Here is a 243,793-nt window from a genome sequence, read left to right on the forward strand (position 1 = left end):
GCCCCATCCCGGGTGTGACGGAGGACACCCACGGGCCCAGGACTCCGTCACAGAAGGGTCCAGCAACTGCACGGTCGGAGGGCGACTAAGCAGGGAGTCCTGGCCAGGTCTGGCTCCCTTGAAAGACACGACAAGCACCGCTGAAGAGGGCCCCGCCGTGCAGAAGGGCACCGCTGAACAGGGCCCCGCCGTGAAGATAGGCACTGCTGAACAGGGCCCCACCATGCAGAAGGGCACCGCTGAACAGGGCCCCGGCGTGAAGATAGGCACCGCTGAACAGGGCCCCGCCGTGCAGAAGGGCACCGCTGAAGAGGGCCCCGCCGTGAAGATAGGCACCGCTGAACAGGGCCCCGCCGTGCAGAAGGGCACCTCTGAAGAGGGCCCCGCCGTGAAGATAGGCACCGCTGAAGAGGGCCCCGCCGTGCAGAAGAGCACCGCTGAAGAGGGCCCCGTCGTGAAGATAGGCACCGCTGAACAGGGCCCCGCCGTGCAGAAGGGCACCGCTGAAGAGGGCCCCACCGTGAAGATAGGCACCGCTGAACAGGGCCCCGCCGTCTCAAGCACCGCTCCGCTGGGCCCCGCCTTCTCAAGCACCGCTCCGCTGGGCCCCGCCGTCTCAAGCACCGCTCCGCTGGGCCCTTCCTGTCAAGCACCGCTCCGCTGGGCCCTTCCTTCTCAAGCACCGCTCCGCTGGGCCCCGCCGTCTCAAGCACCGCTCCGCTGGGCCCTTCCTGTCAAGCACCGCTCCGCTGGGCCCTTCCTGTCAAGCACCGCTCCGCTGGGCCCCGCCGTCTCAAGCACCGCTCCGCTGGGCCCTTCCTGTCAAGCACCGCTCCGCTGGGCCCCGCCGTCTCAAGCACCGCTCCGCTGAGCCCTGCCGTCTCAAGCACCGCTCCGCTGGGCCCTTCCTGTCAAGCACCGCTCCGCTGGGCCCCGCCGTCTCAAGCACCGCTCCGCTGAGCCCTTCCTGTTAAGCACCGCTCCGCTGGGCCCTTCCTGTCAAGCACCGCTCCGCTGGGCCCCGCTGTCTCAAGCACCGCTCCGCTGGGCCCTTCCTGTCAAGCACCGCTCCGCTGGGCCCCGCCGTCTCAAGCTCCGCTGAGCCCCGCCGTCTCAATCACTGCTCCACTGGGCCATTCCTGTCATGCACCGCTCCGCTGGGCCCTTCCTGTCAAGCACCGCTCCGCTGGGCCCTTCCTGTCAAGCACCGCTCCGCTGGGCCCCGCCGTCTCAAGCACCGCTCCGCTGAGCCCTGCCGTCTCAAGCACCGCTCCGCTGGGCCCTTCCTGTCAAGCACCGCTCCGCTGGGCCCCGCCGTCTCAAGCACCGCTCCGCTGAGCCCTGCCGTCTCAAGCACCGCTCCGCTGGGCCCTTCCTGTCAAGCACCGCTCCGCTGGGCCCCGCCGTCTCAAGCACCGCTCCGCTGGGCCCTGCCGTCTCAAGCACCGCTGGCCCATTGACAGTGCCGGTTCGGTGTCGAGCTAGTGTTCCCGCTGCACTCTGGGCACGATGCCTCCTCCAATACCTGTGGAGTCTGTAATCCACCTGATGGCCTATGTGTCTGCACTCCCCAAGATAGCACAGTGGGCAGCCCACCCACTGTAGAGACTTGTGAGACTGTGGCTTTGCACTCCCCAGGATGGCACAGTGGGCAGCCCACCCACTGTAGAGACTTGAGAGACTGTGGCTTTGTACTCCCCAGGATGGCACAGTGGGCAGCCCACCCACTGTAGAGACTTGTGAGACTGTGGCTTTGCACTCCCCTGAATGGCACAGTGGGCAGCCCACCCACTGTAGAGACTTGTGAGACTGTGGCTTTGCACTCCCCAGGATGGAACAGTGGGTATGGTGGACCCTTCGTGGATCTGGCGTCGTGGACTCATGTGGCTGAGGTGACCCCCTTTCCCTTCCCCCTGAGGTGCCTGTAGTTTTGTCATCTGATGCCCCAGCAGTGTTCTCTCCAATGGACTCAGGTCTCCTGTGTGGGCTTTGCCCATGTGTTGATCCACTTTGGCCCACGGACAGTGGAAATTTACGTGACTGTGCAGGACTTATTGCCTATATTTATCGGTTTCGCAATGTTCTTACTTGATTTTTTTTACATTTCTTTTTGCTATTTTACCATGACTTCAAATAACCTATTTTATAGATAAATGTTGTTTCTCACTTTAATTATGTCTTTGCATTATTCCGGTGGGTTTGGGTGGTGTCACTGTGACTTGGTGCTCTGCATTGGTGTGTAGATAGTTTGGGCGGGAGGGGGGGGGGTCGCATATGTGTGTGCCCGTAACCTTTCCTCCTCCCCCCTCCCCTGTGTCGTAGGTGCAGTACTCACCGTTGTCTTCTGCGCCGGAGTTCGTACTCATGGTAGATGAGCAGGTAGACAATAGCTGGTAGGATGTTTAATTCGGGTTCCATGCTGTTCTCTATCCTCGTGGAGTGCATAGAGGTGAGCGTTTTCTCGTTCGTAGGCTGTTTCCGCCGTGTTTTTATCGGCGGGGCTCCCGCCCCGGAAAAGGTGGCGGATTGGTGAGTTGTGATAGGGTGGGCGGTACATTGTCTGCCGCCTGCCTGTTGGCGGTGACCGCCGCGCTGTTTGTCTGTCCCGCCGTGGCGGGCGGAGTGTTAAGTTGGCGGGCTGTGTTGGCGGTTCCCGCCAGGGTCAGAATTCCATTTTTTGGACCGCCAGCCTGTTGGCGGGTTGGCCGCCGCTTTAACACCGACCGCCAGGGTTGGAATGACCACCAGGGTCTTCATCAGGAGAAATGTTGTAGTACCCTGCATAAATCAAACAAAACCAGGGAGAATTAATCATCCATTTGCATGTGAACTGGCAGATTGCTGAGGGCTACAGATGCACAACCCTTTCACTTAAATCTTAACTATTTATAAGGTAACTGCAAAAAATTACTGTATGTATCAGTTTAATTATGGCAGGACATGAATTCAAATCTATGAGTCAGAGAAATGAACAAATCTGATTATGCATGGTAAAAAAACGATGTCCATAGCCCATGTATCCAGTTCGACCATGTATATCTATTAGAAAATTGTGTTAGAGTTCCATGTGATCAACCAGCCCAGAGGTTATGATAAGGCCCTAACAATGTCACCCTGGCGACTATAATGTTCCAAGCACACAAACACTATATTAGGCGTCCATTTGCATAGAAAGGAGCCTGAACCACTCGTTGGTAGAAACAATGTTGCGTCGCACATTGAAAAGTCCATCACCACACACATGTGCAAACTCATTTATGCTAAATAATGTGAAGACAAACAAAGCAAGGCTGACTGGGGACTCACCTTCTCAAAGGAAAGAAAAATATTAATAAAATGTGGATATGCTGTAATCATTCAGACACTGAAAGATCGGGTGTACTGGGCCCACATCTTTTTTATGAAGCAGGACAGCAGCCTCTGATTAGTGCGAGGCATGTCCCAAAAATGGTATAGCAATGCCATCTCCTGGAAGGGTTCGGTACTTACTCGGGCTGGGGTTGTGGACGCCGTAAGCACTCAAAGCAGTCAACCCGCGCCTCTGCGATGGTTGTGCTTATAGGAAGCGTGTCTGGCTCACAGCATGCACCCTCTCCGGGCTACAAATGTGCGGCCATGGGACAGTAAACGAAACCAAATTCACTGACGGAGTGTGAAAGCTGCACGTCTTTCTAGAAAATGATTTGCATCTTTGTAAAGAAAATGTAGTTTCAACCCCTGATTAAACTATAATAGACATAGAAGAGTTATGGGACATAACTAAGATAAAAGAGCAAATCCCCATGAGAGGCCTATGTGTCGGTGAAAATAAACAAAACACCGTCTTGAAATGAGAGCATGTCATCGGTTAAAAAAACAATTCACAGGATTAAATGTATGTGGATGGTTCAACTGTCAAAGTGAAAAGGCCGTATTCTAGGAAAGGTCCCACAATAATGTTTGTGTAAAGAAATTTAGAACATTTCATATTTGCACGATAAATATTGTTAGAATAATTATTCGGAGGTAATGATAAGCATATGTGATTGATCATGCATTTACATGTGGGTTCAAACATCTGTAATATACAGTCTAATATGGACAGATACACTGAGAATCCTATGTCTGCTAATATACTGCAGCTTGTCTCCAATCACCAACCCACATTCACCAAAGTGGCACGTTTCATCATCAGGCCATGCTCCACGCTGCGTGGGTGGTGCAATGCCCTGCAAGCCGCTCCAAAACTGCCTCTTTTATGGAGATCTTTTTCTTGCCCTATCAATGATATGGTCGTGGTGAGTAAGTAGATACTGTGTAAAGTGGGTGCAGTGAAGTAAAATGTCCTATAGATTACCAAATTATTCTGCCTTTATTTTTGAAAGGGTAATCTATGGCATGAATAAAAAAAAAACAGGAGCTGGACCAAATGAATATAAGTTGTTCTTCGGTCCAATTTGGGGTCAACGTGCTTCATGCCTTCCTTAATGGTGTTTCATCAGAATCTTTCTATGTCACCCTACTGTCCTTTTAAATATAGTCCTGTTGCTAATTTAACGTAGTCTTCATTTGACATGCAATGGTGCGAGACTTCAAAAACTGTGTCCCGGATTTTGGGAACTCTTGTTATTAATCCAGTGAAGCCAAAACGTGTGTTAGGGACCCCATAGGACCCTTAACATACATGTGCATTGTTGGAATGGCTGTGATCTCGCCTACTCTGGTCCGAAAGACCAAGGGTGCCATATATCTGCATCCTATGGGGTCCCTGATACACAACGTTGTGAGTTCACTGGATTACTAACACAAGTTCCCAAAATCCAGGACGCGCACAGTTTCGGATCTCGCAACCCTGCATGATGGCCCTCTGAAAAATAAAGGCAAAATACATTGGTCCTCTCTAGGCAATTTTAATTAACTACAACCACTTTTCACACTCTCTGCTCATTCACCACGACAGGGCAAGAAAAAGATCTCCATCAAATTGAACCTTTTGAAGGGGTCTGCTGTGTTTTGCATCACCCACCCAGGGTGGAGCACAACCGATAATTAAGCATGCCAATTTGGTGGGTGAAGGTCTGTGCATCCTATCAAGGATACTCCTTGTAATATAGGTAAAAAAGAGGAAAAACATATGTAATATGTGGTTTCTTGATAACTTACACAATGTGGTCAGGATAACCTGATGGGACATCACAGTATTTTTTAAGTAATTACTATTAGGATGGCATCTAAGAGGGCACTACACCAAGCATGACATTAGACAATACAGAAACACGTGACACTGGTTTTAACTAGGAAAACTGTTTGTCACTATGTCACAAGCAGTCGTGAACTTCAACGCATCAAAAGTGGGTAAATGATGCTGAGGTAAAGATTTCCCAATCACGTCTGGGGTGGGGGGGGCAGTGCGGCATGTGGTGGGGGAGGAGTGAAAGGACAAACAAAAATAATAATAATAATAAAAAATTGAAAAAACCTTACCTCCCTTGCCGCGCCGCTCCTCACAGCAAGCTCCTAGCCTGCCCTGCGGCCAATCCTAACGCTGCTGTCATGCTGGTGGCAGCAAGAAAGCAGTGTTAGGATTGGGGCTCCGAGGCAGAGTGGGAGCCTCTGCCCGCTGTCTCCAACCCGGCAACACAGTGCCATAATATGAGCAGGGCTGGCTTTAGGGCAGTGCAACTGGTGCGGCCACACTGTGTGTTGACCTGGAAGCGAGGTCACTGACTTCAAGGGGGGGTGGAGGGATACTGTGTTGAGCAATAACTTACAATTTAAAAGAACCTCCTGCAGATTCCCTTGTGCATCCAGCTTTCAGGCAGCAGTAAAAATATCAAGATAACTCTTGTAATTAATGTTCCTGCAAAAGAGAGAAACCCTAGTTTTGCTTAGTGGCAGTTTTGACTCTGTAGAGGGTTGATAAGCCTTCTGCAAAGAACAGATCTGTATTTATGTACATAGCCGAGTGGGTTAGCAAAATCAGCCTTAACCGGTGCTTTCAAATAAATTAAATATGTGTGAGTGAGGGGCTCTGGAGAGATGAGAGGCACTTTTGCCCGGTGGTAGTGAGGGAATCTGAGGAGGAGAATGGGAGGACGGGGGGCTAACAAAAAACACTACTGTATCGGGCGACACTAGTGCTAAAGTTGGCCCTAATTGTGGGCATGGGAAGGGGGCAGAGCCATGTCGGGTTTGACCAACCCTGGAGCACTTGGAATGGTGCACACATACTCTTTGCTCGGGAGAGATGTGGGTCTCATATTGGCAGAGGGAAAAGAGAAGGGCAGGAACTGCAACAAAGAACGTACATGAGGCAGTGGTGTAACAGGGGGCAAGTTCCAGGGGTCCCCCTCAACACAGTACCCTGGCCTGAGAGCTCCTAAGTGAGTCCGGAGTGTGGCCCCTCCATGTACTGTTTGCGGGTAGAGGGGGCTCAAGTTTCGTTACGCCACTGGCATGAGGCAGTAGTTCTCGTGAGGGAGGACTAGCAAATGACATCAGTTCACTCACTGCCCCCACAGCAGCAGAAGTAGTGCCCGTTGCCACCACGGACCCTGAAGCTGCATTTTTTAAACTCATGAAGTTAAAAAAAAAAACTGTGAAGCAATGAAGCAGGAGTTTTACCAGATGGTAGTCAACCACAGTCCTCTCTAAACTCAGAGCTGATGCAGCAATGTCTTTAACTTGTAAGAACGTGCCAATCCAGCTCCTGACTCGTTGACGCAAGGATGGTGCCCCATACTTGCGTCAATGAGTCAGGTGACCAGGGGAGCTTGTATGAAGGGTTCTGACCATCGCGGCAGGACCCAGCGAATGAGTGGTAGCAGCCAGAAATAACCCGCAGGACCTGCCAACCCTGGAGAAAGCAAGAACCGAAGGGGTGAAGGTCGCAGCAGGCAGGGGCGGCTGGGGGGTGCTCACAGGAATGAAATGACTGCGAGGTACAGTGGGTGAGGAATACGCACAGCGAGCGCGTGCCAAGACATCCGACTAGCAGACCTATGACTGCTGGGAAATGTAGTCCCTACTGTACCGGACAGTAATAATAGAATATGTATTTCACCTTCCATACAACCGTTACTTGCATTACTTAGTGAACCAGTTACATGCCGTTTTCTTGCCACGGGAAGAAGAGCACGATACGTAACTTGAATAATTCCAGTGAGCTACAACGTACTAGCGTTGTATGAAGGCAACCACACCTTGTTCACAGCAGAGATGCATGTACACAGAATTCAGTATTGGGGGCCTGATAGCTGGTCAATTATTTGAACACGATGATTTGAAGGTGATGTGGTAGCTATGGGTGTTTAACCTAGCCACACCAAGGAAAGTCTGTGCCATTGCGGCAACACTTGTACCCACTGTTGCCATATCTAGCAGCCTGTATGCACAGTGCATTCTTCGTCTATGTAAATCTCTTTGATATGTTATTTTACTTGTTTGGTTTATTTTCATTGTTCTTGGTGCAAATGGCTGGCCTGCTTTGGCCAGGACCCACGGGGACCCACAGGGTATGGTATTTTAACTTTCTAACGGACTCCTTTTTGTGAGTGTTACTTTACACAGCGGGCACCTGGTTGCAGGTATGTGTTACCTCTTGTGATTCTGAAATGGCTTCTAGATGCATTGATACCCTTGAGGGTTGTATAAAATAGGTCACTAGGGGTTAAGGCAGGGAGAACGGCAAGAGGCCCTGCTAACATGCTTCTTACTCTGGGGTATGGAGAATGGTCTCCTACATACATGCTAGCTCATTGGTTTTTCAGTGTTACAAAATACAGTTCATTTTAAAAGACTTCCAATGGCATTTGGCAGCTGTTTGTCAATGATGACAAATGGCTGCTGCCACTTAGCTGAATCACCCTAAGACACCTATGTCAGATTGTCAGGGCACACCGTAACATATTCACATACCACTCTCTCGGACCTACAGGCACTATGGGTTTTAATGTGACCCTCAAAGAACATAAACCCAGAATAACACATAAAAAGCACGTGGCCACTCCAATCCAGCAACTCTACCATTCACCCACCTGTCAAACCTTCAGATACACTCCTGCCCAGTGAAGATCAACAAAGCCTGTGCTGTGCTCAACTGCTTGCTGCATAGAAGTGCTCGCGTCCTCACACTTAAACTCTTGTTATTCGATGGTAACACAATGCCACCCATACTCATGTTTCCATATAAACATTTTCCAACATTTTCATTAAACATACTTTGGCTACAGGCCTTTGTTGCATCAGAAACAACACAACAAACACACAAAGGAAATAAAACATCAACAGTATAAAATGCATCAAAGGACGCACATCAAAACAATGAAGTAGGCAGTAGATTATCTGATTCAGTTTCTACATGGCCCTTCATCATTGACCACTGGCAGGCCACGAGGCTGAACCAGCGCCGTTCCAATCCAGGCTGGAGCAACAATTGTCCAACATCAGTGACACCGCCCCAGCGAGCTGGCAAGATCATGGCTAGCAGAGTGACCTCTAACATGCCAGCTGTGGATTTCCCTTTGTTAGTACAGAGGTTCTTAACCTGTGGTCCTTGGACCCCGGGAGAAGGGCTGCAGCTACGGGGAGCGTTTTTGGGCCAGGCCAGCCCATATTAATCTTTCCCCCCTCCCTCCCCACCCCCCCCCCCCCCCCCCCCATGAAGAAGGCAGCTGGCAGAGTATTTATGGAAAACTCGGATTAAAATTAGTTTTAGCAGTCTGCATTCACTTTCAAACGCATACAGTCTAACTGAAAGAAACACGCTGGAGTTCAGAAGGTGAAGTATCAATTAAGTGCATGTTTTTATCTTGTTACAGTCACTGCATGTTCAAAGATAGAGGTTAAATGTCAGGCTATGTCTTATGACAAATTGCTGCTTACTCAATGTGGAGATGTTAGTTTCTTTTCTTTCTCTAACTGCAAAGTGAGAGGACTTTGGAAAGTGAACTATCTGACAATCTTGCTGAAGTACAGGCAGGGCCACTGAAATTATGCGACAAGGGAGGCCCAGCTTAAAATTATATGGCAAGGTTGAATAAATTATGTGGCAGCAAAACACACAGCACATTTTGTGATAGTATTAATTCATTATTTTGCCATTTTTACGTGTTAGAGCTGTCTGGGCAAAGGTTCACATCATTAGAACCAGGTCCACTTCCAAATACAACTGTCAGGATCTGAAAGGTGATGAGTCAACCTTTGTGATGGACCTTACACTGCGCAGCAGCACATGATGCAGCATTTTTTGTAACTTTTGATCCGTTTGAGCTAGAAACAATTCTTTTGTCAAAATCTGTAGATTATGCAGCACATTATGGATTATGTGGTAAATGCAGCAAAGTTAAAATCGTCTGGAAAACTACACAGCTGCAGAATTATGTAATTCCAGTGGCCCTGCATACAGGAAGTACAAAAAGAAAGACTGTAGGATGTCAATTTGTTTCTAGTGCACAAAAATGCCTCTAAATGAACTGTACAAGTAGTTCAACATACATCAGCAATTATGAAATCAGAAATAAAGCACATTTTGTTTTGTAATTCTGAAGTGTGACAGAACCAAAGATTTTAACAGGATCAAAACAATTCTTGGTGATGCACATGTGATAAATATTACATTGAACTGTACTGCAGCATTTATATATCATTTACTACCCCTATGTGCGACACTGTAGTGCTTACTTACATGGGCAGCAAGCTACACCATATATATGGTGTGTGGTTGGAAGGGCGTTGTCTTTGTTTTATGATTCTATGTGGGAAATGCTTCCATGTCATGCATTGTGACCACGAGGTGCATGTATCGTGTTATGGGATGCAGCCTGTAGCAGTGTGGTGTATGTAAAGGTGTGAGCTACGCATGCACAGTTTAAGGTTTTTTTAACATCTCTGCAGGTCTCTTTATGGTATTCTTTTGATTATTGTCTGCTTAGCTGCTTACTGCACTGGGTGTCCAATTAGAAGTAGTGCATAGTTGTGGGCCTTACTGGCATGGTGAAGGGAGAGAGAAGTGGAAAGATCTGCTGGGGTGTTCATTGTTACCATCACCCCCATTTCATTGTATCATTGTGAGATGTAAAGAAGCAGCCATAGTGTATTTGTATTAAGGACCTGCAGTGCTGGACTAGATTAAAGTCCTCTCATTGACCCCCAGTGTGTGACAAATCTCTCCAGTTAGTCTATGCCTATTTATTAAGTGATGGCTGATTTATTGACTGCACAGTACTGGTAATGGACAGTCCTCATAGCTGAAATGTCTTATGTGAATATAAGATTTGTACGTTATAGTTGGATGCCGACTGCTGAGGGTTACGGTATCAGTATTAGTGTGGACTAGAAGTGTTACGTATTAATTTAGATAACTATAGTCCCCCGGCGAACCGTAATTCAGCCCTCCTTAACATACCTGCCTATCAAAAGAAGTTTGCTGGTTGGGTTGCTTTCAATCTGTGGATAGTAAGCTGAAGATTGAGCCTGAGGGTGGGACTGTCTTTATGTATTTTGCTGCTGAAATGTGTGAGTTTAGCTGTTTTGGAAATAGGCATGTTTTCAACTGTCTTCTTCTTGATGTGTTTATGCTCCTGGATGCTTTGAATCCTGGCTGGTAGTGAGTTCCAGATCTTGGCACCTTGTCCTGAAAAGCAGTGACTTCCTACAGATTTCTTATGTAAGGTAATAAGTGGTGCAACTAAACAATGATGCCCAACCTCGATAGGGGTCAGGAGACTGAGAAGTGGGCTGCCTACATTTGCATCTTTCCTCACATAATTGGGGAATCTTCCTGTGGTGACCTGAATATGTCTCATTCTCCCTTTTCGTCAATTGCGGTAAGTGATGAAACCCTGGAGTCTTGAAATTAGCTTATATGTATAGCAGGCCTTTTCCCTAAAGGCTTTGTGGACAATGAAAAGTGCCTTGAACATTGCCCTTCTTGCCAGTGGAGTGATTGCAAGACTGGAGTCATTGTGTCCTCTTGGGTAAAGGTAGAGCAGTCATGCAGTAGCATTTTGGATGAGCTGTATTTTGTGTATGATGAATGCAAGTGCACCAAGTTATGGGCTGCCGGCGTACTCAAGCTTAGAGATGATGATTCTGAGGATAGCTTGCAGTTTCTGCTGGCATCCAAGGTATGGGAAGATGCAACATAGCGGAAGGTACTCTGTTTGATATTATTAACATGTCATATCAAATACTGGTCTGAATCCATGGTTATTCCTAGATTTCTGATTTCTCTTGATATTGATGGAGGGGACTCATTTTCCTTAGGCCATGTGAGGGTAGGCTGGAATTTGTACCATTGTCTGGAGGTCGTATTCACCGTCTTTGTTGTATTTAGCTTTAGATGGGTATTCATTATCCATGTATTTATGGCCCAGAGGCAGTCATCAAGTTTTAAATTGTAAAGGTCTTCCAGCCCATCCATTTTTTAAAAATGATTTGGGATTATTCTGTATAGTTGTAAAATGTGAAGTTCGGGTTTGGTAAGGAGGCTAGGTAGATGTTGAAAAATAGAGGGGATAAGATGGACCCCTGAGAAATGCCACAGTGTTGTGTGTGAGGAGCTGGAGTGAATGTTGGTACCAACACAAGTTCCCATTCTCAGATGAGTGAGCAAGAATTCAATGGGCATTAGCTGCACTCCCTTCTTGCCTTTCACATATGGCATGTCAAACAATACTATGGTTTGTGAAAAGATTGCTCAGCTGTATGGGACATTAATTTCTTATGTTGTTCTTAAAACAGCAAAACGTTAATCTTGTTTCCTTTTCCTGAAACTGAAGTGGCTGTCACCACCTAAACCTATTAGCCATTCAGATGCAATGCCCAATCAGGAAAGTCCAAATTCCAATACATCATAGTGCTTTAATTAGAAATCTGTTCTGGGACACAGTGAGAAACGACTCACATTTACTGTCATTACTCTAGCCTATACCGGCCTGTTGTGAAATATAGTCTGGAGAGAAAATGTATCTGCTCTAGAGATCATTATTTTGTTTACAGGAGCCAAAGGCTGCAAATACCCTAACTAGCCAGTGTGAATCTGCAGTTACCTAATATAGTCTGCCATGTCACAAAGGGATCTGTAATAGACTATCTTTCAAAAATCGTTTAATATCTAGATAACCCTGCCAAGATCAACATGCTAAGGATTCATTTCCTTGAACCAAATATTGAGGAAACTAAAATCAGGGCATCTGAGGCAGAAAGCATTTGTATTATGATTGATATCTCTAGAAACCTCCACAGAACATCATAATATTGTCAGATTGTTTTATTTCGTAACTTAATAACTGTGTAGTATGAATCTCCTCTTTGAAATTTAATAACACCTTTGAAATTCTGCTTCATCTTTATCTAATTTATGGTCATAGCCAGTGCTTTAAATGGGCCGGTACTCTCCGGTACTGAGTACCGGCACTTCTTTATTTTGAGAGGAAGAGTACCGGCACATCTCAAGATAAACATAATACTTTTAATTGGAGAGTACCGGCACTTCTCAGACACAAGCAGGTACTCTATCACAGAGTACCTGCACTTCTATTTTTCCATTTAAAGCACTGGTCATAGCAAATAAATTGCTCTTATGAGGTCCTATGTAATTTAATACTAAATGCATGATACTTAGTAAAAAATGGGGAATAGCATTTTTATTGGGAGAAGTGTGGGAACACCGGTTAGTAGGAATTTTAGTATCCTCACAGATCCTGGCATGAGGAAAAACTGTGATTTACCCACAGTTCAGTGTTTGCAGGGCATTCTGGATAAGAATACATATTGGGATCCACACAAACCACACCACCCCAGGCTACCCTAGGTGCCTTGTTTTCAGAAATGTCTGGGCCTGGCAGGATTTCCTGGGTTCTGAAAGGGCCCAAGCCTAAATACCATAGCTACCCATATATCTTGAAAAGGTCAATTCATAAGTCAAAATTGTTAAGTTTCTTTGTGTTGTAGATGGCTTAGGGAGCCTTTCTTTCCTCGGTTGATAGTCCAGTCACACAAGTGGAGTAGTATTATTATCAAAAGAAGTGTAGAAATGTGCGCTGTGAAAGTTGTGAATCCCCGCAAATTCCATTAGCCCAGTCTGCTTTCAGTTTTGTATGGATGTGTTACGTCGGCACTCACAGTGTGATGCGCAATATAGCAAAATAAAAAATCAAACTCTGAACTGGTGTGAAGTATTTCCCTTGCCTCCAGACTTTGATTCTGGAGAAGAAAATGTTTCTGGTGTTTTCACCAGAAACATTTTCTTTTTCAGTACTGTGGACCTCCCATTGAAGTCCACTACACCAATAAGGTAGTGTGGCAGACATCAACGAGCTGTCATCTGCCCTAAAACAATGAAACCCACCAAATCCATGTCACCTGGTGTCATATCCAACAAGAATTGACAACAAACCACCAGGATATGATGGCCATATTGCACTAACTTCTTTGCTTTGTGATCGTAGGGGAGTTCTCTAGTGCCAGGAAGGCCCCAGGAAGGAAGGTTTCTGGGACGGAGAAACAGCAAAAGCACAGTGGCCAAAGAAAGGTGTTAAGTGCTGCATATGGGTATGCACAGCCAGGAGAAAGTTTCAGTTGCCATACATGATCTGTAGAGAAGAGGGCGAGAGAAAATAAAAATATTAAAAAGTACAAAGAAGATAGAAGAGAAGATAGAGAGAAGAGGTTCTAGAAAAGGGTAAAATATTGAGGGAGAATAAATAGAAAAAGAGAGAGAGAGCAGGAGAGACAGGAACGGGAAGATAATTGCAGCAGCAACAAAAAGGGGCAGTGGGCAAAAGGTTGAGAGTGGCAGTGATGACCGAAATTAGAAGATGGGGAGAGTATAGAGAAAGTTAAAGAGAGAGCCCAAAGGATCAAAATGAGAACTAGATACACCTGTAGAAAAGATGATTTGCTATTTTAAGTGAAATGTAAAGCTTATGTTTTGGCCAATATACATGGACCAATGTGATTTCAATGCACAATTTATCACTTTATTTTCTAAAAGGGATTTTAGTGTTATAGCTAAGAATCACTTTGTATACTGGTCTTTAAAGTCCTAATAAGGTGTAACCATCATTATGTGAGCCACATTGCATTTTGCAGATTGATTAACAATGGCACCCCTTGTTATTTGCTACTGTATGCTCTTGGTGCAAAGGGTCAACACCTTCTCTTTTAATGCATATCTGCCAGAACACATGGCAAGCTACCATGCATTCTATATTCACCACTCAGAAAAGTGCATGCTCGTCCAAGCAGTGTTTACCACATAGACAGTGGTACCTTGAGGATTCTATGCAAGGAGTCTACTGCATGTGAAAGAGAATGCCCATAATTCTAGAAATGGAGGACTCTGTAACATACAAATGGGAGGTACCATGCAAGCAGCATCAAAGATAGATGTCATCACAGAACAGGAACCTAGACGCAAATTATGAAACCACCTCTCTGAGCCTTAGAGGCAATGCTGATGCCTGCCAATCTACAGCTCCTCTAACAGCACAGACCACAAATGGACCCCTCCCAGGCTCACACAATAACCTATCCTTTACCATGCCTACCTGTTTTGCTGGTCGATATCTAACAAAGGTGTCCTTTTGCACAACACATTTTACACAACCTGTCTGTAACTAGGTGTATGCCAAGGTCAAAGCTTGCTCCAAGTCCATGCAGTTTTGATTGGTGCTTTTAACCAAGTGTAATTAATCTATCCATCTTTTGTCACAACTTTATCGTGAAATTCATTGTAAGACCTTCTTAACTTCCTTTATAAAAAGACATCCAAATTGAATATCATTTTCGCCTTTTTTGCAGGTCTAAAATGTTTAAAACACACTGATCTCCACTGATTTCTCAAAATGTTCTTGATGGATTTGTGCTAAGCTCGCTAGAAAGTTATTTTAAATTAGTGGCAAGTTCAATCAAAACTTCACTTACAAAGTAGGATGGAATAAGGAAACTCCACAATTTACAAAGCAGATTAAGTTTCCTAACTTTACGTGAGGTAAGGTTTTTCCTTTTGGGCCTCTAAGGTGTGATAATTTCCTGATGTAGAAAGTCCCTGTCAGGTTGTCCTCCAGCAAATAAATATTGAGTCTGGGGGCTGGTAATCCATCACTTGAGGTAAGAGGTATTGGAGTTACGGCTGTGAGATGATGCCACCTTATTTTGTTTTAAAAGAACTTCATAAGCTTTGCATTACACAAAGCTTGAGTAGTTTAGAAAATACACAAAGCTGTGAACCAGAATACTTTACATCCGTCTGCTTAAATTCCATCGAAATGATAGGATTTAAAGTTGATTGTGTGTGCTTTAATATGTACCTTTAAAAAAATCTATGCATCCCTACACATAGAATCACACGGTGTGCATCCTGAATATCAAAACCAAAATACTGAATATTATTAGAAATATTCTTATTAAATAAGAATATTATGGGCAGAATATTGAATCCAAAATTTTGACATGCAAGTATATATTTTCTATTGCTTACTCCACATATATGTACATATGTGATATATGCATCTTCAAGGTATGTAGATGTGGAGTTAGTAATAGTACATCTATACTTTCCTATATGCACTTATCTTTCAATATTCTGTCCTCAATATTCTTGTGCCACAATATTCTAGGAGACAATATTTATTAGTATAACCAGTATTGGGGAACAAATGCACCTATAGTGCACAGCTTTAATGTTTGGTCAAAGCTGAGGGCCACGTCCTCCTAAAAATATACTTCTGGCTACAGACCTGCCTGGGAGGCTGCGAAGCCTATTCACGCGGTCCACAACTGCTTATAAAATGATAAAATATTAAATATTAACAGATTAATAAAGTGTATATAAATACCAAAGCAAAACATACAGCTGAAAATGTTAAAACAGTCTGTAAATGTGAAGGAATTTGAATTTGGAGGCAAAAAATTAGGTTTGGATTTTCAGATTGATTTGTGAGAACAGTGAGTGGCCTCAATTGAATTTAAAAAAAGCTCCACCATTCCAATAATTTTTTTTATTTTCTTATGTTTGTGAATTAAGTAAAATATTCAGTCATTTGTGTATGTTAGATGAATGTTTTTTTCTATATTTGTTGTATATTGTTTGAAGTTCAAATAGTCGAAAATGCTTGGGCTGGGTTTGCAGGCTTCTAGTAATGACTCAGTGAAGTCACCTGGATTCCAATAATGATTCAGTGGGGGGTCCCTGGGATCCAGTAGTGATTAACTGAGGGTTCACAGAAGTCAAAAGTTTAAAAATCACTACGTTAGTTCACAACTAGCACCATTGTAGAGAAAACTAACTTGGGCACCCAATAGGGAGCAAGCTCGGGACACAATGTCATTGAAGAGGAGAAACAGGAGGCCCCCAAAACTAAGGAAAATATAAAAGACCCCACCTTTCTAAATGACATTGGCACTATTAGTCCTATCTCCTCGAGCACTATTGAGAAGCCAGCAAGTGTTTCTTCCATTGCAAATCAGGACTTCTTCGAGGTAAAATACACCTTAAGTAGACACTACATTTTGCTTCAACAGGTATTTATCCATGTTGTTCCAATGGTAGCTAGAAAAAGGCCTAATGTTAGTGGAGATAAACTCAGGTCAGGTGCAGGTCTACTACTGTCGATAGTCAATGCTAGGTACAAAGTCAAACAGTTGACTCCTTCTCTAAATAAAATGAAGCTTGTTGTGGAGCAGCAAAGATTTTGCTGAGACCCCTGACGTCATAAGTGTGACCTATATGTACTCATGACATAGTAGAACATTAGAACACACAATATATACTAACGAAAATTGGTGCATTTGAATTCAATAATAGAGTGCATTCACTCAGGCAAACTGTACACGGTGTGCCTTAACCTTATTAAATGAAATATAATCATTGAATTTCATGACCAGCCTCATACTATTTGAATGTATCTGTACCAGAAACAATAACAATTTACGGAAGGTACACTAATGTTCTTTAGTTAAATGTTAAAATGTTGTTCCTAGTCATACCTGGACTTATGTATCCACAATTCATGCATTTTTTTAACTGTAACCTGAAGTTTCTTTTGAATGAATACAACTGACATTATTCTGTCCTCAGTATAAGGTGAAATTAAATGTGCATTAGTTTATACTGTTCCAACTTGACATAACTAGACCTCAATTTCTTTAAAGTGAGAAACTGTTTTTCATTTTCTGCTAACATGTCATTTCATTGCAGGTGCATTCACACAAAATGTTAGTTTGGAAATGGATGAGCTATTGTTTTACAAACAGAGAGTCTGAGAAAAGAACTTTAGCAAAACAACATGGGGAAACCAGGCGTTAAAATGACTGTGCCTTATTCATACATATTGCAAACGATGTTTAGAGGACCAAGGACAGCAATGTTCTCAGGACTGTTCTGGGAGAGAAGCTAATGTTGCAAGTCACATCTTGGGACAGGAGAAGACAATGGAGCATGTGATGGCATGATTGAGGGTGCTACTTAATCAAAGTTGTGGTAATAACTATGGCTTCCACTGACTGATTGCAGGACAGATGGATTTTCCCCCGGACTTGAGAGGTACTGTATACTCTGACTTCCCCTTTGTCCCCATGCTTTATTGAGTGTGGCTTAGCTTTACACTTAATTCTCTTTACGAAGACTCTTGACCAAGCATCTGAAATGCTGACACCTTCCTTTTCATTTTTACATTCTATTTTATTCATATGCCTTTTTCAGATAGGTTTTTTCCTTTTTATAGTAGCTTAGACGTTTAGGGAATTCCCTGTTGTCCCATAGCTTAACTTAGGTAGATGTTTTTAGTTTGCACTCATGTGTTAGAGGGAAGACTGGTGATTATTTTCTGAGCATCAACTCCGGTTATTGATTTTCTGTGTCACTGTTACGGAGTTTCTGGTCTGTCTTATGCTAACCAGTTTAAATTTCTTGAGGAGATTCGGCTACCCTGTGGTTATCCCCCATCTTTAAAGAATGTTATTGAGATTTGTTCATATTAAGCTGAGTCTCAATTTGTAAGAAAACCATTTAACTTTATTTCTGATTTGGGTTTGCATTGTGTGGCCAAATTGGTTACACTGTAAATTTTTGATGACTGATTGTTACCTAATTTCCTAGTTAATCTCTTGTAGGGAATAAAATAACTGTTGACCTCAAGAAAAGGGCATTCAAATGCTCCATCAGTTGTAATGAGAAGCTGTGGATATTTGCAGGATATTCACTTCTCTGGATAAAGGTAATCCAATGTGTAAGTCAAACAAGTAGAACCGGCTTCTGTCAGCTTCACACATGGTCTGGTATTTACAAGATTTTGAGTTGTAGCAGAACAGCTTGGGAACAAAATTTTTAGATAACAATGGAAGAGAAACACACTTGCAAGCCGAAGTATGTTTTTCCTTGAACAGTTCACAAATTCCAAAGGATGAAACATGTTGGCTGTACATCAGTGCTTGATGGGAAACATTAAAAACAAAAACGGCTTATAACCTGAACTGGTGATTATTCAATTTACTTTATTTTCAAAACGGATTTGCAATATGTGCAACTTGCATGAGAAAGAGTAACCTGCAACTGGAAGAACTCTTATGGTCTGTCAAAAAACTGGACCAAAGTAGATGGATCTGTAGGGTTTATTGCATCACATCCTGTGCAGTGGGGTCATCCTATGAAGGGTGCATGCATAGGGTGCTTAATTCTTATTTGAAAAGGTGCAAGAGGGCCCAAAATGTTTCTTAGGAGCCAGACAATGGTATCTGGATTTGATTCAACCTCTAAGCCTCTTTCTTCCATCAATCTGTACTTCCTGCCCCTTTCTCTAACTCTTGCAGTCACTTCTCACACCTGCTTTCACTCTTTGTCAGTGTTTTCCAGTCCATATGGCATAGCTCTTTGTAGGAGGCAGCAGAAGGTTTGGACTGCTTGCTGCACAGTAATGCGCTGTTTGGAGATACTTTGAGGGCTTCACCATGCAGAGTGCAGTTGGTATTTAGGTCTTCTGGGATGAGAGGTGGTTTTGCACAGTTAAACTGGTTTCAACAATTTTTAAATCAGAAGAACATACTGTGCCAAATTTGAAATCAGGAAAGAAACACTCTTTCAATTAGGCTAATAAGTACTAAGACATCTGTTTAGGATTTGCCAAGATCAAAGTTTGTCAGCTTGATAGTTTCATCAGGCTGCTGGCTTGGGCTGCGCCTGTCATCTAATGTGATAGTATGTTAGGGTACATGTCCCTGTGCAAACTGCAAGCAGCAGGAGCTAATATAGCACAAGTCATTTTTTTAAGGCAGGCCAACCTAAGCAGTCAGCCATTGCTTTGAGTATTACATGTTGCATAACTGTTTCCGACATTAATTATTTGGGGCTCTAAATGAATAGAGAACACCACTGACACCCAATAATAAATGTAGCATCTCTTACAGGGTAAGGGGTGAACTTACAAGGCAAGGACCATGTTTATCAGATGATTGCGAAGTTGTGTTATTTTTAAATATAAAGTCAATGAGAGAGTGGAGCCTAGATGGTCACTTGGTCAGACCATATCAACAGTAGAATTTATAGATATATCATAATGCATGGCTTAAATAGTGTCATGCCAGACGGAGGTCAGCCAGGCTCTTCAGCCTTCGTAGGGTGGCTAAGCTAAGGTTTGAACCAGGAAGCATACACTGCCCGGGTGTGCCATTGCTATCAGATAAAAGGCCAAATAAGTTTGATCTTACTAGTGACTGGTTTATTTTGTTCATGGGCCCATAGGCTCAGATGACTGGGCAACAAATGCCTCAGCACGAGTCAATTAAGAAGGGCGCTAATAAGTAAAGGCTCATTAACTAGGCATCAAAAAGTTGTTTTGGTTCCAGTTTGTTTTCATTTATTAGTCCAGGCTCTTAACCACAAAGTATAGTCGGTCACACAAGTGCCCGTGAAGGCTTTTGTTTATGTCTTCAGGTAGAGGATATCAGCTCATTGGTGGTGCTTTGTAGTAACACTGTTCAGCACTGGGGCACCCAACATAGCACTCTCACAGTTTCCTATTGCCAAAAATGAGTGGGGGCTGAAGAAGGCATTCCCTTGTGGGATTATCTTTTCTGTACCTGAGAATCAATGAAGACCACCACATGCATTGACAGGCTCCACATCTGAGCAGGAGTTGGCTTGTAGTTGGTACCCTGGCAGGCGCAGGGTGAAGGCTCAAGTGGGAACAGCTGCTATTAAGTCTCAGGATGACACCTGATATTGGCAGAATTCTAGTCCTCGTTAGACTCAATGTAAGGTTTGAGCTTGACTGCATGAAGGAAATTTTGATTTTGACCTCCTCTGTGGTTACCAAATAGTGTACCCTGCGTTGGAAGTAAACCAGCGTTGGACATTCTCATGCACTCCTGTTGGAGGCACAAGGAGAATGAGACCTGTCCCCCACCTCTCCTCACCTTGTCTGGTTCAAGGTAATCAATTGGCTTCTTGTGGTCTGTGATTCATACCACAAAGCCTTGTGCAAGTTTGGCCATAAGATCGGGAATAGCGTTGCAGCAGCCTAATAAGGCTTATTGCTGCCAGGGGCCTTCCCATCTAAAGGATTCTGAGGGAGTTTGCGATGCAAGTGGATTTTAGACAGTGGGGGCCATGCTCACCGGTGACCTCCATCTGTGGCGGTAAGAATGCCAAGTAATTATAACTATAGAAACGAGAGCCAAGCATCTCAACCCTCTTCACGAGCGTTTCAGGTGGGTAAGAGATTGGCTAGAGGGAGGGCAGACCTCCTTATGGCTCAGGCCTTATAGCCTTTCCTCGGGTTACCCACGGTTTGATGTAATTGCAGGCGGGAATAGGGCCGGTTAGAGGGAGGGCTGATCTGCTAACACAGTGGTTCCCAAACTGGGAGCCGCAGCTCCCTGGTGCACCATCAAAACTAACCAGGGACGCCGCACACAGTTTGGGAACCACTTAGCTATTTCCAGTTTGGACACAACAAAACTACAGCCAGTGGTTCCCAAAGTGTGTGTGGCGCCCCTAGCTAGTTTTGATGGCACCCCAGTTCAGGCCTTCTAGCCCTACCTCAGAGTTGCCAGGGTTGTATGATTTCATGGAGGATGACCAGTTTGGTCTTGGGTACCCTGAGCACAGGCGGGATGTTAAATAGTTCCCTGGTGGCTCGTTTTGTAAATATGGACTCCATCTTTATCACGATGTCACATTCAGTTTTGTATAATGCGCTTCTATACATATAGTTGCTTACTATTCGTTCCCCCTCGCCCCCAAGAGGATATGAGAGTAGGAACATGTATGAAAACTCAGTGCAATACAATGTGACATATTAGGTTTTAATCTTACTCTGTAACTGGAACAAGTTTACAAATGCCATGTGTTATAATTTGTTTAATTAAATGAATGTATGTCCTACTTGGAAACAAAAACTGTATGAATACTGTAAAGTGGAGCATCAGCACACAGGTCACAAAAATGGCACCAAAATGCTTATTTGTGCGAAAAGAACTTCCTATCGTCTCAAAAGGACGGTTATAGTTGGACAAGCTGCTTTTTGAAAGGCGTATTGCTTCATATGTTGACGAAATCTCTTTTGTGGGCACGTTACATGCTAAGCCTGACGAAGGAACAAGCTGAGGTTCCGTGAAAACGTATTTTCCTTCGGCATCGTTTCTGGTCTCATGACGCCTGGCTGACAGCTGCTGGCCCTACTGTAAGTAAAGCTAAGAATCCCTTGATGTTCTGAACTATGTGCTCTAGGTTCAACTTTGTATGAGGCATGCATCTTTTTGTTAATTGTATAAAAACATTTTCTCTTGCTTTTACGACTGACTGGCTCTGCCTCTTCTTGGCTTTAAAGCAATGTAATAGTTTTGTCATCTGAGGCTGGTTTATGAAGGAAAACAAGGCAATGCATGGTGCGCCGACTATATAATAGTCTATTTACGTGTATGTTTTTGGTACATTGTGTTTAGTATTTTATGAAACATAAGCAAATTAACAAACCGTTGGCGCTCTTGAAAGATGCACGTTCCAATTGCAAAGCAGCTTATAGTGCTGAGACCAGAGAGGAGACATTTTCCAGCCCACGGACGCCATGTTCAGTGCTGTCCAAGACTAGGGTGACCCCCGGGTAAGAAGGCAAATTCGGGGCAAGGGGTCAAAATCCAGGACAAAAGGTATTTCTTACGAACACCTCGGAGGTCGTTGCACGATTATAAAACAGCTCACAGAGCTACAAGCCAATGTTGTTTTATATTTGGTTTGTTTTAAACATTGGACTGTTGAACGAGCTTTCACAGATAGCAGGGCAGATTAAAGATGATAAAAACAGCAAACACGTACATTCCAAGCAGAATTAGCAGCCAACATAAGGGGCGTTTTCACAATTCCACCCCGGTACCATTAATGACAATGCCAGAGGTAGCGCTCTGTTACGGAACATAGGCTTTGAGATCACAGGCACTAGCATTAACAGAGAGTGTGAAAAACGAGAGAAACAATGGCGAGAAAGGAGGAGAGAGCTAAATACTGAGAGGGAGATACAGAAGTTTTGAACAGTGAGACTGAACAGTGGGAGAAGAGTAAAGCAAGCGAGGATCAGCAAGCTGAGAGAAAGCACAGGATGAAAAGAGAAAAGAAGACAACAAAAGATGGGGTGAGAATGGAGCGAAAAAGAGACAGAAAGATGCTGAGGGTGACAGAGATCAGATTGAAAAGAGAACAAAAGGTAGAGGGGTATATAAAAGGCAAGGCATAAGGAACTGATAGAAAGCATATGGGGGAGTGTAAGAGGCAGAGACAAATGGCAAGGTGGGAGAGAGGAGGTAATGGAGCGAGAAAAAGGAACCGAGAAATGACGAGGTTGACTAGGGAATGAACAGAGAGATGATGCCAGGGTTCACTTTGTAACTTGCATGTCAGACCTTTCAACTCCATTTCCAATGCACCATATCTTTGAAAATATGGTGCTACTCTGCTCTTCCCCTTTCATGCAATGCAGCACAGACATTTCTTTTGCTGTGCTGCTTGAAATGTTAGTAAATATATTTCCTCAAAGAGCTGGCACAGGGGTCCAGACTTGTTTTGAACCTTGTATGTGCTCCGCTGCCTTTCGGCTAGGGTTCCCACTAAAGAAACAACATGCACATATTCATATAAAGAGAAGATCACTGTTTGTTAAGAAAGGGCTCTTTTTGAAAGAATGAGGGAGACATCCATCCAGGGTTCCAGCCCGGAGCAATTGTCTGGCAGGTTACAGTGTGGCACTAGAGGATTCTGGGATTAGAGCACTTTGGTTATGATATGTATGCCTTTCTATTTCAATCAGCTGAAGTGCTTTTACCTCTAGGCATGGGGCACCGCACAGGCCTCAGAAATTATAGCTACATCCCCAACAGCACTGGCTTCAATGCTGGTGCCAGATGGTGTGAGAATATTTGTTGTGCCCCCCCCCCCCAGACTTCCTTTTCCAAGGATTCAATCAGTACAACCCTCCAATGCTGCCCCTTATCACTACGTAGACCCGCTCTCATGTGTATTTAATTCCTGTTACGCACCTACTCATCACAAGTATGTAGGGTGCCAGAAAGAGTTATATCACACACTTATTATACAGAGACAATGGTGTGTAAACCAGTGTAAATGTTACTTAGGATTATGGCCACTGGAATTATGCAATTGAGAAGTTGTGGCGATTTTTGTATAATTATAGGTTTGCTGCATTTGGCAAATAATTCATCATCTGCTGCATAATGTTCAGAGTTTAGCTAAAACGGTTCAAAAGTTACTAAAAACACAGCAACACATGTTTATGCTCGGTGGTAGGACCTTTATGAAGGTTGACTGGCCACCTTTCTGTTGCGTATAGCTTTTTTGGGGTGTTAAACTGGTACTAATCAGGTGCAACCAATACCCAGACAGTATTCTTCTGCCAATCCACTGCGACAGTGGACCATAGAACACGACGGTGTTCCACCCACCATATATAGATGTATTGCAGCTCAGCTGCACACCGAGATGGCGGAGTGCTCTTCCTAGTCGTCAGGAGGGATGGTTCCTATCGACTATATTTAGAAGTTACAGTCCTGCAGGTGGTGTACTGCCGGCGGATTACTGACACAGGGAGACTATCGCTGGACCCAATAGACATCAGACAATAGCAATGGAGTACAAGTAAGTCCACACACACACACACACTGCACTTCGCCCATATGTTTGCACCTGCATCACACAAAACACAACACACAACATACACACTCATATCGATTGCCATGCCATTACAATACAACACATACGTCGCAAACAGACATCCATGACACAACATACACACATTATTGACACTGCACCCACACATGACACAACCACCACAACTACACACTTATCTACACAAACACACTCACACAAAGGCACAACTACACACATCACGACAACGACTGCCATGCAATATAACACAACACAACATACACAACATCAAACCCATATGCAAATGGCACACAACCACATCACCCACTCCAGCTCCCTCCCCCTTCAACCAGCCAATTGCATCACACACATACTGACTCACATACACAACTGGAAGCACAACATCACAGGTATAGCTCCCTTTGCAATGTCACACATGGACACAGTTGATAAGTGTGATCATACCATCATTGTGGTGCCGGCGTTCATTTGGCAATGAATACTGTATGGGTGTGAAATGTGTGATGTCCCCGAACATGTGTTTATCACATTAATTTGAAACAATTACTGTGACGTGTATAGGACTGCAGTGGTGCTGAGCTGATATGCGGTGCCCACACAACACACAATGGCAATGAATGCGGGTTCCCTACCTTTAAATCTGGTGATGTGGGGGTCGTGTTTTCTCCTTTGTCCAGTGGCAGCAGTGATAGAAGGTGTTGTCCAGTTGAAAACAGAGGTAGATTCTGGAACAAAGGTAAGTTTTTACCCCATTCCCAATAATCTCCCCCACCCAACTCAGATATAGAGGCCACAGATGGCTTGAAGGTGAGGCACATCTAAATTTGCATGGTGCTAAGGGTGGCTAGAGTCCCGCCATTAGCCACTGTTTCCTATGGGGCTGTCGACGCAGATAGGAATCCTTGGCGGAGTCGGTGGGATTCGGGCGAGTTTTTGCCTATGGGTCCGCCAACATCTAAATCCCATGGACAGACCGCCAAGACGGCGGACTAGCTTTCACTTGGAAAACCAATGGCAGAACAGTTACCGCCATAATCAGGCCCTTAGATTTGTAGAATTAAAATAACTGCCACTGTGCACACTTTACTCGTCCAATTCAATTTAATCCTGCCAGAACCAAGGCTTAGACTCATGGCTTTTCCAACTGGCCTGAAGGCCCACAGAGGTAGAAACAAGTTCTCTAAGGATGTGGCCAGGAGCAAAAGGAGGCCTGCACTGGAGGTTATAAAAGGTGGAAAAGGCAGGGAAGAGAAGTGGGGGTGGAGTGGGTAAGCAGAGACATCGAAGAGAGAAAGGTGGGGAGGGACCCATATAGTACTACAGTTCTAAAGATTAGTGGGGGGAATCCATAGGGGGGACATAAAACAGATGCAGCCTCCCAGAACAGCATAATGGTAGGAGCATTTCCAGCAGAGTCCAGTCGATTCACCCCACATACATGCTGCTGCCAAGTAATAATCATTCACCAACAATTTCCGGAGGAAAATGGCAGGCTCTTATGCTGTGGAGCTCCACCAGATCATCTGGTAACGATGACTGTTACGAACTCCAGCTGGTGGGTGAGCGTCCACGTCATTTACCGGTCAACATTTGTGTAACAGGGCAATGGATCTGGCCTGGACAGGGGAGCCACAACCTACTGCTGCCCAGACGTTAACACTCCTTGCGTAGGACTACGAGGTCTTAAGGTTTAAATCTACATGTTTAACTCATTCTGGCGGAAATAACACAGGTGGTAAATGCAGTAGGTGGAGATTTTTAGGGCATTGAGGGAGGGGGCAAGGTGGCAGGAGGGATGAGTGGGTTAAGTTACAGCTGCAAGAGTTTTTGCAGCATCGGACGAGGCATACTTGCCAACCCTACAGACTTAGTGCCTGATTTGGATTTCAGCAGACGGGTTACTCCGTCACAACAGTGACTGATATCCCATCCACCAAAATACAAATCCCATTATTTCCTATGGGATTTATATTTCGGCAGATGGGATATCCGTCACCGTTGTGATGGAATAACCCGTCCGTCGACATCTTAGTCAGTGGGCTACGTTTTTTTGAGCAAGTTCCACTGCCTATAGAATCAAAGTGTCATTTCTATAGGTATTTCAAAGCACTTTTTATCATGGCATTGTCTTCATTCAGAGAGAGCTGGTGTGCATCCAAAGTGCTCTTCTTTAGATAAAAAGCTCGGCACACCCTGACGTTCAACTCGTGTCGCAGGGACGCTGTACATTCTCTGAGGTGATTTAATTTTTGGCTAAAATGCACTTTCTTGATGTTACTGCTGCAATCATGCGCTTTGCAATCAAATATGGAGTCTCTGCATGTGATAGATTTAAAATTCATGCTAGCACACTTAAAGATGTATATCCCTATTTATTGCTATTCTTTTATTTATTCTTGTTTTATGGACAGTGTCCCAATAAACGTATATTTTAGAACAAAGAAAATAAGTAGCGGCTGAGCTAACTTACACCTGCTGTGGGGCAACTTGAAGTACCTGAGGAATCCGAGTATCTGCGGGGTCGGGCGAGAGAGAGGCAGAAGGGGAAAGAAGCGGGGGAAGAGCTGTAAATTGTGGAGGGAAACGAGAAAGTGCAGAGGAAGTGGAAGCTGGAGAAGAAGGGAGTAAAAAAGCAAGACTGAGAATTATGGAGGCATGAGGAGAAACAAAAGGGACATGAATTCAGAGACAACCAGATAGAGGCAATGGAGGGACGGGAGAGGCAAGGAATGTGCATGAGGAGAATGGCCAAGAGAGAAAGGAAGGGAGGTAGCTAGAGATGCATAGGCCATCTCATTAAACTCGCTCTCAGGTTTGCATTTCACATCATAAGTACAAGACAAGCGCCATAATGCAAATGACAACATGTAAAGCATAAATGTACACGCAGAAAAGAACTTGAAATCTTGAAGAGAAAGAGAATGGTGGAGAGGAAGAGAAGGACGAGGCAGAGAAAAATGGAGGAAGGTATGTGCATAGAGGGTGGAGGCCGACTTTAAATTATTTTAGAGAGAAAGGCAGAGAGGTGAAGGGAATTAAGGTGGTGATTCCGACTCTGGCGGGCGGCGGTTGCCGCCCGCCAGGCGGGAACCGCCATTTGGCCGATACGCGGTCAGAATACCGCTGCCGGCATTCTGACCTTCCCGCTGGTCCTGCGGGCGCTAACTATGTTAGCGCCCGCCGGCCCAGCGGGAAGGAGGGCTGCAACACAGAAGCCGGCTCCGAATGGAGCTGGCGGTGTTGCGGCCGTGCGACGGGTGCAGTTGCACCCGTCGCGCTTTTCACTGTCTGCTAGGCAGACAGTGACAAGCCGGCCGGGGCCCTGTTAGGGGGCCCCTGCACTGCCCATGCCAGTGGCATGGGCAATGCAGGGGCCCCCAAGACACCCGTTCCCGCCAGCCTCTTCCTGGCGGTGAGAACCGCCAGAAACAGGCTGGCGGGAAGGGGGTCAGAATCCCCATGGCAGCGCTGCTTGCAGCGCTGCCATGGCGGATTAGCCCAGACGGGGCAAAATCGTCGGGAAAACGCCGGCCCCGGTTTTCTGACTGCGGCTTTACCGCCGCAGTCAGAATGGGCTAGGAGGCACCGCCAGCCTGTTGGCGGTGCTTCCGTCATTCGTGGCCCTGGTGGTCTTAGACCACCAGGGTCAGAATGACCCCCTAAATATATTGGAATAGCGAATGAGAGATTGTGAGGGCCGCCCACTTTCTTAAACCCTTTTCAGGCAGAATTACAGCCCCTCACGACAATTTCTATATATATATCCACTTACATGCCCCCCAAAATCACCCTCAATCAATCAGCAATGTTTCTCCAGTAGCAATCTCTGATTCGCAGCATCAGTCTGTCCTGCACATTCCTGGCACTTCTCAACTCACCTCACACTTTCCTCAATGTATACGCCAGCTCAGCAATTTCCAGCATTCATAATTCCCAACTCCCCACGGGATGGCAATTTTACCATGCACAGAACTACTCTATGCAACACGTTTCTTTCAGACACATGCACACAGACTATGTTATACGATTCTGGAGAGGCATGTTATTTCTTATTGATTTCTATATATAACAGGAAGTACTGATTAATTTTGTATTCACAGTATTGGGAGGGGCAGAAAGAAGTGTGCCTTTGTTCTTTGATGTACGGTTGGCATACAACCAGTCAGTCCATGTTGACTCTATTTAAGAACGTCTTATGTGGCAGAATTGTAAATTTTTCGTAGTAAGGATCAGTGAACACCATATGTGTTTCAAATAGATGACATATTTAGTTATATCTTTGCTAATTGTAGAATATCAGTCACTCCAGTCACAGCATGTTGTAACTGTCAGTGCGTGAAACTTAGACATTTAAATAATGCAATATATTTCTTATGATTTCATAGAGCCACCAGGTCATATCCTCAATCAGGGATTCATAAAGTGCTGCAAAGCATGCGAGGGGGACTCAAGGTGCTGAAAATGCAAGGAAACAACAGGAGCAAGAGCGATGCAGCACCATGAGGAGAGCTGGGCCTAGGGTCTGTTCAATGGGGGTCACGCTGCAGCCTCCATTAAGTAGGTCCTGGGAGGGGGAGGTGTGGTAGGAGGTAGTGGGCGGAGCTAGGCGGGAGGTGGGGAATAACAGGTGGCATGCAGGAGCAGCAAGGATAAAGCAGTGAAAACGCAAAAAACAGGGGAAAGAGCAAGGAGAAAGCAGTGAAAAAGAGGAAAAAGCAAGGCGAAGACCCAAATAAATGAGGGGAAAAGCAAGGAGAAAGCATTAAGAATGAGGGAAAGCAAGGAGAAGGCATGCAAAAAACATGGGAAAAAGCAAGGAAAAAGCACATAAACAAATGAGGGAATAGCAAGGTGAAAGCAGTGATAACAAGGGAAAAGAAATGAGAAGGCACACAAAAAACTGTGAGAAAAGCAAGGAGAAAGCAGTGAGAACAAACGAAACGCAAGGGGAAGGCTTTCAAAAGCAGGGGAAAAGCAAGGTGAAGCCAGAAGCAAAAGCGATGAGGAAAGCTGGGCATAGGACCTGATCCTTTGATCTGGATTTTACGTGTCCGGTGTGAGTGTATCATCCAGTGATTTACAAACATCAGAAAGCAACAAAACAAAAACAAAACAAAAAAACAACACTGGTTAAGCTACTTATGATTCACATGAACAAACCTGTTAGAACTACATCTGTTAAAGTAATTTCTTGTGAGGCCGCCAGCAGGTTAAACATTGTGCCATTATTTCATATTATTTCATCATTAAGCTAACTGGTAGTTTGAAACCCTCAAAAATCTTCTCTCTTCTTCGTCAAGTATCCATGCTGCAGTAAGCAGACGGACCAGGGCCTGGCACAGCAGCTGCCGACAGCCACCACAGATCCACCCTAAAGTCCAAACCCTCTCTGTTCAGGCCCAGAATTATTGGGTCTGAAGTTTGAAGACCCAGTAATTTCGGGTCTGGAGACAGCGAGATAGACTTCATGGGTAAGACAAACTGAAGCTGCTTAACTTTATGCTTGTCTTTTACCATATACAGTGGTCCGCTGCTTTTTGGCTATGTTCGTGCTATAGAAATACCATATACATGCACATATACTTAAATAGAGAGCCACACAAGCATGCAATGTTTTAACAAGCTTAAAGTGTCAACATTTAAGGACAATTGTTATAAGGCACTCAAGAGTCATTATGTGTTTGCTCTGGATCTTGTAAGGGTCCTTTCCATTTCCAGCCTGCTGCGTCTTCCATCGCTGGTGTGCTTGGAGACTGTGGAAGCCCACTTCTCTTCTAAGATGATGTCCAAGCTTCTGGGGCACGTCCAGTGGTGGCAGGTGTGTGATGGTGCAGGAGAGGTATGCTGAAATGATAATGGCATGGCCTCCCCAGTGATGTTGCTGACTGAGGAGAACATTGGTCCAATAGATGTCAGACGGTGTGGTTTTTCATGTTTTTTATTTTTTAGTTTAAAATGTTATGTTTAAACTAAAACTTTCACCTAACTATAATGTCACATTAACATTTTTGCAGTGAATTTCTGAGTTTTTGTATAAGCAAAGTAAGATAATATTACCATGCCTAACTATAATGTCAATTTACCATTTGTTTTTTAAGTGAATTTCTAGTTTTTTTTTTTTTTACCCTAAAGTGATATTTTATTGCCATGTGTAAGCAAGACAATCTCCATCAAAGTTCATGTATGGCGTTGGTTTAGCCAGGTCCCGTGCCCAACCCTCAAAGGGCAGACAATTTGCACATGGCCTTTGGCAGTCCTCAGTGTGGATTGTGCACAGGCACTTGACTGTGGCCAGGCCCTGTAGCAAACCTCTTGAGGGAAGCCAATCTCCTGCTGCGCATTGCCTTCGGCCGTGCATGGCTGAGTGTTGGCCTTTAGCCATGTGCAGGATGGGGTTGGCCGCAGGGCAGGGCTGTAGCAGCCAAATCGTCTGTGAGCAGCTACTGCCTGCTGGGCACAGCTTCTGCACTCCTGTCCTGTGGGACAATTACCTCCTACCCCCTCCAGGACTCTCGAGTGACACCTGCAGGACAGCACCCCCCCCCCCCCCCAACCCCCCCCTCCGATTTATTTTTTTAATTTGACCCCTTGTGTCCCTTTGTGATCCCTCAGCTCCTACCCTGACCTATTATACCATTTTTATTCATTTTCAGGATAGGGCAGAAAGCCCCATGTCCTGAAATGGCAGTTCTAACATTTCTTGTCGTGTTGCAGCCACAATCCCATCGTTAGTGCCCACTGGAGCGAGACAGCCAACAGGAAAAAAAGCACCCTCTGGCAATCACACCAATCTATTATTTGGAGTTGCATGATCGCAGGGCTGTCAAAAGCTTCCGGCAATCCCAACCAACCAGATATACAAATATATTGTACCTAATTTCTCAAGAATTACTGAACAGACTTCCACCAAATCACAAAAGAATGCTTTCTGGTCCATGATCTAGCTTTCTGCCAAATTTGGCGTAAGTCTGTTCAGCCATTTTTGCAGTATCACAGTTTAATTTTCAATGAACTGCGTTGTGTTTGAAATCGTAGAGGCCAATCCCACAGGTGGAGAATTGCTATGTGGAGTGTCATACAGTAAAGTGGAGGCAAGTGTTGTAAACTCTATTGTCACAGAGTGGAGTATTGTTGATTGGAACAGAGTGGGGTAGAGTGTAGTAGCGTATTGTACAGTGTAGTAAAGTGTTATATAGTGTAGTGGCATGGTGTTTTATTGTGGAGTCAAGTACTGTAGACAGCAGCACTGAATTTTACAGTGCAATGGCGTATCGAACAGTAGAGTAGGGTGTCAAAGACTGCCACATAGTGGAGCGGAGTGTTTTAGAGAAGAGTGGAGTGTCATAGATTGGAGTGCCGTCAACTGCAGTGTCGTAGAGTATAGTGGAGGAGAGTGTTGTACAGGGAAGTGCTGTGTCATATATTGGAGTGGTGTATCGCAGAGAGAAGTTGAGTGGCATGTCGCTGAGTGTCATACACTGTAGTACAGTGGCGCATAGTAGATGGTCATACAGTGGAGTAGAGTGCCAGAGTGGCATAGAGTGTAGCACAGTGTTGTAGGTTGGAACTACATACAGTCGAGCAGAGTGTCAGACAGTGGAGTGGCACAGAGCGGAGTGTATTACAGTGGTGCAGAATGGGATAAAGTGGAGTGGAGTACAATGGAGTAGGGTAGTGTAAAGTAGAGTCAAGTGTCACAGTGGAGTGGCATGTTGTAGACTATAATGGCATGAAGTAGTGTATGGTGGAGCGGCATGCAGTGGAACAGCATAGAATGGAGTAGTGTATAGTCAAGTGGTGTACAGTGGAATAGCGTATAGTGGATTAGTGTACAGTGAAGTGAAGTACATATATATATATATATGTATTTATTTTTCACTTAAATAAACAAAGTTTAAGGTAACGTTATAAGTGAATTTGTCAGTCACATTAACGTTTTAAACTAAAAAAAAAAACACAGAAATTCACCAGTTCTAGTTAGCAACGCTAACTACAACTTGCAAGCCCACATGCACTGCTTATGACGTCACATTTGACATCACTGACATCTTCTAAGACATCACTGATGACAGCTCAAATGCCTTTACATTTTGCACTTACCTGGTCACATTTGCTGTGTGTTCAAAGACAGGGGTCAGTGGTAAGGCTATGTCTTCTTACAAAACTGCTGCCTATTCTTGTAAAGTGGGAGAAAAGTGTTTACTTTCTCTGGAGTTTTTAAAGTTAATTATTTGACAATATTTCTTGGGTACATGGAGTGTGAAAAGAAAGGCTGCAGGATGTCAACACCCAACAAAACATAAATACCTGTATATGAACTGTAGAAATATTTCAGAATATATCAGCATTTAGGAAACCAGAAACAAAGCACATTTTTGTAATTCTGAAGTGTGATGGAAACACAGATTTTAATTGGATCAAAACAAATCAAGACACATTTCTTGGTAATGCACAAAGAATAAATATTCAATGAAACCCAATGTCCACACATTTTCATTTGTGTGCTATATATTGTTATCAGTAAAACTGTATGTCTGTGCAAATTTAGTTGCCATTTCAGTGGAAAATTGAACCACACAATGTAATATATTTGTCACTGTATGCTTCAAAATGTAGCATCAGGTACATATTAGATATATTTACCGCTCTCCTGTTGAATACATTAGCTACACTTTGTGTGAAGCCATCCTTTTTCACAATCCATATGACTTAAGTGATGTAACATTGGTGCCAGCACGCCTACTCTGAAACTTGTTGTAGCACCACTGGTGCAAAGCTGCTGAACTGTACATACATACGTCACGTTCTAAAACAATTCATTGCCAGTATTCCCAAGCAAGACTTCAGGTGAACCTTCCAGTATTTAATGCTGCTGTGTTTTTACTTCACAAAGCCATTTCAATAGAGAATGTGCTCACTACACATGAACATATACAATCTCCCCACGTGTGAATCACTTTCACAAACAAATTGAGGAATATGGATGTGACCTAACAGCTGGAGCTGCTGACTTTGGATCTGGGGAAAAGGGTTTGAGTTCTGGTGCTGCCTCTGGGAAAATCACTTAATCGCCTGTGCTTAAAATAAAATGAATATGACCATAAGTAATGTAATGTGGTACTCGTGTAGAGTGCTGCAACACCCCCCCTCTCTCTCTCTCTCTCTCTCTCTCTATATATATATATATATATATATATATATATATATATATATATATATATATATAAATCCAGGTTACAAGGACGTTATAGTTAGGTCCAGATTATACACACACAAAACCATAGAAATTCAGTGCCCTAAGGTAACTATAACTCATGCCCCTGCCATGCACAGTTATCACATCAATAATTTTACTGCAAATGTTACATTGATATTATCAATGATGTTATAAAAGATGTCATGAGTGATGCAATAACTGGGGTAATTAGCAGTGCATGGCGAGGGTGCAAGTTATCGTTACGTTAGGGCATAGTTATAGTAACTTGAAATAACTAACTAAAACAGCTGAATTTCTATGGTTGGTGTGTGAATTTCCATGTTTCTTAATCCGATTTCCAACTTTATCAACCCTGTAAGCTTTGTTTTTTTCAGTGAATTGTTTACCGTGAAGTAATATTTAATAACTTTACATTAATCCTATCACTTGTGGCCAACTCCCTATAGGCACCTAACCCCTTGCCATGCACGGCCTTTCGCCGTGCGTGGTGGGAGTTGGCCCCAGGCCCTGCGGCGAACCCTCCATCAGCACCTCACCCCACGCCACACACAGTCTTTGGCCATGTGTGGCAGGTGTTGGATGCAGGCCATTCCCATACATGTCAAGTTTCTTGAATTGTCTCAATATAATCTGTTTCAAGGAACTGACAGGTTCTTCCACTGTAAATCCTATATTCTCTTTTATATGATTTAAAAATTCAGGAAGTACCTCTCTAGAAATGTACTTGCATTTCAGATCAGGTAGTGGTGCAGAGATGTTATCTGAGTACCCACTGTTAGAAACATCAGAGTACATACCAGACTCTAAAGTATCCTTTTGGTCACCCTTCTTTTTTTTCCAAAGAAAAGGTATCCAGAATAATCTTTTTAATCCTTTCTTCCTCCAAGTCCATTCTTCTATGGGATGGAGAACAAGATCAAGACCTCTCAGGAGAAGATAATGATGATGATGATGGAGAGGAAACCCCACTTCCTGCCCAATTTGGGCTCCAGACAATTATAAAATGAGGGATGGGGCAGCGTGGCCTCCCTCCCCTGGGCAATTTCGGCCCCGGGGATCCCCATCCACCGGGCCCTGTCCAATTATTTTAAAGGAAGGGGTGCAATTTTGACCCAGGGGACCCCAATCCCCAGGGCCCGGCTAAATATTAGAATGGGAGGAGGCCATGTCCTCCCCCCTCCCTGGGCCCATTGTGGCCCTGGGGACCCTAGCTGCCAGGGCCCAGTCAATGATCAAAAAGGGAAGGGGCCCTGCGGCCCCCTCCTTGGGGTGATTTTGGCCCCGGGGACCCCACCTCCTGGCCAATTATTAAAAGGGGTTGGGGACCATGCAGCCCCCACCTTCCCTGGGCCAAACTTGGCTCTGAGGACCCCATCCTCGACCAATTAATGGAAGAGGCCACTGTTGGCAACGTGTGCTTTTTGAGACCAAAAACATTTTGGGGGGGGGGGGGGGGGGAGGGGGGAAGTTGCCAGTGTTTGTTACAATGGTGAGGGCCTGGCAGCTCCCACAACAATAAAGTGTTACAAAAGCCATGTCAAAACAAGACATGCATTGACAAAACCAAAAGACTCACAAGAAAGTTTGGATTGGTTGGCTTTGCCAGTGCTTGTTTATTTTCATCCTTCCCATAATCGTGTTTAAAATGGTTTCACTGACTTTCCATTAGTAATATGTTTTGGAAATACTAGCATGGATCAACACATTTTACTAAATGACTCTTCAAAGAAACAGCACGTAAAATTTCATAGTATCGACATGTTTTTTCTCCTACTGGCATTTTTTTCTGAACATTTAATTTTGAAAGCAAAGAATCATCACTCTTGCTTACAAGCTTTTGCAAACATTTGCATCTAATGAGAGCATTCTGGGAGCATTACGCTTAGCTTCGTATTGTTAAAGTTTTCAAACGTGTGTATACTTTTTTTTTTTTTTTACTGGAACCACAATCAGTAGTGCAGTGTAACCTTAAAACGTTTATTTACTGCACTCACCCTAATAATGAAGGCTTTTCATTAATGAACCATAAATACAAGTGTGAACAGCATTAACACATGGGCACACATGTTACCTCAACTGTAGACAGATCACTTTTCTGTAAACTGGCAGCCAAAGGGCTTGTACTGCAGGGGGTTGGGCCTACTTGTCCCAAGGACAAAATAAACATGAAATCTTGGTGACCTTGACCTCGACCAATATGTCCCGGGTGTCGGGCGATAGGACTTCCACATCCCAGCAGCTTTAAGTACTTTTCAGTTGGAAGAGTGACAGGATTCCTCCAGAGTCCAAATCCCCTGGGCTGTTGAGTCCTCCAGGGTTGCTTCCCAACCCAGACCGCTCGCATCTGTTGTAATTGTGACCGGTGGAGTGATAGGTGGCGGGGGAGTGGTGAGGGGGGGATTGGAGACATCAGAACCTCTTTTTTTAGATTTTTTGGATCAAGTCACCACTGGAGCTGCCTGGCCACCACTTAACAGACCTGTACTGGAGCCTCAAAATTCTGTAACATAGAGTCCACGTGAGATAGGAACAAGAAAGTCAGCCATGTCTCCCTGAACCCATAACCACTCCCTTGCTGGAAGGTCCTCTGTTTGCAGGTGAGACATCAGATGGGACATTAACTTCTGTTGCCACTGCAGAGAGAGTAACACCTTCCCGAGCCCTGTGCTGGAAAGCGCTCCAATGAACTAAAGAGTCTAAGAGGGAACCAGCTGGGACTTTATGATGTTCAACATAAATGCATGATCCGCCAGACACCTGCGGACTGTGTGAATAGCTTGAAGACCCTTCTGAAAAGACAATGCAGCAATGAGCCAGTCATCCAGACATGGTAGACCCAAAGAATGCAGGTTACCCACCAAGGGAGCCAACGTCTTGATGAAAATTCTAGGAGCCGAAGATAACCTAGAAGGTAGAACACAGATCTGATAGTAGAGTCCAAAAACACAGAACCTGAGGTATTGTTGAAAAGAGGGGTGCATAGGAATGTGCAAGTAAGTGTTAAGAAGATCAACTGATGCCAAAAACAAGTCAGGTGGGATTAGAGGAAAAATCTTTTGTAGACTCACTGTCTTGTACTTGAGATAAGGAATAAACTGATTCATAGCCTTTAAGTCCAACATCAGACATATCTTCCCGGACAACCAAAAATATAATAGAGTAAGATACTTGCCCTCATTTATGCAGTGGAACTGGTTTGATGGCACCCTTTGCTAGAAGGTTCTGTATCCCTTTCTGTAATGCTGGGAGCATGAGAGGATTGCGAGGGTCTAGAGACTGTTGAAAGACCTCTTCAGGGGAACGGGGGTAAATTCTATTCAGTCGCCATCTTTTATTACTTGCAGACCCAAGTATTGTATTCTTTTACCTTCCAGGGTCAGAGAAAGGCCTTTGTCTTTCCTTTCACCGGATAGTCAGGATTTTGGAGCGGCAGGAAGGCTGAAGAAGCACTGGGTAGATACAGGGACTTGTTAGTGGAAGGAGTGCCACGTCCCCACCTATTAAAGGGCTGGTTGGAAGACGGTGGTGAGGAGGACTGACCAAAAGCTTTACGGAATCCACGACCTCTACCTTTCCCGGAGCGTTTCACTGGAGTAATCAGTTTGTGGTCCTCAGCTGACTTCTTTAACAAGATACGCTAGCTGTGAACAAACAGTCAACAGAAGGGAGCTAACGAAGGCTTTCTGAGTCATCAGCCTTCTAGGATCTCATCAATATGTGGCGGCAGGAAGAGATGGAAGCCCCCAATGCTGCAGCGGCTACCGAAAGGGAATCAAATGTGATGTCTGACAAATGATACAGTACGTGCAGATCCTCTGACAAATGTCAAAGATGAAGATTCTGGGAAATAAAAAACACTCTGCTTAAGCGATCCGCCTCAATATTGTTCTCCCGTCTGATATGCACTTCTACCCAATCTCTCGGAGTGCATGCAACTTTGATGAGAGAATGAGAATGTGTGAAGATTTATATATACCCAGTAACTGTATTGTCAGAACTTACCAATACATTGTATTTCTTGAGAAATGGTTGGAACTTGAGAAGGGCGCAAAACACAGCTCTTAATTCTCTCCAATTCAAGGATCCACTCCATCTTTCCTGTACAGTTTAGTTTCCAGAGTCGCTCCCCATGCTGGATAGCTTGCTTGTGTTGTTAGAACTTTTGAACGAGGAAGGCTCATCAGGACACCACCGTTCAGATTCTTTGACTGCAGGCACATTTCATTCTCTCCTCAAGTTCCGAAGTGAATGATCACATGCATGCCCTGACCCCTTTTGTGCCGGTACCTGTTCAGATACCACAACAGAGGATGGAGATGGAGCCTTGTCCAAGGAACCGTAAACACACAGGAGGCCATATGTGCTTGAATCTGCATTCAATTCCTCATAAGAACTTCTCTCTGACAAAGTGGAGTACTCAACAAGTGTTGTAGATGTAAAATGATTTCCTTTGGCAGAAATACCTTGTCAAAGTCTGTTTGGAACCTTGCTCCAATAAATATCAGATTTTTTCCTGGAGACAACTGGCATTTTGGTAGATTTAAGAGAAGAACATGGTGGTTTAGCATAAGAATGATCTCTTGCAATGCTTGTAACACCAAAACATGTGACTGTGCATGAATCAACTAGTCGTCCAGGTACGGGTAGACTGAAATGCTTTTCCTGTGCAGAGAGGCCACCAACAGTGCCACCACCTTTTTAAACACCCATGGAGCTGAGCGAAAACGAAAGAGCAGTACCCAGAATTGCCAATACCTGCTCTGGAAGCAAAGCCAGAGGAACTGTTAATGATTCACCACCATAGGCACATGAAGATAAGCATTCGTCAAATCGGTTGTGACCATATAATGATCTTTTTGAATCAAAGGAATGATTCTCTGCAATAATTCAATTTTGAATGTAATTTTCCTGATTAATATGTTCAGACATTTCAGATCTATCCTTAAGCAAAATCCTCTTCTAACATTGGTAACCAGAAACTATTGAGTACACACCTTGACCTTTCTGGGATGACGGTACTGAAATGATTGCCCTCTTTTTCTGTAGCACTTGTATTCCCTCCAACATTACAAGCTTCTTCTCTTGAGACCAAGGGACCAGAGTAGAAATGGTCCCTGTTCCTTAGGGTATGGAAAGGAACTCCATTTCATACCCATGTTTCACAGAATTGAGCACCCAGGCATCTGTTGTTGTCAGAGACCATGAATACAGGAAATTATGGATTCTTCCCCCAACCGGCCAATCCTGCCCAACCATTTCCTGGACTGCTGATCCTTGATACTCCCACTCTGATCCTGCTTCTTTGGATATTTCTGGAATGGTTTTGACTGCTTTCTTTCAAAATTCTGCCTTCTTGATGGTTACTGAGAGGAATTTTTGTTCTTGAAAAAGGATGGAGCAGAAGAAAAATCAGCTCCCTTATAGCGCTGTTTTCTGAGTGAGTAAGAATGCTTCCTTTATTTAAAAATCTTGGGCAGCTTCTCCTCCAATGAAGATCCAAACAGTCTTTTACCCTTGAAATGCATCTTAAGTGCTGTGGCTTTTTGAGCAGCATCAGTATTTTGCTACTTCAGAAATAATTTACGACATGCCGCAAACTAGGCTCCACATGCTAATGCAGAAGCCCTAACAGCGCCAAATGAAATATGTGACAAAAGTTCAAATGAAATATGTGACAAATGTTCACTCTGCCTCTCTGCTTCTTCTAATAAATCAGACGTCTTGTGATTCTACAGTAACTCAATGAAAATCACCTTATAGTCTGTCAATAAAGGATTGTGAGGTATAGGCATGCCGGCTCTCAAGGCTACATGAGACCATGAATACACCTTCTTGAGCGCTTCATCAACCTTCTTTTCTGCTGGACCCTTTAATATATTTCCTGTGCCATTGAGGCTCTCCCTACCAGACTTGAAACCACAGAGTCTACGTGAATCGCATCTGGAAGCACCTCCCACATTTTCTCCAAAGGATAAAGTTTCGCCATGAACCTAAATAAAGTGCTTTGTCTGGATCTTTGCATTCACTCAAAATTAAATCCATCACATAATCATGAATTGGCATTCCCACACATGTCGATTTCTTGCATTGCTTAAATGTAACCCCTTTCGAGGAACTGGGAAGTTCTTCCACCATAAATCCCATATTCTCTTTTATATAATTTAAAAGTTCAGGAAGTACCTCTCTAGAAAGGTACCTGCATTTCAAATCAGGGGGTGGCGCAGATGATTCATCTGAGTACCCAGTGTTAGAAACATCAGAGTGCATGCCAGTCTCTAAAGTATACTTTTGGTCACCCTTATGTTTTCTTCGAAGAAGCTAAGGTATCCAGAATAATGTTTTTAATCCTTTCTTCCTCCAAGTCCATTCTTCAATGGGATGGAGAACAAGATCTGGACCTATCAGGAGAAGAAGATGATGATGATGGAGAGGAAACATGCTTTCCGTTTCCAGGGTGCTTCCACTTCTCTCAGAAACAATGTGGGCACAACCAATAGGCAGGAACTACTACCTGCCACACACAAAAAGGTTTTTAAATAAAGCCAGGCTTAAGCATGCGCAATGCCTCTCTCCTGCCTTGCACACTGTCATAAACACTAGAGCACTACCACCGATAGACCGTGGTCATGCTCCACACATCCATACGCCACTCACTAGCTTCCCCCTAAGTCTTGAGCCGTGTGAATGCCTAGCGCACCTCCTCCTTTGGGCCTCAATGCCCTCAGCCGGAATGCCGCTTATGGAGATTGCGTAACTCATAACGTGGCTCTACCACCACATACAGGCAAGTCTATACCTTCTTGAGAGACTTGATGTCCCACGAGCCCTGCAGGGAAACACTTTGGGCTCAGTGTCAGAGACACCCGCCTCACTTGTTCCCCAGCCTTCCTCGTCCTGTCTGGGCAGGATACAAAAGCAGGAAGTCTTAAGGGTATGCTAGCCCCCTAATAGCTTCCAGCCGGTGGTTTGGCGGCGGGGTGGGGGTAGTCAAGGGCTTGCATTGCTTGTTTTTGTTTCCTGTCCTGAGGTGAAACAAACCTCAATCAGTAATGTCTGGGACGAGGGACGTGGAAGTTATTGGCAATGTTGGCATAACAAACTATAAGAAATACCCGTCTATCTTTCACTCATCTTCATTAATCACACTGCTAAGCACTACGTCCCATAACTTGATGTCTGCAACTCAGTGGTTATTACCCCATACATGCCAATAGCCCCGATTCAGGTGGAGACTCACGATTTGTAAAACCAAAAATGGCTTTATTTCGGCTGTCTCCTGCCTGAAAAGGCCTCTCCTTCAATAGAAGACAATGGGAGGAATACATTCTCTCAATTACTTTTTTTTTAAAATCTTCCACTTTCCACTTCTTAAATATTGTCATGTGTGTTACCCATGACATGCAAACACTTCCCATATAAACTTACATCAAAGACAACCTTCCAACCCCACACACAAACACGGCATAGTGTGCTACCCATGTGGGCAAGCCCTTCAGCGCCTCAAGTAAGCACTATACAAATTGCAGTAATCAGCGCAAGTTTAGCAGACCTGCAGTGGCTATTAAACCATATTGATGGGTTCCTCCTCACTCCCATGAGCCTAGCTTCAGAGTATAAAATGTTTTTTTGATCTGAAAAAAGTTTATTATGCACTGCCCCTATCCATGCTAGTAGAATCACTTTGCCTAGAATTTGATCTAGACTGCACAGGTCTTCAAGGCTCTTCGTCACTAGTTTGTAAATAGACTTTACTGAGTCCTGCGAGCGCACCGCTACACACCAATTTATCCTGAGCCTGTTTGTTGCTAGTTGGCATCTACCATCAAAGGTTTGCAAATGCGTGACTGTCAGCCTGCTGGAAGGGAGGGCCAGGTCTAGCACAAGCACACTGTGGTCACTATTGTGCCTTGTGATAACTGTCATGTCATTGACGAATGGCCATAATCTCACTTTGACTAATATATAGTCTATCAAGCTGGCTCTTGGCAGTCTGTTAAACGTGTATCTCCCTTCCCTGTCTGAACGCGTACTCCCATTACAGTCGTGCATGCTGTGGTTCAGAGTCAGGGCATTAAGTTGGATGGCCAGCGGTGATCATTTCTTTCTGGGACATAATTGTTAGATGTAGGGTAGGCCAAACTCTGTCCTCCTCCAGCATATGCTACCTACTGGAACTGTCTAGGGTCTCAAACTAGCAATTAAAGGCACCACCTACCATTATTGAGAGGCTGCATGAACAGAACTTTGTCCAGGTGCGCTGTGGTCGGCTAGGAAAAGTGACAGAACCTTTTATCAACAGGGGCATCAGGCAGGGCTGTGTTATTGCTCCAACGCTTTTTACTTTATTTGTTAATAATTTGGTCACCCGCTTGAACACCTGCGACTATGACGCCCCTGGACTAGCCAACATGAGAGTTCCGGCGTTAATGTTTGCAGCTGATATACTACTCCTATCTAAATCACCAATGGGCATACAGAGAACTCTGGATGAATTCAGTAGCTTCTGCTTGCAGAGAGGGTTGGAAATAAATGTTAATAAAATTAAGTATATGGTTCCTAATCTGTGCCACCCAACACGTGCCAAACCTACTTTGAATGGGACCTCGTTAGTGCAGGTCTATTTGTTTGAGTACTTAGGCATTACTCTTAACGAGAACTTAGACTGGGCGCTACACATTGTGAAACGGAGACTTAAACTAGAGCAATATGTCAATGGATTGCTGAAAGTTCACCAGGCCTCCTTTTTTATACCAGTCTCACCAGTGATGCAGATTTACAATCATCAAACACTAGCTGCGGCCCTCTATGGTAACGAACTTTGGTGATACAAGGCCACAAAACCACGAGAAATAGTTGAGTGTAGGTTCCTGCGTCAAGTGCTGAGTATTCCAGTCAGTACTCCTCTAGTCCTGCTAAGGTTAGATCTAAGGCTCAGGCCAATTACAGAAAGAATTGTTGTACGACCAATAATGTACTGGAGAAAACGTTGGGCTACCCCTGAACTGATCCATTAACGCTTGGAAGAGATTCTCAGCCTCCCTGGGCTGGCAATTTTCCCTAGATTACATATGTTAGAGACAGACTGCTAAGCATGGGGCTAGTTACGCTTTGGGAAGACCCTGAGGAGACTGGTTTACTAATCAGCAAATTGGAGCTCAAGAGGTGTTTCAGAAACCTCAAATTGGGCAAGCTTATGTCCAGTCTGGCCAAATGTTCACTGATATATTCCTTTTTAAGGGTAAAGCACTCCTAGCAAACTGAACAGTTCTTTGACGAGGTTGAACCTAATTTGGCCAGAAAACTGTACATCTAGTTTAGGCATGGGACATTACCAATTCGGGTAAATACGTTGAATGGGTGAGTTCAGACAGACTGACATGATTAGCCCATCACCTGGCCACGACAAAGAAACAGTGGATCATGCCTTGTTTTTTTTGTCCAGAGTATAGTAAGGCCAGGACTAAATGGATAATTCCAGTCTGCAGGGAGCTTGGAACCAGACAATATGTGGAGTCCTGCAGAATTTTACAAGTAGACACCAACAAGCACGTTGTATTTCCAGGCTCTAGGTATTTATTTGTTATTTGGCGATTGAGGAAACTAGTTTTAAAATTATGCAACTGAGAGTATAAACGGCGTATGAGGCCGTCAGGGGTACCGTACACTCTGACTAGGCAGACGCCACAACTGTATTGTACTGTACAAATGTATTAGTTTGTTGAGACCATTGGTGCCTTGTATTTAAGCCGATGGACTTACATTTAGGATTTGAAAATCATGTCTTCTTTTACTGGTAACACCATTACTTGTGTCTATAAGATAATGGATACATTGTTATTGACTGTTCTTAACTAATTTTAATCTATTTATATAAGGTTTGTAGGCTTTTAGTGTTTGTGTACACAGTATATAGTTACACTTATTTTGTATTTATATTGTTTTTATTTGTATGCTTCTTTTATGGTGTATGGCCGAAATAAAGAGTACTGACTGGCTATACAAGTACTCTAACACTGTACAATCCTTACACTTTAACAAGCTAAACTACAGGCCTGTATTTGTAAAGTGATACCGGCCGATTGCCAAGGTAGGCTAAAAACGTCACGCACTGCATGCGCTCACTTGCAATAATCCATATAAAAACAACTACTAACATCCTTGAACACGCTCTCTAGAACAGTTAGCATCCGCACAGCCGCCATGTGGAGGTCAGGCATTGATTTTTCTTCCTGTCTACCCAGAATGATACGAGGTGCACCAGGAAGGGACGTATGCGCCCTTGCTCGTTGTTCAGCAGAAAACATGCCTTGTTAGAATTCCCTAGACTGCTTAACCTTATTAAATTTATACCATATTTACTGTGCTCGCTCGACATTATCCCTCCTTTGCTTCAGTACCTGACTACTCTCGTCTTTGTAATGTCCTTTCCTTTATGATTGGTCACTAGCATAACTGTGATCAATGCTGCTTCGTCATTGGTGGATCGGACTGCCGCTCATCGCCTAAGTTACGTTACCTTTGGAGGACCAGGAGGCGGGCGTTGATGAGGCTGGGGCTCTGTGCCCGCCTCCAGCGCAAGCACACCTTATAGATGGTGTCCTTTGCTCACTTCCGTGCACAGAAGTCTAAAAGACACAGCCAAGTACTGGAGCCTGGAAGGGACAGAAAAAGCAGGTGAGCGCTGAGCGGAAGAAGACCCGAGTGGTTGAAGAGGGGATAGTGGGATACCTGGTGGCATTTCCAAACTCACGTAGCTAATTGAAGTTAAATAATGGGAAATACGTCTCAGTCAGTCTTCTGGACACCCCTCGGGTCTCCAAAATGTTTTTTTAAATTCTGGTGACACCAGATGTTACGACACCGGGCGTGATGACCTAATCTATCTCTTTTCTGTTTTTGCATTTGGCATTTTATAGCATAAAAAAAATAAACATTACCGGATTGCATTGAAATATACATGTTTGGTGTAACCTATTCTCACCCGATATGGTAGGTAGTGACCTTTAGGATGTTTTTGAGCTGTTCCGGGAATATAATACGTCTGCCGTGAATGGCATGTAGATGTGGACCCTTTAGTTAATCCCACTCCTAGAAGCGGCAAACCATGAGGTTTTTTATGAAATTCTAAAATAAGGGTTGATTGAGTTTGTGATGCAAGTAAATGGTTGTACAGTATGTATGTTACTATTGATCGAATTGTCCCTTCACAGAAGTATAGCGGAGAAAAAATTATCTTCACGAAAACATCAGAAGTTTTGGCTCCTAGTTAGGGTTGACACTTTTATTAGAATAAACATTGGCATAGCCAATAGGTTTCGCTTTTGGAACCTCAGAAGTGTTTAGCCAGAGCTATTGGTTTTGGCAATGCCTTTAAACGATTTTAGTTAGCAGTAGCAGGGTTTGCCGATCTGGGTCTCTTGATTTTTGAGTGAATGATCACAGGTGATAATACCTAGGTTGCTCACTGACTAAGAAACCTGGACATGCTCCTATCTGTTGAGAACAGTTTTCTTCGAAGCTCGACCTAAAAAAACGACAGACAAATGAGGTAACAAATACCATAGAGCAAAATAAGCAGTGAATACTGTAAAGGGAGCTACGTTTGTACATTGATTAAACCGTCCCTCTGTAAGAACAAATTCCTGAGTGAAGGCAGTCAATTCAAACAATCACGTTCATGGTTTGCAAACCCAAAGCAAAAAAGAAAGGACAAACTTACCCTATCTTCTGGAGAAAGGAACAACTCAAGAGCAACATAAAGGAGCAGGCTGTTCAGTAGATCACAACAGCTTAGATCCAACACTTACACAAATGCATTGATTCTACTATCTGGTTGCTCACTCGTGGGATGGAAAGCAGTGGCCAGGACATAGAATGAACACTTACAAGCACCAGTCAAGGTCACATAAAGAATCTAACTTGGCGTGTGAATTCAAATTTATACAGCTGTGGTACCGCTTTCCCTGTGCTGCTTTGCATTCCGTGTCCATTACCTGGAACGGGAAAAAAATCTCGTTGCAAGTAGTTACCCGTTAACCTTAAGTGCCATGTAACTTTTATTGACGGTTCTGTGTGGACTGTGGCAATATAGTTGTGCGTAGTAGAATAGGAGGACAGTTCACAGTGCCTCCTTTCCTAGGAGGAATATGATGAGTAAACACGTACTTGTCATTAGTTCTGTAGGGAGTGGGCCACCCAGCATATTACAACCAGTCATGGTCTGAAGTTGATCAGACCTGTCAAGGTTGCACCGTAATATAAGACCCACAGTGCAACGTTTAGAATTTCGCAGCATAAATGAAGCCGAAACTAGTCATAAAGTCAAGAACTGGATGCTTTATTTTGTGTGGTGAAAAATAAGACACATTTCTATACTAGATCAAAATGTCAATGTCATAAAACTGCTACAGTATTTAAAGCAAAGCAAGATTCTTTACAGGGTACAGTTAATCCTAGATTTACTCCCATCAGGCGCCTGTGTCATTGAGCAGGTGATGCATAGGTGGCATCTCTTCATTTGTTTTGCTTGCTGCACTGCTTGCGAGTGGGGGAAAAAAACTACAAAAATGTTTAAGGAACACATTGTAACGCATGTGCAGGCCAGTGACTCTCGGCAGTGGAATGTGTCACAAAATGGAATGGTCAGAGCTAAAAAAAAAATGAAGAAATAGGAGAGAGGATAGAGCAGAACATGAGAGCTGCTGAGTTTGGAACTGAGGAACCAGTTTTAGGTTTGAGTCTTTGGTCGGCTCATCCTGTGCCTACATCAAAAACAATGCAAATACATGCCATTCTCAAAAAATAAAATAAACTGGCGAAACACAAAAAATGTTATTTGGAACTAAAATTTCTCACAGCCTTGAGAGCTGCGCTCACTTTTCATAGGCTCAGAATTTACATAGTAACTGAGAGTGAATGCCATAGCTTAATTTACATATCAGGAGTCCAGAGCTATTATCGGTTTTGATGGTGAAACCCGGCAATTTTAGAATTGATAGGGTGCGTTTGTCACATCGTATGCAAGTACATTGCTGCTGAATTTTAAAGATAATTATATAATCCACCCTCAGTAACAATGGACCTGAAATCCTGAAATCGAGACACACGTAAAGAAATGGGGGTTATATTTTTGTAGTGCGGAGGAAGCTCATGGATTGCATGTGTCACGAGGGGTTCGGGTGGGTGAGCGCAGGCATATACAAGCACTGGCAGAGTCAGCACTGGTTACTTGAAAGCTGGGATAATCACGGATGACAACAGCCATACCAGGTCCGTAGGCCATTGTCTCAATAAAAAACAGACAAATATGGACCCTTGGGCATGGCCTCCCGAAGTGGCCACATGTAGAACAAGGACTGTTACTTGTGAGCGCCGTAACGCACGCCGAACTGCACTGCGTACAGGAGGTTATTGCACGACATGCCTGCCAAACGGCAAATAAGCTGCCTGTCATAGGAGCTGACCATACTCCCACCCACCATGTAACACGAGCACAAAAGAAATAAAAATTTGTCCCTCCGTGAACAGATGAGCTCAATGAAGCGTAATGATATTGTACTTAGTCCCTGCTCTGTGGGACGACCAAAGAGAAAAAGGAGGAACAGATAGGCAGGATTGACCAATAGTAAACAAGGATTTTTAAATGACACAGAAACAAACAAATGAAATGGCTTTAAGCCCACAAGGGAGAAGTACGTTAAAGTATACAAGAGGGCGTACGCTTATGCGCAACCTAAAATAAAAATTCCAGTCATTTTGTTTACGTTTTGCTAAGCCAAGAACTGTTGGGTGAAAAAGATTGTGTTAAATTATCAAAATTATTTAGTAACATGGCATTTATCCTTCTGTTTGCTATCATAATGCGGAAATGATTAAGACAGCTGTCAAATACTGTTTTAATAGAGTTCTTTATGTGTATCAGAAGAGGAAATGTATCAAATTTCAGTGCTTTTCCTAAAATTGTGACTGGTCTCTACTTAAATGTACAGGCTGGTACAGCCAAGCGGCAGCCATGTACCTGGTAGGGGCATAACCGAGGCCCTTGCAGTTCCTGCGGCCTCCTTTCAGCCCAAGGTCCATGAATATCTGTGAGATATGGGAGACTGAGTGGCTCCTCACCATATTCTGCTGGTGGTGTCCCGACCTTTTCTGTTACGCCACTGTGACCTGGTCTCACAAGACTATCTGAGGGTGCAGTCGGTAGGTGAGTGAGGAGCAAGAGAGGTAAAGGAGCAAGAAACGGGCAACAAATGATGTTGTAAGTGGTATATGATTGTAAGACCCAGGTGAGGTAAGTAAAAGAGAGCCCAAAGTGTAGAGTGTTAAGTTGTGCAAGAGCAGCAGATGAATTTAAGAGCCATGTAAGTGAGCGAGAGCATTACAGTTCTTAGTTACTCCTTTATAAAGTTGCATATTAGTGTGTCTTAAACTGCCTAGAGGCCATCAGGGGATGTCTCGCCAGTTTTTTTCTTTGTGCAATAAGTCGCTCAAAGACATTCAAATACCAATAAGGGCTGAAAGAAGCCTTAATGCCATGAAATTACAAATTAGTCAAACCACGCAGTGAGCCTTTGTACAGGAAAAAGTCAAGTCAGCAGCAACTTGATACATCTAGTCTCTGATATAAATTATAGGACTGAATCCAGCAATTAGTGCCCCATAGGTAATATGTGCAAGGGTTACGATGTAGGGATCTCTACAATCATGCAACTTTTATAGTAATGGAAAATAAAGAATATGTCCAGACCAAGGCGAAATGTAGAGGCTTTGTTACTTGGAAGTTTATGTAAAGGATATAAAAGGGAACTTTGGATTGTAAATTTTGATTAACAAGAAAAGTTATGGATGAGGCTGTTTGACGCAATTAAAAATACATGTTGTGGAACTTTTTAAACATTCATAGATTATGAAACAGTCGCATATCTCCTTTGGAAGTTGGAAGAAATAGGTTACTATGTTTTTTATGCCGGCCTTAACAAAATTTCTCTCGAGTTAGTTTACCTGGTGTATCAATGATACTAAAATTTAGGAGGTAAAGGAATGCCCATTATCGGATACTTCTATGTAAATCTAAGTTGTTGCCAGTATCAGAGGTACATGTAGCAGTGCAGTATGGGTGTGAAAGCCTACTTAATGAAAAGTTTGGCTTCTTATGGTTGTGGGGGAAGGGGGCTGAATTTGTGAACCCTGGAACACATGCAGAAGCAAAACAATTACAACCCTATTATATGGCGTAACAGCCTCTTTTGAACAAACAAATATAAAACTGGACACTGACTAGGAAGTGTGTTTGGAGACTGCTTAACCTACATGGGTCTATCCACATAGAGTGACTTGAACTTGAGTTGGGGGAAGAAGTGTGGATTTTATTGTATCTGATGCAGTGTCAAAGGGCAGTGGGCGAATCATTGAAATTCACAGTCCACAGCAAAATGCCGATAGAATAGGTATTCAGTCTCATATCGTGGGTGCATATTAGGTAACATTCAACACAAGTTAAAGCTATGATATGTGGTTTTAATTGGCAGGTTTGCACATTTACAATGTTGTGGACACATTTGAATTTTAAACATATCTTATAGGGTAAAATGAGGGAAGCCACTTTTTCAAGCTGAAATAAAATACTATTTATATTGCTTATACATACAACAGTAGCAAAAGTTCATAGCTGGATTACTTTCCGTCTGCAAGAATTAAAACAATTCTTTCAGTTTTGGTTTATTTACCCCACAGTTTTATAGTTTGTAGTTCCATGATAGTCAGTTGATCATCTTCTTCTTTTTTTCTCTTTTTCTTCTTTTTTTATTTTTTTATTTTTTTCTTCTTTTTCTTCTTTTTCTTCTTTTTTTTGTTTTTCTTTTTTCTTTTTTCTTCTTTTTTCTTTTTTTTTTCTTTTTTCTTTTTTCTTTTTTCTTTTTTCTTTTTTCTTTTTTCTTCTTGTTTCTTTTTTCTTTTTTCTTTTTCTTTTTTTTTCTTTTTTCTTTTTTCTTTTTTCTTTTTTCTTTTTTCTTTTTGATTTTTCTTTTTCTTCTTTTTTTTTTTTCTTTTTCTTCTTTTTTTTTTTTCTTTTTGATTTTTCTTTTTTCTTTTTTCTTTTTTCTTTTTTCTTTTTCCCCTTTTTATGGGCATGCAAAATAGATAATGGAGCATCCTGTCTGCATTTGCCATGAGTTACATTAACCAAGGGTTGTTACTTTGATGTTTTGCAAGGCTGGCTCTTGCACAGGAATTTAGGTTGTCCTATTGCGCGATACTGGTGAAAATAACATAGCTAAGGTGGTTAAGTAAATGAGGTTAAAAGCAAATTACCCCCAGGTCCCTCTAGTCCTCATCCCATTCATCATTATATGGAGATGACTATCTCTATGACAGACTAAAAGAACATGAGGAATGCTGGGACATCCACCCCAGCCCCTCCGTCTTTTAGTACACAATCTGTACTTACCCAGCATTCCACCTGATCCTTTTTTCTGTCTTCCGATGGGAACCGAGGACTTGAAGGTGTCGTCCCTGCAGGGCTTGGACCGCTGCTGTTGCGGTTCCACTTCCTCCCAGTCTGCCGGGCTTGCTGGGGAAGCGCTGCTGTGTGCCTCGATGTGGCTGCTGGGTGGGCCGTTTTTCAGTCTCGAGGCATTGTTGGTTTCACTTGTGCATCTCCTGGCCCCTATGGGGGTGACAGGCCATTCTCCAGACGCAAGCCTCCACCATGTCAGCTTCCCAGGAGGCAGTTTGTGAGCGCTCATGGTTGGTTTCCTGCCCACAGGGATAGGGAGCAGAGACCCAACTCCCTGCCTCCAAAACAACGTTCCTGACTATATTTAAGGGCAGTAGCTGGTGGTAGGCTGTCGTCTTTGGCCGTTTTCTCCAGCCTGTATGGAGTCTACTTAAGACGCCTGGGTCTTATAGGTGGTTGAACACGGCTAAAGGAAAGAGTTTGGGGAAATTCCTCCTGCATCTGGGATACGCCCTACTCCACGGCTGTCCCTCCTGGACAAACAGTTGGCCCTTCAGCAAGGTGTTCTTTCCCTTCTACAGAAATAGACTGTTTGGGTGGTGCCCCCTATGGAACGAGGTCTGGGGTTCTACTACATTATTTTTCTGGTGCCAAAGGTGGCAGGGGGTTTTCGCTTAGTGTTGGACTTGAAGGCTCTGCACAAGTTTGTCTGCCATGTACCATTCAAAATGGAGACTTCGCAGAGAATCATTCCCCTGGTGATGCAGAACCATTATATGTGCACGCTGGATCTGCAGGATGCATACTATCATGTGTCATTTAATCTGTCGTCTCAACGATTTCGGAGATTCTGTCTAAAGGGGGGTACATTATCAGTTTACAGTGCTTTCTATTGGTCTCAGCTTTGCGCCACGTGTGTTCACCAAGGTGGTGGCGCTGCTGGCGGCCTTCCTTCATGTTCAGGGGTGTCTCCTGTACCCTTGTTTGGGCGATTGGTTTCTTCGTGCCCCCTCACAGGTGGATCTTCTGTGGGACCTTTAGGTAGTATATACTGTGCTTCCTGCTCATGGTTTCTTCCTCAATTGGGCCAAGGGACAGTTGGTACTATCTCAGGATCTGACTTTTATTGGTGCCCAATTTCGCACAGATCTCAATAAGTGTTCTTGCCTCCTCACCGGGCTCTGGAATGCCTGGCCAGGGTCCTGTTGGCCAGTCCAGTGGTCTCAGTTCGAACTTGGCTTAGTCTCTTGGGCTTCATGGTGGCAACAGTCTTTACAGTGCAGAGGGCACGAGTTCATCTGCGGCCATTGTCGGTCCATCTGCTGTCTCACTGGGACCCTCGTTCGGAGTATTTGGAGTTGATGGTTTCAGTGTCTTAAGAGACTTTGGGGGACTTTAGCTGGTGGCCTGTTAAAGACAGTCTGTTGCAGGGGGTTCCCTTGAAACCGGATCTGACTTTGATTCTCACCACAGATGCCAGTTCCCTGGGTTGGGGGGCCACCTTGGGGGATCAGTCCATTCAGGCCCGCTGGTCTTTTCAGGAGGGCCGCAGGTCCTCCAATCGGAGGGAATTGATGGCTGTGGTCAGGGCAGTCCAGCAGTTCTGTCCCCCTCTGGAGGGTCACCATCTGGTGGTGCTGTCCGACAACGGGGTGAAGCTGGCTTATTTGGATAATCAAGGGGGTATTTGTTCCAGGTCCCTCAATGCTGTGGCTCTGTTTCACTGGGCAGAATTACAACTTCTCTCTCAGGGCGATGTTATTCCAGGAGCGGACAATTGGTTGGCGGATGCCCTTATCCGGGGTTTTCCTTCCTTACAGGAACTGTCTCTCTCGGTGGCTGTGTTTAGGCAGGTGTGCTGGAAGTTTGGTGTTCCCTTCCTGGTTCTATTTGCTTCCCACCTCAGTGCTCGGGCTCCCCTATTTTGTGCCAGATCTCCGCAGGAGGGTGCGTGGATGCCCTGTTGGTTCCCTGGCCCAATCGCCTCTCCACTGGTGGCGTTAATTTCCCAGTTTCTGACTCAATTAAGTAGGAAGCCCCAGGTTGTGATTTTGGTTGTTCCTTTTTGGCCCCGGAGGTTGTGGTTTCCCAATCTCTGGAGGCTGGCTGTCGATGGGCCCTGGATTATTCCGTCCTCTCCATTCGCCTCCCTCTCTGGATCTGCTGCGGCTGTCACTCTGGAAGTTGAGAGGCAGGGACTCTATAGCAGGGGCTTACCCCGGCATCTAGCAGAAGCTGTGCAGTGCTTTCAGAAGCCTGATACTCTTCAGTCCTTCAATCGCCACTGGCGTAATTTTTGGAAATGATGTGTGCCTGTTGGGGTTTCTCCTTTGGATTGCTCTCTACCCATGGTCCTTTAGTTTTTGTGGGAGGGTTTTGAGAAGAGATTGGCAGTGTCCACTTTGCGTGCATAGTGGGCTGCGATTAAAGCTTTCCGGACTCCTTGGGGTAATCTGCAGGATGTGGATGACTTGGTGGTTTGGTTGCTCCGGACTTTTTCTCTGGATCGTCATGATGATGAAGCCTTTCTTTTACTTTGTGGGACCTGCCGTTGGTTCTGTGGGCCTTGGTTTCAACTCCTTTTGAGCCTCTCGAAGTCGCTGATATTTAAGTTTGTCACCTTTTAAGGTGTTTTTTTTGGTGGTCATGACTTTGGCTCGGCGTCTTGGGGAACTGAGTGCCCTTATGGCCACGTAACCCTTCTTGTCTTTTACAGAAGATGGGTGGGTTTTGCATTTGGACTCCTTCTTTGTTCCTTCCCAGTTTCATTGTTCGCAGGAAGTTGTTTTGCCTGCCTTGGGTTCTCAAGGTGGGAATGAGTCTTGGTTAGACTATTCTTTGCTCGATGTGAAGATGGCCTTGAGGTTGTATTTGGATCGTACCTAGGTTTTTTGACGGTCGGAGTAACTCTTTGTGTCTTTTAGTGCCGCCTCTCTGGGTGAGAAGGCCTCGTCTGTTTCTGTTGGCAGGTGGATTAAGCAGACTATTGAACTGGCCAATTCTGTGTCTGAGGTTCCTCCTCTGGCGGGGGTCCAGGGCATGTCTGGGGGCGGGGGGTGGAGGCCTCATGGGCTGAGCTTAGGGGGGGTGCCCATTTATGAGATCTGCCACGCTGCTACCTGGGCTTCCTCTAATACTTTTGTCGGGCACTATCGGTTACAGAATGTTTTGGGCTCGGACACTAACTTTGGCCTGGGGGTTCTGAGAGCGGTCTGTTCTTGATTTTGTTTTTGTATCTTATTCCGTGAATAAATCACTGTTTTGGGTTACTGCATTGGTTGGGTGGCCTCCCTTCTTGTGGTTTATTATCGGTTCTGTCCGGTTATCAGAAGGCCGGTTCTGGCTATTTGGGTATTCTACATATAGTGATGAATGATATGAGGACTAGAGGGACCTGGGGTAATGTTCTGTTACATACCAGTAATCTTCATTACTCCTGTTCCTACTGTCCTGGTCCCATTCATAACACCCCTTCTGTACAGCCAGCCTTCTGTTGTGGGACTTGGTAGTACAGGCAGAAAGCTGGGTAAGTACAGGTTGTGTACTTCCAAAGGGAGGGGGTTGGGTGGATGTCCCAGCATTCCTCATGTTCTTTTTATTTTATTTTTTATTTTTTTCTGTTATGGAGATAGTTATCTCCATGTAGTGATGAATGGGACGAGAACAACAGGACTAGGAGTAATGGAGATTACTGATAAGTAAAAGAACAATTATTGTAAACATTCTTATACATTTTCTTTTTTTTTTGAGTAGGGAAATTCTTAATTTACGTGCAGCCATTAAATGACTTTTTGGTAGGTAACATCCCAATAACTTTCAAATGTATAGACAATGTAATTCTGATGTTGAATAAAATTTGATCTTTTAGCATTCATGAATTTTAACTTCACCACCTTGCAATTAATTGTTGCTGAGCTGCAATATTTTCTCCACTTCACAGCTATAAATATTTTCTCTTTTTTTCCTTCAGTGAGGCCGGGGGACAAAATCACAGTAATGAGGCCCTTTCCTTCAGCTTTACTTTCATCTCCTCTCTATTTTTTCCTTATTGCCTGTGTAAATAAATGGGGTGCAAGCAGTAATGCCAAGGATTACTGACTGAAATCTTCATGACTGTTAGCCTCATACCATTCATTACTTATGAGGTTGTCACATCCTTCAGAAAGGAAAAACATTTCAGGAAATGCGCCAAACAAAGCACCGCTGGTCGCATCCATTGGGTACTATATAGTCATTGGTTTACCCAGCATCCTCCTGTAGTACTAAGCATGGCGATAACCAGAGAATGGGAGGTTCATAATGACTGATAGGAAGACTCTAAGATGAAGAGTAATGAGTATTACTGATAAGTTATCACAGACATTACCTCTATGTCCTGCACCCTTGTCCCAGTCATTGCTTATAAGATATATTAAATTAAACTCGATCTTTGTTAAAGATTACAAATACGAACGTAGGTCAGAAGACACTGCCACACCCATTGTTTTATAGAACGTTCACTTATAATATGTACACCGCAACTTATTTCAGAACACAAATCTCAAAACTATTTTCAACATAGTTCATCTGCAGAAATCTTTAATGTTGAACAACATTAAGCATCAGCCAGGTTGCTGTCCTTTCCAATTTCTACAGGGGGACCCCTTTGACATCTGACCAAGATTCTGCCATACTTCTTATTGACCTCCCCTAAATATTCCCTGAGAGTATTCTTTCAGCTGTTGAATATTCCAGAGAAATTGTTAACCTAAAAAAAGAGTTATTGTTGAATCGTGTTTCCCTTGACCTAAGGCCACAAACTTCAGAAAAAGAGAACTACATTTTCTAAAGGTAGCATACAGCTTCCAATCTCCCTCCACATTCAAAAATATAATTTCTCTTCAGGTGTAGAACGATCTGGAAAAAAAAAAGTCAGGTAATATTTTACTGACTCTGTTAATTGCCATTGGAGCTTTATGGTGAATAGAATAACTCTATCATCCACTATAGACACAACACAGGTGGCCAACATAGAGTTAACCCCTTCTCTGTTTTTCTCTATTGTTTGCCACCAGAAATACCACTTTGCTCTTATAATTATTTTAGAACTAGGGGCAAATCCCTAATAAGGGGTTCTAAGGATTATTTTTGGCAGTTCCAAGAAAAAACCTACAGTAACTGGAGAGCTAGCTGGAAAGCTTTCATTGATGCTCATTGGAATCTGAAAAGTAGCCAGTGAAATATTTTTAATAAAGTCTTCCAAAAGCAATTGCAAAATAGGAGTAGGTTGACATTCCAATGGTGATAGAGAATGACTATTACATCAGAACTAAAAGCTTTTACGGTGTCTTGAATAAGTCTTAAATGTTAAAGCGTTATTTCTTAATTGTCCGTGCTAGATGTGAAGGAATTAATTCCCCCTGTAACCTCTGCTTCTCAGATTCCAAATCAAAATATGTATATGGTCTGGGTGACTGATAACAGATTCTTCACTGGCAACGGAAGCAGAGGGAGAAATTCTCAGGTATGACACATCCATGGCTTTAAATATGGGAAACAATGATCTCCTTGGCTAAAATGGAAGCAGAATGATCCCCTGCTGAGACTGATCCATTCTCTACTGTAGATCCCTCTGGATTATTGAAAAAAGTGATGGGCCATGTGGTGTTGCTAAACATGGTCTTCCTCTTGTGCTGCCTATACTTTATAGAACATGGTACATCACATTCCTTGTTCAACATTTAGTGCTTTGAACACTCTGCTAATCACCCTAGTGTGGACTGGTACTCTTTTCTACAGTTCATGATCCTGCAAGAGCCTCACAAGATTGCAACTTTTTTAAAAATAATAATTAATTATCTGCTCATCACAGTACTTACCTCTTACACATTTCCTCTTAAAACAATGACCACAATATGCATTTCCACTATTGGAGTATATTCAGAACATGTCTACCCCTTTTTGGTATTCACGATCCTGTGAGAGTCCTGCTAAATCATAAAAATTAGTTAAAAACAATATACATTTATTTTCTTCCCAGGAGTTATCCCTTAGACACCTTCTTTCTAAACGTAAGGGGACAGCATGCCTTTATTCTGCCCTCTTATGTAACTTTTAAAATTTAATCTCCACAACACTTCCATTTTTCACAGTAAACAGTAATGCCCCTCATTTCATTCCTAACAGACAGCCAGAGTGTTCCTGGGAGCCTCTCACAAGAGTGTGAAGGCTCATTGGAAAAACGTGTCTCCCAACCTATCTCAGGCCTCCATTTTTAAATTCCCGCTGTCGCAGGAGGATTGCAGGATTTCACGAGTCCAACTGTCCAAATGTACAATTATTTTTTTACCTTTCATTTCTCAGAAACTCCTGAATGGATTTACTCCACATCACAAAAAGCACAATCTGCGGGCCAAGAGCTAGCAGTTTTTGCTGTATCCGTGTATAAAGAAGTCCATGGAAAATGCATGGGGTGTTTATATTTTGGGCACCTCCCCCCTTTTTCTCACCCCCCGCGTGACAGAGCACCCCGAAACTTTCCAGGAAGGATCTGAGGCAGCTGTCCCCCCCCCCTCCCCTCTCCCCCCCCCAAAAAAAAAATTCATGCAGTTTCATCAAACTGGGGGAAAAGAAGACCTAACTATAACTACCTACTGGTGACTGCCAGTAGGTACGATATAAGTATGTGTGTGTGTGCAGACAGTCGCCAGTAGTTGGTTATAGTTAAGACCTAGTTCTATAGGAAAGCATTTTTTCATGGCTAGAATTCTACTAGCTTTACACATCTCCCCCATACATACATAAAAATACAAATGATCACTAAAGAAGAAAAGAAAGAACACATATTATTGTAACATTTAAAAAAAAAAAAAACTTAATTTTGGACAAAACATGGCTCATATATGCTTGCATTACAGTTATTGACAATGGTATCTTACCTAGTTACTCATTACCCACATTTCCACTTGGGCACGTGCTCACATTCCCCAAACTCCACATGGACCCATTCCCTAGGATCACTACACTCCATTTTACTTCATTCACTCTGATAGGTTTAGAGAACTTGCTCTCACCTCTCCTGACAGTTCTGCCTTTTCTCACTGCCACTCAGTCACCCTTCCTCATGTCCATTCTTTGAGCACCTCTGCGTATCATAATATTTCTCTGCTTTCTGTTGTTTCTTCACAACACTATCCTTGACAGCATTACGATCCACTCACACACTCTTTACTCTTCAACGACACAGGAATTCCCTTTTTCCTGATTCCCTTTCTTTAAGTGAAAGAAACTGCAGTTACTGAGTGTGGCATTATTCTGTATGCCCGGGTTAACTTTTTTTAAATTAATCTCTCCATGGTAATCTGTTGACCAAAGATAGTTGAATGTTCTCTATAATTAGGCGGTTGACCCACTCCCTAATCCATTGGCTTGGGGCCTGAACAATGCCACCCTCTCATGTTTGCACCTGTTTTTTCAGAGAACTGTCATAGTTTTGGAAGTGAACTGCACCCCTTTATCTCACACAAATGTCTGGGGAATACCTTCATCCATGAACACATTTTCCAAAAACCTAATCACATTTCCAGTATAAATATGATCAGTAGTTTTGTTTATAAACCATTTGTGTGGTAATCGATCAGGACAATCATCTCTTATACCAAGTCCTGCTGAGGAACTCAAAGTCAATGGCCACTCCTTCCCAAGGCCTATTGGGTAAATCCAATGGAGGCTGCCTCATGAGCTTGGTCTTATCACTGTTAGCGCTTACTTAGTATTCCTTGACTATGCTTTCAATGGCTTCGTCCATCTTGGGCCACCAAAAAGATTGACAAACGCATCTCCTAATCATGTTACATCCCAGATGTCCTTCATGCGCTATCTTAATTACTTTCTTTTTACATTTCTCAGGTGGAATGGTCTGGTTTCTTTGCATCAATTTCACCTCATGTACACTTGTTTAATCTCTTACATTGTGGTAAAGATTCAATTGCTTCCTACCAGTCGCCTCAATTTTCAATACTGCAGTCTCACACTTTTCCAAGTCTTTCAGTCGCACATACTCCTCCATCGCTACATCCCATTCTTCCTTTTCTAGGGCATCTTCTTCTTTTCCCTTTGTTGCCACTTCTACATCTACATCTGCCTTCTGATCTGCTTCATTTATAGGCATTCTGGTCAAGCAGTCTGCCTCCATGTTTTTGAGTCCTTTAACATGCTGGACATTAAAATTATATTCTAGTACAGATAACATCCACCTAAATATCCTTAGAATTACATTTCCTTCAGGTCCTTTACCCTCTTTGAATAATTGTACTAAAGGTTTGTGATCAGTCTTACCTTTAAATGGCAGTCCCCACACAAAATACTTAAGTGTTTGATCGCCCAGCAACACGCCAGAGCCTCTCTTTCAATTGCCGTGTATGAGGTTTCTGTCTCTTGAAGTTGTCTTGATGGAAATCCTACAACTCTGTCCTGACCATCCTACCCTTGTGTCAACATAGCTCCTATCCCTATGATGCGAGCATCAGTTGTTGTGTAAGTCTTAGGAGTGACATCAAAATACTCCAGTGTCACAGCTCAAAAAATACCTTCCTTCACATTGCGGATGGCTGCGTCACACCCTTTCTCCCACTTGAAGATGAAATTTTTTTCATTAGCCGCTCTAGAGGTTCAACTATTTCAGTGAAATTGGCTCCAAACTTGGAACAATATTCTGCCAGTCCTAAAAAGGATTTCAGTTGTTGCCTTACTGATTGGCTTAGGTGTTTTTTTTCACAGGAATCAGTATACTTTTTGTTGTTGTTGTGGTGTGTGTGTGTTTTTTTTTTTTTTTTGGTCTGATGCGTCCCTTGGAAATCTTTCTCCAAGTATTTTCTCAATTGGCAATTCTCCCTTTTTTTTATTGTCAGTCCCGACTTTCTCAATCATCCTATTAATTTCAATTCATCATGTTCTCTTTCACTCTTTTCCACAATTAAAACATCATCCTGGAAGTATAAGACATCTTTATCAAATATTTATTGCATCATCCTTTGCAAGACCGGTGAGGCCTAAGCAACATCGAAAGGCATCCTACGATAACGATAGCCCGCTGTATGGTGTTTAGAATCTTGATGAAGATCAATGTGATGATATGCGGCAGACATATCAAGGACGCCAAAAGCTTCTCCACCTCCCATTGTTGTCAACATTTCAGAAATATGTGGGAGAGTTTGCCTGTCCACCCATGTTTTTTATTAAGGCTGCACAGTCAATGCTCAGCCAAATCTTTCCTCCTTCCTTTGGGGCCACCAATATGGGTGCCAACCACTCTGCAGATTCAATTTGCTTTAATATTCCTTGTTCCAGTAATTGTTTCAGTTCTTTCTGTAAAGGCTCTCTCATAAAGTGTGGGACATTTCTCTGTGGACGACTGGGGTAACATTTTTCTTCAGTATGATTCTGTGAGAAAAGCCTTTAAGTTTACCTCGTTTCTCCGTAAATACCTCAGGGTATCTTTTCAATTAGTCTTTTGCCATACAACCCATGTGCCTCCACATCAGTCACAACACTTTGCACTTCATCAGTCACAATGGGTTTTTCCACATTGGGGTTCAGCACTATATTATAATCCTTTTGATGTGCCAACCAAATAAGTTAGAACCTTGCTTAGTTATAATGTACACATGGCATAAGACTGCTTTCCTTTCAACTTCTATTTTCATCCGCTTAATTCCCATAATATCTATAGTTTTTCCTCCATACCCCACAGCTGTGATGTCTGATTTGTTCCACTCCATAGCTGTGCAATTTTTGCCGAAAGCATCTTAAGACAATAATGCGTACAAACTTCCTGAATCTGCTAACATTCTCATCTTACGGCTGTCGATATTCAAATTGAAGTGGGGTTTTTCTAACTTGTCTGTGCTTTCTTTCCCTAGTTCCTTCCTTTCAGAAAGTGTATTTACCATTTGCTCATGTTCAACTAGCTCCTCTACAGTGAGTACCAGTTCATGTACCTCTCACATGCGTCATAAGTTTCCTTTACCTTTAGTATCTGGCCCTTTGTTCTGCTTTCCTTGGCAAAGTGACCTCTGCATCCAACAATTGGAACACATGGCATTCTTGGCAGCACACATTGTGCTAGATCCAATATGTCCAGGCGCACCACCTTGACAACATATTATTGCTATGGACTTTGTTCCTGGAAAAGTGAATTGACTTTGTACTTTTTTATTCGATTTCCCCTGTTGTTGAGCTTTGTCATTCAGTTTTGCTTTCTTAATTCTCACTATTGGTACACTTATTTCTGCAACTTTTGTCTGATGCTCCTTCACTAAATTACTTACGCTGTTTTTATCCATTTCCTTTGTCCATATTTGAGCATGTTCTAAACCCTTGGCATTTTGTATGGCATCCTCAATTGTAGGATCTTTGATTAACAACTTCTCTTTCACTCTTTTATTATTTGTGCTGTGCACAACTTGATCTCTTATCCGGGAATTGCTCAGATTTTCGAACTGGCATGTTAATGACAAACCTCATAATGCTGTCACACAAGATGCAATATCTTCATGTGACTTCTGTACCCTAGGAAAAAACGTATTTCGCTCTAATACAATATTCACCGTTGCTGTGAAAAGTGCATCCAACATTTGTAAAGACTTCTCATAAACATTGCTGGGTTGCCTGTCTTCCATCCCCAGGGAGTTCTCTGGCATGTTTTCATATAGCCTTTGTTCTTCAACACCAAGGTGACGGAGTAAAATTGTTTTTCTTCTCACTGGACCATACTTGGCAGCACAAATCGCCAACATGTAGGTGCCAGTTTTTTCTATTGTTTCCACGGTATTGACGGTTTGCCTGGAGTAGCCAGGAACCTAGGCGGTGGAGAAAAGCCTTGATCAGCCATGTAAATATGTACTATACATGCTAAATATTTAATACGTACTTCATATCTAATACCTGTAAAAGGAGTTGAGGGATAGTTAACACAATAAACCAACATAACTGACCAAAATAAAAAAATACCACAATAAACCAAAATAACAATAATCTCCATGGTACATATAATGAGTATATGAGGTACTTTCCTCTGAACTGTAAAACTTGGTGCAAGAACATCTTTCAGTGCTTAACCAGGCAGTTGCCAAGTATTTTCCTTTAAAGTCACTGAGCCTGCTGTTGTCAATACAAAAGGACGTCATAAACAGTATTAAATTAAATGGTAGGCATCGTACAATTAATGATTGACACTCTATGATTTATGTTTCCGGGCTTTTTGTGTTGTGGTTTTGACAGGTGCTGCAACGAAACTGCGCAGTAATTCCTATGATGCATGCTGGTGCCTGAATTTCCTTTACTCGTGCCTCATTGAAAGCGTGCGCTGATTCCTTTGAGTGCCGGCTTCTGAATTTCTTTCTCTCAACGAGAGAGCTCCGTGATTCCTTTCAAGCGTGCGGTCATGAATAAAAATGTTTCTAGCTATCGCGTCAAGAATTTTCAATTCTATTAAGGACACGGAGGCGAGGATTATGCTTCTCTTCCTTTACTGATCAAAAATACAGCAGCCAAAGAGTTAACAGCAGTAAACTACAACTCCCATTAAAAATTAGTAGTCCAGACTGCCCAATCCCAGGCAAGCCCCAACTATAAGAGTCTCCATGACAATCGATCCTCCTCTTTCATTGCGACAGACGAATCACACTTCAATCCCTTCAAAACTTGCCACGGAACATGCTGGCGAACTCGGAAATACAACAGGAAAGACTGAAATCCCAGACCGAAACTTCAATCACCTTTGGAAACGGTACCTAAATGGAAAGAAACACACCATAATACCTTTGGAAATGAATCAATCTTAAGGGGGGAAAAACATGAATTTAAATGCACTTCATCATCACAAATTTGTATATGAATAATCAAACATCAGACATTGCAATTGCCAGTAAAATACGGGTGGGATAATCCTCGCCTCCGTGTCCTTAATAGAAAATTCTTGACGCAATAGCTAGAATTTTTTTTTATTCTATGTCAGGACCGGAGGCTTCAGATTATGCTAGTTTAAAGCTGATCCACCACATTAGATGCTATATCCACAATGGGTTTATGATAAAATACTTTAAATGTATTATCTGAAGTCCAATCCGCCGCTGCCATGATTTCCTCTAATCTGGAACCCACTCCAAAGGATTTGGAAGCCATAGCTCCCCTAATGGAGTGAGCCCCAAATACCGAGGTATCAATACCAGCCTCTCCCAAAAGCCATTTGACCCATCTAGCCAAAGTGGCTGACGAGACAGGACCAAATGGCTTCTGAAGGGATATTAACAACTGACCTCCTGCATCTCTACGAGACTCACGGGTAAAACTCTCAAACTTTCAAACATTGAACCACACAATTTCTGATTATGAGGAAAAGCCGGATACGAAATACATCTTGATGCAGTCCTTGTTCTTCTAGAAATAGTGAATGAAACTCCTGTAGGAGTAAATACTCTACCTGTCAGGTCCAAAGCCTTTACATCTGAAACGCGTCTGCATGAAATTAGGCACGAAAGAACAGTCAGTTTGGCTGATAAATGTTTGCGTGACAAATCATCATTGCAAGGCCACGTCCTAATAAAACGAAGGACAACATCAACGTCCCACAAAACTGAATAACGTGCTTGAGGAGGTTTTACCATTCGAATACCTTGAAGAATTTTGGAAATCAATGGGTGTTCACCAACAGGTTTACCATCCACATGGGGGTGTCCTGCCGAAATTGCAGATCTGAAATTATTAACCGTTCTGTAGCGAGACCCTGTGTAGCTAATTCTGAGAGAAAATTAGCTATCATGGAAATCTTGGCCCCCACGGGATCAATATCCCGTTCACTGCACCAACCCACCCCTCTCTTCCAGGATGCCTCATATCGTATATGGGTGGAGGGGGCCCAGGATTGAGACAAAAAGAACAGAGTCTCCTGAAACTTTCAGCACTTGCCATCGTCTCCTGAAAGTCTCCATGCCACGAGATGTAGTTGTTTCTGAATGACTAGAGGGTGGGGAGATCCCGAGGGGTCCAGAAGAAGGGACGGGAACAGCGGAAGAGGTATGGGGGGGGGCACATGATAATGCCATCTCCACCAGAAACCATGCTTGGGCTTTCCAGAGCGGAGTCACTAACACTATGTCTGCCATTTGTCTCTTTACTTGAGCAAGGACCCTCTGAATCATAGAGAATGGGGGAAAAGCATAATGAATGTTGTGAGACCAATTTTGGAGAAAGGCGTCCGTTCCCACAGCTACTGGGTCCGGTCTCCAGCAGAAAAATCTCGGAAGCTGGGTATTGAGCCGGGACGCAAACAGGTCTGTTACACGGGGACCCCATCTCTCCGAGAGATTCTGAAACAATGATTGATGCAGCATCCAATCACTGCTGTCCTTCAAAAAAAACGTGAATTCCAGTCTGCCACCACATTGGAACGACCCGGAATGTACTCTGCTATTACATGTATCTGGTTCTGAAGGCAATAATGCCAATAGTCCCTGGCAATCTCCGCTAGCATGTGAGATCTGGTGCCTCCCAGGCGGTTGATATATCTTACTGCTGATACATTGTCTATCTTCAAAAGAATGCAACAACTGGCTTTGTCTGGAGAAAGGGAGCGAATCGCAAACGCTCCCGCTAGCAGCTCTAAACAATTGATGTGGAGGTTTAGTTCCTCCGAGGACCAACGGCCCCCGTCTCCACTGAGCCACAACGAGCTCCCCAGCCCCAGCGGCTGGCGTCTGATTCTATGACCATCTCCGGAGAGGATGCAAAGATGGCTCTGCCATTCCAAGCCTCCATGTGATGAAGCCACCAGATAATCTCTGTCCTGGCTTCCTCTGATAACGGAATCTGATCCGTATAAGATAGACCCTTGCGCAGGTGCAATATCTTTAGACGTTGGAGAGCTCTGTAGTGCAAAGGGCCCGGAAAGATGGCTTGAATGGAAGAAGCCAGAAGCCCCACCAGTCGGGCTAAAATCCGTAATGATGTAGTCGGAGGGACAAGGGCTTTCCGTAATTCTTTCTTGATTGAGGCTCGTTTCTCTAAAGGTAGTCTGAGCTGAGCCTGAATAGAATCCACTTGAAAACCTAAGAATTCTATACTTTGCGAGGGAACCGTTACCGATTTCTGGCTGTTGATCAAGAACCCCAGATCCTGAAGAATTTGAATCGTCCAGGAAAAATGAAGCGAGACCAACTCCCTGGATTGTGCCATGATCAAAATATCGTCGAGATAAATGATCAGGCGAATGCCTCTTTCTCGAAGAAATTGGGCCACACAACGGAGGAGTTTCGTGAAGCACCACGGTGCTGAGGAAAGACCAAAGGGGAGAACCCTGAATTCGTACCATAGGTGTTTCCATTGAAACTGAAGGAACCGACGGTGCAGGGAAAAAATGGGAACTGAAGGATAGGCGTCTTTGAGACCTAGATGCACTAACCAATCCTTCTCTTGAAGGAGGTCCCTCAACATATGGATACCCTCCATCTTGAAATGATGGTAGACTATCCAATGATTGAAACCCTTCAGATTTAACACCAGGCGAAAGCCTCCTCCGTTCTTTTGAACTAGAAAAATGGTACTGATGAAACCGTTTGGATAAGGACCTGTAGGTACAATCGCTTGTTTGCGCAGAAGACTTTCGATTTCTGCATCTATAAAATTCCTTTCTGCTAGGGAAAAAAGGAGAGGAAACGGAGGGCAACTCTGTCAAGGGGTGTCGTAAAATTCTAGTTTGTAACCTCGGACAGTCTGAAGGACCCAAGGGTCTTGAAAAATGCGATCCCATGCTAGAGCATGTTTCTCCAATTTCCCCACAAGAATCACTTCCAAAAAATGAATAATTCTCACTTGCATTGGAGGAATCTTGGGCATGATCTGAACCTCGGTTTCTGAAGCCACGTCCACGGCCTCGCCGGCCTCTGGAGGGATAGAAGCCTGAAGGCTGGTAGTACCCCTGACCTCTAGGAGCATAGCTGGGAGAGGTCTTCTGGAAACCACAGCCTGGCGCTCGACCTCTATAGCGTCCGGCCCTGGTAAAAAGGCTACCTGTGAACATTCGTTTTATGGAGGATTGGGCCTTGTCGAGGGCCGTAAAGGTGGAGACGTACTTGCCCAAGTCTTTCACAAATTTCTCTCCGAATAAGAGACCATTAGCTAGGGGGCCCGGTTCAGTGGGTGCCAACTCCGCTAATTTAGGATCTATCAGCATGAGGAAAGATTTTCTGCGTTCTGAAGACATGGCGCAATTCGCGTTACCTAGAAGACAGATGGCTCTTTGGGCCCATTCGAGAACAGCTTGAGGATCAAATATCGAATTGGTCTCCTTAGCTTGCACGGCTAAATCCAGAATCTTTGTAATGGGACTGGACAGGTCCAGTAATTTGTCTTGGCATCCCTTCCAGGCACGATCCAGACCTTTTTTAGGGTCTTCAATAAATTTCTTGAGAAATGTCGCCATACTGGGGTCAAGCTCTGGAGTGCCAGCCACCTAGCCCACAAGAGAGGGACGGGGGCATTCTGACCGAAGAGTGCTACGAACCTCCTTATCAAAACCCTTGCGAAGTCTATCCTGTACATAGTGGGCTACTTCAGTGCAAGGGACCCATTCAGTCGACCTGGGGTGAATAATGTTCTCTGGGTCAAAAAGTAGATTCCCTTGGAGGGATAACTCTTCAAAAGCATAGCGTTTAGATTTTCGTTTGCGTTTGCCTGAAAGTTTGGGCCTCCAAGATATCTGAATCCGAGTGAGAGTCGGAAGACTGAGAAAGCTCCTTATGCATTCCTGAAGGCGTAGGAAAAGTTTCAGAAGGAGGGAGAAGATCCGAACTGTATTCATGATCGGTTTAAGTGCTTTTATCAAAGCTTGATTGACACAATCTTGAGCATGGTGGCCAAGGGCTTGCACCAATCTCTCCTCCATCTGTTCAGGGAAGGGACCTTCCACTTCCTCTTGATAATATTCATCCTCCCCAGCAAAATAAGCCATGGCAGGATACAAATGGAGTTCAAGGGGGGAGGCAACCCCAGCACGTAAAACTCTTTGATAAAGAGTATAATCAATACTCTGTACAATGTGCGATTTTTATTTTAGGACCCAAAATCACGTGAAGGGAGCACCTGCAGCAGCTTCCTAGGTGAGGCCTGAACGTTTATTCGCCCCGTCGGGCGTTCTGGAGGGCAGAATAAGTCTTTTTGCGCTCCGCGTGCTGCTAGAGACGGAAACTCCGATGAAAATCGGAAATCTGACTCCGCGCATGCGCGGATCGGAAAAAGTTTAAAAATAGAGAGCGGACTGCTCTCTGGCGCGGTACTCGCTCGGTCTCTCTAGGAGACCGAGTAAATCAAGTCTTTTCTTCGCCCCGTGAGCGCAGAGGATTTAATCGAAACTGCGCCGCAGGCGGAAATACCAACCCGTAATATGTAGCGCGATCAGAAAAGAAAAGTTAAAGTTCCTGACGTGCGTATGGGTGAAAGAGACCACAAATCAATCGGGAAGACTAACGTCCCGTTTCCTGACGATCGAGTGCCGCTCAGCCCTGCTCCCACTCCACGGGTCTCAGTAATAACAATACAGTAGACAAACAATACTTATATCAATACAGTTATAAAATAGAAGAAAAAGGGGACTCAACTTCGGCTGCGCAGCAGCAAAGAAAGAGGAGGATCGGTTGTTCATGGAGGCTCTTATAGTTGGGGCTTGCCTGGTATTGGGCAGTCTGGACTACTAATGTTTATGGGAGTTGTAGTTTACTGTTGTTAACTCTTCGGCTGCTGTATTTTTGATCAGTAAAGGAAGAGAAGCATAATCCAAAGCCTCCAGTCCTGACATAGAATTCCTTACACACTTGCTGGGAGGAGGCTCTATTATTTTAAAGAATGCACCAGTATCATTCCGACAGTGCACTCCGGACTAATGCACGTGACACTGTACTGAAACCCCTGCTGCTTTACAGAGCACACGCTGGATTACACATGCGGCCTGTTATTTGAATACTGCACCGGCTGAAGAGTTTTTGCCAGAGTCCTTGCTGCTCTTTAAAAAATGTGGTAGGATAATAATGCCCAAGCCACACCTGTCAATAGTATTTATTGTCAGACAGAGCTAGATTACTGGCGTATCATGACATCGGGGGAGTTTCTCTTTTTTTCTAATCTTGTAGTTGCGAACAGTACTTCTCATGACAAGCAAAGTACAGGTTAACAAGCAAACTATCTTTGGCAATAATCCAATATAATTACAATAAGACACATTAATTCCAGGCATGCTGTGCTTATTTTCCTCTCCTCTTGCAGGTACAGATTGTATCCAAACGCAGCTTTCCTCACATATATAACTTATTGGAGCCCACTCAAGTAAACAGGGGTGGAAATCTTGACTGTATCTGTCCCCCTACACAAACGTCAACTTGTGGCTAGTTATATAAAGATCCACAGGACATATACTGGTTCAAACATATATTGTTTATTATGGCCCAAATATGCACGTTAGTAGATTTCAACAGACTCAAAAGGGCATTCCAACCCTGGAACTAGTGCTTATTGCTACTCCAGCTTCAGTATGTACACCTGTGAAAAAATAATGGAATTGCTGGTATTTAAACCCTACTATAATATGGGCAATGCTATATTATCAGAAGCTATTATCAGAGGTCTTATATAATGAGATTTCTGCCATAATCTGTTGCTGCACAACATGGCACCAACGGGGCAAGTGGATTTTGTTACAGGACAAGTAGATTTATGAAGCAACTTGTCCCATGGGCCTGTAGATATTTTATTAAATCCCACAACCCTGAGTGACAAAGGAAATGTATGAGGAAAATGATTTATCTGCATGGAGTACCCCTTGAAACTCTTTCCTTGGAAAGTCTGAGAGTCAATTGCTTCAGAAGAGTATTTAATTCAGAAACAAACATGCAACAATATACACAGTCTGCTTATTGCCTAAAAGTTATAGGAACCTAACTAGGCCTCTTGATTTTCCAAATGTCTCATCTATTTAGACCTTTTTCAGAAACTAGCTTAGAATTTGTAGATCATGTTTTTGCATATTTTATCCCTATCTTCTTACATGTGAGCTGTTAGACTTTTCATCCTTGGCGTAGTCTCCCTTAACCTTTTGCCTTTGTTCCCCAGGTTATTGATGTGTGCTGGACTCTGATTTTGCTGTTTTTGTTACTCTGGGCACTTTACCACTGCTAACCAGTGCTAAAGTGCAAGTGCTCCTTTACCAAATGTGTATGTAATTGGCTTATCCATGATTGGCATATTTGATTTACTAGTAAGTCCCTAGTAAGGGGCACTAGAGGTGCCAGGGCATGTAAATCAAATGCTACTAGTGGGCCTGCAGCACTGGTTGTGCCACCCACATAAGTAGCACTGTAATCCTGTCTCGGACCTGCCACTCCAGTGTCTGTATGTACAGTTTTTAACTGTACATTTGACTTGGCAAGTGTACCTACTTGCCAGGCCTAAACCTTCCCTTTTCTTACATGTCAGACACCCCTAAGGTAGGCCCTAAGTAGCCCCAAGGACAGGGTGCAGTGTATGGTTAAGGTAGGACATATAGTAATGTGTTTTATATGTCCTGACAGTGAAATATTGCTATATTTGTTTTTCACTGTTGGAAGGCCTGTCCCTCTCATAGGTTAACACTGGGGCTACCTTTAAATCTGATTAAAGTGTAGATTCCCTTTGGGAGCGGAAGGACATCTGGTGTTTGGGGTCTCTGAGCTCACAATTTAAAAATACATCTTTTAGTAAAGTTGATTTTAAGATTGTGTGTTTGAAAATGCCACTTTTAGAAAGTGGGCATTTTCTTTCCTATACCGTTTCTGTGAATGTCTGTTTGTGGATTCCCTGTCTGGGTCAGTTTGACCGTTGGGCTGGATGCACCTCACACTAGACAGGGACACAAAGGGAGCTGGGGTGTAGCCTGCATATCCTGATGAGCCATGTGTGCTGGGAGGGAGGGGAGGAGTGGTCACTCACACCTGAAAGGGCTGTGCCTGCCCTCAGACAATGCAGTCTCCAACCCCCTGGTGAGTGTCTGGGGCCTGGCCTGGGCAAGGCAGGATTTCACATTCAAAAGAGACTTTGCTTTGAAGTAGGCCTACTTCAAAGGAGAAATTGGGTATAAGAAGGGCACCCAAAACCACAGACTTTAGAACACTTCTGGAACCAAGAGGAACCTCTGCCTGGAGAAGAGCTGAAGAGCTGAGGAAGAAGAGCTGCCCTGCCTGTGACTGTACTTTGTGTAGATATCCTGCAGTTGCTACCTCTGCCAGAGTAAGAGGCCAAAGACTGGACTTTGTGTGCCTTCCATCTTGAGAAGAAATCTCCAAGGGCTTGATTTAGAGCTTGCCTCCTGTTGTTTGAAGTCTCGGGGACAGCAAAGACTTCTCTCTGCCAGCACCTGGAGTCTCTGGAGAGACTCCTACTCTGTCCTGTGGTACCCATCCAGTTCCTGGGACCCTGGAAGGAGAAGCTGGCAGCCTAAGAGGAGGAAATCCACGCACAGAGCGCTGTGCAGGGAAAAGATTGACGCAACTCCGATCTGCGGCTGAAGAAATGACGGGCCACCCTGCTCTGCGGCTGAAAATCGAAGCTCGCCGGAAACACGATTGAAGAATCTACGCACGGAGCTGGAGAAACGACACGCAGCATCGCTGACAGACTCTGAGATCGAAACCCACGCTGCGTGGTTTTTGAATCATCGTGCAGCTCGATTTCCGATGCAAGTACTGCTGAGCGTGTATAAACAATGCAAGGTCTGCCCGGACCCGAGAGTGCTGACCAGATCAAAACATCACTCTCCTGCAGAGAGAAGAAATGGAGTGCCCCGACCTGATGAAAGGAGAAACAACACAAGATCTCACTCGTAAGTGAAATTGATGCATCGCAAACCCTTTTTGACGCACCCTCACCCGTGGGGGTTATTTTTGACGCACGCAAGGTACATTTTCACGCTAACCGAGTTAGTGTGTGTTTTAAACTACATAAAGACTCTTTTTGCTTTTTAATTGATAACTTGACTTGTGTATGGTGGATTTTTGTCGTTTTTGGTCTTGTTTTGTTTTGTTTAGATCAGGGTTCTGCAAAGTCTGTCCTGGAGAGCCGGGTCCATGCCAGATTTTTAGCATATCCACATTTAGAAACAAGATGTTTCAGAAATCTACATTTTTCTAAATGTGGATATGCTAAAATCCTAGCATGGACCCGGCGCTCCAGGAGCGACTTTGCAGAACCCTGGTTTAGATAAATATTTCCTATTTTTCTAAACATGTGTTGTGTCATTTCTTTTAGTGTTTTCATTAAATTACTGTGTGTTGGTACAAATACTTTACACCTAGCACTCTGAAGTTAAGCCTACTGCTCTGCCAAGCTACCAAGAGGGTAAGCAGGGGTTAGCTGAGGGTGATTCTCTTTTACCCTGACTAGAGTGAGGGACCTTGCTTGAACATGGGGTAACCTGACTGTCAACCAAAGACCCCATTTCTAACATTGGTGACCAGCGGTTGGGATTTGGACTTGTATTTGTATTTGACATACAGTGATTAAGTGTACACTACTGTTTGAGTGCAAACCACTATGTGACCACATACTACTTGTCTTGTGATTCTTGTTTTTCTCTTTGGGGCTGTTTTTGTTCTACTTCCATTTTTTTAGCTGATTCCTTGATTGACTTTCTTTGAAACTTCATTTGGGAACTTCATCATGTCCCAAGCTGGAGATGCATCAGTTGAAGCTGACTTTGTCCTTGAGAAATTGGAGAGTTATACCAAGGCTCAGTTGAAGCAGTTCTGTAAAAGTTTTGACTGCCCCATTAAGAGTTCATCCAGGAAGGAGAAGCAGCAAAAGGCGCTGAGGGCCTGGGTGACAGCCAAGAGCACTGAAGGGCACACAGAGGATGAGGGAGATGATGATGAGGAGGAGGAAGAGTGTTCCATACACAATGGTATTGCGAGTGGGCCTCTTATGCCCAGGGAGAAGGTCTCCAGGGCAGGTAGCAGTGTCTCATTTAAGGGTCTGACACCTAAGGAGTTACAGGACAGACAGACAGGCAGAAAGGAAGTACCAGTTGGAGCAGAGAAGGCTGGTCGTTTAGGAGAGGAAGTTAGCTATGGCTCATGAGCTTAGCTTGAGAGAGATGGATCATAGAAGCCAGTCCAGTAGAGATGGTGGCAGCAATCCTACAGTGCAGCCTGAGAGGAGGGTGCATATTCCTAAAGACCTCGTGAAGGATTACAAGAGGGAGGATGACATATACTTGTGGTTCAAGTGGTATGAATCTGCTCTCCGCATGAATCTGGTCCCTGAAGCTCATTGTGGGGGCAGCTCTGTGGAAGCACTGAGGTAGAGGGGAGGGATACACTGACAGCCTTAGGGGATGCTCAGAGTCTCACTTACACTATCATGAAGGATGCCCTACTCACACGGTATGGTCTCACCCCTGAGCAGTATAAGCACAAGTTTAGGTCCTCTAAGAAGAAGGAATCCCAAACATGGTTGGAATGTGTTGATTCTTATTGTAGGTCACTGGATGGTTGGGTGAAGGGCAGTAAGGTAACGACGTGTGAGGGGCTTTACATCCTCATTGCTTGGGAGCACTTGCACAGTTTGTTTTCCAGAGCTGCGCCAGCACCTGATTGACAGCAAGCTGACTGACCCCAGGAAATTGCGCAGGAAGCGGACTCCTGGGAGAGCACCAGGGTCCAGAAGAGGTATGGGGGAGACCACGCCAAAGGTGGGCAGGGTCCCTCTCAGAAGAAAGTGGGGGCTAAGGGTAAACAGGGAGAGTTCTTGAAAGGGCCCCAAACTGATTCCCAGGGTAAGGATTCCCAACCCCCCAGTGAGAAGAAGCCATGGTTCTCCAAAGAGAAGCCAGTGGCAGGTGGTCCCCCCCGTAAGTGCTATGCATGTGACCAGGTGGGTCATGTGAGGGGGGGACCCCAAATGCCCCAAAAGTACACTGGTACCCACTGGTGGGCCATCCCAGGGTTTGGCCAGTGTAGCGCTTGGTGAGGAGTTGGTTTCAGGTAGGTGGGAACCAGCTGAGATGACCCTTGTCTCACTAGGGGACAGTGAGATGGTCCAGAGAAACCTATTGCCTGAAAACACCAAGATGTACAGGCAGTAGGTGACCATCAATGGACAGAGGGTGGAGGCTCTGAAAGACACAGGAGCCAGTGTGACTACAGTAAGGAGTCGGCTGGTGTCTGAAGAACATATTGATCCCCGGGTACTTTACCAAGTAGTTGCAGTGGACAACTCAGAGCACCTGTGCAGAGTGGCGCAGGTTCCATTTGAAGGGGGGGGTCCTCAGGTTCCATGAAGGTAGCTGTGAGTCCAACCATGCCTGTTGATTGTTTGCTAGGCAATGACCTGGAGGATTCCCCTTGGAAGGAGGTGGAACACAGGTCTCACTTGGAGATGTTGGGTCTGCCTGGGTTGGCATGCATATCCACCCGTTCAATGGCAGCCCGTCAGGGTAGTCAAGAGCCCCTGGAGCCTGAAACAGTGGCCCAGGGGACCGCCAAGAAGAGGAAGGGAAACCGGCCCCAGAATTTCCCACGGTCCGGGAGGAGGTGGAGCCTGAAGGTGACGCCCCAGAGCCTACAGGAGAACAGGTGGCTGAACTGGGGGAGGTCCCTGAGCTGTCGCCGTGGCAGCAGGAAGGGAGGCCCACCAGGGAAGCATTCTGTGCAGCACAGAAGACATGCCCTACTTTGGAGGGTTTGCAGCAGCAGGCTGCAGATCAGGCGGCTGGCAAGGAGCCAGGATCACACCTGATGTATTGGGAGGATGACCTCCTGTATAGCGAGCGTAAGGTTCCTGAGCCTGGGTCAGGCTGTGTGCTGGTGGTACCCCGTGCTTCAGGGCCTTCCTACTGGGTTTGGCTCGTGATGTGCCTTTAGCTGGACATTTGGGGTAGGACAAGACCTATGAGAGGCCTGTCACCCACTTTTACTGGCCCCTAATGCGCAGGCACTCAGATGCACATTGCAGGTCTTGTCAGACTTGCCAGGCAAGTGGCAAGAGTGGGAGGAAATGTAAGGCTCCCCTCCAACCTTTGCCTGTTGTCAGTGCTCCCTTTGAGAGGGTAGGTATTGACATTGTGGGTCCTCTGGATCCCAAGACAGCCATGGGCAACAGGTTTATCCTGGTCTTGGTGGACCATGCCACCCAGTACCCAGACGCCATACCTTTTGAGATCAGTCACTTCCCCTGTGGTAGGTCGTGCTTTGATGGGGGTTTTTACCCGCATGGGGTTCCCCAAGGAAGTGGTATCTGATAGGAGTACCAACTTCATATCCACGTATATGAAGTTTCGGTGGAAGGAGTGTGCGGTAACCTACAAGTTCACCACCCCCAAAGTAATGGTCTGGTTGAGAGATTCAACCGCACCTTGAAAGGCATGATTATGGGCCTCTCGGAGCCCTTGAGGTGGAAGTGGGACGTCCTCTTGCCATGCCTTCTGTTCGCCTACAGGGAGGTGCCTCAAAAGGGACTTGGGTTTAGTCCCTTTGAGCTTATTTATGGCCACCCTGTGAGGGGACCTTTGAGTCTGGTTAAGGAAGCTTTGGAGAAAGCTCCTAGTAAACCCCCCAGGATGTATTCAGTTACATGCTGGCTTTGAGAAACCAGACTGCCCGCTTCAGGAGTCTCGCTCAGCAGGACATTAAACGCTGGTATGACCAGAATGCCAATCTGGTCGAGTTTCAACCTGGACAAAAAGTGTGGGTGATTGCACCAGTGGAGCCTAGGGTGCTCCAGGATAAGTGGATTGGGCCATTTGAGGTGGTGGAGCGCAAAAGTGAAGTCACTTACCTGGTGGACTTGGGGGTCTCCAAGGAACCCTTTAAGGTTCCTGCATGTCAATGGCCTCAAACCTCACTTTGAGCGGACTGAACTGTCCATGCTCCTTGTGACAGCTGATGGGGTAGAGGAGGAGAGTGAGCCTCTTGCTGACCTCCTGTCTGCAGGAGAAAAAGATGGGTCAGTGGAGGGAGTGATCCTCTCCCCCCTCCCTGACTGAGGAGCAGCAAGGTGACTGTCGCCACGTTTTGGGCCAGTTTTCCTCACTGTTTTCCCTGATCCCAGGAGTCACACACTTGTGTGCACATGATATGGACACTGGGGACAGTATACCCATTAAACGGAAGGTTTACAGGGTGACTGACAGGGTCAGGGCATGCATTAAAGATGAGGTATCCAAAATGCTTGCCCTAGGGGTTATTGAGCACTCCAGCAGTCCTTGGGCCAGCCCAGTGGTATTGGTCCCAAATGCTGCTGCACCTGGTGCCACCCCAGATCTCAGGTTCTATGTGGACAACCTGGGACTCCATGCGGTCAGCAATACTGACCCACACCCCATCCTCTGAGCTGATGAGCTCATTGACCGTTTGGGAGCTGCCAAGTACCTCAGTATGTTTGATTTAACGTCTGGGTACTGGCAGATCGCCTTGACTGAGGGGGCCAAGGAGAGATTAGCATTCTCTACCCCAGATGGACACTTTCAATTTAATGTGATGCCATTTGGGATGAAGAATGCCCCTGCCACCTTTCAGAGGTTGGTCAACCAGGTGTTGGCAGGGCTGGATGAGATCAGTGCTGCCTACCTGGATGACATTGCTGTGTTTAGTTCCACGTGGGAGGAACACCTGCAACACCTTTTGGAGAGTGTTAGAGGCATTGCAGAAGGCAGGCCTCACTATTAAGGCGAGCAAGTGCCAGATAGGGCAGGGTTCTGTGGAGTACTTACGACACCAGGTGGGGAGTGGCCAGGTGGCACCCCTACAGCCTAAGATTGACACAATTCTGGCTTGGGAGCCTCCCAAGACCCGGACTGAAGTGAGAGCCTTTTTAGGTCTCACAGGATACTACAGGAGGTTTGTTAAGGGATATGGTACCATTGTTACCCCATTAATTGAGTTGACTTCAAAGAAGCAACCCAGGAAAGTGATCTTGACAGAGGCTTGCCAGAATGCTTTTGATGCCCTGGAGGCTGCCATGTGCACAACACCTGTGCTGAAGGCACCTGACTACTATAAGGAGTTTGTTGTGCAAACAGACCCCTCAGAGCATGGTATTGGAGCAGTACTCTCACAGCTTAATGAAGAGGGCCTAGATCAACCCGAAGCCTTCATTAGCAGGAGGTTACTACCCAGGGAACGTAGGTGGAGTGCCATAGAACGTGAAGCGTTTGCTGTGGTCTGGGCACTGAAGAAGCTAAGACCCTACTTGTTTGGGACTCACTTCCAGGTTCAGACCGACCGCAGGTCCCTCAGATGATTAATGCAGATGAGTGGTGTGAATCCAAAACTGTTGAGGTGGTCCATTTCCCTGCAGGGGATGGACTTTACGGTGGCGCACCATCCTGGTACAGAGCATGCCAGTGCTGATGGTCTGTCCAAGAGAACTCCCATGAGGTTGGGTAGTTGCTCCCCACTTTCAGCTGGGGCGACACGTGTTAGACTTTTCATCCTTGGCGTGGTCTCCCTTAACTTTTTGCCTCTGTTCCCCAGGTTGTTGATGTGTGCTGGACTCTGATTTTTCTGTTTTTGTTACTCTGGGCACTTTACCACTGCTAACCAGTGCTAAAGTGCAAGTGCTTCTTTACAAAATGTGTATGTAATTGGCTTATCCATGATTGGCATATTTGATTTACTAGTAAGTCCCTAGTAAAGTGCACTAGAGGTGCCAGGGCATGTAAATCAAATGCTACTAGTGGGCCTGCAGCACTGGTTGTACCACCCACATAAGTAGCTCTGTAATCATGTCTCAGACCTGCCATTGCAGTGTCTGTGTGTGCAGCTTTAAGTGTAAATTCAACTTCTCAAGTATACCCACTTGCCAGGCCTAAACCTTCCCCTTTCTTACATGTCAGACACCCCTAAGGTAGGCCCTAGGTAGCCCCAAGGGCAGGGTGCAGTGTATGGTTAAGGTAGGACATATAGTAATGTGTTTTTTATGTCCTGACAGTGAAATATTACTATATTTGTTTTTCACTGTTGGAAGGCCTGTCCCTCTCATAGGTCAACACAGGGGCTACCTTTAAATCTGATTAAAATGTAGATTCCCTTTGGGAGCGGATGGACATGTGGAGTTTGGGGTCTCTGAGCTCACAATTTAAAAATACATCTTTTAGTAAAGTTGATTTTAAGATTGTGTGTTTGAAAATGCTACTTTTTAGAAAGTGATTACAAAACTACATTGCCCTCTTGGGAGACAAACTAAACAACAAAAACATCCCATATAGTTAACATTCAGCATAAGTCCATGATTATTTGGAAAACATCCTTTATTTTATATATAAGAATATATTCTCTACTCATATAAAAATAAGTTTAATAGAGTCCCCTATCCAAACTCCAAAAAAAGGACAAAGAACAGTGCAAGAAGATCCAGTGCTTGTGATTAGAAAAATAAGAAAGAGAGCATAAATCTCACACCCATCCATTCAAAAACATAAACTTAGAAAAACAGCCTGTTGGTTAATCCTTTTTCCGCATTGAATCAATATTTGATTTTAACAGCATTGAATCCCCATTTCAGTCCTTCCTTAACTCTACAGAAAGAAACCACATCCAGGCTCAAACACCATTGTCGACATTTCGACCCCCTCCAGCTCTTGGGCTAATTCCGGGCTCCACAACGGGTCTTCTTCAGGACTAGTCGATAGGGGACCTCCTTAATTCAACACATCTCTTGAGGCAACAATCTTCTCCAATATCACTTCAACTCAACCCAAATCCGAAGTATATAGGAATTTCCTCCTTCAATTATGTTTTCACCAATTCCATTCCATGGATCATTTCTTCAAATTTAACTTCTTCACTTTAAACCACCAGTATCTCGCTAGTCTGTCTCTCAAGGCCTTCAATGTCAATTAAAGTTTGTTTTTTAATGGATGGGTGTGAGATGTATGCTCTCTTTCTTCTTTTTCTAATCACGAGCACTTGATCTTCTTGCACTTTTCTTTGTCCTTCTATTTTTGGTGTTTTGATAGGGGACTTTATTATACTTCATTTTATATGAGTAGAGAATATATTTTTGTACATGAAATAATTGATGTTTTCCAAATAATCATGGGCCTATGCTGCATGTTAACTATATGGGATGTTTTTGTTGTTTAGTTTGTCTCCCAAGAGGGCAATGTAGTTTTGTAATAAGTTTCTACCCTGCCCCTTTGATTTTTTTCGGGTTACCCTCTGTGGTTTGTAATATACTTTTAGAAAGTGGGCATTTTGTTGCTTATACCATTTCTGTGACTCTGCCTGTTTGTGGATTCCCTGTCTGGGTCAGTTTGACAGTTCGGCTGGTTGCACCTCACACTAGACAGTGACACAGGGAGCTGGGGTGTAGCCTGCATATCCTGATGATCCATGTGTGCTAGGAGGAGTGGTCACTCACACCTGAAAGGGCTGTGCCTGCCCTCACACAATGCAGTCTACAACCCCCTTATGAGTGTCTGGGGCCTGGCCTGGGCAAGGCAGGATTTTACATTCAAAAGAGACTTTGCTTTGAAGTAGGCCTACTAAAAAGGAGAAATTGGGTATAAGAAGGGCACCCAAAAACCAGAATTTAGAACACTTCTGGATCCTCTGCCTGGAGAAGAGCTGAGGAAGAAAAGTTGCCCTGCCTGTGACTGTACTTTGTATAGCTATCCTGCAGTTGCTACCTCTGCCAGAGTAAGAGGGCAAAGACTGGACTTTGTGTTCCTTCCATCTTGAGAAGTAATCTCCAAGGGCTTGATTTAGAGCTTGCCTCCTGTTGTTTGAAGTCTCAGGGACAGCAAAGACTTCTCTCCGCCATCACCTGGAGTCTCTGGAGAGACTCCTACTCTGCCCTGTGGTGCCCATCCAGTTCCTGGAACCCTGGAAGGAGAAGCTGGCAGCCTAAGATCAGGAAATCCACGCACAGAGCGCTGTGCGGGGAAAAGATCGACGCAACTCCGATCTGCGGCTGAAGAAATGACGCTCGCTGGAAACGCGACCGAAGAATCACCGCACGGAGCCAGAGAAACGACGTGCAGCATCGCTGATGGAGACTTGTAGATCGAAACCCACGCCGGGTATTTTTTTAATCATCGTACGGCTGGATTTCCGATGCAAGTACCGCTGGACACGTAAAAACAATGCAAGACCTGCCCGGACCCGAGAGTGCTGACCTGATCAACGCATCGCTCTCCTGCGGAGAGAAGAAATGACGCGCCACAACCCGACAAAAGGAGAAACAACGCAAGGTCTCGCTCGTGAGTGAAATCGACGCATCGTAAGCCCTTTTTGATGCACCCTCGCCTGTGGGGTGTTATTTTTGACGCACCCAAGGTACATTTTCACGCTAACAGTGTTAGTGTGTGTTTTGAAACTACATAAAGACTCTTTTTGCTTTTTGACAACTTGACTTGTGTATGGTGGATTTTTGTTATTTTGGTCTTGTTTTGTTTAGATAAATATTTCCTATTTTTCTAAACCTGTGTTGTCATTTTTTTGTGTTTTCATTAAGTTATTGTGTTTGTTGGTACAAATACTTTAAACCTAGCACTCTGAAGTTAAGCCTACTGCTCTACTAAGGGTGTAAGCAGGGGTTAGCTAAAGGGGGATTCTCTTTTACCCTAATTAGAGTGAGGGTCCTTGCTTGAACAGGGGGTAACCCGACTGTCAACCAAATACCCAATTTCTTACATGAGCCAAGGCAGATTGTGTGCTCAGAATCCAAGGTATCCCTTGGCAAGAGAACTGCTGCATGATTTTACCTAGAAAATAAGCTCTTTCTGTTCCAAAACAAACTGTAATGACAAGTTATGCAGGATCGCCATGATTACAAAGACTAGCTCCCAGTTACGGTAACCCCCCTCATGGGTTGGTGGGAGATTGTCTGGAGAGACAAATTGGGCAACTAAACCAGATACAAGGTGATATAGCAATTCTACAATGACCATTTTTTCATAACTTGGTCAGGAAACAAAAATAAGGTTCAAAATTCATCAGAAGACTTAACAGTAATGATTTGCACTTACTTTGTACAGACAATATCAGTAATAAAATCATGCATTTTAGCTACATTCACATAGTGAAAGATGGGGTATTTGGAAACATGCCTTTCAAAAATCTGCAGGAAACTGTCAAGCATCCATAACCTCATAATCATGATGCCACAAGTGGAACATTCTCTGTGGACAACTGATCCATATTTGAAGGAACAGTAGCCAGTATAACGAAAACAGAATGAACTTTTGTACCAGAGACAGCTAGAAAATATCCAGAATACCTACTGCCTATAGCCAATAACTCCAAATGGCAGTTGTGGTTAGTCTGGTCGCACAGGTCAACTCTCTTTGTAATTAGGTTCACAGTGCCCAGGCCTCAAGTTGTGACTGCCTACAACCAAGTATCAAATGTAAATCATCACTTTAATTGATCAGATCTTGATCCTGATTTCAAGCTTTATGTTGAGCCGCTACCATTTTCACGACATAGAAGATGCTAATCAACCAAAACAGTTCTCGTCCAATACGTCATATGTTGTTCACTGATTTATTTTTCTTTATTTTCATTTCAAGTGGACCCAGCCAACGCGTTCCATTCAATCCTAGGAACTTCATCAGGGTATGCTGTAAAGTGTTTTCTTATATCTGGTCATGATAATCCTACAATTTCTTTATGCTGGTTCAGTCTCTCTACATTACAGCAAGTTTCTCAACACACGGGCTAGCATTCCGGCAGCATCCTGGCTTGCAAGCATGACATTCTGGGATGCTGCCAGAATGTTAGCCTGTCTGTCTTCTATGCCGTGGAAATGGTAGTGGGGTCAACATAGAGCTTGAAATCGGGATCAAGATATGATCGATTTAAAGTGATGTGCTCTCCTCGTGGTATAAATATTGCCTCTAGCCGTTAATCGGGTACATAAATGCTGTTAGAATGAATACTAAAAACAAAGTTCAGAAGTAACCAGGGAACAGATATGTCTGATGATGTGTTAGAATTTGGTTTAAAGAAACATCACCAATATTATCAAGAAACATTGGCAGGTATTTCTGACGGATGATATGCTGAAAGGCCTAATAGGGACCAAAATGAAAAATCAATTATAAAAAGACCAGATCCTTAAATTACAAACTAGTGTGCAGCTCTTTGGATTTAGTCAGCCACACCTTCATCTGATTGTCTTTCAAAGACTTCTTTCCCTGCAGAAAGTGCAAAGCCTACGTAGAACACGGATATCGTAATATTCTGTCTTCCATATCAGAAATGCAACCCATCAATCCATGCTTTCATAACTTGTAAAATAGAATATAGGGTGTACATTGTAGAATGTTTATGAACAGATATGTTGGCAGCACCACTCCACCTGTCAAAGACGTTTACAACTCAAACTTGTATAGCATTTCAACAAAAAACGCCAAGGTAATGGAGAACCACTTTCTTACTTTTGCACAAAGTTAGGAGTTGGTCTCTAATCCTACATAGAGTGGAGTCGGAATACACTATGTCTCTCGAAAGCCAGTTCTTGAGACTTGAGCCTGACTATAAACGGAAATGAAAGTGGTTCCCAATGTTTTTCTGATAGTGTTACACTTTGTCATAGATAGAATTACACATTTGATTGTAAGTGTTATGGATTAGTCCATCTCCCTATAATAAGTATTTCCTGTTTTTCACTTTTTTTCCTTAGAAAGTCCCTCCAGTCATCACAGCTACACCTGGATGTAATTGCCAGTATATCCTTCCAGTTTTATGTTAATATTATAGTATTGTATTATTTCATTCAACTTCATACACACACGACATATGGGAGACAAAACCTACATGATCCTTTGAACCAGTTTCTATTGTGATCACTATTTTGATCCACTATAAATTAGTCAGTCTTCTGGCAAAGATTTGTGAAACATAGGGCCAGATGTAGGAAGCCTTTTGCGCCTCGCAAACTGCTAAAAATGCAGTTTGCGAGGCCCAAAAGGCTGAACGCGATGCAGAATCACATTTTGCGAGTCGGTACCGACTCGCAAAATGTGATTCCGACTCGCAAATAGGAAGGGGTGTTCCCTTCCTATTTGCGACCGCATCCTGATGTAGAGTTGCTTTGTGACCGCGAAAGCGGTCGCAAACCAACTCGCAGTTACCATCCACTTGAAGTGGATGGTAACTCATTCGCAAAAGGGAAGGGGTCCCCATGGGACCCCTTCCCCTTTGTGAATGCTCACAAAAATATTTTTTCAGAGCAGCTCTGAAAAAACCGAAACAAAAAGGTTTCGGTATGTTTACTTTTTGCAGCTCGTTTTTCTTTTAAGGAAAACGGGCTGCAAAGAGAAAAAAAAAACTGCTTTATTTAAAAGCAGTCACGGACATGGTGGTCTGCTCTCTCCAGCAGGCCGCCATCCCCGTGAGTGCCTAGACTCGCTATGGGGTCACAAACTGCGACCCACCTCATAAATATTCATGAGGTGGGTCTTTGCGACCCCATATCGAGTCGCAGAAGGTGTCTGAGACGCCTTTCTGCATACCAGTTTGCGAGTTGCAATTTGCGAGTCGGAAGGACTCGCAATTTGCAAGTCGCAAATTGTTTTGTACCTATATCTAGCCCATAATCTCTACCCACTTTGTTCACACTTTTAACATTAAAAGGCATTACAATGGTAATTTCCAGTGCCCCATAAGACTATATACTGTATGGTTTCATTAATTTATTTCTTGTGAGTTCTATATATTCAAGTAAAAGTGTTGCTATCTTCAAAATAGAAAATTAAAGAGCGAACTGTTGATAGATCATTCAGCAATTTTGATTGTTACAGATATACGGAAGCATGCTTTGAGCAATGCAGTCTGATAATTTGTTTATCTCATTAGGGGTTTCCTTGATCCTGATTTCAGAAATACTAATGACGATCTTCTACTAGAACCCTTACTATGGCTGCAGTTAAAAGATCACCACTAACTGAAATGACACACAAACTGGGTATTACACATCAGGGGTGCAGACAACATTACTCTTAAACATTCTCCGTGGAAATCTCATCCGGGCATCTGAAAATCCTTAGGCCCCTACTTAAATACCACCAAACCCCTTTGAATGTTTGCCTCTCCATGAAACTGAAACTTTGCGTCTCATAGGTATAGATCACCAACTATGTGCGATTCTGGATATAAGAAGATAGGAGCAAAATACCTGACCTTTCTACTTTCGACCCTCTTCATGACCTTTTTTCTTTTTAGAGTTCTTTTCTAAGTATCCATTTAACGGCATATCTATACTAATGTTATGTATCAATTTGTTTATGTGCATATCTGATACGATTTTCTATCCATACAGTGGCCCGCGAACCGCTAAACTGGATGCTATGCTTTTCTGTAAATTCCTTATTAATGCATCATATCCATCTGCCATGGTTTACTTTTATTCCTTCCTTTGTATTTTATCGCTTTATGGTTTTGTACTGAAAATCAATAAACATTATTTGAAATTAAAATGATGCAATTAGCCTGATGTGTTGTGTTATGGATTAGTTATGCAGAGTGTTAAGGCAATCATTTAAACATTAATAATCTTCTGTGAAAGAAATTATTAGCACAGTCTTTTTCCATGTTATTGCACATGCACCTTGTGATTTGCCTATTTCTAACTCCGAAATACCGCATAATTGTGATGTTAACAAAGGTCTGTTGTTTGCCCAAAATGTTATACCGCCAGTCTACTGTTGGTGCATTAATGAGAACAACAAATTGAAGACTCATAAAAACTGATTGTTCCCTATTCTGTTAATATTTCTGGATCAAAGCGACAAGCTGGATTTTATGCAGCACTGTGACAACTAGCTTGTTGGAGTTTGTCAGAGATAGCTTGTTGGTGACACAGCAATGTTGGGGGAATGTTTTGGTTTATATTTATGCATCATATGGGAAACGTTAACTAAATTTATTAGTGACTCCCAATGTAAATAGAGCAGAAGGTTCCTGTAATGTAATGAGTCCCAATGTACTGCCTGTGGTGTAAAATTGACACACTATTTGCAGGCAACGTCTGAAAAGTCCAAAGTTAATTGCAAAATCAACGTCTGAAGTTTCACACCTGTTCACAATGGTCAACAGTTTTATACCGAAGAGTGTAAAATTCCATCTGCTAGATTATAAAAGTTCTGTAGCGCAATAACGGTTGGACCTAATTCTGCAGAAAGAACCTAAGCCTTCTCGAAATTAGCTAATTTTTACAACATATTTTGAAGAAGGCACTACTTTTATATGACCTATTCCAGCTTTGGAAGCACCATACCAATTAGCTAGAATTACCTCTGTATTCAGGATCAAGACGTATTATTAGCCCGAGGATCAGAAACATTTATATGCATGCCAGTACTGTGCAATACTGGTTACATTTCTGGATGTGTCATGCTTTATTTAATTGCGCTCTTTTTTGTGTTTGTACTTTTTTTAATTTTAAACTTACACTGCACTGTGTTATGAAATAAGGCAATGTTTTATGACCATATGACTCTCCATTTCAAAATATTTTGTAAGTAGACTTCAGAGGCATAGTGCCGGAAATTAATCCAGGAGTGGTCACTGGCTGGATTACTCATGTTCTTCGGAGCCTTATAAATGTAGTTTCTGAAGCTGTATGCGACCTGAAAAGTCACCCTTTCCCTCTGGTTGCTTTCTGACAGTTTGTTGATTGCATCCAGTTAGGGAAGAGATCCTAGAGTTGTCCAGTCCATCCCCCACGGCATTTGCTTCAACAAACTCGTTCTAACTAGCATTTCGGTTAAATAGTGTTTTTAATATTTCTCCACTGAATCAACATCCCTTGGTTTATTATATCACATAAGCCTTCTTAGATGTAGCTTGAATTTTTTTTTTAAGTTTATTTTTTATTTAATGTAACAAGGCTGTAGCATTCATACAGTTTCAACAAGTGTTTACAAATCTTTGCCCAGATGGACTGACAAAAATGAATACATAACCATTGTTATACACCTTCCATTAGGCAACATATTGTGACGACGTTTTGACCCAACTATCCCTCCCACCCATTCGGAACCCACCCCATTTTAGCTTCCAACAAAAAGGTTGACATAATATTTCGTCTTTTTCTAGTCACACTTAACTATACAGTCACACAAGGTTAGGGCAATTACCCTACCACGCTTCCAACTTGTGCTGTCACTCCTGCCCTACTCGTTCAGAAGGTGATTCAGTCTCTTGTGATTTCTGCCCGTGCCCGCAGCACATCTTGTGTGGTCGAGGCCCTTGGACTTAACCAGTGGATAGCTATGCGGCCCTTTACCACTGCGAGGTCTAATTTTGCATAACTTCTACTTAGTTTTTTGGTCTTATTTAACGAGAGAGGACCCAGGAGGCATTTCTCAATTGATGGTTGTATCTCCCAACCTGCGGCTTCCCGCAGCCAAGTGAGTATCTCTGTCCAGTAGTTCTGTGATACAGGACAGGACCACACCATATGGAAAAAATCTGCAACTTTTACTGAACGTTTCAGCCATTTCTGATCCCTGGTGGGGTATATAGCATGTGAACACTTGGGGGAGAGGTATGTCGTATAATTGTTTTGTATCTGCTCAAAGTAGGTGCAAACTACCATTTCTTTCACACCTGTGTGTACCTTGGCCCAGTCCTGAGGGGTTAAGGGGTGCTCGGTAAGTTGTTTCACTGGGAAATGGTTGCATTTTCTTGTCTGTGCATAGTGCACAGTATAAGTGTTGTTATTATCCTGTGTCCCCCCACCTTTGCCAGAAGTGTGACTAATATTTGAGTCAGTTCCAGGGCTTCCATGAATAAAGGCCAGAGTTGTCTGACTGTGGCTGCCACTTTTGCATATTGGAGAAAGCAACCGTTATCCAGATGGAATGCATCCTGCGCTTCCTGTAACCTCTTAAATATCTGCTTAACGGCTCTCTCCCAGATTCTTCCCATAAGGCAGATTACAAGGTGAAATATGCGTGGTATGTTGTTCCCTTGCATCCGTAATTCCCCTAACTTAGCTCTCTCGTGTGAGCCATCCAGTGATGTTCATTTTCAGTTTGGCTCCCCATCCAACCAATGTACTGCATGCTGTAATTGTGCAGCCACGTAATACATTTCAAAATCTGGTACCTCCAGACCGCCATCCTTCCATTCTCTTCTGAATGTGGACAAACTTATTCTGCATCGTCCACCCTGCCAGCGTAAATTTACTATCAATTTGTCCAATTCTTTAAAGGCTATTTAGGGTATTTTATGGAAGGAGCCTTCCATCACCTATAAACACCTAGGTAGGACCACCATTTTCAATTTCCCCATCAAGGACCGATGCAGAGTATTCCAGAATTGAACTGAGGGCTGAAGTCCCTCTATTACTTGACCTGTACTGAGGTTATAGAAGCGGGTTTCCTGATGGGCTACAGAGGCCCAAATACCTGACCTAACTTAACTGCCTGGGCAGGCTAACTGCTGGAAAGGTCTCCAAGGGACGATCTGACAGCTTCCCTAGTGGGAAAATAACCGATTTAGACACATTCACCCTAAGCCCTGAAACGTCCCAAAATTCTTGCATAGCAGTTAAAAGTACTGAGACTGATTGATCAGGGCGGCTCAAGTATATCATGGCGTCATCCGCATACAGCAAATCCATGTGCTCTGTGGCACCCGCTGTTATACCCCACCCCCGTAGGACGTAGCTTGAAGAATTTTGTTACTACTACTCAAGATCTTATTTACTTTTTTTTTAATATGCACGGTGTGCAGACGCCTCTTGAGATCAAGGGCAAATCTTGGCATTTGGCCAGTATTTCCATTCAGTTACAGATTTATCAGCATTTACAGGCAGATGGTTTAATGTATCAAATCTATCCCAAAAGGGACTAGTCCGACTATCCATGGACCAAATGTTCACACCATTTGTTGCAGAATTGATATAGTCGATTCTCTGAATTCTGGCCAGATCTCTTCCTCTCTATGGAAGAGAATTGAGCTGTAGAGTCCACCTCTACTTATGTAGGAGCGTTTTAAATGTTGAGATGAATAATGCAATAATGTGCAGAATTAACGTGTAGGCTTTGAAAAAAATAAGTGCATTTAAATGTAAAAATTGTAGGCAACCATATTGACTAGTACTAGACCTAAACAGTTAACAGTGCTATTTGACAACCTGACATGCCAGGAGAATGCTGATTTCATATAAAATGTTTGTTTCCCGACCTTCCTCTGGACATATTTTTCATAATGAGTACGTTGCATAAAATGTTTTCATTTAACTTTGCAAGTGTCTGTACTTACACAAAGACTACTGTTAACTAATGACTGGAAATCTGTTACTTGGTGAGGCAGTGAATAAGTTCACTCATAAAGATGCATCATTTCTAAAGGAAATTAATGGTGTTAACAAGCAAGGAAAATAACATTGTAGTTACAAGGTATGTTTCACTCAACATTGCTGTCTGTGGACTATTGTATTCTTGGTGAGAAAGACCGGGACTGATCATGTTCGAATGAGAGCATCGAAAGCTGATTGAAGAAAGAAGTTATGACATTTTGTAAAAGCTTAGATTGTGATATCTGTGATAGTGCATGTATCTAGAGTAAGTTAATCCTTTCCCCACAGACACTTTACCTGCATCCACACTGCTCATTCTTCTTGAACCTCTGTTTATGGACGTCCTGCTTTGATTTATTATTGAATTACTGAGCTGATGTTTTGATTGTAAAGCTGTCTGCTTATTGATCTCTCTCTCTCTCTCTCTCTCTATCTCTCTCTCTCTCTCTCTCTCTCTCTCTCTCTCTCTCTCTAAATGGAACTCTTTATAGGGTCTAACTGACACTTTTCCACTCCGTTTCTTAGGATCTGGATTCTTTCCTTTATGGAACGCACATAATGCATTTATTATAATTAATTGATTACTTATTTTTGATTATTGACAAAACTAATGACAAATGTATACATTGATTCTAAAACAAAAATGAATTACTAAAATGATTTGAAACTAAAACACTTAAAACTCACAACAACTCTCGTTATTGACTGAAAAAGCGATTGAGATTGTGATGACAATTTGATTTGATGAGCTGCTCCTGGTTAATCTCGGCGAATGTCGCAGATCCATTGGCCCCAAGAATGAGTAAACAGTGGGGATTTCTCACCGATGAATGGTAAATGTTTCTCGTAAAACGATAATTTAACCAAGATCTCCAGCACTTGCATATACTAAGAGGATAGTTATTCACTGTGCGAGTATGAGGCTGTAGAAAAGAAAATACTGAATATGTTTCTTTTTTCTCCAGTCCTGCATGTAGACATGGCATGGCTGGGTCAGGGAATAAAAGTGAGCAGCAACAGAGACCAACATTCCCAGCCTCCAAATTCTCTGGACAGTAAAAGGAGGTCTAGGTGTCATCTGGCCTTAATGGTTTATCACAGAACACATCAACATGCTTGCTAAGAGAATCATGCAGGTTGGGCACATTTTCAGTTCTTAGCCTAGCCCAGGAAGATACGAGAGCTGACTGAAATTCAGGCTGCATGTAGGGTGATTACATTTTCAAAAGTAGATATCGAGATTGTCCATATAGATGAGCCCCCCTGAGATCATCATTTATAGGTTGAGCACACAAGTGCTTTGATCTGTTGTAAGTATTGTGGCCTTTAAACCACGCCCCTCACTTTCACTCGTTCATGAGCTTGCCTTTCAAAAATCTTTTGTTATTATTGGTAAATGCTTTACGTTTGCCCTGACTTGGGGCGGTTACCGCCTTGGACACCGACCAGGTTACATGGATAATTACATGATTGGCAGTATGGTTGACTGTGAGCAAACTTATTTTTCATTTTGTGTTTGTCCTTAGCGCTCATGCTCATGGCAGCCATGGTCTTTGAATCGGCTCGCTTATGTCAACTGTTTTACTTTTCATTTTCAATTTATGTGGCAAGAAAAGTCCAGTTAGGAATTTACAACGCCAATAGCTCTAACTGGAGCAAATGTGAGGCCCATTGCATTGCAAATGCTGGTTTAGGTTTTGAAAGAGGGAAATAAAACATCACATAAATACCCATTGCTCAGGGCTGGCACAGGAAGCTTCTAATGTTCAATATTGCATGTGGCCTGACTTTGTGTGGGCTGCAGCAAAGTACCTCTGACCTGAAGCAAAAACCCACAGCATGGGGATAGTTTCTTATTAAAAAAAAGATGCCTACCTTCACCCCATATTGCCCGCTTATTCGAAAGGACTGGTTAAAGTGTAAGTGTTGCACGATATTTTTTTATATGTAGGTACGGTGCTGGTTCACCTTCACACTGAAAACAGCGACACATATTTTGTGTCCAGAAAAATGTTTGAGTGGCAGAGCAGATGTTCAAAACATTGTGCAAATGGTCCAATTCTTAAACAATTTTGTGCGCTTTAAGTTGACCTTTTGTGGGAGCAACTAACATGGTCATCGAGCACAAACACTTTGCGTTCCCTTCACTACCCATACGTGGCGGTGCATTTTAAAGGCGACCTTTACATTATGATGTTTCACTTTAATATGAGCACATATTGATTAATGAATTTGTGTTTTATATAATCGTGTCTCTGTGCTGTTACTTCACATATTAAGATTGAGCAGATACGTGAGAATCAGGTGGGCTCTTGGGAGATGAAGCTTCTTAGCTGATGCATCCAGCGCTTAGGTTCAGGGGGCTTCATTCTGGCAGAATAAGGAGTACTTTGATGTCCCCCTTGCAAATGCCATTTGCTCACACATTCTGCTAGTACGGTGAGCTTTTTGTGGGTAAAAATCTAATGCTAGGAGAGGCTTTCTGGACGATGTTGACTGAGTCTGCCTGTGATGAAAGGTCACATGTCGATGACTATTGTCCAAAAAAGTGCATATAGTTTACCCTCCTGTCCTGTGCAAAATTGAATGCATTTTGAGGGTGAGGATGGTAAATACCACCGTCAAGACCCATATTCATTGGACGTGTAAGCAAAGAAATTCTTGCAGAAAAGTAATGTTTTACCTAGAGTACATAGTAAAAAAGAGAAAAATGTTGAACGGTTCACCTACTACATTTTTGTATGTGAATGTAGTTGAGCATGTGAATACTCCTTGAGTCTGCAACATTTGAAGCTTTACACTGGTACTCTTGAAATGCCTACAGAAGTCTGACATTTAGTCCAAATGTACGAGTTAAACTATGCAACCACATTTCTGACTTGAACAGTCATTTTATTTGTATGACACAGTGTTCAGATGGTCAGCAGCATACATAGGTGGTCATTCCAAGTTTGGCGGGCGGCGGTTGCCGCCCGCCAAACTTACGGCGCCACTTGGCCGCTCCGCGGTCAAAAGACCGCGGGGGCCATTCAGACTTTCCCAGCCCAGCGGGAAAGGCCCTGCAACACAGAAGCCGGCTCCGAATGGTAAAAACCGCCAGAAACAGGCTGGCGGGAAGGGGGTCGGAATCCCCATGGCGGCGCTGCTTGCAGAGCCGCCATGGAGGTTCAGCCCAGTCAGGGGAAATCCGGCGGGAAACCGCCGGATCCCCTTTTCTGACCGCGGCTTTACCGCTGCGGTCAGAATGGGCAGGAAAGCACCGCCAGCCTGTTGGCGGTGCTTTCCGTCGTTCACGGCCCTGGCGGGTTTTACCGCCAGGGTCGGAATGACCCCCATAGTGTCTGAGGGTAGTCCGAACAAGAGGGAACCGTATAGCACTGCCTGCAGCCATTTGATAAAATGAAGGGTGAAATTATGATCTAAAGCTGTGTTGCTGGGGCAGCCAGCTTCCTATACAGAGCATCTGTGAATAGTTAAAACTATAATTGTCAGTCATCTTCACACAGTATTATCCTGTGAAAGAGCTGCCACTTAGCTTTTTGCATCGACATGGGCCGTGCCTGCTTCACCATGGCCACTGACACTCTCAGATCCACATCATAGGAGACTCCATCCTCATCTCACCACCCATGTAAATGGTTCAGTTTGTCCAACGTAGCATAATGGAGCATATGTGAGCTCTGTGAAACGCATAGAGAACAGATTGGGTTATGTCCATTGCTCCACAGCTGCTCAAGAATGAAACTGGAGTCTGATTTCTAGAAGACCTTGCAGCCCCTTGAAGTGGTTGCAGGCCTACCTTTACTATGTGACTCCATCAGCTCTCCTGCCCTTAGGAGCTGCTTCGCTGTGCCACCCCAAGCGGTTCAGGGCTCCACCTGAGCCTTATGGCAGGCTGAAGTAAAGCCGGAGAGGGGTTGAGAATGGGAGATGGAAGAAAGTCTAATGAAGGAGTTATGACCTATTATTTTGTATCTAGATTACCAGCATATGTTGCCTTTAAACACTACAAAGCTCACTGCTTCCCATTATTCAACGTTTAACATGTAATGGGTCTAATTGGCTACTTTAGCGAAACCTGGCAAGATCACTTGACTGCATGGTTTCCCAGTTTTGTAGGAGTGTGACCCTGTTTATTAAGACTACAGCAGTGGGAACCCAGAAACCCATTATTATTCACCTATGTTTAAGGGAAAGCTAATTACAACTGCCAATAGGAAGAGGACATGAACCCATGCAAAGAAAGAAATAATAACCATTCTGATTTCGGAAGCTACAAAAAATAAATTGCACTAATAGAAGCGCACCAGCAAGGGGAGAAATAACACATACCTCTCTGAGTCCGAAAACCAGGTGCGCGCAATCCAAGAGACATAAGGGCCAGAGCAGTATATTATTCCTTAATTAAGATGAAAAGAGGCAATGTGAGTGAAGGATAGCAAACAAATAAGTTAAACATCGATGGACATTCACTTCTGTAAAAAAATCCTAGAAAAGATGCAGATTCAGAATCCTGGACTGTATTTCGCCCCCCCTCTTCCCCACCACTCCCACACATCCACACCAACACAGAATGGATCCGGTGCAGCTGTGACCCCTAAATGACGACTATAGGAGTGAGCCTAGTATATCTGAACCTATATCTGAACCTCTCCCTCTTCTCCGTCCTTTCTTTTGCCCACTGCCAGAAAAACATCTGCATCGCATCATATTTGCAAATTCAGCAAAGCAGTAAGCAAGAAAATAATTTCTCATCGATGTTGATAAACGAATCACAAACTCTGGGCCAGCAAATGAAACCTGTATTGGACAGGGTATTCGAAGGGAAAGATGCAACAATAGTTCTATTACTGCAACATATACCCTCTGATATTCAGACTATTAAACTAAATCATAATGAAATGGCAACCATATTGCATTTACAGATACAAGATCTAGAAGTAAAGACAGAGAAACTTTGCAGCTCATATGTAGGCATTAAAGCAAAGGGGTTGAAAATGTTATTCACAATCAAGTCTCAACATGCACTAAAGAGCTATGGACACTAAAGAAAAGGCAGAAAAAATATGAAAATCAGTTGTGCTGAACAAACTTAAGGTTGCAGGCTCATTGCGATACACGTGATTATTAATCTAGTTAGAGAATATATCCGTCCAGAAACAAAAAATGATATTTACATGTGTAGGGCCCATATGGTACTCTTTTCTCATGGGCACAACAATGCTCATCTGCGAACGATTTTGGTGAATTTTTGGTGCCTACCACATCAATAACAAGATTCTTGCTCAAGATAAAACAACTCATTTTGTTAAATCTTTCACAGTTGCAGTTGTATAGCATTATTTCTTGTAGGGGAGGTTCCTCCAAGGGCCAGTGCAGAAGGAGACCTAAGAGGACAGGTAGGGCAGGGATGGAAAAGAGGTAGGGTTGCAGGGAGGAGGAGTAGGAAAATGAGGAGTTTGACGTCAAGGTAAAGACATTTGTATTTTCTTGAACTTCAGATCACTCAATGCCAAAGTTTTGGGAATCAAATATGTTTATAGTTGATTTAAATATCATCTCAGTTTATGTTAACAGCCTCTGTTAGACCTGGAATCCTTGGTGTGATTTACCCCCTAACTTTCTTCCTTCAATCCTTCTAGTCAATGGCTTTGTTTTGGATGGCCTTAGGACCCTGCACACCACTGCTAACCAGTGCTAAAGATCTGGTGCTCTCTTCTTAAAAGACAGTAGAGTTGGTTAGTATTCAATTGGCATTATTTAATTTACTTGTCAGTCCCTAGTAAAGAGGCACTACATATGCCTAGGGCCTGTAAAGTAACTGCTTACTAGTGGGCCTGCAGCCCTGATTGTGTCACATACTTGGGTAGCTCTTTAAATATGCCCCAGGCCTGCCATTGCAGCTTGTGTGCAGTTTTCAGTTGCCATAGTGAAATGGCAAAATAAACTTTTTGCCAAGCCCAAACCTTCCTTTTGAATACATATGACCCTCCCCCCATGGTAGGCCCTGGACCACCCAGAGGGTAGGGTGCAATGTATTTAAATAGTGGGACATTTAAATTTACATTTCCTGCTAGTTGAAAACCTCTTAAATTTGTTTTTCATTGCTGCCTCTCCCATAGACTGACATCAGTTACCTTATTATATTTATTAAGCTGTAATTTTCAAATGGGAGCAGGTAAGCATTTCATGTTTGGTGTCTTTGAAAGTATAATGAAAAATTTTAACTTATTGTGAAGTCTGATTTTAACGTACAATTTTGAAAACGCCACTTTGAGAAAGTTAGTATTTTCCTGTTCTTGCCATTTAGTGCCTGAAGACTGTTTCTAGGTCACATGAGCGGGTGTAACTAACAGTTGGGCTTTTAAGACAGCCATACACACAATAGAGAGCTTGATTGTGACTGGATGGATCATCACTTGCAGGATGGGAGGACAGGGCTGGGCATCACCATGCTTACACCTGAACAGGCTATGCCCTGCAGGGGTGTGGAATTTATTAAAATATCTACTTGTCCGTGGGACAGGTTGCTTCTGAAATCTACTTGTCCTGTAAAAATAAAATCTACTTGTCCCTTTGGTGCCATGTACTGCGGCAACACATTATGGCAGCAATCACATTATGATAATAGCCTTTCTGATTATGCCAGGCCTACTACTATAATAGGGCTTGAATACTTGGAATTTCAATCCCTACTATAGCAATTTCCTTATTTTGCCAACTTTCCGCAGATCTACATACTGGGGCTGAAGGCCGCAATAAACCATAGATCCAGGCTGGAATGCCTTTGAGTCTTCAAATCTAAGGAGTTTCAACAGCTCTTCTCTAATATTTCCCCATAATGAGAAAGATAAAAAGGTTGGAAATTTACTTCTTGACAATGGCAGAAGTAGAAGTTCTTCCAGGGTTGGGAAAAAAGTGGTTGGAGGGAAAGTGAACTTGTAAACGCTAAACATATTTTCACATGAGCAAATCTACACATGTATATTTGCTCGTGCTAAAATATAGTTCACAAATATTTCCTTTGAGTACAATTTCATGGTCTACCTCTGTAAGTTCTTGTGAATTAATGAATGCCACTAATTCAAAGACATATACCATGGGTGTACTTTGTGACTTTCTTTAAGAATGTGGGTCCCTAATTAGGTCTGGCGTTAACAAAGACTTTTTGTTTTTATTAAACTTCCATTTCTCTCTCTATCTATTGCCTGCTTTTATTGTGAGTGATCGCATTCTGCTCTTCCACAAGGAGCATATTGGCACAAAAAGCAGTTTTGTTCAGTGCCAGGGATTACTGTGTCAATCAGTGTCGTACCAAAACTGGAGGGGGCTCCCCTGCATAGAACATGGAGGCCCCCCCTTCCCCCCCCAAGACTCACTCAGGGCAGGTACTGTGTAGAAGTGCCCCCCCCCCCCCCGGAGGGGGGCTACAGGGCCTTTTGTTAACGCCACTGGTGGCAGTGTGTGCTTTTTGAGACAAACATATTTTTCTTTCTGCCAGTGTTTGTTACAATGGTGCAGGCGTGGCAGTTCCCACAACATTAAAGTGGTACAAAACCCATGTCAAAACAAGACACTCAATGACAAAGCCAAAAGACTCACACAAAAATGTCAGATCAGTTGGCTTTGCCAGTGCTTCCATAATCTTGTTGAAAATGGGTACACTGATTTTCCATTAGGAATATTTTTTCAAAATACTAGCATGCATCAATACATTTTACTAAATGATGCTTCAAAGAAATAGCACCTAAACTTTCATAGTAGTGAAACACATTTTTTTCGAAACACTTTATTTTGAAAGTAATGAATCATCACTCTCGCTTAAAAGCTTCTGCAAACCTTTGCATCTAATCAGAGAGCATTCTGGGAGCATTATTTATCCTCATATTGTTTAAACTTTTCAAAACGTGTACACTTTAAAAAAATTTTTTTTTTTTTACTGGAACCACTGTCAGTAGTGCAGTGTGACCTTAAAACATTTATTTACATTGGTCACCCTAATAACGAAGGTTTTTCATTAATGAAGCTTAAATACAAGTTCGAACAGCATTAAGATATAGACACGCCTATTACCTCAACTGCAGACAGTTCCCTTCTCTGTAAACTGGCAGTGAAAGGGTTTATGCTCCAGGGAGTTGGGCCTACTTGTCCCAAGGACAAAATAAACATGAAAACTTGTTGGCCTTTACCCCAAACAATATGTCCTGGGCGTTGGGCGATAGGAATTCCAAATCCCTGTCCTGCCCCCACACAAAGGGTTACTTACCCCCTGTAGTTAGTCTGGAGTCAGGACCAGGAAGGCAGTACACCTGGGGACTTCAAGCAGAATTTCTAGAAGCTTCTTCCACCTTCCAGAGAAAGGGAACCAAGCATAAATATTGAACCTCAGACACCACCTCTTCAGTACACTTCTGGACCTATGAATGGAAGGACTGCTGTTCTGACCTGCTTGACTGCTGCCTTGTTGTGCTTGCCTGCTGCCCCCTTACCTCAGTCAAAAGGACTGAATCTGCATCTGTTCAACCCAGGACCTCCGAGTGACTCCAAGGGCTAGTTGGCAGGCCTCCTAACTAGAGCCTTGGGTACAGAAGGCTTCAGCAACCTTGAATCTGGCACTGCACTCAGCAATCAGTGAGTCCTACCCTGCCAAATGGTGCCACCTTGGTCCTGGACCCTTGTGAATGAGCCTGAAAGTTCTGTACCAGCCCATCTATGGATCAAGTAAATCCGACACATCGCCTCTGCTTTGAGGGCTCTCCCAGTGCAAGGACTCCACATCGACCTCGTAGCCCACATCAAAGCTGCTGCCTGTGCAAAGCTTTCCCAAAGCAGGCCTTCGCACTGCAAATCCCTCATCGACAGCAGCTTCGATGACAACTCAGGTTCTCGCATTGCAGCCTCAAAACTCCTCTGAACCGATGCATCGCCTTGAGTGCGCTACGCATTATCGTCGTGGGACCTCACAACGGTCCGCAGCCAGGACCTAAGGTACTCTTGTTCAGCAGGCATAGCTGGGTCCCTGCAGCTGGCCCATGCTCCATCATGGTCGGCCTGCACTTGTGACTTTGTCCCGGTCGGCTCAACCAGATATCCACAGTTGGTGCTTTCTGCTTTTTGGCCCTATTTTTACTTTCATATATCCAGTTCTACTAGTTGAAAGATTGTCATTTTGGCCTTGTTTTATTTATTAAAAATAATTCAATTTTTCTAATCTAGTGTGGGATCCTTTTTGTATGATGTTTTCACCTTATTACTGTTTGAAGTATTGCACAAATAATTCATCCCTTGCCTCTAAGTTAAGCCTAACTACTCAGCACTAAGCTACCAGAGGGTTGAGCACAGGTTAAATTAGGGTTGGTGTGTCCCTCACAGTGACATGGATTGTGGTTGCTGCTTGACCAAGGTTCGCAGCCCCGTCAACCAACAAACCAATTTCTTACAGCCTCTATAATAATAAAAAGAAGAAAGCCATTCTCTCCTGGCTTTCAAGCCAAAGACATTCTGTTGACGTAACTCCTGAATCTCATTTGAAAAACAAGAACTGGAGAACATGCAGGTTTGGCAGCTTTTAGGCAAACCTTTTAGTCCTTTGCAGCAGATGGAGAGATTGAAACTTTGCTAAACAATTTTTAGGCTTAGTAATTTAAAAATATGGTAGTAGGCACTTCAGTGGGTTGCCGTAGCTATTGACATCAGCCAACAGTCCATTACTATAGTTTCATGTTACTGTGCTGTAGAGCACAGTCATAGGTCATCCTATTCTCTAACATCTGCCTTGACATCATTTCAGAATATGATTATTTCGTGCAGGGATTTTAACATTTTACAGTCACCAATTTTTATATTTCTCATAACCACACTCACACCATAGAAAACCTAGGTTTGCTAGAGCAATGGCGACCCATTTAATACACATTAGGAGTTTCAGACCCTAAAATGCCACCACTAAGCCGTTCTCTTCTTGAAACCTTATCAGTCAGAATCCTGTTAGAATATTTGTTAATATCGAATTCTCTTCTCAAATCTTCTTTTAAGATGGCACCTGACTGTTTTTTGGATCACCCAGCTATAACCCTAATGATAAAACCTTCAAAGATAGATAAGCTGCCCCCTAGATGGAGACTAATTGAGACGCTGTTAACTGACTTGAACTTTTATGACCACTATGAATAAAGATCAATCTATTCTTGAAAGGGAATTGCTCCCAAAAGTAAATTCCACATCTATAGACGTTATCTGGGAGAGCTTTCAATCCATCTCCAAAACCTTATACTAAGGACATATAACTAAAAGTTAAAGATAGCCACTTGGACTTCATCAAGCTAAATTTGTGCAGACGAAACTGGCATCAATATATCCAATGGTAGGAGTTACGATTAAAAATGGGAAGAGGCAAAGGAGAATCTTAAAATGTATTTTCTAGAAATAGAAATGTTGAAGTCTCAAATAATATTGTGACAAATGGCAAGATGCATGAAAAACTCTTGCTTGGCGATCAAAGACGGTGCTAAAAATGTAACTCCCTCAATCAAAAACCTGAAAACTGGAATTCTCACCTCCGATCCCATACAGATAGGACAGGTCTTCTACGAGTGTTTTTCAAAACCTACATCAAGCTCAGAATGATGCTTCTGGTGATACAGCAGGTGAGTTGTTGGAACTTTATTGAAGATAGAGCAGTGTTATTGTCTTTTGAGAGAGATGAAATAGCTGAAATCATACATAATTTGGCAATTTGTAAGGGGGCAAGAGTTTTTTTTTTCCCATTAGAAAGGTATTCAACTTTTTTATCAGAATTAAAAGGCCCACTCACAACATAACAATGTTCTTTCTGGGTTTAATATTCCATCTATGTTCTATAAAGTGACTCTAATGTTCTTCCTTAGAAAAGGAAAAGAAGTATGTGACCGATGTCCTATCCCTCTATAAGTAAATTAAACTCCAATTATAAAATATTTTCTAAATTATTAACCTCTCGAGTATGCGCTAAACTCCCAACTTGATACACTTAGACCAGAACGGATTAATCCTTCCTTTGCAGCCTTATTCCAATACACAATTTATGGCGGAAGTTATTGATTTCCTCCAATCTTACAAATACCCATTTGCTATAATTTTCTTAATCAAAGAAGACTTTAGGGTTGTGAGCTGGAAATGTTTATTCAAAGGTCTGCATGCAATGGGGTTTACATTCCAGCTCATGAAGACAATTGCCTTCAAGTATGGAGGGATCCACAACTTTCCTGGTGTAGAATAGCAGTCGAGTAAGGGAGTTAATGGGTAACCCTTAGTAGTACGCTGTGCTGTCCGATGTCCCCTGTATTTTTTGAAGTTTTTATTGCAGCATTGGTGTTAAGAACAAATACTTCAATCAAAGAAGTCCTCCCTAAAGCCCTGAAACTCAATTAAAATGCAGATGATTTAGTGTTGTTTTTTTGTATGCATAAAAGCACAATATAGAAACAGCCTTTGATTTTGAATTTTGGAGTGGACATAAAGTGAATGCGACCAAATCTGACATTTTACTATTTAATACTAGCACTCGGGTCCTCCCAGACTCTTTGTTTCAGAATTAGAATAAAAAACAAAAACCAGATCTAACGTTTTGGGCCTGGGAAAAACAGGAATACTTAAATCATTTGAACTGTTGCCCTTTAAAAGAAGATTAACATGTTCTTAGAAGCAATACACACTTGCCACTATCATGGGCAGAATATCATGTCTCTTCATCTGTTTCTTTTTTTCAACATTACCTTGCATGTTATCTGAGATTCTTTTCAGAAAATCTAAGCATTTGTTAGTAGCTTTTTTTATGGAGCAAACACCAACCGAGACTAAGTTTGAAAAAGTTTTTTTTTTTCTTCTTAGGTTAGAAGTCTGGCCCTTTCGTATAGGTTAAATGGCTGCTCAGGTATCAATGTATTAGGGAGAGGGTGTGACGTAACCGCCAGAGCTGCTGACTTTGGAGCGTGGGACCAGGCTTGAGTATCGGCATAGGCTCAACATCCTGTGATGCTGGGTAAATCACTTAGGGACAGATGTAAAAACGTTTTTAGATGTCACAAAAGGAGAATCCGGCCATTTGCAACAGCTAAAAATAATTTCCCCATGTACCAAACCTATTTTGAAATTAAGTAACCTGTTAACAAATCGCAAAATGGGTTAACAATTCGGTATTAGGAAGTGGCAAGTTAAGGGCGTCCCTTCCTAACAGCAACTCACAGGGCAATGTATGAATGTTTTGCGACCTAAATGCGGTCACAAGACATTCGCAGTAAATCACCAACTTCACAGTGGTAACGCATTCGCAAATTGTGAATGTGGGCGCAAACATTTTTTAAGAGCAGGCAGCAGTCCCACGGACCACTGCCTACTCTTAAACAAGCATTTGCAATGCAATGGTTCTCACGTTTGGTCGAGTTAGAGCTGTTAGCGTTGTAAATTCCTAACTGGACTTTTCTTGCCCCTTAAATTGAAAATTAAATGTACAACAGTTGACATAAGCAAGTAAATTCAATGTGCCACAGCCGCCATGAGCATGAGTGGCAAGGAAAGGCACAACAGGAAAAAGAAGTTTGCTTGCAGTCAAACATATCTGGGAACCTACATTGATCCATCTAACAGGGTCGACTCCAAGGCGGTAACAAAACCTCCCCAAGGAGGGACAAACGTAAAGCATTTACCAATGTCATCAAATAATTTTTTTTAAAGGGAAGCTTACGAAGGAGTGAAAGTGCTGGGCGTGAGGTGGGCGTGGTTAAAAGCCCACATAGATACCAACCTGTCAGAAAAGCAGCACTTTTACGCTGCTATGCTCAACCTAAAAATGACAAAACATTTCATTTTTATTTTCTAAATGCAGCCTGTTTTCCTGTTAGGAAAACAGCTGCATTAAAAAAAAAAAAATGCTTTATTGAAAAATGCTGGTCTGCTGACCCCAACAGGCCAGCATGCCTGTGACGTTTGGCCATTCCCAGTGGGTCGCAAATTGTGACCTGCCTCACGAATACTGATGAGGCAGGTCCATTTGCGACCCACTGGGAATCGAAAACAGTGTCAGACACGCTGTGGTACATCGCTGTTTGCGATTTCCTAATAGCGACTCTCTAAAATTCGCTATTAGGAAATTGCAAACCCACAGTGTTGTATATCTGGCTCTAAATCTCCCCATGCCTACCAAAAAATTAATGCTTCCTTGTGTAATGTAATGGTGCTTATGTAAAGCGCTTTAATACCTTCAAGTCAAGTTCGTGCTATGTAAAACGGCAAAAAATATATACTGGAATGTATAACTGACATTCACTGAACTTTTTTGACAATTTTCTTCCAACTAATGATAGGGAACAAATGCCTTCATTTACATAACAAAAGACAAATATTTCTCAATCTGAAACTAGTACACTATCTGACTTTGAAATTGTTTGCCACTCACCAGCGGCAAGCAATAAGACAGCCACTTATTCCATGTGTGCCAATCGAGATAGCCAGTTGGTGCAATCTATACAAATCTGGCCCACAATGAGATAAATCAATTGGAGAAGCTTGGCCTGGGGCAAATTGTGGGCTGGTTGATTAGTTGCGAGCCAACAACTTGGGAATCTGTTAGCTCCAAAATATGCCTGTAGTTTCGCTTTGTAAACTGGCAGATGTGAAACACCTTTCACAACTTTGATTCTTGTGCAGTTGAAAACTCTTGGCCATTAATAGGAACTTTCATTGCGAGAAAGATAAATCTGCCATTTTTCTGGAGAATGTTTTAAATAACTGGGCAAAGGAAACCGTCTTGAAAATTAACCGCATAATTTAGAATGAGGCCTGGTATCACAGTCTAGAAGCACTACGGAGTGCAAATTTTAGTAAAAAGTGGTTAATTTGTTATACCCTTGCATTTCTTCGTTAATGCAAAATATGGCTAAAATGGCAAAAAAAAAAAAAAAGGTTTATCTCCTGGAAAACGTATGTTAGACGCATCGCTGTGATACACAACTTTGATAACATTTAGAAGGGGTACAGGAGACTATACAAATGTATGATTCATGATTTACCTTAAAACAGTCTCTGTACCTTTTTTTAAATGATCTACATGATGAATTAAAAAGTTATTATACAGGGAGTGCAGAATTATTAGGCAAGTTGTATTTTTGAGGATTAATTTTATTATTGAACAACAACCATGTTCTCAATGAACCCAAAAAACTCATTAATATCAAAGCTGAAATTTTTGGAAGTAGTTTTTAGTTTGTTTTTAGTTTTAGCTATGTTAGGGGGATATCTGTGTGTGCAGGTGACTATTACTGTGCATAATTATTAGGCAACTTAACAAAAAAAAATATATACCCATTTCAATTATTTATTATTACCAGTGAAACCAATATAACATCTCAACATTCACAAATATACATTTCTGACATTCAAAAACAAAACAAAAACAAATCAGTGACCAATATAGCCACCTTTCTTTGCAAGGACACTCAAAAGCCTGCCATCCATGGATTCTGTCAGTGTTTTGATCTGTTCACCATCAACATTGCGTGCAGCAGCAACCACAGCCTCCCAGACACTGTTCAGAGAGGTGTACTGTTTTCCCTCCTTGTAAATCTCACATTTGATGATGGACCACAGGTTCTCAATGGGGTTCAGATCAGGTGAACAAGGAGGCCATGTCATTAGATTTCCTTCTTTTATACCCTTTCTTGCCAGCCACGCTGTGGAGTACTTGGACGCGTGTGATGGAGCATTGTCCTGCATGAAAATCATGTTTTTCTTGAAGGATGCATACTTCTTCCTGTACCACTGCTTGAAGAAGGTGTCTTCCAGGAACTGGCAGTAGGACTGGGAGTTGAGCTTGACTCCATCCTCAACCCGAAAAGGCCCCACAAGCTCATCTTTGATGATACCAGCCCAAACCAGTACTCCACCTCCACCTTGCTGGCGTCTGAGTCGGACTGGAGCTCTCTCCCCTTTACCAATCCAGCCACGGGCCCATCCATCTGGCCCATCAAGACTCACTCTCATTTCATCAGTCCATAAAACCTTAGGAAAATCAGTCTTGAGATATTTCTTGGCCCAGTCTTGACGTTTCAGCTTGTGTGTCTTGTTCAGTGGTGGTCGTCTTTCAGCCTTTCTTACCTTGGCCATGTCTCTGAGTATTGCACACCTTGTGCTTTTGGGCACTCCAGTGATGTTGCAGCTCTGAAATATGGCCAAACTGGTGGCAAGTGGCATCGTGGCAGCTGCACGCTTGACTTTTCTCAGTTCATGGGCAGTTAATTTGCGCCTTGGTTTTTCCACACGCTTCTTGCGACCCTGTTGACTATTTTGAATGAAACGCTTGATTGTTCGATGATCACGCTTCAGAAGCTTTGCAATTCTAAGAGTGCTGCATCCCTCTGCAAGATATCTCACTATTTTTGACTTTTCTGAGCCTGTCAAGTCCTTCTTTTGACCCATTTTGCCAAAGGAAAGGAAGTTGCCTAATAATTATGCACACCTGATATAGGGTGTTGATGTCATTAGACCACACCCCTTCTCATTACAGAGATGGACATCACCTAATATGCTTAATTGGTAGTAGGCTTTCGAGCCTATACAGCTTGGAGTAAGACAACATGCATAAAGAGGATGATGTGGTCAAAATACTCATTTGCCTAATAATTCTGCACTCCCTGTATTTCAGTGCTTCATAAAATGTGAATTACTTTGGCTCTCATGATGAGATAAATTCATCTATCTGTCCATAATTCTTTTATGTCTAGTTTTATCAGCATGATTGTTCATAATATTTTTTATTAAAGTATTTATTATTTTAACCTCGAAGCCTAATAAAAATACAGCAATCATTTGTGTAGGGGGTGAGATGAGCAAAGTGTATTTTTCAATGTCATTTGCACAATACCTGCTGTTTGTGGACAAACCTTGATGGTGTACAATACTGGACTTAAAAGGGTAGGGCAATGTGAGCTGCATAGAGTTCTTATCAGATGCCATTCTACCAAAGCACTGCACACTTCTGTTTGTAGCTGCCTTCTGTTTCGGACTCTGTGATGAGTGAGAGTATCGTGCTTTGTCATACAACATTTCAATAGGTGCATTTGTTTTATACCCTTCGCACCTCCTGGTGATCAGTATGTTTTTGTTCATTTATGCTTGCGTGTGTTTTTTTTTGTTTTTTTTGTTTTTGGTAGGGGAGAACAATGAACGTGGAGGAGCATTTGTCTCACGAATTAATAGAAAGCATATGATGTGGTGTTCTTCTGTTTATGAGGCATGAGTAATGTGATAAATCAATTTTTCTTTTTTAATTTTCTCCACAATTAAAATAGTCACTCAGTCAAACAAAAGCCAATTTGTAATAATGTAAAACAAACTCAATCATATATTCTTGTAGTGCACATTTCATCTTTAATAGGTGAGTTTCTTTTGAATAGTACACGTTTCTTCTGCCCACTAAATATGTGGGACAGTGTATGTAATCATTTCCAGCAGATTCCCTTTTTCTCATTAAAGATTGGTGATTTTTAAATATATCACTTGTCAAACAGGCTGAAAGTAATATATTTTACATTGTGCTTTCAGACGTAAATGTTAACGCTAATTCAATCTACATTAAACCATGTCTCAGTTTTACACAAGTACAAATCAATTTATAACCTAATTAATTTCACGTATATTTGAAATGCATTTTACTGGTTTAACCACACCATGCCGTTTATAATACTCTATATCAGTAGAACAAGCAAGCAACTTTCCAAGGGGGGCGCTGTGTTTGTGGTACAATAGTAAATAGGAAGTAGAATGGTCACTGTCTAATCCTTTCTTTACAGTTCCCTCTATCCTTCCTTATGCCTTTTTGTTTAGCCTTCTTTCTCCACAATCACTGGATTCACTGCGCCCTTCACAGGGTGATTTTAAGTTGGCCCAGTCTGTCTTGCAGTCCTCTGTAAGCAGCAGGACAACCCTTTTATTCTGCCAAGCCATGCCCATTATCTAAACTGATGCTAGGGTCTGATCTCTTCCAAACTTATCCTAATATAGAGTCAAAGTAAGACTTCTGGCTAGGGTGGGTAATTGGGCATGACAGCCAGTTTTTTCCTGGGTCCTATTGTACGTCATGTGAGCAGCTCCATCGAGGCCTAATGCGGTGTAGGGCCTAGTGAAATACCCTGGCCCATGTACAAGATGCTGCGTGGAATAGAACTTGTTATTACCTTTGACAAATGAAGCATCCATATACCATCCACTCAATAAATTGGATACCACCGACCACCCATCACAGGACAACCACGTTGCTCTTCTTTAAAGTAGGGAAAAAGCTCTGAAAAAATAGATGGAGAAACTAATTAGCAATTAAACTGATTTATCACACATAAACCCTGTACTAATTAGATCCTCCGTTCACTTTAATGGACATTATTGTATTTTGCAGTTAACACACAAGTACACACTTAAAAGTGTAAAATATATTTGCTGTTAAATATATGTATACAATGTATGTAATAAAATACACGATCATGTCATCTAAAATATTCAGAATGAAATGAGAGTAAAAAATGATGCTCAAGTCCCTAACTTTATTGAAAGTATTTAAGATTTCTTTAATCATTGTTGGGATTTGAAAAGTGGTAAGATCTCAATTCTGGACTTGAAACACGGTTTAGTTCAGATCTCCCTTCATTAAGGTTAAGGTGTCTCTTTGGCATTGGTACCTTCAATGCAAGACACTAAGGCCATATGGCCGAATCTGTCGTGTTTCTAAAGAGTGTAAATGCAAATGATTGATTTTGGCATACAACTCAATGTTGTTTTTATTTTTTTTAATTGTCCTAACAATCAAACCAATGTGAGTATTAAATATTATCTAGAAGTATGGTGATACCGTCTGTACCCTCGGGGAGAACTCAACATTTTGCACAGAAAAAGAAAGTTTAGGAAACATGAGCTCACTCCCCCCCCCCCCCCCCCCCCCAAAAAAAATATGGCCCATGAACTTCACTTCCATCAGTCTTGTTTCCTCTGCTAAGTTGCCATATTTTGCTATGAAGCTGTGTGAGCACCTTCCTTTGTGTAGGTTCTCACTGCTATTTAAATATTGCTTGATAGTGCAGCTGTCCGTATGATCTGCTGTTACGAATTCTCTTCCTGTACACATATATCGGGTATTGCCTCCGCCGAGAGAAGTATTTCTTGCTCACCTAATGTTGTCGTCTGATTGCTGTATCATTGCACATCTGATGGAGCTTTGCATTACAATGTATCATGGACTGTTATACATATGAAAAGTCTACTCAACTGTCACACTTTTTGTCACATTCAATTCTTAATCTCATTTCCACATTCTGATTACCACCACCTATAAAAATACCACTACCAGTACTACATCTCCAAAACTACCACCAACACCGCCACTAGTACCACTAACTTGCTAATGCTATATTTATTGCCATCAGTAACACAACTACACTATCATTATTACTTCCTCCAAATACCACAACACTACGATCACCAATATACCACAACACTACGATCACCAATATACCACCAAGTCCAAGGCAAAATAGCTTCAAAGACCACCACTGATATTACTACTGCCACCATCAATATCACCACTTACACCATCGTTACCAGGCACTGGTAAAGTCAGTAGATCTGGCGGTACCATGCTATCTCTTGGAAATAATTTGTGCATGGCTGTGTCTGTATGTTGCCAGATTAAATCCAGACCTATTGGCTTTGCATTCCTTATACTGCAGGCATCATCAACAGTTCTACAGCCTCTGTAAGTTGCACTAGAAATTGTTGTATCCTATTAGAAGCCCAATTTTGCAACAATAGAACACCCGTTGATGCTGTAATTTTCCTGGCTACCTTCATTGTTCTTTTCTTCCAAAGTACCTGCATGATTGGTGAACTCCTTTTGTGTTGTCCTCTGTAACTGGTGTACTTGTATCGGATACACTATCTGCATTCATTTACAATTTAACCAATTGCCTTTATCTGTAATGGCTGTCTCCTTATCGAGTACACCATTTTCCAGCAAGCATCTGCAATATTGTGGGTTAACATCTCAACAGACTTTGCAATCCCTTGTATGTCCTCTAGACCAGTGGTTCCCAACCTTTTGAATTCTGTGGACCTCCACTTTATCATTACTGGAACCAGGGGAACCCCACTGAATCATTATTGGAATCTGGGGACCCCCCACGGAGTCATTTCTAAAAGCTGTGGACCTAATCTGTTAATATTATTTAATTTTCTAAGCAGTCGCGGACCATGTAAGGAGGCTTCGCGGACCTCCATGTGCCCCCGGACCACAGGTTGTGAACCATTGCTGTAGACCTTGAAAATTTCTGAGTGCTCTACTCTACTGAGTGCATTTTGACTGTGAAATACCCTACCTCTTGTCCTTTGTGTTACCCAAGACTAAGTTTTAGGAAACACATTAGGTCCTAGTTTTCTTCTGCTTAAGCACTTGCTTTTATCCTTATTCTCGAGAGGTCCATCATGTGCTCTTTACGGTGTATGCACACTTTCTAAACCTCCTTAAAATTAGACATATCCTTTTAAATCCAATATCCTTACTTCAGAGGCTTGGTTTCTCTAGCATTCAAAGTTTATTACATGAACTTAGTTGGGTAGAACTCCCGGTTGTATAGACTTCCTGGCTGAAGGAAATAGATCTGGATTTTAATAGCCTGGCCATGAAGCAGGCCTATTGCTAACAGTATATATAGAGTGGGGTTTAGGCTTGCTTCTTTCATCCAATGAATTTCTTTAACCAGCCTCTTACAGCCGTTGGCTGTAGGTTTGACAATCACGACTTGACTCAGCCCAGTGGGGTGTGCATCGCTTTCCCAATACTAATGGCTGGTTGTGTGTATCCTTCGTGTCTGCAATATGTGTGCCTTCATTAAACTGCATGAAGGATTACTTTGCAGCTATAAACCACTCCGTGTGTTCCTGCTGGTTCTCGGTTGCCTCACAGTACTGTGCAAATGTTGCTACAGTAATCCCAGACCTGTTGACTTTGCTGATGCTTATTCGCAAGGGCTTGTGGTAAATGTTGTGTTTTGGTGACACTTGCTTCATTCTGGGCTGATCACGGGGTGATCGCCTAGAGCGGTGTTGTGTTGTCAACTACTCTTCCGCGGCCGCTGCCAGTTACTGCTGAACAGCTTGTGCGGAGTGGTTCCTGTCCCGCCAAACCGTGCTGCTTGTTTACAAAACAGCGAGTGCAGGTGAGCGTGGATTTTTTTCCTTCACTTTTATTTAAAGGTCACTTAACCTCTTCTGTTGGGTATGTTGCCGCAAGGGCACACGCGTCTTCGTTTTTTCTTAAGAACAAAGCTTCTTTCTATAGAATTTAGTCTTGGTATCTCTAAAAGAAATAACGTCTCGCGTGTATTTTATTTTTTTAAATTTCTTTCACGGTTCGCGTCGGATAGTTTTTTCATTGTGACCTTCATTCAATGTCACTGGCTAGTTTTATTTCTTTGCACTGCTTGCAAAGCATGCACGTTTATCTAATTCTCCTTGTATACTCTTAGGGCTCCCTTACAGTTTCGCAAAGATGGGCAACGTGGACAGCGGCATGTATGAGAAACGCATCTCGAGGCTGGTCCCCGATGAACAGGCCCAGATCAATGTCGCTTTTGACCAAATGACGGACGCGACGGGCGCAGACAAGGCCTCCAGGAAATCGGTGTCCCTTGAGAAGTTTAAGGTAAGGGCGGCGGTTTTGCCTACACTCCTTATTGTTTGGATCGTGGCGGTGATTACAAGGAACGATTTAACTGTTTTGAATGTTTTGATGCTAACATTTGATGACGTTTTTTGAAATGCTAAAAGTTCATATTTTCCTCGAAGTTGCTTTGATTGTTTTTTTTTCGTTTTTTTCCCCCAATTAAGAAGGTGTGTCTTTAGACGCAGGGAAGTTTTAGTCCAACAATCTAAAAGTGTTTACTCCCTAGATACCGACAGCACATTCCGTTCTGATTTAGGATTGCTAGATCAGTACGTAGAATGGCTAAACCTGATACCCCAATAAAAAGTAGCGTTTGCTGAAAGCCAATGACTGGCTATAAATGTGACCCTGGACCATTTACACCTGTATAGAAAGTACGTTTTGTTTTCTCATTGCGCGTCTCAATAGACTGAAAAGCAATCGAGGGACAGAAGGAGGAGGGTAAGGAGGAAAAACTCGACAAAATTAGAAAGGAGGAGCCTGCAAGAGTAAGATCAAGGGGCAGGGAGTGTGTGCTGGTGGATTAAAGAGGCAGAAGGTGGACTGAAGACGACGCAGCCTCAGTATTCGGCACGATGAGGTACAGTAGAGCCAGCCGCAGGATTCTGATCAAAACGTTAGACCCTGACACTTATTTATTTTATTTATTTATTTAGTTGTAGTGTTTTATATAGCGCAACAAGTGACCATCAAAGGTATCAAAGCGCTGCACAAAGAAAGCTGATGAGGGTTGCAATACAGTAAAGAACCAAACATTTATGATACACTGTACAAAAAGTCGAAGAGCATGGTACAAAACAACCAGATACTAAATTAGTTAGTGTGCATTAGTTTAAAAAAGTTCTCTAGTAATAAAGGTTTAACTTCCTTCTCGAAAAGTCTGAAGGAGGTAATTGCTCTTGTTGAGTTTGGTAGGAGTTCCATGTTTTTGGAGCAGATCCAGCAAAAGTGCAGATGTGTGTTTTCTCCTTTTTTCAACTGGCTACTTCTTCTGTGAGGGATTTTAGCACTTCTAGAATATATTCCGCCTCCTGAGAGTTTGACTCGCCATGTATTTAGCACCAAAATGGTGTCGAGTTTTGTGTGTTATGCAAGCAACTCTGTTTGATACTAGCTTCCACTGGGAGCCAGTTGAGGGGTCTGGGTGATGGGGAAGTGCACTCATAATGCTGTGTGCCTGTTAAGAGTCTTGCTGCTGCATTTATTGCCGCTTTCATTGGGGCTAGGCTGGCATTAGGAACACCTGTGAGGGTGGCATTACCATCGTCTAGTCTTGAGCACTAGAGATTGGATCGCTGTTTTGAGGTCTCCAAGCCGGATGAATGGTTTTATTTTTCTTACGAGGTATAGATGTAGGTTAGTGCTTTGGATTGCAGCTTGTTTGTGAGCTCGCATGTTAAGATTAAAGTCTAATGTGAAGCCCAGTAACTTAAAAAAAAATATATATATTTTGAGTCGCAGATGGTTGCGGTGCAGTTTACTAAATTGAGTTTATAGGAACATAGTTGAGGTTGTTGGGATCCCAAGATGTGGGGAGAAGAGGACGAATTCGGTTTTCAGCAGATTAGTTTTAGATGGTTGTGTGTCAGCCAGCCCTGTTTTTTCCTCTGGTTGTCATCCAGACTCCAGGTATCCTTTTTCGGAGGACGGTTTGATTTAAATTTGCATATCAACAGCATTCAAGCACTGGTATCTGGTGAGGTTATATATTGACCCACAAGGCTCTGTACCACAAACAATATGCAGGCACACTTCTGCCTGTGACATGGACACCTCTGTGCAACACTGGCAGTCCCCATGGGTAGATTTCCAACATATGTTTTTTTGCCCACTGTGCCCCTGTAAACAGAAGACCAGCCTATGCCAATCTGCCTGACCCTGCTCCTCATGTGAACAGTCCATCTCTTACTGCCGATATAGTTCCAAAGGACGAAACAGACAAGAAAGCAGGGTGCATGCATAAGTATGGAAGGGAAGCCAAAGCATGCCAACCGGTAATGTGGAAGTCATTGCACTGGGCCTGTGCCTAAGGGGGTCTTGTGCTGCATCCACAGTGCTGTAGCACTGTCACCAGTTGCACCTTCATTAGAGTGCAGCATTCCCATGGTTCCCCAGTTAGTTGTGACAGATGGTACAGAAAGCGATGGGTGTTGCACACAAGGTCTTGGATGGACAGCTAATGTAGTCTGGCTTGTGAAAGGGGGGAGGCCTTGTGTTAAGGAGCCTTGAAACAAAACCATAGTAGTGCATGAGCTGCCTTTGATTAAATAGATAGCGAATGATGTGCTGAGGTCATTGATGTGTTAGGAGCATCATGTGTGGCATCTGATTCGAGGTTAGTAGCACCATGTGTGGTATCTGAATCAACCTGTAGTCCACCCTGCAATAAATCACTTAACCATGGAACAAGATTAGTCTTGTGTTCTCCTTCCACACCTCCAGGAATTCCTACATTTCCTAGGTTGGTGTGTCATGAGCTATTTTTCAGATCCTCAAACTTCTGATTTAAGGCTTTCAATTGATTCTCTTTTCTTTGCTGGTATTCACAAGTTACTGATTCCAAGATCAACACATGACAGATCAATGTCCTTCAAAGAATTTGTAAAAGTGGACAGTCAATTACTGTTGCATTCTATCAGATATCATCTCAGTTTTAGGTGTCTGAGTAGCTTTCAGTTTCTTAATTGCTTTTATCACCTTTATAATAACTCTAAATATGGTTTCGGTAGAAGCTGATGACACTTCTGATGAGGCAGAATTAGTCATCTTGTCTCAATCTTTGTGGTACTGTGTGATAGATGATGGTGGATGGCGCGTTTTGTTCTGTCTCCCTTCAGTCTCTTTCTTGTTTTTAGTCTCATAGTCACTCAATTCTGAAGATAAACCTAGCATCTGATAAAAACTAGTCAGCCCAGCTTTGGTTGGAAGTTTGTCTTCCTCTTTATTTAAGATGAAACCGTGCATCTTCCACAGCCGATAATTGTATTACTTGACTAACTGTGTCTTTAACAGTGGGTTGTGGCTCTAACAGCCTGGTCTGAGGGAATGGCATACTTGCCCTAGTTTGGCAACTTCAGTTGGGAGGTCTGATGGACTGCTCAAGTTGATGTGGTTGACTGTATTTATTTTATTGATTTGGCTCTCTTTTGGCAGAGGCACTGGTGAAAGATTACTCTAAATGTGAGCCCCAGGAAGCATTGGCCCTTGTTTTGCACCTTAATTTGGTTAGAGGTGTAGTGGTATGATTGCGCAGGTATTTTCCTCTGTACTTGAGCTACCTCCTCTGATTTTATGTGGTGTAATCCACTATTTAGACCATGATTCAGTAAGCTTGATAGTTGCAGTGCTCCCATTGGTAATGGAGATAATGTTGACTGTGATATAGGTGTTGGTAAAGACTCAAGACTACTTAAGTTTGAGTAGGTGTGGGGGAATCATTGGATCCATGGGCCGCTAATCCAGTGGCATAAAGAATGGGTGGATAAATCTTATTAGTTATGGTCTCTGACCCAGAGGAAGCTGCTAATAGTTGCAGTGCTCTGGCAGGATTTGAAGCCATTGGTACCAACTGAACCATCAAGCTGGGAGTCCGGTGTGAGTGAGGTAGTAGTTCCATGTTGAGATTCTTAGATTGAGGCTGCATGTCTTGGTGTAGGTCTCGTAAATCTCAATTCTCTGCTTGGCTGCCATTTGAAGAAGTGCTAGAGGAGAGGGAGGCAGCATCGGATCCTCCCGCTAGAATTGGTCCTTGCAATAGGCTTTATACAAGTCCCCACCCCAGAATATGCAGAATGTTATTGACTGGACCCCTTCCTCCTCCTCCAGAATGTTTTGCCAGGTCTGTTGCAGTGAGTAGTTTTTGAACTTTGACCCTCCTGCTTCCTTCATTGTGGCTCCCACTGTCACTTCTTTCTTTTGTTTCTGTTTTCCCTCTCTCCTCCACACCACCTCTCCTCCCCCTATCCTCCCTTCTTCCACCATCCCACTATCAATGTCTGTTACAGCCTTCTGCGATGAGATGCTAGTTGTGAGAAACAGTCGGTATAATTGTAACAGCTTCTGCTGGTGCAGGCGTGGATCAAGGCATTCATTGGAGGCAAATAGTTCTTTACTTTCAATAAGACAGTTGTCTCAGTTTTATGCAGTGGACTGGAACTGGTTACTGCAGGTCAGTTGCCTGGACAATAAACAGGCTAAGAACCCAATCCTTCCCCTGCCCCCTCTCTCCCCGTGCTGACATTTGCTGTTTCTCATTTTGCAGTCTGTCTTCTTTTCCTCCTAGTCTCTACTGCCTTATCCTTCCTAATTGTTTATTAGGTGGCCATAGTTTTTAACCCCAGGGCTCCCTATTGCTGGAGAGCAGACGGGTAGGTCCAACTGATACACAAACAGATGTAGCAGTCATTGCAAAGAGGTATACTCACATATATGACAAAGAGCTCAACATTCTGTAAGCTCCTCACCCTGTTGACAGACCGAGGACAGCATGAGTGGGTACAGTAGAGACAGTTCGCTGCTCATGGTACTGGGGTCAGTGAGAGGTGAGGAAATGGAGGAGAAAGGCAGAGGCATGAGCACACCAGTGGGCCTTGATGTAGGGTAGCAGCAGTGGCATTCATGCATACTGCTTGCAGGATATACAAATTCAGGGCCAAGAGCTGCGGAGGAATGAAAAAGCCCATCTATGTTTCTCCAAACAGTTCAGCCAAACTGAATCCCCCATGTCAGAAAGGAGGAGGTCAGTAAAACAACAGAGTTAGTAAAGAGACATGGTATAAGCAATACGGGTGTTTTGGCAGGATGGGCGAGGGGGTGGGTAGGCTATGGCCATCTTCCAAGAGCTCCTGCAGAATGCTGCTTGGTGGTCACTCTTCTGGCCACCACCTTCCCAGCAATTTTTCCCAGACTTTCTTGATAATGTCTGGACCCAAAACTCATTCTATGTGTAAGACAAAGCAAGCAGAGCCTTTAGACACAGTTCGAGGCATTTTCTTCATCTATTTTTTCCTCTTAATGTGGTCTCTAAGGACGATACAAATTACGAAAGAATGGATAAATACATCGAAACAGCAGCAGGTGTCATAGTGTGTCGAAGCTTGGGGCAAGTAACCGCAGAATTTGCTGTTAGCCAGAGGACTTGAGTGGACACTTAGATGGATAAGGAGGTTGTGAGCTTGGTAGAGACACACACATGATGCAACAAGAGATTGCAAATAAAAATGTAGTGTGGGGTGGTGCCACAGAAAATGTAGACAGTCTGAGTGCACTCTTGGACCTTTCCTGTAGCAGTGTGTGAACTTATACTGCCCAAATTGGCTCTTGGTGGAGAAGCGGGACAGGGCTGAGAATCTATATCTAGATGTGGCTTTAATGAGGTAGACCCAGGGGAAAGCTGAGTGGCTACAAACAAGTGTTGATAGCTCAAGAAACTATTCCTAAACAAGAACTTGTACAACAGTGAAGTAAAGAATCGGGCTAAATACCAGCTCAGAGCGATCAGCAGATCGGCAAAACGGTAATTGGATGAGTCACAGGGCACCCAGTGATCCCATTCATCTAGGCCAACACTGATTCCAAGCATGTGCCCGTCTGGGCAGGAGCCAGAATAAGGAGATAACATGCATGATGTGAGGTAACCGAAGGAGGGTGGGAGCACACTTCCTCACTTCCCAGCATTCAATTCACCCCAATACATTATAGCAAATGCAGTACAAGTTCACGCTTTCTTCAGTGGTAGTCTGTAGATTCTTACCCTTGTTGGTGCAGCTGGTGCTTTTATATCTTTAGACATATGTTTCTGGATTTATCTTACAGTGAATGCGTGTAGTCGATATATATGTATATAGATGTGTGTGTATATGTATCTATATCTTCCTCTCGCTCTCTCTCTCTCTCTCTCCCTCGCGCGCGCTCGCTCTCTCTCTCTCTCTATCTATCTATCTATATATATATATATATATATATATATATATATATATATATATGTTCAATGGCATGTGTAGCTGCAGATACACACGCTGTGCACATCCCGCCATCTGGTGTTGGGCTCGGAGTGTTACAAGTTGTTTTTCTTCGAAGAAGTCTTTTTTCGAGTCACGAGACCGAGGGACTCCTCCCATTTCGACTCCATTGCGCATGGGCGTCGACTCCATCTTAGATTGTTTTTTTTCCGCCATCGGGTTCGGACGTGTTCCTTTTCGCTCCGTGTTTCGGTTCAGAAAGTTAGTTAGAATCTCGGAAAAATCGTTGGTATTGTTTGCGTTCGGTATCGGGTTAGTTACAACAGATCGACACCGAATTAAGAAGAGCTTCGGTGGCCCTTCGGGGTTTTCTTCCATCCCCGTCGGGGCCTGGTCGGCCCGGCCACGTGTCTCTTCAAGGCTGATGGAACGGACCCCATTCCGCTTCTGTCCAAAATGCCATAACAAGTATCCATATACAGATCAACATCTGGTCTGTAATTTGTGTTTGTCACCAGAACACAAGGAGGATACTTGTGAGGCCTGTCAAGCGTTTCGGTCCAGGAAGACACTCGGGGGCCGAAGAGCAAGAAGACTGCAAATGGCGTCGGCGCCGACAGGACAAGAGCGTTTCGAGGAGGAGGAAGAAACATTCTCCACCCAGGAGTCGGACTCTGAGGAGATCGATCCCGAGGAAACGCCGAAAACCGTGAGTAAGACGTCGAAACCAAGAACTCACGAGAAAAGCGCTAAAGCCCAGGGGACGCCACCTCCAACAGGCCATGGCTTAACCCGAAAAGTAGGTGACCGTTCATCGGCACCGAAAAAGGGCGAGCTGGTGTCGAAGTCATCCGACTCCGGTCGAGATACCGGCACACAGCAATCTCGTGCCCGAGATAGTGGCTCAGAGAAGATTCGGCACCGAGACAGCGGCACCGAAACGGGTCGGCACCGAGAGAGCACAACGCCGAAAGTAAAAAAGGTTTCGTCGGAGCCGAAAAAAGCAGCCGAAAAGGTTTCGGTACCGAAATATCTGGCCTCGGAACCGAAAACAAGGTCCTACACTGAGGAACAAGGACTGTCCACACAAATGAAGACACATAGATTTGGACAGGAATTACAGGCAATAGAGCCAGATCACACACAAAGACGGCTCTTTATTCAAAAAGATACAGGGAAGATCAGCACTCTTCCTCCAGTCAAAATGAAACGCAAGCTTGCCTTCCAAGACAAAGACAAACAGCCACACGCAAAGGTGGCTAAACAAGTAACACCGCCACCATCCCCACATCACTCTCCGCAACCATCACCGGTAGCCACTCCACCAATGATGCAATCCCCAACTCATACAGGAATGAGTCAAGATGACCCTGACGCATGGGACCTTTATGACGCACCAGTGTCAGATAATAGTCCAGAATGCTATCCAGCTAAACCATCGCCACCAGAGGATAGTACAGGCTACGCACAGGTGGTGTCAAGAGCAGCTGCATTTCATAATGTCAGCCTTCATTCAGAGCCCATTGAAGACGACTTTCTTTTTAATACACTGTCATCCACACACAGCCAATATCAGAGTCTTCCTCTGCTACCCAGAATGCTAAAACACTCCAAACAAGTGTTTGAGGAGCCCGTTAAAGGGAGAGCCATTACTACAAGAGTAGATAAAAAATATAAACCCCCACCAACAGACCCAGTGTACATTACACAACAGCTGACACCAGACTCTGTTGTAGTGGGAGCAGCGCGCAAAAGAGCCAACTCTCATACTTCAGGAGATGCACCACCTCCAGATAAAGAAAGTCGAAAATTCAATGCTGCAGGCAAAAGGGTGGCGGCACAGGCAGCAAACCAGTGGCGTATTGCAAATTCGCAAGCTTTGCTAGCCAGATATGATAGGGCCCATTGGGATGAGATGCAACACCTTATTGAACATTTACCCAAGGAGTTCCAAAAAAGAGCGCAGCAAGTAGTAGAAGAAGGACAGGGTATCTCAAATAATCAGATACAGTCAGCAATGGATGCTGCAGACACAGCTGCTAGAACTGTCAACACAGCTGTAACAATGAGACATGCATGGCTGCGTACATTAGGATTTAAACCAGAGATACAGCAAGCTGTGCTGAATATGCCATTCAACGGACAGCAGTTGTTTGGACACTGCGATCGAAAAACTTTAAAAAGACACTGACACGGCCAAAGCCATGGGCGCACTCTACTCCCCACAGAGCAGAGGCACATTTCGAAAGACACAATTTCGAGGGGGGTTTCGAGGTCAAACCACAGAAGCCGCAACCTCACAAACAAAGCCCACTTACCAGAGCCAGTATCAGCGGGGAGGTTTTCGGGGACAATATAGAGGGGGACAATTTCAAAGGAATAGAGGAAAGTTCCAAAGTCCCAAAACTCCTCCAAACAAGCAGTGACTTCAAGGTCACAAATCCCCATCACATAACACCTGTGGGGGGGAGACTAACCAAGTTTTACAAACATTGGGAGGAAATAACAAAAGACACTTGGGTCTTAGCAATTATCCAGCATGGTTATTGCATAGAATTTCTCAAATTCCCTCCAAACATCCCACCGAAAACAACCAATATGTCAAAACAACATATAGATCTTCTAGGACTAGAAGTTCAGGCATTGCTACAAAAAGAAGCAATCGAGTTAGTACCAAAACAACAAATAAACACAGGAGTTTACTCCCTGTACTTTCTGATACCCAAAAAAGACAAGAGTCTGAGACCTATACTAGATCTCAGAACATTAAATACCTACATCAAATCAGATCACTTTCACATGGTTACATTACAAGACGTAATCCCACTGCTCAAACAACAAGACTACATGACAACACTAGACCTAAAGGATGCATATTTCCATATACCAATACATCCTTCACACAGAAAGTACTTAAGGTTTGTATTCCAAGGGATACATTACCAATTCAAAGTGTTGCCATTCGGAATAACAACTGCACCAAGAGTTTTTACAAAATGCCTAGCAGTAGTAGCTGCACATATCAGAAGGCAGCAAATACATGTGTTCCCGTACCTAGACGATTGGTTAATCAAAACCAACACGCTAAGACTGTGTTCACAACACACAAAATATGTCATAGAAATCCTCCACAAACTAGGTTTCTCAATCAATTACACAAAGTCACACCTTCTGCCGTGTCAAACACAGCAATACTTAGGAGCAACAATCAACACAGCAAAAGGGATTGCCACTCCAAGTCCACAAAGAGTTCACACATTTCACAATGTGATACAGACCATGTATCCAAATCAAAAGATACAAGTCAAACTGGTGATGAAACTACTAGGCATGATGTCTTCATGCATACCCATTGTCCCAAACGCAAGGTTGCATATGCGGCCCTTACAACAGTGCCTAGCATCACAATGGTCACAAGCACAGGGTCAGCTTCTAGATCTGGTGTTGATAGACCGCCAAACATACATCTCGCTTCAATGGTGGAACAGTATAAATTTAAACCAAGGGCGGCCTTTCCAAGACCCAGTGCCACAATACGTAATAACAACAGATGCTTCCATGATAGGGTGGGGAGCACACCTCAATCAACACAGCATCCAAGGACAATGGGACATACAGCAAAAACAGTTTCACATAAATCACTTAGAACTGTTAGCGGTATTTCTAGCGCTCAAAGCATTTCAACCCATAATAAGACACAAACACATTGTTGTCAAAACAGACAACATGACAACAATGTATTACCTAAACAAACAGGGAGGCACACACTCGACACAGTTGTGTCTCCTAACACAGAAAATATGGCATTGGGCGATTCACAACCACATTCGCCTAATAGCACAATTTATTCCAGGAATTCAGAACCAGTTAGCAGACAATCTCTCTCGGGATCACCAACAGATCCACGAATGGGAGATTCACCCCCAAATACTAAACACTTACTTCCAAATGTGGGGAACACCACAAATAGATCTATTTGCAACAAAAGAAAACTCAAAATGCCAAAACTTTGCATCCAGGTACCCACAAGATCAGTCTCTGGGCAATGCGTTATGGATGAGCTGGTCAGGGATATTTGCTTACGCTTTTCCCCCTCTCCCACTCCTTCCATATCTAGTAAACAAATTGAGTCAAAACAAACTCAAACTCATACTAATAGCACCGACATGGGCAAGACAACCTTGGTACACAACACTACTAGACCTCTCAGTAGTACTTCATTTCAAACTACCAAACAGACCAGATCTGTTAACACAACACAAACAACAGATCAGACATCCAAATCCAGCATCGCTGAATCTAGCAATTTGTCTGCTGAAATCCTAGAATTCGGACACTTAGACCTCACACAAGAATGTATGGAGGTCATAAGACAAGCTAGGAAACCTACCACTAGACACTGCTATGCAAATAAGTGGAAAAGATTTGTTTATTACTGCCATAATAATCAAATTCAACCCTTACACGCATCCGCCAAAGATATAGTAGGATACTTACTACAATTACAAAAGTCAAAGCTAGCTTTCTCTTCAATAAAGATACATCTAACCGCAATTTCAGCCTACCTGCAAATTACGCACTCAACTTCATTATTTAGGATACCAGTCATAAAAGCATTTATGGAAGGCCTAAAAAGAATTATACCACCACGAACACCACCAGTTCCTTCATGGAACCTCAACATTGTCTTAACACGACTCATGGGTCCACCTTTTGAGCCCATGCACTCTTGTGAAATGCAATATTTAACATGGAAAGTTGCATTTTTAACTGCCATCACATCTCTAAGAAGAGTGAGTGAAATTCAAGCATTTACCATACAAGAACCATTTATTCAAATACACAAGCATAAAGTAGTTCTACGGACAAATCCAAATTTTTTACCAAAAGTGATCTCACCGTTCCACTTGAATCAAACGGTAGAATTACCAATGTTCTTCCCACAGCCAGATTCTGTAGCTGAAAGAGCACTGCATACATTAGACATCAAAAGAGCACTAATGTACTACATTGACAGAACAAAACTAATTCGAAAAACAAAACAACTATTTATTGCTTTCCAAAAACCTCATACAGGGAATCCAATTTCTAAACAAGGCATTGCTAGATGGATAGTTAAGTGTATTCAAACCTGCTATCTTAAAGCAAAGAGAGAGCTGCCTATTACACCAAAGGCACACTCAACCAGAAAAAAAGGTGCTACCATGGCCTTTCTAGGAAATATTCCAATGAACGAAATATGTAAGGCAGCAACATGGTCTACGCCTCATACATTTACCAAACACTACTGTGTAGATGTGTTAACGGCACAACAAGCCACAGTAGGTCAAGCTGTACTACGAACATTATTTCAAACAACTTCAACTCCTATAGGCTGAACCACCGCTTTTGGGGAGATAACTGCTTACTAGTCTATGCACAGCATGTGTATCTGCAGCTACACATGCCATCAAACGGAAAATGTCACTTACCCAGTGTACATCTGTTCGTGGCATTAGTCGCTGCAGATTCACATGCGCCCACCCGCCTCCCCGGGAGCCTGTAGCCGTTTAGAAGTTGATCTTGAACATTTGTAAATTTGTAAATATATTACTTTAAACTTCATTATGTACATACGTATTCACTCCATTGCATGGGCACTATTACTAGCCTACACAACTCCTACCTCACCCTCTGCGGGGGAAAACAATCTAAGATGGAGTCGACGCCCATGCGCAATGGAGTCGAAATGGGAGGAGTCCCTCGGTCTCGTGACTCGAAAAAAGACTTCTTCGAAGAAAAACAACTTGTAACACTGCGAGCCCAACACCAGATGGCGGGATGTGCACAGCATGTGAATCTGCAGCGACTAATGCCACGAACAGATGTACACTGGGTAAGTGACATTTTCCATATATATATATATATATATATATATATATTTATTTATTGAGTGGCTTGTGCTTTCTCATTTACTGTCGCAAGCTGTTGCTGTCACTCTGTACTAGTGTAAAACAAACCTTGGTAAATCCAAATGATCATGCTTTCAGTATGTGGCAACAGAGCTGTTGGCCATGTGAACGCTTGTTTGGTTTGCCATGTTTCATGGCAAGTTATTTAGGAGACAGACCCATATTTTTATGCTGATTCTCACCCAATATGCATGTTAGGGCGCCTCTCTTGGAATCATTTTTGTCATGAAATATAACTAACTATTTCCAGATGGCTGTCTGTAAATCTACATGTGTGTGCATGCACTGTTGGCCATATTGTAATACTTCTTTTTTTTTATACTTTGACAAAAACCATCACAAGAGGGCACCCTTGAATCAGCACGCATGTGCATGCTCAGGCTGCCATATTGGAATGTATGTATACGAACACCGGCCATCTTGCTTTTATTTTTTAAAAATTACTTATGTTTAATTTACTACTCCTAGATTGCCGAATGAATTTTCAGAACGGTGAATGCAAGAAATGTGGTTATTATTTGGGGTGGGCGACTGCTCACCTTGCGTAATAATCACTACTTTTAAGGTGAACCTTCCAGGTCACTAAATTAACCTGAGCTCAGCCACCTGGCAGCTAAGGCACAGAGCAGACCGGCTTAATTAACCTAGGGCAATGTGTACAGTATCTATGTAGTACCAAACCAGTAATGATGTTAAATAAGATAGGCGCGGAGTAGGTTGACTGTCTCAGATACACCAGGGCATCTTCAGCATAGACCAAATAAGTGGTCTGTCCCAGCGTAACGCTCAACTGGCCCATCCTCTGCCACACAGTCTCCCCCCAAAGGGCTCCATGGCCATTGCAAATAGGAGCGGCAGGAGAGGACAGCCATGTTGACTGCCCCTGCTCAGCCGAAAGGGCCCTGATGCCACTCCTCCTGAGTGCATGTTGGTGCATGGATTAGAATAAAGGAGGCGGACCCATCGGATAGATTCAAGACCCAGACCCATCTTCTGGAGTACACGGCACAGATACACCCAATTCAGGGAATCAAATGCCTGCTCATTTAGGAGCTGTGGAGCATGGTAAACATGGGTCTAACGTCTTAAGTTGTGAAGGGTGTTTTCGACTTGGGATGAAGTCCGATTGGTCTGGGTGTATCAGAAAGGGCATCTTGGTGAGCAGACAAGCCACCAGGACACTGCTAAGGATTTTCATGTCCATGTTTAGCAGCAATATAGATCTATCAGCTGAAGCTGTAGTTGGGTCTTTACCCGGTTTTAATATCATGACTTTTAGTGCCTCCCATAAGGAAGATAGGAATATGCCAGTGTTCAAAGCCTCACCATAGACCTCTAGCAGCCGGTCAGATGGAACATTTGCGTACTTATGATAGAATTATGCAGGCAGTCCATCACTGCCTGGCGTTTTCCTACATTTTTGGCATCTAATCGCTGCCAGAACCTCTTCCCTAGGGCATGGGGCATCCATTGATTCACCGGATCCCGGGTTTAGGCACGGGAGCTGTACCCCTTTTTAAAACTCTGACAAAGTCACCGAAGATGAGGATGGCTGCTTGACATAATCTCCACTGAGGTGGGTGAAAATACTTTGTTGATCGTCCTTTGTGTGTGTAGTAGGGCTTCTGCATCTGTGTGGATTGACCCCACAGTGCTCTCACGGGACTCCTGCCAGATCAACTGGGCCAGCAGCGCTCCCGTCCTGTCGCTCTCCATGTGCAATCCTTGCTTATAAGCTATATGTTGGTGGTCTTCAAGCTGGTTCCAAAACTCTCACAGCCCTGTACATTCTGAGCGCCAAGCCGCCAGTATATGGGGGTCAAAAGGGAGCACAGCTTCTAGCTAGCCCAGTTTCTGTTCCTGAATGTGAATGTTGTGCTTTAACTGGTGATGATCCCCGTAAGACGTATTGATACAAACCCCTGCAGAATGACCTTCATGGCCTCCCAATTGAGGGATTTGCTGCTCGTCAAACTCCAATTGTCCACAGAGTAGTTCAGCGGTGGGTCACAGACCTTGTGTGCAAATGGTGGATTCGCTAAGGCCTCAGCCCTAAGACGCCATAAAGGTATTGCTGGGTGACCCGCCTCACCCCAAAGCCCAACAAGACCTTGGAGTAGTTGGAGAGATATCTAGGTAGATAAGTGATGCCAGCAACTCGGGCTGCTAGTTCGGCAGAGACAAAGCTGTAGTTTAGTCAGCTAAAAGAGCCTGTCACCGGAGTGTGGCAAGGAAACACTTTTTGCATTGGGTACCTCTCACGCCTGGTTTCTCACAGGCATAAGCCTTTCCACTATGTCTCGGAGCGCCCCTGTAAGACTGGGCTTAGTGCTGGGTGGGGGAGTTCCTGGTCAAGCTCCCCATGTAAGACACAGTTACAGTACCCACGAGCACAACAGTCGTGTCTACGTAGGGTGATGCCTCTGCAAGAACCCCAGGAAAAAATCTGGGCAATCGATGTTGGGAACGCATACATTAATAAAACTAAACTCTCGACCATCAAGAGTCCCACATAGTATAGTGTATTGCCCCTCTGGATCCTCTATATGGTTTTTGTGTTTGAACCTTACACCGGGGACCACCCAAGTCAGTGTCCCTCGTGCACAGTCAGAGCATGAGGTGGCATAGATTTGCCTCCTCCAATGCTTACCCAAAGTAGGAATGCAATCCCCCCCACACATGCATTTCCCAGAGGAAAGCAAATGGCAGCCTTATGTTGTCTCAATTAAGCGAGCACCAATCTAAATTTCTTGAGCAGGCTAGGCCTCTGACATTCCAAGTGATCAATTTGGTCGTAGAAGAAGCCATACTCCACATAACCTAGCAATGTACATGCAATCTCCCGCAGCTGTCCACAGTTCTGCGGGCCCCATTTACACAGAGGCAGTACCAACTTCCTCAACAATAAACCAACAGAAAATCCAGTACACTCTCCCAACTCCCCCTCCCTATGGGCAGGGACGCCCACCTACCGTGTCCAAACACATAAAAGATGCATCCTCTGCATTGCCACAGGCACATCGATTGTCTCTTTGTGGATGACCGAGATGAGTTTGTCTGGGACAGTTCCTGGGTAGAAATGCCCCCTTTTGAGTCCAGCCTGACCCTAAGTTTCGCTGGAAACTTAAGGCTGTATTTCAGGTTGAGGTCTGAGAGCCACCTTTTAACAGATACAAAAGTTTTCCTTTGCTCCTGTACCCTCTGAGCTTAATCAGGGTATATGGATATAGGATAGCCCTCAAACATTAAGGGGCCTCCTACACAGGCATTCAGCAGTATAGCATCTCTGTTGCAAAAATTAAACAGGTGGGCAGTAATCGGTTGAGCACCAGGCTTCGGCAGTTGGACGAGTGCTCAGTTGTAGAAAAGTTTGAGAGCCTTTTTGGAGGAAGGTCCGTAGTAATCCAGTCCTCTAACAAAAGTTCAGCGAACTGTCCCTCAGCTCTCTCTGGACCCCCCCCCCTCCCCCCCTCCAATTCGTTATTTATTCTGGCGGGAATTTCCCTTTGAATCCTCCATCTGGTCATATAGATGGGCTGACTGTTTTTACAGATGAATTGCAGGGTCCCTGAGAGTACAAACCTATTGTTGCAGGATACTTACATTCCGTTCCATGGTGGTCACCCATTCTGTTGCCTTGTGTAGGTTGACCGGGGGTAGGTTTACGTCTATAAAGGTGGAGTCAGTCTTATGCGCCAGCCCTTTGCATGAAGTTAGAATCTCTGCCATTAGATCCACCAGAGAGAGGGTCGCCCCAGACCTTTCCTCCACACCATTGGTCAGGGGCTTGTCCCGTGCCTGTCACACAGGAAGGGGTGGTTTCCTATAGTGAGTATCTTATTCGCCTGGACCAACTTGATGCCTTCATTTTCACCATGGTGATCCTGATGATATCCCTGCAGCCAGGTGAGCTGGAATGCGAATGTGACAATGGAGCTCCAAACCGTCCCCTGCAGCGGGCCCCTCAGGAGAGTTCTCCAGTCGCAGACTGCGAAAGGTCACCTCGTAGGGGTTGAGACGCGTCTTTTTACAGGATGTCCCACTTCCATGGAGAGGGCGACGAGTCACCTGGAGATGCCCCCCACATTCAGTTTTTTATCGCCTGAACCGAGGGCATCATCTGGCCCCCAGGCTGTCCAGCCTGGGGAACCACCGCCTGCTTATTGTGGGAGGCAATATTATATGGAGGTGGGGTCACTAGACCTTAGCGTGTTTTCTAGGCCACCAGTCAAACTGTGCTTCCCAAGATCCCTCTGCCAACCCTCGGGTAGATACTACATCCTCTTGTTAGCAGTGGGCAATGCGACTGCTGCACCACGGTACAGGCGATGCTACAGATAGTCCAGCTTTTCTCATAGCACGCCGCCTTGTTAGCAGGTTGTGTTACAGAAGCCACCAGGGAGACTCGAGCATGCTGGGGCTCCCCTGGGTCTCTGCTCTGGTTTAATCAGCAAAGTAGTCAGCACCTCGCAGGACGCTATTCAGCTGGTTTATTGCATCTTGCCAGGTCATCCACACCAGCCTCCTGCAGCGCTGACGTGTGGTTCCTGGGTGGTACAGCGCTCTGTGCAGAGCCCAGGGTTGTCAGCAGACTTTGTGGTCTGGGTCCAAATTCTCACCTCGCTTCACATCACTGGGCTGCACGCCCTCTGGCCTCCTCACTGCTTATTGTGGGCCAGGTGCATACATGATCTCTGTGGGTTTCACTGTGGGCCCCATGCTTTGCCACTCCGCTGCAGGGACACCTTCGGGTCTTCACAGGACATGTGTCAGCGCCCTCTGTGTGGGGTGTGCAGGGGACGTTTCCCATGCGTTCATGTTTCTGTCCAACCTCTGGGTATCAAAATGGTTGCGGCCCACATCGACAGGGATGTGCCCGATTTCAGTGTGTGAATCGGCACCAAGCTTCATCAGCGGGCCCCAAGCCAACACAGATTCCCAGAGGATCACACAGGGTACAGACAGGATGGTTTAAATGGTGGCACAAGTGCTGAAAACAGCATCTATTCGGCCCTCTTGCTTGACCCCTTGCAAAGTGGTGCGATGATCGTGTCATGGGACACAGCACGTAGCAGTGTGTTGGATAATGACTTTTAAGAAGAGATAGACATGCAGTTTTATGGCTTTAAGCATGTTGGTAGCTCTGAATAGTTCTGCGCGCCCCTTTATGGTTTTTCATGTGATATAGCATGCTTAGCTGGTTACTGTACTCTGTTGTCAAATCTGAGATTTTATGTGTAGTTGTGGTCCTGAGCAGGCATTGTTGGACAGACGTGGAGTGATCTTCAGAAATGAGCATTTTTATTATCATCCCATATCTGAGTGACTGAGATCTTAAGAAGTGGTCAGATTGTATAGCTATTAAGGACCTCAGTGAATGGACTATATTGAAGTCCTCCAAAATTGTGCAGTAATGTGTGACAGATCTCATCAGTTATTCTATGCCTGCTCAATTGGTGATGTTTGGTTGTACATTGGTGGTGGACAACCCTCATAGCAGATACGTATTTTATGAATTTAATAAGTATACATTAGTTTGTTGCTTATAGCTACGTATTATGATTTCTAATATTATTGTGGGCCTTAACTCATATAAGCAAGTACATACCTATTTAATGCCACAGCGAACCATTGGCTAGTCCTTTTTTTGCTTACCTGCATAATGAACATATTTAATTTCTTATGATAAAGGTGGTATGTAAGTGGTGCAAGCATGGAGTGCAGTGTTCTGCTCTGCTTGCATTGCTTGAATTTAATTAGCAGGTATAGCTGTCCTTTTTCTTGGGAGGCTCTGTGGACAATGCAGAGTGCCTTGAACATTGCCCTTTTAGCCATAGGTAACCAGTGGAGTAATTGCTGAACTGGAGTTGTATATTCTCTTGAGTGAAGGTGGAGAAGAAGCCTTGAAGCAGCATTTTGGATGGGTTGTATTTTGCGTATAATGGATGTGGATGTGGATGTGCCCAGTTATAGTCTGTTGGCTTAGTCAAGCATGGAGATTGAGGATGGCTTGCAGGCTATATTGGTATGCAAGGTGTGGGAAGATCCAACATAGTGTTATCATTGTGTAGAAGGCACTCATTGTGACATTGTTAACATGCAGTATCAAGGATAGGTCTGAGTCCGTGGTTGCTCCTTGGTTTTAACCTTTCTTGATGTTGTCAGATGGACTTCAGGAACCTTGGGCCATATGGCGGTAGGCTTGTAGTTTTGCCATTGTCCTCATATCATAATGTATGTCTTGGCGGTATTTCGCTTCACAGCAATATATATGATCCATATGTTTATGGCATGAAGGCAGTCGCTGAGTCCTGAATTGTGAAGATCTTAACAGATAAGGTTGTATGATTTAATCAGATTTGGTAATGAGGTTAGGCAGATGTTGAATAATAGAGGGAACGTTAGAAAACTCTGAGGAGCACCACGGTGTTGTGTGTGAAGAGGTGATATGAAAGGGAGTAGTTAAACTCTGAGATAAGAAGCAATCAATTTTAAAGCATTTCACTGACTCCGATATTGTGAAGTCTTTGCATTAGTGTGTGGTGGTGGACAGTGTCAAATGCAGCTGATAAATCCACAATAAGGCAGTTACTCTGTTCTTGTCCTCTTTGAGTTTTGGATAATCCCAGATGGATATGATGGCTGACTCTGTGCTCTAAGCAGTGACCTTAAAATCCAGAAGACAACTGCACATGGCAGTTATAAATATGGGGCTATAGACAAAAATGTAGCACTTGCTCAAATATCAAGATGACATCCGACTTGAACTGATGCTATGCACATCAGAACTGCTCATTGAGCTGCAACCTTTGATTTGCTTTTCAGAGTAAATTACATTTCACTACTCGGATCATATTCACAAATGAACTGTTATATGTTTCTGAAGATGGATGTCATCTACACACAAGTAGTTTGAATTTGGAACTGATTACTGGAAAAAAATGACCTGTTAATTATGTTGTGCTTTTCAATCTTTTATGGCTAGTCAAAACAATTTTTTTTTTTTCGCCCATACATATTTTTTAAGTATTTCCCCCAAAACTCCAGGTGTAGCACAGTGCATCGTCGTGATGCAGCTGAGGAATGCCTTCCAGAGGAGTGAGGCATCTGATAAAGAGTGTTATAATTATATGTCAATATCATTAACACAATAAAAAAATAACATGTAGCTAAAATAAAGGTATTATGTTGAAGGAACTATGCTTATGTTAAGTTAAGCTAATGTATGCCTCAATTTCAGAACTAGTTGGTGCTTCCCGGGTTCACAAATGGAGCTGAATTTCGTGGGTGGGGCTTCGCAGGTCAACCAATAGATGCGGGGACTAACTCTTCAAAAAATGGGGTGGAGATATCCTTAGAACCAATGCAAGAAACTAGGGTGATAAGTTGTACATTTTAACTATATAGGTCGAACCCGATATAATTAGAACAGACGTGTTTCTGGATTTGACAGTGTTTAAAGGCTACTGATGGACCTCTAAAAAGCAGAATGAGTGAGTTGACAACTAAAAAGCACCTTCTACTGATCTAAACACAAAGCACTTTAAAACTAGTTTTTGCAAAGGTATTCCAAGGCGACCACACTTTGTGCCAAAATCTGAAAATTTGTTCTGTAAAATGAGAACATGAAATATTTTAATTCAGTCTTCAGAAAGACACCCCTGTCTAAATGGTAACCAAAGGTATGTATTTAGTCAGCTTATCCGGTCGTTGCAACAAATGCTTGTTTGGACCCACATGCATGTACAGGTCTCAGAATATTGATTTAGTGGGTTAGGGCATGTGATTTCTGGATGTGTGAATTGCAAGTCTTAGGTTTGAACTCAAATGCATCTTCCATTCCTCCTGAGATTGTCAAAAATATTGACTATTGACTATTAATTATTGTGTCAGGAATCTGCCTATTCTAAATCAAAATAAAATAGTTGTTGTTAGCATAATATGTTTGCACTAAGCTACCAGGCCTAAAGAACAACTGTCAACAACTGGTGTTCTAGGATGCAAATGATAACGTATTCCTTCAATCTCAAACACGTAGGTTGTGTGGAGGATATGTTATATATTAACATGCTTTCAAATCTGTTGTTCTGCCCCAGCACATTTAGGCCCTTATTACAATTGTGGCGGCATTAACACCAAAACACTCGTAGTGGCGGTCCTACCTCCGCAGTCTCAGCGGTAAAGACCGCTGCATTACGAGTTCAGCGGTTTGGCTGAAGCCAAACCGTCACAACACCACCAGTTCCACCGGTGTGGTTGGACCAGTGCGGCTCAGGGTGAGCTCCTCCGGGCCGGTGGCATGCCTACAACCGCAGGCCATATTACGAGGCAGCAAGCCGCCAGGTCTTTCATGGCAGTAGCCCCACCACGAAAACCCTGGCGGTAACTCACCTGGCAACAGGAATCCCCATTCCTGTCACCAGCCCCCGAATCCCCACACGTCCACACACATGCAGACACACACGTCCACACACTTGCAGACACACACGTCCAAACGTGCATGCACTTGCAGACAGACACCCCCACTCAACGCACACACACATACAGACACCCCCACTCAACCGCACGCATACACCCCCCACTCAACCGCACGCATACAAGTAGACACCCCCACCCGCCCAAACACAGGCAAGCACCCCTACCCACCTGAGCACACATGCACCCCCACCCACCCACCCACAGGAACGCACCCCAACCCAACCGAACTCAAGCAGACACACAACCCCAATCGCACGCGCATACACCCCAATCTGCATACATTCACACACACACACCCTGCATACATTCACACTCCCTCCGCGTACATTCACACACACACACACCCCTTCTGCATACATTCACACACACCCCCCTTCTGCATACATTCACACACACCACCACCACGCATACAGTCACACAAACACACACTGCCACTCAGTCACACACTAGCACGCACACATGCAGTCACACACACTCACCATCATGCATGCATACAGTCACACATACATGCGCTCACACACCCATTCCGACACACATACATGCTTGTACACATACAAGCGCACACCACACACATGCACCTACCACCCCCCCCCCCCCCTTCTGGTTGGTCAACCTACCTGTCTGGGCTGCACACGTCGAGGTGGTCGTCTGCAGTTTCACCGCCGCGCAAGGAGCACCGTGCCATATTACTGCTTGTAATATGGCAGGCGGAGTACTTCCGGTGTGGCGGTGCTGGTGTTGGAACCGCCTCTCACCCGCTGTCGGTCACGCCGACGGTGTCGAATTTCCACCTGTTTCTAGGCGGAAATCTGTTGGTGACACCTAATACAGCAGTCACTGTACTGCCATTTCTGGTGGTCTTTTGGCTGTCACCAGCGCGGCGGTCTTACCATAGGACCACCTAAGTCGTAATGATGACCTTAGTGTTAAATCCACTGAAATATCAATGTTGTGTTTAAATCCACAGTGACAATTTGCATTACAAAATTCAGCATTTTGTTACAAATTTCTCCGACATTCCTTTTTATACAAGATTATTTATAGTCTCTATAATACTTCTTTCCAAATGTGTATACTATATATAGTAACTAGCCTTTCCTTAGTAGAGTAATGTGTAATGGGGCTTGAGAGATACCAAGCAAACAAAAATGTTACCAGTTTGTTACTGTAACATGGGAACAAGTAGTGAACAAAGTAATGGTCTCATTGTGCTGTGCTTTTACATAGGTAACCTATTATACACAATGCCCGAGTTATGCTGCTATTGAAAGATACAGGCTTAGTTTGACAATGAAATAAAGTTTCACAATCAGTTTGAAGAGGCAGGACACAGTGATGCAATGCATACACAAGGGGATTGTTTGCATTGAAGCTATCTTGTAAAAAAAAAAAGGCCACGTGCATGTTAAAGCACATTCAACATTTGTCTTACAATACATTGTGAGAAACGAATCATAGATGCCTTTGCTTTAGATCCAGTGGTAGGCTTTTTATTAGACAAAAATTAATTGATTATAATAGCTATGTTAATTCTGTGTAGCCATGGGTAAGATGTGAAGCCCCCAAGCTATTCTCCCTCACAACAAAACTAGAGTGACAGCTCGCATCTGCTCGATTTTTTTTTTTTTTGTCTTTTTTCTAAAATTGCCACTGAGGGCAGCCCTAAATATATTGGACATCTATACATTCAAGATAAACGTTGAGTTGTTACTTATAAAGTGCAACAAATGAACTAAGGCACCTTTTATTCAAATATATTTTAATTAAGGTTTTTTGGCATAGTAAGACATAACATCAACATAACAATCTACAGTTGCAGAAGTGTTATAAGAGCTCAGTGTGATAAGCATATAAAATTCGACAGTGCCTTTAAAGCCAATATTTACAGGCATCGGATAACAAGAGTAGCTAGTTGTTGAGATTGACTGTTGTTATTACGTTGAGTTACAGGTAACATAATAGAGTTTATATACAACCAAAAGAGTACAGCAATTAATAGAACAAGGTTAATGCCACGAAGGGCTCTTGCCAATATTTGTTTCAAATTTCTGTGGGAGATGGGAAGGAAGGGCTTGGTCAGCAGTTCTCAGTCGAGTCAGGATTTCTACTGGGTAAATGTGATCTCTTTCCTGTGGACAATATTATCTTGTGATGCTACTTAGGGAGGGGTAGGAAGGCGGGGAGCCTGGGAGCAGGGCAGGCTGGAGTGCAGTGTACTCTGTAAGTCATTTTGGCAATGAACTGCCCAACAACATTGAAAAAGATACAAAGATAGTCAATAAAATGGATGGATTTTAACAGCGTTACTAAATATATGATGGTTTTCTGTTTTATGCATTCCAATATGGAGTGAATTTTAAAAAGGGGAAAGAGAATGGATATCCGCCTCTGTTTTCGTCAGTTCTCTCCTCTAAATTTGGTTGCTGGTAAATGTTTACTTCCACAATTGGCATACTGGTGCACCCATGTAAGTGCCTAGTATATAGTACTGAGGTACCCAGGGTATTGGCACACCAGAGGTCTCCCTCTGGTGATTATGTATTATGCCACCCATGCAAACTGTGTCTGCAGACCTGCCATTTCAGCCTGCATGAAATGGTGCATGCACCTTTCACTTCAGATAGAAGGCTTGCCTTATATCACAGTCATTTCACTCGGACACTGTAACTCACTCCTCTTGTAGGCCCTTCAACCCAAGGGCAGAGTGCATGTCCTTAAGTGTGAGGGTACCCCTGCATGAGCAGGGTACCCCTACAAACCCCAGACTCCTTTCCCTGGGCTTTTGTAAGTGTGGGGAAGCCATCTTAAGGGATGTAGTGGACTTTGGTCAACACAAGTGGTCCAACTATATAATTGCTTCTCCGAACCTAGGCATGTTTGGTATCAAACATGTTGGAATCATGCAACTAAACCGATTCCACTGCTAGTTGCATGAGTCCATGTACTCTGAGGGTTCCTTAGCGGATCTCCTGAGTTCTGCCTGTGCAGCCTTATGTGGTCTGGCTGCCAGCCCACGCTGCTGCCAACCCCAGACACTGTTCTTCCCTCCTGCTGATGAGCCTGACTCAAGCAGGGAAAGGCAGAATAAAGGATTTCCTGCAAGGGGGAGGTCTGACCACCTCTCCCTTTGAATTAGGTGTTTCCATGCTGGGGTGGGGTGGCCTCTGAGCACCACCAGGCCTCTTTGAAGGGCACATTTAGTGCTGTCCTTGCATTATCTGTTTTTTACCAGTTCATGAACCTCTGGTTCCTGCTCTGGTGTGAAACTGCACAAAGGACAGGGAAGTAACCACCCCCTAGGGAGGTGCACAGAGCTCTGCCAGTTGGCTGGTAGAGTCTGCCATCTTGGAAACAAGGCCAGGTAGATGACATCCCTCCCCCCCCTCTGAGAGTGACCAACCCCGTTTTAGGATTACTTAAGGGCTCCCCTGAGGGTGGTTCCTCAGATTCGTCAAGCAAGACTCTTCGAAGAACTCTCTCCAAGACGTCTTGTGCTCCTGGCCACCGGAACGGCTGCTGGTCTGCTTTTGGAACTGAAATAAGGCTGTACCCAGCTGGGTGGGCTCCCACTGCAACATTGTTTCTCCAGTTTCTGCAAGATTTCTGCAACATCCATGGCTGTGCATCCTCCAGGGTCACAATGACTCTATCTACATCCAAGAAGCAAGAATTAATCTCCCTTAGTAAAGGAGTCCCTCACCTGCATCCTGAAGCACCTCAAGACAACAACAACCAGCTGGTGGATTCTGCTGTCCGATGGACAGTGAAAAGGCTCTGCTCACAGGTGGTGGTTCTGTGGTCCTCTCCCGATCCAACTTGTCTTCTGACTAACTTGGGAGATGGTGAACCATTGCTGCAGCCACTGGAGCGGAACCCCTTGCATCGTGCGTTTTGCTCATACCAATGCTTGTTGGCTCTTCCTCCAAGAAATCTTCAAGCTCCAGGAAGCCCCAGCCTCCAACACTCTGCAACTCCAAGACCAGCTTCCGCTCTGCAGCTCCTACGACATGGGACTCCTGTTTTGGTGTGCTGCTAAGGCTTGTTTGTGTCTCCTTGTGCCTGCTGCTAGTGGGTAATTTGTGGGGGCTTCTCGGACTAGCTTTCCTTCCTGCTGAAGGCATGCCCTGACACTTTTCCAAGGGTCTAGTCACAAGGACCTGGCTGGTCCTCCAAAACCTGCAAACCTCCTTACATTGGCTATTTGCATTTGCCAAGGCTTTGTGGTCCTGTCTGCCACTGACCCTTCTGCAAATTGGCGACCAATGTGGGACAGCTCATGGGCAGCTCCAAGGATCTCCTACATACCCCTGGACTCCACAGCTGGACTTCTTCCTTCACCATCCTGCTGGAAATTTACCTCCAAGAGGGTGGGCATTGCCTACCCACACCAACTGGACATCCCTGAGACTGTCCCCTTCTTTTTCAAGTTCTTCACATCAGGAATCCACCATTGACTTCAACAAGGGTTTCCGATGTCACTTCACCCCTATGCACCTAGTCTCCCTGGTGTAGGTACTTCGGTCTTCTGGGTATCCATGGGTGGGAGGACTCCCCAACCTTCTTTGTGCCTTATGGTTTCCTCGGGTCTACTGGGGAGGGTCCTGAATCCATAAAAATGCAACTGCTACGGTCCTATGGCAGACCCCGCTCAATAACCACTCCGGTGCTTGTGGGATTTCTAGTACTTACCTCTGGTAATTTCTTGCTGCCCCAGCCCCTGGGAGTCTAACACACTTACCTTGGTTGGGTACCCCTATTCTTATACCACTTTCTTAGTATATGGTTTGCGCCTCCCACCCCCGCAAGTATCATAACACTGACATTGACTATTTGCTTACGTACATTACCTAAGAGACTTCACAGGGTCTGAGTAAAGACTTTAGGTTTATAGAAGAAAGGGATATGTTGTGGCAATAGAGGTTTACTTACCTCTGAATTGCTATTATTATGGCCTCACAGTGCTGTAGGGTTTGAGTATGGTATACTCTATTGTCCAGCAGCCACGTCAGACTGCCACGTTACCAAACTCAGATAGACTGATCACTCCATCATCCGCTTCAGCATCTCCAGCCCCCACACCTTCTTCCCAAGACACTAAGCGCCCCCCACTGGCAGTGACACAAAATTTCAGAAACCAGCTTGATAGGTGCTCCCAACACTTCCAACCCCACCACCACTACCGACCTCAAACAGGAAATAAAGAACTTCAACGCCTAGTTCACCAGTTGTGCCAGCAGCATCTTACCTATCGAGAACAGCATCCAGCGGAAACCACCCAAAAAGGCCAGGTGGTACACCCTAGAACTCAAAGCAGTGTAACCAGACAACAAACAGCTGGAGAGAAAATGGCACACCAGCAAGAACGCATCCAATAGGGCAGCCTTCGAGACCTCCCTCTACAACTACCATTGCCTGCGAAGAGCAACAAAAAAGGCAGCCCCAGCCATGTGTCAAAACCAGCGGCAACAACACCATGGAACTCTTTAACATCGTCAAGGAATTCTCAAACCCAGCTGTCTGTAAAAACATCATCAAACTATCACAGGAGCTGTGCGACAACCTCGCCAACTTCTTCCACAAAAAAATCACAACCATATACAGAAACTTCAAACCCCAACCTACGGACTTCATCAATGAATACATCAACACCACAACCGACACAAACCTCAGACTGACCACCAGGAACCTCCTCTCCACCCAGGACACCTCCTCCACTATGAAATCCTTTCACTCTGGAGCTCCTACAGACCCTTGCCTGCACCACATCTTCAATCTCTGAAACTAAAGGATAGACCAGGATCTCACCTCCCTGCTCAAAACCTCCATCACCACTGCAACAATTTCTCGATGCCTAAAAACACACCGAAGTCAGACCACTTTAAACCCTCTGTGACCGTAGCATACTCCATAACTATTGGCCAATTTCCCTGCTTCCCTGTTCAGTGAAGGTACTGAAAAAGATCATCAACAAGCAAATCAAAACATACCAGGAAGAGAACCAGCTACTCGATGCCTCCCAATCTGGCTTCTGCAGCAATCACAGCACCGACACTGCCCTTACTGCAGCCACAGACGACATCCATTCCCTCCTCAACCAAGGAGAAACAACAGCTCTGATCCTCCTCGACCTCTCAACAGCTTTAAACACCATATCCCACCACACGCTGATCAGAAGATTCCACCACATCGGCATCTAAGGGGATGTGCTCAAATGGATTATATCATTCCTGACAGGAAGAAACCAGAAGATCCACCTCCCTCATTTCACCTCTGAACCCAAGGAGATCCCCTGCAGTGCCCCTAAGGATCATTTTTCTGCCCCCTGCTTCTCAACACATATATGATCCCACTGGCCAGCATCCCCAGATCACACTGTCTTAACATAATCTCCTATTCAGATGACACCCAGCTCATCCTCTCACTCACTGAGGACCCCACCATCACCAAAACTAAATTCCATAGATGCATGACAGACATCGCCAACTGGATGAAGGACAACTGCCTACAGCGGAACACAGATGAGATGGAAATTCTGATCTACAGAAACAGCAACACATAGAACGACTCGTGGTGGCCCTAAGACCCAGGACCCTCATCCACGCCCTCAGAGCACACCAGAATCCTCAGAATCATCTTTGACAACAAGCTCACCATGAAATCACAGATCACTGCAGTCTCCTCTGCCTGCTTATTCACTCTGTGCATGCAACAAACGATCTTCAAGTGGCTGCCCCTGCACACAAGATGCATCTTAACACAGGCCATCATCACCAGCCGACTGACTACGGCAATGCCCTATACGTAGGAATCACTGCACACCACCTACAAAGACTCCAGACCATCCAGAATGCTGCAGCCAAACTCACCCTGATCTTCTTCAATGAACCCATATCACACCAAACCTCAGACAACTCCACTGGCTCCCCGTACAGAAAAGATGCCAATTCAAGTTACTGACCCACACTCACAAGGCTCTACACAACCAAGGATCTCCCTACATTAACCACTGCCTGAACTTCCGCCAACCGCTGAGGAAACTATGCTCCTCTTTCCCTACACTTGTCCATACACGTCGCATCCACCAAAGCAAAAGCGGAAGACTATCTTTATCCCATATCGTAGCAAAGACCTGGAACAACATCCCCAAGCAACTCTGGGCCATTACCTCACATCCAGAATTCCGTAGGGCACTCGAGACCTGGCTGTTCGAGTGAGCTGCAGAGACCTTTAAGCGCCTCAATACAGGACCGAGTGATTAGCTGCGCTTTTAAAATCCTTATTGATTGACTGACTGCTCTGGCCATCCCCCAAACTCCATGCCCATACCTCCATTGTACTTAGGCTCCTAGTTGCCATACATTTTTATGTATATCAACATCTGGATGCCATGCAAAATACTTTGTTTGAAGCTTTATTTGGAGCCCCATCTCCAGCACAGCCCAGCACACATCAGCTGAAGAACTGGGTTGGTGGGTAGGAGTTGGAACCTTTATAGCCCAATGGATATTGCTCGCTTGATGTTGCCTGCAGTCTTTTATTTTCAGCATGCAATCATTTTTTCAGCATGCAGATATCTTTCTGTCTTTTACTCAACATGCACGCATAAGCAACTTTGTAAATGATGTTTTTAAACATAATGGGGGTCCTTCCGACCCCGGCGGGCGGCGGGCGCCGCCCGCCGGGCGCCGCCCGCCGGGCGGAAACCGCACAAACACCGCCCCGCGGTCAAATGACCGCGGGGATCATTCCAACTTTCCCGCTGGGCCGGTGGGCGATCTTCAAAAGATCGCCCGCTGGCCCAGCGGGAAAGCCCCAGCAAAGATGAAGCCGGCTCCGAATGGAGCCGGCGGATTTGCTGGGGTGCGACGGGTGCAGTTGCACCCGTCGCGATTTTCAGTGTCTGCCAAGCAGACACTGAAAATCTTAATGGGGCCCTGTTAGGGGGCCCCACGACACCCGTTCCCGCCAGCCTCTTCCTGGCGGTGTAAACCGCCAGGAACAGGCTGGCGGGAACGGGTGTCGGAATCCCCATGGCGGCGCTGCATGCAGCGCCGCCATGGAGGATTCCCTGGGGCAGGGGAAAACCGGCGGGAAACCGCCGGTTCCCCTTTTCTGACCGCAACTTTACCGCCGCGGTCAGAATTGCCCCGGAAGCACCGCCAGCCTGTTGGCGGTGCTTCCTCTGCCCTGGCGGTTAGAAACCGCCAGGGTCAGAATGAGGGCCAATGTCTGTCTTCCATTTACAACATGATGTCTCGTTCTCAAGCTTCATTCAATGTTGTGTTAGTAAAATTAATGTTTTCAAGTTCTGATGTACTGAGACCACACCGTGACTGTATTATGTGAACATGTTCCAGTAAACTATGTAACATATCGTGTAGAGGCCACTGGATGCTTGAAGGGTGCCTAGAATGAGAACTGCACTATGTGAACCTCTGGGATAATGCTGAATAATGTGATTTCAAACTGTATCCTTCTTTCTTTAACGTGATTGGTTGGGATTGTGGGACTTTAGCACATTCACATGAAATTTCTTTTTTCTTTTTGAAATTTTCTATAAAAGGGACCCATTCCTGAGGGTTGTGGGCTCTCTCTCCCCCCTGATCTTTTGAAGGCTACTTTGTGTCTGTCATGCACTCACTTGGCTCTGACTGCAGAGGCAATGCTAAACCTCCTCCCCCCCCCCCCCCCCTGAGGACAGCCCACAATCAAGGAACCCTGAACTCTTAAATCAAACACTGCCCTAGAGGGGAAAGAGAGGTTGGGACAAAATAAGAAAAGATAGACTTGTGCACTCCCTGGACCTTTTGTGTTGTTGTGGATGTAGTGCATTGGAATTAACCAGAAGAATAGTTTACCAACAGTTATCAGCATACAAAGATTATATAGCTATTCACAATATTGTACACTTACTGGCTTCACCACAAGAACTGAATGAGAGCAGGTACAAATCAAGATATGAGGCTGGAGTTTCTGGCACTCACAAGAATCATATTACATTCAGTTCTCTACAAGTTTGTATACATATATATTGCGTTCTAATAAGTCCTCGTTCTTATTACAAAAATTTGTCAAGAATTACTGGTAGGCGGGCTTCAGTTCTGATACAATTCAAGGCCTCTGATATAATTCGAGTCTGGAGCACCCACTCGGCAAAGGAGTTCAGAGAGCTAAAGCTATTCAAACAATGGTACTGTCCGATTTCTGGAAAGTGAGTTTTCTCTATTCGGAACTCAGTCTTATAGATAGTCTTAGGCTTTATCTAAGGATTAGTACACACTAAACTGTGATCAAGTGCTTAGCGTTGCCTCTCCTACTTAAAACTGGAATCTGGAGGACGTCTTTGTAGGTGGAGTGCAGGGAACTGAAGAGGAATCGCCACACATGAAGCGAAGATGACAGAAGCGCCAATGGCATCAGGATCACAGGAGCTGCAGGGAGGCTTGGGTTGAGGAAGACTATATCGCTGAAGGAATCGGCTCGCCTCAGGAGGTGAGTGCAGGGATGATGCTTGCTCGGCACAGGAACGAGAACAAGCACTGACTTGAGTTTACGAGTTTCGGGTGTGGTTTACATACTCTTTTGGTGTGGCTGACTACTGAAAGGCACATGGCTCACGTGTGAGACAGTCCTTTTCCAACGGACCCTGTGAGAGAACACCTGTCAGCCTAATGTTTTGACCTTTAATGCAAGCAGGTGCAAACAATTAACACTAGCAGGTGAAGTCAATAGGCCATGGCAGTTGGAACCAATAAACAGGAAACACATTTATATTCTTCCCAAGTGTGTAGATAGAAAAGCTAATTGAACAACAGAACCAGAATATTCTAATGGTCTGGGAAGAGGCCTGCCAAGGGCTTGAGTAGTGGGACCATGGGCCTGAGGGGTGTTTATATTAGTGTGTCAGGAGGCCATGAACTGCCACAAGGGAAATACAACCTGATTCATGTGCGCCAGACCCATGGTATGGAGGACACAAGAGGAGGTCGTGACAGCGTCGGTCTGACCTCTGATGTATGACTTGAGCTAATTGAAGCTTAATTAAATTTTGTTGTGCTATTTTATTTGCATGTTATTCTGAGCTTCATGCTAAATGACTGATTGATTCTAACCATTTATTTGCTTTATGCAGTGCATTGAAATCTTTAAATAAACCACCTTGATTTGATTGTCAGTCTTCATTGTAATCAATGCACTTAATTCTGAAATGTTGTATGTTAAATGTTATATAATAGTAAATAAAATGATTGACCATGTTCAATGTGGAGCATCGAAATCCTTAGGGCATTAACAAAGCTCCCAGTTGTGCTTTAATTTGACATACTCCGAATTTGCTCCATTTCATCTTTCCAGTGCAATAGCTTGAGCTCCAGCAGTTAATTGATGCTTTCCAGAGTAGCAGGCCAGTCCCTTCAGGGGGCGTGAATGGGTATGCTGTTTTTGGAGGAAGGTCAGCAAACTCAGATGTACTATGGAGTACTGCTTCTAGGCTTCCTAATAACGGTTATCATTTGTTTGTTTAATACCAACAGAGGCAGACTGTCAGGATGTGGGAAGCAAGAACTCTAGACTCATCTGCCTGCTGCACCAGTAAGAGAAAACAATAGGGCCATATTCTGATTAAGATCAAAAGCTCCATAGTCATAACTGATTGCCACAACTCTCTGTGGCTCTTGTGAGAGCTGATCCTAAATATAAATGACCCTTGCCACAAATGTTTGAAGGGGGCTGAGCTCTTGCCTCTCTTGCTGTGTAATCATAGCGTCAGCTCTAGCATTAAGCTGATATTCTTCCCTGAGCTCCACCTAAAAGAAATGTGTTAATGGGTGTTCCATGGTAAGCCTAGATTGATATCTACCTACACCCCCTAACTTTCAAGACAATAGTTTACCCAGACGGCAAGCAGACAGATTTAAGCTAGCATTTATGTGTAATTTACACTTGGTATCAGGATTGGATAGCTCCTGTAGAAGGTCTGCTTTATCAATGGTTTAATTTATATTTTATATTGCAACATCCACACTTTTGAGATGCCATCAGTGTATGATTGCCCCAGTGTTCACATTGCCCATTGTGGCTTCTTTTCTCCCTAGAAAAATATGTTTTCTGCACAAATAATGTATTATTTCAAAATCTTTTTTATAGCCTCCTTTTCAGTGCATACAGTGTAGACTATAACAGGCATAGTTATAATGTTTGCCTATACCTGGATGATGGTCCTTTCAACAAAGAGCTGTTATAACTGCTCTCCACATCTGACCCTTTACTCCATCTAAATTTCACTTTACATATCCAAACTTGGTTTTATAATCTCATGTAAGAGCTGAAATAATCTTGATGTAATATTCAGTCCTTATGGACTTATTAGACCATCTGCCACACTCTCTGATACAGTAATGTAAATCATTCATAATGGCCTTAGCAGAGTACATTTTCATTCAGTCATTTCAGTTTGTTGTCAGTCATGATCACCAAGAATGGAGCTCCTGGTAGTCATAGGTTTGCAATCTGGCACAGTAGTCCCTTCTTCAAATGGAGGTACCGAAACATGGGCGTGACCCATTCAAACTTACTTGCACCTTGGTTGTTGGTAGATCAGCAGTGTACGGTCTGAAGAGAATGGGCATGTGCATATTTTCATGCTGACCTTTCCTACTGGAATATGCATACATTCCTGCTGGCTTGTCCTACAGGGATCTGCTTACATTCATGCTGACCCACCTAATTGGTTATAATATCGTTCTACAAAAATATTCCAAACAGCACATCTCTCCTCTGTTTCATTGTCAAAATAAATATTTATTTCTTATTCTTAACCCCACATACACTTCCTGGAGTTACCTTGTGATGGAGTGGTGAGGTCTTTTACAATGGGTATGAACGTTTTATAAGTCGATATTTCAACAGAGATGTAGTGGCAGTACTCCTTTCAGACACATTTTGACCGAGGTTTTGGATTACAGTGCCTTTTTAAGTTAGCAGGGGGCAGGAATCGCTGACGTAGGCTTTTGACTTAGTTTATCAATGCCTCGTGTGAAGTCTGGTTATTTTTCCAACTTGTGCTTCCTATGGAAAGCTTCAACCACCCACCCAATTTTCCTTATCTATTCAGAAAAGATGATACTGTTTTTGGGAGGGATGAGCCAGTCTTTTGCTGGTTGAAAGGACAGTCTGCAGGCCTAATGGCTTTTGTTCATATAAAAACACAGCACAATTGCCAAAGATTTCTGGCTTGATGGAATGATGAGACAAGCTCAATCCACAGTTAACCTTGCTTCCAACTTTCTCTGGCTGCTAAAGTCATGACCATAAAGCCAGGAATGGATACTTGCTTCAAGGGACATTTCAGTCTGAACTTTTTAAATGAGCCAATTACTTTTAGCTTGTGTTTTTCCTCTTTCATGAGACAATGGTTTACTTGCCAGACCTCTTGCATTTGGGCAGGGTTTTCTGTCTTTATTTTTGCTTCTCTTACAGCCACTTTGACACAATACTGGGCCCACTTAGCCTAAAAAAAATAGAATCACCCACCTTGTTCCAGGTATTTATCAGGTATTTTGCTATCATCCAGCCAGCTCCCGCACCACTAAAAGTGACCTCTATACTTCTCTGGGGACATCAGGCTGGTTCACGAAGACCAGAGAGAGGGCTGCAGTTGCTACTTTGAGAATGTGTTCCAAGCTGGAAGTCAAAAACCCTTTAGAGAAAGGTGGACCCAATTCACGTGCACTAACCATGTTTTTTTAAACATTTTTGTTATATTAGCATATGGTAAGCACTTCAGTACAATATAGGATGTCTGAAACAGGTGCTTTTTTACTTTGCAGGTAAGATATCTTAACAGTAATATCGGAGCAACCATCGTAATACATGCAAGTTCCCAGTTCCAGTTTAACTCTTGTAACATAAATTGGACCAGATAGATTCTCGGACAGTGGGTAGGGGTACAGTTATAGTGCCAGTAAGTCCAGGTTCAAGGAAGCAATAAGGAAAAGAAAAGCAAAAAACATAAGAGATAATACACTAACTAAAATTAGGTTCATACCTACCCTGTCGACTCTGTAAAGTGTTTGTTCAGTATTAATAACAAAGAACGTGGGTGTGTGGGCCTTGGGAGAGAAGGGGGTGGCCGGAGCGGGGAGGGAGGGAGCATCACCACTTGACTGGGAAGGGGCGTTAAGCGACCCTTCAAAGTTCTCTCCCTTCCCACTACACCTCATGTTATATGGAAAACTGTTCCTGCCAGGCAGGAACAGGACGTGCAGAGAATCTAAATGTACAGACCTCCTGGGGTCTTAATGCATTGCATTCATTCACTGTGTTCTTTGTCACAAACATCCTTAATACTCCAAAGGTGGACCACAAGATAAGGTATGACACATAAGTGCTCTGAGAACTGAAGCTTTTGCATCATTTTCATAATGGCACATTGTGCATAACTGAATGAGTTTTCTTCACGTTCTGTAATGTGCTTGTTTTCTCTTGAAGCAGACCTGCCATTAGGTTTTCAATGATTCTGGATTATAGACTGTTCAGCTTTGGTGTTCACCTATTTGATCTGATCTGTTTTTGGAACTAGAAACAATTCACTAAAAATGTAAATGCCTGAGTTCCTTATTTTGTAATTGTTCTTCGTAGGCCTATGTATCAGGAGCTTTGCCGGAGTCAATGATTACCCGATTTTTCGATGGAATAAGAAGTACAAATGTTGAGAGCAAAAGCGGCGCTGTAAGTGAAGAGTTTACCAAGGAGCAGTTGACAGTCTACATCTCAGACTTGTACAGAGGGCATGTTGACCAAAGAGGTAGCGCTATCATCCGAATTATAGCTATCACAGAAGATAAACAAGTTAAGGGATCCCAAGTCCAACAGGTATGCATGGTGACCATGATATTACTTTGTCTTTGTGTAGTCCCCCACTCCTGTGGCAAGATTTACATGTGTTATATTTATTTGTTGAAGTTTACTTATTGTGCTACGAAGCTGATAACCACAAAGGCGCGACATAACAAATACTGGATTCATAACAGTATGGCCCTCAAGGACGTTAAAAGAAATCTATCGCAAAACATCAAATTGTACCAGTGTGGGATGAAAAAAAAATACTTTCTAACACCAGAAAATTTGAATATATTTCACTCCACGAATAGTGCCATTTTTAATTTACATCCCTTAGTATCATTTAATCTGGATTGCTTCTTCCTTTTCTTATTGCATGTGTTGTCATGTTACCCACAATTTAAGTGCTGTCAGCATAACAATTACTGTTAAATACCCTTCATGCTGATATCTCACTGTGTGTTCATGACACTCTAATTATTTAGAATCAATGGTTTTGGAAAAGTGTTATCCTATTTTTTCTTGACTTCTGTAGCAAATTATCAACAAATCCAGAGGTTGTGTGGAGGTGTGTGCACACCAAGGGATGGCAGTTGGAGGTTTAGTGTGTTTCTTCCCACACTGAGTTACAGCTATCTCAAGTGCGTGACCCCAGGCACTAGCTCAATGATACCAGAGACATTCACTGCAAAAAATCCCCCTCTATTACTCTGTGGGTCATTTTAAGTTTCTAAGATTGTCGGAATGTCTCTGAATGTGAATACCTGTCAGAATGTTTCATTTGTAATTAAATCTCTGTATGTTATAATTTTCTAGGTACATCTAAATAAGTTACTACACCAGAAATGAGGAGTACAGCCTTTGTTTATTTTACAGTCACATAGAAAAAGCCACGTACTTGAATTCAACCAAATATGTGGAGCAAATGACCGTAAAATGATTTTTGAATTCAAGTACATACCTTATGTTTATGTTATTGTGCAGGTTTGTACTTATACGTTATAAGGTTGAAAATATGGGTCAAGCAGTTTATTCGGTAATCGAAGCTGTGGAGGAGGGCATTCCAAGGGGTTCTTCTTTAACCCCACTTTGCCTCTCAACAGTTGCCTCCTCGATGAGTGAAAATGCTTGGCAGCTGAACATGGAAAAGATGGAGATCCTGGTCCTCCGGCATCCCACCATAAACACCCTATTTCCAATGTTAAGAAACGTTAGATTCATTGTGGGCAGAACCTTCTCCCATTGATGTCTAGTTAAGAGAATCACATGATTTACAGAATTTCTGTAAAGTTTGTCAAAAAGTGGTCTTCTAGGGCATGGTTCTTTCTAGGCTGGATTACTGCAGAGCCTTCTACTTGTGCTACTTGTGTCCCCAAAATGGTCTCTTATTTACATTTCAGGTGGTCAGAACCTGGCAGCTCGCATTATGACTTGCTTTCTCAGGTGTATGCACATTGTGTCTGTCTTGGCCGATCTTCATTGGCTGCTCAGAGACAAAATAATTATTTCCAAGAGGTTCTATATCACTGATCGTGCATTTTGCCAGCTTCGGCAAGTCTATGTGCGAGCAAAGTTTCAACCCTGTTTGCTGTAATGATCTCTTCGAACTTCCACAGCAACTAGGCTCCTTGTCTCTTCTTACAAGAGAGAAAGATCTGGAGCACTGTAAGAGATGGTACACAATTCTGCGTCAATGAATGGTGGATACGGATCACCCTCACAAGTCTCCTAGAGACCTTGTGCTTCACTAAACAACTTCATTTGTTAGACTGATGTATTCCCTTTGTTTACAGACTTTCTGTAAGGTTACCCTTGCTTCAAGAACCTGCTTTTTATTAAATTATTAACATAAGAAGATCATTATGTGATTACCTGCTCCTCATTTTGTCATTATGGTAGACTCAAAATGTTTTACTTGGCAGACTGTCAACGGTCTGTTTCACAAGCACTCAAAATTACTTTGGTATATTTCTCGCCAACTATGTTAAACTCTGTTGGGTGGCTGGGATCTACCCAAAGTGATAGTACTATTAACATGAGTGGTTAGCACCTCATGACCAACCAATGCAACCGCTAACTGTTCGTAGCAGCTGATTACAACAGCAGTGGGGCACGGCCTTTTTTACTTGAACTGCTTAGGGAGACTGCCTACTGGCTGGACCTGTTGTATTTGTGCAGTAGTGTGCACTAAAGTGCCAGGGTGCAAGAGACATACCACCCGTGTTTGCACCCCTTTGTATCTCTGCACACCTAAGGTTATAGGGTACTCCCTGCTGCTCAGTTGAACTGAGATTGTAGTCACTGTAATGTCACCTGTCCTGAAGAAGCTGCTACTTAGAGTAGCACGTTCAACTACAAATAACATTTGCAGACATGCAGTATGTGTATGTGACTTCCCCTTGTTTTGACGATGTCTCTCTGTCATTTGGGCTTGCACTTGAATCATGAAGCTCCTACTCCCCCTCTCCAACTGTGGAAGTCTTGAGGCTTACATGTGTGACTTCACCTTGGTACGTTGCTTTGGTGGACCATCACCAGTGTCAGCCCCTGCACTCTGAGCATGAGCTAGAGTCCACCTGACACCCCGCTGGCAGTCTACAAAGTTGCCAGGGAAGACATTGCATCCCTAAGGTGATTAGCCCAGAAATCTGTTTGATATCAGCAGCCTATATTGTGACTGTCCTGCATGACTGATGTCCTCCATGACTCAATGGAGTCCCTTCTGTAACTGATGCCCTCCTACATTCATTCCCAACGGACAATTGGAAAAAACCTTGTGGTGTTTTCAGGAAAGGTCCATGGCCTAAATCAACATATCAAGGAGTTGAAAGTACTCAACTACGTGGTCTTAAAAACTGTCCTACCTCAGGGAATAGACTTCTCTTTAAGAGTCAGAGAAAATGAAGAAAGTGATGAAAGGTTGCAGAACTGAAGCCTTACCCAGGGAACAAGAAAAGGAACTTGCCCATATTCTGCACATAAAATCTATCTCGCAGACTGAAGAAAATCTTGTTGAACATGGTTTTGTAAAGATGGACATTCAAGGCCTAAACTGATGTCTGACTTGGCCTATGCTGCCAATGTGAAGAAAGGTGCCGCCTTTGCTAAAATATCTAAGATCATTACTGAAGTTGTCAGAACTGAACTGTGATGGGTGGCAAATGGAATTTAACCATTGAACCCATCCTCTAGATTTTGGGGAAGCTATTGTTGCTTGTCTTCTAATACTGATTGAGACATTCTTAAGGCCATGTTAGAAGACCATTTTGTAATGGAACCATGGGGCCTGATTCACTGGGAGATGCAGAATATTAATTTGTCTCGTGTTTATGGCGTCTCCCCGGGTTACTTATTTTAGAACCACCAAATCGATTTCTCCACCACACTTCAGAAAGCAACATTACAAAATGAATGTATCTCTCATCATACACCCATTAAACTGTGACTCGATCCTAATTGTACTAGTCTGAGAAACAAAGCAGTGGAGAATGAACTCCACAGTACTCGGGATACCAACAAATAATTGTTTAGTTCTCCTGTTGCTTAGAACACACTTGGAAGATAATAAAGATTGTTTTCTTGTCCTAAGTTCTGCAGGCAACAGGCAAGGTTTGATGAAACAGACAAAAGGTGATGGGAGGAATGCTTGCAGTCTGTCTAACCACTGACAATAGCTTGTTGTAGCATCCCAGCCCATCATTCTTTTGCTCGCCAGTGCACCTCAATTTGGACGCACCCATATGCAAATCAGTCTTGACCCTGCTCCCCATGGGAACAGTCCATCCCAAACTGCCAAGTCAGGTCCTCCCTGAACCAGAACATAAGCAACCCAGGAGCACTGTCACTCTAGTTATGGGCTCATCAGCCGGGTACAGCTTGCTTCCAGTGACACAGTGAGCATGGGACCCACATCTGGGCATACCCACGCCACTTAGGGTGGAACGTGAATCACACAAAAGGTGATGGGAGGAATGCTTGCAATTTGTCTACCCACTGGAAATTGCTCAGGCTAGCATCCCAACCCATAGTTCTTTTGCTCTCATGCCATCTCAGTTTGTGTATGTAAATAAGTCTTGAACCTGTCCCTCATGGGAACAATCCATCCCGAACTGCCAAGCCAGGTCGTCCCTGAACAAGAACACAAGCATTATGAATTCATCAGCTGGGTACAGCTTGGTTCCAATGACTCAGTGAGCATGGGACCCACATCTGGCACACCCAGGCCACTTAGGACAGAACATGAAACACACAAAAGGTGATGGTGAGCAAAAAAACAATGGGTTGGGATGCTACCCACAGCGACTGCCAGTGGTTAGACAAATTGCAAGCATTCCTCCCATCACCTTTTGTGTGTTTCAGCAGGCTAGATTTGCCTGAGGGTGAGATTGTGAGACTTTCTGACATGCCAAGATGGAAGGGTAGCGATGAAATGTCAGTCACAAAAACTGATACATGGCCAAATTTGAGAATACTGTAACATGTAAGTTAGTTGGGGGTCTGGGGATGCCTTAAGGAATTTATAGATCCCTCATGTCATGAATGGTGGCAAAGTTGGGTCTTTTGGGGACTTGCAGTCTGCCTTTCACCATGTGGACAATTGTAGAGGTTTGCCCAACTAAACAATTGCTTGCAACCCACATTAAGTTGCAAGAGATTGAATATCTCAGCCTCTCCAAAACATGCTTTTTCTCGTACCTAGGGAGATCATAACTGTTAGACCTGTCGGCTCTTGGCATAGTTTCCCCTGTCTTTTTGCTTCTGACATTCTGTTTTTGATTCTGTGCTGAATTTTGTTTTTGCTGGCTTTAGGACCCTGGGCACTTTACCACTGATGTCCACTGCTAAAGTGCTAGTTCTTCCTCTGTAAATTGTATTGGTGATTGGTTTCTCAATGATTGGCATACTTGATTTAGTAGTAAGTCCCTAGTAAAGTACACTATGCGTGCCCAGGACCTGTAAATCAAATGCTACTAGTGGGCCTGCAGCACTGCGTGTGCTGCCCACATGATGAGTAGCCCTGTAAACCTGTCTGAGACTTGCCACTGCAGTGTCTGTGTGTGCAGCTTTAAACTTCTATTTCGACCTGGCAAGTGTACCCATTTACCAGGCCCAAACCTTCCCTTTTACTACCTGTAAGTCACCCCAAAGGGAGGCCCAAGGGAGTACCATGGGCAGGGTGCAGTACATTTAAAAGGTAGGACATGTACTGACGTGCTTTACATGTCCTGAAAGTGAAATACTGCAACATTCGGGTTTCACTATTGTAAGGCCTATCTCTCCCATAGGTTAAAATGGGGATTGCCTTGAAATAACTTCTAAGTGTAATTTCCTATTGGGAGCAGATAGATTTATGGAGTTTGGGGTCTCTGAGCTCTTTAGAAAGTGGGCATTTTATTGCTTAACCATTCTGTTCCTCAGCCTGTCTGGAGAAAACACGTCTGGGTCAGAATGACATTTTGGCTGTTTTTGAATTCATTCTAGGCAGTCACACGAAGGGAGCTGGGGTGTGCCCTGCATTTCCTGCTGGGTCTTCATGAGCTACAGTGGTGGGAGGAGCAGACACGTGCACCTGACTAGGGCTGTGTCTGTACACAAAGCAGTCTCCAACCCCCCCTGAATGTGTCTGGGGCCATGGCATGTAAAGGCCATGGCAGGGAAAGGCAGGGTCTTGTGCACTACAAAGACTTCTCTTTAAAGTTTGCCTACTTCAAAGACAGAAATGGATATAAGTACTGGACCTCTGACCGCACAAAGTTAGAATCCTTCTGGACTGGGGACATTCTGCCGGGAAGAAGAGGTGGATGCTGTAGAAGGGACAGCCACTCTGCCTGTTACTTTGCTGTATTGACCTGCTACTTCTGACCTGGTAGTGAAAGGACTGGACTTTTCTTTCTACACCTTGCTTCCAGATGTTCTCAAAGGGCTTGAACTGAGCTTACCTCCTGTTAAGACGTCTCAGGGACATCAAAGACTTCATCTGCCATTACTTGGGCTCTCTTACTGAGAGTCCTGACTTGCCAAGTAATGCCAAATCCAGCTCCTTTGCCCTTGGGAGTGAGTTCTGGTGTAACCAAGAAGAAACTAAGTACATCGACTCCAGAGCGACTTCGAACCGGCGCTGTTGTTTGACTCTGAGCTGCTGCCTGCACTGGAGTCGTATTTCCTGCTGAGTGCAACGACTGTGACCGATGCCACAGGCCCGACGCCACTGCAGCGCCTCCCAAGTCCTGCCACAGCATGAGTCCAGAGTGCCATGTCACCGGTGTCCGTGACACCCGACTCCACCGCTGCACCTGTGGCCTAGTGGTGTGATTGCGCCACCGTGAAGTCGACGCCTTGCATCTTGACCTGCTGGATTCATTGATCCTGCTGGATTGTAAGGAATCAATGACTCACCCCTAACGCTGCATCATCGCTTCTGCAACTCCAAAGAACTGATGCCTCGCCTCCCCTGCCTAGCAGTAAGAAACCAACTCCTCACCTCCCTGGTAGCAGAAAGGAACCAACGCTGCACCAGCTCCAGCAACGCCTCACCTCTCCAACTCTGTGCAACATCTTTGTTTCCTTGTTTTCCAAGGTACTGTACCTGGAGTCCATGTGACCAGCACTCACTCCCTTGTGAGTGGCGTCACTGTTGGGAACAACTCCATCAAGAGGTTGTGATAGTCCCAGTTGGAGCTATTGTGTTTCTTAGTGCTATACTAAGATTTAATCCTTGAAAATGTGTATCTTTACTTGTGTATGTTTGATTTTTGTTGTCTTGGTCTTGTTTTACTCCGCTAAATATTGAATGGGAGGTGTGGGTGTGTGTGTGTGTGTACATAAATACTTTACACATTGCCTCTGAGATAAGCCTGACTGCTTCAGCCACGCTATGAAGGGAATGAGCAGCATTCATCATAGCCGTGCGACTCCCTTACTCAGGCTACAGTGATGGTTCCTATTACACATGGTGCAACCACTGCCAGCTACAGACTCCATTCCTAACAATAACATCTGGACTTTGCAATACTAATCTCTTAAGTGTACTCTAAACTATTGATTACTAGACCAATGCACACTCGTAATGTTCACATTTTCATAACTAACGTTAATGACAACAAATATTTTTTTTCTTGAAACTTGGGTGTAATACTTTTTTGAGGGGGCTGCATTGAGCATTGTTCAAGCCATTATTTGGTCCTTGGCAAACTGTAAGGTTTATTCTGTGGGCCCTTAAAAAGTTTGTGAGTACCTTTGCTGTAGACAAATGCTAATCTTTTGGTAAATCCATGCTTTGATTTAACAGCGACCTGAAGACGTATAAAGCAATCTTCTCCAAACTTGGTCGGACATTAATATAACCCATTCCCATGGGGTATGCTATATCTGTTAACGTCTGGTTGGAAAAAGGTGATGCGTGGCATGTGACACCTCCCCCACTTTCCCCCAAAAAGAATCCAGATGCTTACTTGTTAGGAAACCTTACATATTTGATGACGAATGATTTGAACTGTGCTGAAAGCCAGTGGACTGATGAGGAATGTTTTCAGTACCTTAGATTGTGTGAAATTGTGACTTAATATATAGTTATAAGAGTGCAAACAAAGAGTCGGCACCTATGTGATATACCAAAGACCTTTTCATTGTTTAGTATCTCGATGGATGTTCTATATACAGAAAGTCTGACTCTAGAATGAAGCTAAATGCCCTAACTATGCCTATTTACATCACTTTGGAATGCCTTAAGTGGCTCAATTCCTTGGTCAGCACTCACCAAAAACCATAAAAATCCTTACCCTTCATCAAACAGGCTTCAAGTAAGCTGAACTGGCTTATACAGACTGTATCACAAGGCCTTTACAGTAGTACTTGGAACCTATGTTGTAAGCAGCACTTTATACCTGTATGTCAGATTTTGTAGATTTAGTTCAGTCTATCATGTGTACTTTTGCTCCCACTATGAACTTGAAAATTGGGTATTTGCTTTTTTCCCCTCAGTTGTGAACTCTGTAACTATCCCATGTCTGTCTTATAATCAGAACATTACTACCAGTGAAGGAAAGTTTTTCGAACAGAAATCAAAATATACACCCGATCAGAGGTAAACAGGTTCATGGTGTGCGGACAAAAAAGTAATCTGACAGTCAACTTTATGTGACCTAAATCATTTTTGGGTAAAACTTGTCTTTATTGTAGTGTAGCAATCTCTATTAGTAGAACCTCTTTAAAACTCTGACTATAAATGATTTTTGTTCTGTTTTTCTTCTATTAGTTTATAGATGACTTGATTGGTGCCCTGCTGCAAGTCTTACAATTCAGAAAACTGCTAAACGGCTGGATATTGAAGCACACCTTTGATTCTGTGGCTGGCGGCAATGCATTGGTTGCACATCTCCTTTCGGAACTAAAACCTACAGGTAAAGGATGGGGGGCAATCAATAATGTGATTTGCTTGCCCAGTGCTGTGTTAGCATGGATGCCATAACTTTAGTCTTCTTCCCTACTGTACAGTGTGTTGGATTTTCTCCTTTGCTTGCCAGATGAGCAGTATGTGTTCGTTCAAGGGACTGGATTTTCTTTACAGTTATTGTGGCCAGGTTCTGTGCCTGTGTACTCATTTGTAGAAACCAACAACCCCTCCAATCACACACTGACTTTATCTTTGCCTTGTAACCTACACAGTATTCTTCTGCTTTTCAGGTAGGTTTGTGTTATATATCTACTTCTTGCATGCATACCTACATACATGTGTTTTTATTGAGTTCTCAACAAAACAATAATAGACACATTGATTGATTGTGAATAACAGTGTCCATTCGAGTCCATGAGACTGCCACCTTGCATTGAAGGAGAGGTCCAGCATATGTGTGCTAGTGTTCGACAAGTGGTCATGGGGTATTATCTGCCTATCTGGGCAGTTCAGTGGTGGTGGGTCAAACCAAATGTCTTGTGGAGAGGCGTATTCGGGTACAAACCTGGACAGGGGGTTGGAGACCAGGGTACTGCTAGGTGAGAGGTGTAGTTGGTGTTGGTGCGGGTTGGGGTGTACTTGTGGCTTTAATGCGTATGGGTTGGTAGGGCATGCTGTGAGACATTGGGTCAGAGGGGTGAAGGGGAGGGGAAAGTACCACCTCCGAGTGGCTGCGCCTCCAGGGTCATGGTGGTAGATCGTCATCCCAGGTGAGTTTGAGGAGGGTGTCCCATGCCGGGGAGTTGGGGCATCTACAGATGCACCAGACCTCTTTGAAGCACAGGGCCTTCCCCACTGCCCTCCCCCCATAGCTGTACTGCACTATGCCAGGCTTCCAAATTGTGGGGACTAAGGCAATCGCCAATGGTCGGTGATAGCATGCCTAGCAAGGAGTATTGCAAGGCTGCAAAGCAAGCCCTAACCGCTTTCTGCTTCTGGTGCTTAAATACTCCTGGGACGCAGGCCTCCCAGGTGCTTATGTTTGGGAGTTCCGTTACTTCACGGAGTGTCTCGTGGATTGCCTGCCAGTATGTGGAAAGGACAGGACCACAGCATGTGCTGGAGGTCACCTGAGTATTCTTGGCCAAGGCCGGCCATGGGGAAGAAGAGGTTACACTTTTGTAGTGTGAGGTAGGCCCTTTGGAGTATGGTGAAATGAATACTCTTAAAGCTAGCTTTGTGGGAAACTTGGTGTGGGAAATCGAGGGCTCTGTCCTATTTAGAGTCATGGAGTGCCCGTCCAATATCTGCATCCCATTTGTCTCCAAGTAACATGAGTGGAGTCCCTGTATGTTCCTTCATGACCCTGTAGTGCCATGTTATGAGGTGACGTCCTGTTCCCATGGTTAGCAGGGACTAAATAACTGAGTGAGTGGGGAGGCTTAATGTCCGCTATGGGCCACTGGGTGCAGAGAGTGTATTGCATCTGGTGGAACTGTAGGTATTGACCCCTCAGGGGGAAAAATAATTGATAAGATTACCAGTGGTGAGGAGCTGACCATCTTGGAATTAGTCACTCACAGTGGTGAGAGAGCAGTAATGCCAGGGTGTGGAGTCTCTAAAGGAGTAGGGGTTAAGGGGGTATGGGAGGCCCTATAGTAGGAAAGCAGGTGATTACAGGATTATATGGTTGGTAAGGGTTAGTGCCTGCTGAATGTATTTATGTGCAATAGCCATTAAGTGTGGGAGTGGTTGGTTAAGGGGGGGGTGGGCACCTTGGGTAATGGGAGCCTCAGGAGGTCTGTGTGGACGAGGAAGCCCAAATCTACGCATGCTTGGGTGAGTTTGCACTGCGCCAGTCACTGTGTGACCCATTGAAGCTGGGCTGCTAGGAAATAAACCTCGAACGAGTGCACACTGAGGCCGCCTTTCTCGATGAGTAGCTGCAGTTTCTGTAGTGCTGTGCGATGCCGCTTGTTGTCCTAATTGAGTTCTCTGAGTAATGGTTTTAGATCCTGGAAGAAGCTGCAAGGAGGGATAATGGGGAGGTTGGTGAAATAATAGATAAGACGGGAAAGCATGATGATTTTCACTAGAGCTATTTTGCCTGTTGTGGCCAACGGAAGTGATTTTCAGAACTGGACCTGGGATTTCAAGGCTGTAATGACCCTCTTAAGGTTGCCTTCGAAGAGGTCTGTAGGTGAATGATATAGCTGTGCCCCTCGTTATTGAACTGTCGCCCGTCCACTCCAGCCGCTGCCCATCCAGTCGAACCTCGCCAGAGGCAAGGATCCTCCCAAGGGGAACACACTAGATTTAGCCCAGTTGACCTGTAGTCAAGCTACCTGTGTAAATGAATGTAGAGTGGTGCATTTGGGGGACAGGTCCATGTGGATGTTTCAAATATAGAGGAGTAAGTCATCTACTTAGAGGGAGACCACGTGGGTTGTGCCTCTCAGGGGTATCCCCTAGCTTTTCCCCTCTGACTAGAGCCTGGCAGCTAGCAGTTCCATTGCAAGTGCAAATAGTAGTACCTATTTGGTGCTCTTTTCCACGGAAACACCAGGAGATCAGCTAGCCCATCTGGACCCTGGACCTGGGGGTTTTATATAACAGCCATGTGTATATGCTGAGGTGGACAGCACCTGGAAGAGGTAGTCCCACTCCAGGGTATCAAAGGCCTTTTCCAAGTCCAGAATAAGGCACGCCTCATAGGGGAAGCAGTGTGGGGGCTTGGTCCATCAGGTGGAAGAGACTGTGGATATTCTAGGAGGTTCTTCACCCAGGGACGAAGCTATTTTGTTCAGGGTGGACTAGGTTCGGTAAGATCTGGGCATAGTGTTTGACCAGTATGTTCCAAAGAATTTTGTAGTCTGCACCCATTATGGCAATTTAGTGGTAGGTCCCAATAAGAGTCGGGTCCCGATCTGGCTACAGAAATGAGGTCCGTACTGATACTAGGGAGGGAGGCAGGTGCTTGACATGTAGGGCCTCCATGTATACTTCGGCTAGGCAAAGAGCAAGATGACAGCTGAAGGTGCTATAATTTTAAGTTGGAAGGCAATCAAGGCCAGGGGTTTTGTTCCTGAACTGGGTGCATATAGGTGTCACAGGTTCATCTAGGTCCTCTCTACTGCCAGGTGTGACCTTTTGGGAGGGGTCATTTGGCAAGGAAGGAGCTGATCTCGGTTATCGGTGGGTGCGAGTTTGCAGCGTATACTGAAGAGTAGTAGGTAAAGAAGGCCTCTGAGATGGGCTGTTGGGTGTGAAAGTTGATTTCAGGAGGCAAAGTGATCTCTTGGATGGACCCAGAGTGGGTGTCCTGGCATACAAGCCACGCTAGGAGCCTACCTGACTTGTCTCCCTCTCGATGCGTTCTTGCTTTACAGGCTTTAAACTTGAAGCAGCAGCAATTACTTCAAGCACATTTGGTCCAGGACCACCGCGTGCTGGGTTTTTGCGTCATTGAGGGCTGCTCTCTGTCATCCAGGATTGCCGCCCTATCAAGGTCTGCGACCAGGTTTTCAGCCTTGGTGATCTTCCGTTCTAATGTCTTGCGGACCCATGATATTTCCTGTATATAATGCCTGCCTGTGACACTTTTTAAAGATGTCCCACTCAACTGCATGTGAGGAGGCTGAGTCACTGTTATTAGAGATGAATTGGGTGATGTGTTGTGCATGTGAAACCTGAAAGTAAAGCTATTCCAGTGTCTCCCTAGGCAGCCGCCACTTGGGTACCGGAGGGTGCAGTGTGCTCCAAGAAGAATAGACTGTATGCACGTCGTGATCGGAGGGTGCGCAACCTACAGTCTGCCCAGCGCATGTTATCTAGGACATTGGCCAGGCGTACATACAGGTCGTGCACTGCTGAGTAAAAGGTGTAGACTCTTGTGTTGGGGTGGATGGACCACCACAAATCGATCAGTGCACAGTGGTGAGTTCATTGCTGAAGGTAGGGGTGAGAGCAAACAATAATAGCCACCTGTTAGGATCCAGGGAGTTCCCATTTTGTGTTCAAGTGTTTGTGATAGTGTGGTCCAGAAGGCTTCTTGTTCTGTGTTGTGAGCGTAGATGCTGCCCAGAAGGACCTGGAGCCATTGAAGCGTCCATCCCTACCCACTATTGTGTCAATGGCTTGGAAGGGGACTGCGGGGCGGATCCAGATAAGGGTGCCATGTGTGTACAAGGTGTAGGTAGTAGGTACAATGTGCCCCCTCCAGCGTTTTCGCAAACGCCGTAGTTCTAGGCGTGTGATGTGTTGTTCTTGGAGGAAAATGATTTGGGCCTTTTGGCGAATTGCATAGGAGTAGACGACGTAGCGCTTCTTCACTGTGTCGCCCTCGGTAGGGGTGAGAGTACTAGTGAAGTGTAACAGATCAACAATTGGGACGTGTTACAATGGCAGCATATCCAAACTGGGTGAAGTCTAATACCGTAGCTGAAGGTGGGGTTGCAACTTGGCCAGGGGAAAGAGCTGAGTGAGAATGGTGGGTGTCCACCTGTTCGAAGGAGAATGGTAGTCTGGGCCTAACATCTAGGAGAGGATCAGGATAAGGAGGAGGAGAAAGGGGGGCATCGAGAGGAGAAAAGGAGGCAGAAGGAGTGTGCAAGGAGAGTTGAGGGCACCATTTCTGGTTCGAATTATGATGTCTGCATTCTTTGGGGTGACTAGCTGCAGAGACTGTGAGCCAAAGTGGGGTCCATCTAATGCAGGCAATTTGTCGTCATTCGAGAAGATGTGGGTGCCCGCTCGTCCTTCGAGGAGCCTGTTTTTTTATCTCAGTGATGCCGCCACCTGCACCACCTGTCTCCGGTCCTCGATGACCTGTTCAAGAGGAGGGCGGTTTTGAGGGTTTGGGGTTGGGAAGACACGCCTTCTCTCATGGTGCCACCTTCGCCGTCCCTCTGCTGGTGATTTGAAAGGTTCCCCTCTCTGGGCCAGGAGGGTGCTTACCTGATGCTGGTGCAAACAGTCCCAAACATCTGTGGAATCTATGAAGAATAGGGTCTTGCCCTCTGAGAGCAGCTTGAGGCAGACAGGGAACAATAGGAAGTATTGAATTCTGAGCTTGCAAAGTCTCTTTTTTGGTGCTTAAGAAGGAGGATCTCTGGCACTGCGGGCATAATCTTGGAACAGCATTATAGGTTGATTGTCCAGTCTTAGGGGGGCGGCTGTGTGTGCAGCTTGCAAAATCGTGTCCCGGTCCCTGTAGTGAGGTAGTTTGGCCAGCATGAGGTGTGGGGGTGCCCCTGGAATTGGTCTTGCCGGTATCCTGTCTGCCCTTTTCCGGGATAAAAATGGGTGAGGTACGAGGCAGGGACGAAGAAGCAGAACCACTTGTCAGGAATGTCAAGGGGTCTAGGTCCTCTGGGAGGTCCACAATGCAAACACTATTTCTCCTGGATTGGCCGTCCGTGGCCTCGGCCTGCTCCTCTAGGGTCTTTACTGGGGCATCCATTGGGCCTCACACATATAGGGGTTGCAATGCCTCTATCTCCTTCTCGCTCTCAGCCACACGATCCAACAGTTTCTGATGAATCCAGGTTCAGTTAACCATGACTCCATGGATAGGCGAAGCTCTCAATGGTGGCAAGGACTTTACCAGTTTTGTCTGATGTAGACTTTTAGTTGTAGATTCCTTATCTTAGAATTTCCCCCAGGTGTCAGTCTAGATCCTGCGATTTTTCTCAAGCAGTACCCCTATGTGCTGTTGGGTGGCGTCAGTCGGCTCTGCATCCTTCGTCTGCATCATGCGTGCCAGATATGATGTCGCGGGACCTATATAGGCACCAGCCTAGCGCACTGACATCAGTTATTTTCTTTCTGCGTGAGCCAGTGCAGATCTGAAGAAGAGTTACCCCTCAGTCACTTTAACTGCTCTTTTTTCAATGTTTCGTCAAGGATTTTTTTTAAGTGTTGACACTCCTGGTGCGTCAGGATGTTGTCACATAAAACTGTGTTCAAGCCCTGCGGGTCCTGTCATCGGGCAATGTCCGTGACGGATCCGCACTGCCTGTCCACACACGATACTTACAGTTCACAGTAGGCCACAAGCATTTTCAGTTCACCTTGCTCCCCTTTGGCCTTACAAGCGCCCCTCGGGTGTTCACATAGGCAATAGCAGTGGTTGCAGCTCATCTGCGATGGTCAGGGGTTTCAGTCTTCCTCTACCTCGATGACTGGCTGGCCCCAGGCTGTCGTCTCCCACCTCCAGACTACAGTGGACTTCCTACATTCGCTGGGGTTTGCTATAAATGTGCCGAATTCACACCTGATTCCCTTTCAGATGTTCCCTTTCATCGGTGCTGTTCAGGACACGGTGCAGTTTCGGGGTTATCCTCCCAAGTATCGAGTCCAGGATATTCAGGCTATGATACCGATGTTTCAGCCTCTAGCCTGGATTTCTGTGAGAATGACTCTGAGGCTGCTGGACCTCATGGCCTCCTGCATCCTGCAGGTGACACATGCCAGATGGGATATGCAGGTGCTGCAGTGGGACCTGAAGTCCCAATGGGCGCAGCATCAGTAGAATCTCTCCGACATGGTCCAGATCTTTGAGGGAACTGCACAAGAACTGTAGTGGTGGCTCTTGAACCGCGATTGGGTCAGAGGCAGATCCCTCACCCTTCCCTAACCAGATCTGGCAGTGGTGACATGGAAGAGGCTGAGATCAGAGGTGTCTGGTCTCCTATGGTGTCCAGGCACCACATCAGTCTTTTGGAGCTCAGGGCGATCAGACTGGCATTGAAAGCATTCCTTCCTTCTCTTAAAGGGAAAATAGTGCCGGTGTTCATGGACAACACTACCCCCATGTAGTACTGGAAGAAGCAGGGCAGGGTGGGGTCATGGACCCTTGTCAGGAGGCTCTGCACCTCTGGACATGGTTGGAACATCAGGGTATTTCCCTGGTGGTTCAACAGCTGGTGGGCTCTCTGAAAGCCAGAGCGGACAAACCCAGCTGACAATGCCTGGTTGATCACGAATGGCGTGTCCCTCCGGAGGTGGCTCAAGGTCTCCTTCAGCAGTGGGGAGAGCATCGGTTAGATCTGTTCGCCTCCGCAGAGAACATGCAATGTCATCAGTTTTGCGCATTGGAGTTTCCAAGGTGGCACTCGTTTGGCAACGCTTTTCATCTTCAGTGGAGCTCAGGCCTCCTAGATCCCTTCTCGCCCCCCCCCCCCCCCCCCCCCCCCCCCCAAAACCCAAAACCTCTTCTGCCCAGAGTTCTCAAGAGGATCAAGAATGACCGGACCCAAGTAATCCTTGTGGCTCTGGACTGGGTACGAAGAGTCTGGCATTCTTTTAGAATGTGCAGTGAAAACGACTTTAGTTGAAGTGAAAATATTTCCAGTTCCTGCTACTGATAAGCATGTCTTTCTTACTTGCTTTCTTGCTGGGAACTGTTTTTCTCTCACCTCTACATCTTGTAGGATTTTGAAGTCTTATCCAGTCACTGAATTGAAGGCACAGAAGATAGCTACTCTTTATGCCAAGTCTGAAAAACCCAGCAAGGTGTCAAAATCCCTCTTTAACCATCTTTCAAGGCTTGTGGCACTAAAAAGATATTTATGCATGATTTTCATAACCTTACATTTAATGTTTGCATCCTAATCATGTTCATAAGGATTGCAGCCTCACTTTGAAGAACTTGAAGAATGGAGAGAAGTAACTGACATTAAAATGGGCTTGTTCCACCTGGGAGGAATGAATGTACACTGTGCCCTCCTCCATCCTCCACCTCAGAGAAATGAAAAAAAAATTGATTTGCAAGTTGAAGTGTATAAAATGAGGAAGGCCAATGAGCTTGCCTGGCTTTTTATGTGTAGTCTCTGCTCTCCATAGCTGCAAAAACAGACTTCAACAAAACCCCCAGAGCCTAGTTCGCCTTCAAAGTTATTGGTGACAAATTTAACCTTTACTGTTATGAGAGCTAGATAGCTGCAGTGCTGTCAATGATTCACTATTCACAGCTGCAGTCCACCAATGACCTAATGGCTTGCGATTGCCTCGTTAATGGGGAATTCACTGTCCATGATATTGCCAGTGAGGAGTAAGTGATCAATGACCGAATTCCTGCCTTCAGTGGCTACCCTGTTGAAGGCAAACGCCTTGAACTACAGTTTCTAAAGCCTTACTTGACTGATATTTGCTGTCTCTGGATCGGTTGCAGCATCATCATCCTATTCAGATAAGAAAAGGATATACTTTGAAGTGGAGGAAAGCACTGGCCACGTGCTGGTCAAGAGTGTTCTCATGAGAGTGGTAGCTGGAGGACCCCTCTATATTGACTTCTTACCATATTACGGATTGACTAATATGAACAGGAAGAGGTGTATTCCCAACTGGATGTTAAGTATGTGTATTCTCAACTGGTTCGTCAGAGCTAAAGCCTGATTGGAAGTCATCTAAGAGGTTATTGACATCAGTGTGATGAGCTATGTTGTGAAACATTTTTGAGAATTTTAGCCATAAATGAGAGGTTAAATAAAGAAGAGCTTCTTTTGTCTGAGTGGCGTTAAGACTGAAATACCGAAGAGGGGCCGCCCAATAGACTCTAGCCTATCGTTTACAGAATTTGGGAGTTGCACCAATGCCTTCCCCAGGAGTGTAGAAATTTTGTTTGAGACACATCCTTACTGTGCTCATCATATTTTAATAGTGACAACACCAGTTACCACATTGTAACACGGAGAAGGATTTTCCCTCTGCTCTAGGCTTTCCACCGAATTGCAATTGCCATTGTGTTGTTACTTTTCAGGCTTGATAGCTACAGCATCAAATATGGTGGCATCAAAAAAAAAGACAACGGAAAGCATCATTGTATAAAATCAAGACACCTCATGCAGCTTCAAACTAAAGAAGTTGGATTTCGTCTCTGGTGCTTTTAGAATAATTCTCTGGTCTACAGTAGGGAAGCCAGTCTTATTAGAATGGTCTTTACCAGATCTTTAGCATTGAAGTATTCTGGTCCAGATATTTACAGGCCTTTTTCGTACTATATATTCTCTTCAAGGAAACCTTTCTGTCTCTCTAAGTCTCCTGGGACTGCTCCCACCATCAAGGAACAGAGCCTAGATGACCCAAAAATCTGTTTGTAGAGTTCTGTGAATTGTTATTTCAACAGATGACCATCCTTCATGTAGGCTGTCTGTTTCTGCTGAGCAAGTTACGCTTTTTATTGCGTACCCAAACACAGATTTAAATTAGCTCCCATTACAAGCTGTTGTTCAACAAAATAAATTTGGCACTCGTATTTCTTAAAGTTTGAAGTTGTAGAGACATATGACTTTCATATATAAGGAAGCAGGAGGGTCAAAGGCAAATTTTCTGTCTCATGCAATAGATACTGTGGCAGTTGGTCAAACAGTATTCATCTCTTGGATAACCAAGCACCTAACTGGTTTGGAAAATGATGCCAAGAATGGGAACTCAGTGACAGGTGGTTGGTACTGATTTTCATTCAATGCGGTGCTCCTACCCTCCACCTGTTTGAGCCTGTGTAGAGCTTCAAATGCCAGATCCTTCCCAGATTGTATTCTTCTTGGTGTGGTGCCAGATATATGCCCCTGGTTTTCCTCGTGTTGTCCTTTTTCCGCTTCTGCCTGTCAACATGAAGAGATTGAGATGCTTACTTGTCCTGGAAGCCCATAATAGCCCAGAGAGTTCTGATGTATGGATTTCTGCATATCTGACAATCTAACATTGGGAAGGCTGCTTCACGCATGGAATGTGAAAAGATATCCGTCAGAAGAACTCTTCACCGGGGAGTGGCACACATTCTGCAAGTTGGATGGCTGCAACAGCATACTTTTTAGCAAGCCAATTAACTGCATATTTCTGCTAATCTGCAGCATGCAGATTATCATACATTTGCTCAGCACTTCTCTCTGTACTTCCTATCCTGATCTGATACAGCTAAGGGACACAAGATTTTACAGATCATTTTTTGTTAAGGTTTTGCCTCATTCTAATGATCTGCGTCTAACTGCTATTTATTTAGCTTTAATTCAAGATTATGAATATATGAAAGATCCTTTGCTGAAGAGAGAATTCTTACCCTGTGCTAGAGACCATTCACATTGATGTCTTTCATAGATTTACGTATAGTCCTCTCTCCTCCACTTTCTTACTGCTCTGGATCCAAAGTTAACTACCCCTAATTGGTGTATCTTTGTAAATTTTGAATTACAATCCATTTAACATTTTACTGTAGTCCTTTTCAGCCAATTTGGAAAATTTTAATTTCTGTTTGCTTTATAATGCTTCCATGGAATTTTCCTTCAGCGGTTCAGCTTTTGCCTGGGGACTCTACTTAAGTCTTAACAGGTTTTGCTCTGTGTGTGTTTTATGGTGTGCTGGCAAGCATACTGATACCTTCTTTTTATGTATTATATTATTTCTCCATGTATTGTTTTTATTTCTTCATGTCTTGTTATAATGTCAAAGATTGAGTCGAAGTTTGCTATTTTCATCCTACATGATAATCAGGACTACTTTGTATGTAAATACATTTGTAAAGTACATAATATTTTTCAAACATATTATTTAGTGTTGCTGTTGTATTCACACCTGATTACTGAATGTGTAATGAAATATTTACACCTGATTACTAAACATGTGTAATGAAAGACTCTTTCGGATCTGTGTGAAGAATCGAATCTGGAATTGGATGTTGCACCTATTGTGATTTAAGAGTGGCCATAAATATAATTGAAACATTTACTAAACTGAAATGAAGAGGGTGAGTGTTTCCTTGAGTTGTTTGTTTGCCCTAGACCATTATTTCCAACAAGTGTTTGACTTGGGCAGCAGTAAATGTTGCAGTTAATTCAGACCCAGCATTGTTCTATAATTGAACTGGAAGAAACAGGAACTGATGACTTCTCTCCTTTTATTTGTTTTTACACAATTTTAAAAAGGTGTATGAATCTTATAGAATAAGCTACACATAAGATATGTTCTTTCTGTATTTTTGCTCAAGATGGAAATAACTATGATACATAATAATAAAGTCTTCCTTGTAAGGTATTGTCACTTTTTAAATATTTCAGGTAAGCCTTGAGAAGAAATAGTTAAATGAAGTGTTGGGGAAAAACAGAGAGGGGGAGTCCTACAACTTGTATCATATTAATTTTTAAGCATCTAATTTGTTAAGTCTGTCATGTTTCACAAATGAAGAATTGTCTTGCTAAAAAAAACAGATATTACACTTTCAACCAAGGTCTCTATTTTTAGCTTTATCCTATTTCCCACACTTTATTATGTCTTTTTACCCTTTCGAATCTTCCGTAGCACTTTGCGCATAGCTGTATTGAAAAAAGACTGTGAGACCGTGTATCATTAGGAATTACTATAATTCATAACCTGTGTACGTTGTGATTAAAACGTGTTTTAATTCTTTCAGTAACACCTGCCCAAAAGTAGATGCTGTCAAATCATGAAAAGGCGCTATCATTTGTGTTGAGAAACAGAAAATCAAGGCCACCGCACAGCAGTCCAGTATTGTCTATATATACTTTTTTTTATGGGGAGAAGACCACTCCTTCCTCCATGACAGCACTAGCACTCCCAAATGGCTTATTTTAGGTTCAATTCAAGATTACATTCACATAGTGGAGAGTTCACCATATGTTAACACCATCAGTATATTGTATCGCGGGCCATGGGCTCTGGAGTCTGTGACGTCATCAGCAAAGGGTAACAAGGTGGTTTAGGGGTGCTTGAAATTGTGTCTCTCAGTTTAAGTACCACTGCAAAAAAAAAATATATATATATATATGTGTGTGTGTGTGTGTATATATATATATATATATATATATATATATATGTGTGTGTTCAATGGGATATGTAGCTGCACATACACATGCTGTGCATATCCCGCCATCTAGTGTTGGGCTCGGAGTGTTACAATTTGTTTTTCTTCGAAGAAGTCTTTTTGAGTCACGAGATCGAGGGACTCCTCCCATTTCGGCTCCATTGCGCATGGGCGTCGACTCCATCTTAGATTGTTTTCTTTCCGCCATCGGGTTCGGACGTGTTCCTCTTCGCTCCGTGTTTCGGTTCGGAAAGTTAGTTAAATCTCGGAAAATTCGACGGTATTGTTGGCGTTCGGTATCGTGTTAGTAAACGCAGATCGACACCGAATCAAGAAGAGCTCCGGTAGCCCTTCGGGGCTTCTATTCCCCGGCGGGGCCTGGTCGGCCCGACTGCGTGCGTCTTCAAGGCTAATGGAATGGACCCCATTCCGCTTCTGCCCTGAATACCACAACAAGTATCCTTACACAGATCAACATCTGGTCTGTAATTTGTGTTTGTCCCCCGAACACAAAGAGGATACTTGCGAGGCCTGTCGGGCGTTTCGGTCGAAGAAAACGCTACGGGACCAGAGAGCACGAAGGCTTCAAATGGCATCGGCGCCGTCAGGACACCACGACGTCGAGGAAGAGGAGACTTTCTCCATCGCTGACTCGGACGAGCCCGAAACAGAGGAGGCGCCGAAAACCGTGAGTAAACCAGCCCCGGCCAAAACTCACGACAAAATCATGAAGGCCCAGGGGACGCCACCACCGGCAGGCCATGGCTTAACCTGTAAAATTGGTGACCATCCATCGGCACCGAAAAAGGGCACACACGTGTCGAAGTCATCTGACTCCGGTCGAGATCCCGGCACAGAGCTTACTCGACACCGAGAACCTGGCTCCGACCAGACTAGACACCGAGATACCGGCTCCGAGCTAAGTCGAAAAAGACTGTAGAAAAAGTTTCGGTACCGAAACACCCAGCTTCGGAGCCGAAAACAAGCTCCTACTCCGAAGAACAAGGCCTTTCAGCACAACTACAAGGCCATAAATTTGGACAAGAGCTAGAAGCAGGGGAGCCAGATTATACGCAAAGAAGGCTCCATATTCAAAAGGAAACAGGGAAAATAAGAACTCTCCCTCCTATAAGGATGAAAAGGAAACTTGCTTTCCAAGACAAAGAAAAACAGCCACAAGCAAAAGTGGCAAAAGCAGTAACTCCACCACGCTTTTCGCCACAACCATCACCACACCACTCACCGCAACTGTCACCAATTGCAACCCCCCCATGATGCAATCTCCAACACACACAGGGATGAGCAAGGATGACCCAGATGCGTGGGATCTATATGATGCGCCAGTATCAGACAATAGCCCAGACTGCTACCCAGCAAGACCATCACCACCTGAAGACAGTACTGCCTACACGCAAGTGGTGTCCAGAGCAGCGGCTTTTCACAATGTGACACTGCTCGCTGAACCCATTGAGGATGACTTTTTATTTAATACTTTGTCGTCGACACACAGTCAGTACCAAAGTCTTCCAATGTTACCAGGGATGTTGAAGCACGCGAAACAAGTATTTCAAGAGCCCGTCAAAGGCAGAGCCATCACACCTAGAGTGGAGAAAAAGTACAAGCCTCCCCCTACAGACCCTGTGTACATCACGCAACAACTGCCCCCTGACTCAGTAGTAGTAGGCGCAGCACGTAAAAGGGCTAATTCACACACCTCTGGAGATGCACCACCACCCGACAAAGAAAGTCGGAAGTTTGATGCAGGGGGGAAAAGAGTTGTAGCACAAGCGGCCAATCAATGGCGCATTGCCAATTCCCAAGCTTTATTGTCAAGATATGACAGAGCTCATTGGGATGAAATGCAGCACTTTATAGAACATCTGCCCAAGGAGTTCCAAAAGCGTGCACAGCAAGTGGTGGAAGAGGGCCAAAGTATCTCGAACAATGAAGATACGATCAGCAATGGACGCAGCGGACACAGCCGCAAGAACTGTGAATACAGCGGTCACTATTCGGAGACACACATGGCTACGCACCTCCGGGTTTAAGCCAGAGATCCAACAGGCTGTGCTTAATATGCCTTTTAATGGACAGCAGTTGTTTGGGCCGGAGGTGGACACAGCTATAGAGAAGCTGAAGAAGGACACTGATACTGCCAAGGCCATGGGCGCGCTCTACTCCCCACAGAGCAGAGGCACATTTAGGAAGACACAATTTAGAGGGGGGTTTCGGACCCAAAGCACAGAACCCTCAACCTCACAAACCAGACTCGCATACCAGGGCCAGTATCAAAGAGGAGGCTTTCGAGGACAATACAGAGGTGGACAGTTCCCTAAAACTAGAGGAAAGTTCCAAAGCCCCAAAACACCTCAAACTAAACAGTGACTTCAGTGTCACAAATCCCCAACACATAACACCAGTGGGGGGGGAGACTCACAGATTATTACCAACATTGGGAGGAAATAAAAACAGACTCGTGGGTCCTAGCAATTGTCCAACACGGTTATTGCATAGAATTCCTACAATTACCACCAAATGTGCCTCCAAGAACACACAACATGTCCAAACAGCACTTGGATCTATTACAACTAGAGGTCCAAGCGTTTACAAAAAGACGCAATAGAACTGGTACCCAACCATCAGAAAGGAACAGGTGTTTATTCCCTGTATTTTCTAATACCCAAAAAGGACAAAACTCGGAGACCCATCTTAGATCTCAGAACACTAAATCTTTACATCAAATCCGATCACTTTCACATGGTGACACTTCAAGACGTAATCCCCTTGCTCAAACAACAATACTACATGTCAACATTAGATCTCAAGGATGCGTACTTCCATATACCCATACATCCTTCACACAGGAAATACTTAAGGTTTGTAATCCAAGGAGTACATTACCAATTCAAAGTGTTACCATTCGGGATAACAACAGCACCAAGGGTATTTACAAAATGCCTTGCAGTAGTAGCAGCACATTTCAGAAGACAGCACATACACGTATTCCCGTACCTAGACAATTGGTTAATAAAAACCAACACTCAAAAACAGTGTCTTCAACACACAAAATACGTCATAGAAACCCTTCACAAACTAGGGTTCTCAATAAACTACCTGAAATCGCACTTACAACCGTGCCAAATACAACAATACTTAGGAGCAACAATCAACACAAAAAAAGGGATTGCCACTCCAAGTTCACAAAGGGTACAAGCATTCCAAAACGTAATACAAGGCGTGCACCCAAACCAACAGTATCAACTAAAATTAGTGATGAAACTTCTAGGCATGATGTCTTCATGCATAGCGATTGTCCCAAACGCAAGATTACACATGCGGCCACTACAACAGTGCCTAGCAACTCAATGGACACAAGCACAGGGTCAACTTCAGGATCTAGTGTTAATAGACCGCCAAACACACACCTCGCTACAATGGTGGAATCCTATCAATTTAAACCAAGGGCGGCCTTTCCAAGACCCAGTGCCTCAATATGTGATCACAACAGATGCTTCCATGGTAGGCTGGGGAGCACACCTCAACCAGCACAGCATCCAGGGACAATAGGACACTCTACAAAAACAACTTCATATAAATCAGTTATAACTACTAGCAGTGTTTCTAGCATTGAAAGCATTTCAACCACTAATAGCCCACAAACACATTCTTGTCAAAACAGACAACATGACAACAATGTATTACCTAAACAAGCAGGGAGGGACACACAACACAGTTGTGCCTCTTAGCACAAAAGATTTGGCATTGGGCGATTCACAATCACATCCGCCTAATAGCGCAATACATACCATGAATTCAAAACCAGTTAGCCGACAATCTGTTGGGATCACCAACAGATCCATGAATGGGAAATTCATCCCCAGATACTACAAACCTACTTTCAAACCTGGGGAACACTGCAAATAGACCTATTTGCAACAAAAGGAAACGCAAAATGCCAAAACTTCGCATCCAGGTACCCACAGCCTCACTCCAAGGGCAATGCGTTATGGATGAGTTGGTCAGGGATATTTGCTTACGCTTTTCCCCCTCTCCCACTCCTTCCGTATCTCGTAAACAAATTGAGTCAAAACAAACTCAAACTAATACTAATAGCACCAACTTGGGCACGACAACCTTGGTACACAACACTACTAGACCTGTCAGTAGTGCCTCATATCAAACTACCAAACAGACCAGATCTGTTAACTCAACGTAAACAACAGATTAGACACCCGAATCCAGCATCGCTCAATCTAGCAATCTGGCTCCTGAAGTCTTAGAATTCGGACATCTAGACCTTACACAAGAATGTATGGAGGTCATCAAACAAGCTAGAAAACCTACTACAAGACATTGTTACGCAAATAAATGGAAGCAATTTGTTTATTACTGTCATAATAATCAAATTCAACCATTACACGCATCCGCGAAAAACATTGTAAGCTACATACTACACTTACAAAAGTCTAAGTTGGCTTTTTCATCCATTAAAATACATCTCACAGCAATTTCTGCCTATCTGCAAATTAAACATTCAACTTCGCTATTTAGAATACCAGTCATAAAAGCATTTATGGAGGGTCTAAAAAGGATCATTCCACCAAGAACACCACCAGTTTCTTCGTGGAACGTCAATATTGTATTAACACGACTCATGGGTCCACCATTTGAACCCATGCACTCTTGTGAGATTCAATACTTAACCTGGAAAGTAGCCTTCCTAATAGCTATCACATCTCTCAGAAGAGTAAGTGAAATACAAGCCTTTACCATACAGGAACCCTTTATACAAATACACAAACATAAAGTTGTTCTACGCACAAATCCCAAATGTTTGCCTAAAGTTATATCACTGTTCCACTTAAATTAAAAGGTGGAACTCCAAGTGTTCTTTCCACAATCAGACTCTGTAGCTGAAAGAGCATTACATACATTAGACATAAAAAGAGCACTAATGTATTACATTGATAGAACCAAACAAATTTGCAAAACAAAACAATTGTTTGTAGCTTTCCAAAAACCTCATGCAGGGAATCCAATATCCAAACAAGGCATTGCCAGATGGATAGTTAAATGTATTCAAACCTGTTATATTAAAGCAAAGAGAGAACTGCCTATTACACCAAAGGCACATTCCACTAGGAAGAAAGGTGCCACCATGGCCTTTCTGGGAAATATACCAATGACAGAAATCTGTAAGGCAGCCACATGGTCTACGCCTCATACATTCACTAAACATTACTGTGTGGATGTGTTAACAACACAACAAGCCACAGTAGGACAGGCAGTATTACGAACATTATTTCGAACAACTTCAACTCCTACAGGCTAAACCACCGCTTTTGGGGAGATAACTGCTTACTAGTCTATGCACAGCATGTGTATCTGCAGCTACACATGCCATCAAACGGAAAATGTCACGTACCCAGTGTACATCTGTTCGTGGCATGAGACGCTGCAGATTCACATGCACCCTCCCACCTCCCCGGGAGCCTGTAGCCGTTATAAGTTGATAAAAATTATTTTGTACATTTGTAAAATTGTAAATACAACACTTTTAATCACATTATGTACATACATACTTACTCCATTGCATGGGCACTATTACTATATACACAACTCCTACCTCACCCTCTGCGGGGAAAACAATCTAAGATGGAGTCGACGCCCATGCGCAATGGAGCCGAAATGGGAGGAGTCCCTCGATCTCATGACTCGAAAAGACTTCTTCGAAGAAAAACAACTTGTAACACTCCGAGCCCAACACTAGATGGCAGGATATGCACAGCATGTGAATCTCCAGCGTCTCATGCCACGAACAAATGTACACTGGGTAAGTGACATTTTCCATATATATATATATATATATATATATATATATCTATATCTCTCTCACATACATACATACATACATACATGGATACACACAACCTGGGTACTGCACCACCCCCCCACCCCCCCTCCACCCGGGGCTAGCTCCTGCCCTGTCCCTGGGTGCCGACTCCCAGGACATATCTGTTTGATCTGACTTAGCGGGAGCGTTGACAGCTCCCGCCAATTCAGAGCAAACACAAGGCCGATCCCAGCAAGCGAGAGCTGTCAAACAGCTCTTGCTTGCTGAGAGCGAAGGTTTTCTCTGTTTCCCTGCTCACAGACATGTGGGCAGGGAAACAGAAGAAATTATTGATCTCACAGACAGGGAGCTGCATGTTTAGCAGGTCCCTGTCTGTGACAGCCTGCCGGCTCTCGCAGGAGGCGGGTAGCTTGCTGGGACCGTCGGGGCCTTAAGGCTCCCCCGCGGACCCATGGCACACTGGGTGCCCTGGAGGGCACCTAGTGGAGATGGCCAGGCCCCAAGGGGATGGGTTTTCTGGGGACAAACATGTCCCGGAGAGCGCAGCCGTGTAGGCCCTCTTCTCCATTTAAGTAAGGCCAGGCCCGGGGGATGGGGTCCCTAGAGTCGAAATTGGCTGGGGAGGGGGCCAGCACAGCCCCTCTCCCCCATTGAATAGTGGTAGGCGCTGGGGATAGGGTCCCCGGGGCCAAAATTGGCTGGGGGAGGGGTGGACGCGCGTCCTTACAGCTCCATTGAATACAGGTAGGCCCTGGGGGTGGAGTCTCCGGGGCCGAAATCGGCCAGAGGGGGGGGCCACATGGCCCCCTTTCTGAGAGTCTGAGGGTCTTCGTTTAAATTGCTAAGAGTGTGCAAATGTGCAAATCACCTGGAAGCTGGGCCTGCTTGTCCCTGCTTCATCCACCTTAGTAGTGTGCATGTCTTCCCCTCCTTTTTCCTGGATGATGGTCAGCTTCCAAAGGCCCGCCAGTGCATTTTCCACCGATTTTGATGGTGCGTTCTTGATGCCGAGGAATATGAGGACATCTCCACAAAACAAAGAAACACTTACTTCATATAGATCAGAGGAAGGACCCTGGTTTGGTAGAGATTTCCGTCTTTGTGGTCTTGTTGGCCTCTCTATAGGAAGATTCATCTTATCACATAATACTAGAGTGTGGAAAGCTTGGCTCGTGTGTGGTGGACACCTATGGTGTTGTCACCTTATACCAGGGCCAGCTATCCCTTGTTATTGAAGTGTAGGCAGCATCTTGGAAGCCAGGGCTCTCTAGAGGTAGCTGTGGATGAGCAGGCAAGACTTATCTAGGAGACATGCAAAGCCTATACAATACCACTATAGTCACCACACAGCAACTTATCACACATGAAAGAACTACACAGTGTTACAAAAATAAAGATACTTTATTACAGTAACACAACACTATATGTTATATATAAAGATATATATATATATATATATATATATATATATATATACACAGTAGCAATCAGAAATTAGCATAGAAACAACAACAAGCATTGGCAATACTTTGTGAAAATGGTGAGGGCCCTAAGGGAGGGCCAAACTATATACTAAGAAAGTGGAATGTGAGATACAGTCCCCCACCTAAGGATGTGGAGTTGTTTAAGGAAGCTGCAAGAATTAGGAACCCCAAGAGGTGAGCACCTTAGTGACCCCCAGCGACCAGGAGAGCAGAGGTAAGTACCTGGTAAGTACCTGTTTTTCCCAAGAACTACCAGGACTTCGAAAAAGGATTATGCAAGAACATGACCAGTCTAGAAGAAACCAGCAGTGGATTCTGGACGAAGAGGCTCTTCAAAGGAAGGGGACAGAGTCCATTCCACAATGGAGTGTCCTTTGGGGGCAGCAGCTACTACCCACTCTTCTGTGGATAAAGAACTGGGTCGACTGGGGATGAAGACCAGCTGTTGAGCCCAGGAGCTGAAGAGGAGTCCTTGGAGCAGTGCAGATGGTGTCCCACATTGGTTGTCGGGTTGCAGATGGTCAGTGGTGTTGGAGAACCACAGACAAGCCTTGGCAAATACAAGCGAAGCAAAAGAAGAGTTGCAAGGCTAAAGAGGAGTAGCAAGGCCCATGGGGGTCGACCCTTGAAGGGGAGTCTTGGGTGACCCTCAGCAGTCACAGCCCCTACAGGCAACCCACTGGCAGCGGGCACAGTAAGTCGTAGTGAGGCCTAGTCATTACACCTGAAGAGGAGTCTCACGTCGCTGAGGCTTCAGAGGAGACTGTGCTTAGCAGAAAGAAGTGCTGGGGGCCAGGGCTACTCGGAGCCTGAAGATCCCTTGGAGCAGGAGACAACAAGCCTTGATAGCTGCAAGAGTCGTGGTGCACAGGGGTACTGTCCTGCATGAAGGGCTCACAGTCTCCCAAGTTGATCAGTTGCCAGAGAGGACCAAGGGGACCACTTCAGACCACCACCTGTGACGCAGGATCCACGCACTTCGAGAGAAGAGTAGATTCATGCTGCCGGATGTCATGGCAGTAGGTGCCTCAGATACAGGGGAGTAACTCATTCACTCCAAGGGAGATTCCTTCTTGCTTCTTGGTGCAGGCTGAAGTCTTGTTGACCCCAGAGGATGCACAGCTAGTGAAATGTTGAAGTTGCCGGAGAAAACAATGTTGCAAAGCGAAGTGGTCGATGGAGATGCAGCTTGTTGGTTCCTGAAGAGTCGAGTTGCAGTTCCAGTGGCCAGAAGTCAAAGTAAATGATGCAGAGTAGTCCTGGTAGAGTCTTGCATGTCGAATCCGAGGACCCACCCGCAAGGGAGTCCCTAAATAGCCTTAAAAGGGGGATTGGTCACCTTTCAAGGTGATCACCTATCAGGAGGGGGCTGTGATGTCACCTGCCTGACCTGGCCACCTAGATGCTCCCAGGGTCCTCCGCACATCTTGGTTTCAAGATGGCAGAAATAAGTGGCCACCTGGAGGAGCTCTGGGCACCACCCCTGGGGTGGTGGTGGACAGGAGAGTGGTCACTCACTTTTCCTTTGTTCAGGTCCCTGGGCTGGTACAAACTGGTTTATGCAAGTAGGGCACCAAATGTGCCCTTCAAAGCAAACCAGTGGCTTGGGAAGGCTACCCCTCCCAAGCCTTGTAACACATATTTCCAAGAGAGAGGGTGTTGCCTCCCTCTCCCGCAGGAAATCCTTTGTGCTGCCTTCCCCTGCTTGAGCTGGTCAAGCAGCAGGAGGGCAGAAACCTATCTGAAGGGTGCTAGCAGCGCTGGCTGCCTGGAAAAGCCTAGAAGACTGGTAGGAGCAATACTGGGGGGTCCTCTAAGGAGCCCCAAGAGTGCATGGAATCATACAACCAATACTGGCAACAGTATTGGGGTATGATTTCGACATGTTTGATACCAAACATGCCCAGTATTGGAGTTATCGTTATGTAGCTGGACACAGGTAGTGTGACCTGTGTCCGCACATACGAAGTCCAGTGCATTGGAACTGGAGTTCTTAGTGGCACCTCTGCTCATCGAGGGGTGCCCTCACACACAAGGACCTGCACTGCGCCCTCTGGGCTAGGAGGGCCTACCATAGGGGTGACTTACAGTGACATGGTGCAGTGACCTCTGGTGGTAGCGTGTGTGCGCTTCTTCACGCAGGCTGCAACCGCAGGCCTGAAGACACATTTTGAATGGGCTCCCATGGATGGCACAATACATGCTGCAGCCCATGGGGAACCCTTGGTGCCCCAATGCCCTGGGTACCTAAGTGCCATGTACTAGGGACTTATAAGGGGGCACCAGTATGCCAATTGCGGGGTGTGCAAAATCCTAGGAAACCAAATGTAGAGGGAGAGAGCACAGTTACTGGAGTCCTGGTTAGCAGAATCCCAGTGACACAGACACACTCAAACACTCTCAGACACTCACGCACCCACTCCCTGACCCACTTGGAGACTTACGCACCCACTCAGAGACTCAAGGACCCACGTAGAGACTCACGCACCCTTTTACAGTCTCACTCAGACTCTTACACCCACTCACAGTCCCACTCAGAGACTCACACACCCTACTCAGACTCTCACATATTTACTCACAGACCCCCAGATGCATTCACACACCCACTCACAGACACTGTCACACTGACTGTCACACCCAGAGAAAACCCTCTTACATCTACTCTCACACCCAGACACTTACACCTACACTCACATCCACATAGACCCTCTCACATCCTCTCTCATACCCAGACACTCTCACACTTCGAGACACCCTCTCACACCTATTCTCACACCCAGACAGGCCCTGTGACCAACTCCTGCCGCAAAGGTCGTGCACATTGTGGGGTTGGGTGGTTACGGGGGATGGTTGCAGGGCCTGGCTGCAGGCAGTGCGAGACAGTGGTTGGATTAACATATAGTAATGAAAATTACTGTACGTAAAAAAAAAAAAACTGAAATTCACTTAAAAAACAAAGGTTACAGGGAAGTTATAGTTAGGTTCAGAATTTACTCACACAAAACCAGGGAAATTCAGCAGTTATAGTTAGTTATTTCAAGTAACTATAACTCGCAGTCTAAGGTAACTATAACTCGCGCCCACGCCATGCACTGCTAATTACCACAGATATTACAGCACTCATGACAACTTTTATAACATCAATAAAAAAAATCAATGAAGCATTTGAAGTAAAAAAAAAACTGTGCACAGTAGGGGCTTGTGTTATAGTTCTCTTAGGCCGTGAGTTATAGTTACTTGAAATCACTCTAACTATAACTGCTGAATTTCTCTGGTTTTGTGCGAGTAAATTCAGAACGTAGCTATAACGTCCCTGTAACCTTTGTATTTCTTAAAGTGAATATATATGCATATGTGTATATTCACTGAAAAAATCAACGGTTACAGGTACGTTACAGCTAAGAAATGGAATAAAAAAAACAAAACACAGGAATTCACTTAAAGAAAACAAAGGTTACTGGGGTGTTATAGTTAGGCTCACATTTTAAACATACAAAACCATAGAAATTCACCTATTCTACTTAGTTATCTCAAGTAACTATAACTCGTGCTCTAAGGGAACTAACTCGCAACCCCGCCACGCACAGTTTTTTCATAAAAGTTTTTACTGCAACTATTATCAATGATGTTATCAAAGATGTCATGAGTGCTGTAATTTGTTGAGTAATTAGCAGTGCATGGCAAGGGCGTCAGTTATAGTTTATATCTTATTTGTTTTTGTTCTACTTCCTACTATAATATCCCAGTAACCATTTTTTTTTTTGTGTGAATTACTATGGTTTTTTTTTTAACGTAAAGTAATTTGTATTATTATACGTTAATCCAATCACTGCCATGCACGACCGTTGGCTGTGCGCAACAGGGTTTGGCCGCAAGTCCTGGCCTGCGGCCTGGCCCTGCAACCAACCCTACTAACCACGCAACCTTTGGTCGTGCGGGCGGGAGTTAGCCACGGTCTGTCTCCTTGGGTGTGAGAATATGTGTGAGAGGGTATATCTGGGTGTGAGAGCGGGTGCATCAGTGTATTAGGGGGTCTGTGAGTGTGTGCATCAGTGTCTGTGTGGGTCTGCAAGTGGGTGTGTGAGGGTTTCAGTGGGTCTCTGAGTGGGTCTTTGAGTGGGTGTCTGTGAGTGGGTGCGTGGGGGCCTGAGTGGGGCTGTGAGTGGTGCATGAGGGTCTGAGTGAGTGTAGGAGTAGGGGAAAGAAATTGAAGGAACAAAATTGAGAGAGAGGAAGAGAGAGTTCTTTTAGGCTTGGATGAATTATATACTTAAAAATTAGATATTTCTGGACAAATTGAAAAGAGCCATTTTGTCAATTATAAAGAGTGAGCTCACTTTTCAGTATGAACCTTAAACTTTTGATATTTCAAAGAAATTAAAGAAGGAAAATGACCACAGACGCACCTGGAGTAGAACCCTCAACTTGCAGTGTGAGGGTCTGTGACCTTAACCTTTAGGTCATTGGAGACTCCTTACTGTGATGCTTCCAGACATACCTATGACAGTCATCCCACACATGTGATTGGAAAGAAACGTGATTGTTCAATCACTAGGGAGGTTAAATCTTCAAAAACTAGTAAACAAGCACACTGCCAAGCGATACCAGGATGTGAACCTTCAGCCTACTGTGTGACAGCACAAGACCTTTACCATTAGCCCAGAAGTGACACTGTTCCGCTCTGAATCTAAACTTAACTATAACATTTGTACCAAACGTCTTGCTAGTCTGACTCTTTGAAGCCATTGTTTAGAGAGACCATTGCAAAGACAATCTCTCTCTTTTCCATCCCTTTATGGGATGGAAGAGAGCAAGAGAGTGACAAGACCGCGGGGGAACCCCAAGTCCTCCCTCAGTCCTAGCCGGCTCCCTGTGGGAGCCGGCACTGCTCCCACAAGCAGTTAGCTGCTTTAAATAGCAGCTCTCTGCTTGCGGGAGCAATGTTTTCTTCTGTTTCCCTGCACGTACATTTGCATGCAGGGAAACAAATGAAAACTACTCTCTCTGCCAGCGGAAGCTGTTTGACAGCTCCCGCTGTCAGAAATTGGACTTTTGTTTGCTTTTGCTTGGTGGAAGCTGTCAGCTTCCACCAAACAAAAGCAAACGTCTAGGTCCCTGGCGGTGAGCACAACGGGCACCGGCCTTTGGGAGTGGCAGTCCCCAGGGCCATCTGTGGCTCCTTGAGGGCCACCACATGGGCCCCCCTCCAGTGAGGACTGCCCCAGAGATCTGGTGGTTCCCGGGGCCTGAAATGGGCCCCCCTCATTATTGTAATTTAGAGCCGGGGAGGTGGTGGTCCCCAGGGCCGGAGGGTCAGGGGGGCTGCATGGCCCCCTACATTTGGTTACAAATTGTGCCCCGGGGAGGTCGCGGTCCATGGGCTTTTGGAGAGCCGGGTGGCACCCTCACATCCATTTTGTATAAAGCCTCAGGGAGGTGGCGGTGCCCGGGGCTGCAGGGGCAGCCCTCCCATTGAAAATGTAAATGCACCCGGGACCTGGTCACCCGGGGGCTTCACTGAAACAACTGCGGGAGCCCAAGCTTTTTAAAATTATTTTTATTATTTATTTAAAAAAAATAAAAAAATACATTTTTGGCTGATCCATGGATCCGCAGTGATTCCAGCCGAAAGTTTAATAAATATTAAATGCTAAGGGGTCAGGGTGCCTTTTTTAAATCTAAACCCAGACTCGCGTGTCTAGAGATATATAGCACTATCTGCACCCACGAAGATGAAAAACTAGAGATTACAAGTGAAGTAAGCACAAATTTTTACTGCCTTTTCCATAATGCATTGGGGCAAACTGCATGCTGGAGTGTGAGTCAGTGTGCTCCCAAATGTTTCCTGTTTAAAAAGGCACCCTTGAAACAGCAAGCTGATGAGCTTTGGTTGATGCACCTGTGTGCCAGTGAGTGGTACTGAGACTTGAGAGGACTTTGACAGCATTTCCAGCAACCCCAGAAAAAAGCCTGCTGCTCTCTACCGATGAAGGGCTAAACCCAGACACGCATGTCTAGAACGATACAGCACTAGCTGCACCCACCAAGGTGAAAAACTACAGACTGCAACTGAAGTAAGCATGAAGTTGTACTGCCCTTACCATAATGCAGTTGAACAAACTGCATGCTGGAGTGTGATGCAGTGTGCTCCCAACTGTTTCTGGGTCCCTTTGGGACCCAACACCAGAGCTAAAGGGTCAGGTGTCCCTACGCTGGCACCTTTTCTTTAAAAAAAAAAAAAAAAACACTTTTTTTCAGGGACTCGGCTGAAGCGAAGTCCCAACATGGCTGCCAACACTTCCTTGTTGAAGTGTTGGCAGCCAATCAGATCTCAGGAGGGTTTGCGGAGCCTTTGTGTCCCTATATCTACAAATATGGAGTTTCTTTAACTTCTCAAAAACTACAGAACAGATTCACACCAAATAACAAAAAGGTTGCTTGCTGCCAAATTTACTGTAATTCTGTCCAGTGGTTCGGACGCCATTACTGTTCAAAATCCCATGGAAAAAATGCATGGGGAAAAAAGCATTTTGGGACCCCCTGTTTCTCAGCCACTAGGTGATGTATTTTTTTGATTCAGGATGCCTGGCGAAACAGCACTATTATGGCAGATGCAGTTCCAAGAGTGAAGTTGTTTTAAATTGCTCACACGTAGCAGTCTTCGCTATGAGTTGGCACAGGAGAAGCCAAACAATAAAGGGAGGGAGAAGAGGACCACACTGCTTGAAATTAACTGAATTATTAGTCAAACTGATCACAGAGGCCTGATTGGTGGTTGACAGAGATTTTTTGCTGTAGATGAATTCAAGTACGGAATCATGCAGCCAAAGAGAGGGAATGCCAGCCTACCCACCTGGGTGAGTTATGCACTTTACAAATTACACTGGGACTCTTTCCTGAGGAAGTTCATCAAGCCATATGCTAATAAGACACGTGGAAGGAAAGACATTGTGGAATGTGAGAACAACCTTGTCCTCAGTTGTGCATGGCTCGTTGTTGACTATTTTTGTCCTGCTGACAATTTATGTCTGATGAGGGAAGCTGAATTTCTCTCATCTGGATGTTAAACATTTCTCTAGTGTTGCCTGGTACCAGGAATGAATAATGGAAAAGGTCAGGGGATGTGGCAGTTAAACACTTTTAAAAAAACTTTTTTTTTATTTTTTTTTATAGGACTTGTTTTCATGTTGTGCTTCGTATCACTGTTTGTGCTGTCTCAAAGCACTGACAAGTTTTGCTGTTACAATAGTTAATGATACTTTATTTTCCAAACCTTGCATCACAGCAAGTGATATGACTTTCACGAACATCTTGCTTGCCAACAGTTCAGAAATCTTCAAACGCATTGACTTTTTCGACGTGATTTCTATTACATTAAATGTTCTGTGGTCTTAAAGGTGACCCTGTTGGAAACATTTAAATTAACAAGAAGGGGCAAAGCCATGTGATTTCTAAAAGGATGTTGTTGGGTGTAAGACAAACACCTGTAACCAAGGGAGTAAACCATGAGATATCAGCATAATATTGGTGGCATTAAGTATACAATACGTTTCTGTTAGATCCTTCTACCTGTTGAATATGCCCCTGTTCCAGACTGGCTCTGAATGGGTTCCCACTGATGGGGACAGCTCTAGGCACTATAAAATACCAGGGCTCTCCCTCAAGTGATGCCTTCGATGCTGGCCAACTTTATTACACTTCCAGACCCTTCTCCGGTGCTACAGCCACTGACATGTGCCAAAGCCAAGTACATCACCAGTGTTACAGACACTGGTGCCATAATTGGAGCTAGACCCCCCTCCCCAGGAACCTTCCAAATCAAAAGCTACCCTGCATAAGTCCAGGAGGGAGGAGCAGAGGCAAATTGAGAAGGCCGAGAAGAATGAGCTATCTCAGCCTGAGCCCATGCTATACCAGCCCTACTGCCAGGCTTAGGAAGAGCTCTTTAGGACTGACTCTAATCTTATTCAGACGTCCGATGCCATTGCCCTTCCTTGGACACAGATGATTTTTTTGCCCTCCAAATTGCCAGTGGACTGAACACTTGGCAATTATCAGGTTGCGTTGTTTCAGCATAGGTCTTGAAGCCTGCATTACTGATTCTAATGGAGGTAGTTCATCTGGCCTTGTCAGCATCATAACTCCTGTTGTCCTTTTATGAAGCCCAGCTTGACAACAGTAGTCTGAAAACTCATTGAAAGAAGGTACAGACCTCCAGGAGGGAACCTTGCCTTTTTCTGTTCACCTCTGAGCAGAAACCCTGGTGGTACAGGCTTTCACCTATGCAAAGCAAAATTCAGGAAGATTTCCTATGCCCTCCCTGGACAGGAAATAAAACTGGAGGTTGATGTGAAAAACATGTTTGTGGCCAGAAGCTTGCCCCTAAAGTCAGTGAATGCAACCTGCCTGCTTGCAGGTACACTCGTGTCTTATGGGTGGCCATGGTCTTCTGGATCGCCTGAGTGACCACTTTGCATATGTGATGAGGGATGGCCAGGATGCCTCAGACAAGACTCAAAGACCTGCCATTCGATGAGTCTTGCACGTTTGAGATTTCCTGGCCTTCATCCTTTCTCCTTTTCTCCCCTGCACTGCCAGGAAAGCTGCTTTAGCTCTCTGTTCATTATGTGAAGCCACTTGAAGGGCGGTCATCCTCCTTTTAACAGGCCTTAAAGGCCATAACATCAGACTAATGGGCCCTACAGATTGTAGGAAGGGGGCATGCCATAGATTTTTCAACAGGTGTGGCCCCGATTCCTCCCAATCCACCCATCCTACAATGAGAGGTGGCATAACTGCTGTAGAAAGGTGCAATGGAGTTGTTACCCATGCAGGAAATTGAACAAGCACCCTATTCATAGTACTTCCTGACCCCCAGGAAGAATGGAGGGCTTTGTCTGATCTTTGACCTCAGGCTTGTGAACTTCTGTCTTTCCAAAAGAAAATCCAAGATGCTATCCCTAGCTCAGGTTTTTCTGGCACAGGAAGAGAAAGACTGGATGGTGTCCCTTGACTTACAGGATGTGCACTTCCACAAACTGACCCTGCAATTGCATTGGAGATTCCTGCGTTCCATGGTAGGATCCACTTTACTGCCAGTTCCTATTTGGACTAGCATAGCCACTGCATGTCTTCACCAAGGCGATTGTGGGCCATCTCAGAAGGTGGGTATTCTCTGTAACCCTGTACCTAGATGACTGGCTGCTCAAGGCCAACCTGATGCAAATGATATTATCTGCAGACAACAGCATACCTGCTGTTCATCTAGGGCTTTTCCACCAGTCTGCCAAAGTCTCATTCATAGCCCTCCAGGTTTCTCCTGTTCATAGAGGGCAGTACTGGACACAACATCTGTATGCGACTTCTCACCCCCTGGAGGATCCAGGGACTGACAGGATATGATTCTGATGTTTTTGGGTGGAGCTGGAGTTACAGTTCTGAATTTTCTCCATCTGCTTGGTCTGCTGGTTTCCTGCATTCTTTTGGTTACACACACAAGATGGCACATGAGGGCTCTCCAAGGTGCATTTGTTGGCAATGGGTCCAGCACAAATTCCAGCCGAAGGAAAATATGTTGGACAACATTACAATCTGCTGGGAGAATGCTATAAATTTGGACTTGTGGTTGCTGGAGAAGCACCTGTCTGAAGTGATATCCTTTCACTCTTTGTTGGCGGTGGCTCCGGTGGAAAGAGATACAACTGGAGGAACTTGATCATAAGAGGGTTTTGGTTTCCAGAGGACCAGATGCTTCATATCAACCTGAATTGCAGGCAATGTACCTAGCCCTTAAGGTATTCCTCCCCTCCTTTTGTTGTCCATCAGTTCATATCTAGATGGACAGCTTTCTCAGCTTCACAGTTGACTGTCTAAGTTGATGTCACTATCCTGAGCATGAGTGGGGTCTTCACCCATTGATGGTGCAGAACTTCTTTGCTCTGTGTAGATTATTCCATCACAGTGCCTCAAATTGATCTATTTCCTAATTTCTGCCTTGAAAAAAAATGGATGAGAAACTGACAGTGCACCTAGGTGGGCAGTGTATGGCTTTAGTAATGTTACCCTAAAGTCACTTCCGGCACCAAGATGGACTTTGCGTGCCCTATAGGTGTGGCACAGCTATGAAGTTTCCTGATCCGGATACTATCTTACACAAGGGAATATTCAGCAGGTGAGGAATCTGTAGATTGAAAGAGTGTCCACAAGAAAGATTGTTACACGAGTCAAGCAACTTTTTTTATACACAATTGTAGGTTTAGGCAGTACACAGGTAAACGTATACCCTGACCAAGTAAAAAGGAGAGGAACCAGAATTTGTCACAGAGCTGAGCAACACCGGGGACCTGATATAAGATGTCTTATGCAAACAGTGATTATGCTGACACCAGCAGACATGGGAGTCTACCCATTTTCACATAAAGTCTGAAGCTTATCGTTTTCTTTCCATTGGTATTAGTTAAAAAATGAAGTTGACAATAGCCTAAAACCAAATCATTAACCAAGGCAATTGGTGTGCATCTAAAACATGGCTGTTCTTTTGGTTTGTGAAATTATGACCTTGTTTCAGAGGGTCATCTGTTGGTAGTCCGACTTCCAACTAAACAAAGGTTCTCCCACAAGGTGTTGTGTCTCATGCAGGGGGCTGTTTACCAGACAAAATGTCTTTTGGATTCCGTTGTTCTTTATATGCCATCTCTTTAAGATCTGGAGCTACTGTATAGAAGATCCCTTGCTTCAAGACAGCATGATGTGGTGTCAGATCCATTGATAGCACAACTTTTGAACTCTCTTCCCCTTTACCTGCGTTGAGGATCTGAGTATGCTGCCTTCTGTAAAATTCCTTAGACTTTCCTGCTAATCTGAGCTCTGACCCTCCTCTGTCTCTACTTATATCATTGTCTGCCTTCTCCATTTCCTTACATCTGATCCCTTGGTTGTCTCCTTTTTGGCGCTATTATGCTTTTGATGACCGTGCACTGTATAACTAAATCCATGAAATACAGATGGGACTAACTGTTTCCCAATAGATGCTGGGGTTAACATTTGATGATTTTCTTTGTGGAATCAAGAGAGACTACAAGCTGACCTGTAGCTCCTCTCAGATTCCTCCCCATCAATCCCTTCTAAGAATTTACTACACTTGTCAATTTAAGGCCAAGAAGTGTGTTTCTCTTCCTCCATGATCATCCTGGGCTGACTGGTTAGCTCTTCCTAAATGCCAGGGCTCCTCCAGTTCTCTTTCCCTCTTCTATCTCTCACTTCTGGATGGAGTGAGAAGACGTTGTTATACTAATCTTCAGCAGAGGACACGTGAAGGGCAGGTCATGGTTCTGGCTCTAAAACAAAATCTCTCAGGCTATTCAGTTTCTTCTTTACCTTTTTGGTCATTGCTACACTATTCTTACAATTTCCTTGGGTACCTCTCCTTTGATAAGGACACGGTGACCTACAGCTGATCCAATATCTACATGATTAGTGACAAATTACAATTATAGTACGATGTTGTGGTATATTGTCCTGCAGCTCTACTCAGGGCGGTGCATGAACCGAAGTATACAGTGATAAAATAAATATTTAATGTGTGTTAAGCAGCATGTTTAGTCTCAGCAGCATGGTCCAAAGCAAGATGGTGGTCTTTTGGATAGTGGATGTTTTTTTTTTGGTTGAGCTGGTACAGGTTACCATGATTAGCTCCCACACCACTGTGGTGGGTTGGCTGCAAGCCACAGGGTTGACTAGAATATTGTAACTCAAGAGTCTGAAAGGGCAGTAAGCTGTATGCAGATGGGCATGAATCTGAGATCCATTAGTTTCCACATCATCTAGGGATTCATCTTTAAACGTGAGAACCCTTGATACTGTAAAATAATAGCATAGATAAGGGTGAACTGTTATACAAAGAGATGGTTCCCTTTAGAGTGTGCATGAGGCAGTGATTGCCCTACGTACACACTCTTGTTAGCACTGGACCAGAAAGCTTTGGATGTTTCTTTATTTAAGACTACATTCCAAAGGCATTTGTTTGGCCCAAAGAGGCCACGAAGCGGATATCATTGCACTCAGATGATGTCTTAGTGTGCATGTGACATACAGTGGTCATTTCCAAGTTTGCTGCAAATGGTGATTGAATGTTAGGTTTTAAAATTTGCTGGCACAAATTGATAGCCTTTTTGATTCACTGAAAATGGGAGGCCATTCTTCTCTGCTACCATCTATAAGAATGTTTCTGATACTTGGCTGTTGAAATAATGGGAAATCAAGATCAATTCATACCATAAAATCTGCCTTCGACTCTAACCTAATTTGAAAACGTTTTGAAAGAATGCAAGGGACCGTCTCTGTCCCATTGGGTCAGAGTAGCCTTTTCAAAAATAAATACACTGAATGTGACTTTTGGAATGCTACTTTGCAATCTCCTCCACCCTTCTTCACTGAAATAGCTGTCGGAGACATGGTTGTTCTGGCTCCTCCACTTATTGCTACAGAGAAGTAGAAAAAATACACTAACAAGTCTTTTTGCATGTTTTTCTACTTTTCTTTTGCTGATTGGTAATTCTGCCTCGGCAAAAACAAGCGAATGAGCCCAGACAGCCGCTGACAAAGCTTCTTCAATAGAGATTGAACAAGCTCTGTGGGAGAACAGAACTTTCTTTATTTTTCTCCTCAGGACACCTTATAGCGTCTGTTTGTGAGAGACCTCTTGCGGTCCTACCAAAAACGTATAGAGGGCTTAGTCAGCCCGCAGCTTACTATTGGTTGGCTTGTTTCTCAATCTCATTTGCTTTCCTCCTTCTTTTTGTGTTTGTCCCTCCTCTGTAACAAAGGTTACTTACCATCCTTTTGATGGGGTGACTTGTTTCCTTTCTCAGCTTTCATACAGGGAACTACATTTTTCTTTTTCTTTCAGAACTCCATGATGGTGCATGTATTTTCTAGTGCTCTCCTTGTGTGTTTCTTCATCCCCCCAAAAAAAACCTGTGAGTTTCTCCCTCAACAACTCCCACCCCCACCTGGCTTCTTGCTTCGTCCATTTATTTTCCCCTCATTACTGAACCCACCAGACCTACCATCCACCAGCTTTTCCCTTTTTTGATTTAATTTATTTTTTACTCCCCAGGGATCAGCCTCAAGCATCTAGAACTGCTCCCGCATACCATGCATGAGCCACATTTCTTGTATTTGAGCCTTCCTAAATATCTGCTTTATCACTTGCAAATGATGCAAAATGCAGCTTCTTGGCTTCTCCTCAAATTATCTTGTCGCTCATGTTTCTAAAGGTTTAGAGGAACTTCACTTTCACCCTGTTAAGGAGCTTTGCTTCTTCAAGGCCCTTTGTTTTAGCCACAAGGCCGCCTGTGAGCAGGGCCTTATATATCTATATTTTAAAGTGTCCCCTTGTGTGCCGTTTCATACTCTTCATGTTTTCTTCCTTCTTGTTGCTTCCTTATAAGGCCCGTACTGGCAGCAGGTTCTCCTCTTTTCTTACCTCGAAGTGTGGGAATTTGCTTAATTTATCTCTACATTCTGAATCAAACCATCTCACCTTTCACAATTTGTTTTTAAACTTTTCTCTTTTCTGCATCCCAGCTCCCAGTATTGGTCATTCTATAATAGATGTTTTCATTTAGCTCCGCTCCAGTATACTCCTTGGGAGTTTGATTGTGCTCAGTATATTTATATTGTCGTCATCTATAGACCAATGTGTGATCTCTCTATTTAGAATAGACAGCCTACATGGACATGAATGTGAATCACAGTAATTACGAGAGACTGAGATGAATTAATGCATCCTACCATCACTTTTTAATTTTTCAGAGTTAGACTTGTTAATGGCTGGTGAGAAGTATGGTCAGATGTGGGTCAGTGTTTAATAGTATTCAAGCTTCATGTACCTGATGAAGCCCTACAAGACTGAACCTTGTTTTATGTTTAATGTGGTGGTGTGTCGAATGGGGGCATGGCATAGTAATTGCAGTGTTCCATTTCAGCTAAAGTCAGGAATGGTTTGCGTATGACTGGTCCCTTTGAATTGCAGTAAAACAATCAAGATACTGCTATGCGGTCTACCACAATTACCAGTGGCTGAAATCAATTAAAACTTTCCTGCTATCGCTTTTTATTGTTTTTAAATTGCAAATTCTTTATTATAAAGATTCAGAGGACTGAAACTGATCACCTGGGATGAGCGAAATAATTGATTCGGTTATGAGTAACCCCAATTAAGCTCAATTTATTGAGTTATCCTTTATTAGGCTTATTGGTTCTGTAAAAATCCATAAAACGTACTTTTGACTACTTAAGCAAATGTAACTTTGGCAAGAATGCTGACAAATATGAATGTAATTAATCTTGTCTTATTTGTGTGTTAATTAGATAAACGTGTGCTGACGGATGACCAGGTGTTGGAGTTTTCATGGAACGTGAGGGACATCGGGGACTGGGTGTATAGGATACCGCTGGTCTCCACGTTTCTCCTGGCGGTCTTCTCTCACGGCCTGTCTGTTATGTTGCCAGATTCAGAGAGCAGTAAAGGTCAGGGGAGCCTGAGCAACCTGGTGCCCAAGTGTCGCAGCAAAGCCCCCCCTTGCGACAGCGTTCTCGGCCTCCTAGCTGTGATGTTCATCAATTCGTACCTGCCGCAAGAGGCGCAGCACCGGTGGCGGCCTTACTTCTCCACACGGGCGCATGGAGAGAGCTTCTCGCAGCTCTGCGCGCAGATTGTCAGCCAAGGCCCCTCCGTTCTGATTGTAAAGGACACTGGAGGAAACATCTTTGGCGGGTTTGCTTCGCAGTCCTGGGAGATAAAGCCACAGTTTCAGGGTAAGAAGGGTGGCTTGGCCATGGTGTTCTAAGATGTATCATCACAAGCCTGAGTGGGCCGTCTCTGGGGTTGAGGGCTTTTGTTAAGCTTGCACAGGTCTCTGCAATAAAGGGTAACTCCAGAGGTAGATTTTTACGTATTAATGAATGTGATTTGCATGACAGCTCTTCTAGTTTTAAGAGTGGCCTTGTGACCTCTTTGGTAACTCCACTTAGCTTCCCCTTTACAACCACCATCATGCCCACTCTCCCATCCACACCACACACACACACCCACTCTGTTTCTCTCTCTCTCTCTCTCTCTCTCTCTCTCTCTCTCTCTCTCTCTCTCTCTTTCTCTTTCTCTCTCTCTTCTTCTTCTCGCTTTCTCCCCATCTCTCTCCCTCCACCACCTTGAACCTTTAAATAAGCCATCCAGCAGTCAATGATGTCGCAATACATCTCAAAAACCAAATAGATGTAATCAAACATAGGAACACTGTGGAATGATGACTGTTGGTGACTCCTATCCATGCATGGCTGGGTAAAGGGAATTGTTCTTGTCTCTTCATGTGGCTTTACCTTAAAACATCTTATTGTGATAGCAAGGGCTGAAGCTATTATTCTCAGTGCAACATCAAGATCTGCCAGCATATATCACATATGCTTTGTTTGTTATCCCGTTTGTAAAACATAATGCCAACTGATGTCCATCAAATGTTGAATTACAAAGAAAAACACACATTGACAAATCCAGTAGGGCCAGTTTTTATGTGGTAAAGTATGCTCAAATAGGTATGCATATGCTGTGGTGATGGTAATGGTGGTTGTTAGAAATGGGGTCTCTGGTTGGCAGTATATTAAAAATAGCCAATATTTATCTAAATTAAACAAGACCAAAACGACAAAAATCTAACATACACAAGCAAAGATATGAATTTTTAAAATAGTACCTGGTATGCATCAAAAATAAAGCCGCAAGGGCAACGGTGTGTCAGAAAAGCAGGTGATGCATTGATTCCTTACAATTGAGGACGTGGGTTGATTCTTTCCTCGCAAGGGAGGCTGTGCGTCAATTCCGGGTGCGCAACCTAGGGTCCGTGCGGGGATGTTGAAGACTTTGGTGCCCAGGATCCGTGCGTGGAAATTCCGACACGCTGTGTGAAGAGTCTGTGGTGAGAATAGGCGCAGCGTCGTTTCTCTACCCTCGAGGCAGGCGCTGCATCAATTTTTTAGCTGCGGGACGTGCCGTGTGTCAATTTTTCTGACACGCCCACAGCTGAGCATAGATTATTTGCCGCAGGTTACCAGCTTCCACTTCTAAGGGCCCAGGGACTGGATTTGGCACACTTAGGAAGTCTGGACTCCCAGCAGAAGAGCCCAGGCACTGGCAGATGAAGCCTTTGATGTCCTGCCATTTCAGAACAGTGGGCAAGCTCAGTCCAAGCCCTTGGTGAAACTTCACAAGCAGGATTTCAGAAGGCAAAGTCCAGTTCTTTCCCTCTTCCGGCAGCAACAGCAGCAGCAGGCCAGCACAGCAAAGCAACAGGCAGAGTGGCTGGTCCTCCTCAAGCATCAAGTTCTTCTCTTTGGCAAAGGTTCTGCTTGATGTAGAAGTAATCTGAAAATCTGGGGTTTTGGGTCCACTACTTATACTCATTTCTGCCTTTGAAGTAGGAAAACTTAAAAGGAAAGTCTCTGTTGTTCACATGATCCTGCTTTGCCCAGACCTGGCCACAGACACACTCCAGGGAGGGTTGGAGTCTGCATTGTGTGAAGACAGACACAGTCCTTTCAGGTGTACGTGCCAGCTCCTTCCTCCCCACTCTAGCCCAGGAGACTCATCAGGATATGCAGGACCCTCCCTAGCTCCTTTTGTGTCACGGTCTAGTGGGAATTCACAAACAGCCCAACTGCCACTCTGACCCAAACATGGATTCCACAGGCAGGCAGAGGCACCAGAATTGTTAAGCAAGAAAATGCCCACTTTCTAAAAGTAGAATTTTTTCAAACAGACAATCTAAAAACCAACTCTACCAAAATATGTATTTTTAAATTGTGAGTTCAGAGTCCTAAACTCCAAATATCTATCTGCTCCCAATAGGAAACTGCACTTAAAAGATATTTAAAGGCAGTCCCCATGTTAACCTATGAGAGAGATATGCCTTGCAATAGTGAAAAAGTCATTTGGCAGTATTTCACTATCAGGACATGTAGAACATGTCCCTGTCCTACCTTTTAAATACACTGCACCCTGCTTATGTGGCTACCTAAGGCCTACCTTAGGGGTGACATACATGTATGTAGTAAAAGGGAAGATTTGGGCCTGACAAGTGGGTGCACACGCCTGGTCGAATCAGCAGTTTAAAACTCCACACACAGACACTGCAGTGGCAGGTCTGAGACCTGTTTACAGGGCTACTCGTGGGTGGCACAATCAGTGCTGCAGGCCCACTAGTAGCATTTGATTTACAGTCCCTGGGCACCTCTAGTGCACTTTACTCAGGACTTACTAGTAAATCAAATATGCTAATCATGGATAATCAATCACTTTCCAGGAATCTTTTTATTATTATTTCAATTATACCATAACAGTTTGATTCTGTGATGACATTTATACGACAGATATTCATAGGTGGTAGACATTTTGCATATTTGTGAGGATTAACAGCAAGTAGTAGGACATGTGTAATGGTATTAGCTAGAGCAATGGATGAAGTATCCGAGCACATACATTACATTTTGCAGTCATTGGAGAGCGTCTGAGCCTAAATATAAGTGTTTCGTATGAAAGAGAATTGGGTCTCTGGGGTTAAACACAGAGTGGTAGTCTTCTTATCTCTTCCTTTGCCCTTTCACTTAAGTGTATATGCAATTACAGAAGTATATATATAAATGCTGATCCTGAATTAGCAACAAATAAAAACAGTAACATTCTTAAACAATAGAGTACCTTATCTTCAAGTATTTGATGACAGTATGACTGTGCCTTCATGTGTGTGGAATCCCCTTGGTGCTGTGGAGGTGTATTAATGTATTTTGAGCCGTATTTTAGCTCCAGATGCCTGGTGTCTACCTTGCCTTGGTTTACATGTTTGGGATGGAAGTGCAACAATAGGTAAGCGTTCCGATTACCTCCTCAGAGTGCCCCCAGCTTTTGTTGGACGGTAGGCCGTCCTAAATGCTAGTCTGTCTCCACTAAATCGGAGCCTGTGTCTGGATTTTGTAAGTGTGCCAACATCGCCTCCCAGCTGTCTGATAGGGGGTATTTGCGCAGACCAAGTGCATCTTCCCGCTTTAGCGCCACCCCCTCGGCACCTGCCCAAATCGCAAATGACTGTTTCCAGGCCAACTCCGTAGGTGCCTCTGCAGACTTCCATCTGCGAGTTATCAGCCTTTTGGCCGTCACAAATCCCAGATCTAAAAATCTTGTGGTGGCCCTGTGACGCTGGCCTCTGGGGAATAAACCCAGTACGCAGGCCTCCCATGTGAACGATATTGTGCGTGTCGTGCATGCTGATAAACAATCGACCACGGCTCTCCAGTAGATATGTAAGGAGTGGCAGGACCATAGCATGTGAATTATATCTGCATTGAGATGTTTGCAACAGGGACAAGCTACATCACAGCAAGAGAAATATCTGTTAATGCGAGCTGGCGTAAGGTATGCCCTATGGATAATGTAGAATTGTATAAGTCGAAATCTGTTGTTGCGAGGTATGGTAGTATGGCTAGAGAGAACCGTTTTCAACTGCGAGTCCGTGAAAGGAGTGGCCGATTCGCTCTCCCGGGCAGTGCGCAGTGCGCCATGCTCCTGCACCATGTGAGTTCACAGTGCATCCATGAACCACCTGATCAGATGCCTGCCCCGCCCCATGACCTGTATATATTGTATTAGTAGATGGGTTGGGGGGCAGTCGTTAAGTCTCCCCATTTAGTCGATAAAGATCGCAATAGTGAGTTATACAACAGAAACTGTCCCGCCGGAAGGCCCGCATCAGCGACCAAAGTGGGGAACGAGACCAGCCTGCCATCACTGTACAGATCGCCCAATGTGTGCAGATCTGCAGCATGCCACACCCGAAGCTCAGTTCCAGACGCGACTCCGGAGCCACGATGTGTTCCCAGTAGGGCCAGGGCCGGGGCAAACGGGACAGTTCCCCTCTTGAGACGCAGGGACCTGCGGTAACAGCTGTGGGCCACCTTGAGGAAAAGCTGCTCCGGCCACGCCGAGCGCCTGAGTGGGTGAAACAAGTGTGTTACCCGTACGAGGGACTAGGGCCCTGCAGTAGTTGCCGTGTCGGGGAGATGAAGTCCCGCCAGCCATCTGGACACCCACTGGAGCTGGTATGCCAAATAATAATGTTCCAGATTGGGTCCCTTGAGACCACCCTGTGGCATATAAAGTTTCTTAAGCGCAACTCTGCAGCGCCCTTTATTCCACATAAATTCTCTTAGCTTGGCTTCCAGGTCCCTAAAAAAGCTGACCGGTATGTAGTAGGGGAGGTTGGAGAAGGAGTAAAATAGTCGTGGTAGTACAATCATTTTCAAAAGGGCAACCCTGTCTGCCACAGATAGTGGCAGCGTTTGCCAAAACGCCATCTGGGATCAGATGGAGGTCACCGCCCTCATAAGGTTACCGTCAAACAAGTCCTCTCTGCAGTGGTAGATATGAATGACTAAATATCTAAACGTGTGTGGTTGCCAAGGAACTTCAACTCCAGAGAGGTGCAGTCCTGGGTTTGGAAGTGTAGGATCGAAGGGAAAGAGGCAGGACATTGTCCAATTAACCCTTAATCCAGAAAGTGAGGCAAACTGCTGCAGTATTGTCCCGACCACCGAGGGAACCTGCGTGACATCCTAAAATACAATAAGAGGTCATCGGCATACAGTGATACAGTGTGTAGACTGTCTCCTAGCGCAATGTCCCAGCGGGGGCCCTGATCACCTAACACTGCAGCCAAGGGTTCCATGGCGAGGGAGAACAGCAACGGAGAAGGTGTCAGTCCTGTCTCTTGCGCCTGTGCACCTCAATCGGCTCCGAAATACTCCCACCCATCTTGACCCGGACCTGGGGATTAGTGTATAGTAGCCTAACCATACTGAGAAAGCGAGGTCCGATGCCAAATCGCTGCAGGACCTCAAAGTGTCAGGGAGACCAGATCCTCGGGGTCTGCGCACGTTCCCAACATGTCCACCACTAGACAGCTCCAAGACTCCGATAGATAAAATTACAGAGCCTGAGAGAGTCCAAGCGGGGGGAAAAGGGGATTAGGATGGGAACAGCAGGGAAGGAGACCTATAGGAAGCAAAAAGGTTAAACCACACAATATCAAGTTTATATCACATTGATTTTCACTAGACTATGATTCTAAGCATTGTCATACTGTAACCATGGATAACTTAAGAAAGGACTAATAACTAGGCCTCAAGACGTCTGGGTACCTGGGAAGGAATCAAGAATGATTAATACAACTTCTCAATGAAACTTTTCATGAAATGTTACACATTGTCTAGGATTATAAGAAACTTCTAGAAATATGTTTTCAGAACAAACATGGTCTTTTTACATGAGGACAAAAGTAATCTGAACATTTCCTGGAACATAATAGGAATTGTATGAAGGACTTAATATGCCTTGAATTTTAACACCTAGTTTTAAATGCGGGAAATGAATCGCGCACACTGATGATTTCATCAAGGATATGTAAATGCCATGAAATGATCGCGCACTCTGCAAGCGATCTAAAACATCAGTTTTAAATGTGGGAATGAATCGCGCGTCTTGCCGATTCGAGTACCACCATGTAAAAGCCAAGAAATGGTCGCGCACGATGAATATCAAGAGTTAAATGCAAGGAATGAATTGCGCGTCTTGCCGATTCGAATGCCACCATGTAAATGCCAAGAAATGGTCGGCACAATGAATATCAAGAGTTAAATGCACGGAACGAATCGCGCGTCTTGCCGATTCGAATGCCACCATGTAAATGCCAAGAAACGGTAGCGCACAATGAGTATCGAGAGTTAAATGCAAGAAATGAATCGCGCGTCTTGCTGATTCGAATATCAACATGTAAATGCCAGAAACCACAAGCACATTCACACGCACAAGGAAAAATCTTCCAACGTGAAAACTAAGCCCAAAAACTCGAATGCCTTCGAAAACGGGATCAGGGGCCCAGCCCAACCTGCGTCTTACCGCCCTGATCAAGGATCACCAATACAGTGAAGGGCAAAGGCCTGGAAGATCAAGGTAGGCCTCCGGAATAGGAGCTCAGGAAATTGCTGCTGCTCTGCACCGGGATCTCTGAATAGTGTGCACGTGGAGCTGGGCTGGCTCCCTTATATAGAGTCTGGCCCAGCCCACAAACCACACCCAGTCATGCTGCAGAGAAAGCTTCTAGAAGGCCCTGGAAAGGGACCACACCCTGACACACTCTGAAAGCCTACAGCTATACATTGCAAATGAACAGTATTTACAAGCACCTTGAATATAAGTCTTCAGGATAAAACTCTGCAATGCAAAAGGTTAAACAACAGCATATCAACATAATGCATGAATTACGTTATCTCATAAGTGCTGGGTTTTTGCATTCCAGTCGCTCGTAGAGCATGCACTGCCCTGATGTTGACAAAAAGGAATGTCCATTCCAAGGAATCAAAGGCCTTCTCCAGGTCGAGAACCAGGCATCCTGCCAATGGCCAGTCCTGTTTCGAATAGTGCATGACAGGGAACAACCGCCTAATGTTGTGAGATGTATCTCATGCAGGCACAAATCCTTTCTGGTCTGTTTTCACTAGGTCCGGCACCATGGGCGCCAAACGTGTTGCTAGTGTCTTGGCCAATATTTTATAATCTGTGTTGAGCATTGCTAATGGTCGATATGAGCCAAGCTCCATCGGATCCTTGCCTGGTTTGGGGATTGACGCCAACAGCGCCTCATTCTGTGACGTCGACAAAAATCCTCTGCACAGACTTTTCGTATATGCGGAGGAGATGAGGAGCAAAGATAGAGGAAAATGTCTTATAAAAATCAGCTGGTAGACCATCTGGGCCAGGGGTTCTACCCGTGGATAGTTCGTGTATACTAGCCTGGATCTCTGAGATCTCTAGAGGCTCCTCCAATGCAGTCCACTGGGCCGCTGTCAGGCGGGGCAGTGTAGTTGCTGAGAGGAATTCTGCACAGGTTTGCCGATGCACTAATGTAGCCGAGTCGTATAGTGTTGTGTGAACGCTGAGTGTATCTCCAAGGGTGTATGAAGCACAATACCAGCTGCCGAGCGAATCTCCACAATTGGGCCGTGGTCTCGTTCGCACCTAGTCAGCCAAGCTAAGAGTTTGACCGACTTATCCGCAGAAGTATGTGTGCGCGCCGATTGAGCGGCATAGTTTAAACAACGTAACCGCTCTGGGAGAGACAGGTGTTCGGCCAAGCCGTTGACAATAGTGCTATCCCGGTGGGACTTCGGGCGATCTCCCGTTCAGGTCGCAGTAAGATTCGCTCCACTCGGGCAAGTTCGTTCTCCACAGAGCGTCGCAGATTCCACTGCGTTCCGATACAGTGACCCCTAATAAAAACCTTAAAGGCATCCCATTCCCCCAGGCCTGAAGATGCTGTACCTTCGTTGTGTGCAAAGTATTCAGGAATTGCCTCGACCAATGATGCTTTAAATGCTGCGTCTTCCAGGAGCTCAGGCCCAAGCCTCCAAGTGGGGACAGTCGGGGGAGAGGCATCCCAGCCCAGATGCACGAGTTGCGTATTGTGATCTGAGTGCGTGCGACCCAGATAGTCCGTGTCCAGTACTGCAGGGTATAAATTCTGTGTGCATAGTATTCTTTCAAGGCGCACATGTAGGGAGTGCGGGGCAGAATAATATGAGTAGATTCTATCTGTAGTGTTGCAATGTCGCCATATGTCTAGCAAGTGACAATTTTTAGTCCAGGCATTCAATGCACATGCAGCTGTCACAGTGGGCGCTGTGGGCAACGGGGGAGGAGCGTTCTAAGTCCGGATCCATTGCACTATTAAAGTCTCCTCCCAGTATCCAGGGATAGTCGCTCCACCCCTATAGCTGGTTAGATAAAGTGTGGAGGAAGGAGGCCTGGTCCACATTCGTTGCATATATGGAGCCCAGTACTATGGCCCGGCCGGCAAGTCGCCCCCGTACCAACACGTACTGCCTCTGATCATCTATTATTTGGTCTTCAGCTACAAAGGGGTTGCCTGGTCTGATCCAAACCAGAGAGCCCCTAGCATAATTGGAGTGACCTGTTGCATATAACTGACCTCTCCATCGCAGCTGCAAACGAGGGACCTCTGAGAGCGCCAAATGAGTTTCTTGCAGAAAGGCGATGTGCACCGAGTGTCTTTTAAGGTAGGAGTATATGGAATACCTACGTTTTGGCGTTTGTATACCGCGCACATTCCACGTAAGGGCAATGTAGGTATTCATGGTGGTGTTTGGTAGTTGAAGCAGCTAACTATCTGCGCAGCCCATAAGAGAAGGACTTTACATGTAATAATGCGGCACCAGCACTCAATCAGGCAACTAATGTATAGACTCCGTATCAACAGTAACAAACAGAATACCATCAGAGCAGAGGAACAACCGGTATCCGCCCAAACCAAATAACCCATGGGGTCAACAGAACAGCTATACATGGTAGGTCTTCACTAGAACAGCTGGAGCATCGGTGCAAGTCGTGCAGCCTGCTAGTCAATTTCCCTAGGAGTTCTCAGGTGTATCCCCAGGTGATCAGTTCAATATTACATGGCATATCTGTAAACCGGGTGCACTTTATGTACTGAGAAAAAAAAAATGGGGACTATAAAGGATATGTCTGTGGGGCCGCTAAGTAGCCCAGTTAGGTGCTGAAGGGTTCTAGAACAGTTCATCTGCTGTACCGGGAGTCACCCCCAAGCACGCTGGAGAACTCATCTCGTAGAGATGATCTGGTGTAGTAAGTCGGTCGCTTGGGGGTTGCGAAATTTCGGTTTCTGCTTCCGATGCAGTTGGGGAAGTATTGATGGCTGCTGCAGACTGCAATGCATCGCGTCGTTCCTGGATGATTTGTTCCAGATCAGGGACATGTTTCGCCCTCTCCGGAGTTGCACCACGTGCTTTGCGGCCGCGTCGCATACGGGTGCGCTTACCCCTTGGCACTGGTGGATTCCCCTCCAGGTCCCGGCCACTGATACGGCCTGTTTACTCCAGCCGTTCCCACGCCGCTTCTGGCGTCGTAAAGAAGTGGGATTTGTTCTCAGATATTATACGGAGTTTGGCCGGGAATAAAAGAGAATATTCAAGGTGCAGTGTCCGGAGCTTGCGGTTTAAAGGTAAGTAGGAGGCGCGGTCTCTCTGCACAGCTAATGTGTAGTCCAGAAACAGCATGACCTGTGCGTCGTCGACTCAAGGCGGTGGTGATGACCTCATGGACCTAAGGATAATATCCCCGTCTGCATAATGGAGCAAATGAATTATAAAGGGACGTGGGCCGATTCCCGTGGTCTAGTAGGAATCCTATGTGCACGCTCCACTGAGAAGAAAGGTGTCAGTGTTCCCTCCGGTATCAATCCCGGAGCCAGGCCTCAGAGTAGGCCACTGCATCACGACCCTCCACGCCCTCCGGTAGGCTAATAACGCTTATATTGTTTCTTCGGGTGCGGCCTTCTGCATCTTCAACACGATGCTCCAAATCACCTATGCAGGCCAATGCGTCTCCCATTACGGTCTCTAGGCGGGATGACGCGGGCGCCAATTCGTCTATTCTTTCCTCAATTGTACCTGTCTTGTCCGCCAAATTGCGGTGATCCGCATGTAACAAAACAAGATCGCTGGCCACCTTGTCTATTTTGGCTTCCAGAGATGTGTGGGCCCACTCCAGCGAGTCGCCAATGCGCTCCACCGCCGCTAGTAAGGCATCAGGTTTTTGGCTGTCTTGAGTTGCGGCCTCCTGCAGATGCTTAGCACCGGTTCCAAAGCGGAGGCGGGCAGTCCCCGCCATATCCACAACCTGTAGAAATATCAGCAATATTGTAGGTCGTTGCTTTGCCCCCGAGGTAGCTCTCAGGAGGTTCCGTCCTGTGGGGCCCACCAGCACACCCAGTCAGGCCAAGGGGACCGAACAGCGAAGGTTGTTTCAGACAGTGTCACAACTGTGCAGTAGAGTGAGCCTTCTAGGACGTGTGCCTATGCCCCTCCAACTGGCTGACCTGCATGGCTTAGGGCCATATGTACGAATACATTTTCCCATTGACACAGAATGGGAAAAACCCTTTGCTACATCTGGCCCTTAGCTTCCCCCGTGCAGTTTAGTGAGGGCTGGCTTCCAGCTCCCGGCCCGAGGACCAGCGGTAAGGCCACCTCCGAGTCTCACCATCTGCAGGCTGCAGCGATGTTGCATCTATTTAGGTTGGGTTAGGCCCGCTTGCATGTGCACCCGGGATGTTATTGCGCAGCAGCACGAGTGGGCCAGCCGCCAAAGTCTTTTCCGTCTCCTCGGCGCTCTGTCGCCGGGGCCGTCCAGTTCAATCCCGCAGTCGAGCGCACTCAGAGCCACGCTCTGTCCAGGAGCAGGCCCACGGCTCCTCCACAGCACCGCGACAGGGACCGCGGCCCTCCGCATCTTTGTGCACCAGGGCGCGCAGGCCGCCACCGCGACTCACTTGGTGTGGGCACACGTCCTGCCCCAGCGTCTCCACAGGTGCCGTCACCCTCACGGGCCAGACGCGACAGTGACGCTCTCAACCAGCACGGCCTCCCCTTCGCGCCTCACCTACGCGGGCCGCCTCCCGTAGCTGCACACGCCCCGCTTTAATCTGGTGCGGTGCCCGCGGTCAGGGTCCCTGGAGACTCAGGGAGACTCAGCACAGTGGGGCGCCAGTTGTTTGGGAGTTACTAGCCCCTCATATGTCTTTTGGTGCGGATAATCGGGAGTTGGGACGCGGAGCTCTATCGGCTCACGTCCGCCATCTTGGCCGGCTTAGCCACGCCCCATGGATAATCAATCACAATACAATTTAGTCAGAGAGCACTTGCACTTTAGCACTGGTTAGCAGTGGTAAAGTGCCCAGAGTATCAAAACCAGCTAAAATGAATTACAGCACAGGATCCAAAAATAGGGGGTCAGAAGCTAAAAGTACAGGGAAACCACACCAATAGCTGCCAGGTCTAACAGTGGTGTAACAATAACGGTGGTGTTAATGTTCCTTTTGATAATGGTAACTTGGTAGTGATAGTAATGGTGTTCGTGGTAATGGAGGTGGTAGTAGTAGGAAAGGGATGGGATGCTACTAGTACTGGTGGTGGTGTTGATATTGGTAGCAGTGGTAATAGTGGTGGTAGTGGTAATGGTGGTACCATAAACATGGAAAAAAAAAATCTGCACTAAATGCAGACTAAGAAATGGTAACTATTATAATGGTAATAGATGGTATGTTCTAGTTACACCGCCATATGAAGTGACTCATAGTAAACTGTTAGATGATTGGATTACTGGTGGGTGCTCACAAATATTTGATTGTAGTTACCAAATAAAGCAGAAAAGAGCTAAGCCAGAGAATAGGTCAGAAGATTATGTACTGTGGTCTGTGACACACCATACATGCTTTTTGTGTAGTCCATTTTTCACACTTGCACCAAAAAGGTAAATATACAAGTTATATCTTGTGTTCTGATATAGGGGTTATTCTGCTTAAAATCAGAACCCCGTCTAAGTTGAAAACATTCTTAATACATTATGCTTCATTAGTGGATTCTAAAAGATTAGCTCAGTATTTTGTTGGATTTTGATCAGGCCATATACAGTTCTTTAGTAATCTTGAATACAATATTAGTCTACATAGTTGTTGAATGATCATAAATTCAATGACTTTACTCCAACATGTGTTTCGTCCCATATACATGACTTGTTTTCAAGGCATAGACAATATTACAGAAACTATCCTAGCCCTTTCACTATAGCAATAGATGTTGCAGTAAGAGGAAACACTGAAATCTTTATTGGGTTGACGATAAAAGATGCAACTGGCTAATGGGCGCTGGTAAATTGAGATCACCAAAACTAAGAAAATATGCTGGATCATTAGGTTGTAGCACAGGTTATAGTTCATTAAATGGCAAGTAACCTATCATATGGACTGCATTTATAGGAGAAAAAGTTCTAGAGGTCATGCACCAAATATTGTTCTCTCACAGAATGTATAAAGTAAGGGTTGGACGAAGAATTCCACTTCACAGGCAGAGTTTGCGACGTTCTGAAAAATTCCACAAAGTAATGCGGAGCGGAGTTTTTTATCTCGCTCGCCAATGTTAAGTTGGCGAGCGAGAGAAATCACTAAGTTGGCTAGCATGAGCGAGAGAAATTGCTAAGTTGGCAAGCAAGATTTCTGAACGTGAGCGGTCACAGTAGGCTGCGACCACTCATGACGAGAAAACTGCTGTTTGTTTTTAAGGAAGCTGCTACTCAAGTAGAAAATCTACTCAAGTGGCAGAAAGAAGTTGGTGCCCTCTAGCGCTTTGCGTGATGCCGGGAAAAAAGTGCAGCAGAAGAAAGTGTGTGTGTTTTTTTTTTTTTTTTGCAAATGGCTCAACAAAAGTTTTGCGGTGCTATAATCATCATCTTCCCAGCTTTCAGGAACAGGCAGACTTGAGTAGAAAACCACTTTTTTTTAAACACTGTTTTGGCATTTTGCTGGGCGATAGCCCATTTTCCCTATTTTTTGTGCTGTATGGTGTATTCCCGAAAGCTATACATTTCTGAAAATTAGACTAAAGTCTGAATTCAACAAGGGTTCATTTGTGTAGATCCTTCAAGGTTTTCACAAAGAAAATAAGGGTTAAACAAAAATTAAAAAATTGAAAATTTGTAGGATAAAATGGCCATTTGTGACATTCTCATCACAATGTCCGATTTACAAAAGCAATATACCCTTACATCTGCTGGACCGCTCAGGTTGCAGGGATATATCTGGTTTGTGGATCTTCCAAGAACTTGAGGTACCCTGAGCCAGTAACTGAGCTGCACCTTGCACTGGTTTTACATTGTCTACTGGGTGCAGAGCAATTCGTATGGTAAAATATAAATATTGAAAAATGGTGCGGAAATGGCCCTTTCCACAGGGTCATCCCCAAACCTTTTGCCTTCTTTCTTTTTCTGACCATGTTTTGTTGGTTTAAGGGTCTGGGCACTTTATCACTGCTAAACAGTGCTAAAATGCATGTGCTTTCATCTAAAACATGCTAACTTTGACTTGTCCACAAATGGCATATTTAATTAACTTGTAATTCCCTAGTGAAGTGCACTATATGTGCCCAGGGCTTGTAAATTAAAAGCTACTCGTGGATCTGCAGCACTGGTTGGGCCACCCACTACAGTAGCCCTTCAAACATGTCTCAGGCTGCCACTGCACAGCCTGTGCGTGCAGTTTTAAACTGCCATTTTGACCTGGCAAGTGTACCCACTTGCCATGCCCAAATCTTCCTTTTTAGTACATGCAAGTCACCCCCAAGGGCAGGGCGTTGTGTATTTAAAAAGTTGAACATGTACTGTTAAGTTTAAATGTCCAGATAGTGAAAAACTCTTAGTTTTTTCACTATTGCAAGACCTATCTCTCCCATTGGATAACATTGGGATTATCCTAAAACCTTTTTAAGTTTAATTTCCAAATGGTAAAAGATAGCAATTGAAGTTCGATGTCTCTGGACTCACAATTTAAAATCACACCTTATGATGAAATCAGATTTCAAAAGTGTAAAAATGACACTTTTAGAAAGTTGGCTTTTTCTTACTTTAACCATTCTTTGCCTAAGTGTTTCTCTGAATACACATCTGGGGTAGATGACAGCTGGGCTTTGTGCATTCCCTCTAGACAGTCACACAGTGGGAGCTTGGGTGTGGTGTAATGTGTCTTAAAAGGCCCATTAACTGGTGATGGGGGGGGTGGACTTTAGCACTGCCTCACACCTGAATAGGGCTGTGCCTCTCCCCACACAAAGGGCTGCATAATCCCCTGTTGAGTGTCTACAGCCAGGGAGGTCAGGACAGTGACCTTGTGGACTTCAAAGCAATGCCTGGAAGTGTCTCCCACCTTCCACAACCAGGGCACCACAGTATAAATACTGGACCCCAAACCCCACCAAATCAGACCTCTTCACCAAGGAGACTCTGCCAAGAAGGAGGACTACTGTGCTGCCAATAGAGACTGCCACTCTGCAGCTGCATTGCAGTGTTGGTCTACTGCTTGCTGTGTACTGTGCTTTAGGAGAGACTGCCACTTTGCTACTTCCTTTTCTGTGTTGCCTGCTGCTTCTTGCCTGCAGTGAGAAGGACTAGGACCTGTTATCTATATCCTGGAACCCAAGATTCTCCAAGGGCTTGTTGGCTTGCCCCCTGTTCTTCTGCAGTCTCACGGACATCAAAGAACGCTTCCAACTCACCTGCTACAGCACCTGGACTCTGCAGTCTGTCAGTCTACCTTGCCAAGTGGTGCCACCCCAGTCCTGGACCCTTGGAAGTGGGCCTAAGGTGCTCTGCCTTCTGTGGTTTTCATTGGAACCGCTGCAAAGAAAGGCAAAGCCTTGCAAAGCAATGCCGCGCAGATCGGGCACAATGATTTAACGTACTGTGTTCGGCGGGCCCAAGTGGGTCCCTGTAGCCGGCCAGCACTCCATTGTGGTTGGACTGAACTTATAACTTTAACCTGGTCCAGTGTGGCCAGATAACCCCAGGTGGCACGTAAATCTTTAAAATTGCATATATCAGGATCTACTTATTGGATTTTTGCCATTTTGGTCTTGTTTTAATCAGATAAAATATTCTCTATTTTAATAACCTGATGTTGAGCCCTTTTTGTGGTGTCTTTCACTGTGTTATTGTAATTAAGTGTTGCACAAATACTTTACACATTGCCTTCTAAGTTAGGCCTGCCTGCTCTGTGCCAAGCTACCAAAGGGTGAGCACTGGTTAATTTAGGTTGTGTATCTGACTTACTCTGACTAGGATTGTGGCCCCCTACTTGAGCAGGGTGCATACCTAGAGATCCAATATTTAACAAATGGGTATGAAGGAAACCTGTGTTTTTCCGAAATGGGCTCAAGATATGGAGTTTAAAAGCAGTGGATGTACCCATACTTGCGTGTGAATTAGAGGGCATTTCTCAAAATGCCTTCTTTCTTACACACTGCCTTACATTTGAAAGGCACAAATGCAGAGAAATATATTAGGTAATAACACTTGATGTACTATTCTGTGTTCCCCTAAGTCTCTCACTAAAAATGGAACCACACTGTGGGTAGACCTAGTCCCCGCGATAAGAAAGGGCCCAAAACGCAACATGGACGTCTCACGTTTCCACTGATAACTGACCCTTTTTTGGAGTGTGCTTAGCTGTGGATTTTGGGCCCTAGGTCAGCCAGCCCCTAGGGAAACCTAGTAAACCTGTACCTTTTTGAAAACTAAACACCTAGAGGAATCCAGGATGGGGTGACTTGTATAGCTCTCACCAGGTTGTGTTGCAAACTTCAAACATTGACTAATTATCCACATTTTCCTTGCATTTCTGGGATGTAAACATCTGGATGGACAGAAAAGATCAAACCAAGGTCAATGAGTGATCCGTTGCTGTTGCGGGCACTAGGCCCAGCCACACAAGTGGGGCAGCATTTTTATTGGGACAGGTGGGGAAACTTTGGGTAGTAGGAATTTTGGGGACTCCTTCTGATTCTGAAAGAATACGGCACAAATGCATGGGAAATGTGTCATTATAGTCACATTTTGAGGTTTACAGGGCGTTGTGGGTAAGAAAACTTTATGGGATCTATGAGAGGCACACCACCCTGTACTCCCCTTGGTGACTAGTTTTCAGAAATGCCTGGGTTGGGTAGGTATATCTGTGAGGCCGCCGAATTTGGGTCAAAAACTGCAGCTACCCCTTTTGTTGATATTGCACCTTGGACCCTGCATTTTTGTGGGCACTAGGCCCACCCACACAGGTGAGGTACCATTTTTATCAGGAGATATCTGGGAACCCTGGGTGGCAGAAAGGTTGAGGCACTGTTCATAATCGAAAGTTAAAACAAAAAATGGGACCAATGACTCACAGCTCAAGAGCTGTAAAGCTGCGACAAGGCACCAACAGCTTTACAGGCTATTCACACATCTTTCATGCGTGACAAACATACAACTGTTCACATTGCCAGCCTCAGGCCGAGTACATTACAATACTCACATCAGCAAACGGTGCCATTCAAGGGCCCATCACTTTCATAGGCCCATATGACTGAGACAGCAATCACACTGGCCGCAGACGGAGTGTGAGTACTGGCGTTTGGCAGTCAGTGTGCGTGTAGTGACCAGCAGCAAGTTACTATACACAGACACACACACACACACCCACCCACCCCCAAAAGCTCTGGTGAATGCACACTGCCAGCCAAGCGCCAGCCCATGCACGCGCCAGCCAAGTGCCTGTCCACATACGCTTCCAGCCTAACGCCAGGCCATGCACACCGCCATCACATTTTTTTTTTAACAAAAAAGGAAACACAAACCAAGGCGATAAAAAAAAAAGAAAACAACTATGACTACAAGCACAACAGGTCTAACTAAATACATCAAACTACTGCCAGTAAAAAGATATAGACTAGTCAGTTCACTTTTACACTCAGTTACTCCCGATACTTCAGTTGCATGCAGTATTATTTTAAAAAATGCGGGCACACATAGCCCAGGATTAGGATGACACCCAGGGCAGTACATACAGCTCTTCTTCCTCACGCCTCTTCGAACACAGACTATATATTTCCTACAGGGAAAGTTTGTTTTGTTAGTTGTGGGAGGAATGTAATCCGGAAAGTAACGATCTTTCAGTGTAGCCACATACTCCACCACTCCAACTCTAGGAAAACTCGCCTGCTCCACTGCGGCAAGGCGGCCTGTCACAGGCTGCTGAAACTGAACAAAAGTCATCTTTGAATCTGGAGAGGAAGCCTTCAATACAACAAAAGCTTTGAAGGTGCCCAAATGAAACAAATGGACAGCCATCTTCCTATGCCAGATGTATCACTTGTGAATGGCAGTGTAAGGCTCCAACCTCTGATCTAATCTATCCACACCACCCATGTGCTTATTGTAGTCTAAAATGCACACAGGTTTGCTCACTTCAGCAACCTGACCTCAAGCAGTCACATGTGAAGTACTTTCATCATGAATGGTTGTCAGCATGTGGACATCTGTCTTGTCTGAAAATTTGAAAGCTAGAAATTCATCACTACACAGGGCCCTTCACTGTCCCCTCTGAAGGACTTTAGGGTAACCTTTACGGTTAGACAGATTGTGTCACAAGCAACAGTGTCCACTTTGAACAATTCCTTAAGCAATTTCACACCGGTGTAGAAAGTTATCTATGTATAAATGGTGACCTTTGGTAATTTTTCCCTAACAAGTTCCCACACAATGTTCTCACTGGTTCTAAAAGTGGACGGACAACTAGGGGGTCAATAGAAAAATCCCTACCAGTGTACAGCCTGAAATTAGACATATCCAGTACTCCTTTCAGACAGGATATACATCTAAATTTCATAATGTGCACCCTTGCTAGAAATGTACAGCCTAATAACCAAATGGCAGTTTAACTGGACCAAAGACTCATCTCCAGTTATTTCTTTCCCTGGAACATAGATAAAAGAAATGAGATCTACCAAGTGACCAAGGACAGGCCGAATCTTGAAGAGACGCTTACAATTAGGGTGATCCTGTGGCAATGCTGCTGCATTATCAATAAAATGCAGCTTCCGAAGCAGAAGCAAAACCAATCACGACTCATGGTTGAGGGAAATACAGCAGTTGCTATCAAGGGACTAGTAGACCAGTATGAAGATAGCGACAGCTTCCTTATCAAGGCCATCTTAAAAGGTAAACCTAAGAACTTCTTCAACTCATCCAGATTGGTGGGAGTCTACAGGCTAGTTCTAAAGGTCAGCTTAAGTCTGGCACTGCTGTCTCTCAAATACTGTTCAGCATACAAATTAGTCTGGTCAATAATTTCATCAAGAAAGTCATTGTCCATAAACAACTGAAAGAAATGTATAGGCAAAATGTTTTTGATATTGACTCTACACCTTGTGATGCCAATAAAGGTAGGCAACACATTATGCCCCATGTCTGGGACAACTCAGAGTTTAGTACTGCCAGTGCGAAGCCTTTCAGCCCCAGGCTGCAATCCAGATTCTTCTTGCTGTACTGTCAGCATACCAGTGTCCTCCTTTAAAAAAGGCACTTCCTCTATACTAAAAGTGGCTTCATCAGATGATTCCTCTCAGACAGAAGCTGCCACAATCTTCCACTTCCTTCTCTGCCTCAGACACAGAGTACGTCTCAGAACCATGCTCAGAAGAAGATGAAAAAAACAAACCAACAACCTGCTGACTGGTAATCCTGTAAAAAGCAAACTGTGGCTTTATCAAACAGAATGTAAAACTACTGGCATATAGTACTTTGAAAGGAAAAGACAATCGATTCAAAGCACACTGAGCCCTACATACTCAAAAATGATACCATTTACTTGCCAGGGACAGCTAGACTGTGGAGCACCTGCAGATGCTCTGCACAGACACAGCACGCACCACCTTTATCCCACTAGAAAGGAAAAACAAAAGAAAATTACACACAAGACAATCCAATACACATCTTGCAGAAACTCAAAGAAAAGTTGACATACAATTAAACAGAAGCTAAATATGCTGTCATTATTACACCATTTAAAAAACACATTCATGCAGGGCTATGATACTCATTTGCAGTAAACAGTACAAAAAACGTTTTCTTACCACACGCATGCTACTACACAAACTGCAGATCTACCAGTGCTGAAACTGCAAGCAGGAGTCACCACCAAGGAAATCGAATGCTTTGCACTAGAATAAGAAGGAGAAATAGAACATTAGGATCACAAATACAAATGATGACGATAAATAATTAAGCTAACATTATAGAACACTCTGAAGGTCTGACCTTGGGGGCAGATCAGCATCACAAACTTATGATCTCCCCTCAAGAAGGCACAAAGCAAAGGCAAGAAATTGACACTGCAGAGTGTAGCTATCCTTGCCCCAGCCAAACACCACTTCACACACACACCACCATCCAAACGCCAGCCACACACATCGCCAGCAAGAAGCTAGTCCACGCACACCGCCAGCAAAATCCCCAGTTCAAACACACCGCCATCCAGACGCCAGTCCACACACACTGTCATTCAAGTATCAGTACACACACAGCCAGCCAAACGCCAGTACATGCAGACCGTCTACCAAACTCCAGTTCATACACACACAAAAACATATTCCCTGGTGTCTTTTGGTTCCCCTCCCCCTCTTTGGGAGCAGATTGGACTGAAAAATGGCTGATCTGCCAAAACACTTACCCAATAATGGGGAGCAGCCCTTGCCCAAGGGGCCGCTCCCCGATGTGCAAATAACGTATTCCTTGGTGTCTAGTAATTATGGTTTAAAAATATGGCTGATCTGCCCCCGGGTGCCAAAAAACTACCAAAACGTTGCCCCATTAATGGGCCACTCCCAGGTGTGCAAACAACTGAATCCTTGGTTTTTAGTAGTTCTGCGCCTTGGTCAGGATATTGCCCCCATTAATGGAGAGTGAGCCTTGACCAAGGGGCAGCTCCCCAAAAGTAAAGAAAATCCTTGCCTCTACCTGCGATTTTACAACAGGAATGCACTGCAGAGACACTGGGAGAAAAGGAGAACTCTTTCGTTTCGCCTGATGCCTCTCTGCCCTTCCTGAACCCTCGCCAGGGAAAATTTTACGGTCCTCCTGGTCACGCTGGAAGCAAATGGCTTCCAGCAGGACCCTGGCGTGTTTTCATGACAGCACGCGGTGTGCACGCTAATGTTATCAGATCGCTGGGTAAGGGGTCAGGGGTGGCAGCAGAAGCTCTTCTGCTGCCATCCCTCGTGTGAGCATGATGTAGGGGCTTCGAGGGGGGAGCACCAGCGCTTCCCCCATGGGTGGGTGCCAGGATGAGTTTGAGCAATCCTCAGCACACGCGCACCATGGCTGAGGACTGCTCCATGCTATCCTCTGCACCAATGGGGTTAAGAACTGAGTTGACTTATTGCATTGTATAGCAATCCACCAACAAAGCATTACTATGTACTGAGCACTTTTTAAGCCTATACAAGGATTTGCTTTTAAACAGAATACATTGTATACAAAAAAACAGATATCACATGTATAGTTAACTGTGAACAAAATATATAAAAAAAGAACAGTTTTGTGTATGAGATAGGTAGTTGAATGTGTGATAACTGAGTGTATTTTTGAGCCGTAAAAAATAGTCTCTCCAGCATTGCATAATAAGAACACTCCATTAGACGTAGAATGTTACACCAAACACCCAATAGCACGTAGTTAGAAAGTGTTACTCCTCAGTACCCAATTTAAGAATTAGTAACAAAGTGTTTAACAGGCAGCTATAGCTTTCAGTAGACAGACCTAAAAAATAGAACACTCCACTTTGATGTGCAGGAAAAGATGTATACACTCAGCTACATACTGCTCCCACCCCTCTCATACCTCAGTAGCCCTCTGTGAGTCAATGAGGTTTGAAGCCACTTAAGGGCAACAGAACCTTTATGCAAATACATTTAGAGTGTGCACTGTGTAAAACTGTTCAGCTTCAGTGAGTCCGAACAAAACCTCCCTTGTCTTAGCATTGAAGAAGAGTTGTTTCCTAACGCAAGCAGGAGTAGATATTTTTATGTAGAAAAAATGTGTACAACTGCTGTGCTGACATTGCCAATGGTTGACCTAGTCCTCTGTTGCCTTTACTCATAGGGGACAGCAAGTGTTTCTTGTTCTCCATTGTGCCACGCATGGAAGTGTACATGTACTCCGGATACAATGACCACTACATGTACTTGAATTCGGGACAGCAAACTATGCCAAATGGACTAGTAAGTACTACAAGAAGAAGAATAACACAGTCTGATGCATGTATGGCGCTTGTGTTGTAAAGTATGACTGTGTGTGCCAATAGTGTAGTGCTCATGTGATGCAGGTTTGGTCCTTATGTGAAGTAGTTTGATTTTGTTGGGCAATTGTGTGGTGCTCGTGTGATGCAAGTTGTGATGCATCCTTGTGCTTGTGTAACTCAAAGCGGTGCCTGCATGAAACTGCGGTTTTACCAGACTGCTTTCTGGTGATGCAGTCCTTAAGTTTGTAAACCTTGTGCTGTCTTTCTGCAGCCCACTATCGGCTGCATCTGTGCATGTTTTCCTCCTCCTACTCTCCTTTGTGTTTCCTTTGGCAGAGTAGTGTATGACTCTATTTGTCAGTGATTCAGGCTAGTGCTTCTATAGCCTATGTTCAGCTAACGTAACTATGATCTTGGTCAAATAGCTCTGTCTGTACATCTGTCCCTATTCTTTCTAACGTGGAATCAGGAATGTTGATTAATTTCTCAAAGAGGAACCCTCTCTGCTTTGCTTTGTATGCTGCTTACACCTATTTTATAGCATTTCAGTACGTTTATGACCAATGTCTCCAGCTGTCTGTGAATGTTTGAGTTGCGTAGCTTCTAGAAGCCATTGACATGCCGCACAGATGAAACTCGCATTTGGAAGTTGTGCTTTGTTGTTGTGTTGTGTTGTTCTAAGTCTACTCAAAATGGCCTGCACATAATTAACTCCCGGCAAAAGTTAGAATTATATGAAAAAGCGATGACTGGGTATTTTGAAAAGCTCAAACCTAGGTAAAGAGCAACGGACACTACAAATGGCAAGGTCTAAAAGCTAAAACAGAGTATTTAGGTCTCGCCTGGGACCTCACATGCGCTCTTGCTTATTTTCTACAAGGGGCATGGAGTCTGCCCACTGCTCACACTGTCAAAATACCCCCGGCAACCCTGTACATTCTATATGCCAAAGTCCTAAATAACTTATGTAGCTCAGCCAAAATGTATTCACATGTATCTCTTTATTAGTATTATTTGCTCATCAGATCACAGTTCATAACAATGAAAAACAACTTGTATAAAAGAACTTTTGTTTGCTTACCATCTCATATAACTCACACCATGCATCCTTCATACACCCTCACTCACTACTTTCATTCAACTTCACTTCCTTTCTCCCACGCTTCCTTCTTTAAAAATGTGAAACAAAATATATACCACATATTAATCTCCTGTATATCAAAATATCACAGTTATCAATAGTGTTGTGTTCATACTACAGCTTCTATTTGTACTTCATAAACATGCATCAATTACTCATTCATCTTTTCAGAATAGCACACTAATCGTAATAATTATAGCATAAATCCTAAATCTTTGTACCTTTAAATACCTTCTCCTTTCAAGATGACACAGTGTAGATGCTGACTGTAATTTGAAGTCTTGATCTTGCCTTGAATTCCTTCTTTTTTTCAAAACAACACACTATTAACATTAACTGTGGCTTAAATTCTAAATCTCTGTGCGATTTGGCAGACCAGCGCCTTCTTCAGGAAAGCCACTTCTATTAGAGTATTCATCTATATGACCTGCAACAATGTTATATTCTTCTGAGCCACAAAAATCAAAAACTAAAATACATACTTGTTTACTAACTACTAGTTCAGGACCATCACTGGTGAACATGGCCATTGAAAGGTATATGATGGGACAAGAAAGCCACCAAACCCATCACCACTTAGTGCTTAATCCAGTCTACTCCTATAAACGTGTAGATGGACTCACTGATTCCACAGATAAACACCGTCCATTTCTTTCTCGTGCACAGACCATTAACATGCTCTTAATCAATCCGAATCAAGCATTATACTGTGTCTATGCAGTGTTCTTCCCAACTGTATCTAAGCCAACCAAGTTTACAATCACTACTTCGAAAATATTCCAGTGGAGGCAATAGATCAGCAGAATACAAATGGACCATTCTCAGACATACTTACCGCTACATGGAGGATCTATCAAATACTAAAGAGACCAAAACAAGAAAAAATCACGTCCGAGAAGGTCAGATACCAAAATTAAAGATAATTTGTCAGCAATAACCATAATGGACTCCTTGGTAAGATATAAGAGGCAGTCATGGAAAAGCTGCCTCCAAGACTCACAGGACCCACCAAGAAATATTTTCATAACTACGGAGATTCTGATATTCCTTCGCGGGTAGAAGAAAGACAGCTGGCAAATTAAACAAGCAAAACAAGAAAAGGAAAATAATTGGTACAGACATCTACATGCTTGACGATGTGAATCTTATATACATAAATCATCATGCATTAATTTATAACTCTGCTTAACATGATTTCAAAAATTACAAGTAAGTGACCTCAGCGCCCCACCCTATCATCATATTATGGGGCTGGCCAATATTGTAGTGCCCCTACAGTGAATGGCCCTACCAAGCTGTAATGGGGAGAGACAAATTGAGGAGGGCACCCAAAGCAGCACCCTGCATGAAAATACCTGCTCTTCCGAGGTTACATCCTAATTACTAATTCTTGACTTCCCATCTCGCAAACTTAATACTTAAAAAATCAGCACAAGATGGCTGGCTAAATCTGACAACACCCACACTTACCTGAAATCCCGTGGCAGTGTGGACGTTGTCTATTAAAAACTGATAAACCCGACTCCTGAAACCGATGCAGTGCATGACAAGCTTCCAACTCGCCGGCTGTTTTTTAATACAGTGCAGCAAAACATGAAGGAACGTGTTAGCAGAGGGCAGGGCTTAAATGCCCCTAAACAACATTTAACTATAAAACCGAATACTGCGGTCATGATGGAAAAGGCCGCTGAGTATGTAAATAATGCCCACATATTGTAAGGCTAGCAAATTCCTAGGAGTAACTACTCCCGCCTGGGTTCCCATAGCGATGAATAACCACAAACTAAAACAACCACTTGCAAATGCCCAAAAGAGCAAAAACCATAGGGCATTGATGCCATAACTCAATAGATCAAACCCTGGGACATAAGACAATGGCACGACGACTAACTGGCGTTGCCTAGGTACACTTGCAAGAGGGGGTAGAACATGTGCACCCTCTAATAGATAAACAATGAAGCTCAACCACGCTGCCAGCTTCAAAAAGGCCACTGGGTCAAGAGAGTAATAGGTGTGATAGAACCTCCTACCCTAATTATTATAACTAATAGAGCAAAAAGGCATAGAAGATACTGAAATAAAGAAATATACCAGAAGTTTGCTTATCGGTCTTATCCAGGTCTCATTCACAATCATTGCCTATCTAATCTGTAAACTGGCTCTAATAGCCATGAATTAGAATCCGCCCCAATCAAAAAAATTACGTAGGCTAATGCCTCTTAGTCCAAAAGACTAATTGCTAAGACCAAGACACTAACACTATTCCACAAATAAATCAGCATTACCACGGACTTGCTACTAAAAACTTAATATACAAATCCCCTGACAAAGTAAAATCAGATATTAATTCATATCCCATCATTATAAAAATAGCAATAATCTTGGATTATAACTTATTGCATTCTCCCAATGAATTCCATCATTGAGACTTTGTATATGAGTGTTCAGGGTAAAAGTCCAATAAGCTTCCCATCTCTGCCTTATCTTATTAGTGTGTCCTGCTGTCTTTTTTAAAATTTTCTACATAATAAGCCATTTAATCTCCTCTGGTTGATGCCCACTATCCATAAAGTGTTTCACAAGAGGTGCATTAATTTTTTTGTCTCAAAGGCTGACCTGTGCTCTGTGAGACTGGTGGCAAAAGACTGTCCTGTTTCCTGTATAACTTAAATCACAGGGGCAAATGAGCAAATAGACAATATTCTTTGTCTTACAATTAGTACAAATCTGGAGGTGTATTGCATGGTCATTAAAAGTCAGCGTTTGGTCTCAATGGCAGTATCGCATGCCTTACATTGGGTGCATTTGTAGTTGCCATTGATATGGTTCCTACCATTAATCGTTTTCTGCAAATATACCTTAGATGGCTCTAACCTTAATCTTTCAAATTCTTATTCCAACAATGGGCATATAGCGGTTTTGCTATACTCTGATCATGTTGGACGTCGCTATTCAAAATAGGCCAATTTGAATTGACAGTCTGTCGGATTTTCTCCTTCATCACTGAGTATCTAGTTACACACACAAGTTTGAGACCACTCTGCTGTATCTGATTATGAAGTAAATGATCTCTATCATAGAAGCTCGCTTGTTTGTAAGCTTCATGTACTAATCTGTTTGGATATCCTCATCACAAATTTTTCTCTCATCATAATAGCTCTATGATCGTAATCAGTTAAATTTGTACAATTTCTTCGGAGTCTTAAAAATTGTCCAAACAGTATGCTCTGTTTCTGATCCAGGGGATGAAAACTTTCAAAGTGCAGTAATGTATTTCTGGCAGTGATTTTCACAGATAAATCAACTTACAACAGACCATGGTTATGACATATAAATATGGCTAAAAACTCCACTTGCTGATGGCTATTATGGGCTGTTTCAAATTTTGTTACCATGAATTGAGCTACAGGAGAAACTCATACAAATCATTTAATGCTCCTGTCCATATGAAAAAAATATCATCTATGTAACTTAGCCATCTAGTCACGGATTTGAAAAATAGGGCTATCTAAAGAAGCCATATATATATTCGCTATACTAGGTGCTACAAAAGCACCCATGCTAACCCTCTTCGTTTGTTTGTATAACTGTCTGTCAAATTCAAAGGTATTTTCTTCAAGAACGATTTTAGGACATTCAAGAATAAACTCTGTTGGAGCATGATTAAGAAACTTCTCCATAATCCATGCAACTGTCTTAAGTGCATCTCCTTGAGGAATGTTACTGTACATGGCTTCTATGTCTAATGTTACTAAAATTTCACTGCTTGCATTAAATGAGAGGCCTTCAGCATGATGATCATATGCCTTGTATCTTTAATAATATGATCTGTCCACTGCTCACCATTCGTTGGCTTCATTGCCACTCTTATTTTCTGGCTCATAATTGGCCAATGCATTCTGACTTCACCTACTCTTCTTTCATGTGGAGCATGGGCCAAGAACTGGTTGCTTCACCTTGATTAGTGCCCTTTCACTGTTCGTGTTTTTACTGGGGTACTATTTTTCCTTTTCTTCCAGTCAGGTTGCGTTTTTTCTTTCTTCTTACCATTGTGTTGCATTTTCCTTCTCACTCCTGTTGTCCATTTTGCTTCTTCCCAGTAATTCCCCCACCCTCCCGTTGTCCGTGTAGTCAATTCCCTCCCACCCCCACTCTCCCGTTGTCTGTGTTGCCCCCCACCATATGAAAACAAAAGCACCATGATGCGGCCAGCACTGGAATGTCATAGCCCTTTTTTCCCATCCTGTTGCTCATTCCCTCCCATACCATACACTCTAGGACTTCTTGCAGCTAAAGTTACTGTCATATAATGGATAGTCAAGAGTGAGGGTATAGCTAGGTCCAGCTCAGCCAGTTCATTGCAGCTTCCCTGTTGATGTCATCCATTGTTGTAAAAGTTGCCTTCCTGTTAGCAGAATACTTATGATGCACTATCCATGTTTAACAAATTTCAGCTCATCACCAGATGCCTTGTCATACCAAATGGATGACAAGATTTTAAGAAGACCGTCTGTCTTGAGCATATTCAACTTGCATTGGGCTGGGGGAATTTTGCATTTTGCTTGTATAGTTTTGCAAAGATTACAAACTTTACAAGGGTGACACAGATGGGTAACTTCACAAAATCTCACAAGCAACAAATTGTTCCCAAAATAGTTTCACTAAGACTTTTCCTCCCAACAATCTTTTTTTGCAAGAAAATACTTCCACCAAAAACCTATTTTTGATGATTTTTTGTTCCTTAACACCTTAGTTATGAGGCCAGAGCTGGCTGTGCCATAGCCCTTTTTTCCCCATCCAGTTTCTTGTTCCCAGTTGTGTATGTTGCCCATTCCCCAACCGCCCTAAGGGGGGGAAAAAGTGCAGAGATGCGGCCAGCGTTGGCTGCATCATAGTGCTTTTTTTCTAACTTTTGTCCATACTGTACTGCAGCCACACTGCTGTAACACATGGCTAAAAAAACATTGGTTAAGCCAAAAGTTCCTGCATAAGCAAGACCTATTGGCTTTTCCAATGCTTCTTTAATGAGCCCTGACCTTTAGAGATGCAGTGGTTTCTGGAGAGATAAGTCTTCAACTCTTTTCTGATTTGCTGGGGTTTGTGTCAGTTCTGATATTGAAGGAATGTACAATGAGAATATAAAAGCTGCATATTTGGTCTTTCTCTTTTTGAAGTGTTTTTCAGTTTGATTAAGTTGTTGTTTCTGGTGTGACACATATTGCCTGAGGTGGTTAATTTCAGAGACACAGATAGAATGTTGAAGCTCATTGAAGACAATGAAAAGTCTCAGGGCTAATAATGGCTCGGTTTAACCTCCTGCTCCAACATTCCAATGTTTGTCTTTCTGTTTCTCCCTTTTTTCATTTGGAACATTCTACCCTCAGCAGGTAGAATGTTCTAATAGCCTTATAGCTCTTTTGCCATTTCTGTTAAAGGCCCTCTCCCCTATCATACATGCCCTCACCTGCGGCTCAGTAGTGGGCAATAAGGCTGTATTGTATACTTCTTTCCCCCCTGTTTTGTACTAGTTTCATCTTCCAATTTTCTGTTTGTTTCTGTTCTCCTTCCATCCCTGGAAGTCGGGCCATCCCAGTTTTGCCAAAGGCTGATAGTGCAAGAGGCACCATGTCGGCTGTAGCACAGAAGAGCTGAAAAGCGCCACTGGCTGCTTATACTTTGATTACCCCATTATCAAGATGTAAAAACCTCACCGGCACTGTGCCCCTCCCACCCCCGCCCCACAATGGGTGCAGTATAAGAGGGGCTGTTCTGTATTGCAGTAATTTAACATTTTAATACTGGGTTAATCATCCAGCAACACAGACCATCCATCTCCTACTGAACCCAGTGAGCTTGAAGAATCATGTAAGAACATGCAGTAGGGAGGGAGACAATGAGCTGCTTCTCATCGCTATCACATTTTTCAAATAATGATTATCTTTTCTACTCACATGAGTTTGGTTGAAATTAGATGGATTAAATCCTGCGTTATGCAACAGTGGCGACTTGTATTCCTTATTGATGCAATGTCAAAAAATGTTGTGTACAAAAGGTGATTCCTGCGCGTACCATTTATGGCTTTGTTTATTTTTTTTGTGGGGGGTGGTAAAGTGGGATTTTCAGCCTCATATATTTATAGTGTCATATATTTTTTAATTGGCTTATCTTAAAAGAAACCAATGGATATGCTGCCTTACTATCTCCCTTCAATCCCCAATAGAAAAGCTGATCCACCAGTTGATTCTGGTATGCCCTGAGCTCCGTGGGTCATCTGTGATGCCTCAACAGGTCAAGGCCTTAAGTGAGGCCATGCTGTGTAGTTTCTGCAAACTTCCGTCTCCCTCTGGTGCACCTTCAGATCCCAGGGACCCATAGTGATTTTATTTGAGTTACTGCTATTGGATCCATACCCAGCTCCATCTGAGCACCTGGAACCCACTTCAGGTTCCATACCAACTCTGGTGTCAACTTCCATTCCGGCTCCAAGACTTGTGGCAGTCCCCTCCACATCAGCATTGGCCCCCAATAACCAAAGGGATATCCTCTGCAGACTCTGGTGTCTGTCCCTGAGGCGAATCTGTCTCAACCCCAACCAAAGTTGTGCTCTGACTTCACTCCTGCTCACCTGGTTCTCATACTGTCAGACTCAGGCAAAACACTCCTTTTACTACAGATCCATAGTCCGTTGCTACACCAGCTTTTCAGTTCTGACTCTGACCAGAGCTTTCCACCACTAGGAGATGACAATGGAAATGATTTACCTCCACATTATGATGATGACAGCATAAATGGATTTATAAGAGGGCAGTGGGCTTGATATGTCACTTGATACAGAGTTAATTTTCCTCTTTGGGCGACCAATGGAAGAGAGTGCTTCCTTTGCCGTAGTCATCAGACGTGCTGCTATGCTCCCGATTATTCAGCTTCTTTCTTTTGAAGTTAAAACAATTGTGCTTACTAGATTTCTGAAGCTTGTGGCAGCTTCTTCCGAGCACTTATTACCATTCAGCGAAGCCGTAACTGATGCTCTTAATGGAGTTTGGTCTAAACTTCGTTCTTACCCACTGTTGAATAGGCCGGCGCCTGGCAACCCTGATTTGATTACACAGCATCTTGTTCCAGGGAGTTTGGTGGTCCACGCTTCCACCAGCAAGGTGAGTCCTAACTTGTTCTCCAAGACCCCAGTTTGAGAGTCAAAAAGAATTGAGGTGTTCAAGAAATGCTTGTTCACTTCGGTCAGCCTAGCCTTAAGGTCAGTCAATAGAAGATGCTTACTAGGCCGTTATAGGAATACCCTGAGACATTGCCAGCAAGATCTTACCAGTGGTCCCGTAGTAGTTTAAGGCTTCCTTGACTCAAACCATTCAAGATGGTCAAGATGCAGCCAAATATTCGGGTCAGCCTGGATGTTGCCAAATGTTTGAGGCAAGCAGTTGGCACTAATGTGATGCTCTGTTGCTGTGCTTGGAAGAGATCCACAGGCTTTTCTGGAGATATGCAGGCATCCTTTATGGATATGCCTTTTGATGGATCCTGACTTTTTGGCAAAAAACGGATTCTGCCCTGGAATGCTTCAAAGAAAGGGTGGGCATGTATCTGCATTACTTCTGGCCCTTCTGAGGCTACTCCTGAGGTTTATCGTATATGCAACATCAGGCTGCCCTTCCACTGCTGTAGCTACCTCGGCCGTTTTGTGGCCAGGGATAGGGATCAGGCAGACAACCTGCAGTTCACAAGGGGCAGTGATCTTTGCAGTCCGCCCACCCTGCGGCATCGGCCTCCAATGCGCTTCAGTTTGTGTTTAGTGGTGCACAACCAACTTGTGGGATGTGAATCCAACTTTACCTCCTAGAGTAAGTGTCACATCAACAGGTAAGTCATCCAGATTGTCCAGCCGGGCTGTGCCCTTTCACTTCTTTCCAATCTATCACATCTCCAGCCCACATTAGAGTGACTTTCAAAGAAACATATCTATCTTGTTTCAAGAAGTGCAAGCTCTACTGTCCATAGGTGACATTCATTGGTGCCAGCCTCAGAAATAGGGGAGGGTTATTACTCCCAATATTTCCTTGCGCTGAAGAAGGATGGAAATCTCCGTCCTGTTTTAGATTCTTCCCCCTTGGAATCTCTTCCTATGGAAGGACAGATTCAGAATGCTCACACTGACGCTGGTTCTTTCAGCCCTAGATCTAGGCCACTGGATGTTAGACTTGGGCCTGCAAGTTATATATTTTCATATACTGGTTCTTGCAGTCCCACAGATGTTATCCAATTTTTCAGCCTCAGTAATGGGTCTCCCTGAGAGTGGCTCTGAGGCTTCTTGACCTACTGGCCTCTTGCATCCTGAACAACAACCATGACAAGCAGCATATGTGGGCTCTGCAGAGAAATCTGAAGCCTCAGTGGGCACAGCACCAAGGAAACCTGTTTGATTACATCCTGGTCTCAGTCTACTGCAGTTGACCCCTTCCCTACCCCACCCAGAATTGATGGTAGTGACAGATGCATCATTGAGGTTGGGGACATCATCTGGGAGAGGTGGCGATTGGAGGACTGTGGTCTCTGGCGGAAGACCAATCCCACATCAAATCTTTTAGAATTTGTGGGCCATTAGACTCACATTGAAGGCATTCACACTGTTCATCAAGGAGAGGCTGATACAAGTTCTCATGGACAGCACCACCGCCATGTGGTACTGCAACAAGCAGGGCAGAGTGGGGTCCTAGGTCTTATGCCAATAGACCCTATGCCTCTGGAGTTTCTATGTTTAGGGCATCTCCTTGATCTTGATCCATCTACCGGCATCCTTAAACACCAGGGCAGCCAAGCTCAGCCGGTGGTGTCTGGGGGATCACAAATGGAAGTTGTACCCCAAGGTGGCACAGACTGTCGGCTGTTTTATTGTTTATTTTGTCTTTGGCCCAGCAAAGTCTTGCAGTGGGCACTATCAAAGGCTATTTGTTGGCCTTTTTATGACTTTTTCAGTTTGCCGGACTAATTGTCGTTGTTTAAATCCCCCTGGAGTGATGTGGATCATTTAAAAGTTTTACACATGTTCCCTCTTTGTGATGCCACATAGGGGTCTTATTTTGGTCGCGACACTCCTCATGCCACCGTGTTTGAGGCAGTTTACAGCTGCTTGTTGTGTCTTCTGACTTTGAAATCTGTCTTCCTCATTGCGATCACTTCAGCTTGTTGCATGAGAGATCTGCAGGCTGTCGATGCAACTGACATACACCACCTTTTTCCCAGGCAAACTGATTTTGAGGACTGGCCTTTTTGCTGAAAGTTGTGACTCCTTTCACATTGAACAATTTGTTGCACTTCGGTGTTCTCTGCCTGGCCTCTCCCCTCAAAAGAAGAGGATAGAATCCATCAGCTGGACTCCAAAAGAGCCTATGTATATACTAAACACAAAGAAAAGTGGGCACAGTGGTGCCAAATGGATATACCTCATTCATGTATGTTAGCTGTTAAAGTTAATTTTAAAAAAATCTTTTTCGAAATAAGCTTTTACATTGATTGGCCAAAGACAATAAAGTTGATGATCAGCTTTTTGCAGGGTTCCCTGGGGGCAACGGAAGGCAAGGGTTTGCAGAAAATAAGATGTTCTAAGCACTGGCCAAGAAGCAGTCTCTAGAGGGAATGAGGGCTCATTCCATCTTGGGCAGGGCTGCTACCACCACATTGGCTTGTCGAGTGGAATATGTACCCATCGGAAGAACAAGGTACTTACCATCTGTAACGCTTCTGATGCTGGGTACTGTATGTATCCGGTGATTCCCTCACAGCTCCCGGCACTGTGGGGGTGGTCTCTCTCTTTACTAGCTAAAAACCAGAGTGGAGCCGCACTGTGCTGAGAAAATTTCCTAATCCATATAAAGGTGAAGAATCTGCAGTTATAGTATTCACCAGAAAGAGCTTTACCGAAGGTAAGTAACTTGTTCATGTAGGACCACTCCGTTAGCTAGACTAATTTCAGAATTTAAGCTCTTCTAGCCTCAGTCACCATTTATCGGTTCAGAATTAAATCCCTTATTCTTTCACAATACATCCTTTATCTTAAAAAAGAAAAAAAAATCCAAAAGAAAAAATTACAGCATTTGACACAGTCAATGACAAACTACTTATCAAAAAGACATAAGCAAACTCAAGTTGGACCTTAAAATCAGTAGTGCCAATACCTGCATTAGCCAGTTGTTTCAGAAAATCAAATCTGTGCATAACCTCTGCCATATCCCTTCCCTCTGCCACTTCTCGAGAAGTTCAATGATATTGTTGCCATCTTAAAAGCAAATTTACAGGATGTAGGCGAGGGCATTCAGAAGGCTTTAGTTTAAAGCCTTCCCTATTACATCCCATCTTTTCCCTTGAAAGTCTCCTCATTGGAAAATTGTATTTCACCCAAAAACAATGCACAAAATAATGTGTACGATCTCTCGTTTTTAGAACCCACCCCAACTGTTGTCAGTTCCTATCTGGATACTAAAAAAAACATGCCTACAAGCTTCTCCCCATTTGTAACAGATATTCTAAACAAATATGTGAGGAAGGTAAAAATACCACCCCTTAGATTAAAAAAAAAGAACAATGACCAAGTACCTAATGGAAAAAGCCAACCATGAACCTTATTCTCCAGGCAGTTATCAGCATTTTGTATAAATGCTAATTGTAGATAATGTCATTAAAACGTGTTATTAACTCTGTTGCAAGCAAACCAAGAGGAAAACTGATATCTGAAGTAAAGTCAGTCTGGATTGTTTCCTAGTTATGGAGAATGCACCAGGATCTTATATATTTTGGAACAATATTTCAGAAATTGTAAATTGTGGTAGTAATTTGTTAGCCCTCTTAGATAGAAAAGTGTGACATGAATGATGTTCCTTAGCTCCTATTTAAACAAACAGCACCACTGAATTCACTAGTTATAGTTATCGCAAGTAACTATAGATATCACTGCAGCATCTGAATTGGCCTCATCAATAAAAGCACTGTGTATTGCAGGGACTGCTCCTCTTCTTTGTGCCTCCTGTTAGAATGGCCTGATGCTTCAATTGCCATGTTGACCTATCACTGAGATATTATGTAACTGTTCACTTATTTGTTTGCAAGACTTTGATGATGTGATAGGTTGCATTGACTTGCTTTGCTTAATTCCCTGAAATGTTAGGTCCTGTGGCATGCTATGTTTTCCTTTGCTAAAAGTGCCATGTTTCCTTCAGCTTGATTCTGTAACTTGTCTACCCTTTATATTCCCTGGCAGGGCATGGGAGGACAGCATAATTACTTTGGACTTTGGATTGACAGTGACTTTGGAAAAGGGCACAGCAGAGCGAAGCCCAAGTGTACCACATACAACAGTCCTCAACTTTCCTCGACAGAGAACTTTAAGATCGACGTGCTGGAAGTGTGGGGAGTAGGACACCAACAAAAAAGTGATGTAAGTCACATTGCAGGTTGATGGGTGAAAGCCTGCAATTTTATTATGCTCATAGCTTTACTTTCTTTGTTTCTCTTTGATTTTGACCCTGTTTCCAAAAGCTTCAGAAAGTTTTAGGGTCTCTATTTGGATGAACCCATACACTGATGCTGCTGCCAATTTTGAAAATGGCGCAACTCCAAAGTTTTCTCATATGAAGCTGCATTCCAAGATGTCAGTTGCGAGGAGGAACTGTGGTATTCACTGGGAAGACAATAAGGAGACACCCCTTATTCCTTGCTTGAAAAATTGCTCTAAAAGTGCCAATGTGCTTTAAACCTTATTGCTAAATGATAATACAGACAATAGGGATATAACTTGGTGTCCTACATTTTTAACTACTTCTGACGGTACAAGAAGATTCTGAATCAGTCAGGTCAAGGGGAAGGTAGAGAAAGCAGAAGGCCACCTGCTAGTGAATAGATTATTTTTTTACAATTTGTTGCTTTAAGAAGGTTTGTTTTGTACGCTATTGGGGGTAATACCTACACCACAATCTCCATTATTGCTTCAATTATTTATACATAGATAGATAGATATAGATAGATATTATACTGGTTACTTGCCTGTTGAAAGGAAGGAACATCCTTATTTGGGCCAGATCTAAAAAGGGTGATTTATGCACTCTTAATTCACCCCACACCTCCCCAAAGTGGTTTGGATATTATTTTTTATCAATCAATCATAGCACTTGTAAAGCGCATCACTATCACCGGTAAGGGTAGCTGGATGCTGATGGTGCCATGTATCCGTCGAAAAGCAACGTCTTGAGTTTCCTTCAGAAGTCCACCAGGGAGGGAACTGTTCGGATGTGGAGGGGCAGGCTGTTCCAGGACTTGGCTGCTGTGTAGGAGAAGGAGTGCTCTCTGCTGTGGCTGAAATGGATGCGGGGTGTGTGAAAGGTTTAGTGGGGTGGAGCATAGTTGTCTTGCTGGGACGTTGAAGCTGAGTTGATGGTTGATGTAGGATGGCACTAGGTTGTGAAGGGCCTTGTATGCGAGTGCTAGAATTTTAAATTGCAATCTCTTCTGAACGGGGAGCCATTGAAGTGCTCAAGCATCACCCACAACCTGAGTTGTAGGTGATGCTTGAGCACTTGGGGAGGTTGAGGATGAGTCTGGCTGCAGTGTTCTGTAGAGTTTGGAGATTTTTAAGTAGCTGGGAGGGCACTCCAGCGTAGAGATCGTTGCCATGGATGAGGTGGTTGATGACCAGGGCATTCATGACTGTCTTTAAATCCATTTGGAGATTCACCTGAGCATACAGAGGGTGTGGAAGCAGGAGGGGGTGACTCAGTTTACTTGTTGATTCATGGATAGTTGGCAGTCGAGGATGATGCCGAGGTTTTGTGTGTGGTCTGATGGAGAGGGTGTTGGTCTGTGTTCTGCTGGCCACTGGCTGTGGTCCCATACAGAGGTGTTCTTCAAAAAGATCAGGACTTCTGTTTTGTCACTGTTTAGTTTGAGGCAGCTGTCTTTCATCCATGTTGCTACGTTGGTCATGGCCTTGTGAAAGTTGGCTTTGGCATTGTGGGGTCTTCAGTGAGTGGGAGGATTAGTTGAGTGTCGGCGGCGTAGGAGACTATATGGAGTCTGTAAGATCTGACGATGTATGCGAGGGAGGTCATGTAGATGTTGAACAGGGTTGGGCTGAAGAAGGATCCTTGGGGTACGCCTCAGGTGATGTTCTTAGGTGTTGAAGTGAAGGGCATGCAGCCTGATAAGAAAGACGCAATCTACTTAAGGACGTGTTGTTGAATGCCTGTTTTGTGGAGTCTGTTCAGGAGAGTGTGGTGGGAGACTGTATTGAATGCTGCAGAGAGGTCCATAAGGATCAGAGCTTCCTGACTCTCCTCAGTCAAGGAGGGTCCTGATGTCATCCGTGTAAGCGATCAGTGCAGGCTCCGTGCTGTGGTTGGCCCGGAATCCTAATTTTGAGGTGTTGAGAAGGTGGTTTTGTTTGAGGTAGTCAATGAGCTGTTGGTTGAGGGAAACACCCGGAACAACGAGTCATCAACCACGAAGTCGTGGAACACAAAAGCGAAACAACGCTTTCGTTTTCCACAACTTCCTTGTTTTAGGGACTTAACCATGCATGTGTGAACCACGTACATGCGTGGTTAAGGCACAGAAGAAGGGAGTCGAAGCGATTTAGGAGGAGGTAAGTTGGGCTGGGACTGGGGCTGTTTTTTGGGGGTGGGGGGCTCGGGGTGATTAGGGTTTAGGGGCGGGGTTTAGGTTTTAGGGGTGGGTTGGGGGGGTTGGGGTGCTTTAGGTTTTAGGGGAGGGGTGGGGATTTGGGGGATTTTTAGTTTTTGGGGCTAGGGTGGGAGGCTCGGGTTATTAGGGTTTAGGGGTGGGGAGAGGGAGTCAGGGTTTAGGTTTTAGGGGTGGGTTGGGGGGGGTGGGGTGCTTTAGGTTTTAGGGGAGGGGGATTGTGGTTGTGGTAATTTTGGGGTTGGGGTGGTTGTGGGGGTTGGGGGGTTGCAGTAATTTTTAGGGGTGGGTGGCCAGGAGGGATGTATGCTGGAACCATGCATGCTGATCACTAATGCCTTTACCAGGAATGCCTTTACAACGAAAAATCTTTGTTAAGGCATTTGTGGTAAAGGCATTAGTGATAACGAGGTAGTTGTTCCGACCTCATTGTTTAGGCATGGGTGGTTGAAGCACTCGTTGTTTCAACATATAACCGTTGGTTGATGGCTTTCTCAAGCACTTTGGCCGGAAGGGGAGCAGGAAGATCGGGCTGTAGTTTTTGAGGCCACTGTGATCAGTCGAGGGTTTCTTATGAAGGGGTCTGACCTCTGCATGATTCCATTTGTCCCAGAAAGTTGCTGTGGAGATGGAGGTGTTGAATATGCAGGTTAGTTCTGTGCTAATGGTGTTGGTTCTGAGATTGAAAAATCCAGTGGGAGCAGGGATCGGTGGGTTGCCTGGAGTGGATGGATAACATGATGGCTACAGTCGTCTGTGGTAATCTGAGACCAGGAGGTTATCATGTGGCTGGTGTTCGCTACTTGAGAGATGTCTAGGCTGGAGGTGGGTGTCAAAATTGTTGTATATTGTGGTGATCTTGCTGTGGAAGTAGTCTGAGAGGGTGTAGCAGAGTTCCTGGGATGGGTGGATGGTGGTCTTTGTGGCTATCAGGTTAGAGAATTCCTTGATAATTCTGAAGAGTCCTTTCCTGTGGTTGGCTGTGGTGTCGATGTGGGCAGTGAATGCTGCTCTTTTTGCTGCCTTGATGTGGTGGTGGTAGTTGTTGAGAGCTGCCTTGTAGGTGGCTCTTTCGGAGGGCTTCATGGTCACGCGCCATTGTTTCTTGAGTCGGTGGTTATCATGTTTTTCTGAGCTCCGGAGTGTACCATCTCGCTGGCTTGTAGGTGTTGTTGGTTTTAGCTGGTTTCAGCGGGGCGACTCTGTCAGCACATTTGGTGATCCAGGTGGTCAAGTTTTGGATGGCCTGGGTGAGTTTGAGGTATGCTGTGGACTCAGGTTGTGCGGTGCCTGGGTCCTGTGCCCATAGGGTCTCAGTAACCTTGCCCCAGCTTTGGTGGGGGGTGGTAAGGTGCTTGGAGGTGGTGTGCTGAGAAATGGAGATGGTATAGTGGACGATAACATGGTCGGTCCAGGTGAGTTAAGTCACATGGTTGAAATTGATTCTGTTGCTAGAAGTGAAGATGGCGTCCAGTGTGTGTCTGGGCTTTGTGCGTGACTTTGGTAACCAGTTGAGTGAGGTCAATGTTGCTGAGGTTCTCTGACGGAAATGGAGTTGGTGTCATTGGGATGGTTAAGGTGGAAATTGAGATTGTCGAATAGGACGTAGTGTTTGTTGGTGCCGTCTTGGTGTATCATCTTGTAGCTGTCAGGGGTGGCCATAGCGATGTCTGGGTTTAAGGAGGGCATTAGCCATGTTGTGGTGATAAAGGTGACGTCCTGGTCGTGGGTGGTGATGGTGTCCCAGATTTCAGTGGTGTGTTTGCGGGCAGGAGCGGGCATTTAGCAGGATGCACTGGAGTGGTGCTTGGTTGTTCATAGTCTTCTGTTTGGGTGCAGTGCAGGCGTTAGTGTGCACAGACAATTTTAAACACTGACGGGTTACAGGAGCACTATGAAATACCTGGACTGTCGTGCAAACTGTTTTTTTCTTATAACTAGCTTGTTTAATGAGGCAAAGTGTGTCTCAGTGGGGACCTAGTGCAGTTTGCATATGAAAATAATGGGCCCATCCCTGTCTTTTTATAGTGGTAACTATTGCTTTGTGAGAGGTGTAACCAGAGGATGTTGGAATCCCTGATCCACATTGATAGACTTGAAGTCCTTTGAGAAAGATCATAACATCAAATATGAATAGTTGTTATCTTCCTTTGCAGCTGTTTTTATGCTATATAACCCCCTGCATTTGTTTTTTTCTTTTTGGTTTTTTGCAGTTTTATATAGTGCAAACTCAACCCAAAGGTATTGGAACGCTTTACATGAGGACCAGTTACATTACACAAAATCACATGCATTTTTTAGGCACAGGGAAATTACATGATTTGCCCAGAATCACAGGGTTTTGAGTCTATGATATGGTACAAATACTGTGGAGATAATTTACATAGTTTTTCAGAAATGCAATAAAGTTTTTTTAAAGAAGTTTGTAGCTAGTCCTTCACAGAGAAGGAAGTTTGTGGAATATTCAAATTCCCACAAATGCTCTGTCCCGTGTGATTGGTATTAAATAGGATTTGAAGATGAGGAGAACGCTTTTCATTCAGTCTCTGGTAGGGACTCCTTTGAAAAAGGTGATTTGCAAACCTTAAATGTTTCTGAGTCTTGGTGGTGGCAAAACTAGTTAAGGGCTGGGTTGAATGGTCAGAATGGCCACAGGTCATCTCTGGACAGGAGAACTTCATATATGAGCGCCTTCAAGAAGAGATGGATACTTCAAGGGATGTATTGGTAAAGGCAGTGAGCTGCCTTTTGAGGCTCTCCAATTAGGCATGCCCTGGATTATAAATGTATTGGAAGACATGATTTGATAAAACTTAGTGCTGCAGGAGAGTACATTGGTCATAAATCACTTTATTGTAGGTTTTATGGAGGACCAGTCTGATAGCAATGACTGTTTGACAGTTTTGTTTTACGACTGTGGACTGTGGCCCACATGCAGTTCAGCTGAACTAATGCTTGGTTTATTTTGTTTAAACATATCAAAATGATCCCTTTTATTGGTGCCGACGACATAACAAATCTTGTTTGCTACATTTGGCTTTATGGCACACTTTTTCCATTTGTTGGTGTTGTAAGTGACTGATGTAATTACATAATTTAATACTACCTCTTTTCAGTTTGGCTGTTTCCCTATACTGTCAATGAACTGCTGTATTGTTACACCCCCTTTAGGTCCTGATTACAAGTGGATCGATAGGGGTGAGGTTTTAACAACATCTGGAAGATACAATTAGCCCAGCCTCAGATACTTACCGTTTTGCAGTAAATAGCTCCTGTTCCAAGATGTTCTCCTCAGAAATAAGACGTAACACGTGTAATGTGTATATAACACACCAAATTCAGTTGCTGTCCTTTTACCCTTTCCACCTGAGCTTGTCAGGGGTACTGTAAGAATTCTAACAACATTCTTTCCCTTTATGCTTGTTCAAAATTCTCTTATCATTCCTGTGGGTACATAGCTTACTAACAAACACCTTTGTGTTTCACCAAATTGCTCACCATCGCCACAGAGTGTAACTCTTAAGTCAAATAAAAATCCTTCCCAACGCAAGACTGAAGAGTTATTCATGGAACAATCATTTTTCAGATCTGTGATGCTATACTCACTCCACTGGCTTGATAGCCTCCCTATTCCTATTTTCCCTTAGGTTGTTGTGATGCAAAGAACAAGGACTTTGATTGTTCCATCCCTTCTATTGAAGAAAGACATATTGCGCATTGCGTATGCAGTGTTCCGCCTTAATATATAGTATAGAATAATGTGCTCCCAATATATTGTAGGCAAAATATTGACAAAAGTATCATGATGGTAAATATCAGTTTACTTTACTTAAACTCTTATTTTTGCAGTGTGAATCTTTTCTGGATTCATATGCTGTGAGTTATTCTGCCTTCAGGTGGTTGGGTCTGTTGCTGTCTTCATCATTTTTGTTCTCTTTATTTTCTGCAATTGGTTCCGGGTGCACGCACACAAGTGAGAGGAAGAAAAGTTTTTTTGACTGAAGAACCCTGAAAAGAGGAGGGTAAACGCATCAACAAGCAGCAGATGGCGAGGGAAGACACCAGAGGGGTGTTCTTCACTGGAGAACACATGTGGGCAACGACCACATGGATGAAGCATGTGAAGTGGCATGGAGTATACCCATTTCCATTTTTGTTCGAAGAGCTACCATAAATTTGCACAAAAAGACAGCCTTGAAGTCTGCCACCGAAGCCTGTCAAGAGACCATTGAATGGAGGACTGTAGAATCTGCAGAGTTCCTGCCCAGGATGCAGACCCTACAGAGCAACTCTGCAGCAACAAGGAGGCCCTGGATTGTACCGAACTAGTACAAGGGGAATTCTGATATTGAGGAGACTGACGTTCAAAGAGCTCAGACGCAGGAAACTCCTACTCACGAGGAACACAAGCTGCAGGTAACAATAATGCACTCAGGTGTAGACCTGAAAGCCATGGAGTGGAACCATCCAGGTCCTCCCCGTCGCAGAAGGTTTTGGCGTTCGTGGGAAAAAAGAACAAAAAAGAGCCTCATGGGTCCAAACAAAAGCCCTCGAAACTGGCCTCAACACTGCAATCTAATTGCGAGTGCAGTAGGAAGAAAGCGTCCTAACAATCATGCACTTTGATGTTGAAAATGAGGCTGTCGATGGTTTCCATCATACAGAAAACTCTTGTCTTCAAGAGGAAAAATAAGAGGCTTAGAGAAACTATTTCAAAGAAAGCAGGAATTCAAAGTGGTCCAGAAGGGGTGCATGGGTCCCTATACTTCCTGTTTGAGGGAAGAAACCACCCCCCTGTCCCTCACACCATAGAGGGAACCAGAGCCAGAATAGGCAGACTTGGACCCCACAGCCAGCGGACAAGCTAGAGGAGGAAATAAACATGTATGAAGAAGGCGATGAGGAGTAATACAACACCAAAATGTTTGGTGCTGAAAGCTTGATGGATGAGGTGTGGTAGGACCTCGAAACAGACTCCCCAGAGGAGAGTATTGAAATATACCTTTCAAGGCCTTCCTCACCAGAGGACATCACTGAAGGTGGCATGCAAGTTTGGAGTAAAGCTGGGAGATCAAACGGAGTACTGTTCCTTGCTGACTGTCAGAAAGGAAATATCGATACCTCCTCCTGCCGCCAAGCATCCTTGAGTAAGGGAGAGAAGCATTTAGAGAACTAGCCATGGCAAAATTTGCAACCCCCCCACCCTCTAGGTAAAAAAGAAATGTAGGCAGTCTTCCCAGGACCCAGCTTCTATCAAGGGTACAAGGCAAACTCAATCATATTCATCAAAGCTCTGAAGAAGTCCAACATCCCATTTACCATGGGACCTTCACTGGACACGAAACAGAAGTGTTTGGAAATGGTAGGATGAAAGATGGAGCACTCGGCAGCAACGCAGTGGTGCATAGCCTACTCCAACACTCTCCTTAACAGATATGGTCAGCACGAGTGGGACGACATCAAAGATTTGATGCATCATCTACCAGATCAGTATAAGGACCCAAGGAGTGTCACTGCCAAGGGCAACAATATCACCAGCACTTGCTTGAAGTGAGCACTGGATGCAATGGTCATTGCCAACAGGCTGTCCACCCTGAGAAGGCATGAATGGTTGAGGATGTCAGGATTTAAACCCAAGATGCTGGTGGCTGTCATCAATATGCCTTTCACTGAAGGCACATTTTTTTTAACTTCAGTAGATGAGGCCCTGTAGGACATGAAAACAATGAGACCACAAATGCGATGGGAGCACTGCAGATCAGAGGAACTTTCAGTGGAAGCTCTGCACCAAGGAGAAGACCAACCAGCAGAGGAGAAGCCCCAACCGCCACTTCAAGGGACTTCTTCTCGATGCCAATATACCACCATGCAAAGGCGACCACTTAAAGGGAGAGCGAGAGGCAGAGGATCAGCCCCAAGAGAGGCAGGGTCCTCCAACAAGTGACTCTGCATTAGGGATCTCTGCACATCTAACATCAGTGTGGAGAAGGATTGAAAGATTCCTCCAGCAGTGAAGTTCCATCACCTTCAACAAATGAATCGTAAACATTAACTGTTATCAGTTGTGGATATTGTATCGAACAACTAAAACAACCTCCAAACAACCAACCAGGACCAGTGAATTCCAAAGAGGAGGTCGAGGACCCATTGCTAAAGCAAGCAAGAGAGGGCTCCAGTAGAGGAGAGAGGACAGGGTGTTTAATCTGTCTACTTCATGGTACCAAAACCAGACAAAACTCTGAGACTCAACGTAGACTCCTTGTCCTCAAGCAGATATTTCAACCTAAGGAGGAGAGTACATGTGTACCCTTATCTGAACAACTAGTTTGTAAAGCAGGAACATTTGAGAGAACTTAAGAATCACAATTCAACCCCTACACAATTTAGGATTTTCCATAAATCAAGGCGTTGGCTCCAACCCCGCAGAAGAAAAGGACTTTTCTTTGAGTACGACTAAACTCCAGACAAACAAAAGGATTTGCTGTACAGAAAAGAACTGCGTACTAATAGACCTGATTTGGCTTTACCAGAAGGGGCGAGGCTAGGTCTGACAGAGAAGAAACTGAGGAAACTGTTGGGCATTATGACCTCCTCTATTCCCCAATGCAAGACTACACATGAGGCCACTACAGGAGTAGCTATAGAGTCCGTAGTTACAGGACTTTGTAAGAACTAGTAGTTGGACAAATTGCACAAGGAACTACACTGGTGGAGCATATCAGACATCACAACGGGCAGACCCTCTCATAACCTAACTCCCTCAGATATGCTCACAACTGATGCTTCACACTCAGGATGGGGAGCTCACATGAACAGGTTCAGGGGTTTATGGAGCCTTCAGAACGCAGTAAAAGCACAAAAGCAGGCTGGAACTCAAGCCAGGTTTTCTATCTCTAAAGGCCTGTCAGACACAGATCATGGGGAAAACCGTGCAGGTGCAGATGGACTACATGGCAGCCATGTTCTACCTCAACAAACAAGGGGCAACAGAATCCCACTAACTATCCACTCTAGCACAGGAGATCTGGACATGAGCCATTCAGAGGCGCATCACTCTGATCATGATGTCCCTACCAGGAGTGCAGAACACAGAGAGTCAGACAGGCAAGTGTCTCACTTGAGTGGGAGCTAAAACAAGAGGTTGGGGATATGATATTCAAAAAGTGGGAAACACCAAAAATAGACCTCTTTACAACACAGGAGAAGGCAACATGGCAAAGCTTTGCACCCAGGTCCCCAAATCAACAAGAACTGGGGAATGCCCTGTTGATCGGTCAGAGACATTTGCATACACTTCCACTAATTCTTCTGATACCACTAGTATTGGAGAAATATAAATACATTACAATGATAGTAGCCCTACTCTGCCCACAGTGGGCAACACCGACCTGGTACTCTGATCTAGTAGAGTTGGCATAGGGCAAGTGGATAACCCTGCCTATTCTAACATGCAGGGGGTGGGGGAGTGGGGGATGGGTGTTCCACCCATACAACACACACTAGCCTGGTAGCATGGCTCCTAAAGAGTTAGAATGTGAATACCTTCTTTTACCAGAATGGACCATGTGGGTGTTATTGGAAGCTAGAAGACCTTCCACAAGGCGGTGCTACACTACAAAAGCGAAGAGAGTCAAACAGTGGGATGCCACCTTGGCACTTAAATGCGACTAGGCACATGATGGAACAGTGATGAGTGCCATCCACATCGACTTGATGGGGGGGTTATCATACGCCTCATTCAAGGGACACCTGGCAGCCATTATGGCATATTGTAAAGGAGCAATAGGCAGAAGTTTCTTTCAAACTATGGTCATCAAGAGATTTCTGTAGGGGGCAGAGAAACTACCATCCTCGAGATAAGCCTGTACACCCACATAGAACCTCAACATTGTTCTTAACTCCCTCCAAACCAATGCTCAGCATAGAACTAAGTGTTCGGTGGCATGTGTAGCTGCAGATACACATGCTGTGCATAGTCCGCCGTCTGGTGTTCGGTCGGAGTGTTACAAGTTGTTTTTCTTCGAAGAAGTCTTTTCGAGTCACGAGACCGAGGGACTCCTCCTCCTTTGTTTCCATTGCGCATGGGCGTCGACTCCATCTTAGATTGTTTTTTTCCGCCATCGGGTTCGGACGTGTTCCTTTTCGCTCCGGGTTTCGGGACGGAAAGATAGTCAGAACTTCGGAAAACTACGTCGGTATTGTTTCGTTCGGTATCGGGTTAGATAGAATCGACACCGAATCGTGAAGAGCTCCGGTAGCCCTTCGGGGTAACTTCGACCCCCGTCGGGGCCTGATCGGCCCGACCGCGTGTAACATCGACACCGATGGAACGGACCCGGTTCCGATTCTGTCCTAAATGCCATAGTAAATATCCATATACAGACCAACATTTGGTCTGTAACTTGTGCCTGTCGCCCGAGCACAAGGAAGAAACGTGTGAGGCCTGTCGTGCGTTTCGGTCCCGAAAGACACTCCGTGACCGAAGAGCCAGAAGGTTGCAAATGGCGTCCACGCCGACAGGACAACGAGGGTTCGAGGAACAAGGAGAAGAAGAGGAAGCCTTCTCCATCCATGAATCGGACTCGGAGGAGTTCGACGTCGAAGAAACCGTGAGTAAGACGTCGAAACAAGCACCACACGGGAAAACAGACAAGGCCCAGGGGACGCCACTGCCAACAGGCCATGGCTCAACCCATAAAATAGGTGACCGTCCATCGGCACCGAAAAAGGGCGAACCGGTGCCGAGATCGTCCGACTCGGGTCGAGACACAGGCATGCAGCAATCTCGGGACCGAGAAAGTGCTGCCGAAAAGGGTCGACGCCGAGACAGCGGAACCGAAGCTGCTCGACGCAGAGACAGCGGCACCGAGGATGATCGACGCCGAGAAGGCTCGACTACAAAAAAGAGAAAATTCTCCTCGGAGCCGAAAACAAGCAAAGACACAGTTTCGGTGCCAAAACGCCCAGCAACCGAACCGACTGCCAGCTCGTATTCAGAGGAACAATCACTGTCCTCTCAAATGCGCAAACACAGATTTGAAGAAGAGTTACAAACCACTGCGTAGACTACACCCAGAAGCGGATCTTCATACAGAGTGGGACAGGAAAGATCAGCACTCTTCCCCCAATCAGGAGGAAAAGGAGACTCGAGTTCCAAACACAAGAACAAACACCACAAGCAAAAGTGGTGAAGAAAGTAACTCCACCACCCTCTCCTCCACCTGTAACTGATACATCACCGGCACAAACTCCGTCACATTCACCAGCTCATACCACCATGAGCCAAGATGACCAGGACGCTTGAGACCTATACGACGCCCCAGTATCAGACAATAGTCCTGAGTCGTACCCTACCAAGCCCTCACCACCTGAGGAAAGCACAGCGTATGCACAGGTGGTAGCTAGGGCAGCAGAGTTCCATAACGTGTCGTTACACTCAGAACCTGTCGAGGATGACTTCCTTTTCAACACCCTCTCCTCCACCCATAGCACCTATCAAAGCCTGCCTATGCTCCCGGGAATGCTAAGGCACGCAAAACAGATCTTTAAAGAACCTGTCAAAAGCAGAGCGATAACTCCACGGGTGGAGAAAAAATATAAAGCACCGCCCACGGACCCTGATTTTATCACATCACAACTGCCACCAGATTCAGTTGTAGTAGGGGCAGCTCGCAAGAGAGCCAACTCGCACACATCAGGCGATGCCCCACCTCCGGACAAAGAGAGCCGCAAGTTCGACGCAGCTGGAAAAAGGGTTGCTGTACAGGCTGCAAACCAGTGGCGCATCGCAAACTCTCAGGCGCTCCTAGCGCGATATGACAGAGCCCACTGGGATGAGATGCAGCATCTCATCGAGCATCTACCCAAAGAATTACAGAAACGGGCAAAACAAGTAGTTGAGGAGGGACAAAATATCTCTAATAACCAAATACGCTCCTCTATGGATGCAGCGGATACAGCTGCAAGAACAATAAATACCGCGGTAACCATAAGAAGGCACGCATGGTTGCGCACATCCGGGTTTAAACCCGAGATACAACAGGCAGTGCTCAATATGCCGTTCAACGAAAAACAATTGTTTGGACCCGATGTGGACACGGCAATTGAGAAATTGAAAAAGGACACTGACACGGCCAAGGCCATGGGCGCACTCTATTCCCCGCAGGGCAGAGGCACTTTTGGCACATTTCGCAGAGCACCCTTCAGAGGGGGGTTTCGGGGTCAAGCCACACAAGCCAGCACCTCACAATCAACACCGTCTACCTACCAGGGACAGTACCAAAGGGGAGGCTTTCGGGGCCAGTACAGAGGGGGACAATTCCCTAGAAACCGGGGAAAATTTCAAGGTCCCAAAACCCCTACAACCAAACAGTGACTCACATGTCACTCAACCCCTTCACACAACACCAGTGGGGGGAAGACTAAGCCAATTTTACAAAGCTTGGGAGGAGATAACAACAGACACTTGGGTCTTAGCAATTATCCAACATGGTTATTGCTTAGAATTTCTCCAAATCCCTCCAAATGTCCCACCAAAAACACAAAACATGTCAAAACAGCATTTAGACCTTCTCGAATTAGAAGTTCAGGCATTACTGCAAAAGGACGCAATAGAACTTGTACCACGTACACAAAGGAACACAGGAGTTTACTCACTGTACTTTCTAATACCAAAAAAAGACAAAACACTGAGACCAATCTTAGATCTCAGAACACTAAACATCTACATCAAATCGGAACACTTTCACATGGTCACGCTACAAGACGTATTACCACTGCTAAAACAACAAGACTATATGACAACCTTAGATCTAAAGGACGCGTATTTCCACATACCGATACATCCCTCGCACAGGAAATACCTAAGGTTCGTATTCAAGGGAATACATTACCAATTCAAAGTGTTGCCGTTCGGTATAACGACCGCACCAAGAGTATTTACAAAATGCCTAGCAGTAGTAGCTGCACATATCAGAAGGCAGCAAATACACGTGTTCCCCTACCTAGACGATTGGCTAATCAAGACCAACTCCCTAACAAAGTGTTCACACCACACAGAGTATGTCATACAAACCCTCTACAAACTCGGTTTCTCCATCAACTATGCAAAATCACACATTCTGCCGTGCAAAACACAGCAATACTTAGGAGCAACAATCAACACAACAAAGGGGATAGCCACTCCAAGTCCACAAAGGGTTCAAAATGTTTACAAGGTTATACAAGCCATGTATCCGACACAAAAAAATACATGCAAAGATGGTATTAAAACTCCTAGGCATGATGTCTTCATGCATAGCCATTGTCCCAAACGCAAGACTGCACATGAGGCCCTTACAACAGTGCCTAGCATCGCAATGGTCACAGGCACAGGGTCACCTTCTAGATCTGGTGTTGATAAACCGCCAAACATACATCTCGATTCTATGGTGGAACAGTATAAATTTAAACAAAGGGCGGCCTTTCCAAGACCCAGTGCCACAATACGTGATAACAGATGCTTCCATGACAAGGTGGGGAGCACACCTCAATCAACACAGCATCCAAGGACAATGGGACGTACATCAAACGAAGCTGCATATAAATCACCTCGAATTGTTAGCAGTATTCCTAGCGTTGAAAGCATTTCAACCCATCATAACCCACAAATACATTCTTGTCAAAACAGACAACATGACAACAATGTATTATCTAAACAAACAGGGGGGAACACACTCGACACAGCTGTGCCTCCTGGCACAAAAGATATGGCAATGGGCAATTCACAACCATATTCGCCTAATAGCACAGTTTATTCCAGGGATCCAGAATCAACTAGCAGACAACCTCTCTCGAGATCACCAACAAGTCCACGAATGGGAGATTCACCCCCAAATTCTAAACACTTACTTCCACATTTAGGGAACACCTCAAATAGACCTATTTGCAACAAAGGAGAACGCAAAATGCCAAAACTTCGCATCCAGCTACCCACACAGGCAGTCTCAAGGCAATGCTCTATGGATGAATTGGTCAGGGATATTTGCATACGCTTTTCCCCCTCTCCCTCTCCTTCCATATCTATTAAACAAATTGAGTCAAAACAAACTCAAACTCATCCTAATAGCACCAACATGGGCAAGACAACCCTGGTACACAACACTACTAGACATGTCAGTAGTACCCCATGTCAAGCTACCCAACAGGCCAGATCTGCTAACACAACACAAACAACAGATCAGGCATCCAAACCCAGCATCGCTGAATCTAGCAATCTGGCTCCTGAAATCCTAGAATTCGGACATTTAAACCTCACCCAAGAATGTATGGAGGTCATAAAACAGGCTAGAAGGCCATCCACTAGACACTGCTATGCAAGTAAATGGAAAAGGTTTGTTTGCTACTGCCATAGAAATCAAGTTCAACCATTACATGCATCTCCAAAGGATGTAGTAGGATACTTACTACATTTGCAGAAATCAAATCTGGCCTTCTCTTCCATAAAGATACACCTCGCGGCAATTTCTGCATACCTGCAGATTACCCATTCAACTTCACTATTTAGGATACCTGTCATTAAAGCGTTTATGGAAGGCCTAAAAAGAATTATACCACCAAGAACACCACCTGTTCCTTCATGGAACCTCAACGTCGTCTTAACAAGACTCATGGGTCCACCTTTCGAACCCATGCATTCTTGCGAAATGCAATTCTTAACGTGGAAGGTTGCATTTCTCGTTGCCATTACATCTCTAAGAAGAGTAAGCGAAATTCAAGCGTTTACTATACAGGAACCTTTTATTCAAATACACAAAAATAAGGTAGTTCTAAGAACTAATCCTAAATTTTTACCAAAAGTTATTTCACCGTTCCACTTAAATCAAACAGTAGAACTACCAGTGTTCTTTCCACAGCCAGACTCAGTAGCTGAAAGGGCACTACATACATTAGACATCAGAAGAGCACTAATGTACTACATTGACAGAACAAAACTAATTAGGAAAACAAAACAACTGTTTATTGCATTTCAAAAACCTCATACAGGAAACCCAATATCAAAACAGGGTATAGCCAGATGGATAGTTAAGTGTATCCAAACCTGCTACCTTAAAGCAAAGAGAGAGCTGGCCATTACACCAAAGGCACACTCAACCAGAAAGAAAGGCACTACCATGGCCTTCCTAGGAAATATTCCAATGAACGAAATATGTAAGGCAGCCACATGGTCTACGCCTCACACATTTACTAAGCACTACTGTGTAGACGTGCTATCCGCACAACAAGCCACAGTAGGTCAAGCCGTACTAAGAACTTTATTTCAAACTACTTCCACCCCTACAGGCTGAGCCCCCGCTTTTGGGGAGATAACTGCTTACTAGTCTATGCACAGCATGTGTACCTGCAGCTACACATGCCACCGAACTGAAAATGTCACTTACCCAGTGTACATCTGTTCGTGGCATTAGTCGCTGCAGATTCACATGCGCCCACCCGCCTCCCCGGGAGCCTGTAGCCATTTGGAAGTAATCTTCAACATTTGTACATTTGTAAATATATTACTTAAACTTTATTTTGTACATACTTATTCATTCCATTGCATGGGCACTATTACTAACATACACAACTCCTACCTCACCCTCTGCGGGGAAAACAATCTAAGATGGAGTCGACGCCCATGCGCAATGGAAACAAAGGAGGAGGAGTCCCTCGGTCTCGTGACTCGAAAAGACTTCTTTGAAGAAAAACAACTTGTAACACTCCGACCCAACACCAGACGGCGGACTATGCACAGCATGTGAATCTGCAGCGACTAATGCCACGAACAGATGTACACTGGGTAAGTGACATTTTCATTTCTCACCCTAAAAATCACTTTCTTTGTGCCCATCACTTCCCTGCAACGGGTTCTGGCCCTCAGGATGAAAGAACCATATCTTCAAATCCACACCACAATTTAGTGATGCACGCAAACTCATTTCCTGCCAAAAGTGGTTTAAACCTTCCATGTCAATCAAAGCATACACCTGACAGATTTCTTCCAAAAGCCAAAACCTAGAGCTGAAAGGGCTCTGCAAACACTAGACATCTGAAGAGCAGTCTTCCTACATTCAGGAAACAAGGGCAATCGTAATGGGGAAACAATGTTTTGTCTCCTTGTAGGAAAGTGCCACGGTTGGCATGGTTACCCTCCACTTTTTGCCTAGTGTTGATGCCAGCTTTGATTGAAAGTGTGCTAGGACCTTGCTAACCTGGCCCCAGCACCAGTGTTCTTTCCCTAAAACTGTACCTTTGTTTCCACAATTGGCACAGCCCCGGCACACAGTTAAGTCCCTTGTAAAAGGTACCCATGGTATGAAGCGCCCTGTGACCAGGGAAGGTCTCTATGGGTTGCAGCATGTATTGTGCCACCCTCAGGGATGCCTCACTCAGCCCATGCACATACTGCCTTGCAGCTTGGGTGTGCAGGTGGGGAGAAAAAGACAAAGTCGACATGGCACCCCTCTCAGGGTGCCATGCACACAAACCAATGCCTGTGGCATAGGTAAGTCACCCCTCTAGCAGGCCTTACAGCACTAAGGCAGGGTGCACTATACTACAGGTAAGGGCATAGCTGCATGAGCAAATGGCTCTACAGTGTCTAAGTCCATTCTTAGACATTGTAAGTGCAGTGTAGCCATATTAAGTATATGGTCCGGGAGTTTGTCATTACGAACTCCACAGCACCATAATGGATTCACTGAATACTGGGAAGTTTGGTATCAAACTTCACAGCACAATAAACCCACACTGATGCCAGTGTGGGATTTATTGAAAAATGCACAAAGGGGGCATCTTAGCGATGCCCCTTGTATGTTAACCCAACTGCTAGTGTAAGACTGGGCAGTCTGAGCTAGACTGCCACTTCCAGACAAGTTTCTGACCACATGGGGTGAATGCCTTTGTGCACTCTGTGGTCAGAAACAAAGCTTGTTCTGGTTGGAGGTGCTTCACACCTCCCCCTGCAGGAACTGTAACACCTGGTGGTAAGTCTCAAAGGCTCAAGCCTCGGATTACTGCCCCAGGGCACTCCAGCTGGTGGAGATGTCCGCCCACCTGGACAAAGCCCCACTTTTGGCGGCAAGTCCGACGGGAAAATTAGGGAAATCAGGGATGAGTGACCACCCCAGCCAGGACCACCCCTAAGGTGTCCAGGGCTGAAGTGACCCCCTTCCTGCAGAATCCTCCATCTTGGTTTGGAGGACAGGGACCAGTAGGGATAGGAATGTGCTCCCCTCCCCAAAGGGAGTGGGCACAAGGAGGGTGTAGCCACCCACAGGGACAGTAGCCATTGGCTACTGCCCTCTGACCCCCTAACACGCCCCTAAATCTAGCATTTAAGGGCCTCCCTGAACCCAGCTCATCAGATTCCTGGCGACCTACATAGAGAAGGACTGCTAAGCTGAAAACCCCAGCAGAGAAGGAAGCTGACAACTGCTTTGGTCCCAGCCCTACCGGCCTGCCTCCTGCTTCAAGGAACCTGCAAGAAGAACAGCGATGCATCCAGCGGGCCCAGCAACCTCTGACAACTTAAGAGGACTGCCCTGCACCCCAATGGACCAAGAAATCCCGAGGACAGCGGCTCTGTCCAAAAGAAACTTTCAACCAAGGACTCCCACCGCACTACAGGTGCGTGAGTCCTGACCCCTGTGCATCTGACACCCATGGCCTGTGTCCAGGTGGTCCACCCAGCAAGAAAGGGTCCCCAGGCAATTGGGAACAAGAGCCCACCCTGGGTTGACCCCTCCAAGCCCCCACGGTGACGCCTGCAGAGAGAATCTAGAGGACCCCCCTGACCGCAGGCCCTGGACGAAGATATCCGACGCCTAAAGGACACACTGCACCCGCAGACTCCAGGCCTTGGAGAACCTGACCCCCAGTGCAGCATCGACCAACAGGCCACCCCCTTCTCTGTCCAGCCAGTGGTTTGCCCGAGAAGCCCCACTGGACCTCGTCTGCAGCCTCAGAGTGACCCCCGGGGGTCCCCTCATAGAGTTGCATTGGAAACCTGACGCCCTGTGTGCACCCTGCACCCAGCCACCCTGGTGCTGCTGAGGGTGTGTGTTTGGTGCCTACTTGGGGCCCCTCAAGTCCTCTCTTGAACCCCTGTGGTCTGCCCCCTGTGTCAGGTGTACTTACCTGCTGGCTGACCGGATTTCAAGTACCCCCCAGTCTCTATAGGAGCCCATGTTAATTTGGTGGCTCTTTGACCTCTGCACCTGACCGGCCCCGTGTTGTTGGTGGTGGGAGTTTGGGGTTAACTTGAAACCCCAACGACTGACTACCTAAAACCCAGAGATAAGAACTGTAAGTCAAATACTTACCTGTAAAACTGTACAATCTTTTCTTCCCCTAGGAACTGTTGAAAATTGCAGCGTCCATTTCTAAAATAGCTTTTTTGCCATTTTAAAGAAAACTGTATACATTGTCGATTCCATTCAAAGTTCTGATTATAACTATACAAAGTACCTTACATTTTATGTACTTACTGCAAACTGAATCTTGGGGTTCTAGAAATAAATTAACAAAATATATTTTTCTATATTAAATCCTATTGGTCTGGAGTTAAGTCATTGAGCCTGTGTTACTTCTATTGCTTGTGTGTGTACAACAAATACTTAACACTACCCTCTGATATGCCTAACTGCTCAACCACACTATCACAAATAGAGCTTTAGTATTATGTATTATTGCTTTTGGGGAATACCTGGACTCTGTGCACACTATCTCACTTTCATATAGTATGTACAGAGCCAGCTTCCTAAACTCCTTCAGGCATGATTCAGAGGGGAGACCCTTAAGCAAGACAACCAGGAATTGGCTTGGAAGAAATACCACGAGCCCATTCCACAAAAAAGAAGGGTGCAACCCTCACACTCATAGCCAGTGTTTCCCTCAAGGATATATGCAAGGCAAAGGCAGCCACATGGTCATCCACACACTAACACCAAAAATTGTTGTTTTACAAACAATACTGTGTGAGATCCAAGTGAACAAAGAAGTACAAGTGGGAATGAGAGGTCTAAAGTACCAGTTTGTAAATACAAAATCATCATAAGCCAAGCTGCAATGAGGACATACAAACTGCTATAAAATCAATGCAGAGCATGTGAATCCAGAAAAGATTCACTCTGCAAAACGAAATTGTTACTTAACCAGTAAGTGGAGTTTTGCAGGCTGAAGAGTTTCTGGATTCACATGCAACCTGTCCCGAACCTTCCGTGATGAGATACTGCAACAGGGGCAGGAAGGAATTAAAAACGAATTTTGAGATGTGCACCATGTACAGAGGATTCTAGGAGGTAGGTCTGGCATCAAAGTAGGTCCTGAAGCCAATTGGTAGATGTAAAATATGCACATAAAAGAGAAGAGACAAAAAAGAAAGCGTTCCGGGCCCATCCGCTTTATGGCAGAATAATGCACAACATATGAATCCAGAAGCTCTTAAAGCTGCAAAACTACTCCTACTGGTAAGTAGCCATTTCGATTTTTACTTTGATAATATAAATATATCTTCATGTTGCTTATATGTTGAGTTAGGAATAGTAAATCTGTACTTGTGTACACTTATTTCGAAATTTTGGCTATGACATTTTGAAATCAGAATGTTTCTGTTGTTTTTATTTCTACATACAACAGTGTATGAGCCCCATCATTTATTGAATCAGTACCGACCCTGCGCCTTATGGGAACAGTCCATCCCGAACTGCCAGGTGAGGCTCCTTCCAGAAGGGTACACAAATCAACCCTAGACCTAATTTCACTGACTAGGCCTAATAAGGCCAAAACTGGTCAGGGGTTGCTTGTGTTCCCATCTGAAAGGGGCCTCGCATGGCATATCCTGATGGACTGTTGCCATGAGGAGCAGGGTCAGTACTGGTTTGCATTTGGTGTGCCTCTGTCTAGACCACCACAGTAGGCAAAAAATAAGTTTTAGTGGTGCCCAGTATGATAGTTTAGCATGTGCAAGCATTCCACCCATCACCTTTTGTGTTATTTTTTTTTTTGTATTACGCAGTGTCAAATTAGGCTGTGGAGTACAGTTTTATATCAGTTGTACCCTATCTGAACCACTATCTAACAAAAATAAAAACTGTCAAGTTTACAAAAGTAACAAAATTGTATTTCGCTCATTTTAAAAGAGTAAAGTGCTTAAATGTGCAGAAAGTATTCACACCCCATCCACTCGCAAGCCAACATTTCTCTCAATTCTGTGGGTTTGTCAAGCTGTTGCATACAGTGGGGGCATAGCATTTTGAAAGTCTAATAGATTTGCTGAGTAATTGCTCACATTTGATTTGAAAATAATTCCTTTCGGTGGTACTGAAATCTTGAATTATCTTGATTATTTATGTGGGTAGATTTATTTTTGTTCTGTCAGTAAAGTCTAGAAACATAGCCGTTTGTAAATGTTTCAGAACTTCTGATATATATATATATTTTTTGCAACAAAAGTGTTTTCATGACAGCATTGTCCTAAACCTAAGCTAATGCTGAGATTGTTCTCTGCAAAGCCTATTTTATTCAGATTTTTTTTTTGTTCACAATTTCAATGTTACCATCTTCATGAAAGTGGTACACCTTATGTCATTTAATATTTGGAGTATCTCGATTCGTTTTCTAGCGGTCTTTAAGATGTTTTATGTTGGTGTTTTTTCCGTTTGATCACTCTTAAATACTTAGAAAAACAATGTATTCATTAATGTGTCTGATTATATTAATGTTTATCTTTCTTTAATTTTTCTGTTTCGTTGCATTTTTTTTTTTACATTTTGTTTAGGAGAAGAGTAAGAAGAGCATCTTGGATAGAGACCCCGAGGCACAGGCGCTGCTAGAGATGACTGGAAGAGCACGTCACAGCGATGGCCTGAGACACAAGGCAAAGGATGAACAGGAGGATGAAGACTAACATGTGGTGATGTGCGCTGCACGAGCCACGAGTGACGCAGGAGCTGCGGTTATGCGTACCGTACCGCGGTGCCTGTTCCTTTACCCTGACGTTATCATTGCAAAATGGAGGCTTGAGGAAATGCCCTTCACTGATGTAAGAATCGAAAATCATTAAAGCCCTATTATCAAAACCGGGACTGGACTGCCAAGGTCCTGCGTGTCTGGAATGCAGGGTGGCATTACTGTTGGGGCGGCACGCTTTGCCACCCGAGCCTCTTTCTATGTTCAGCACAACCCGTCCCATCGGATGCAGGGCAATATTCTCTTTCCATTTTCTAAAGGTTAAGGGAAAGCCGTGAAGCACAAGCACAAGAAATAACGGAACCACGTTTCTCAATTCTACTGTTTTTTTATGCTGCATTGCTTTTTAAATTTTGTAATCGTGAATATTTTCTAACAACCCTATATTTCATCTTATCTGCAAAGAGACAACATTGGGTTTGAAAGAATCAAAGCTCTGCTGACGGGAGACTTCCCCTGAACTCCCACCGACCCTGAAGATCGAGTAAGGCTGTTGTACAGTCAGGCGCACGTCGGGCTGGATAAAACCAGAGGCCTTGCCTCCTCTGATGTAAAAGCTGTTTTACGTTGAGCTTTACGTCGGATTCAGGAAGCAGTTCCAGTAGTGACGCACACAGATTCTGCATGTAAGCTGTAGGAGATTGCTATATATTTAGTTTTTGCTCTTCATCTACGGTAACCTTCGGAGTTCGGTGAGAAACGGTTTCCTGTTGAAGATAAAGAGGAGACCGACTTCTGAGTAGACAGAAGTTGTGGCAGTAATACAAAATCAGGACAAATTTGTGAGCCTTCCGTTTTCACCTGTAATGGTAAGTTGTCATCCACCATCTGCTGTTCTATAGGCTCATTTGAGGAGGCTGATTATCCTTCTGTGTTCTCCTTCGAGTACTCCTTGGAAGCTGGAGACATCAGTTTCCTCAACTGAAAGACGACCTTTCTGGCAGCATCACCTGGGCCAAAAGAATCCGCTAGATTGAGGATTTCCCCTCTAATGACCCTTATATTGTTTTCCACAAAGGCAGGGTGTCATTCAGGCAGTTCTTTCTTCAATATCAGATTTTCTAAAACATTTTTTTTTTTAAACAGTAAAAAAACCTCTTGTATTATTCAAGCTTAGATCCCACGCTTCCTTAACAGGGGATATAATTCATAATTGTGTTTTTTCCGTATGTTTTAGTTTTACCTTGAAAGAACAGGCGTGAGTTTTTGGCATTTATTTAACTACGTTGGTTTGCCTGAGGAAGTGAAGCAAGAAACACCGCTATTTCTAGGTGAATAAACTTTTAAATGTCACTGTCACACATGCTTGCAGGAGAACCTTCATTCATAATCGTGAGGGTGTTGCACATCTTCCAGGAAAGATACAACTTTGGTCCAGGAGGCTCTACATGCACGAAGCCTGGTCGAGGATATGCTGCCTTCCCCTCACAGCATGTCTGAGATGCTGTCAGAAAAGAAAACAAAAACGTTATCGATGCAGATTGTATTACTGTTAGTCTTGTGTTCCTTATTTAACAACACCTGACTGTCATTGCCTCAGAAGCGTATGTTGAATACCAGCCTGGCCTTTAAAAGCCACCATGAAAGAGCTATATGGCATGGTTGGTGATGCACGATTAGGGAGACTGGCTTGTGAAATAACTTCTAAACTCCCACTCAGAACTTTCAAAGAAAAAATGTTATTTCAATTAAGGGCTTTTCAGATTCTGCATGTAGGTCGTGGCAATAGCCAACACTCTGTGAAAGTGGGAGCTCAGAACTATGTGCACCGTGGAGGACTTTTCTTTTATTATAATTTGTTTTGTATTGTAATTTTGTTTGCAAGGAATACAAGAGTTGCTTCCTGTTTGGCTACTATTTTTGTATCCAGAGATCTTAGGGAGTGTCTCAACTGTAGCCTGTGTATTTCTGTTATTTTAAAAAGGATTTTAAGCACAAAACAAAAAAGTATTGTTGCCCCAGCGGTTGTATGTAAAAGAAAGGGTACATTTTAAATTGTAATCTCAAAATTGTGGTAACATGAAGCACAAAGATCAGACTTTGCCACACAGTATTTCCCCTTTGTGTTGATGTACACCCTGTTTGCTGGAGAGCTCATAGCTGAGGAGGGGAGGCATGGAACTGAACATGTTACCTCTTCTGGCCTTTCCCTAAGACGCGCATTGTCTGAGGCATGACATATGTGACTATTGCAATCTCCCTGTGGATGAGTTACTTCCAAAATCCTCTGTCATTGTAATCCTTGTTAACCACAATTGAAAGCCAGCAGTAAATCACACTCTGTCTTCCTCTTTGTCTGCAGAAACAAATCCATTCTAGCTTGCGAGCTTTGCCGCACTAAACCCTCTTCCATAAACTATCATAACATTGTGTGGAAAAATCTCATTTTGGTCAGAGTATCAAGAAGTATTTCTGCACAGTATCTTTCCCCTCCGTCTAACCCATCTAGACCCTGGCATATGGGAAAGCATTTACTCTTCACTCTAACACATCAGGGGGATGTATACCTGTCACTTCGTCCTCAGTCTAAATAATCAGGAGTGTTTGGAAAACTTCGCATAAGTTTAACCTTTCAGGGACAGTGTGTCTGGGGAACTGTTTGTAATTTTCAGTCTAACCTATCCGGTCTGGGTAATCGCTTCTCTTCTTAAACCTATACGGTGTGTTTTCTGTGAATATTTCACTCATTGGAATAATCTATGAAGGTTTGTTGGGTTGGTGCCAAACTAATCAGAAATGTTTGCACAGCATGAACATATCAGAAGCTGTAGCTAGGCTAGTGGTGTACAGGAATCTTGCTTGCTTTGTACATCATGACGACTGAATATTTCCTGGTCCAATTCAGTAGTATTCATAAGAAAAAAAAACCCTCAAATTTTCCCTTCCCAAATTGCACTAACATGAAACTATTGCACATTGGACTTTCGTACTTGTAAACTTAATTGATTTTATTTTTGTTTTACTATTAATTTTCTGTTCCATAACTGTCTCTTGTCACACCACACTTTGTACTCCCGTTCAGTGTGGATTTTATGCACCTCTTGAAAAAATTACTCTGTACTGGTTAACATTTCCCACTCAGACTGAAAACCTACATTATTTGTGGTAAATAAAACTGTCTACCTCTCCTTAATTTGTTCTCTGTTTACTTGTGATGTAATTTGATAAAGAACTGTGCTGTGAGAGTGTGAGCAAAGGATTAATTCTGATTGTCGCCCTACATTTTGGGATTGTTGATTAGTTGTATTTTGACCCTGCACAATTACACTGAAATTAGGTTTCACAGTCTTTACAGTGTGTGCTCTGTCCCTACAAGGGTTAAAATTGTTTACACTAAGTTGGCTTTTTAAAAAAAACTTTAATTGTAGGTCATTGTAATTTGGCACAAGAACTGTACCAGTGGCATGAAAGTGCCCTTGCCGCCTTCCAGAGTCTGGAGAACTGAATCCTGCCTGTACTAGTAAACATTATTGTTACCTACTTGTACAGCGTTGCAGATTACAGTCTATAGGTCAAGTTGGCAGCATTACCCGACCCACCTCACAAAACTGTGTTGGGTCCTGTAACAGGCACGCCTGTTAAACCAAGTAAGTTCCAAATAGGAGTTTGTAGTATACCCTGGCAACCAGTTTTTTTTAGGGAGACATGATCAGCCTAGCCAGAGAATGTTCCAGATCGTTGTTGCTTGGGAGCCTCCATATACCCAGACCCGTGTTTTTGAGCCTCAGTGGATAGAAGAGATGGTTTGCGAAAGTTTATGAGAGCATGTGCTTCATTGAGTTGAGTTAAAAAAAAATAGCAGCCCAAGAAAGCCACTGAACAGCGGTCTAGCAGAAGGCCTTTGAAATTATGAAGGAGATGGTGTGTACTGCACTGGTGCTTAAGGCACCTGACTTCAGCAAATAGTTTGTGGTTAAGAGTGATGCCTTAGAATATGGCATCTGTGCAGTACTCTCACAAATCAAAGATAAATGCCAGGATCAACCTGTAGCATGTGTCAGCAGATGGCTACTACTCCGATTACTCAGTTTAGATTGGATGAGCGGCATTGAGAGGAAGGACTTGGCATTTGTGTGGTCTCTGAAGAACCCGTTTGGGACTACAGATTGCTCAGGTGGCCAATACAATTGCGATGAGGGATGGTTATTTGCAAACCCTTGAATGCATCATCTCCTAAGAAGAAACAGACTTTCCAGTGGAACACCAACCTGGGGCTCGACCACTCCTTTAAAAAATGATCACTCCTGCTTTTCAGTTTCTTAGAAATACTAAGGTATGGTTGTATTTTCCCCAGCCTTCAGCTTACGTGCCAGTTTGTGAAAACACAGTTGAATGCTGCCATACACTTTTTCTGATGGATACATCTACCTGTGGATTCCTTACCTTTTGAAAATTCCCAATGTGCCAGAATTTGACGGAAATCTTTTTTTTCTAGCTTTCCACTTTGACGAGGATGTCAGAATAACACGGCTCCGCACATGTCTCCGTCTTACGCCATCAGAGCCATAAGAAGTCCTCGCTGGTGACACTGCTATTCAGTTTCAAGGTGCATGTTGGTTACACACATTCGGCTTATTTACCATTTTAATAGGGCTATAGTAAGTTGGTGTAGGGAGTGTACCGGTGATGTGAAGTTAAGGACCGCATGTGGACTTGCAATGTATATTTACACAGCTTTTATTGATAACTGTAGTAGTATAGCTCCAGGTTCTTCACTCTGGCAAGGCAAACTTTGGCTTAAATCCCGTTTTTTTCGGTGGAGACATTATAACGCTCAACAGCAACTCCTCGAAACAGTAACTGTTCAAGAGTTAGGAAAAAAACGTTCGCGTCAAAGGCGCGGAAAAAAGGGAACTGATGTCAGCACTCCGGCGAGGACTTCTTATTGCCATGATGATGTCCAATGGAGTTGTGTGCGGAGCCGTGCAATTGTGACGTCCTCGTCGACGTGGGGAGCTAGAAAGAAAATTGCCATTGAATGAGGGGGCATTGGGAGAATTCATAAGGTGAGGAATCCACAGGTAGTTGTATCCATCAGAATATAATGTTTTTCCAGATATGATAAGAATATAGGCCATATATAAGGTGCAGATGACACTGGGCATACCCCTTAGTTCATTGTTGTCATGGCAGAAGACACAACTGTTTCTAAATTCATATTTAGAAACTGTCAATTTCATTAAATGCTTTTTAACCCAGTGAAATATTCCGATGTACTAAAGTGAAATGCTTCTGTATGTTAAAGAAATATGCTTTTTGAGATTTTGAAGAGACAATCTCATATTTTTGCATAGCTTGTTGCATAATTTACATGCCACTCATGATCAGGTCTCAGCTCATGCACAGGCTCTTAGAGGCAGACAGGCCCTTCCCTCTGACTGCCCTGTTAATTTGTTGACCCGCCCATCTCTAATATTCTTCGCCTCTTCACTGTCAATATCTCAACAGCTATATGTCCCCTTTGTTCCAAATGGCACAAACGAGGCATTCACTCTGTGCTCTACAGAGGCCAAAGATTGCATGAGC

General features: G+C 44.2%; 1 protein-coding gene across 1 annotated transcript; it reads left to right on the plus strand.

Annotated features, from left to right (window-relative positions):
- Positions 1-21,638: 21,638 nt before the first annotated feature.
- MEAK7 (MTOR associated protein, eak-7 homolog) lies at positions 21,639-241,400 on the plus strand. The gene is made up of 8 exons (XM_069216756.1): positions 21,639-21,662; positions 106,677-106,852; positions 140,901-141,134; positions 149,356-149,500; positions 183,023-183,469; positions 204,306-204,424; positions 216,849-217,025; positions 238,077-241,400. The coding sequence occupies exons 2-8, from the start codon at positions 106,700-106,702 to the stop codon at positions 238,203-238,205; spliced, it is 1,404 nt and encodes a 467-aa protein (XP_069072857.1). The 5' UTR covers positions 21,639-21,662; positions 106,677-106,699; the 3' UTR covers positions 238,206-241,400.
- The last annotated feature ends 2,393 nt before the right edge of the window (positions 241,401-243,793 follow it).

The sequence above is a fragment of the Pleurodeles waltl genome, chromosome 12 (assembly GCF_031143425.1).
Source record: "Pleurodeles waltl isolate 20211129_DDA chromosome 12, aPleWal1.hap1.20221129, whole genome shotgun sequence".
Taxonomy (NCBI): Eukaryota; Metazoa; Chordata; class Amphibia; order Caudata; family Salamandridae; genus Pleurodeles; species Pleurodeles waltl.

Coding starts and splice junctions, on each gene's coding strand:
- MEAK7 (XM_069216756.1), top strand. CDS start 106,700: ATGGGCAACGTGGACAGCGGCATGTATGAGAAACGCATCTCGAGGCTG. Junction 141,135..149,355: donor AGGGATCCCAAGTCCAACAG/GTATGCATGGTG, acceptor TTCTTCTATTAG/TTTATAGATGACTTGATTGG. Junction 149,501..183,022: donor TTCGGAACTAAAACCTACAG/GTAAAGGATGGG, acceptor TGTGTTAATTAG/ATAAACGTGTGCTGACGGAT.